The following is a 288358-nucleotide window of genomic DNA, read 5'->3' as shown; positions in this document are numbered from 1 at the left end:
AGCATAACAGACAAAGTATCTATCCTATCTATCTATCTATCTATCTATCTATCTATCTATCTATCTATCTATCTATCTATCTATCTATCTATCTATCTATCTATCTATCTATCTATCTATCTATCTATCTATCTATCTATCTATCTATCTATCTCATATCTATCTATCTCATATCTATCTATCTATCTATCTATCTATCTATCTATCTATCTATCTATCTATCTATCTATCTATCTATCTATCTATCTATCTATCTATCTATCTCATATCTATCTATCTCATATCTATCTATCTCATATCTATCTATCTATCTATCTATCTATCTATCTATCTATCTATCTATCTATCTATCTATCTATCTATCTATCTATCTATCTATCTATCTAATATCTATCTATCTAATATCTATCTATCTAATATCTATCTATCATCTATCTATCTCATATCTATCTATCTATCTCATATCTATCCTATCTATCTATCTATCTATCTATCTATCTATCTATCTATCTATCTATCTATCTATCTATCTATCTATCTATCTATCTATCTATCTATCTATCTCATATCTATCTATCTATCTATCTATCTATCTATCTATCTATCTATCTATCTATCTATCTATCTATCTATCTATCTATCTATCTATCTATCTATCTATCTCATATCTATCTATCTCATATCTATCTATCTATCTATCTATCTATCTATCTATCTATCTATCTATCTATCTATCTATCTATCTATCTATCTATCTATCTATCTATCTATCTATCTATCTATCTCATAGCTACACTGGCGTAGCTATAGGGGTCGCAGCGATCGCAATTGCGACCGGGCCCCGAAGCCAGGGGGGTCCACAGCCCCCCGCACCACATCAATAAAAAGTTACTATAGTAACTCGGGCCGCGGGCCCCTGTTACTATAGTAACAGACTGACCTTACCTTCCTGGTTCCGGATCGCAGCGGAGGTCCTGACGTCACAGCGCTATGCGCCGCGCACAACATTGAGAGGACAGAACTTCCGCCGCGGCTGAAGAGGAAGGTAAGATTAGTTGCCCTGACTGGCGGGGTCCGACTCCCGGGACCCGCCAATCAGCTGTTTTGAAGGGGTCGCAGCACGCGTACGAGAGCTGCTCCCCTTCATTCCGGTCACACTGTGAATCAGTGTCGGCGATTCACAGTGTGAGCGAGTAGTGAAATAAAGGGGAAGCAGCTCTCGTACGAGTGCTGCGGCCCCTTCAAAACAGCTGATTGGCGGGTCCCGGGAGTCGGACCCCGCCAGTCAGGGCAACTAATCTTACCTTCCTCTTCAGCCGCGGCGGAAGTTCTGTCCTTTCAATGTTGTGCGCGGCGCATAGCGCTGTGACGTCAGGACCTCCGCTGCGATCCGGAACCAGGAAGGTCCCGGGAGTCGGACCCAGACACATCAGCTATTGATGGCCTATCCTGAGGATAGGCCATCAATGTTTAGGGACTGCACAACCCCTTTAAGCCTACGATGTAGCAGGCTTAGAGGGCCCATGAGACAGGATCACAGATTGTGTGATGCTGTCTGCTGGGCCCTGTATCTAAGACAATCACATGGTAGGCTTAGATACATGGCCCATGTGTGATCCTGTCTGTGGGACCCTGTATCTAAGCCTACCACACTGTCGGTTTAGATACAGGTTCCCAGCACACAGTAATCTTATACTGTATAAGATTACTGTCTACTGGACCCTGTATCTAAGCCTACGTTGTGGTAGGCTTAGATACAGGGTCCCACAGACAGTATCACACATGGGCCCTGTATCTAAGCCTAACACATGTGTTACTAATAGTTTTTTGTGTGTTTTCTTACAGGTTCGGTCGTTGGACTACGGTGGATTTCAGGACTACTTCGATGACGGCTTTTTATATTATCAATAAAATGGTTAATGAGGGTTGTGTGGGTTTTTTTTTAATTTTAATAAAATATTTTTTCTATGTCTTTCTGTTTTATTTTAAACTATATTACTACTGCCTTAGTAATGGCCGCCGGCTGATTGACAGCATCCATTGCTAAGGCGGGGCATAGTGTTAGCCGGTGCAGAGGCTAACACTAACCCCCTTTATTATCCCGGTACCCACCGCCACCAGGGGTGCTGGGAAGAGCCGGGTACGATCCAGTACTTGACCGCAGGCTGGTAGTATCAGGAGGGGAAAGGCCAAAAACAGTGGCCCTTCCCACCCTGGTAATGCTAGGCTGCTGCTGCTTTATTGTATCTGGCTGGTTATGAAAAATGGGGGGGAACTCACGTCATTTAAAAAAAAAAAAAAAATAAATAATTGGAAAGAACGATGTGGGGTCCCCCCCAATTTTCATAACCAGCCAGATACAACACAGCAGCAGCAGGCAGCATTACAAGGGTGGGAAGGGCCACTGTTTTTGGCCTTCCCCAGCCTAATACTACCAGCCTGCGGCCACCCCGGTGCCTGCCCGTCACTACAGATGGTCGGGTACTGGTTCGTACCCGGCTCTTCCCAGTACTCCTGGTGGCGGTGGGTAACGGGGTAATAATGGGTGTTAGTGTAGCCTCTGCACCGGCTAACATTAAGCCCCGCCTTAGTAATGGAGGTTGTCAATCAGCCGGCGGCCATTACTAAGGCGGTGATAATAAAGTTTAAAAAGATACAAGCACATAGAAAAAATATTTTATTGAAATAAAAAACACAACCCTCATTAACCATTTTATTGAGAATAAAAAACGCCGTCATTGAAGTCCTCGTATCCGAAGTCCAACAACCGAACCTGTAAAAAAACACAAACACACAAAAATAATCCGTAACACATAAAGAAGCAAAATTATTATTCTTACCTATCCTGGGTCCAGCGCTGGAGCCGCAATGTCATGTGTGATACTGTCTGCTGGGCCCTATATCTAATCCTATCATGTGTGATACTGTCTGCTGAGTCCTGTATCTAATCCGATCATGTGTGATACAGTCTGCTGGGCCCTATATCTAATCCAATCATGTGTGATACTGTCTGCTGAGCCACTGTATCTAATCCTATCATGTGTGATACTGTCTGCTGAGCTCTGTATCTAATCCGATCATGTGTGATACTGTCTGCTGAGCTGTGTATCTAATCCTATCATGTGTGATACTGTCTGCTGAGCCACTGTATCTAATCCTATCATGTGTGATACTGTCTGCTGAGCTGTGTATCTAATCCAATCATGTGTGATACTGTCTGCTGAGCCACTGTATCTAATCCTATCATGTGTGATACTGTCTGCTGAGCCACTGTATTTAATCCTATCATGTGTGATACTGTCTGCTGAGCTGTGTATCTAATCCAATCATGTGTGATACTGTCTGCTGAGCTCTGTATCTAATCCTATCATGTTTGATACTGTCTGCTGAGCTGTGTATCTAATCCTATCATGTATGATACTGTCTGCTGAGCTATGTATCTAATTCTCTCATGTGTGATACTGTCTGCTGAGCTGTGTATCTAATCATATCATGTGTGATACTTCCTTCTGAGCCACTGCATCTACTCCTATCATGTGTGATACTGTCTGCTGATCTGTGTATCTAATCCAATCATGTGTGATACTGTCTGCTGAGTCATTGTATCTAATCCTATCATGTGTGATACTGTCTGCTGGGCCCTATCTCTAATCCTATCATGTGTGATACTGTCTGCTGAGTCATTGTATCTAATCCTATCATGTGTGATACTGTCTGCTGAGCCACTGTATCTAATCCTATCCATAGTTTATAGGGTCGTAGTGCTATAGATATGCTGTCTCCTATACACACATTTTTTTGGGCAGACACATATGTATTAGGGCTATTTCCCCTGACATTTTAAGCCCTTAGTGACGCCCCTGGCTGCTAGTGCTGCATTGTTGGTTCACTTAGACCCAGCGATGCAGCTGAAAGCTGCGGACCGTCGGCCATGAGAAGTTTGCGGCGGGGGGGGGGGGCCCAATAAGAACTTTTGCATCGGGGCCCATGAGCCTTTAGCTACGCCCCTGGCTGAGACGCAAAACTCCAAGATAGAGGGGAGTATAGCATCTGAAAGTGGTGTGGTAGATGGTACAGGGTATACCACAACTCACGAGATGAGTTTTACTGAACACTATGAGCCAGTGTCTAAACCAAGGGGTGACACACAAAGCCACTTTATGGATACGGAAAGGTCCCTGAATGTAGAGCACAACACATGTAAATACGGCTGTGATCAGCAAAAGCTAGTAGTGCCTACAAGGGATGAGGATGCCATGCTTGCCAACATAGAAGAGTTGCTGGAGCACCCGTATAATACACCCACGGGTGATTATCAAATGTCTGTTGCTGTAGAGGTGACCCTAAGTGTAATTATGTCTCAATGTAGGAGCTTTGACCCTGGAGGGAGGTTGAAATGTGATCAGTCCTACGGCCTTTATCAAAGGGGGGGATATGTAGCAGTGCAGCTACTGGACAGGGCAGAAACTGTCAGGTTTTTAACCCCTTAAGGACACGGCCAATTTTAGCCTTGAGGACAGAGCAATTTTTTTTAAATTTCCCTCTTTGCATCCCGACGCTCATAACGCTTTTATTTTTTGTACGACGTAGTTGTATGAGACTTTGTTTTTTGCGGGACGAGTTGTACTTTATGTACGTACCATTTTTTGGTACAAATACATTATCGTTTAATTTCTATAAATTTTTAATTAGATTAAAAAGCAGAAAAAAAGCAGTTGTGCAGCAGCTTTAATATTTTTTTTTTACACCATACACCGATCATCATAAATAATGTTATATGTTTGTTGTACAGGTTGTTACGGTCGTGGCGATACCAAATATGTCTATATTATTTCGTGTTTTGGGACTTATATTTTAAAAAGTTGATTTATTATAAAAAATGTGTGTTTCTGTGTATTTTATTTACTTTTTATTTATTTATTTACCATTATTTTTTTTTACATTCATTTAACTTTTTTTTTTAATCCCATAAAGCGATTTATCATTTTGAGTTTTATTTTGTAACTGTAATGTACTGGCATAGATCTATATGCCAGTACATTAGCCTGTTACTGATCGTACACAGGCAGTTGTTAGGGCATACCTCAGTATGCCCTAACAACAGGAAATATGTTCAGACAGCCCTGGGGTCCTTCACTGGACCCTGGGCTGTCTGGCCATACGAGATGTGGGCTTTGATCGCGTTACAGTTATTTTCTGTGACGCGATCAATGTGCAGTCCCCTCTCCTTGAACGCCGCGATCAGCTGTCATCGCGGCGTTCAAAGGGTTAACAGCGGAGAGAAGATGTTTCTCTCCTCTCCGCTGTCAGAGCGGGGCCGTGGCTGTGTATTACAGCCGTTGCCCCGCTCTTGATCGCGCGCACAGACGCGCGCAGGGACGGCTGTCACACAGGACGAGTATGCTCGTCCTAATGCGCCAAGTGCTCGCCGCTCAGGACGAGCATACTCGTCCTGTGTCGGCAACCAGTTAAGCAACCAGGGAGCATGTACAGCAGAGAGGGTTTTCTCTGCTGTTGCTTGGGTGTAAAGCCCGGAATAGGGCCTGGTTTGCTGGAGTGTGAAGGAGAAGGGCGGGCTTCCACTCCATACAGACAGTCCATGTCTTGGGCTGTCTGATGAGCCTAGATAGATATATAATAAAGTTATGGAGCGGATAGTGACATTTATTATTACAAGGTAGCAAATTGTGTTTGATGTTTCCTTACATTTTATAGTGTGAATATGGCTTTTTAATGGATTTCTTTATTATATCAGAACATAAAACAGTTAATTTTGAGAATCAATTAAAAGCAGACAGACAGGTAGAGAAAAAAGCAACCGGAACATATTGTTCATGGAATGGAAGCTCAAGGGAAGAGCTGTAGAAACAGTGCAGCTATTCTTTACATGCTGGGTTATTTATTAGCCTATTAGCCATTTATTATAGACTAAAATACAGTATGTGATATTTGCAGGCTCAACTCCTAGAGTACTGGAGTCTGTGGAACCATTTTAATGGCATATCATTTTTAGAAGTAAATGAGTGTGGTGATTTTGTTTCATAATCACTACAAGCCTTTAAGAAGGGAATTAGAAAGGTGGTCAACATTATTGGTTAATTCAGAATACTATAATAGAAAAAGGTAATTGGAAAGTTTAATCAAATGGAAGATGATCAGATCAGATTAAGTGTGTATCTTGAGCATCGTGACATGTAACCTAAGGCCTACTTCACATTGCGAATTTGCCCGATGTATAGCGTGTCTGTCCAGAAAGCTCTCGATGCACACACTAAACGCGTCCTTAGGGCCCCATTAGTCCGATGGGGACCAAAAGAGTGTCCCTTAGATCAGCTTCCTACCTATTTTTTGAAGGATGGAATAGATTGCGCTATTCCATCCCGGGGTAACCCACAAAAAGCTTTGCAGTGCAGGATATGTTTTTTAAAAACAGGACCCTATAGTTAACAGATGCTGCTGTATGGCACCTGTCACAGGTGTATGTTAACCCCAAGTCACACCACTCAGTAACTATACGTTGTTACGGGAGGTTACTTCCCGCACGAGGCCTTATACTTACTGAGTTGCTCCCGGTGCACCCTGTTGGCGATAGTGTGCACCGGAAACCGGGAGGTCAGCTTTCTCCGACAGCTGACACTCCACTCTTGCTGGCCAACGGTCCTTTGCCACTGATTTAAGCAAATAACCCCTTAAATGCGGCGATCGGTTGTGAAATCGCAGGGTTTACTGATGGTTGGCATGGCAACCGGAGGCCAAACAATGGCCTCCGTCTCTGCCATGGATGGCAGCCTATCAGGACCAGCCTCAGGCTGGTCCAGATAGGCTTCCTGTCAGATTGACAGGAAGTCACTGTGTCGTTCCAGATGCATACTGTCGTTGACAGTGTGCATGGAAAACCGGGAGGTCAGCTGTCCCCGACAGCTGACACTCCACTGTTGCTGATCAGCTGATTTTGGCAATTTACCCTTTAAGTGCGGCAATCGATTGCGATCACCGCATTTTGGGGGTTTGTAGCACATCGGCAGCCCCATGAAATTGTGGGGGTTGCCAATGGTTGTCATTACCAACCGGAGGCCAGACAACGGCCTCCGGGTCTGCCATGTATGGAAGCCTATAGGAACCAACCTCTGGCTGGTCCTCATAGGCTTACTGTCAAAGTGACTGTGACGTCACACTAAAAGTTGGAATACATTCCACTGTTAGGTAGTGTATTGTATTCTAGCAGCGATCAGAGCTGCAGGTAAAAAAAAAGTTTAAAAAACGTAATAAAAATCTTTTATAAAAGTGTAAAAATAAAAGTTATAAGTTCAAAAAACAAACACTGCTTTTTTCCTATAATAAGACTTTTATTAAAGGAATTAAAGGAAAACGTTAAAAAAGTACACATATTTGGTATCACCGCGTTTGTAACGCCCCAAACTGTAAAACTATAATGTTATTTTTCCCGCATTGTGAACACGCAAAAAAAAAAAAGAAAAATTATGCCAGCATCGATATTTTTTGGTCACCACCCCACCCCAGATATAGTATAAAAAGTGATCAAAAAGTCTCATTTACCCCAAAATAGTACTAATAAAAATGAACACCCATCCCGCAAAAAACAAGCCCTTACCCAGCTTTTTTGACTGAAAAATAAAAAAGTTATGGCTCGCAGAATATGGTGAGACAAAAAATTAATTCTTTTATAATTTTTTTATAATGTGATTTTATTGTGCAAACGCTGCAAAACATAAAAAAAACTATATACATATGGTATCGCCGTTATCGTACCGACCCGCAGAAGAAAGTAAAATGTAATTTATTGCGCACGGTGAATGCAGTAATAAATAAAGAATTTGGTCACCTTAGCTCTAAAAAAAATGTAATACAATTGATAAAAAAGTTGTATGTACCATAAAATGGTACCAATAAAAGTTACAGTTCGTCCCGCCAAAAATAAGCCCTCACACCGCTCAATCGACCAAAAAATAAAAATGTTATGGCTCTCAGAATGTGGTTTTACAAAACAATTCGTTTTTGCTTTGTAAAAGTAGTCAAATATAAAAAACCTTTATAAATTTGGTATCCCCATCAAAAACAAATGGAGGAATCACAGGTTTTTCTAATTTCAGTCCGCAAAGAATTTTTTTTTCAGTTTCCCAGTATATTTTATGGTACTCTATATGGTGTCAATAGAAACGATAACTCCTCCAGCAAGAAATAAGCCCTCACACCGCTCTATTGATGGAGAAATAAAAAAGTTATGGCTCTTGGAAGGCGGGGAGTGAGAAACAAAAATTAAAAAGCTGTTAGGGATCTGCCAGGTACTACGTCTAGGTATACTCCTGGGATTAATCAATCCACACCTGAGGCCAGACCTGTTCGACTGACACCCTCTCCCACCAACTCAGGAGTGGGAGAGCCTATCGCGGCCTGGTCAGTCGGAGTTAGCTCCGCCCCCTGTCCTTTATTACCTGCTGTGTTCTCCTCCTCAGTGCTTGTAATTCTTTTGGATTCCTGGCCCCACTGCTGCTTGCTCCAGCCTGCTTCTGCCGTGCTTCTGCCTTGCTGCTGTTCTGCTTAACCTGCTTTGCTTTGCCTCCGGCTTGCTTCCTCCTCCGTGCTCACTTGGGTATACTCCACCTTATCCTGGTCCTGACTACTCATTCACCGCTCCGTTTCCTCGCGGCGTTCCGTGGGCTACTGCCCCTTCCCTTGCGTGTTCCCTGTTTGTTTTCCCGTGCACCTAGACAGCGTAGGGACCGCCGCCCAGTTGTACCCCGTCGCCTAGGGCGGGTCGTTGCAAGTAGGCAGGGACAGGGCGGTGGGTAGATTAGGGCTCACTTTCCCTTCACCTCCTTCCTGCCATTTCATAATTACAAGCCCCCGACCTCAAGTTACCTGACCGGTTCTCAGGGGACCGTAAGACGTTTCTCTCCTTCCGGGAGAGTTGCAGACTGTATTTCAGCCTTAAACCCCACTCCTCAGGTTCCGAGAACCAGCGGGTGGGTATCATCATATCCCGACTCCAGGAAGGGCCCCAAGAGTGGGCCTTCTCCTTGGCTCCTGACGCCCCTGAACTTTCCTCTGTTGATCGCTTTTTCTCTGCCCTCGGACTCATTTACGACGAGACTGACAGGACTGCTTTAGCCGAGAGTCAGCTGGTGACCTTACGTCAGGGTAGGAGACCGGTTGAGGAGTACTGTTCTGATTTTAGAAAGTGGTGCGTAGCTTCTCGGTGGAACGATCCGGCCCTAAGGTGCCAGTTTAGGTTAGGATTATCTGACGCCCTGAAGGATCTGCTGGTTAGCTACCCCTCTTCTGACTCCCTTGACCAGGTTATGGCCCTAGCAGTACGACTTGACCGACGTCTCAGGGAACGTCAGCTTGAACGCTTCAATGTGCCCCCCTCTGATTTTTCTGCGATCCCCCCCGAGGTCCCGTCTCCTCGCCCCTCCACGGAGGACTCGGAGGTACCTATGCAACTCGGGGCCTCCATGTCCCCTCGACAACGTAGGGAGTTTCGCAGAATGAAGGGTCTCTGCTTCTACTGTGGGGACGACAAGCATCTTCTGAACACCTGTCCCAGGCGCAAGAATAAAAAGCCGGAAAACTTCCGCGCCTAAGTGATCATCGGGGAGGTCACTTGGGCGCACAGGTATTTCCCGTTAATGTGAAACGCAATAAAATTTTGCTTCCCTTTCAGGTCTCGTTTGCTGGTCGGTCTGCCACTGGCAGTGCCTTCGTGGATTCTGGCTCATCTGCTAATATCATGTCTGTGGAATTTGCTATGTCTCTAAAAATGCCTTTTATTGATTTACCTTATCCTATCCCTGTAGTAGGTATCGACTCAACTCCCCTTGCTAATGGTTATTTTACTCAGCATACTCCTGTTTTTGAACTCCTGGTTGGTTCCATGCATTTGGAGCAGTGCTCTGTACTGGTGATGCAGGGACTATCGTCTGATCTGGTATTAGGTCTTCCCTGGTTGCAGATGCATAATCCCACGTTTGATTGGAATACTGGGGATCTCACCAAATGGGGTAATGAATGTCTTATGTCATGTCTTTCTGTTAACTCTATTTCTCCCCGGGAGGAGGTAAACACGCTTCCTGAGTTTGTTCAGGACTTCGCCGATGTGTTTTCTAAGGAGGCCTCCGAGGTGTTGCCCCCCCATAGAGATTACGATTGCGCCATCGATTTGGTGCCTGGTGCCAAGCTTCATAAGGGTAGGATATTTAATCTTTCATGTCCTGAACGTGAAGCTATGAGGGTGTATATCCAAGAATGCCTGGCCAAGGGTTTCATTCGCGCCTCGACTTCTCCTGTAGGTGCTGGCTTCTTCTTTGTGGGGAAGAAGGATGGTGGTCTTAGGCCGTGCATTGATTATCGTAACCTGAATAAGGTCACCGTAAGGAACCAGTACCCACTTCCTTTGATTCCGGATCTTTTTAATCAGGTTCAGGGAGCCCAATGGTTTTCTAAGTTCGATCTACGGGGGGCATATAACCTTATCCGCATCAAAGAGGGGGATGAGTGGAAAACTGCGTTCAACACACCCGAGGGTCATTTCGAATATCTGGTCATGCCCTTTGGGTTGTGTAATGCCCCTGCTGTCTTCCAGAATTTTATTAATGAAATCCTGAGAGATTACCTGGGTAATTTTCTTGTTGTGTACCTTGATGACATACTGGTGTTTTCCAAGGACTGGTCCTCCCACGTGGAGCATGTCAGGAAGGTGCTCCAGGTCCTTCGGGAGAATAATCTGTTTGCTAAGACTGAAAAATGTGTCTTTGGGGTACAGGAGATACCATTTTTAGGGCAAATCCTCACTCCTCATGAATTCCGCATGGACCCTGCCAAGGTTCAGGCTGTGGCGGAATGGGTCCAACCTGCCTCCCTTAAGGCGTTACAGTGTTTTTTAGGGTTCGCCAACTATTACAGGAGATTTATTGCCAACTTCTCGGTCGTCGCTAAGCCTCTTACGGACCTTACTCGCAAGGGTGCTGATGTCCTCCATTGGCCCCCCCGAGGCCGTCCAGGCCTTTGAGACCCTCAAGAAGTGCTTTATCTCGGCCCCCGTGCTGATTCAGCCCAACCAAGAGGAGCCATTTATTGTGGAGGTTGACGCATCCGAGGTGGGAGTGGGGGCCGTCTTGTCCCAGGGTACCAGCTCCCTCACCCATCTCCGCCCCTGTGCTTACTTCTCTAGGAAGTTTTCGCCCACGGAGAGTAACTATGATATTGGCAACCGCGAACTTCTAGCCATTAAATGGGCTTTTGAAGAGTGGCGGCACTTCCTGGAGGGCGCCAGACACCAGGTAACGGTCCTTACGGATCACAAGAATCTGGTTTTCCTAGAATCGGCCCGGAGGCTTAATCCTAGACAAGCTCGGTGGGCACTATTATTTACCAGATTTAATTTCTTGGTTACCTATAGGGCTGGGTCCAAGAATATTAAGGCTGATGCCCTGTCACGTAGTTTCATGGCCAATCCTCCTTCCGAGAAAAATCCTACTTGTATTTTACCCCCTGGTATAATCATTTCTGCCACGGATTCTGATTTAGCTTCTGATATCGCGGCTGATCAGGGTGCAGCTCCCGGGAACGTCCCTGGGGACAAACTGTTTGTTCCCCTGCAATACCGGCTAAGGGTACTCAGGGAAAACCATGACTCCGCTCTATCTGGTCATCCTGGCATCTTGGGCACCAAACACCTCATTACCAGAAACTATTGGTGGCCTGGGTTGCCTAAAGACGTTAGGGCTTACGTCGCCGCTTGTGAGGTTTGCGCTAGGTCCAAAACCCCTAGGTCCCGACCTGCGGGGCTACTACGTTCCTTGCCCATTCCCCAGAGACCTTGGACCCATATCTCCATGGATTTTATCACCGATTTGCCTCCATCTCAGGGCAAGTCGGTGGTGTGGGTGGTAGTAGACCGCTTCAGCAAGATGTGCCACTTTGTGCCCCTTAAGAAGCTACCTAACGCCAAGACGTTAGCTTCTTTGTTTGTGAAACACATCCTGCGTCTCCATGAGGCCCCAGTCAATATCGTTTCTGACAGAGGGGTACAATTTGTTTCCTTATTTTGGAGAGCCTTTTGTAAAAAGTTGGAGATTGATCTGTCCTTCTCCTCCGCCTTCCATCCCGAAACTAATGGCCAAACGGAGAGGACTAACCAGTCCCTGGAACAATATTTAAGGTGTTTCATCTCTGACTGTCAATTTGATTGGGTCTCATTCCTTCCCCTTGCTGAATTTTCCCTGAATAACCGGGTCAGTAACTCGTCAGGGGTCTCCCCGTTTTTCTGTAATTTCGGGTTTAACCCAAGGTTCTCCTCCGTTTCCCCTGGTTGTTCCAATAATCCTGAGGTAGAGGATGTTCATCGGGAACTGTGCACTGTCTGGGCCCAGGTTCAGAAGAACCTAGAGGCGTCACAGAGCGCACAAAAGATTCAGGCGGATAGTAGACGTTCTGCTAACCCCCGGTTTGTCGTCGGGGATTTGGTCTGGTTGTCGTCCAGGAACTTGCGCCTTAAGGTCTCGTCCAGGAAGTTTGCTCCCCGATTTATTGGGCCTTATAAGATCATTGAAGTCCTCAACCCTGTATCCTTCCGTCTGGAGCTGCCCCCATCCTTTCGCATACATGACGTCTTCCATGCCTCCCTCCTTAAACGCTGCTCCCCGTCCTGGTCCCCCTCGAGGAAACCTCCTGTTCCCGTTCTCACCCCTGAGGGGGTGGAATTCGGGGTGGCCAAGATTATGGACAGTAGGATGGTCCAGGGCTCCCTCCAGTACCTGGTCCATTGGAGAGGGTACGGGCCGGAGGAGAGGACTTGGGTACCTGCCCGTGATGTTCACGCCGGGGTATTGATCAGGAGGTTCCACCTTCTCTTCCCTACTAAACCGGGTCCTCTTAGTAAGGGTCCGGTGGCCCCTCATAAAAGGGGGAGTACTGTTAGGGATCTGCCAGGTACTACGTCTAGGTATACTCCTGGGATTAATCAATCCACACCTGAGGCCAGACCTGTTCGACTGACACCCTCTCCCACCAACCAGGGTGGCAGGCTCAGGAGTGGGAGAGCCTATCGCGGCCTGGTCAGTCGGAGTTAGCTCCGCCCCCTGTCCTTTATTACCTGCTGTGTTCTCCTCCTCAGTGCTTGTAATTCTTTTGGATTCCTGGCCCCACTGCTGCTTGCTCCAGCCTGCTTCTGCCGTGCTTCTGCCTTGCTGCTGTTCTGCTTAACCTGCTTTGCTTTGCCTCCGGCTTGCTTCCTCCTCCGTGCTCACTTGGGTATACTCCACCTTATCCTGGTCCTGACTACTCATTCACCGCTCCGTTTCCTCGCGGCGTGCCGTGGGCTACTGCCCCTTCCCTTGCGTGTTCCCTGTTTGTTTTCCCGTGCACCTAGACAGCGTAGGGACCGCCGCCCAGTTGTACCCCGTCGCCTAGGGCGGGTCGTTGCAAGTAGGCAGGGACAGGGCGGTGGGTAGATTAGGGCTCACTTTCCCTTCACCTCCTTCCTGCCATTACAAAAGCTAAAAAGGACCAGTCCTGAGAGTGTTAATTCATTTCTAATAAAAAAAACATTTATGACCACATTTGGGGTATTGCCGTGCTCGGGAGAGATTGCTTTACAAATGTGATGGGCGGCTTTTTCTCTTTTATCCCTTGTGAATATTAAAAAAATCAACATTTTCGTGGACAAAAATGTTGATATTAATTTTCACGGCCTAATTCCAGTAAATTCTACAAAAAAACATGTGGAGTCAAAATGATAACTATACCCCTAGAAAAATTCCTTGAGTCGTGTAGTTTACAAAATGTGGTCATTTTTGGGGGGTTTCCACTGTTTTGGTCCCTCCAGGGCGTTGCAAACAGGACATGGCACCGAAATTCCAGAAAAATCTGCACTCCAAAATCCAAAAGGCCGCCTTTCCCTTCTAAAGCACTGCTGTGGATCCAAATGTCCCTTTATGACCACATATGGGGTATTGCCGTAATTTGGAAAAATTGCTTTACAAATGTTGTGGTGTTTTTTCTCCTTTATGCCTTGTAAAAATGAAAAAATTCTATGTTTTAGCAGAAAAAAATTTAGATTTTCATCTTCACAGACTAATTCCACTAAATTCTGCAAAACAACTGTGGGGTCAAAATGCTAACTATACCCCTAGAAAAACTCCTTGAGGGGTGTAGTTTCCAAAATGGGGACACTTATGTGGGTTTCGACTGCTTAGGCACCACAAGACCTCTTCAAACCTGACATACAGCCTAAAATATATTCCTAAAAAAAGGAGGCTCCAAAATACACTAGATGGTCCTTTGCTTCTCTGGCCGGTGCATCAGCCCATTACCACACTAGGGCCACATGTGGGATATTTCTAAAAACTACAAAATCTGGGCAATTAATATTGAGTTGCGTTTCTCAGGTAAAACCTTCTGTGTTACACAAAAAAAGGTGTACAATTGTATTTCGGCAAAAAAAATAATCTAATTTTTAAATTTCACCTCTACTTTGCTAGAATTCCGGTGAAACACCTAAAGGGTTAAAATACTTTCTTAACTCTGAACGGTGCAGTTTTGAAAATTGGGTGATTTATGGGGTCTTTCTATGATATAAGGCCCTCAAAGTCACTTCAAAACTGAACTGGTCTCTGAAAAAATAGCCTTTTGAGATTTTCTTGAAAATGTGAGCAATTGCTGCTAAAGTTCTAAGCCTTGTAACATCCTAGAAAAATAAAAGGATATGAAAAACGATGCAAACATAAAGTAGACATATGGGAAATGTTAACTTGTGACCATTTTGTGTGGTATTACTATGTGTTTTACAAGTAGATACATTTAAATTGATAAAAATGCTAATTTTTGCAAATTTTTTCTAAAATTTGGATTTCTTCACAAATAAATATTGAATTTATAGATCAAGTTTTTTTCAGTAACATAAAAATCTTAGAATCGCTTTGATAGGTAAAAGCATTCCAAATTTATTACCACATAAAGCGACACATGTCAGATTTGAAAAAATGGGACTGGTTCTGAAGGCCAAAATGAGCTTGGTCTTATGTAGAGATAAGCGAACTGGTACAACCGAACCCGGTTTCGGTCCGAACATCAGGAAAAGTTCGGTTCGCAGCGAATCCGAACTTCACCGGCTTCGGCCGAACACGTTTTGACCGAACCCGGTCAAAAATATTATACAAATCGGCAGCCACTTGTCTCTATCAATCACTGATAGAGAAAAGAGGCTGCTGATTAAAAATAAAATAAAAAGAATTTCATACGTACCAGGTCGTTGTCTTGGTGACGAGTCCCTCTTCTTCCTCCAGTCCGACCTTCATTCCTGACGCGGCAGCCTGTGATTGGCTGCAGAGGCTGCTGCAGCCTGTGATTGGCTGCAGAGGCCGCGGCAGCCTGTGATTGGCTGCAGCGGTCACATGGGCTGTAACGTCATCCAGGAATGTCGGGCCGGATGTCGAGAGGGTCGCGTCACTAAGGCAACGGCCGGGAGACCGGACTGGAGGAAGCAGAAAGTTCTCGGTAAGTATGAACGTGTTTTTTTTTTTTACAGGTTACTCTATATTCTGATCGTAATTCACTGTCCAGGGTGCTGAAACAGTTACTGCCGATCAATTAACTCTTTCAGCACCCTGGACAGTGACTATTTACTGATGTCGCCTAGCAACGCTGCCGTAATGACGGGTGCACACATGTAGCCACCCGTCTTTAGGGGGCCTCATGCACACGACCGTAAAAACACCCGTTATTACGGGTCGTAATTACGACCCGAAATAGCGGGCCCATAGACTTCTGTTAGCCACGGGTACCTTCCCGTTTTCTCACGGGAAGGTTCCCGTGCCGTTAAAAAGATAGAACATGTTCTATTTTTTTATTTTACGGGCCGTGCTCCTATACTTTATAATGGGAGCACGGCTCGGAAAAACGACCTGCTGCCCGTGGCCGGCCGTGCCCGGCCGTGCTCATCTCCTGAAATACTCTGTGCTGCCTTAAACTCTGTGGACAGGTCAGGATCCTGTTTCTTTTAAATGCTGCTGGGGAACCCGCTCGATTCACTATATAAGGCTGCGCTACAGTGCTTTGGAATAAGTGACTGGGGCAGAAAAGGATGGAGGCGCAGCCTTATATAGTGGATCGAGCGGGTTCCCCAGCAGCATTTAAAAGAAACAGGATCCTGACCTGTCCAGAGTTTAAGGCAGCACAGAGTATTTCAGGAGATGAGCGTGCGGATCTTGTGCGGGGTGGTGACTTGCCAACCATTTTTTCGTCAAGGCTCACCCTCTCCCTTTTTCAAGAGCCCACCCCCCCCCCCATGGTAAACAATGTCATTCTCCATTCTCCCAAGGGTGATTGATCTGCTCCTTACAAGAATAATAAAAACATTCAACATAGAATTGTTTCAAGGCAACTTCTGACTTAGATTAATATACCATATTTTTCGGACTATAAAATGCAATTTTTAGCAAGAATAAATCTTGCTAAAAAGTCCCTGCGTTTTATAGTCGGCAGTCAGGGGACCCGGCAGTGCCGGGCCCCCTGACTGCTCCTTACTTAAACCCTTCCCGACCCGTGATGTGCCGGCACATCATGGAGCAGGGAGGGGATGATTTATGGAGCGGGCTCATGCGTTGACACACTGCACTAACGGCTAGGAACAGTGATGGCGCTGTTCCTGGCCGTTTAACTAGTTAAATGCCGCGGTCAATAGCGACTACGACATTTATAGTGGTTTTCCCATGAAGGACATTTATGACATATCCACAGGTCCCCTAAGCCCCGTTCTATCTTACCCGGCTCTGCTGTCTTCCGGCCACTTCCTGCTTACATGGTCGAGTTCTTGAAACAGCGTAATTCGCTTAGCTACGCAGTTTCCGTAACTCCCGTAGAACTAATTAGTAGTTAAAAAAAATACTTTTTCCCATTTTTCCCCAAGCACAATGTACAAATAAAAAAAATTGGTATCGCTGCATCCGTAAAAGTCCAAAACTATTACAATATAGCATTATTTGACTCACACAGTGAACGGTGTAAAAAAATAAATAAATTGAAAACCCCAGAATCGTTGTCTTTTGGTCTAAAAAGAATGAAATAAAAAGTGATAAAAAAATCGTATGTACCAAAAAAATGGTGCTAATAAAAACTACAGCTCGTCCCGCAAAAAATAAGCCCTCAAACCGCACAAATGATGGAGAAATATAAGTTATGGCTTTCAGAATGTGGTGAAACTGAAAATATATATTTTTTTAATCAATAGTTTTTTCTTTGTAAAAGAAGTAAAATATGAAAATTTTTCCTATATACTGCTGTCTAAATCCTGGGTGCGTCTTATAGTCGGGTACGTCTTATAGTCCGAAAAATATTACTTTTTACTTATTAATCTCAAGATGGCTCCTTCAGGTCACAAAATCAAAAATGGACGCATACCATACAAGATGGAGTCCATGCAAAACATCATCTTTTAAACATATTCTAAACACTTTCACAGTGTGACATTTAAAAAGCTAAAATTCATTAAATGCGATCTGGCTTCTGGATGTTGCTAATTATTTTGATTTAACTCATTTTTCCAATTATAAAAGCTTCAACTACAAAAATATTGGAATAATAGACACATAATAGGATATGCTAACATCATGTTTATGGCCTTCATTTAACATATACACTAGGAAAAGCTCCTGACGTGTATGTTAAATGGAGGCTATGAGGGATGCCTTATAGTGGCCTACATTACCCACAGGCTATTATGACATCATTTTAACGTATATGTCAACATGACGTATACATTAAACGGATGCCATAATAGCCTATGGCTGACGGATGCCATTGTTAGGCATCCGAAACACCGCCTCCTGGCATCCGGCCCAGGCATCCACCACCCATAGGCTATTACGGTATCCATTTAATGTATACGTCATGAAAAGCTCATGACGTATATGTTAAACGTATGCCTGTGACGGATACAAAACAGTAGTAGCTGTCATCCATAGGCTCCGATGTTTAAAAAAAAAATGTTTACAGCACAGCATACATTTTTTATAGGTTCCTGGTGTATGAATTAAACAAGAAGTCTCACAGGACAAAATGCGTATCAAGGTGGGAGACAACTCTCAACCACCCATATAAATTAGAGATAAGGACTCTAACAATATATAATAAACAGAAGAAAAAAGAGTCCATACATATCAATATATGAAGGAATAAAACATCTTTATTGATTTACAAAAAATACACTAAATGACATAGACAGAGAATCTAAAATAAATCCTTGTGCGAATCACAATTGTAAACATTGATAGCAGTATAAATACACAATACACTAATGGTATGTACAGTTAATGTGGCTCAATGTAACTCCAACAACAGGGTGTATCAATTGCAGAGCGCTCTTCCACACATCCGGGTTACACTCAACCTCCCATACATGGGTAAGTGCATCCATTGGACCTAACCTGGCTTTATGCCATTTGTTTCAAGGCATTAATTACTTAGAGCAGTTACAGGCCTTTTGAGCTAGGCATTCCATCCATTTTTGCCCGACTTACATTTCAATTTACCTTTATGTGATACACCCTGTTGTTGGAGTTACATTGAGCCACATTAACTGTACATACCATTAGTGTATTGTGTATTTATACTGCTATCAATGTTTACAATTGTGATCCGCATAAGGATTTATTTTAGATTCTCTGTCTATGTCATTTAGTGTATTTTTTGTAAATCAATAAAGATGTTTTATTCCTTCATATATTGATATGTATGGACTCTTTTTCTTCTGTTTATTATTTTTCCTGGTGTATGAAATAGCTTCGTCTACTACATTATTACAGTTTTGTTTTTTTTTGCAGTATACTGACATATACAGGCCGGAAGGGAGGCCAAAATGAAAAAAAAACAACATTTGCCTCCGTTGGGCTATATGTTACTCTATGGACATATTTAGCATGTACAGTCTTGGCCAAAAATTTTGAGACTGACACAAATTTTGGTTTTCACAAAGTTTGCTGCTTCAGTTTTTATAGTGGCAATATGCATTAACTCTAGATTGTTATGAAGAGTGATCAAATGAATTGCAATTAATTGCAAGTTCATTCCCTGCCATGAAAGTTAACTTAATCACAAAAACACAATTTCCACTATAATTCAGCCCTGCCACAAAATGAGCTGCTAACATAATTTCATTGATCTTCTTGTTAGCTCAGGAGAAAGGGTTAACGAGGACAAGGCAGCTTATATCACTCTGTCATGCTGATTGAATAATAAGAGCAAACTGGTTGCTTTAAAAGGGGGATGGTGCTTGAAATAATTGTCTTCTTCTGTTAACCATGGTTACCTCCAAGGAAACGTGCAGTCATCATTGCTTTGTATCAAAAGGGCTTTACAGGCAAGGACATTGCTGCTTGTAAGATTTCCCCTATATCAACCATTTATCGGATCATCAAGAACTTCAAAGAGAGAGGTTCAATTGCTGTGCAGAAGGATTCAGTCCCAAGAAAGTCCAGCAAATGCTAGGACCGTCTCTTAAAGAGTATTCAGATACGGGATCGGTTCAAGACCAGTGCAGAGCTTGCTCAGGAATCGCAGCAGGCAGGTGTCGGTGCATTTGAACTCAAAGTGAGGCGAAGGCTTTCGGAGGCTGGCCTGGTGTCAAGAAGGGCAGCAAAGAAGCCACTTCCCTCCAAGAAAAACATCAAGGACAGACTGACATTCTGCATGAAGTACAGGAATTGGTCTGCAGAGGACTGGGGTAAATGTATTTTCTCTGATGAAGCCCCCTTCAGACTGGGATATCTGGAAGAATAATTGTCCAGAGAAGAAAAGGTGAGCGCTACCATGAGTCCTGTGTCATGCCAACAACAAGATTAATGGAGAAAAAAAGGAGGATAAAATTATCCAGCGCTGTCCAAATGTTGTGGAATTGAAGGATGCAATCCAACTCAAGAAGTTTAAATGAGATATATGTTTAATGGATAAGAATGCTACGCGTTACGAGATCGGACCGATCTTTTCATCAGGCAAAGAAACATATATGCTGCAGTCCTTTGAGACCATACAGGCACTTCTGGGTGTTGTGCTCCTAGCACAACACCACAATGTAAGCACAACCGCTGACCCCCGATCCATTGTCACTTTAAACAAGTGATGATGCACAATGTGCGCCGGGTGTTTTTTGTTTTTCTCTCCATGCCAACAACAAAGCATCCTGAGACCATTCTTGTGTGGGGTTGCTTTTCATCCAAGGGAGTGGGCTCACTCGCAATTTTGCCTAAGGACACCTCCATGAATAAAGAATGGTATCTAATCATCCTCTAAGAGCAACTTCCCCCAATGATCCAGGAGCAATTTGGTGATGAACAATGCTTTTTCCAGCATGATGGAGCACCATGTCACAAGGCAAAAGTGATAACTAAGTGGCTCGGTGAACAAATCATTGAGATTTTGGGTTGATGTCCAGGAAGTTCCCCAGATTTCAATCCCATTGAGAACCTGTGGTCAATCCTCAAAAAGCGGATGGACAAACAAAAATACAAAAATTGTGAAAGTCCAAGCACTGATTAGGCGAGAATGGGTTACCATCAGTCAGGGTTTGGCCCAAAAGCTGATATCCAGCATGCCAGGGTGAATTGCAGAAATCTTGAATAAGAAGATTTATTTTTCAATAAAAGTTTAAAAACATATAAAATACTTATAATTGTACTTAGAACCATAATTATACCATAGAAACATCTGACTAAAAGATCTAAAAACACTGAAGCAGCAAACTTTGTGAAAACCCAAATTTGTGTCAGTCTCAAAACTTTTGTCCAGGACTCTACGCTGGGAACTTTCCTGGCACACATGCTTAACACAGAAAAAAGCATACGTAATATGAACAAGGCCTCCATTTTATGATGGTCCTGGTGGCACACTTTACTGTCCTAAACTAATGGTTCCATGGCAAAGCGTGTTTCATAATTGCCACAAGTTAAAAAGGACGATGAAAATAAAATAACATTCAGTGCCGTCGGTTCTATCAGAATTTAAACTACTTGGTTCAATGAAAAATTAATTTATGACAGCTAGAACAACAGTCCTTTGATCCCATTCTTGGCACTTAATTCAAGGCTCATACAATGTCCTGACATTGTGCTGCTTACATAGGGCCTGTTACAAGAAAGAGCTGTGATATACAGTACTTAACAAGATGTGCATCTTTGCAAGCAGAATTTTTTAATTATATTTTATTAGGCTTTTGCGAGTAAAAAAATAGGCAATAAACCTGTCAACACAGATTGACAGCAGTTAAACAGTAATGCCCCTTTTACACTGGCCAATTATCAGGCAAACGAGCGCTAACAGAACGCTTGTTGTCGATAATTGCCCTGTGTAAACAGCGCGGCGATCAGCAGATGAACGAGCAAACGCTCGAACATCAGCTGACCATATAGTTTTAAATGGTCAAAATATTATCATTGTCGGCAGCACATCTTCCTGTATATACATGGAGACGTGCTGCTGACATGATAAAAATTTATGGGGACGAGCGATCGGAGCAAACGAGCGGCGATCAACGAGCTGTCTCGTTGATCAGCGTTCGTTGTACCTACCAAAATGAGTCGGTGTCAAGTACCTTTCTGCTTTCAATATAAATGTTAGGATGGGACAAACAAGTTAGTCAGTATAATGAGTCGCCTAAAGCAAACAGCTACCCAAACATAATGTAGCTAGCCAGACTGGTAAAATCTAGGGTTCCCTGCTAAATATCTGTCCATCAAAAGTGATGAAGTGAAGTATGAATAGTTGTATTAATAGTAAAGGATTGGAGTATGGCAATAGGGAAAATAAGAAAGGCAATAGGTCATTGGTGGTCGACCTTACATGAGGGGGGCATCAAATGCAGCCCTTGACTCCATCAGATTACATTTATCCAAGTCAGGAACAAGGGATAGACGCAGATTTATACAAACATAGGGATCATTTATAAGTACGTCATTTAATCCCTTAACGCATTATCACGTAACTGTACGTGATGAGGGTTAAGGGGAAGTATGGAGCGAGCTCACGGGCTGAGCTCGCTCCATACACAGCGAGTGATGGCTGTGTTACACAGCCGACACCTCACTGCAATGGGCGGAATCAAAGATCACTTTGATTCCGCCGTTTAACACTTTAAATGCCGCGGTCAATCGTGACCGCGGCATTTACAGTGTTAGAATCAGAGGGCGCCCCCTCAATCAAAAAATCGCGCCCCCCCCCCTGCAGCGCAATCGGCCATTAACAGTGGTTCTTATGGCAATCTGAGGGCCTAACAAAGGTCCCCAGGTCTGCCATCTTTGTACTCCTTTGAAGCTCAGAATCACGACTTACTGCAATACATTAGTATTGCAGTATATCATGCAAGCGATCCAACGATCACTGCTTCAAGTCTCCTAGGGGGACTAATAACAAAAGTAAAAAACAGTTTTATAACGGGTTTTTTTATGCTCCAAAATAAATAAAGTATTAAAAGTTCAAAAATAAAACCTTTTCATATTGTTTCCCTAAATCAATGTTAAAAAAAATAAAAGTTAACATAACTGGTATTGCCCTGTCCTTAAAAGTCCAAAGTATCACAACATAGAGTTCTTTAACCCACTCGGCAAATGGCATAAAAAATAATATATATATAAAAAACACACAAATTGCTGGTTTTTGGTCACCTTAGCGCTCCAAATAAACGAAATAAAAAGTGATCAAAAAGTCGCATATACACCAATATGGTATGGGTAAAAACTACAGCTCGCCCCGCAAAATGTAAGCTCTCACATCGTTAAATTGATGGAAACATTATGGCTCTCAGAATATGGCGACACAAGATTTTTTTAATTTAGCAAATAGTTTTATTTTTTTAAAAGTGGTAAAACATGAAATAAAACATATAAATCTGGTATTGCCATAATCGTATCAACCTGTAGAATAATGTGAATATGTCCGTTTTACCGCTGTAAAAACCCCCCAAAAAATTACGTAATTCCTGTTTTTTGCCCATTTCACCCCACAAATAATTTTTTTTCAGCTTCCCAGTTTATTATGCTGTACAACAAATGATGCGATGCAAAACTACAATTTGTCCTGCAAAAAACAAGCCCTCATATGGCTACATAGATGGAAAAATAAAAAAATTATAGCTTTTGGAATGTGGGGAGGAAAAGATAAAAGTGAAAATCCGAAAAATGGCGGGAAGGGTTTAAACATTTTGTAGTATATACTTGCCAAGTATGTTTGTTTTGACAAATAAGTGGTTGAATCCCAGCAGAGGTAAGTAGGAAAAGATCTCGCTTTTGCTGCCAAGGTCCATTCTTGTGTTTTGGAAATGATGCATATATCATAGGGTCCCTCTGTTCTCCATGATTGGGTAGAACACTCCTGTGTCATCCTCATCCTCCTTCTAATTGGAAACCAGTTCAAAAGACTCCCCTATGCAAGAAAACAACTGAGATGATGAACAATGGTATAATACTACTACTCCTTCTCAATGAATTAGAATTTTATGAAAAAGTTTATTTATTTCAGTAATTCAATTCAAAAAGTGAAAGTCATATATTATATACAGGGGCGTAACTAGGAAAGACTGGGCCACATAGCAAACTTTTGACTGGGGCCCCCCCTCCCCTGGGTGTCACACAACCCCCCCCCTTTTGTAGATAGTGCCTTTTTTACAGCCCCCCCTGTAGATAACGCCATACAGTCCCCCCTGTAGATAACGCCATACAGCGCCCCCCCTGTAGATAACGCCATACAGCCCCCCCTGTAGACTGTATGGCGTTATCTACAGGGGGGACTGTATGGCGTTATCTACAGGGGGGACTGTATGGCGTTATCTACAGAGGGGGACTGTATGGCGTTATCTACAGGGGGGACTGTATGGCGTTATCTACAGAGGGGGACTGTGTGGCGTTATCTACAGAGGGGGACTGTGTGGCGTTATCTACAGAGGGGGACTGTGTGGCGTTATCTACAGAGGGGGACTGTGTGGCGTTATCTACAGAGGGGGACTGTGTGGCGTTATCTACAGAGGGGGACTGTGTGGCGTTATCTACAGGGGGGACTGTGTGGCGTTATCTACAGGGGGACTGTATGGCGTTATCTACAGAGGGGGCTGTATGGCGCTAACGCCATACAGCCCCCACTGTAGAGAACGCCATACAGCCCCCCCTGTAGAGAATGCCATACAGTCCCCCTGTAGAGAATGCCATACAGCCCCCCCCCCCCCGTAGGGAACGCCATACAGCCCCCCCTGCAGGGAACGCCATACAGCCCCCCCTGCAGGGAACGCCATAAAGCGCCCCCCCTGCAGGGAACGCCATACAGCGCCACCCCCTGCAGGGAACGCCATACAGCACCCCCCCCGCCCAAAAAAAATGCGACCTATAGTGTGTCCTACAAATAACATGCATCCCCTATCCACAGGATAGGGGATACATGTGTGATTGCTGGCAGCGATAGGGAGAACGGGGGACTGAAAGTCCCTCAAAGTTCTCCATCACTAACCTCTGACTTCCGGCGTCTGTGTCGGCAGCTCAATAAAAATGAAAGGAGCGCTGGTCACGCATGCGCACAAGCACGACCGGTGCTCCATTCATTTCTACGGAGCTGCCGACACAGACCCCGGAAGTCCGAGGTTTGTGATGGAGAACTTCAGGGGACTTTCAGTCCCCCGTTCTCCCTATCGCTGCCAGCGATCACACATGTATCCCCTGTCCTGTGGATAGGGGATACATGTCTTTTGTTTAATGGCAGAGCGGGGAGATACCTCCCTGCTCTGCCGTAGTGTTCAGTGGCGTCCCGCTGTAGCAGCCGTAGCGGCTGCTAGCGGAGCCTCCGGCCATGGTGGGGGCCCGTGCCGGCGGGTGACACGGGCCCCCTCATGCCGCGGGCCCCGTAGCAGTCGCTACGGCTGCTACGGCGGTAGTTACGCCACTGATTATATCGTTTCATTACACACAGTGATCTATGTCCAGCATTTTTTTCTTTTAATGATGATGATTATGGCTAACAGTTAATGAAAATCCAAAATTTAGTGTCTCAGAAAATTAGAATATTATATAAGCCCAATTTCAAAAATGATTTTTAATACCGAAATGTAGGCTTACCGAAAAGTATGCACAGTATATGCCCTCAATACTTGGTCGGGGCTCCTTTTGCATGAATTACTGCATTAATGTGGTGCGGCATGGAGGCGATCAGCCGGTGGCACTGCTGAGGTGTTATGGAAGACCAGATTGCTTTGATAGCGGCCTTCAGCTCGTCTGCATTGTTGGATCTGGGGTCTCTCATCTTCCTCTTGACAATACCCTATAGATTCTCTATTGGGTTTAGGTCAGACGAGTTTGCTGGCCAATCAAGCACAGTGATACTGTGGTGATTAAACCAGGTATTGGTACTTTTGGCAGTGTGGGCAGGTGCCTAGTAGTGCTGTAAAATAAAATCAGCATCTCTATACAGATTGTCAGCAGATGGAAGCATGAAGTGTTCGAAAATTTCCTGGTAGACGGCTGTTCTTACTCTGGGCTTGATATAACACAGTGTACAACACCAGCAGATGACATGGTGTCATGCCCATGGCTGCGGACCGTCAGGCTCACTCACCTCCTGACGCCTGCAGCCATGGAACTGTGAGCACTGGTCCCCATCTCCTCCTCAGGAGATGCCAGCGCTCACTTCCGCTTCTCTTGGCCGGGTCCCGTAGGGCACTCGTGCCTGCTCTTAAAGGGCCAGCGTGCGCACATGAAATTAAGTACAGTATTAGCCCATGAGTCCTGGACTATAAGTGGGGTCCAGCCCCTTCCTGCCTTGCCTGAGCCTTGTTGTCGTTATCCTAGTCTGTCTAAGCAAATGGTCTCCTAAGTGTTTTCCAGTTCCCAGTGTTTCCCGTTCCTGCTACCTGTAACCCGTATCCTGTGCTATCCTGGTCAAGTACCGTTTTGAGCTGAAGTCGTGCTGGGCTGTATACCACGCCTGTCCTGCTACACCATGCCTGGCGCCTGCCTACTGCCTAGTCATAGCCAAGCCTGTCTTGCTACTGTCTGAGATACCACAGGTATACTATACGAACTATAGACTGTGACCTGTGTCCTGTTGGCCAGCTGTCATACCGTCAAGGCGGTACGGTCCAGTGGGTCTACGTACCCAACGTGACACATGGCTCCCCAAACCATCACTGACTGGAAACTTCACACTGGACCGCAAGCAACTTGGATTGAGTGCCTCTCCACTCTTCCTCCAGACTCTGGGACCTTGATTTCCAAATGAAATGCACAATTTACTTTCATCTGAAAACAAGACTTTGGACCACTGAGCAACAGTGTTGGTCCACTTTGTTATATCAAGTCCAGAGTTAACACAGCGGTCTACCAAGAAATTTAAGAGCACTCCATACTTCCCTCCGCTGACAAGCTTTATGGAGATGCTGATTTCATTTTCCAGCAGGACTTGGCACCAGCCCACACTGCCAAAAGTACCAATACCTGGTTTAATAACCACAGTATCACTGTGCTTAATTGGCCAGCAAACTCACCTGACCTAAAACCCCATAGAGAATCTATGGGGTATTGTCAAGAGGAAGTTGAGTCACCAGACCCAACAATGCAGGCGAGCTGAAGGCCGCTATCAAAGCAACCTGGGCTTCCACAACACGTCAGCAGTGCCACAGGCTGATCGCCACCATGCCACGCCGCGTTGATTCAGTAATTCATGCAAAAGGAGCCCCGACCAAGTATTCAGTGCATACACTGTGCATACTTTTCAGGACTTTTGTAGCAACATTTCGGTATTAAAAAGAATTTTTTAAATTGGGCTTATATAATATTCTAATTTTCTGAGAAACTAAATTTGGGGTTTTCATTAACTGTTAGCCATAATCATCAACATTAAAATAATAAAATGCTGGAAATAGATCACTCTGTGTGTAATGAATCTATATAATATATGAGTTTCACTATTTGAACTGAATTACTGAAATAAATTAACTTTTTGATGATATTCTAATTCATTGAGAAGGACTAGTATATACTATATAATATAACATATAATTATATGGCACAATAAATAAAGCAATAAATAGTGCACTCCTATATATATAACCATAGGAAAACTTCACAATATCAATATTCAAGCTGCTAGGCACAATATACCTGTAGATGTAGGCACTAGTAATATTGAGAATATCATTGTATATAAAGGTTATAGAAAATAGCGATGCATCATGCATTATACAATTATCTTTTTTATTATCTTTCTCTAGTAAATTGCTCTCAAGGTATCCACAATTTTCTATGAACTACAAGACAGTTCAGTCACTTTATGGGTAGGGTTATTAAATGAGTCAGAAATATTACAAGCATGCCCGGGACAGTAGAGTGTTGAGAAAATATACCAGAAGGCACCCATGTGCTTATTATCCCTGATAAAGAAGATTATCAACTCTGAAACGCATAGGATTGGTTTAACTAGTCTAGCCTAAAGGCCCTATTAGACGGAGCGATTATTGTACGAATTTTCGTATAATCGTTTGTATGTAAGAGATAATCGCCAAGTGTAATAGCATGCAACAATCGAACGACAAACGATAAATCATTGGGTTTTCGTGGATCGGCCACATCTATCTGGGTGATAGATTTTTGTTCGTTGCCGCCACATCCCATCGTCTAATCAGAAATCTTCCAGTCGTTAACAGTTCAGAGACAAAGTGTGGGCAAACGAGAAACGATTGCTTTAACGTCTGAACATCGAAAATCTTTAGCAATTAACATCTACGTAAGTCATTACACGTCCGCTCGTTCATGAAACAATATCTGCCAATCTAATAGGACCCTTAGGCAAGTCATGAGAGAGCTACCATAGGGCGTAACTTGGGTTCCTCAAGGACTGTTTATTCAGGTTGACGGGTTTATACTGGGTGTTCCAGTTACTACTATCACATTGCAAGATTGGATTCTGAAGTAAAGCGAGATGCAGAGACGGTCTTGCTACCTTTCATATCCTGCAGTGTTTAAATATGTACTTTACAGTTTGCGGCACATCCAATAAGTTGATCGTTGACCCTCATGACTTGGATAAGTAGAGTCGTGTGTTGTAGTCCTTACCTTATCACCATCTCTGAACCCTGCTTAAAAAGAAACAACACATGAAACAGAGGTTGAATTTTAATGGCCACAGCAGCCGTTTATTATTGATTTACAGAAAAGTGAAAAATTCCATAATCAAAAAACATCATATAAAACATAGAATTCCCAAAATGGCATTCTTCAATTTTCCCCAAAAAACTGACCGTATCAGGGTCAATATATAAGACATCTTAATATCGATCAAGAATGAACATAAATAATCAAAATCCACGAACATAAAATAACCAGGGGAAGTCCTTGAAGTTATTGAATTGAAACTAGCCATCTGCCACCACCACTTTTTACCTCCAGCCGTAACCCGGCTCAGAGGCACCGATCACCTTGGCAGATGGCTTTGCCCATAAACCATTTCAAAGGGATAACACCCTAAGAAACCTTCCAAATATTTTGGGGGACGCATACCCCTGATGCGATCCCCCCCACCAGTTTTTACTTGCCAACCTCAATGACTCCCCCCGCCACCACGGAACAGGCCTTGACTATCTCAATCCTGTGAGTTCCTCCACAGAAACACAGCCCCTTTCAATCCCCTCTGCCAGTGCCAAGCTCCACAAGTCCATCCCAACCTCATTCAGATGCACTCCATCGTGTCTCCAAAAACAACCCTCCCCAGACTCCAGGTCCCTATGTCTGACACAAATGAGCAGACCTCAACTGCCGACAGGCATCTTTTAAATACAGCACAAAACTGATATCTAGAGAGAAAAGTACCATCCTCGCGATGAAGCAAAGGGAAGCCAAATAAGCCGACCTCTAAACCAAAATCGCGCATGCAATGAACCGGACACACTGCCAACCCAGGGAGAGCAAACAAAACAATCCACCTACCACGACATAATTGATCCGTTTTTGACCAACGCAACACAAATTCCATCCTATCGTCAAAAAACTCCTTCATAAGGCCCACCGCACGAGATGTGTTCGGTGAAACCAATTCGCCCAATCTAAGAGCACCAAAAAACGCGAACGGAAAAGCCAGAAGAAACAAACAAACTTCAAATGACGAGCAACACACCCCCTGTACAGCAACTCCCAAGGAGCAGAGTAGCCAGAATGAAATGAGCCACCTACGATCAATCGCCGATCTGCTCCTACGCACACCCTTCAAAGCCTGGCACGCTAAGAAAAAATCTTTAGTAATATCCTTTAACCCCCGCAGTTTAAAACCAAGGGCTAAAGCAGACACAAATCAATTCACCTTCGCAATGGTAAAACCCGACTTATAATCGTCCCCGACCGAACCAATATAAAAAGGCTACCAACCTGCCCCAGGTACGACTTGACGTCACCCAACAACCTTACCCAAACCTCCCACTGATGCCAACCAGTAGAATAAGCAACCCACGCTGACCTGGCCAACGACCATTCAATCAATGCTCCCCCTGTATTGAAACCAGCTCCCATAGATGATCCGGGCAAGCCATGCCGATCTGTTCCACTCCAGGCGCCAGCTGATTAAAACAATCCCACTACGAGCCAGGAACGTTTGCAACTGCGGATGAAGACGGCTGGCCTGTGCGCAATGGGCTGACATCAACAAGGGGACCATCGCTGGAAAAAGGGTCGTCAGCCTGCCGCCCGCTAGGATGTAGCCACACCTTGGACGGCATGCCGCGGTTCAAGTGCCCTCTTCCATGTCTAGGGAAATCCGTCTAGTAGCCTGGCCGGGACATCACCAGGTGGGGCTGCCGACATCATATCTCCACGTAAAGTGCCAGAAGGAGGGGGGGTGGCTGGGAAGCCATGTGTGAACCCTCGCTTAGTGGCTGGGGATTCCTGCCAGGCCTAGACAGCTGGTGGGAGGTGTTTCTCCCAGCAGATCGGCCTGCAGCATCCCTGGAGTGGCTCCCCCTGTGGCGCCGAATCCGCGGGACCACATCGGGACTGAGCATTGCCGGCGGGCGAGTACACCCATGCTGATGAGGCGACATGGCAGCAGGAGCGGCCACTCCAGACATAGTGGTTGCCTCCCTGCCATGCAGGACAGGGGGACTGAAAAGTGAGGGGCTGCCCGCCGCCACATCCAAAGTGGCAGGGAGCGGCACAGGAGAGAAAGATGTGCCACACCCGGCATTCGCCAGTGCGGGTTGGGAGAGCCTGGCCCCGGCAGCTGAGGTAGCAGGCAACCCCACGAGCAGTGTTATCTGCTCCTCCAACCAGCCAGGACCCCTGGCAGCAGCAGCAGCAGTACGGAACTGCTGAGCAAGCCAGTCAAACGATGCCATTTTATGCGGGTGAGGGAACAGACATGATTTTCGCTTGTTATCAATCCCGCTGCTTCCCGTGCACTAGAGAAAAACAGCGGGAAGACCTTGCATATGACCCTCCCACTAAGCTCCTCCCATACCATCTCTTCTCTCTCCCTCCCAGTCTCCGACTATTAAACCAAGCGCTGTTTTATTATCCTCCTATATAATCTACACTTGGACTTCGTGGTTTGGCATTGGCCGTTCCGCCTTTAAAAAGCATTATTCTTTAGCATAGCGCTACCCCCAGACGAAGGGAAGCGCATTGAAATTTGCATCGGAGAGGACGCCAATATGTTGCTCTGTTTGTATACTACATTATGAGTTAGTATGGTTATTTGTTTCTAGCTTGTACTATGAGTTACCCACTTGTATTGTATTATTATATATGTTGTGCAAAATACCACTTGCTATTAGCTTTACTATGTATATTTCTGTGTACTTTGCATTTATATATAACAACGATTGGTGATTCACCATATTGATATGGTATATGTTACACCATACCTATGCTTACTATATAGTTTTTTTCAGTGGATATCACTAGGCTGTCCTCTTTTAAGTGTGTCTGTGGACCTTTTTACACGTATGTATGTATGTGTATATATATATATATATATATATATATATATATATATATATTAATATTAGATATTTGTCAATAAAGATTTTTTCATATTTTTGATATTCAAAAAAATTGCAATTTGCATCTTTTCGTCTTCAGTTATATACTTACGGTGAGTGGCTATGTAAGTCCACCGCTGGTGAGCAGCTGGCTTATTTGTGTTGTCTTTTGGGCTAAGTGCTCGTGTCACTGATGGTATTTTTTGATCAACAGTATAAATATATATATATATATATATATATATATATATATATATAAAAGTAGTGCACTGTATATGTATTGAGTATGAGTATATGTATGAGTATTTCCTGTGGAAAATCACTTGTGTAAAATCCTATGTGTAGCTGACCAGTAGTGTGGTAATACAGTAGTATGTTCTATAGTTCTAGTTGTATAGGCTCCGGTTGTCCTAGTTGTCCTAGTTGTCCTACTGGAGTGGAGTCAGTTAATTGTGAGTTCTCAGACAGTCCTGCGCAGGCCAGCTTTCTTCTAGCTACTGCCAAAATTAAAAAAGGAGAAAAAAAAAACACGCTTCCTCCTTTAAGCTAAATGATATTATTGTCACATGCTTTTAAGTGAGCTGAGTCACCCAGCCCTAGGCTTGGTGGACATTGTTTATACTGTATGCATAACTTTAATTTGGTTATTGACTTGTGCTGAATTAGCTGAGTTATTCTTAATTGTGTGTTTATGTAACTTATGATAAAGCACTGCGGCCTGTTTAATCCAAATTCTGCTTACATTTCTTATTTTTTTGTTGTTTTATTATAGTTATAATTGAGCCTATAATCCAACTGTCAGTTCATGTATCTGAGCAAAACCAACCACAATAACAGTGTGAATTCTGCTGGGCACATTCTGGATACAGGTATACTTGCTGAGAACATTGTCTATATATGTTGTTTCTGTGACTACTGTTTTACATAGATGTTTTGCACTTACAGTATGTGTTTCATTGTACACATAGTTTAATATGTCCCGAGAATACAGAATATACAACATGTTTGATATGACTCCATGTAGGATCTCCATCTGAAGATACATCTCTGTCAACATATTGCAACTAACCATGGTACTCCTCTTTATTCCATGTATTGTGTATTATTATTTTGAGCACACTTATATAAATAAACAATAACTAAGTAAATAAATAACATCATATATTCACATTTGTGCTAGATCAGTGTACACTATTTTAAAGGGAACCCGTCAGCAATTTGGAGTCCTCAAAACTGATAACAGTGCTATATACAGAATGGGGATTGAGACGTCCTGGATTGATTGAGATACGCTATATTGAACAGTAAGTTCTGAGTAGACCCTGATGTCATGGTATATATGTATACAATACCTGCTTGAAGGTCTTTAGCCAGACAATGACACAACCCCACTTTTACATATGTTTATATAGATTTAAATCTATGGCTTGATTAGCCTTGTGTCCTGGATGGGGCGGACAGAATCTCTGAGAGGTGGGTATGCAATGCAACAATAGAGTTTCTGATGTTTGTAGGAAATAACATTTTTGGTATAGCTACTCTTGTTGTTTATATAGTGTATCGATAGGATGGTACCCCTAATAATGTGTTGTAAATAAGGTATTAATTGATATGAAAAGAGACACACCAAGAATATAGTAACCTATTACTTAAAAATAAATTTGTATTAATAGTATATATGGGGGGGGGGGGTGCCGTTTACTTTTATGCATGTTTGCACTTTTTCCTGTTAGTAAAGTCTAGGCTATGGTATGGATAATTGGGAATGGACCGAATTATGACCTATATATTACATAGGATCGTGATTGGTTCCCCAAGAATGGGGTAATATGAAATGTGGAATAGATCCCAATAATGAAAGGTTCATTAGGTAAAATAAAATAAATAAAAAAGGACTAAATATTACTAGTTAACCCCTTTAGGATGCAGCCTGTTTTGACCTCTTGGCACAGCCGTTTTTTTTCAAGTTTGACATGTGTCACTTTATGTGGTAATAACTTGGGAATGCTTTTACCTATCCAAGCGATTCTGAGATTGATTTCTCGTGACATATTGTGCTTTATGGTAGTGGAAACATTTGGTTGATAAATTCAATATTTATTAGTGAAAAACAACAACATTTAAAGAAAAATTTCAAAAATGTGCATTTTTCTAAATGGAAATGGATCTGCTTGTAAAACAGATAGTAATACCACACAGAATAGTCACTAGTTAACATTTCCTATATGTCTACTTTATGTTTGCATCGTTTTTTGAACGTCCTTTTATTTTTCTAGGCCGTTACAAGGTTTCGAACATTAGCAGCAATTTCTCACATTTTCAAGAAAATTTCAGAAGACCATTTTTACGGGTACCTCTTTAGTTCTGAAGTGGCTTTGAGTGCCCTATATATTAGTATAATGGTGGTTTCTCTTGGCTCAAATACCCACAAAATCTCTCTCAGACCGGAGCAGGCAAAACTAAATTGGGTATGATCCAACAAATACCCTAAATAACATATATAAAGTACAGTGAAGTTTACCGCTCAGACGGCACTGGTAACAGTCCAATATCATTCAGTATGGGCTCTCTCCCAGAAAAATGCAGTGGACAGTCCGCAATCCAATGAGGGTGTGGATGGTAATTCTTATCCTTGTAGTTCCACCAAGCTCCTTATCGTCTCTCTCCACATTCAAAGAACTCCTGGTAGGAAAAGGATCTTATGTCTCTAATAGATGGAAAAAGGAAGACACATAGTGCAACACCCTCTGAAAAAAGATTGCTCCACGCCAAGTTTAATCCATACTCACAGAAGTAACAAGAAATAAAAGCATCAAGGTAAGTAAAAATCTTTAAAATTTCTAGGCGGCACGCCAAACACTCTCGCCCGACCCTGGGTTTCGCCCTTCCGGCTTCCTCTGGGGCATGTGTGACGTGTCTAATTAACAGGTTTATATAGCCGCATATCATTTAAATTTACATAAATTTACATACATAAAAAATGGTTAAAAAAACATATACACCCACAATGATCTCTGCAATATATAGAGATAATCTGATCTTACCATCATAATCGTATACATATATATACACTTTTATTATTTTTATATAAATGCCTAATCTCTTTAAAAATTTTAAAAAAAATATATATATAATATATTATGCTAAACAAGCCTATTTGCCACCTTTATATTTGGTTAGATTCCACATATCATCCCATATCCATTATATTGATTTTTATTTATATTTTATCAGTTGTTTTATATTTTTTCTGTCTCTAATTTTCCACTTAGTCTGAACTGTGGCCAATCTCTAAAGCTTCCAGAGCTTCAGTGAGCTGCAGCTAATCAGAACAATTGAGTTCTGCTGAGACAAGATCCCTTGGTCAAAATGCTATGTGTGAACAAGTCTCTTACTAATACTATACATAGGGCATTTTTTTGCATAATTGTTTTCATAACATGGAACTACCAATATGGACCAGAATATCTATCAGATGATATCTCACCAATATTAATAAGTACTTGTATAAACAAAAAAACATTTTTATAAAAAACACTTCAATTCGAAGTCTGAATTGAGTCCTAAGGGCTGAAGCGTTTTTAATTGATAGATCCAAAAACTTTCTTGCTTGCTCATTTTTGTAATAAAATCCTCCCCCCTCCAATGATTATCAATTGTCTCAATAGCAAAGAATTTAGTGTCCTTGGGATCTTTATGGTGGAATTTACAATAGTGTGCTGACACACTATGGTCCATCTTGCCTTTTCTGATGTTATTACAGTGTTCTGCTATTCGAGTTTTCAATTTGCGGGCTGTACGTCCTACATATAACTGCCCACAGGGACACTGCAATAAGTATATAACCCCTTTAGTATTACACGTTGTAAAATGTTTGATCTCATATTTTCTTTTATTTTCGGCATCCATAAAAAAGGTAACATTCCCCTTTCTTTTATTATACCCCACTTCTTTACAAGCTTTACACTTGTTACAGGAAAAAAATCCTTTTGTCGCAACAATTGGTTTTGTAGGAGCTTTTATAAAACTATGAGTAATTTTATCCTTTATATTAGGTGCCCTACGATGTACAATACTAGGATTTTTGGGCAACCTAGACCCTATAACAGGATCGTTCCTTACAATATGCCAATTTTTTCTAATAATATTTCGTATCAATGAAGAACTTGTGGAATATGTGGTAATAAACGGAACCCTTAATGTTTTATCATTATCATCAATTCTCTTTGTATGAAAATTATCAATTTTTTTGATGTTATCGCCAGAATGGACTGCGATTTCTCCTCTAACCTCCTTCATTGCTAACGACACCCTCTGTTCCTCATAATTCCTTTCTATCAAACGAGATTTATATATTAGAATTCCACAATATATCAAAGTATGCAAAACAGCATTTAGAAAAGTTCTTAACCCTTTAGGCGTTTCACAGGAATTAAACCAAAGTAGAGGGGAAATTTACAAATTGTATTTTTTTTGCAGAAATTCATTTGTAATACATTTTCTTTCTGTACAGAACAGAAACAGAAGGTTTTACCAATAGAAACACAACTCAATATTTATTGCCCAGATTCTGCAGTTTTTCGAAATATCCCACATGTGGCCCTAGTGTGCTAATGGACTGAAACACAGGCCTCAGAAGCAAAGGACCACCTACAGGATTTTGGGGCCTGCTTTTTTTTAGATTCTATTTTAAGCACCATGTCAGGTTTGAAGAGGTCTTGTGGTGCCAAAACAGTGGAAAACCCCCAAAAGTGACCCCATTTTGGAAACTACACCCCTCAAGGAATTTACCTAGGGGTATAGTTAGCATTTTAACCCCACAGGTATTTTGCTATATTTTTAAAGTTAGTCTGTAAATATGAAAATCTACTTTTTTTCTGAAAAAACATAGAAATTATTTACAAGGAATAAAGAAGAAAATGCACCCCAACATTTGTAAAGCATCTTCTCCGGATTATGTAAATATCCCATATGTGGTAATAAATTGCTGTTTGGACCTACAGCAGGGCTCAGAAAAGAAGGCGCGTCATTTGGATTTTGGAGCACGGATTTTGCTGGATTGGTTTTCAGTGCCATGTTGTGTTTGCAACGCCCTGGAAGGAACCAAAACAGAGGAAACCCCCAAAAAGTCACCCCATTTGGGAAACTACACCCCTCAAGGAATTTGTCTAGAGTTATAGTTAGCATTTTAACCCCACAGGTTTTTTGCAGGAATTAGTGGAAGTAGGCCGTTAGAATGAATATCAACATTTTTGTCCACTAAAATGTTGAATTTTTCATTTTCACAAGGGATAAAGTAGAAAAAGCACTCCAACATTTGTAACGCAATCTCTACCGAGTACGACAATACCCAACATGTGGTCATAAATGTTTTTTTTTATTAGAAATGAATTAACCTTTGCAGGACTGACACTTTTTTGCTTTTCCATTTTAGTTTTTCACTCCCCGCCTTCCAAACGCCATAACGTTTTTATTTTTCCATCAATAGAGTGTTGTGGGGGCTTATTTTTTGCAGGAAGAGTTGTAGTTTCTATTGACACCATTTAAAGAGGTTCTGTCTCCAGATTATAAGTGCCCTTTCTCCTAAATAATCTGATCGGCGCTGTAATGTAGATAACAGCAGTGGTATTTATTTTGAAAAACGTATCATTTTTGAGCAAGTTATGAGCAATTTTAGATTTATGCTAATTAGTTTCTTAATAGACAACTGGGCGTGTTTTTACTTTTTACCAACTGGGCGTTGTACAGAGGAGTGTATGACGCTGACCAATTAGTGACCAATCAGTGTCATACACGTCTCATTGTTCCAGCCCAGCTTCTTTCACTGCACAGCGTGATTGCGCAGTGAAAGATGCTGGGCTGGAACAATGAGAAGTGTATGACACTGATTGGTCACTGATTGGTATCGGGAAACTGAAAATAAAATTCTTTGCGGTGTGAAATTGGAAAAAAAACTGATTCCTGCATTGTTTTTTGGGTTTCGTTTTTACCGCTTTCACCGTGCAGTAAAAAAGACAACTTAACTTTATTCTGCGGGTCAATACGATTACGGTGATACCAAATGTATATAGTTTTTTTTATATTTGACTACTTCTACAAAGAAAAAACTATTTGTTAAAAAAAAATTTTTTTGTATCAACACATTCTGAGAGCCATAACCTTTTTGTTTTTTTCGTCGATTGAGCGGTGTGAGGGCTTATTTTTGGTGGGACGAGCTGTAGTTTTTATTTGTACCATTTTTGGTACATACAACTTTTTGATCACATTTTATTTAGAGCTTTGGTGACCAAAAAACAGTGATTTTGGCGTTTTAAATTCTTTATTTCTTACGGCGTTCATTATGTGCTATGAATGACAGTTTTACTTCTGCAGGTCGGTACGATTACGGCGATACCATAGGTATATAGTGTTTTTTTTTTTTTATGTTTTGCAGCGTTTGCACAATAAAATCACTTTTTTTCTAAAATTTATTTTCTGTGTCACCATATTCTGAGAGCCATAACTTTTTTATTTTTCAGTCAAAAAAGCTGTGTAAGGGCTTGTTTTTTGTGAGACTGGTTGTAGTTTTTATTGGTACTATTTTGGGGTACATGCGACTTTTTGATCACTTTTTATTCTTTATTTTACGAGGGGTGGTGACCAAAAAATAGTGATTCTGGCATTGTTTTTCATTTATTTTTTTTCAGTGTTCACCGTGCAGGAAAAATAACATCATAGTTTTATAGTTTGGGTCGTTACGAACGCGGTGATACCAAATATGTGTACTGCTTTTTAACGTTTTTCCTATAATAAAACACTTAGAGGAAAAAAAACTTTGATTTTCACACTTTTGCAAAACATTTTTTTACCTGCAGCACTGATCGCTGCTAGAATACATTACACTACATAGTAGTGTAATGTATTCCAACTGTCAGTGTGATGTCATAGTCACTCTAACAGTAAGTCTTTGGCAGACCCGGAGGCCGTTGTCTGGCATGCGGATGCCATCACAACCCCCACAGTTGCATGGGGGCTGCCGATATGCTACAAACCCCCTAAATGCAGCAATTGGAATCGATTGCCGCCTTTAAGGGGTTAATTGCCGAAATTAACGGCGATGAGCCGCTGATCGGCAACAATGGAATGTCAGCTGTCGTGGACAGCTGAACTCCCGGATTCCTGATGCACACTGTCACCGACAGTGTGCACCAGGAACGACACAGTGACTTCCTGTCACTCTGACAGGAAACCTATCAGGAGGCTGATCCTGATAGGCTTCCGTACATGGCAGACACAGAGGCCATTGTTTGACCTCTGGTCGCCATGCTAGCCATCGGCAAAGCCCGCGATTTCATTGTGAGGTTTGCCGATGTGCTACAAACCCCTAAAATACGGAGATTGCAATCGATCGCCGCATTTAAGGGGTTACTTGCAAAAATCAGCGGAAATGAGCCGCTGATCGGCAACAGTGGAGTGTCAGTTGTCAGGGACCGCTGGCCTCCCGGTTCCAGGGCACACTGTCGCTGACAGTGTGCACTGGGAACCGCGCAGTAACTGTACGTCTTCGTGCGCTAAGACCTGGCCACCAGGATGTACAGTTGCTTTGTGCTAGCGGTTAAATGCTCTGGGTTAACATAATGTATGCTCCATTCTATTGAAAATATTGGTGGTTTATTGGAGATAAGTTAGGACATAGTGAGGTCTCTGTCCGATATACTATTCTGCGGATGCAGATACAGAATATTGGGGACTTGCCCACACATCAGGGAGCCGTTCTTGGCTCTCTATGGAAACATGAGAAACTTGGTATGCAAAACAGGTTATGCAGGAGCATGCACAATAGGAATCTCAGGACGTTAGACATCAAACAGGCTTAAAATACTTTGTGCAGGTATACTAAGTAACGATTCACACATTTTTAGCTAGTTTGTTTCACTAAGAGTATGTGGGGATGTTTAGAAATACTATTATGTATCTGTTTATTGTATTAAGCACTTTGTTTATATGAAATTATGTACAGGAAATTATGTCACGTATTTTGTACTGTATAAAGTGTGCTCTGAATCTATGTAACCATGCTTGATAAATACCCATTTTTGGGTTGAAACGTTGCAAGCGTTTTTATGCTCTGTTAGGAAGGTCAAAAGTGGCCAAAGCGGTAAGGGGTTAAAGAGAGCTTGATGTTTGTTTTGTCTCTTTTGCAGCACATATAGTATGAGAGAATTTAATTTGATTCTAAGGTGATCTAAATTGTTAGGAAAATGCCTGTTCCCTTAAGATCACCATGACTACTGTTCCAGCTTCTGGGCGGTTCTGTTTTACTTTGAGCCTATCTCTTTTCTCTGTCTTTCTGCCAATTAGGTGTGGGGTTGTATTTATATCTGGCTTCCTCCACTGGTCTTTGCTTGTGATTTTACTAGTCTTCTGGTGTTCTGATCAAGCTCTGACATTCCCTGTACTTCTGACTTCTGGACTTCTTGGAAACTGACCTCAGCTTGTCTCTCGTTAACCCCTCGTTTACCAATTTTGATTATCTGCTCCTGGCTGGTTCTGACCTCTGCTGTACCTTATTTCCACTTGCTCTGTTTTGGACTTTCAGTTTACCCTCTGGCTGTCTGGTTCCTGTTTAGGTTTTTCTGCATTGCACCTCTTATCTTACACTGAACTCTGCTAAGACAACCTGGGTTCTATGCAGCGTAGACCATCCCACCATCACACCATCCTGCCTCTGGCAAAAACCTTAGAGCAGCCTTAGACTCTGTTGATCAGAGTTGTGATGGATTTGAGGCTGCGGTTTTATTTGCACGCTCTTTCCAGCAGCCTTTGGGGAATCGCTCAGCTTGCACTTCCATAACATAAATGATCACCTACTCCAACAAGGAACACGTTCTGTAGTGAGATTTTCAGCAAAATCTATTTGTGACATTCATAGAGACATATCATAAGTTTGGATCGGTGGGGTCTGGCTACTGAGACCCCCACCATCGCTGAGACAAAGGCGCAGAACCCTCATCTGAGATCCCTGTTCGGCACTACCTGTCAGCCTGAAGACAGTTCATATAGAACGTCTACAGTATGTAAGCCATCTTCAGCCGAACAAGGAGCGCGGATCACAGCTAAGGATGCAGGGTGCTCAGCTGAGCAATTCTGCACCTTTGTTTAAGCAAACCCCCACTGATCCAAACTTTTGATATGTCTCTATGACATATCAAAAGTGTGCTCAGAGTGCAGTTACTCTTTATTAAAACCTGCGTATATGAGCCTACAATCTATAAGGAACAGGGAATAGATACTAGAGGTCAAGAAATTGAGTTAGTGGCTTTAGACATGTCAGGTAGAGGCAGCGTTGGAACACTGTTTTTTACCCTGGTGACAAGCTTGTCCGAAGAGCTAGGGTTTCAGCGATCGTTTGGAAGGTTAGAGATGGTAGAATGAAACGAGGGAACAAGTAGGGAGTGCCAAGTAGTCGAATGCTCCCTGGGAAAAGAATATGCAATATAGCTCTCCTCCTGAAGTAAGAAAACAGTGTTTTTTAGGTGGCAACTCAGTAAGTCAGTGTATGACTAATATATCAAATGTGATATGTCTCGTATAATCTGGTCTTGGCAAGTTTGTGGTTGCATTGTAAACTATAAACTATACAAAGACATATGATGTGAAGTAATACTAAGAAAGCATAGTTAAAAACTGGTGCTGGGCTATAATTCTTATTCATAGGAATAAACTGCAAAAAAAAAATTCCTTCTCTACTGTGATAAAAAAATATTATGGTGCAGTGTGGGATTAAAGAAGCATTCCTTAGTCCAAGTAATCTAAAGACATGTAATAAGATGCTAGATAGAACACATTTCTGATGAAAAGCTCTTACTGTTGGGAAAAAGTACAATAGGTCTCAGCTTTCATGTTCTTTTTGTTCCTGCTGGAATATTGCAATTGGATGAAAGCCACAAAATTTTGTAACATTAAAGATTTCCTTGGAAATCCGCTTGATTCAAGAGTCACATTTAATATAATTCCAGTCAGCGGCAGTTAATGAATGAGTCTATTTATCTTCTTTACAAAAAATAAAATAAAAAATGAAGCTGTGGGCTGTTGCCAAGTTTCATGTTGACTTTTAACAGTATTTATTGAACAGAACTGTCATAGCATATGGACCTAAAGCTTTTTATTCTGATAAAAGACCTTGCATTCTATGTATTTGGAAAGATAATGCATATAAGACGCACCTGACCATAAGACGCACCCAGGTTTTAGACAGCAGAAAATAGGAAAAAAATTATTTGTTAAAAAGTAATTTATTCTGTTTCACCACATTCTGAAAGCCATAACTTTTGTATATTTTTTTTCATCGATTGAGCGGTGTGGGGGCTTATTTTTTGTGGGTCAAGCTATAGTTTTATTGCCACCATTTTTTGGTACATACGATTTTTTGGTAACATTTTTTATTTAATGTTTTAAGCGCTAAGGTGACCAAAAAACGATTTTCATGTTTTACATTTTTAAACTTACTGTGCGAGTTAAATAATGGTATATTGTAATAGATCGAACTTTTACAGACACAGCGATACCAAATTATTTAATTTTTTACATTGTGCTTGGGGGAAAAAGGTTTTGGTTTTTTTAACATTTAATATTTTTATACTCTCCTGAAAATGTATCTAATTATTTATTTTTTTTATACATTTTATTAGTTCCCTAGGGGACTTGAACCAGCAGCCACTAGGTTGCATGTGGTGTTACTGAAACAGTGTAACCCGCTGAGCTACGCTGTTTCCCTAACTCCCATAGTAGTGAATGGCAGTTACGGAAGCAGCGTAGCATGTGAGCTACGCTGTTTCCGTAACTACTATTCAATTCTATGGGAGTTAAGGAAACAGTGTAGCTCCGTGAGTTACACTGTTTCAGTAACTCCACATGTAATCAAGTGGCCGGGAGAGCATAGAAAGCTAGAACAGAGTTTAGGGGGCCCCGTTCTAGAGATAGGTGCGGGTCCCAGGGGTGGGACCCACATCTATCTGACATTTATGACATATCCTTTGGACATGTCATAAATGTCCTTCATAGAAAAACCCCCATAAATGCAGCGGTCGCTATTGACCACGGCATTTAACTAGTTAAAGGGTTTTGCCATAAAACACATGTATCCCCTATCCATAGGATAGGGGCTACATGTGGTATCACTAGGGGTCCAATCGCTGGGACCCCAGCGATAAGGAGTACAGGGGACCGAAAGTCACCCAAAGCGCTACATGAGAAGCCTGGACTTCCGGGTTCTGTGTCCGACTTATTTGTTCTGCAGTTCCATAGAGATCAATGGAGAGCCGCTCACGCTTGTGCAGAAGAATCCCATTCATCTCAATGGAGCTGCCGGACACAGAACGCGGAAGTCACAGCTTCTCATGCAGCGCTCTTGATGACTTTCGGTACCCGTTCTCCTTATCGCTGGGGGTCAGACCCCCAGGGATCACACATGTATCCCTATCCACGGATAGGCGATTCATGTGTTTTATGGCACAACACTTTTAAACGGTCAAACAGCGAAATTTGCTGTTCCTGGCCATTAGAGCAGCGTGTCCGCTGTAAAACACAGCTGACACCTGCAGTGTATGGAGCGGGCTCAGAGCGTGAGCCCGCTCCATACATCAACCCCACTCCGGCTCCATGATGTGCCGGCACGTCATTGGTCGGGAAGGGGTTAAGTAATCAGGGTCCCTTGACTGCGGAATATAAGACTTTTTAGCAAGATTTATTCTTGCTAAAAACTGCGTCTTAGGCATCATTTACATGACCGTGATATACGTCCGTGCGACGCACGTGCTTTTCACGCGGGTCGCACGGACCTATACAAGTCTATGGGCCAGTGCAGACAGTCCGTGAGTTTTGCGCAGCGTGAGTCCGCTGCGTAAAACTCACGACATGTTCTATATTTCCCCGTTTTTCGCGCATCACGCACCCATTGAAGTCAATGGGTGCGTGAAAACCACGCAGGTCGCACGGAAGCACTTCCGTGCGAACTGCGTGGTTCGCGCAACAGCTGTCATTCTCTGAATGTAAACAGAAAAGCACCACGTGCTATTCTGTTTACAAACATCCAAACGTGTCAAAATGATGGCGGCTGCGAGAAAATCTCGCAGCCGCGCATCATACACTGATGACACACGCAGCTGTTAAGTGCCTTTTGCGCACGCAAAACGCCGCGTTTTTTGTGTGCGCAAAACGCACACGCTCGTGTAAATCAGGTTTTACAGTCCGAAAAAACGCTAATTATATTTCAATAGAAAGATTTTATGCATTTCATACTTATTGTAAATAATTGTATTTAAACATTCTGTCCCATTTATCTGATTTGTACATCTACTATCATCTACAAGTTTACCTGACAATGTACACCAAATTTAAAAAAACATATATATATATATATATATATATATATATATATATATATGTATGTGTGTGTCCAAAAATAGGCAGCACTTCGAATCAAGTTGAAAAAAGTAGCTTTTAATAGCCCTCGAGCACGAGGGCTATTAAAAGCTACTTTTTTCACCTTGATTTGGAGTACTGCCTATCTTTGGACACATATTGGAGGATTTGGAACCGTAATCGGGTTCCCAGGTTGTGCACCCATCCATATTTTCAGGCTGGTGCTGCTGGACGGTGGACTTTTTTACATATATGTATATGTGTATATACGTAAGGCAGGTAGGAGCAGCACTAGTGCAAAATACCAAATGAATGGTCGGTGCTAAGCTTCAAATAGTAGGAGTGACTTCTCCCCATATGGTAGTTACAAGGTTCGGATAGCACTAGGTAATGGTGTGGGTGCATGGGTAGGGGCCCAACCCGATCCAGTAAAGAAACGAAGTACTATGCACACCAATATGGAATTATTTATCCAAGTAATTAATTAATTTATTTGTAGCCAGTGACAGTGCGTGCAACGTTTCGGTCAAAACATTGACCTTCCTCAGGCACTATAGTCAATGAAGATAACATTAAATTAATCAGAAATACTCTATACATTTTTAATGTGCTAAATGACTATTCTAGCTGCAAACGTCTGGTTTTTAATGCAATATCTACATCGGTGTATAGAGGCCCATTTCCAGCAACCATCACTCCAGTGTTCTAATGGTACATTGTGTTTGCTAACTGTATTAGAAGGCTAATGGATGATTTGAAAACCCTTGTGCAATTATGTTAGCACCGCTGTAAACAGTTTTGCTGTTTAGAGGAGCTATAAAGCTGACCTTCCTTTGAGCTAGTTGAGAATCTGGAGCATTACATTTGTGGGTTCGATTAAACTCTCCAAATGGCTAGAAAAAGAGAGCTTTCATGTGAAACTTGACAGTCTATTCTTGTTCTTAGAAATGAAGGCTATTCCATGCGAGAAATTGCCAAGAAACTGAAGAAATCCTACAACGGTGTGTACTACTCCCTTCAGAGGACAGCACAAACAGGCTCTAACCAGAGTAGAAAGAGAAGTGAGAGGCCCCGCTGCACAACTGAGCAACAAGACACGTACATTAGAGTCTCTAGTTTGAGAAATAGACGCCTCACAGGTCCTCAACTGGCAGCTTCATTAAATAGTACCCGCAAAATGCCAGTGTCAATGTCTACAGTGAAGAGGCGACTCCGGGATGCTGGCCTTCAGGGCAGAGTGGCAAAGAAAAAGCCATATCTGAGACTGGCTAATAAAAGGAAAAGATTAATATGGGCAAAAGCACACAAACATTGGACAGAGGAAGATTGGAAAAAAGTGTTATGGACAGACGAATCGAAGTTTGAGGTGTTTGGATCACACAGAAGAACATTTGTGAGACGCAGAACAACTGAAAAGATGCTGGAAGAGTGCCTGACGCCATCTGTCAAGCATGGTGGAGGTAATGTGATGGTCTGGGGTTGCTTTGGTGCTGGTAAAGTGGGAGATTTGTACAAGGTAAAAGGGATTTTGAATAAGGAAGGCTATCACTCCATTTTGCAACGCCATGCCATACCCTGTGGACAGCGCTTGATTGGAGCCAATTTCATCCTACAACAGGACAATGACCCAAAGCACACCTCCAAATGATGCAAGAACTATTTAGGGAAGAAGCAGGCAGCTGGTATTCTATCTGTAATGGAGTGGCCAGCACAGTCACCAGATCTCAACCCCATAGAGCTGTTGTGGGATCAGCTTGACCGTATGGTACGCAAGAAGTGCCCATCAAGCCAATCCAACTTGTGGGAGGGCCTTCTGGAAGCATGGGGTGAAATTTCTCCAGATTACCTCAGCAAATTAACAGCTAGAATGGCAAAGGTCTGCAATGCTGTAATTGCTGCAAATGGAGCATTCTTTGACGAAAGCAAAGTTTGAAGGAGAAAATTATTATTTCAAATAAAAATCATTATTTCTAACCTTGTCAATGTCTTGACTATATTTTCTAGTCATTTTGCAACTCATTTGATGTCGGACATGCACTCGGACTACAGCTCTGCCTCAGGGCCGTATTTATAGCTTCTGCTGCCCTAGGCACTGCCACCAAATACGCCCCCATGCAGACAATAAATGTTTAGTAATTTATCAATGCAGTCGCACTAACTTTTGTAACTACTTCTAAAAAACCTAATTCGCCACTTTTGCTGAAACAAACAAAATTTTTCTAGAATGTTAAAATGTGTCTGGAAAGGAGAGAATCGCCTTTCTGTTGCATGCAGGTTTGCTAAACATTCTCCTCCACTTTTCATCCTAGGAGAGTGCCAGTGAACAGGGCCAGGTGAACTTGATTTTCAGTAAAGTGGGCTGTATTTCGAATTATTTCCAATAATACTACCAAACAGTGACTAGATAATATCCCCATGCAGTGACTGATTAAAACCACTATTTCATGACCTATAGTACAAATACTACCACTATTCATTAAATGCTTAATACTACCATACAGTGACTACAGAATAATACCACAGTGTTCTAAAAAAATATTACCACCATTCAGTGAGTGATAGCAGCATATCATGAATAAATATTAGTGACTTAATATTGTGATGTAATAAAAAACACTTTATAAAGACAAATACCACCATACGATAACTTAAAATTACCACCATACTGTAAGTAAATAATTTTAATATACTGTGACCATAAAGTGTCTGGATACCAGTTTTGCTCGGCGCAGACCATACAAGTAAACATAGCACTGATCAAATGCAGTCAGAGGCATAATAACAATAGCATTTCGTGACTCGCATCACAGAACCAGCAGAGAATGGTGTGAACCCTCTGTGTTGCCGCAACAGATTTGGCTTGTGGTAATCCAGAGAGCGGAGTCTAAGGGTATGTTCACACGCTTAGCAAAAAACGTCTGAAAATACGGAGCTGTTTTCTTAGCAAAAAACGTCTGAAAATACGGAGCTGTTTTCTTAGCAAAAAACGTCTGAAAATACGGAGCTGTTTTCAAGGGAAAACAGCTCCTGGTTTTCAGACGTTTTTTAAGCCACTCGCGTTTTTTGCTGCGTTTTTTACGGCCGTTTTTGGAGCAGTTTTCTATAGAGTCTATGCAAAAACGGCTGAAGAAGTGACCTGCACTTCTTTTTCCAGCCGTTTTTTTATGCGACTGTTTCTTAAAACGACCCATCGGAAACAAAACACAGTTTTCCCATTGAAATCAATGGGAAGATGTTTGGAGGCGTTCTGCTTCCGATTTTTCGGCTGTTTACAACAACAAGTAAGAGAAACTAATCGCTCAGGACCAGAGTGAGCGGGGAGAGAACCTAAGTAACCTGGGAAAGCTGCATGATAGGAGTTGGAGCAAGGTTTAACTATTGCTTGACTGAAGCAATAGAGTACGGTCACTTGCCCAAGTAATACAAAGAAGCATATCAATTATTAAAGATGCCAGCAGGGTCAGATAGTGTTTTGTTAGTAATACCAGTGGTGTGCAGCAGTTGCCTAGCGACACAGCGTGACTGTTGCAAGAAAGCAAGAAAATTATGCTGGGGCGTGGAAAGAGTAACAGCGCAATCAGCTGTTTGTGACAACTCACACGTGGTGTATTCTCGGATTGTAATCACCCGCTTTCCCTGTCATCTCCATCCGGCCCAGACTGCCATGATGATTTGTACTGTTGAGACATCTTAGGCCTCTCACTTCTGCAGCCTCTATAGCAATATAGATCATTTAACACTGCCATCCTTCTGCTACCACCAATACTGTGCCGGTTGCTATCCTTGGTGCCCCATTACTGTACCTAGAGTGCTTCCCAATACCCCCAAATACTACACTATCAAAATAATAGTGCCTGAGGATGAAACGTTTTAGACCCCATATTTATTTAGACCCCGGACCAGACTCCTAAATTAATTTAGAACCCAGACTAAATAAATTCAAGTCACAGAATACAAATAAAAACTGTCTCCTTATACTCACCACTCCTTAATCCCATGGCATCTTCAGCTCCAGACCCCAGTCAGTTTCAGGATGTTGTGGCGTCTGGAGCAGAAGAGAATTATTGCAGCCATGCTCACTGCTCCCCGGTCTTAATCTTGGTTCAGGGGCCCATCGAGGAATTCACTGGTTTCCTGGTGGGTCACTCCAAGCCTGCACTGCTTAGCACCTTCACCTCCCTCTCTGCAGAGCCGACAGGAAGTCAGACCTGTGGGGAACATGGGAGCAGGGAACCAGGCTACAAAAGATAAAGATTTTAAATAGTGACCATGCCGCCCTCACAGAGTAAAATGCGGTTCCTCCCTTATATACATAGACAGACATAATAGTTGGAAGCCTTTCCCTAGACTCTGTCAGTGCCTTATACTAGAAGTCAGCAGAGTCTAATGTAGGGACATGAATGAAGTTTACCTATGTAGCATTAACTATATGGGTTTGTCAATACTTCTGCAGTAAAGTAAGAAAGAGGTACAGAGACAGAACTAGGGGGTCTGGTGCATTTATGTTATATTTTATTTTATAAATATAAGCAAAACAGAGTCTGTAGCCAATATATTGTCAAAAAGTATCAAAACAGAACTTTATTTAAATATGCAAGATAACAAACATTTAAAAAGATATGTATAACAGGAGAGACTCAGTAGTAAGTGACATAGGAATACATCAGGTAAGTTAAAGTCATAAATAATATACCCTAGTTGTATAGGTTAGCAGTAAGAATATAATTGGTATAAGGTATAGAGAGTAGAACTCAATGCATCTGTTAATGTTTAATAGGGGACATAAATAGTCCATAAAAAGCAGTGTGCTGAAGAGTGAGACTAAACCATACCCTGAAAACCAGGCATGGCCAGGATATTCTTACCCATGAAGTGTCCTAAGCTATGTCCTGATGATTACTGTGTGCGTCCCGACGCGCGTTTCGCGGATGTCCGCTTCCTCAAGGGGTGAGCTTCCTCAAGGGGTTCCTCACTACACCCCTTGAGGAAGCAGACATCCGCGAATCGCGTGTCGGGACGCACACAGTAATCATCAGGACATAGCTTAGGACACTTCATGGGTAAGAATATCCTGGCCATGCCTGGTTTTCAGGGTATGGTTTAGTCCCACTCTTCAGCACACTGCTTTTTATGGACTATTTATGTCCCCTATTAAACATTAACAGATGCATTGAGTTCTACTCTCTATACCTTATACCAGTTATATTCTTACTGCTAACCTATACAACTAGGGTATATTATTTATGACTTTAACTTACCTGATGTATTCCTATGTCACTTACTACTGAGTCTCTCCTGTTATACATATCTTTTTAAATGTTTGTTATCTTGCATATTTAAATAAAGTTCTGTTTTGATACTTTTTGACAATATATTGGCTACAGACTCTGTTTTGCTTATATTTATACATCTATTATAGAGTTGCCTTACCAATACAAATGGGAGGATGTTCCTTGGGACAATACCTAGCCCAATATACTTGTTTGCTTCTGGAGGCTATTAGTTATATATATTTTATTTTACTATACTTTTTACATTGCATTCTGTTCAATATAACAAATGTAGAAAAGAGAAGATATCCAGTGCAAGAATTAGAATATTCAGCTAAAATAATGGTTGTGCAAGGTACTTAAAATCTATGACTTGGAATCCCAAAGTAAGGAAAGTTGTGCTAAATATTTTAATTTTACCTTTAGGTAATTCTATAGATTAATTTTACCATATTGATATAGCAAAAAGAATACTATCGACTTAAAAACAAACACAGCTGCTGTAATCCTTCAACCCTGATTCATGAAGACTATAATAGACATATTAATTAGCCAATGAGTGCACAGTATAATATTGTTATAGTAACATATGAGTAGTCATGTGTTATGTTCCAGGATAGATGAAACACAATTCTAGCGTTTAGACTCCCATCTCTTTATACATAGTCTCTCGTGCATGGTTCTACTTTCTTCTGGTTTTGCACATACTAGGAGTAAAAAAAAAATTTCTATGGACAGATTTTCTAGACTCTGATAAAAGCTCTGATAAAGAAAGCTGCCTAAATGAATCTATTATATGTTAGTGAAATTTTTCCACTGGAGTGCTGCAGTTTCCTTCTCTTTATTTGGATCTGTTATTTCCCCTGGACTGGGACTATCTTCTGCAAGCACCCCCCTGAAGTTGGGATTTCTATGTGGTCCATATGGTCTGGTTGCTAGTTGTGCTGCTGATATTTATTTTCTCAAAGAGTTATTTGACAGATAAATGTAATAGGTTATTAGAGTCTCCAGGAAGGGATGTACAGCTCCCTCAGAGAACAGTGAGTGACAGGGATGATGCATACAGAATAGTGTTGCTATGCTACTTTATCTAGGCCTCCAGTAGTACAATAGAGCTTTCAGTAAATTGTCCACCGTCTAATGATAATGAGGTGGCTCTGCTCATGTGATCCCAACCTAAACAGCAAAGCTGACAAGTGAGTTACAGAAAAAAGGAAATATCAGCCTATTGTGTCTGCTCTAGTGGTCAGTGCATAAACTGTCATATTTCACATAAAGAATAAAAATTAAAACCACCCATATGTTAAATAATAGAGAAATAGCATAATTACTTACCTATCCTCGTTCCCGCGCCGGGTGGAGGATCCTTCGCCTCCTACGGTGTGTGCTATGAGTGACTCGGCGCAGACAGGCGCGATGATGTCGCTACATCCCGCCTGCCTGCGTCGAGCCGCTCAGGGCACAGTGAATGCTGGATCAAGGAGACGTCAGCTCCTTGCTCCAGCATTGAATGGAACCGGGACCATGGTGAGTGACTCGTGACCCCCCGGAGGTCTTCACACGAATCCCCAGGGGGACGCGACCCATAGTGTGTAATGTATTGTGCAGTTTGGAGAGAGGAGGGGGGGGGCTGTCATTTAACGGGCCCCCTCACTCCACCGCAAACAACACAATACATTACAAGGCAACACAATACATTACAATACATTACAGGACAACACAATACAACACAACACAATACATTACAATACACACTCTGCAGCTCACCTGGAGTCCTCCGCACCAGCTCTTCCACTGCACTGGCTGGAAGACGTGTCGTGACAACACGGTCACATGGTACACTAAGTGTACCATGTGACCGTAACCAGGAAGTGCTGGCATCAGGGCACAGAAAATTAATTTAAAAAGCATGCAGTATGGCAACAGGGGCCCGTGGCCCCCCAGGCTTAGGGGCCCGGTCGCAACTGCCACCGCTGCGACCCCTATAGCTACGTCACTGCTGCACATTATCAAGCACTCATACAGGAGGAGAAGGTCGGCCATATCCACTTCTCCTATCTACCCTCTGCGGTGTGTATGCTTTGCGCCAGTGTGTGCTCGGGAAATAATGCTGTGCTGGGTTGATTTCTGACCCTTGTGGCTATGATTGCCGTCCCTAACCTACTATTTCGCCAAGTAACCTTTGGCTTCTTCTGGGGCTCAGTCAGATATCAGCCCAGCACAGCATTATTTCCCACCACATACTGGCAAATTGCGACTTTTAGGCCTTTTGCGTCTTTCTACAACAGAAAACAGTCGTAGAAAGGTTCATAAATTCTCCCCTAAGATTCATTAAAATGCTGAATATATCCTGTTAAATTTTCACTGACAGCTGTTTAATCGTTTTACATATTAAGCTAATTAGAAAGCTTTTACTTACAGCTGCTTTTAGTTCATATGCTGTTGACCTTTAATAGCTCAATTAGAGAAGCAATAATTTTGTGCTCATATATCATCATGAGTCTGACATATATTGATTTGTAGAGTGTATAACCTGGTGTGTATAGATGTGTGACAGAATATGCTTTGCAGATCTGAATCAGTACTTAAACACAACCACAAAATATGAATTTATTTGAATTAAAACCTAGCAGTTTATACAAAATTTTTTTTATAAGCAATAATATATATAATACAGCTTCTTTTACTGCACAATCACACTGTAACAATGGGCTGGAACAATGAGAAGTGTATGACGCTGATTAGTCACTGATTGGTCAGCCTCATACACTTCTTTACAACACCCACTTGGTCAAAAGTAAAAACACGCCCAGTTGGGCATTAAGAAACTAAATCTAAAATTGTTCATACCTTGCTCAAAAATTATTGTTTTTCAAAATAAAAACCACTGCTGTTATCTACATTACAGCGCCAATCAGATTATGTAGGAGATAGGGCACTTATAATCTGGTGATAGAGCCTCTTTAAGCATACGACTCTGATATGGACCATGTTTATGACCTTGAGAATAAAGTCTAAGGCCTTATTCACACGAACGTGTCCGTTTTGCACGCATAAAAAATACAACGTTTTGCTTGCGTTGCAATTCCGTGTGACATCCGTGTACGGTGCGTGTCTGCGTTTTTTTTTTGCGCGTATGTCATCCATATGTCACGCGTTATTTATGTCAGAAAAAAAAACTGAAGGAGCTGTTTTTCTTTTCCACATCATTTCTTTAGCAACTGTTGCGTGAATCACGCACAGCACGCGTATGACGTCCATGCTCTGTCCGTGATTTTCATGCAGCCATTAACTTCAATGGGTGCGTGATGCGCAAAAAACGCACAAGTAAAGGACATGCAGTGAGTTTCACACAGCGGACACACGCTGCGTGAAAAACACTGAATATCTGAATGGCCCCTTTGAATTGCATAGGTCCGTGTGACGTCCGTTGTATTAACGCGCGTAACACGGACGTGAAATACGCTCGTGTGAATAAGGCCTAAGGCTGAATGCACACGATGCGTATTACGATTTCAAGAAATTTCATGTACACACTGTGGTTTTTTGCTGCACATAAATTGATCTGCGGTGTGTATTTTAAAAACTGCAGCATGTCAACTTATCTTACACTTCCGCTTGTGAATTGTATCTAACTAGTACTAAAGAAAAACGCACCAAAATCCGCAGCATGAAAATGCACCTATTTACGCATCAAAATGTTACCCATCATTTTACCTGCAAATTTCCTGCTTTTTCCTGTGGTTTTGATGTGTATTTTCTGCAGCAAATTACGCATAGTGTGCATGTAGCCTAAAGGTCTTTTTATACCTGCAGATTTCTTGCGGTAAACAATAGCTAATCGACGATATTCAACATTGATTTGCGCTCATTTGGCCCCATTTACATGAATGAATCATTGTACTGTATAGAGACGAACAAAATCGTTCTTCCCTATACAGTATGCATTATTATTGGCAGCACAATCGCTGTTTACACAATGATGATTCTTACTACCGCAAAAGAAGATGTGATCAGTAGTTAAATGAGTGTTTGCTCGTTTGGTTGCTTATTGCTGGGCCCTTTTACACGGGCCAATGATTGGGAACGAGCGTTCCATTCCCTAATCATTGGCCCATGTAAAAGGGCATTAATATAGGGGAATCCAAATAAGGGAATCCAGTGCTTTACTTTAACATGCCATAATATGTTCTGTTACAATGGGTTGTCTAATCCAAACAATCCCTTTAACCCCAATCCGCACCAGGACGTAACGGTCCTTCGTCGCGGGAGGTTACTTCCCGCATGAGGACGTACATTTACGGAGTTTTTCCCGATGCACACTGTCGGCGACAGTGTGCACCGGGAACTGGGAGGTCAGCTGTCGCCGACAGCTGACACTCCCCTCTTGCCGGCCAGCGGTCCTTTGCCGCTGATTTCGGCGAATTAACCCCTTCGGTTGCAACCGCCGAATTTTAGGGGTTTCTGGCATATCTGCAGACCCCGGTCCGAAATCCCGGGGTCTGCCGATAGTTAGTATGGCAAACGGAAGCCAAACAATGGCTTCCGGGTCTGCCATGGACGGAAGCCCATCAGGACCAACCTTCAGCTGGTCCTGATAGGCTTCCTGTCAGAGTGACAGGAAGTCACTGTGTCGTTCCCGATGCACACTGTCGGCGACAAGGTGTGCATCGGGAACTTGGAGATCAGCTGTAAACGACAGCTGACACTCCAGTGTTGCCGATCAGCGGCTCATCGCCGCTGATTTTCGGCAATTAACCCGTTACATGTGGGGCTCGATTGCGATCTCCGCATGTAGCGGGTTTGTAGCGCATCAGCAGCCCTCATGCAATCGTGGGGGCTTCTGATGCTTGTGATGGCACCCGGGGGCCAGACAACGGCCCCCGGGTCTGCCATGTATGTCAGCCTATGAGGATCAGCCTCTGCTGATCCTCGTAGACCAACTGTCAGAGTGACTGTGACGTCACACTGACAGTTGGAATACGTTACACTACCTAGGTAGTGTAATGTATTCTAGCAGCGATCAGAGCTGCAGGTAAAAAAAAATAAAGTGTAAAAAGTAAAAGAAAAGTTAATAAACAAAAATATAAAGTGTAAAAAGTAAAAAAAAGTTAATAAAAATGTTTTATAAAAGTGTAAAAATAAAAGGTTTTGTTTTTTTATAATAAGTTATTTATTCTAGGGAAAAAATGAAAACGTAAAAAAAAAGTACACATATTTGGTATCACCGTGTTCGTAACGACCCAAACTATGAAACTATAATGTTCATTTTTCCGCACGGTGAACGCCGCAAACAAAATAAACGGAAAACTGTCAGCATCGCTATTTTTTGGTCACCACCTCTCCCAAGATATAGAATAAAAAGTGATCAAAAAGTCGCATTTACCCCAAAATGGTACCAATAAAAACTACAACCCGTCCCGCAAAAAACAAGACCTCCCACAGCTTTTTTGACTAAAAAATAAAAAAGTTACGGCTCAGAATAGCGTGTCTCAGAAAATAAATTATTTTATAGAATTTTATTGTGCAAACGCTGCAAAACTTAAAAAAAACTATACACATATGGTATCGGCGTAATCGTACCGACTGGCAGAATAAATGAAAACGTAATTTATTGCGCACGGTGAATGCTGTAATAAATAAAGAATTTAAAGTGCCAAAATCGCTGTTTTTTGGTCACCTTAGCTCTAAAAAAGATCCTGATGGGCCAAAATGCTCACTATACCCCTAGAAAAATTCCTTGAGGGGTGTAGATTCCAAAATAGGGTCACTTTTGGGGGGTTTACACTGTTTTGGTCCCTCCGGGGCATTGCAAACCAGACATGGCACTGAAAACCAATCCAGTAAAATCTGCGCTCCAAAATCCAAAAGGCGCTCCTTCCCTCCTGAGCCCTGCTGTGGGTCCAAACATCAGTTTACGACCACATATGGGGTATTGCCGTAATCGGGAGAAATTACTTTACAAATGTTGGGCGGCTTTATTCCTTTATTCCTTGTAAAAATGAAAAAATTCTATGTTTCCACAGAAAAATAGGTGATTTTCATCTTCACAGACTAATTCCACTAAATTCTGCAAAAAAACTGTGGGGGCAAAATGCTAACTATACCCCTAGAAAAATGCCTTGAGGGGTGTAGTTTCCAAAATGGGGTAACTTTTTGGGGGTTTCGACTGTTTAGGTACCACAAGACCTCCTCAAACCTGACATGGTGCCTAAAATATATTCCTAAAAAAAGCAGGCCCCAAAATCCACTAGTTGCTCCTTTGCTTCTGCGGCCTGTGTTGCAGTCCATTAGGACACTAGGGCCACATGTTGGATATTTCTAAAATCTGCAGAATCTGGGCAATAAATATTGAGTTGCGTTTCTCTGGTAAAACCTTCTGTGGTACAGATTTTTTTTTTTTATTACAAATGAATTTCGGCAAAAAAAATGAAATTTGTAAATTTCACCTCTACTTTGCCTTAATTCCTGTGAAACGCCTGAAGGGTTAAAATACTTTCCGAATGTGGTTTTGAATACCTTCAGGGGTGAAGTTTTCAAAATGGGGTGATTTATGGGGACTTTCTAATATATAAGGCCCTCAAAGCCACTTTAGATCTGAACTGGTCCGTGAAAAAATGGCCTATTGAAATTTTATTGAAAATATGAGAAATTGCTGCTAAAGTTCTAAGCCTCGTAACGTCCTAGAAAAATAAAAGTACGTGAAAAAAAAATGATGCAAACATAAAGTAGACATATGGGGGATGTTAACTAGTAACTATTTTGTGTGGTATTACTATCTGTTTTACAAGCAAATACATTTAAATTTAGAAAAATGCTAAGTTTTTCACAAATAAATATTGAATTTATCGACCACATTTTTTCACTAACATAAAATACAATATGTCACGAGAAAACAATCTCAGAATCGCTTGGATAGGTAAAAGCATTCCGGAGTTATTACCACATAAAGTGACACGTCAGATTTGAAAAAATCATCTGTGTCCACAAGGCCAAAACAGGCTGTGTCCTAAAGGGGTTAAATGGGCTCTTCAAGTCTACTTTACTGTATGTTTTAATTAACATCAAGAGCAATGATTTTGTACTGGGGGGTTATGTATATTTTACATACACTGTTACAAGAATATGATTGCTGTTTCCAGTTCCCTAGTGGGACGAAAAAAAATATTTATATCATGTAAAATAAAGTTTTAAAGGCCCCTTTTAATTACTCGGCCAGTTTTGAACTTCAGGACGCAGCCTAATATTTCAAATATGAAGTGCCAAATTTATGCGGTAATAACTTTGCAATGCTTTTTCTTATCCAAATGATTCAGGGTTTGTTTTTTGTGTCACGTTTTTTTATGTTAGTTGTAAATTTTGGTTGTTATGTTTTTTTCTATTTCTAAAAAAAAATCCAAAAATGTAAAGAAAATTTGGAAAAATTAGCATTTTTCTACTTTTGAGATACTCTGCTTCTAAAGTGGATAATGTTACCACACAAATTTTTAAATAAATATGGTTTACCATATTCCATTTGCCTCCCTTCTATTAGGCGAAATTCACACAAATGCTGCGTTTTTTGCGTGTTGCAGTTCTGTGTGTCATAAGTGTTTGCTGTGTGGCTGCATGATTTTCACGCATATGCCATCCTTATGACACGCGGTTTTGATGTTTAGAAAAACAAATGAAGGAAGTGGTTTTATTTTTCCCTTAATTTCTTGATCTACTGTAGCGCGAATCACGCGCGACACAGGGGAGTGCTGCGCGTGCTTTTCACGCACCCATTGACTTCAATGGGTGCGTGATGCGCAAAACACGCTCAAGTATGGGACATGTCGTGAGTTTTACGCAGCGTGAAAATCACGGACTGTCTGAACGGCCCCATTGAGTTACATAGGTCCGTGCGACGCTCGTGATTTTCACGCGCGTATCACGGACGTGAAACACGTTCATGTAAATAAGGCCTCAGGATGTTTTCCTTGCACCACTAGAGATTTGAAGAGGCCTTGAGGTGCCAAAACATTAGAAACACCCAACAAATACCCCATTTTAGACATTACATGCTCAAGGAATTTATTTAAGGGTGTAGTGAGCATTTACATGAATTACATTTTTTCCAATAATATGTCGTTTTAGAAGAAAGAATTCAGGAGATGAAGCATTTGAAAATTAAGCAATATTTCCTAAGCACGAAAATACTCCAAATGTGGTCATAAGCTGCTGTTTGAGCACACGGCAGGGTTAAAAAAAGGAGCGCAATCAGGGCCTGTTCATATCAGCATTGGCTTTCCGTTGAGGGGTTCCGTCTGAGGTTTCCGTCGGGTTAAACCCTCAACGGAAAGCCAAACGGAAACCTTAGCTTCCATTTGCATCACCATTGATATCAATGGTGATGGAAACATTGCTAATGGTTTCCGTTTGTCACCATTCCGTCAGGTTTCTGTTTTTTTTACGTAATCAATAGCGCAGTTTCTGGGAACTTATTTGAATTGGGCTGTAAAAAAGGACAGTTAAATATTTTTCCAATAATCTGTAGTTATAGCTCAAATTTTTCATTTTCACAAGGCATACAGGAGAAAAGGCCCCCTAACAGTTGATAAGCAATTTCTCCCAAGTGTGGCAATATCCCATATGTGGTTTTAAACTGCTGTTTGGGCACACGGCAGGACTCAAAATGGAAGAAGCTCAATTCGATTTTTTGAGTGCAGATTTTACTGGAATGGTTTTCAGACGCCCTAAGGTACAGTGGAAACCCCCGAAAAGTGACCCTATTTTGGAAATTACATCCCTCATGGAATTCTTCTAGAGGTGTAATGAGCATTTTAACTCCACATATGTTTTGTAGAAATTAGTGTGCAATGGATGTTGCAGAGTGAAAATTGCAATTTCTCCACAAATATGCCATTTTATTGTCCAATATGTTGTTCTGAGCTTGTGCCACTGTAAATAGACAGCGCTCTAATTATTATGCTGTGTGTCCCGGTTTTACAAACACCCTACATGTGGCCCCAAGCTTTTGCCTGAACATACGACAGGGCTCAGGAGTGATAGAGTACATGTGCACTTGAGGCCTATTTGGTGATTTACACAGCATTGGTTCACAATTGTTGAGGCTCTGATGTGAAATAATAAAAGAAACCCCCAAGAAGTGTCCCCATTTTAAAAACAACACCCCTCAAGGCATTCATCTATTGATGTAGTGAGAATTTTGACCTCACATGTGTTTTCCAGAAATAAGTGCTGGGGTATAGGGGGCAGGGTTATCTGGGGCCAGGAAGTGTGGCTGTTGATGTCACTAACCAGTTCAAATCATATGCTTTAAGGCGGCCTGAATCCAAAAAGTAAATACAGCATAAAATCAAATCAACTATTATAAAATAAAAAATCCATGCATTATTTATACTTATCTGGATACATTTATATGAGGTGAAAATACTTAGATTATAGTATCATTGACATGATGAGGGACATTGACCCTTCATTGTCTGTGTAGACAGTACATCATGGTATGTGTGCTGTACGGCAGCTACAACGAATTAGAGTGTTAATTATCAGAAAACTGTCAATAGACTAAAACACCCAGAATTCTCCACCTCCAGGAAATGGAGTAAGGCGCTCCCCAGGTATATCTCTTTATATACACTATATGGCCAAATGTATATAACTAATAGTCTCCAGAAGCAAGCAAAGTTACTGGGCTAGGTATTGTTCCAAATAACATCCTCCCATTTATAATGTTAAGGCAACTCTATAATATATATATAGATGCAAGAGAAACAGAGTCTTAAAGCCAATATATATCAAGAGGTATCAAAAGATTCTTTATTAAATATGCATAACAACAAACATTTAAAATTGTATATGACAGGAGAAACTCAATATAAAGTCAACATAGAGATACATCAGGGAAACCAAAGTTATAAATAGTAAACCCTTTTTCCAACATAGGTTACAAGCAAGAGTATCACTGGTTTAAAGTATGGTGGATTAAGCTCAGTACATGTATTAATGCTACTACAGGACACAAATGATCCAGAAAGAAAGCATGATATACTAAAGAGGTAGAAATAGACCATACCCTGAAACTTCAGGAATAGACATGATATTCTTACCCATGGAGTGTCCTTATGTGTTCCCTGATGATCGCTGTGTGCGCCCCGACGCGCGTTTCGCGAATGTCCGCTCCCTTAAGGGGGTGTGGTGTGTATGTCAGTTAGCACCCTATATATACCCCTTCTATAAGTAGCCCAGGTGTGTATTAAATACGGTCTACCCCGTCCAAAGGTATATGGCGCGCATCCGACGGCGCAGCCGGAAGTGTGGCAAGCCCCACTTCCGTCCTCCAGTGCTGCGGCGCACATCCGGACTCTCGACACGTACCAAGAGATCCGGACATGCGCACCGCACTATCGGAGGATCGGGCGCGGCCAGCTCCAGTCCCGGCCGCGTACGTCAGGAGCGCGCACCCCATTGGACAGCACAGACCAGATGTGGACATGTAAATATGTAATGTGGCATCTAAATATATACTTGTGTTACGATTAATTCACTTTAACCAAGTTGATGTCGTTATAGTACTTAATAATGACTCAAATATATGTGTAGACTTAAAAAATTATTTTTATACAAAGACAGTGACAGATCTCGTTGCCCTCATAATACAGTGTTTGGAAAAAAAAAAAGGGGGGGGGGGAGAAAACATTTTGTTAAGATGGCAGTTACGCCAAATAGCCTAATGTATTTATAAGGTACATATTTAATTGTGTATCCTATAGTGCAACTTAATGAAAAAATAGTCTTTTTTAACATATCATATAATATATCATTACGGGTATAACAATACTTCATAAGTATTGGTAATAAAAGCATAAGTGCAGGAGATAAATACGTCTCCGAATTAAACCATACAAGCATAAAAAACATCTTAAAACAGTGCAAATAAATATATATATATATATATATATATATATATATATATATATATATATATATATATATATAAAAGAGACTGTTACTGTAAGGTAGCAGTCATGTACGGTCGTCTGTGAAAACCAGACGACATTAAAGTGCTAATTCAGGCACGTATAGGGACAACATCACAAATAAATTGCATATATAGAGTACCAAATATATAGACTCCACATCAGGGTCCGCAACGTGGAGAGTCATCGGGCTTCAAGAGATTTGTTCTAGGGGTACATAGGCGCTTCACTGAATATCAGCCGATATGTCACATACCTACTAAAAAGATAATGGTTAAAACCTAGACATACAAACAGTCCACAATTTAAAATTAATAAAATTACATTATACTGGTAGTCAGGCGGTTCCAACATCCTCATAAGAAGGGTGCGAAGCTTAGTTTTTTATTCAGTCCGGCCGGTGCCATGGAGCCTAATTGCACAATCCACCTACATTCCTTCTGTGCCAAGACCTTCTTCACATTACCCCCCCTGATGCCACAACGTATACGTTCAATCCCCCGAATTTTGAGGGATCTTGGGTTGCATCCGTGGAACATTTTAAAATGTCTGGGTATGGTTTTAAGTTCTATAGGATCATCAATGGCCCCGGCTCCAATGATATCCCGCACATGCTCTCTAGTGCGTATGCGTAATTCCCTCGATGTCAGGCCTACATAGATCTTTGGGCATCCACATACCGCATAGTACACTACATGTGTAGTACTGCACGATATGTAGTCTTTAATCTCAAAGGACTTGGTGCCATCCACTGATTCAAATTTGTTTGTTCTACAAATGTTAGGGCACGCAACACAGTTGCCACACGGATAGCAGCCTTTTCTTTGCCCCTGAGATCCAAAAATGTTCACCTTTTTAGGGGTATAGTGACTTTTGACCAGGATATCACGGAGATTCCTACTCCGCCTGGCCGTCATTGTTGGTTTGTCACTGAGGCAAAGGGCAAGGCTGGGTTCGGACCTTAAAATTGGCCAATGTCGCCCCAAGATGGTCCTTAGTTCATCCCATCTACTGTTGTAGGTGGAGATGAACCTAACAGCTGTTTTTCCTACTTCAGGGGTTTTGCCACTCAGGAGATTAGCACGAGGGGTCTTTTTTGCTCTCCTGTATCCTGCTTTAATGGACCTTTTGCTATACCCCCTATTTTCGAATCTATGTCTAAGGTCTTCAGATTGTCGTTCGAAAAGGTGGTCAGTGGAGCAGATCCGCCTCATCCTGAGGAATTGACCAACTTGGATGGCTTTAACAGTAGATGGAGTGTGAGAAGAGGATGCATGCAGCAGTGAATTGACGGAAGTCGACTTGCGGTAGACGTCCGTCTGAAGGAAGCCACTTGCATCTGTAAATATCAATAAATCCAAGAACTCAATCCTGGACGTATGAAATAAATATGTCAATTTGACATTCACCTGGTTTGTATTGGGCTGGGTTCACACGACCATGTTACGTCCGTAATGTACGGAATGTATTTCGGCCGGAAGACCCGGACCGAACACAGTGCAGGGAGCCGGGCTCCTAGCATCATAGTGCTAGGAGTCCCTGCCTCTGCGTGGAACTACTGTCCCGTATTGTAATCATGATTGCAGTACGGGACAGCTGTCCTGCAGCAAGGCAGGGACTCCTAGCATCGTACATCACTATGATGCTAGGAGCCCGGCTCCCTGCACTGTGTTCGGTCTGGGTCTTCCGGCCGAAATACGTTCCGTACATTACGGACGTAACATGGTCGTGTGAACCCAGCCTTAAGTTGCTGCATAAAGCTCCTCAACTCACACTCCGAGCCCTACCACACAAACAATATGTCGTCAATGTAGCGGAGCCAGCACTGCACATGGTCAGCGGCGCGAGCACCATCCCCATGAAAAACCTGCCTCTCCCAAAACCCGAGAAACAGGTTCGCATAGGATGGCGCACACGCCGCACCCATGGCAGTGCCTTGGGTCTGCAGATAGAAGGTGTCCTTGAACACAAAGATGTTATGGCTCAAAACAAACTGCAGTAATTCCACGATAAGTTCGCATAATTCGTCATCCCAGTTGCTGGTCCCCAGTAAGAAGCGGACCGCCTCCAGACCATCCCCATGTCTGATACATGTATACAGCTTTCACTATCCGCAGTTACAAGGTACATGTCGGGTTCTATCTGGATCCCGTCAATTCTCCCCTGGACATCCGTTGTGTCCTTTACATGTGATGGCAATTCTGTTACCAACGGCTTTAGATAGTGATCTATAAATTTACATGTGGCTTCACATAGGCCTCCCATACCTGACACAATGGGACGTCCAGGGGGTTCCATCAGGTTTTTATGGATTTTTGGCAGGAAATAGATCGTAGGTATTTTGGGATCTTCTGTCATTAATCCCTCAAAAATCTTCTTAGTGATGATCCCTTTCTCCAAGGCCCTGTTCAGGATCTCCTTCAGTTCCAGGAAGAATTTAGATATAGGGTTAAACGTAAGTTTGGCATAGGTCTGCTTATTCCTTAATTGTCTAAATTCCTCTTTTTCATATTTTTCTGTCGGCCATACCACAATGTTACCCCCCTTGTCAGCGGCTTTGATGACCACATCCTCAAGACATTGTAATTCTCTCAAGGCTTGTCTTTGAGGGGCGGTAAGGTTATCCCTATACCCAAACTTGGGTATTTGTTTAAGGTCATCCACTACCAATCTGGTGAATATTTCCACCTGAGGGCACAACGACAAGGGGGGAAACTTTGTGGATTTAGGTAATGCCGACATAGGAAACTTACTTATTGCAGTGCTCTGTTCCTTTAACAATTCTTCTAAAGCTGATAGGGCCTCCCTTTCCATCTCACTGTCAATTTCGAGGGTGCCACATCCCCTATTATGCAATTTGTGAAGAACAAGTTTTCTAGAAAACAGATGCAAATCCTTTAAAACTGTAAAGAAATCAAAAGGGGCGGTAGGAGAGAACGTCAGACCTTTACTTAAAACCTCACGTTGGGCATCAGAGAGGGAATGTGAAGACAGGTTAATTACCTCTAATTGGTTTCCGGATCTCTTCTCCTGTTGTGGAATCGTAGATTTTTTGCGCTTAGCATTCCTGTCATATTGTCTTCTTGGCATATAGACGCATATAGGCCAAATGTATGTGGAAACCCCTCTTAATTATTGAGTTCAGGTGTGTCAACCATGCAAAAATGCAAACAGGTGCATGAAATCAAGCACACAGACATGCAATCTCCATATATCAACATATATCTCAGTGATTTTAAATGTGGCCCTTCCATACCTTTGCCACAAGCCAGTTTCTGAAATTTCTGATAGGCTTTAGAATGGTCAACTGTAAGTGGTATTATTGTGAATTTGAGCGTCTAGGAGTAATACCAGTTCGGCCACGAAGCGCTAGAAAACACAAACACACAGAGTGAGTCAGCTGAATCCTGAATTGTCTATTCTCTGTTGCATCACTCACTACAGAGTTTCAAGCTGCCTCTGGAAGCAACATCAGCACAAGAACTGTGTGTCCGGAGCTTCATAAAATAGATATCCATAGTTGAGCAGCTGCACACAAGCCTAAGATCACCATGTTTGGCAGATGCCAGGAGAACACTATCTACTGGAACCCATAGTGCCTACTGTAAAATTTGGTGGAGGAGAGATGATGCTCTGGGGCTGGGGCTGCCGCACAGAGTACTAACTTCAACCCCATTGAACACCTTTAGGATGTATTGGAACGTCGACTGCAAGTCAGACCTTCTCGACCAACATCACCACCTGACCTCGCAAATTCTCTTTTGGATGAAAGGGCACACATTTTCACAAACATACTAAAAAACCTTCCGAGAAGAGTGGGGCTTTTGTAGCCGCAAAATGGGGGCCGAACTTCATATTAACACCCTTGGTTTTGGAATAGGATGTCCAACAAGCTCATATAGGAGTGATGGTCATGGGTCTACCTACTTTTAGCTCTATAGTGTGTACAGATATAGATAATGTACAGTATATCATTCATTTTCACAGTTTGTAAAAAAAACATCTGTGTCATGTCCATGGCCGCGGGCCGTCAGGCTCACTCACCTCCTGATGGCCGCAGCCATGGGTCTGTGAGCGCTGGCCCCAGTCTCCTCCTCAGGAGACGCCAGCGTTCACTTTCGCTTAGCTTGGCTGGGTTCCCTTAGGGTGCGCGTGCACGCTCGTGCCCGCTCGTTAAGGGCCAGCGTGCGCACCGGAGTTAATTGTCAAAATTAGCCCATGAGTACCCTGGACTATAAGAAGGGCCCAGCCCCTTCCTCCCATGCCTGAGCATTGTTGTCTTACCCTAAGTTTGTTTAGCAAATGGTCTCCCAGTGTTTTCCAGTTCCCAGTGTTCCCCGTTCCTGTACCTGTATCCTGTGCTACCTGGTCAAGTGCCGTGCTGTAGTCGTGCTGTGCTGTATTCCACGCCTGTCCTGCTACACCACGCCTGACGTCTTCCTGTTGCCTAAGTCCCAGCCGAGCCTGACATTGCTACTGTCCAAGCTGCCACAGGTACACTATACGAACTATAGACTGTGACCTGCGTCCTGTTGGCCAGCTGCCATACCGTCAAGGCGGTACGGCCCAGTAGGTCCACGCACCCAACGTGACAATCTGTAATTCTAGTGAAATTTGGAGAAGGTCTTGAAGCATGTTCTGTATTATATGCATGTATAATTCCTTGTGGACAGTACGATATTTATGTGCTTTATGCCACCTAAATTGCTTTCCGTGTTTGCAACTGTTTACTATAGTTTCAATTCTGGCAGAAAACATATGATATCCATACACCGATTTTATGAATGGCTCTTACAAACAAATACATGAAAAGAAAATGAATTAGCCACATGCATTTTTTAATATAAACTCAAGGTAAAAAGGAATCCATTTTGACATCTACTGAATAATGTATCATTCAGAGGGAAATTCAGTGTCCTTTTCATTACTTGTCAGCGCTGCTTAAGGCATTTCAATGGGCATACTTCCAAGCTTCTATTAAAATAAGTTTTCTCAGTAAGAAAATACATCTGCAGTTCCTTTCAAATCATTTCCGCAGGCAGTATGTTACAAGACAAAAATTTAATTTGCTACAACAAGACACCAGAATAATAAAGTACCTACTTTTCTCAGACATAATACAATTGCTGCTGTCTTCCGACGTACTTGAATTATTTTGGACTGTAATAACCAACAAGTATTTTTGGCTCAGTTGACCAAGAAGAATAAATGGTTCTCGCAAAAGACTAAACCGATTTTTATTCCCATTGAGCAGAGGAAGCTTTAAGATTGGCTTCATTGTTCTTGTCCGTAACTGCTTTGTCTGTTCAGTGAGAATATTTGTGTCCATTCCATCATGCAATTAACCCTTTGAGCCTCAACTTTTTAGGAAAGCATAAGTTAAAGTTTGGCTAAGGACAATTAGGGATTATTAATTAAAATCCAGAGGTAGACTATGGTACAGTGTGTCGAGACTAGAAGGTTACTCCTGTATAGAATAGAAAGCCTCCATTGGCAATGCCGTCAGATTTGATGATAAAAATATTGCAGCATGCAGTGACAGAATGACAGATACCACGACGCAAAACTGACGGATCCCATTATAAGTCAATGTGTTCACTTTATGACGGATCCAGCACTGTGTCATGTCTTCCGTTATGAACAAAAGACATGATCGGAAAAGAGCTTTGGAAAGACAAAGTTGTAGGTAAAAATAACTACAAAAATGTAAACCTTTTAATATTATAATCGCCTGCCTTAGTCATAACCCTATACATACTTGGATTATTATACAATGAGAAGGCACTCCAAAACTGATGTGAGAACACCCACATGGCTGCCTATATGCATGCCTTCTTCCATTTATTTCAGGGGGGCATTGTCCTCAAGAAAATACCTACAAAATGTGGTAAAATGTGTCATTTCTAAATGAAAATATAAGATTTGAATATCACTCCCCATTCTGCAAGACATTTTAAATATATAACTGGAAATACATTTTTGTTCATACATTTTTAAGAACATTAGATCATTTTCTTAAACAATCATTTACTTTCTACCAGCCAATTTGTCTCAAAGAATATGAGATACAACAGGTTAGACATGCAAGTCATAAATCCAAATGCATTTTAAAACTGGCTCTTCATCTTTATTTATTAGTTACATGATTTTTTTACACTGAGTTTCCTTGAGTCCTGAATCTCTGGAGCAGAAAGAGACATCTGGTACATTCACTTTAGAATGCCACGAATAATTACACATGAATGTTAATGCACTCTTAATTATTTTTAGCTATCTTTCTAAGGCCCCGTTCACAACCGCAGCAAAAAATGGCCAAAATTGACTCCCATTGATTCCTCACCAGGTGGAGAGTTTTTTTTCACACGATCAAAAAAAAAACACTCGCAGGAAAAAGAAGTGACATGCCCTATCTTGAGGCTTTTTCCGTCTCAAAAACCACATTGAGGCCCTGTTCACACTGAGTTTTTCTACACGTATTTTGAAGCGGAGACCGCGTAGGAAAACGCGCCAAAAACTTCCGAAAACTACTCCAATTGATTTTAAGAAGCAACATGCCCTATCTTTTCAAAAAAATTGAGAAAGAGGCAGCACTCCAAGGATCGTATCAAAAAAGGATACATTTATTCACCCATCAGTGCAGTAGGATGGAACGATTCAGCTGCTCAATGCAGCCTTTGTCAAGCAATGTAACACAGACGGTTTAGTGTATTTATACAGCCCACAATGGGAGGATTTATCATCAAAATTTACATCTGATACAAGTTAACGCTTATAATTGAACAATAAACTGATCATATATCATCAATAGTGTCAGTGTTAGGGTATGTTCACACGATGAGAGGCATTTACGTGTGAAATGTTAACAGCTGCCTCGTTTCACACGTAAGGCTGGGTTCACACGACCTATTTTCAGACGTATACGAGGCGTTTTTTGCCTCGTTTTACGTCTGAAAATACATCTCAAATACGTTGTCAAACATCTGCCCATTACTTTCTATGGGTATAACGCTGTATTGTTCCCACGACGCGTAATTTTACGCGTCGTACGGCAATTACGACGCGTAAAATTACGCCTCGTAAAAAGAAGTGCAGGACACTTCTTTGGACGTTTTTGGAGCGGTTTTCTCATAGACTCCAATGAAAACAGCTCCAAAAACGGACGTAAAAAACGCTGCGAAAACGCTGCGAAAAATGCAGCGAAAAACGCGAGTTGCTCAAAAAACGTCTGAAAAGCAGGGGCTGTTTTCCCTTGAAAACAGCTCTGTATTTTCAGACGTTTTTGGTCACTACGTGTGCACATACCCTTAATGCTCCTCCTCGCATTTTGCGAGCCATCTGAGACGCTCGTAAATCTTGAGCTGTGCTTCATTGAGTTCAATGAAGAACAGCTCAAATTACGTGGCAAAGAAGTGCCCTGTACTTCTTTGCCGAGGCAGTCAATTTACGCGTCGTCGTTTGACAGCTGTCAAACGACGACGCGTAAATTACAGGTCGTCTGCACAGTACGTCGGCAAACCCATTCAAATGAATGGGCAGATGTTTGCCGACGTATTGTAGCCCTATTTTCAGACGTAAAACGAGGCATAATACGCCTCGTTTACGTCTGAAAATAGGTCGTGTGAACCCAGCCTTATAATATTAGTAAACATACGTATAAGTGGAAATAAAATAGCAAAAAATAACAAACCGTGCAGACCTAGCAATTCTCTAAATCTCAATCAGTATTATGCAACAGCTGTGAACATCAGGTGTTTATGAGTAATTACATTTATACATAATCACTGACACTCACCCAAAGCGAAGAAACATAACGTGCACAGGTATAGTACGTCATACCAGCATAGCGACTCTGGCATCTATGAAAACCGAATGCGCATGCCTAGTACTTGGTCATGCGGTAAGAGAATCACATGATCAGCTGTCAAAACAGCCCAGTACTAGCGTCCATCGAGACAGCTACCAACCCAATGTATAAAAGGCCGCGCATGAGCAGTGCAGGAGATATGTCCAAACACTGGCGGATAGGACACTGTGCCGAATACAAATGGAATGAATGGAGAGAAGTGTATGACGCTGATTGGTCAGTAATTGTTCAGCGTCATACACTCCTCTGTACAACCCCCACTTGGTAAAAAAGTAAAAAATGCCCAGTTGTCTATTAAGAAACTAATTAGCATAAGTCGAAAATAACTTGCTCAAAAATGATCGTTTTTCAAAATAAAAACCACTGTTGTTATCTACATTACAGCGCCGATCAGATTATGTAGGAGACAGGGCACTTATAATCTGGTGACAGAGCATCTTTAACCCTTTCACGACCAATGACCAAAATGAACGTCATGGTCGGCTGCTAGTTCCCGCACCATGACGTTCATTTTCGTCAGTATTTCAAACTGTCACTCTGTGTAAACACAGAGTGACAGGCCCGCGCTGACAGCTGTCCTAGAAAGCTGTCACATCAGTCTCACCGGACAGCGGACATCGCCACTGCTTTCGGCAATTAACCCCTTAAGTGCAGCGCCGGATTGCCGTCGCCGCATTTAAGTGGTTTGAAGCACATCGGCAGCCCCCACGAAGTGATCGTGGGGGCTACCGATGCTTGTCGTGGCAATCGGAGGTCAGACAATTACCTCCGGGTTGCCATGTACGGAAGTCTTGGAGGAACAGCCTCCTCGGCTTCCTGTCAGAGTGACAGTTACGTCACAATGACAGTTAGAGTACACTAAGCTACGTGTGTAGTGTAATGTACTCTAGCAGCGATCAAAGCTGCAAGTCTAAATGTCCCCTAGTGGGACAAGTAAAAAAAAAGTAGAAAGCAGTAATAAAAATGTTTTAAAAAAAGTGTAAAAATAAAAGTTATGTTATATAAAGACAAAATGCTTTTTTTTCCTACAATAAGACTTTTATTATAGAAAAAAAATGAACACGTTCAAAAAGTACACATATTTGGTATCACCACGTTCGTAACGACCCCAAATATAAAACTGTAATATTATTTTTCCTGCACGATGAACACCCCAAAAAAAATCAATAAAAAACTACGACAGAATCACAATTTCTTTGGTCACCACCGCTCCCTAAATAAAGAATAAAAAGTGATCAAAAAGTCGCATGTACCCAAAAATAGTGCAATAAAAACTTCAATCCGTCCCGCAAAAAACAAGCCCTTAGATAGCTTTTTTGACTAAAAAATAAAAAAATTATGGCTCTCAGAATATGGTGACACAGAAAATTATTTTTTTTATAAATATGTGATTTTATTGTGCAAACGCTAAAAAGAAGGACCAAACCTATATACATATGGTATCGCCATAATCGTACCAACCCGCAGAATAAAGTAAAAATGTCATTTATAGCTAAGGTGAGCGCCGCAAATAGAAAACCTAACAATACGGTGTCAGAATTCCTGTTTTTTGGTCAGGATTGCAAACATTTTTTATAAAAAGTGATAAAAAAAAAAACGCATGTACCCCAAAATGGTACCAATGAAAACGACAGATTGTCCCGCAACAAATAAGCCCTCACACGGCTCCGGTGGTGAAAAAATAAAAAAGTTCTGGCTTTCAGAATATGGCGATGCAAAATGTGCAGAGTGTTCCAAAAGCGGATAAGATCGGGCATCACTTATCAGTGCGACACCGGACACAAATCTATGAATTATTTATTTACGCCATTATTATACCCTCTTATTATGCCCTGATGTACTCCGCACAGATTACACATGCCCCCCACATTATAAACTGAAATATCAGTAAAACCCCAAACAAAACTACCACCAAGCAAAATCTGCGCTCCAAAAGCAAAATGGCGCTCCCTCCCTTCTGAGCCCTGCAGCGTGCCCAAGCAGCAGTTTGCGCCCACACATATGGCATCGACATACCCGAGAGAACCCGCTTAACGTTTTATGAGGTATTTGTCTTATGTGGCACAAACTGGGCACAACATATTATGCACTAAAATGGCATATCAGTGGAAAATTGCAATTTTCACTTTGAACCATCCGCTGTGCACTAACCCCTTTGTGTACTATGACTTAATTGCCCGTCATGGTGCGGCGGTTGATGTATGGAGCCGGCTCACATGCTGTGCCCACTCCATACGCTGCGGGTGTCAGCTGTGTATTACAGTTGACACTCGGGACTAACGGACAGGTACAGCGATCGCTCTGTTACAGAAGCCTGTAAGAATAACAATATACTGCAATACATTAGTATTGCAGTGTATTGTACCAGTGATCCAATGATCGCTGGATCAAGTCCCCTAAGGGGATTGATTAATAAAATGTGTAGAAGAATTATAGTTATTAGTAGTGAGAATTTTTTTTTTTTTAAGTTAAAAAAAACAAAACACCTTTTCCCATTTTTCTTCTAAAGTAATGTAAAAAAAATGAACAAAATTGGTATCGCTACGTCCGTAAAAGGCCGAACTATTACAATATACCATTATTTAATTTGCACAGTGAACACCTTAAAAAAAAATAATAATTGAAACCGCAAAAATCACTGTTTTTTTTTTTGTCACCTTCGCTCTAAGAAAAAAATGTACTACAACTTTTTAATCACTTTTTATGTACAATAAAAACTACAGCTCCTCCCGCAAGAAATAAGCCCTCACACCACTCTATTGATGGAAAAATAAAAAAGTTATGGCTCTTGGAATGCGGGGAGTGAAAATCTAAAATAAGAAAGCAAAAAAGGGATCAGTCCTGAAAGGGTTAATTAATTTCTAATGAAAAAACGTATGACCACATGTGGGGTATTTCCGTACTCGGGAGAAATTGCTTTATAAAAAATGGTTGTTTTTTTCCTCCTTTATCCCTTGAGAAAATGCAACATTTTAGTGGAAAAAATTTTGATATTAATTTTCGCGCCCTAATTCTAATAAACTCTGCAAAAGACCCGTGGGGTCTAAATGCTCACTATACCCCTAGAAAAATTCCTTGAAGGTTTTTCCAAAATGGGGTCACTTTTGGTGGGTTTCCACTGTTTTGGTCCCTCCAGTGCATTGCAAATGCGACATGGCACCGAAAACAATTCCAGCAAAATCAGAAATCCAAATGGCGCTCCTTCCCTTCTGAGCTCTGCTGTGGGTCCAAACAGCCGTTTATTACAACATATGGGCTATTGTCGTAATCAGGAGACATTGCTTTACAAATGTTGTGGTGCATTTTCTTCGTTATTCCTTGTAAATATAAAAAATTTCTATGTTGTTTCAGAAAAAAAGTACATTTTAATTTTTGCAGACTAATTCCAATATATTTAGCGAAAAACCTGTGTGGTCAAAATGCTAACTATACCCCTAGATAAATACCTTAAGGGGTCTAGTTTTCGAAATGGGGTCGTTTATGGGGAGTTTCTATCGTTCTGGCAGCTCAAAGCTTCTCCAAATGTACAGTGGGGCCTAAAACATTTTCAAGCAAAATATGAGTCCTGAAAGCCTCCGGGTGCTCCCTTCCTTTGGGGCCCTGCCGTGTGTCCAAACAACACATTAGGGCCACAATGTGGGTATTTTTGAAAACAGGAGAAAGAGGGTGATAGATTTTGAGGTGTGTTTCTTCATTTTCAGGTTCGCTTTACAAAGAAATCGGTCTTCAAACTAATACTTTTATGAAAAAAGTGAAATCTTTTTTTTTTCACCCGTTATGCATTAAATTTAGCAAAAAACTGTGGGGTCAAAATACTTACTATACCCCTAAATAAATACCTTATGGCAGGGGTCTCAAACTCGGCCGGGTAAGTGGACCGCATATAGAAAAAATGGGAAGTTGACGGGCCGCATTACTTTCAAATTTGATACAATACAAAATTATTGTTAATCAATTTGTTATTTGAACTACTATAACACTATATTACTAGAATAATAATACTACATTACTATAATAATAGCGCTAGGTTTAAAATTTGAGATATTTCTCCACGTTTTTATTTCAACAATCCAGCTTTCCAGTTTAAGTGTCGCCATACGCAGTCTGGCGGCTCAGTTAGCACACATGTCAAGATTGGGCAGCCCCTTTTTAGATAGTGCCGCAGTGCCCTCTGTGGATGCTGCCGCAATGCCCTCTGTGGATGCTGTCGCAGTGCCCTCTGTGGATGCTGCCGCAGTGCCCTCTGTGGATGCTGCCGTAGTGCCCTCTGTGGATAATGCAACACACCCCTAGATAAGGCCACAGTGCCCTCTGTAGATAAGGCCACAGTGCCCTCTGTAGATAAGGCCACAGTGCCCTCTGTAGATAAGGCCACTGTGCCCTCTGTAGATAATGCAACACACCCCTAGATAATGCCAGTGTCCTCTTCAGATACTGTCACACACCCACTTGTAGATAACGCCACAGTGCCCTCAGTAGAGGCTGCCACAGTGCCCTCTGTAGAGGCTGCCACAGTGCCCTCTGTAGAGGCTGCCACAGTGCCCTCTGTAGAGGCTGCCAAAGTGCCCTCTGTAGAGGCTGCCCCAGTGCCCTCTGTAGAGGCTGCCCCAGTGATGTCAGGGGCTTGCCCAGAGCTGGAGTCCCAGGCAGAGCGCTAGTAGGCTCTTCCTGGGACTCCAGCTGTGCTCCTGACATCACTGGGACTCCTGCTCTGGGGAAGCCCCTGACATCATTGTCGATGTATGGACAGCGATGTCAGAGGCTTCCCCAGAGTCCCGGAGCAGAGCCGATAATAGCGCTCTGCCCGGGACTCCGCTCTGGGGAAGACCCTGACACACTGTCCATATATGGGCAGATATGTCAGGGAATTCCGCAGCGTCCCGGAGCAGAGCCTGTACTAGCGCTCTGCCCGGGACTCAGGCTCTGGGGAAGCCCCAGACATCGCTGTTCATATGTGGACAGCGATGTCAGGGAATTCCACAGAGTCCCGGAGCAGAGCCGACACCAGCCCTCTGCTCGGGACTCCGGCTCTGGGGAAGCCCCAGACATCGCTGTTCATATGTGGACAGCGATGTCAGGGAATTCCACAGAGTCCAGGAGCAGAGCCGACACCCGCACTCTGCTCCGCTCTGGGCAAGACCCTGACACACTGTCCATATATGGGCAGCGATGTCAGGGAATTCCACAGAGTCCTGGAGCAGAGCCGACACCAGCGTTCTGCTCGGGACTCCGGCTCTGGGGAAGCCCCAGACATCGCTGTTCATATGTGGACAGCGATGCCAGGGAATACCACAGAGTCCAGGAGCAGAGCCGACACCAGCGCTCTGCTCGGGACTCCGGCTCTGGGGAAGCCCCAGACATCGCTGTTCATATGTGGACAGCGATGTAAGGGAATTCCACAGAGTCCAAGAGCAGAGCCGACACCAGCGCTCTGCTCCGCTCTGGGCAAGACCCTGACACACTGTCCATATATGGGCAGCGATGTCAGGGAATTCCACAGAGTCCCAGAGCAGAGCCGACACCAGCGCTCTGCTCGGGACTCCGGCTCTGGGGAAGCCCCAGACATCGCTGTTCATATGTGGACAGCAATGTCAGGGAATTCCAGAGTCTCGGAGCAGAGCCGACACCAGCGCTCTGCTCGGGATTCCGGCTCTGGGGAAGCCCCAGACATCGCTGTTCATATGTGGACAGCGATGTCAGGGAATTCCAGAGTCTCGGAGCAGAGCCGACACCAGCGCTCTGCTCGGGACTCCGGCTCTGGGGAAGCCCCAGACATCGCTGTTCATATGTGGACAGCGATGTCAGGGAATTCCACAGAGTCCCGGAGCAGAGCCGACACCAGCGCTCTGTTCGGGACTCCGGCTCTGGGTAATCCCCAGACATCGCTGTACATATGTGGACAGCGATGTCAGGGAATTCCAGAGTCTCGGAGCAGAGCCGATACTAGTGGCTCTGTGTCCCGCGGGCCGCAGATGACAGCCCCAGGGGCCGCATGCGGCCCGCGGGCCACGTGCTTGAGACCCCTGCCTTATGGGGTCTAGTTTTCTAAATGGGTCATTTATGGGGAGTTTCTATCGTTCTGGCAACTCAAAGCCTCTCCAAATGTACAGTGGGGCCTAAAACATTTTCAAGCAAAATATGAGTCGTGAAAGCCTCCGGGTGCTCCCTTCCTTTTGGGCCCTGCCGTGTATCCAGGCAGCGCATTAAGGCCGCAATGTGGGTATTTTTGAAAACAGAAGAAACAGGGTGATAGATTTTTTTGTGTGTTTCTTCATTCTCATGGTCGCTTTACAAAGAAATCGGTCTTCAAACGGATACTTTTGTGAAAAAAAGTGAAATTATTTTTGTTTTCACCTGCTATGTATTAAATTTAGCAAAAAACTGTGGGGTCAAAATACTTACTATACCCCTAGATAAATACCTTAAGGGGTCTAGTTTTCTAAATGGTGTCATTTGTGGGGGTTTCCATCACTCTGAGACCTATGAGCCTCTGAAAACCTGGCTTGGTGCAGGAAAACAAAATGTACTTCAAAATTTATAAAATTATTATTCAATTTGTAAGTCCTCTAAATTGCTGAAAATTAATTTAATTTTTTCAAAAGTGCTGCCAAAATAGAGTAAAGAGATGGAAATATATATTTAATTAAAAAAATTGTACAGTATGCGTATACATACGTGACATATTGCAGTTAAAAATAGGGAAACATTTTAATTTTTTCAAAATTTCTTCCATTTTTCTATTTTTTTATTAATTTCCGCAAATTGTATCAGTCTACTTTTACCAATAAAATAAAGTCCAACATGTGACGAAAAAACAATGTCAGAATTACTTGGATATTCAAAACTTTCACAGAGTTATTCTCTGATAAAGTCAGACATACCAGATTTGACAAATCTGGCTTGGTGATTAAGGTACAAACAGGCCCGGTCATTAACCCCTTCCCGACATCCGTCATATATATACGGTGCTACCGGGAAGGTGTTCCCGCAAAGCGCAGTACAGTTACGTTGCAGTGATGGTGCGGGCTCAGAAGCAGAGCCGGCACCATCACCGCGGGGTGACAGCTGTATTATACAGCTGGCACACTCCTGTAACTGCCAGGACCGGAGCTATTCTCCGATCCGGCAGATTAACCCCTCAGATGCTGCGCTCAATATTGTGCAGCATCTGATGCAATCGCTGGGTTGCTGTGGCAATCGGACGCCAGAAAATGGCGTCCGAGTCTGCCTTGTACGGGAGCCGATGAGGACCCGCCTGCGGCGCGTCCTCATAGGCTTGCTGTCCGTGATTAACTGACAGCGCTAATACACTGCACTACGTATGTAGTGCAGTGTATTAGAGTAGCGATCGGGGCATCAGGCCCTCATGTCCCCTAGTGGGACAAGTCAAAAAAGTTAAAAAAAGTAAATAAAAATGTGGTAATACAATAAAAACACACACTTTTCAAATAAAAATAAAGCTAAACTGACTTTTTTCCCATAGTAAGTCTTTTATTATGGGAAAAACTGTAAAAATTAAAAAAAAAACTATACATAATTGGTATCGCCGCATCCGTAACGACCCAAACTACAAAACTATTATGTAATTTATCCCGCACGGTGAACCCCATAAAAAAAAAACATGAAAAACAACGCCAGAATCTTTGTTTTTAGGTCACATCTCCTTCCAAAAAATGTTATAAAAAGTGATCAAAAAGTCACATTTACTCCAAAATAGTACTAATAAAAACGGCAATCCATCCCGCAAAAAGTAATCCCTGACACCGCTTTGTGCACGCAAAAATAAAAAAGTTATGGGTCTTACAATATGGCGACACAGAAAACAAATGATTTTATAAAAAAAGTGATTTTATTGTGTCAAAAATGGTACCAATAAAATCTACAGCCCGTCTCGCAAAAAACAAGCCCACACACCGCTCAATCAACTGAAAAATAAAAAAGTTATGGCACTAGTAATGCGGTTATGAAAAAAACATCTCAATGCGCAGGCCGGAAGGGAACATTCCTTCAGTTTCAGGGCCCTAGTATTTAGGAATTAGAAAAGGGAAGGGACAAAGCACATCTGCTGGAAGCGAGGGTGCCCGTATTATACCAGCGCAAAACTTTCCCAGCAATATTTCCCAAACTACGAAGGAGAAAAAGTCCCCAAAAGGTGCAGAGCGTTACAAAAGGGGGATAAGAAAGAAAACCGTTTATCAGTGTGACACCGGCCTGTGCATAACGGATCGCTTCACATCGTAACACACATCGATGGATAATTGTATTATTTACCCCATTATTATACTCTCTTATTATGCCCTGATGTACTCCGCACAGATTACATATACCCCTGATGTACTCCGCACAGATTACATATACCCCTGATATACTCCGCACAGATTACATATGCCACCACATTATAAACTGAAATACCAGCAAAACTCAAACAAAGCTACCAAGCAAAATCCATGCTCAAAATGGCGATCTTTCCCTTCTTAGCCCTACAGTGTGCCCAAACAGCAATTTATGTCCACAAGTAAGGCATTACCATACCCGGGAGAACCCGCTTAACAATTTATGGGGTAAGATTCTCTAGGGGCACAACATATTGTGCGGTGAATGGGCAGATCAGTGGAAAAATTGCAATTTTCACTTTGCACCATCCACAGCGTATTCATTTCTGAAAAACACCTGTGGAGTCTAAATTCTCACTACACCCCTTGGTAAATGCCTTTAGGGGTGTAGTTTCTAAAACGGGCTCACTTTTTTGTTTGGTACATCAGTGGTTTTGCAAATGCAACATGGCGTCCGCAACCCATTCCAGCAAAATCTACGCTCCAAAAGATAAATACCGCTCCTTTTCTTCTGAATGCTCCCATATATGTAAACAGCCTATTATAACCACATATGGGGTGTTACCGTACTCGGGAGAAATTTCTTTACAAATGTTGGGGTGCTTTTTCTTCTCTATTCCTTGTAAAAATGAAAAATGTTGATCTAAAACTACATCTTATTGGAAAAAAAAAATATTTTCATGGCTTAATTATAATTAATTCAGCAAAAAACCTTTGGGATCAAAATTTTCATTATACCCCTAGATGATTCCTCAGGGGGTGCAGTTTCCCAAATGGGGTCACTTTTGCGGTGTTTCCACTGTACTAGTACTACAGGGGCTCAGCAAATGTGACATGGCGCCCAGAAACCATTCCAAAATCCAAATGGTGCTCCTTCCATTCTGAGCCATACCGTGTGTCCAAACAGACGTTTATGACCACATGTGGCATATTGTTTTTCTCTGGAGAAATTGCTTTACAAATGTTGCGGTGCATTTTCGCCTTCAGTCCTTGTGGAAATGAAAAAAAAATACCTAAACCTACATTTTCTTTTTTCATTTTTACGGCCTACTTCCAATAAGTTCTGTAAAACACCTGTTGGGTCAAAATGCTCACTGTACCCCTAGATAATTTCCTCATGGGGTGTAGTTTCCAAAATGGGGTCACTTGTTGGGGGTTTCCACTGTTTTGTCCCCTCAAGGGCTTTTCAAATGCGACATAGCCACCGCAAACCATTCCTGCTAAATTTGAGTTCCAAAAGCCAAATGGCGCTCTTTCCCTTCTCAGCCTCGCCGTTTGTCCAAACAACCGTTTATTACCACATTTCGGGAGAAATTGCTCTACAAATTTTGTGGTGCTTTTTCTACGTTAGTTCTTTTGGAAATGAAAAAAAAATAGCTAAACCTACATTTTATTTGAAAAAATTTAGATTTTCATTTTCATGGCCTAGTTCCAAAAATTTTTGCAAAAAAACTGGCCTGTCAAAATGCTTGCTACACCCCTAAATAAATTCCTCAAGGGGTGTAGTTTCCCAAATGCGGTCAATTTTGGGGGGTTTCCACTGTTTTAGTTCCACAAAACCTCTTCAAAGCTGACATGGTGCCTAAAATATATTCTAATAAAAAGGAGGCACAAAATCCACTACGTGCTCCTTTGCTTCTGAGGCCGGTGCTTCAGTCCAGTAGAACACTAGGGCCACATGTGGGATATTTACTAAAACTGCAGAACCTGGGCAATAAATATTGAGTTGCATTTCTCTGGTAAAACCTTCTGTGGTACAAAAAAAATGGATTCAAAATGAACTTCTGGAAAAAAATAATGAACTTTGCAAATTTCGCCTCTACTTTGCCTTAATTCCTGCGCAATGTTTAAAGGGTTAAGAAACTTTCTAAATGCTGTTTTGAATACTTTGAGGGGTGCAGTTTTTAAAATGGGGTGACTTATTGGGGGTTTCTAATATCTTAGGAACTCAAAGCCACTTCACAACTGAACTGGCCCCTGTAAAAATAGCATTTTGAAATTTTCTTGAAAATGTGAGAAATTGCTGCTAAAGTTCTAAGCCTTGTAACGTCCTAGAAAAATAAAATGATGTTCAAAAAACGATGCTAAACTAAAGTAGACATATGGGGATGTTAGTTAGCAACATTTTTGTGTGGTATAACTGCCTGTCTTACAAGCAGATACATTAAAATTGAGAAAAATGCTAATTTTTGCAATTTTTCGCTACATTTTGGTGTTTTTCACAATTAAATACTGAATGTATCGGGCTAATTTTGCCAGTAACATAAAGTCCAATGTGTCACGAGAAAACAATCTCAGAATCGCTTGGATAAGTAAAAGCATTCCGGAGTTATTACCACATAAAGTGAAACATGTCAGATTTGAAAAATGAGGCTCTGTCAGGAAGGTCAAAAGTGGCCAAAGAGGGAAGGGGTTAAGGGGTTAAGGAGACAATATAGAATAATACCAATGAATAGTAATCGGGAGAATAACTACGTCTTATCCGCCAAGAAATTACATTTTAAGAAAACGCCTCTCCTAAGTGGGGGTATATGGTCACTTGGGTAACGTTTGTGTGTCACTTACAGCACAGCAAGCGTAATCTCGCGAGATCAGGCTGTAAATGACAGCTTACAGCGAGATCACACTTGCTGTGCTGTAAGTCCCACACAAACGTTACCGAAGTATCGGGATTGTGAATAGACATCCCGTCCTGGCTGGAAGGAATGTATATTCACTGTCAAGACACTTCAGTAACGTTAATGTGTGAGTATGTGACAGCACATAGTGAACAACGCAGGATCACCATGTGCTGATTACATGAATGGAGAGAAGTGTATGACGCAGATTGGTCAGCATCATACACTCCTCTGTACAATTCCCACTTGGTCAAAAGTAAAAACACGCCCAGTTGGGCATTAAGAAAGTAATTAGCATAAAGCTAAAATCGCTCATAACTTTAAATAAATCGTTTTTCTAAGTAAAAAACACTGCTGTTACCTACATTACAGCAACGATCTCATTATGTAGGAGACAGGGCACTTATAATGTGGTGACAGAGCCTCTTTAAAGGAAAGGTGTCATGAATTTATTTTTTTTAAATTCATTTATGTGTTTTTATTTAATAAAATATTATATGTACTTTATTTCTTTTTTCACGTGAAATGGTTTTTTTATTAACACTTTTTTCATTTACTTGGGGCTGCCATGTTTTATATCATCTCTGTATGTGTCTCTTAACGACACATAGACAGATGGAATACGGCAGCTACAGGGCATAGGACATAATGAACGTGAGCCGTTCATTACATCATCTGCCTCTGCCGTCTTGCTCTGTACTGCGCATCCACAGTTCAGAGCGACCCAGCATAGAAGCTGGTCTGTAGGGGGAAAGCTGCCACCATTTTGGAGAAGACCGGCCGCACTGCAGGTAAGGTGTGTGCGTGTGGGCGTGGGGTGGTACATGTGTGTCTCTGTCTGTGTGTGGCGCAGTTGCATGTTTGGGGGGGGTTTGTGTCTGTGTGTGGGGGCGGAGAGGCGCTCAACATAGCAGCGGTACTTGCCAAAGCAGGGGTTGTCGCTGCTCGCCGGAACAGCGGTGCTCGCCGCTGCTCGCTGGAGCAGCGGTGCTCACTGCTGTTCCTTCAAAACAGCTGATTGGCGGCTATAACGTTTCAGCAGCACAAGACCGCCGCTGATCCTTCACAGCCGCTTATCATCTGTTTTGAAGGATCAGCGGCGAGCACAGCTGCTCCCTCGAGTGCCCCCCCCCACACACACACAAACCCCCCAAACATGCAGGTAAAGTGTATGCATGCGTGATTTTGTGTGTGGGGGTCTATTTATGGCGCGTTTGCATGTTTGGGGGGGTTAGTGTGCGTGTGGGGGGCGCTCGACGGACCATAGGTGCTCGCCACCGTTCATTCAAAACAGCTGATTGGCGGCTATGAAGGATCATAGCTGCTTAACAGTTGTTTTGAAGGATCAACGGCGAGCAACGCTGATGCGTCGTTCCTTGCTCCTACTGTGAACCGCTGTGTAACTACATGGCAGACCGTCATTGCCATAGCAATCGGCCCCCGCAATCGCGTAGCGGGTTGCCGATGTTGCTATAACAACTTAAATGCGGCGGTCGCTATTGGCTGCCGCAATTAAGGGGTTAATCGGTTGTTTTCCCCTAGTACTAAGCCTGCTAGTAGCAGCCCGTACTGGGAGAAGCCGGGCTGCGGGGAGCGTCTGTGTGCTCTGTTAGGAGCACACGTAGATTAATGGGCTGCAGACACAAGGACCAGCTCTGCAGCCCGTTAATCTACGTGGGGTGGTCGGGAAGGGGTTAAATATTACTAACTATTTTTTTTATTTTGCAGGTTCTGCTCGACCGTTTGGACTACGTCATAGATACGCTGGACTACTACAATGATCTAAGTTTTTTTGATCCCTATTTATGCAATTATTTGGGAGCTTAAGTGACTAAAAATAGCGATTCCAGTATGGCAGTCAACGTACGGGATTAATTGCATTATATGTTTATAGTTCAGGCCGTTACGGACGCGGCCATACCAATTATGCATGGTTTATTTTATTTATTTCATTTTTTTCCTAATAATAAAGGACTTTATAAGGGAAAAAAGGCGATTTTAAAATGTTATTATTTTGACATTTTACTTTTGTACATTTTTCGTAACTTTTTTTTTTTTAGCCCTACTAGGGACTTGAAGATCCGATTGTTGGATCGTTGTTATAATACCCTGCAATACTTATGTATTGCAGGGTATTATACCGGTCAAGGTTCACTGAAGTAACAATTAAGTAAAAAATACCTTTTAATAGTAACTTGTTAAAAACAGGGGTAACACACCACTGTGACATAAGCCCCACCGTGATTATTAAAAAATGTATTAAACAAAAAACACTGAGTCATTATGATGCATATATCTCGGTGTTTGTAACGATATTTTGTCTGGAATCAGCATATATCCAGGGCACACCAGTAGTACAATCCCCAAATAAAGCACAGGTGTCCGAATGAATCGGCTCTCCTAGTACTGGGTGTAACACAATATGACTGTCCCCAATGCAAACATTCCATAAACAATAAACGACCCTACGCGTTTCAGATACTCATCCTCAGGGGTCCGTATCTTGGTAACTCTGGCCTCTACACCAGCGATAGTGATATTCACCAGCAGATATTCTGCTGTGCGTCACGGCAAGATGCACGTATCGATGTCAACGGCATACTTCATTGCAGGCGCTAGGTTACTATAAACGCTAAAACTCCACCCCTCGTATTAGGCGGCAACACATGAACTGACCAATCCCAACACCCACTTGATTCGTGACACCTGCCCATGTGACCCCCCGCCGTCAGCTGACAACCAGGGGTCATCATCGGCCGCATCGACCCGAACGCGCAGGCGCAGTAGAAGCCAAGGACAAGTCGCCCGGACTGCCAAACACGAGGAGGTAAGCGCTACACGATAATGTATTATAAGTATATCTTGCGGGACAGTTAAACACCGCAAGGAGACTACCTCACAGAGCAACTCAAAAGTAATTAAACACATGTGAGGTGGGCAAGAATGCTAAATCCCTCATATCAGGAGGGACTGACAGGCGATCTCCAAATGTATCGATTGACCCATATGGTCATCTCAAAACTTAATATATTGGGCAATATGAACTTCCCACCCTATAGGCAACCCAGTGGAGAAAGGCCACCCATAAGGGAATGGTGAGGTATGTTAAATAAAACATGTATAATTAGTCTGCTCATTTAAACCTGCTGGTTGTATACATTCCAGTCTATGGATCCATTGTGCTTCTTTGCGTAAAATCAGGTTGTCCCAGTCCCCTCCTCTTTTAGGGGGTCTAACAAGTTCAATTGCTTGAAACTTTAAGCATGATGCCTGACCTTGGTGTTTAGCATGCACATGCTTAGATATTGGGGTGTCCCTAACATGGATAATATCTCCAACATGCTCCCTAATACGGCGACGAAATTGTCGTGCTGTTTTACCCACATAATTAAGGGGGCATGGACATGTGATTAGGTAGACCACTCCCGCTGTCTTGCAATTGACATAATCACGAATATTGTATTGTTTCTGTGTAACAACACTAGTGAAGCTATTCCCTTTAAAAATGAATTCACAGGCTTTACAGCTACCACATCTAAAAGTGCCTGGTATTTGTCTATCCAGCCACGTACCCCTAGGTGAAATGGGGTCAAAACAGCTATGCATGACTCTGTCCCTTATGTTTTTCCCTCTCCGATACGTGACAGACGGCCTCTGTGTGATCTGATCTACTAAATCTACATCAGAACTGAGAATACGCCAATACCTGTTCAGTATCTGCATAATATCATTTTGTTTGGAATCATAGGTGCCTATGAGTCTCGTGACCTGTTCTTCTTTCCGTTTTTTAGGGACCAGGAGACATTGCCTATCTGCATCCCTTGCTCCCTCATAGGCCTTCCTAATAACACTCTTGGGGAAGCCTCTATCCTTCAATCTTGTTTTGAGTTCCTGGGCCTGGCACTCAAAATCACCCATAGAGCTACAATTCCTGCGTACTCTCATAAATTGGCCTTTCGGAATGCCACGTTTGAGGGAATACGGATGACAGCTATTCCATTGCAGAAAACTATTAGTTGCTGTTTCTTTCCGATGTACCTTGGTTCGGATTGTGCCTTCTTCTGTTTTTGTGATTTTCAAGTCTAAAAAAGACAATTCTTTCTCACTGATCTCACATGTGAATTTTAGTCCTATATCATTGTTATTGAGGGCTGCTACAAAACTATGGAACTCATCCGCTGTGGAGTTCCAGAGGATCAACACGTCATCAATATATCTAATCCATAATCCAACGGATGAAGTCCATTTGACAAATTTGTCCCCAAAAAAAATATTATACCGGTCAGTTTCACACTGACAGGAAGCATATTAGGTCCTGCCTCTGGGAGAAGCCGGGCTGCGGGGAGCGTCTGTGTGCTCTGTTAGGAGCACACGTAGATTAATGGGCTGCAGGCACAAGGACACGCTCTGCAGCCCGTTAATCTACGTGGGGTGGTCGGGAAGGGGTTAAATATTAGTAACTATTTTTTTATTTTGCAGGTTCTGCTCGACCGTTTGGACTACGTCATAGATACGCTGGACTACTACAATGATCTAAGTTTTGTTGTTTTTTTAAATAGTTAACGAGGGTTGTGCGGGAGAGTTTTTAGTTGAATAAAAAAATATTTTCTTAGGGTGCATTTACACAGTGAGGATTTGCTGAGTTTTTGCCACACAGCCGAAAACCACATAGAAAAAATTGTGGTAAAAATGCATGCGCTATTCGATGTGGTTTTTGGCCGCATGGGAAACACTCGGCAAAACTGCACTGTGTGAATACACCCTTAGACCCTGTTCACACAGAGTTTTTTGCAGGCAGAAAAAAAATGTGCCTCAGAATTCCTTTAGGAATTTTGAAGACGGTTTTAAACTGCCTGCACTTTTTTTATGCTGTTTTCGCGGCAGTTTTTGTCCGAGGCCATTGAAGCTAGTGCAAGAACCATGGGCAAAAACGGCACGAAAAATGCCTCAGAAAAGATTTCAATGGGAGGTCAGAGGTGGAAGCCGCAAGAAAGGAAACGCCGCTTTTTTTTCCCCGTGAGCGGTCAAAAGCTATCCGGGAAAAAAACGCCTCTGCCTCCCATTGAAATCAATGCTGGCAGATTTTGGGGGTTTTATGGCTCTGATTCCGACATAATTTCCGCATCAAAATCAGAGCCAGCAAGCTCTGTGTGAACAGGGAGTTATATCTGTTTTTTTATTACCACCTTAGTAATGGCAGTTGTCACAAAAATTATACCGATACAACTACAGTTTGTTCCACAAAAAACAAGCCCTCACACAGCATTTCTGATAGAAAAAAAAGTTGTGGCTCTTATGTTATGACGACACAAAAACAAAATAATTTTTTTAAAACCGTGATTTTATCGTGCAAACATCATAAAACATAAAAAAACCTATATACATATGGTATTGCTGTAATCTCATCGACCTACAGAATAAATTAAATATGTCATTTATAGCGCATGGTGAACACTGTAAAAAAAATAATAAAAAACAATAGAAGTTTTCACAGCCTAATTACACAAAATTTAGCAAAAAACCTATGGGATCAAAATGCTCACTATACCCCTAGACAAATTCTTTTTAGGGCTGTAGTTTCCCAAATGGGGTCACTTCTGGGGGTTGTCCACTGTTTTGGTCCCTCAGGGGCTTTGCAAATGCCGACATTACACCCGAAAAAAATAGAGCTCCAAAAGCCAAATAGCGCACCTTCGCTTCTGAGCCCTGCTGTGTGTCAAAACAGCCGTTTATTACCACATATGGGGTATTGAGGTAATCAGGAGAAATTGCTTTACAAATCTTGGTGCGCTTTTTCTACTTTATTGCTTGTAAAAATTTATAATTTCTACGTTTTATTGAAAAAAAATTACATTTTCATTTTTACGGACTAATTCCACGAAATTCAGCATAAAAACTGTGGGGTTAAAATGCTAACCATACACCTTGATGAATTCCTTGAGGGGTGTAGTTTACCGAATGGTGTCTTTTTGGGGTTGTTTCCACTGTTTTGGCACTACAAACCTGACATGGTGCCTAAAATATATTCTAATAAAAAGGAGGCCCCAAAATCCACTAGGTGCTCCTTTGCTTCTGAGGCCGGTGCTTCATTCCATTAGCGCAATAGGGCCACATGTGGGATATTTCTAAAAACTGCAGAATCTGGGTAATAAATATTGAGTTGCGTTTCTCTGGTAAAACCTTTTGTGTTACAGAAAAAAAATGGATTCAAAATGGATTTTCCGACAAAAAAAAGAAATTAGTAAATTTCCCCTCTAATTTTCTTTAATTCCTGTGAAACACCTAAAGGGTTAAGAAACTTTCTAAATGCTGTATTGAATACTTTGAGGGTGTAGTTTTTAAAATTGGGTGACTTATGGGGGTTTCTAATATTTAAGGCCCTCAACGCCACTTCAGAACTGAACTGGTACCTATAAAAATCTTCTTGAAAATGTGAGAAATTGCTGCTAAAGTTCTAAGCCTTGTAACGTCCTAGAAAAATAAAATAATGTTCAAAAAACAATGCAAATATAAAGTAGACATATGGAATAAGTGAAATAGTAACTATTTTGTGTGGTATTATTATCTGTTTTACAAGCAGATACATTTAAAATTAGAAAAATCATAATTTTTGCAAATTTTCTTTACATTTTGGTGTTTTTCACAAATAAGCAATGAATTTATTGACCACATTTTTACAATATCATAAAGTACAATATGTCACGAGAAAACAATCTCAGAATCGCTTTGATAGGCAAAAGCATTCCAGAGTTATTACCACATAAATTGACACATGTCAGATTTGAAAAAAATAGGTCTGGTCCTGAAGGCCAAAATGAGCTCGGCCTGAAAGGGTTAATATAAAAAATAAAAATCTTCTCACCTACAGCGACTTCTGTCTTCTCCCTGCACCGCTATAGAAAATAGATGCCAATGAAAAATAATTCCCTTAGGGCATGTTCACAAGACGCTCAAAAAAATAAACGACGTGTAGATGTGTAAAATACAGTAGCATTTCTTTTTAACAAATGTAACAAATCTTTGTAACAAATAAGCTAAACAGCACAATGGCAGATCATCATAGGGTCATCATGTAGTCTTTTCGCATTTTTGCCGCGATTTTGCTGCGAATCGCGGCAAAAACCGCGAGGAAACGGCATTGTATATGTCCTGAAAAAGGAACTTTAGACATAAGGTCACATGACCTCATCTCTGAAGTTCTTACTACTGTTTAGAGACCTGCTGGTCACATGACAGCAGGTCCTTGAGCAGCAGCAAAATTCCACAGAGAAGACTGAGGTGAGCTGCTATGTAAGTATAAGGGGATGGATTTGTTTAAGGGGTCTATATTTAGGGAGACTGTATTTAGGGGGTCTGTATTTAGGGGGACTGTAGTAGGGTCTTTATATAGGAGGCCTGGTTTGGGGACTGTATTTAGGGGGTCTGTATTTAGGAGGTTTGGTGTCTGTATTAGTTTAAGTGGTCTGGGATATGTATTTAGGGGGTCTGAAGTCTGTATCAGTTTAAGGGGTTCAGGGTCTGTATATTTAGGGGTCTGTGTAAGTTTAAGGGGTTTGGGGTCAGTATTTAGGGGTCTGGTGTCTGTATTAGTTTATCGGGTCTGTATTTAGGGGGCCTGTTCTAGGGTCTATTAGTTTAGGGGTCATTATTTAGGGGTCTGTATTACTTTAGGGGTCATTATTTAGGGGTCTGTATTAGATTAGGGGGCCTGGTCTGGGGTCATTATTAGTGTAGGGGGTCAGGTCTGGGTTCTGTATTTAGTGGGTCTGTATTAGTTTGAGGTCTGGGGTCTTTATTTAGGGATCTGTATTAGTTTAGGGGGTCTGGGGTCTGTATTTAGGGAGTCAGGTGTGGGGTCATTATTAGTGTAGGGGGTCAGGTCTGGGGTCTGTATTAAGGGGTCTGGTCTGAGGTCTGTATTTAGGGTGCTTGTTCTGGGGCCTGTATTTGTTTAGGGGGGTCTGGTCTGGGAGCTGCAGTAGTTTATCTCATCAGGAGAAGTCGCCATAATGGTCTGCGTCAGATGGAGAAGAAAAGAAAACGACTCCCATCAGAGAAGACGTCACTTGTGAGTCACTGGATCAATAGGGGATCTGTCCCCTCTCCTGACATGTCTGTTGTATGAAATCCTTGTATTCTACATATCCTTGTGTACCCAGAACTAATAGACAAATGCGTGTTACCATTCCCATTGTCAAGAGGAAGTGTTCCTGAACAGTGTGATACTGTCAGCGATGGTTGGAGACTGTCAGTATGTAGGGATACAACCCTTTGACATGGGGAATCGTAACAACCATTTGTCAATGCTGGCACAAAAAGGTGGTGTTCACTATAGACATGGCAGAGCGGCGGTGGGGAAGGGGGGGCCAAGTTTGTGGAACAGCCCAGGGCCTATGGTCTACTTAATCCGTCACTGAAGCATCATTACAGAATGTCAGGCAGCAGCTACAAAAGAAAATAAGATTTTAGGTCATATTAAAAAAAAAGAGATAAAAACCTGTGACTCAAATGCAATATTACCCCTCTATAAATCCCTTGTAAGGCCACATCTTGAATATGGAATTCAGTTTTGGGCTCTAGATTGTAAAAAGAATATAGGAGAACTGGAGAGGTTTCAAAGGCAGGCGATTATTAAAAGGGATGGGATGTGTCTCTTACCATGAAAAGCTAGAGAAATTGGGCTTGTTCAGCTTGGAAAAAAGACGTCTTAGAGGTGATCTTATTAACATGTATAAATATATGTGTGGTCAATACAAAGAACTAGCACATGATCTGTTCTTTCCAAGGACTTTACAAAGGACCAGGGAACATTCATTGCATGTGGAAGAAAGATGTTTCAGACATCAATATAGGAATAGGTTTGAGTAGTCGAACTATAGAATGCCCTACGCCAAGAGGTAGTAGTGGCAGATATTATGTCGGCATTTAAAAAAGGGCCAGATGCTTATTTAATGACGAATGCCATTGAGGGTTATAATTAATCTAGCAATGAAAAACGAGGAAGGTTGAACTTGACGTAACGGTATCTTTTTTCAAACTATGCAATTATGTAACAAACAATTTTAGACATTGAAATAGTATATGTATATTCTAAACACAGTAGTCAAGTCCAGATCTAGCCTTGGAACTGCGCTATTTCTGAGACATTGTAAATATTTAAAGAAATCTCAATTTTTTTGCCAGGTATGTGAAAGAGAATATTACTAACTTCTTGAATAGTTATTCTATCATCAAACATTTTACAGGAAATTCTATTTCCTATGTGAACATGAATTATGCATGTTGTACCAACTGTACAGTCAGCATTTATAAACATAGTCTTCTGTAGGGATCTCCTGATGTATTATGTGGGCATGCAAATTTAATCAGACGAACTCTAAAAAAGTTGCATATCATAGGAAGATGCAAGCTTGTGGCACATAAAGAAAAGTAACCTTCTATGTTTCATGTATCACTTTTTATATGTACTATATAAATACTATAAATACTATAGTTTATAGACTACTTGATTTGCAGCATTGTTGTTAAAACCACTATAATAAGTACTTCATTTCAAAAATGAAACCGCATGGTAAATTTACAGTTGGCTAATGCTGAAGAGTCAAACAAGCTGGCATTAATGCTACCATTGAGAAGCGAATATGCTGGCACTGAAAATAGCCTGCTGATGCTGAAAAACTGATGTTTTGTGATCCGACCATGTGGTTGAGACCGCAGCGATGATATGCATGCTTTATTACATTAGCATCAACAAGTCAGCACCAATGAATGAGCATGCTTCAAAACTTCAGCCAAATACCTGCTAGAGAGCGAATGGTGCCATAAATAGACCATGAGAAGGACAGGGAAAGGAAATGCAGCTAAGACTACTAGAGCTAGGAAGTAGAACCTCTCATACTGCTCTGACTGCAACTTAAAGAGGCTCTGTCACCAGATTTTGCAACCCCTATCTCCTATTGCAGCAGATCGGCGCTGCAATAGAGATAACAGTAAAGTTTTTTGTTTTTTTTAAAACGAGCATTTTTGGCCAAGTTATGACCATTTTTATATTTATGTAAATGAGGCTTTCTAAAGTACAACTGGGCATGTTTAAAGTTAAAGAGGCTCTGTCACCAGATTTTGCAACCCCTATCTGCTATTGCAGCAGATAGGCGCTGCAATGTAGATTACAGTAACGGTTTTATTTTTAAAAAACGAGCATTTTTGGCCAAGTTATGACCATTTTTGTAGTTATGCAAATGAGGCTTGCAAAAGTCCAAGTGGGTGTGTTTAAAAGTAAAAGTCCAAGTGGGCGTGTATTATGTGCGTACATCGGGGCGTTTTTAATACTTTTACTAGCTGGGCGCTCTGAAGAGAAGTAACATCCTCTTCTCTTCAGAACGCCCAGCTTCTGACAGTGCAGATCTGTGACGTCACTCACAGGTCCTGCATCGTGACGGCCACATCGGCACCAGAGTCTACAGTTGATTCTGCAGCAGCATCAGCGTTTGCAGGTAAGTCGATCTTACCTGCAAACGCTGATGCTGCTGCAGAATCAACTGTAGCCTCTGGTGCCGATGTGGCCGTCACGATGCAGGACCTGTGAGTGACGTCACAGATCTGCACTGTCAGAAGCTGGGCGTTCTGAAGAGAAGAGGATGTTACTTCTCTTCAGAGCACCCAGCTAGTAAAAGTATTAAAAACGCCCCGATGTACGCACATAATACACGCCCACTTGGACTTTTACTTTTAAACACACCCACTTGGACTTTTGCAAGCCTCATTTGCATTACTACAAAAATGGTCATAACTTGGCCAAAAATGCTCGTTTTTTAAAAATAAAAACGTTACTGTAATCTACATTGCAGCGCCTATCTGCTGCAATAGCAGATAGGGGTTGCAAAATCTGGTGACAGAGCCTCTTTAAAGTACAACTGGGCGTGTATTATGTGTGTACATCTGGGCGTTTTTACTTCTTTTACTAGCTGGGCGTTGTGAATAGAAGTATCATCCACTTCTCTTCAGAACGCCCAGCTTCTGGCAGTGCAAAGACACAGCGTGTTCTCGAGAGATCACGCTGTGACGTCACTCACTTCCTGCCCCAGGTCCTGCATCGTGTCGGACGAGCGAGGACACATCGGCACCAGAGGCTACAGTTGATTCTGCAGCAGCATCAGCGTTTGCAGGTAAGTAGCTACATCGACTTACCTGCAAACGCCGATGCTGCTGCAGAATCAAATGTAGCCTCTGGTGCCGATGTGTCCTCGCTCGTCCGACACAATGCAGAACCTGGGGCAGGAAGTGAGTGACGTCACACCGTGATCTCTCGAGAACACGCTGTGTGTCTGCACTGCCAGAAGCTGGGCGTTGTGAAGAGAAGTGGATGCTACTTCTATACACAACGCCCAGCTAGTAAAAGAAGTAAAAACGCCCGATGTAACGAACACAATACACGCCCAGTTGTACTTTTACTTTAAACACGCCCAATTGTACTTTAGAAAGCCTCATTTACATAAATATAAAAATGGTCATAACTTGGCCAAAAATGCTCGTTTTAAAAAACAAACAAAACGTTACTCTTATCTCCATTGCAGCGCCGATCTGCTGCAATAGGAGATAGGGGTTGCAAAATCTGGTGACAGAGCCTCTTTAAAGGGGTTGTCCACTACCGGACAACTGATGACCTAACCACCGGATAGGTCATCAGTATATGATCAGTGGGTGTCTGGCAACCAGACCCCGAATTTCTTATATAGCGCCAACATATTTGACAGTGCTGTACAGAGACTGTCATCATTCACAACAGTCCCTGTTCACAATGGGCCTCACAATTAGACTGGGTTCACACAACTTATTTTCAGACGTAAACGAGGCGTTTTAAGCCTCGATTTACGTCTGAAAATACGGCTCCAATACGTTGGGAAACATCTGCCCATTCATTTCAATGGGTTTCCCGACGTACTGTGCCGACGACCTGTCATTTACGCGTCGCTGTCAAACGACGACACGTAAAAAAGACGGCTCATCAAAAGAAGTGCAGGACACTTCTTGAGACGTAATATGAGCCGTTTTTCATTGATTCCAATGAAGAACAGCTCCAAATTACGGCCGTAATTGACGCCTCGCAAAACGCGAGTACATGCAATTACATCTGAAATTACGGAGCTGTTTTCTCCTGAAAACAGCTCCGTAATTTCAGACGTAAATGCAGTTAGCGTGTGCACATACCCTTACTCTACCTCATATATACATATACTGTACACTAAGGACAATTTCATAAAAACCCAATCAGTATGTTTTTTTTCCTGCTATACCTTTCCCTTGTAACTGTCATTTCTCAGTTACAGAGGCAAATCAACCTGGTTACATTGACAATTGTTACTGTTAGAGCTCATTCATATCACCCCGGAGATTACATTAAAAAAAAACAAAAACAAAAAAAACACTTTAAAGAGGCTCTGTCACCAGATTTTGCAACCCCTATCTGCTATTGCAGCAGATCGGTGCTGCAATGTAGATTACAGTAACGTTTTTATTTAAAAAAAACGAGCATTTTTGGCCAAGTTATGACCATTTTTGTAGTTATGCAAATGAGGCTTGCAAAAGTCCAAGTGGGTGTGTTTAAAAGTAAAAGTCCAAGTGGGTGTGTATTATGTGCGTACATCGGGGCGTGTTTACTACTTTTACTAGCTGGGCGCTCTGATGAGAAGTAACATCCTCTTCTCTTCAGAACGCCCAGCTTGTGACAGTGCAGATCTGTGACGTCACTCACAGGTCCTGCATCGTGACGGCCACATCGGCACCAGAGGCTACAGTTGATTCTGCAGCAGCATCAGCGTTTGCAGGTAAGATCGACTTACCTGCAAACGCTGATGCTGCTGCAGAATCAACTGTAGCCTCTGCTGCCGATGTGGCCGTCACGATGCAGGACCTGTGAGTGACGTCACAGATCTGCACTGCCAGAAGCTGGGCGTTCTGAAGAGAAGAGGATGTTACTTCTCATCAGAGCGCCCAGCTAGTAAAAGTATTAAAAACGCCCCGATGTACGCACATAATACACGCCCACTTGGACTTTTACTTTTAAACACACCCACTTGGACTTTTGCAAGCCTCATTTGCATAATTACAAAAATGGTCATAACTTGGCCAAAAATGCTCGTTTTTTAAAAATAAAAACGTTACTGTAATCTACATTGCAGCACCTATCTGCTGCAATAGCAGATAGGGGTTGCAAAATCTGGTGACAGAGCCTCTTTAAAGCAAAGAACTAACTGATCAATGACTCAAATGTTGCAATTTAAAAGACACATCTTACTGGTAATTCCTCTACATAATCACATTCTAAATCATAGGATTTGGATTAGTGTACAAAAACAAGTGACTCATAATTCTAGACAATGTTAGAAAAAAGAAAGATTGTTCCAGTAGTTTTGATATGTTTATGTAGACGCTTATAATAAATGTCCAAATTTGGAGTCACCTTCAGGAATATAGTATTGATTTGCACAAATTATTATTATCAAATTATTTTCTTTATCTTAAAGGGGTATTCCCATTACAGAAATAAATGGCATATTTACCCCTCTGGGACCTGCACCTATGGGGAGAACAAGGTTCCCTTGACCCCTGTCCCGCTGGACACCACATCCAGGCAGAGAATGTATGGAGAAGAGGCTCTCTCTATTCACCTCTATGGGATTTATGGAAATAGAAAAGAATGCTTGACGAGCCCACTCCATACCCACCTTTCCAGCTATGATGGACATGTACATCAGATTTCGGGAAGGGGTTTAGAGTGGACATTAATTTTAAGGCACAAACGGCAACATCCTTAAAGAGGATCTGTCACTAGTTTAGTAATGCCCAATCTTCTAGCTAATCTAATAGGCTGTCACACTGATAATGATAGTGAAAATTGTGTCCCAAAAAGATTATTATTTTAAAAGTTATGAGCTTTTTTCTAAATATGCAAATGAGGCTATACTTGATAAGTGGGCGTCAACACCAGCGGTTCTCCTGAGGTGGAGCTACCTCACAGCCTCTGACACTGTCCTATCAGTATGAAGCTGCTTCACACGGTGTGAGAGACTGAGGCTGGAGGGAAGGGGGATCACTTCAAATAGCCATATCTCCGGCTGTGGACCTAGAACAGTGGTTCTGGTGACATATGAAAGATGTGATTCTAATCTTTCATATGACACCAGGATCGCAGTTCTAGCTGTGAAACAACTGGAGGTATGACCAGTTTAAGACACAGTCGGGAATGGAAGCTGTATACTATATGATCACAGTGTGTTGCTGGGCTGGGAAGAGGAGAACTGTATGACGCTGATTGGACAGCGTCATGTAGAAAACATTGCACCGTCCAGAGAGAAAAAAAAGAGTAACCTCCCACTTGGCAAGTATAGCCAAATTAGCATATTTAGAAAAATGCTCATAACTTTGCAAATAATAAAAGTTTTTGAAAAAAAATTACACTGTAGTTATCAGCATCATAGTGCCTTTTAGATTAGTTAGGAGATAGGGAATTAGTAAACTAATGACAGATCCTCTTTAACCCCTTCCCGCACCTTGACGTAACTGTACGTCGAGGTGTGCAGTAAGTTCGTGCACCTTGACGTGCAGTTACGTCTGTGCTTTGACAGTTAACCGCCGCGCGGCGCTACACCGCAGTGGCGGTTAACTGTGCAGGGCGTCTGCCCTGCATTCCCCGTTGCCGATCAGCGGCCTATCGCCGCTGATTTCGGCAGTTAACCCCTTAATTGCGGCGTTCGATTTGAACGCCACAATTAAGGTGTTTAGCGCCGATCGGCAGCCCCCCTGTGAAATCACGGGGGCTGGCGATCGTACCCATGGCAACCGGATGCCAGACAATGGCTTCCGGATTGCCATGTACAGAACCCTTTTGAGGACCATCCGGAGGTTGGTCGTCGTAGGCTTCCTGTCAGTGTGACTGTCACGTCACAATGACAGTTGGAATGCATTACACTACGTGTGTAGTGTAATGTATTCCAGCAGCGATCAGAGCTGCAAGTCTAAGTGTCCCCTATTGGGACAAGTAAAAAAAGTAAAAAAAAGAATAAAAATGTTTTAAAAAAAAGTGTAAAAATAAAAGTTATAAGTGACATAAACATGAACTGCTTTTTTTCCTATAATAAGTCTTTTATTATAGGAAAAAAAATGAACACGTAAAAAAAAAGTACACATATTTGGTATCACCGCGTTTGTAACGACCCCAACTATAAAACTATAATATTATTTTTCCCGCACGGTGAACACCGCAAAAAAAATAAATGAAAAACAAAGCGAGAATCACTATTTTTTGGTCACCACCCCTCACAAAATATGCAATAAAAAGTGATCAAAAAGTCGCATGTACGCCAAAATTGTACCGATACAAACAACAACCCGTCCCGCAAAAAACAAGCCCTTACACAGCTTTTTTGACTGAAAAATAAAAAAGTTACGGCTCTCAGAATATGGTGACACAGAAAATAAATTATTTTCTAAATAAGTTATTTTATTGCGCAAACGCTGCAAAACATAAAAAAACCTATATACATATGGTATCGCCGTAATCGTACTGACCAGCAGAATACAATATAACGGTCATTTATAGCCCAGGGTGAACGCTGTAAAAAATAAATAAAAATCATTGTCAGAATTGATGGTTTTTGGTCACCTTGCTTGCCGAAAAATGGAACAAAATCGCATGTACCCCAAAATGGTACCAATGAAAATGACAGATTGTCCCGTAACAAATAAGCCCTCACACAGCTCCGGTGGTGAAAAAATAAAAAAAGTTCCGGCTCCCAGATTATGGCGATGCAAAATGTGCAGAGCGTTCCAAAAGCGGATAAGATCGGGCGCCATTTATAATATAAGTGCAACACTGGCCACATATCTGCGGATTATTATTTATTTACCCCATTATTATACCCTTTTATTATGCCCTGATATACTCTGCCCAGCCTACATTTGCCCCCACATTATAAACTGAAATACCAGCAAAACGCCAGAGCTTCTACCAAGCAAAATCTGCGCTCCAAAAGCCAAATAGCGTCCCTCCCTTCTGAGCGCTACAGTCTGCCCAAACAGCCGTTTATGTCCACCGATATGGCATCGCCATACCCGGGAGAACCCTGTTAATATTTTATTTGTGGCACAAACTGGGCACAACATATAGTGCACTAAAATGGCACATCAGTGGAAAATTTTAATTTTCACTTTCCACCATCGGCTGCGAATTAAACCCTTCGCGCACCATGACTTAATAGCAAGTCGTGGTGTGGGGGGTGATATATGGAGCGTCTCACGCACTGAGCCCGTGCCATACGCTGCGGGTGTCAGCTGTGTATTACAGCTGATACCCGGGACTAACGGACAGAAACAGCGATTGCGCTGTTACAGGAGCCTGTAAAAATCACAATAGTGATCTAACGATTGCTGGTTCAAGTCTCCTATGGGGACTAATAAAATATGTAAAAACAAAAGTAAATAGTTATTATTAGTGGAAAAAATGAAATAAATATTTAAAGTCCAAAAAGAAACCCTTTTCATATTTTTTCTCTAAAGTAATGTAAAAAAATAAAAAAAATACACAAAATTGGTATCGCTGCGTCCGTAAAAGTCCAAGCTATTCCAATATACCATTATTGAACTCGCACGGTGAACGCTGTGAAAAATAAAGAATTTTAAATGGCAAAATCGCAGTTTTTTGGTCACCTTCGCTCTATCAAAAAATGTAATAAAAAGTGCTGAAAAAGTCTTATGTACCAAAAAATGGTACCAATAAAAACTACAGCTCGTACCGCAAAAAATAAGCCCCCACACCACTCTATTGACGGAAAAATAAAGACGTTGTGGCTCTCGGAAAGCGGGGAGGAAAAACGAAAACGAAAAAGCAAAACATGGATCAGTCCGGAAAGGGTTAATTTATTTTCTAATGAAAAAATATTTATGACCACATGTGGGGTATTGCCATACTCGGGAGAAATTGCTTTACAAATGTTGGGGTGCATTTTCTCCTTTATCCTTTGTGAAATTGAAAAAATTCAACATTTTAGTGGAAATAATGTTGATATTAATTTTCACGGCCTAATTCTAATAAATTCTGCAAAAGACGTGTGGGGCCTAAATGCTCACTATACCCCTAGATAGATTCCTTAAGTGGTGTAGTTTACCAAATGGGGTTACTTTTGAGAGGTTTCCATTGTTTTAGTACCTCAGGGGCTTTGCAAATTCGACATGACACCCAAAAACTATTCCAGTTAAATTTGAGCTCCAAAAGCAAAATGGTGCCCCTTCCCTTCTAAGCCCCGGTGTGGGTCCAAACAGCAGTTTATTACCACATGTGGGGTATTTACGTAATCAGGAGAACTTGTTTTACAAATGTTGGGGTGCTTTTTCTCCTTTATTCCTTGTAAAAATTAAAAATTTCTAAGTTCTTACAGAAAAAAAGTTGATTTTTAGCTTTACAGACTAATTCCAATGACTTCAGCAAAACAACTGTGGGGTCAAAATGCTAACTTTACCCCTAGAAAAATTCCTTGAGGGGTGTAGTTTCCAAAATGGGGTCACTATTGGGGGGTTTCCACGGTTTTCATCCCTCCAGTGCATTGCAAACGTGACACGGCACTGAAAACTATTCCAGCAAAATCAAAAATCGAAAATCCAAATGGTGCTCCTTCCCTTCTGAGGCCTGCTGTGGGTCCAAACAGCAGTTTATTACCACATATGGGGTATTGCTATAATCGTAAGAAATTTCTTTACACATGTTGGGGTGTTTTTTCTACTTTATTCCTTGTAAATATTTAAAATTTTTACGTTTTTTCACAAAAAAAGTAGATTTTCATCTTCACATACTAATTCAAATAAATTTAGCAAAAAAACTGTGAGTTCAAAATGCTAACTGAACCCATAGATAAATTCCTTGAGGGGTATAGTTTCCAAAATGGGGTCACTTTTTGGGGGTCTTTACTGTTTTGGTACCACAAGACCTATTCAAACCTGACATGGTACCTAAAATAGATTCTAAAAAAAAGGAGGCCCCAAAATCCACTAGTTGCTCCTTTGCTTCTGAGGCTGGTGCCTCAGTCTATTACCGCACTAGGACCACATGTGGGATATTTCTAAAAACTGCAGAATCTGGGCAATAAATATTGAGTGCGTTTCTCTGGTAAAACCTTCTGTGGTACAGAAAAAATGTATTACAAATGAATTTTCGAAAAAAAAAATGAAATTTGTAAATTTCACCTCTACTTTGCTTTAATTCCTGTGAAACGCCTAAAGGGTTAAAACACTTTCTGAATGCTGTTTTGAATACTTTGAGGGGTGCAGTTTTCAAAATGGGTTGATTTATGGGGACTTTCTATTATATAAGGCCCTCAAAGCCACTTCAGAACTGAACTGGTCCCTGAAAAAATAGGCTTTTGAAATTTTCTTGAAAATATGAGAAATTGCTACTAAAGTTCTAAGCCTTGTAACGTCCTAGAAAAATAAAAGAATGTTCAAAAAACGATGCAAACATAAAGTAGACTTATGGGAAATATAAAATAGTAAGTATTTTGTGTGGTATTACTATCTGTTTTACAAGTAGATGCATTTAAATTTAGAAAAATGCTAATGTTTGCTACTTTTCTCTAAATCTTGGTGTTATTTACAAATAAATATTGAATTTATCGAACAAATTTTTTCCCTAACATGAAGTACAATATGTCACGAGAAAACAATCTCAGAATCACTTGGATAGGCAAAAGCATTCCGGAGTTATTACCACATAAAGTGACACATGTCCGATTTGAAAAATCGGCTTCGTCCTGAAGGCCAAAACAGGCTCAGTCCTGAAGGGGTTAAAGGATCCACAGGATATGCTATAAATGTCTGATAAATGTGGGTCCCAACTTTTAGACCCACGCCTGTCTCCAGAACGGGAGTCCCACGACCCTGTCCTGACTGGTGGGGTAGCAGCTAGCTGCGGTATTCAGGTGGAAAATCAGTGGAGAGGTGGAAGGGGATTACGAAAACTGCCGAGCATCCTAAGGTTTGAACTCAGACAAATTAGTTGTCACTCCACCTTGAACAATATTAAAAAACTTGTCACTGCACAGAAACTGACAAGCTAGCTTGGATTTATATACAAGTGTCATTAAATAGGTATATTCTTGTACAGCATGTAACGTCCGCAGCCTCGACTGCAGACCTCCATGTCCGGGCGCCAGCTCTAGCATCTGCCCGGCTCTGCACTGGTTTCTAGGGTGCACGCACGCTCGTTCCCGGCCTTAAAGGCCCAGCGCACGCACATAAATAGAATTACAAAATCATCCCCAGAACACCCTGGACTATGAAAAGGGCTCTGACCTTTCACTCCTTGTCTGAGCATTGTTGTCTATTCCCATGTTAGTCTTAGCAAATGGTCCTTTAGTCATATACTGTTCCCAGTGTTCCCGTGCCCTGCTACCTGTATGATGTGTGTTTGCTGTGTGTTTGTGTATCGCTGTGTTTGTTCCTGTGCCCTTTCTAGTGTTGGAGTCGTGTTGTGCCATCTGCCATGCCTGCTGTCAAACATCATGTCTGGTGTCATCTGCTACGCCTGGTATCATCCGCCACGTTTGGCATTATCTAGCGTCAAGTTCCATCTGTGCCTTAGCCTCTGCTACTGTCTGGACTACTACAGGTACTCTTGTACTTTGGACTTTGCATAGACTTTGTATACTGTTGTTTTGCCAGCTGCTACTCTGCTACGGTGGTGCGGCCTAGTGGGTCCACATACCCACAGATCGTGACAGTACGCTCAGGCCATGGGCTCCGCTGGTCAACCCAAGACCTTGACGACATCGCAAATCATGCAGGTGGATATGGGAGTCCACCGGTCACGACAGGACCAACTCCTTTCATGTGTCCCTCCTGAAATATGTGGTTCTGAACCGCGACAGTAAAATTCCTAGTCCTGCAATTCCCAGCGGTTTTTCCGATGTATTCGAAGTAAAGGAGATCCTGGACTACAAGTAAGTAGGAGGAAGGACTACCCACGAATCGTGACATAGCATATATGCAATAACCAAACAAATTGCATTTGACCCTTTTTTAACTTGATATCAAACATAAGAGTCTACTAAGTTTTGTATTCTATCATAAGATCTTCCTATAGCGGCCAGTAAACTACTGTTATCAGACATTCATATCAAGTTCCTCACATGCAGTTATTGGGTGACATAATGTATCTGCTTACCATTGTGATAAAACAAATGTAATGACATCATTCACATTCTCAAAAATGGCACAATCACCGGATGTGTAATTGTAGCGCCCATGGCCGAGGGCCGTCGGGTTTACTCACCTCCCGACGCCCGCGGCCATGGATCTGTGAGCGCTGGCCTCCGTCTCCCACCTAGGACATGCCAGCGCTCACTTCCGCTCCGTCCGGCTGGGTCCCGTAGGGTGCGCGCGCACGCTCGCGCCCGGCCTTAAAGGGCCAGCGCGCGCAATTAGGAAATCATCATCATCAACTGCCACGATTTCCTGGTCTATAAGAAGGCCCCTGGCCTTCTAATCCTTGCCTGAGCGTTGTTAGTCTTTCCCAGTCTGTCTCGCAAATGGTCCCTTAGTGTCTCCCGTTCCAGCTGTTACCCGTGCCCTGTTACCGTTCCTGTATTCCGTATTGTTCCTGTGCCTACCCGCGTTCAAGTGTCTTCTGCCACGTCAAGTGCCATCTGCCACGTCAAGTGTCTTCTGCCACGTCAAGTGTCTTCTGCCACGTCAAGTGCCATCTGCCACGTCAAGTGTCTTCTGCCACGTCAAGTGTCATCTGCCACGTCAAGTGCCATCTGCCACGCCAAGTTTCATCTGCCACGTCAAGTGTCTACCGCTCATCGGATACTGCCCGCCACGTCTGGCGCCACTTGCCGCACCTGCCTCCATCCGTGCTGAAGCCACAGCCACCGCCCGGACTATTTCAGGTACCCAAGCATTACTGTCTGCCATTTTACTTTCGCATAGACTGTGACCTGGTCAGCTGCCTCCCCGCTACGGCGGAGCGGCCTAGTGGGTCCACAAACCCAGTGTCCGTGACAGTACGCTCAGGCCATGGAACCCGCTGGCCAGCCCAAGACCCCAGTACAGAAGATTCAGACAGAGATGCATGACCTACGCACACGTCAGGATCAACTCCTTGAGGCGGTGAATTCTATTCTGGTCCGCCTGGATCTACTCGCGCTTCCACCCCCGGTTCTTCCTCCTGAAGCTGTTGCCGTGCCACTGCCTGTTGCTCCCCCTGTTTGTTCCAGATCCTCAGTTCCTCTGCCTCTTCCTCCTCGCTACGACGGTGACCCCAGAGAATGCAGAGGATTTCTCAATCAATGCACGGTGCATTTTAGGCTACGGCCTCATCTCTTCCCATCCGAGGAGGCCAAAGTAGCGTTCATTATCTCCCTCCTCGCTGGCAAGGCCCTCGCATGGGCGAACCCAATCTTGGAGCAACAAGGACCTGTATCCTCAGACCTAGCCTTGTTCCTGCAGTCCTTTCGTGCCGTGTTCGAGGAGCCGGGTCGAACATCCTCTGCCGCAGCCACTCTGCTGACCCTCAAGCAAGAAGGCTCCACAGTAGGGGAGTATGCGATCTCCTTCCGTACCCTAGCAGCTGAGCTGGCATGGAACAATGAGGCACTGGTGGCGACCTTCTGGCAGGGACTGTCCTCTCACATCAAGGACGAACTGGCAGCCCGCGACCTTCCTTCTACCCTGGATGCCCTCATCCTGTTAGCCACCCGGGTTGATATGAGAATCCGGGAGCGCTCTCAAGAGGTTCGTCAGGAGAGCCTGGCCCACAGACCAGCACCCTCTGCCCAGAGACCACTATTGCCCACTCCTAGTGCGCTACCTGAGGAACCCCTGCAGATAGACAGAGTCCGGTTATCTGAACAGGAGAAGCAGCGCAGACGCTCCTCTGGACTTTGTATGTATTGCGGCCTCAAGTGTCATTTTGTGCGCCAATGCCCACAGAAACCGGGAAACTCCGGTACCTAGGGTTGGTCGGAGAGGCAACTCTAGGTGGAACGTCTCCAAACGTTAAAACCTCTTCCAAATTATCGATACCTGTGGCCATCGTCACCGGACAGGCATCACATCCTTCCTCCACCTATCTTGACTCTTGAGCGGCTGCTAATTTTATCCACCAAGATCTAGTGGATCGGTTTCAACTACCCACAGTCCGTCTGGAGAGATCCCTGGCAGTTGCCTCTGTGAATGGTCTACCGTTGCCTGATCCAATCATGCTCATCACTGAGCCGTTGACATTACGGGTCGGAGCTCTTCACTCAGAACAGATCTCCTTCCTGGTACTACCCAAGGCTATCAATCCTATCCTGCTGGGTCTGCCAAGGCTCCGTCTACACGCCCCGACACTCGACTGGAGTTCTGGAGAAGTTCTTCAATGGGGTTCCAGATGCCATAGCCATTGCCTGTCACAAGTCCGTCCTGTTGTGCCCCCTCTGCCTCAGTCACTCTCCGATCTACCTTCTCAGTATGCCAGTTTTGCGGATGTCTTCTGCAAACGAGAGGCTGAGACGTTGCCTCCACATCGGAATTATGACTGTCCCATTGAACTGGTTCCCAATGCTTCTCTTCCCCGTGGACGAGTATATCCTCTCTCCTTGCCAGAGACTTTATCGATGTCAGCCTATATCAAGGAGAACTTGGAGAGGGGTTTTATTCGAAAATCTTCCTCCCCGGCCGGGGCAGGATTCTTCTTCGTTAAAAAGAGAGATGGATCTCTCCGACCCTGCATTGACTACCGTGGTCTCAATCAGATCACGGTCAAGAACAAATACCCGTTGCCACTCATTTCCGAGCTGTTTGATCGCACACGAGGAGCCAAAAAATTTTCCAAGCTAGATCTGCGGGGGGCCTATAATCTAATCCAGATTCGCCGGGGTGACGAATGGAAGACGGCATTTAACACCCGCGATGGGCACTACGAATACCTAGTGATGCCCTTCGGACTGTGTAACACTCCCGCAGTATTTCAGGAATTCGTTAATGACATCTTCCGAGATCTCCTCTATACGTGTGTTGTAGTTTATCTCGATGATATTCTAATTTTCTCCCCAGATCTGATGACCCATCGGAGGCATGTTCGTCAAGTTCTTCTGCGACTAACAGAGAATCGCTTGTATGCCAAGTTAGAGAAATGCACCTTTGAAAAGAGGTCTTTGCCCTTCCTGGGCTATGTCATCTCGGATCAAGGCCTTAAGATGGACCCTGAGAAGTTAAAGTCTGTCCTGGAATGGCCACGTCCTCAAGGCCTAAGGGCCATACAGCGGTTCCTGGGTTTCGCCAATTTCTACCGCCAGTTTATTCCGAACTTCTCTTCTCTGACGGCCCCCATCTCTACCCTTACCAAGAAGGGTGTGAACGCCAAGGTGTGGACTCCAGAGGCAGAGTCCGCATTCATTAGCCTCAAGAAAGCCTTCACTTCAGCTTCGATCCTCCATCACCCTGACGTATCTCAGCAGTTCTCACTGGAAGTGGACGCTTCCTCTGTTGGTGCAGGCGCACTTCTGTTCCAGAGGAGCTCCAATGGAAAGGCAGTAGTATGTGGCTACTACTCAAGACTGTTTTCCTCTGCTGAGCGCAATTATTCCATTGGAGATCGGGAGCTACTGGCTATCAAATTGGCTCTGGAGGAGTGGAGACATCTTCTGGAGGGCGCTGCTCACCCCATCCTGATCGTCACCGACCACAAGAATCTCACTTACCTTCAGTCCGCTCAAAGACTGAATCCTCGTCAAGCCAGGTGGTCACTGTTCTTCACCCGTTTCCAATTTCTACTCCACTATCGTCCTGCTGACAAGAACGTGAGGGCCGATGCCCTGTTCAGATCATTTGAAACGGAAGACATGGTGGAGTCCCTTCAGACGATCATAGACCCATCCTGCGTTGTCACCGCCAATCCTCTGCAGCTTAGAAATATCCCTCAGGGGAGAACTTTTGTTCGGTTGGCAGACAGAAAAAGAATTCTCCGCTGGGGACACAGTTCTAAACTAGCTGGGCACGCCGGTGTTCGTAAAACCCAAGACCTGATTGCTCGTCACTTCTGGTGGCCCACGCTACCTAAGGATGTTCTGGACTTTGTCTCTGCTTGCACGGTGTGTGCCTCTAACAAAGTGACTCACAGCAAGCCTGCCGGCCTGCTTCGACCTCTGCCTGTACCCAGTGCCCCCTGGCAGCACATCGCTATGGATTTCGTCATGGACCTTCCTCTCTCAGCAGGATGCAACACCATCTGGGTGGTGGTGGACCGGTTCTCTAAGATGGCACATTTTATCCCGCTGACCGGCCTAACCTCTGCTCCTCGACTGGCAAGTTTCTTCATTCAGCACATCTTCCGCTTGCATGGCTTGCCTCTTCACATTGTGTCCGATCGGGGGGTTCAGTTTACCTCCAAGTTCTGGAGAGCCCTCTGTAAACTCCTGGATGTGAGTTTGGACTTTTCCGCTGCCTATCACCCCCAGTCCAATGGGCAAGTTGAGAGTATCAACCAGATCATGGAAAATTACCTTCGCCACTTCATCTCTTCACAGCACGATAACTGGGTACAGCTTCTTCCATGGGCCGAGTTTTCATATAATAACCACACGAGTGAGTCCACCACCTCCACTCCGTTTCACATCGTGTACAGTCAACATCCCAGAGTTCCTCTTCCAGTGTCGACTTCATCTCAGGTACCCGCTGCTGACTCTGCATATGGGGACTTCCTGCAAATCTGGCAACAGACCCGGTCCTCTATTTTGCTGGCGGTAGATCGCATGAAGCGTAAGGCAGATACCAAGAGAAGAGAGCCGCCTCAGTATCTTCCTGGGACTAAAGTCTGGCTGTCCTCTCGGAACATTCGCTTGAGGGTGCCTTCATACAAGTTTGCTCCAAGGTTCCTTTGTCCTTTCGAGATCCTGCAACAAATTAACCGTTTCCTATAAGCTGCGGCTGCCTCCTACCCTCAGAATCCCTAACTCCTTCCATGTGTCCCTCCTGAAACCAGTGGTCCTGAACCGCTACAGCAAGACCTCTAGTTCCACAGTTGCTCCCAGCGGCCCTTCTGATGTATTCGAAGTAAAGGAGATCCTGGACGGCTAGAGGGTAGGAGGAAGGACTTTCTATTTGGTGGACTGGAGAGGGTTTGGTCCTGAGGAGAGGTCCTGGGAGCCAGAAGAGAACCTCAGCGCCCCTACTCTTATTAAAAAGTTCCTCTCTCACTCTGGCCCCAAGAAGAGGGGGCGTAAGAGGGGGGATACTGTAGCGCCCATGGCCGCGGGCCGTCGGGTTTACTCACCTCCCGACGCCCGCGGCCATGGATCTGTGAGCGCTGGCCTCCGTCTCCCACCTAGGAGATGCCAGTGCTCACTTCCGCTCCGTCCGGCTGGGTCCCGTAGGAAATCATCATCATCAACTGCCACGATTTCCTGGTCTATAAGAAGGCCCCTGGCCTTCTAATCCTTGCCTGAGCGCTCTTAGTCTTTCCCAGTCTGTCTCGCAAATGGTCCCTTAGTGTCTCCCGTTCCAGCTGTTACCCGTGCCCTGTTACCGTTCCTGTATTCCGTATTGTTCCTGTGCCTACCCGCGTTCAAGTGCCATCTGCCACGTCAAGTGTCTTCTGCCACGTCAAGTGTCTTCTGCCACGTCAAGTGCCATGTGCCACGTCAAGTGCCATCTGCCACGTCAAGTGTCTTCTGCCACGTCAAGTGCCATCTGACACATCAAGTGCCATCTGCCACGTCAAGTGTCTACCGCTCATCGGATACTGCCCGCCACGTCTGGCGCCACTTGCCGCACCTGCCTCCATCCGTGCTGAAGCCACAGCCACCGCCCGGACTATTTCAGGTACCCAAGCATTACTGTCTGCCATTTTACTTTCGCATAGACTGTGACCTGGTCAGCTGCCTCCCCGCTACGGCGGAGCGGCCTAGTGGGTCCACAAACCCAGTGTCCGTGACAGTAATTATTATAGCATGATGTATAATGGAAACCTATCACTATCAGAATATAAAATATCTTGATTTTACATTCAGTAGCATTTCGATATTGGTTCCCTACAAGGCAGGTAAATTTCATCTAATATAAAAACCAGTCATTTGACATGGAAAACATGCAAAAAGAGGTCAAGGAGAGTTTGCCATTGCTCATAAAATGTAAAACCCTTTGTACTGAAAAATTCGTTTTTTTTCCATTGCTGCTCCATTATGAAGAGTTTGGATACATGCCCAGTCTCTCCTACTGTGAAAGGAGCTCTATTTGAATGTCTTTTCTAGTTGTTATTATTAAAGTAAACTTTAAGGGCAATTGCACACAACAGTGGTGATTCTGTGGTTTGCAAAACCATGTACCCATTTTCTGTATTTGCAGTCCATTTGTCCGCAAAAACCTTCCGTAGTGCATCTGTATGTCATCAGTATTCATGGATCTGCTAAAAAAAAGGAAGGCTGGTATTTGTCACGATCTAGAGGTGTGTGGACCCACTAGGCCGCAACACCATACCGAAGAGGCAGCTGGTTAAAGAGGCTCTGTCACCAGATTTTGCAACCCCTATCTGCTATTGCAGCAGATCGGCGCTGCAATGTAGATTACAGTAACGTTTTTATTTTTAAAAAACGAGGCTACAGTTGATTCTGCAGCAGCATCAGCGTTTGCAGGTAAGTAGCTACATCGACTTACCTGCAAACGCCGATGCTGCTGCAGAATCATCTGTAGCCTCTGGTGCCGATGTGTCCTCGCTCGTCTGACACGATTCAGGACCTGGGGAAGTGACGTCACAGCGTGATCTGCCAGATGCTGGGCGTTCTGAAGAGAAGTGGATGATACTTCTCGTCAGAACGCCTAGCTAGTAAAAGAAGTAAAAACGCCCCGATGTACGCACATAATACACGCCCAGTTGTACTTTTACTTTTCATCACGCCCAGTTGTACTTTTGCAAGCCTCATTTGCATAAATACAAAAATGGTCATAACTTGGCCAAAAATGCTCGTTTTTTTTAAAATAAAAACGTTACTGTAATCTACATTGCAGCGCCTATCTGCTGCAATAGCAGGGGTTGCAAAATCTGGTGACAGAGCCTCTTTAAGTCATGGTCTATGCAAAGTCTCTACAAGAATTTTGTAGCACAAGGGTACCTGAGATAGTCCAGTCGGTCACAGAAGCTCTGGTTATGGGGCTGGATGTGGCAGGCTGCACCTGACGTGGCAGATGATACCAGATGACACCAGACGTGGTGTATAACAGCAGGCGCGGCAGGTTGCGCCAGACGTGGCGGATGATACCAGATGACACCAGACGAGGTGTATAACAGCAGGTGGCAAAACACGACTCCAACACTAGACAGGCTCAGGAACAAAACAAAGCATGGGATACAGGATACAGGTAGCAGCGCGCTGGAACATTGGGAGCAGGATAACATTTGCAATACGAACATGGGAAAACTACAACAACGCTCAGGTGAGGAGTAGAAGGGTTTTTATAGTCCAGGATGATCAGGGATAGATTAGGGAATTTTTAACAGGTGTGCACGCTGGCGCTTCAATGTCGGGACCGAGCGTGTGCGCACCCTAACACTGAGAGCAGGGCCGGATGGCCACGAGTGCCGGCATCTTCTAGGAGGGAGATGCTGGCAGGATACCAGCGGTCATTGGTCGTGGCCGTCACAAGGTAAAAAACTGAGGCGGTCCGCGACCATGGCCGTGACAGTTTTGATGTCACCAGTTTGTCCCAACTCCCTGAGTTGGCCACATAATCACTCAGGACCCAGAAATTTCCTGACGTCGTTTGGCAACGTATACGCAATTGCGGCCTAGACACGGACGTCTACCCATATGCTGTCTGCAATTTTCATGGTCCCATAGACTTCTATGGTCGAATTTGTGCTGCAAATACTGTCAATAAAATGACAAGTCCTGAGATTTTGCGGTCCCACTTCGCGGCCACCACTCGGATCCATGAACATTACGGTTTTGTGCATGGGGCCATAGAAATTGATAGGTCCGTGTGCTATCAGAAAAATTGCGGATAACGCACGGACAAAAACACGGTCGTGTGCATTAGGCCTAAGGGACTTGTTTTCAGGTGACATTTCAAGCAAGACTTCTTTACAGGTATTAATCTTACCATACCAGGGAATATTTGTAACAGTAAGTATTCCTTTAACTAAACAGCATTACCTATCATTAAAATTTTTAATAACAAGTTAAATAGAGAATGATTCTTTGGGCATTGTGAAAATATTTATCTGGAGGATTATAATAATAGTAACATAATTTAAACCTATTATAATGTTCCAGGAGAAGCAGTCAATTGGAAATGAATAACTTCTTGATGATCAGGCTGGATGAGAACTTGAAGCTATTTGATTATAAACAATACACTTTACTTTTCACTGGTAAATAATGCCATTTGCAATTGAAAATATATGCGGCATTGGTTAAGGAAACCTCCGTAAATGAGACAATCACCACTGAACTTTGATGGTAGTGGTATACCAAATGCTTGCACTTCAGGTTGTAGTGTGAGGCAGAGAAGTGGTCAGGAAACAGACGAAGTTCGGTACACGGATAAGCGGCCACAGGTTGTAGCGTGAGGCAAAAATGTGCTGAGGAAACGGTCCAGGTTCGATATACAAATGAGCAGCAACAGGTTGTAGAGGATGCAAGGAACTAGACTACAGGCAGGTAGTCTAGCATGGAAGAAATGCGAGGGCCAGCCTTATATAGGAAGCCCAAAGGATAAAACTAATCAAGGCATGAAATCTCAAGAGGCAAGAATCAACAGAACCTAGACAACAGATTTAGTAGTGGAGAGGTCCAAAAGCACCAGTAGCTCAATGAGAAGAGCTGCTGCCTGGTATACAGGACCTTTCTGAATGCTAGGAGCAGTAAGGGCTCTGGGGTAGGATGACACCAATTTACTGTATTAATAGAAGGTGATAAAGGAGAATGTGTGTTAGGCTAGCCTTACACATTAGATGGTTATCAGACAAGCGCTATTTCGGCCATTAGGCCTAACCCATCAACATACATGTTTGGTTCGGTAAGACTAAGTAAAACAAACCGCTGCCTAGAAGCTTATGGGAGTGGCTTATCTTGCACTGAATAAGCGTATTGAAATCCAGGATGCCCTTAGGCCCCATGAACACGACCATAGATTTAGTCCGTAATTACAGACCCATTCATTTCTATGGTCGACGGACACCTTCCCGTATATTTACGGGAAGGGGTCCGTGCCGTAGAAACCTTCAGTAAAAAATAGGACATGTCCTATTTTTTTTATTTTATGGACTGTGCTTTCATACTTTAAAATGGGAGCGCTGTCCGCAAATGCGGATGACTGTCCGCCGCCGGCCGTGCCCCTAATCACGGACCGTGATTATCGGCACGATCATGTGCATGGGGCCTTGCACAAATTAGATTGTCAATAGATCCTGCTGAAATTGTTTGAATCCACTCAAATAAATCTAATCTGTATGGGAAGCTCCGGAATACAGGTTAGCTATAAAATGTATTGAAATTAACAGTGAGTCCATGGACAACTTGCATGGTTTTCCTCCAGTCCTAACTCTACTTATTTTTCTATAATCTAGTAGAAGCAAAATACATTGAAACATACAGCTGAGTATTTTCTGCTGACGTCCATCTCCCCACCTGTCAATGACAGTGACATTGAATAAACATGTATACATGTAGCAGTAACACAATAGATGTGGTCACCAGCAGTTACCTTGTGTAGCACAGAGGATTGCTCCTGATGCATATACATAATGCAGAAGGGTGATGCTTGGACATTGCAGAAGCTGAGAAGATAGGAAGTGAGCTCGTTCCCTATGAAAATTGGCCTTACCTATGTGTGTGCAAGAGTCAGGGCCGACATCAGGGCAGTAGAGGTGGTACTCCCGTCAGGGGCCCGGGCTAAACAGGGGCCCGCCGGGACCGCTGGAAGCGGCAGGCCGCATAGCCAGGGGTGCCTGTGGTTCCCCACCTTTTAAAAGTTACTATAGTAACTGGGGCCTATGTAATAAACTACATGGGCCCCTGTTACTATAGTAACAGTATACTTACCTTCCACGTTCCCAGTGCAGCGAAAGTCCCGATGTCTTTGACTTCATGACGCTGTGCGCCGTGCACGTCGCGACTCTTGATGGCGTCAGGACCTCTACTGCGCCTGGAGCCAACGAAGAGGAGTGTAAGTATAACGTTACTGTCTACTGGGGCCCCGTATCTAAGCCTACCATATGGTAGGCTTAGATACAGGGCTCCGCAGACAGTAATCTTATACTGTATAAGATTACTGTCTGCTGGGGCCCTGTACCTAAGCCTACCACATGGTAGACTTCGATACATGGCACATGTGTGATCCGGGTCTGATGGGTCCTGTATCTAAGCCTACCACATGTGTTACTATTGTTTTTTTTTTGTATTTGTGCTTTTTTTTTTTACAAGTTCGGTTGTTGGATTACTTTGGATTCATGGACTACTTCGATGACGGCTTCTTTTGTTTCAATGAAATGGTTAACGAGAATTGTGTGGGTTTATTAAAAATGGGGGGGGCTCACATCAATTAAAAATAAATAAATAATAATAATTGGAAAAAAACTATATGTGGTTTCCCCCCCCATTTTTCATAACCAGCCAGATACAACATAGCAACAGCAGGCTAGCATTACTAGGATGGGAAGGGCCAATGGTCTCTGGCCTTTCCCAGTCTAATAGTACCAGCCTGCGGCCGCCCCAGTGCCTAGCCATCACTACAGATGGTCGGTTACTGGATCACACCCGGCTCTTCCCAGTACCACTGGTGGCAGAGGGTTCCGGGGTAATAATGGGGGTTAGTGCTAGCCTTTTCACCAGTTAACATTAAGCATCACCTTAGTGATGAACGCTGTCAATCAACCAGCGGCCATTACTAAGGCGGTAGTAATAAGAGATATAGAAAAAAATATTTCATTTAAAAACCCCACACAACTCTCGTTAATCATTTTATTGAAAATAAAAAAAGCTGACATCGACGTAGTCCTCGAATAGTAGGCCAAGTAGTCCTCGAATAGTAGGCCAAGTAGTCCAAATAAAATTAGTAACACATAAAAAAGCAAAACAATTATTATACTTACCTTTCATGGGTCCAGCGCTGGAGCTGCAATGTCAGCGAGCTGGGCCCTATATCTAAGCCTATCAGATGTGATAAAAGTCTGCTGAGCCACTGTACTGAATCCTATCCATAGCTGTAGGGTCTTAGTGTTATGTATTTATGCTGTCTCCCCTGATGTTTTAAGACATTATCGACGCCCCTGGCTGCTAGTGCTGCATTGTTGAGTCACTTAGGAGACCCAGCGATGCAGCTAAAAGCTGTGGGCTGTCGGCCATAAGAAGAAGTTGGGGGGCCCAAGAAGAACTTTTGTACCAGGGCCCATGAGCTATTAGCTACGCCACTGACCCAGGCTTCAGTCGCTGCCTCCATCTCCATTGTAATCTAGCGATGTAATGTGATGCCAACCTTGCGTCACTACATAATACAAGTTTATTAAAAAGCGAGTTGGGAGTCTTCAGGGCCCGCCACACTTTTAAAATATGTTTGCTGTGTGCTACGCTTGCATGGAAAAAGAGAAAGGGGAGAAAATACATTCTGCTCTCAATAGCAAGATATTGTGGACTGGTCGAGTTGTAAGTGATAACCAGCACTAATATATGTATGTATGTACTGTATGTATTTATGTATGCATGTATATATGTACAGCATGTGTGTACACTGTGTATATATATATGTCACGATCTGTAGCGGGATAGCAGCTGGCCAAACAGGGTACAAAGTCAATGTCTATAGTTCGGATAAAGGCAGTGGCGGATTAAGTAGACGATGGGCCCTGGGCTGTTACCCAAACTTGGGCCCCACTTGCGCACCGCGGCCCTGCCGCGCCGCAAATATTTTTAACACTGCCTTTTTGGGCAAGCATTAACAAATGGGTGTTATGATTCCCCTTGTCACAAGGCTGTGTCCCTACAACTGACAGTATCACACTGTGCAGGGACACATCCTCCTGACAAGGGGAATTGTCTATCAGTCCTGGACTGCAGAAAGACTTTTTGTGAAATACAAGGATTTCCTATAATAAACAGGGAGAAGAGAGGTGACAGATTCTCTATAAATCTAGTGACTCACATGTGACGACGTCTCAGATTCTAGTAGTTTTTTTCCTCTTTTCTTCTCCATCCGGTCCAGAGCTCATGACGACTTCTCCCGGCCATGACTGATTTCTGCACAATTTGCCACTCAGATGTCTGCGGCTCCTCACTTCTCCAACATTTCCACACCTATAAATGAAAATAAAGTTATCATGGTGCCACATACTGTACCCCTAAATATAATAGCACCAAACACTGCACGCCTGAATATAATACCACACACTGTAAAACACCACATACACACAGCCCCCTGTACATAGTGCCACACACAGCCCCCTGTACATAGTGCCACACACAGCCTCTGTAGATATTACACACCCCCTATAGATAGCGACACACACAGCCCCCTGTACATAGTGCCACACACAGTCCCCTGTAAATAGTGCCACACACAGCCCCCTGTACATATTACACTATCCCCCATAGATAGCGCCACACACAGCCCCCGGTACATAGTGCCACACACAGCCCCCTGTACATAGTGCCACACACAGCACCCTGTACATAGTGCCACACACAGCCCCCTGTAGATATTACACCCCCCCATAGATAGCGCCACACACAGTCCCCTGTACATAGTCACACACACACAGCCCTTGTAGATATTACACACCCCCATAGATAGTGCCACACATAGCCCCCTGTACATAGTGACACACACAGCCCCTGTGGATATTACACCCCCCCCCATAGATAGCACCACACACAGCCCCCTGTAGATATCACACATCCCCCCCCCCCGTAGAGAGCGTTACACACAGCCCCCTATAGATATGTCAGGGTTATACTTCCTTCTCCCTGTTATTCCATACTGAATAGCCACCTCTGTAAATTGGAACTGAGGGCATGCATGGAAGACATGTACCAGACAGACAGGTTGGTAGAGATCCCCCCTCAGTCAAGTAGGAAGTGAACTGAACTTTTTTATTGAACAAAGAAAGAATCACATGTTCCCTCCCAAGAGATGTAGGACGTGCTTAAGCCCCATTGGCTCCTCAGCTGTAAGTTCTTCTGTACACTCCTCTTGCATTCCAGGGGCGGTGTCTCCATAGGCGTGCCCCTGATACATGGTCCATTTTGTCACATTCCAGTTCTTTGTGTAATATACTGATATATACATACATATACAGTGAAGGAAATAAGTATTTGATCCCTTGCTGATTTTGTAAGTTTGCCCACTGTCAAAGACATGAACAGTCTAGAATTTTTAGGCTAGGTTAATTTTACCAGTGAGAGATAGATTATCTAAAAAAAAAACAATAAATCACATAGTCAAAATTATATCTATTTATTTGCATTGTGCACAGAGAAATAAGTATTTGATCCCCTACCAACCATTAAGAGTTCAGCCTCAACCAGACCAGTTACACGCTCCAAATCAACTTGGTGCCTGCATTAAAGACAGCTGTCTTAAATGGTCACCTGTATAAAAGACTCCTGTCCACAGACTCAATTAATCAGTCTGACTCTAACCTCTACAACATGGGCAAGACCAAAGAGCTTTCTAAGGATGTCAGGGACAAGATCATAGACCTGCACAAGGCTGGAATGGGCTACAAAACCATAAGTAAGACGCTGGGTGAGAAGGAGACAACTGTTGGTGCAATAGTAAGAAAATGGAAGACATACAAAATGACTGTCAATCGACATCGATCTGGGGCTCCATGCAAAATCTCACCTCGTGGGGTATCCTTGATCCTGAGGAAGGTGAGAGCTCAGCCGAAAACTGCACGGGGGGAACTTGTTGATGATCTCAAGGCAGCTGGGACCACAGTCACCAAGAAAACCATTGGTAACACATTACGCCGTAATGGATTAAAATCCTGCAGTGCCCGCAAGGTCCCCCTGCTCAAGAAGGCACATGTACAGGCCCATCTGAAGTTTGCAAATGCACATCTGGATGATTCTGAGAGTGATTGGGAGAAGGTGCTGTGGTCAGATGAGACTAAAATTGAGCTCTTTGGCATTAACTCAACTCGCCGTGTTTGGAGGAAGAGAAATGCTGCCTATGACCCAAAGAACACTGTCCCCACTGTCAAGCATGGAGGTGGAAACATTATGTTTTGGGGGTGTTTCTCTGCTAAGGGCACAGGACTACTTCACCGCATCAATGGGAGAATGGATGGAACCATGTACCGTCAAATCCTGAGTGACAACCTCCTTCCCTCCACTAGGACATTAAAAATGGCTCGTGGCTGGGTCTTCTAGCACGACAATGACCCAAAGCATACAGCCAAGGCAACAAAGGAGTGGCTCAAAAAGAAGGACATTAAGGTCATGGAGTGGCCTAGCCAGTCTCCAGACCTTAATCCCGTCGAAAACTTATGGAGGGAGCTGAAGATCCGAGTTGCCAAGCGACAGCCTCGAAATCTTAATGATTTATAGATGATCTTCAAAGAGGAGTGGGCCAAAATTCCATCTAACATGTGTGCAAACCACATCATCAACTACAAAAAACGTCTGACTGCTGTGCTTGCCAACAAGGGTTTTGCCACCAAGTATGAAGTCTTGTTTGCCAAAGGGATCAAATACTTATTTCTCTGTGCACAATGCAAATAAATATATATAATTTTGACTGTGATTTTCTGTTTTTTTTTAAATATAATCTATCTCTCACTGGTAAAATTAACCTAGCCTAAAAATTCTAGACAGTTCATGTCTTTGACAGTGGGCAAATTTACAAAATCAGCAAGGGATCAAATACTTATTTCCTTCACTGTATATGTAAGGATAATATTTTTGCAAACAATATACATGGTAATGATCCCTGACAGATACATATTAATATCCCCCCAAACTGAAATCTTTAGCAAAGTTTCCATCACCATTGAGATCAATGGTGATGCAAACAGAAGCTAAGGTTTCCATTTGCCTTTCCGTTGAGGGGTTAACCAGATGGAACCCCTCAACGGAAGGGCAGCGGTGATGTGAACAGGGCCCTAGATACAGGGCTCATGTGCATGTGTGATACGGTATGTTGGACCCTGTATCTAAGCCTACATTAGACTTAGATACAGGGTGCAGCAGACAGTATTCCTATGCAGTATAAGCTGGTGCCCTGTATCTAAGCCTAACACACGGTAGGCTTTAAAGGCTGTCCAGTCCCTAAACATTGATGGCCTATCTTCAGTATAGGCCATCAATAGCTGATGGGTTGAGGTCAGACACCCGGGACCCCCGCCAATCAGCTGTTTTGAAGGGGTTGCAGCCGCTTCCCTTTCATTTCCCTCACTTGCTCACACTGTGAATCGCTGACACGACCGTGTCGGCGATTCAGTGTGAGAAAGTGACCGGAATGAAGGGGAAGCAGCACTCGTACGAGCGGCTGCAACCCCTTCAAAACAGCTGATTGGCGGGGGTCCCGGGTGTCTGACCCCAACCCATCAGCAAGACACCAACATTAAACTTACCTCATCTTCGGCCGCAGGTCCTCACTTCATGAAGTGTTGGGATGCTGTGCGCAGCACATAGCATCGTGGCGTCATGCGCTGCGCACAACGCTGTGACGTCAGGACCTCCGATGCGCTCCAGGAAGAGGAGGGGTAAGTACTGTCAGTTACTATAGTAACAGGGGCCCGTGTAGTTTATAACATAGGCCCCAGTTACTATAGTAACTTTTCATTGATTGTGAATGTGGCTGCCGCTAGCACCGGGGCCCCTTCCGGTGCAAGTGACGCCACATCGGGCATGAGGGGGGCTGTGCGTTCATGTGTGGTTCGGCCGGCCATGGGCCCCCCGGGAGCCTTGGGCCCCGGGCGGACGCCCGAACCTCACTAATGATAATCCGCCACTCGATAAATGTACCTGTGGCAATTCAGACAGTAGCGATGGTTTAGGTTTGGATGGAACTCAGGCAGTAGGCAGACAACAGGTGCGGTGAAACACAGCGGGTGTAGTAGGCAACACAACATGACTCCGACTCTGTACAGCACAGGAACACGGTAGCATGGGATTCAGGATACAGGTAGCAGGAACGGGAAAACTGGGATCTGGAAAACACTCAAGGGAGCATTGCAAAGACTAACACGGGTAGGTACAGACAACGCTCAGGCAATGAAGGAAGGGGCAGGGGCCTTCTTATAGTCCAGGGTGATCTGGGAAAACACTAACCCCCATTATTACCCCGGTACCCACCGCCACCAGGGGTGCCAGGAAAAGCCAGGTACGATCCAGTACCTGACAATCTGTAGTGATGGTCGGGCACTGGGGTGACCGCAGGCTGGTATTATTAGTTGGAAAAGGCGAAAAACAGTGGCCCTTCCCACCCTGGCAATGTTAGCCTGCTGCTGCTGTGTTGTATTTGGCTGGCTATGAAAAATGGGGGGGACCCCACGTAATTTTTTTTTATAAATAATTGGACAGCACGATGTGGGGTTCCCCCATTTTTATAACCAGCCAGATACAACATAGCAGCAGCAGCCTAGCATTACCAGGGTGGGAAGGGTCACAGTTTTTGGCCTTTCCCAGCCTAATAATACCAGACTGCGGCCTGCACTTCGATAATGTTTCTGTGGTAGTTACAGCAGAGCAAGCATAATCTCGTTGTAACCTGTCATTTACAGCGTAATCTCGTGGGATTAAGTTTGCTCTGCCCTAAATACCAAAGAAATATTAACGAAGTGCAGAGATTGTGAATAGACATCCCGTGGAATGTCTATTCACTGTCTAAACACTTCAGTATCGTTAATGTGTTCGTATAAAACAGCACATACTGATCTAAAAGGATCCCTATGCGCTGACTAAATGAATGGAGAGAAGTGTATGACGCTGATTGGTCAGCATCATACACTCCTCTGTACAACGCCCACTTGGTCAATAGTAAAACACGCCCAGTTCTCCATTGAGAAACTCATTAGCATAAAGCTAAAATCGCTAATAACGTGGTGAAAATAGATCGTTTTTCTAAATAAAAAGCACTACTGTCATCTACATTATAGCGCCCATCTCCTTATGTAGGAGATAGGACACTTATAATGTGGTGACAGAGCCTCTTTAAATGACATGTATTGTCCGTTCAATTTATTGGATAAGAATAGGTTTAATAATTTACAAAATCCTGCAGATGGCGCTGTGCTGACTAGTTCCGTAAATGAAGTCAAGTATTAGAATTCAAATATAAATAACATTTCCAGTTTTAGGTTATGAGATTATGCTGACATAATTATGTATTTTAATTGATGCTTAATGACAGATATATAGTGGGGTATGCTACACTATTAACCTCTGGTAAAACGCCAGTGGCTCATTCATTTCAGCATTTTTCCTTATGGAGTACAGACAGTTTATCAGATGCACTTTTGTGCATCCATTCCAACCTTTAATGCCCAAAAAAAATATAATTTGGTATTTTAATAATAGTGTGAACAGATACTTTGACTTCATATGCTGCTATGTTCATACACCCTTAATACCCACATTCTTGTAACATGCTATTTCTTGTCTGTCTGATGATGTGACCGGATTGTACACCTAATATAGTTTATTCTTGTTAGACCTTGACCACAACTTAGTTTCTTACCATGCTTTTTCCTGTCTTCTGATGTTGTACTCCATAACCTGTGGCTTCCAGCCATCACCTTAAAGCGGATCTGTCATCATAATATGTTGCCCTGTTTTTAGTATAGTGATATAGTTAGACATACACTGTATGGCCAAAATTGGCCAAAATATCCCATCCCAAAAGCATGGGCATTAATATAGAGTTGAACCCCCTCTTGCGGCTATAACAGCCTGCACTCTTCAAGGGAGGCTTTCCACAAGATTTTGTGTCTGTGGGAATTTGTGCCCTTTCAGTCAAAAGATAATTTTTGAGGTCAGGCACACGAAGAACTGGTGTTCCAATTCATTCCAAATGTCCTCAGTGAGGTTGAAGTCAGGGCTCTGTGCAGGTGAAGTTTCCCCACACCGAACTCATGAAACCATGCCTTTATGAAACTCACTTTGTGCCCTAAGGCACAGTCATGCTGGAACAGTAAAGAGATCTCCACAAACTGTTGCCACAAATTTGGAAGTATACACTTGTATAAAATGTCTTTGTATGCTGTAGAAATAACATGACCCTTAACTGTAAACAAGGGGCTTAGTCCAAACCCTGAAAAACAGACCTAGCTCTAGTGGCAGATTACCATAGTGGCTTTTGGTGCTGCTGCCAGGGGCTCAAGGCTCCTGGGGGCCCATGGCGACCCAAAGTTTAAAAGCCTATTGCAGTGACCATATGTTTAAAAGGTTTGTTACTGTTGAAAGGCCTGCATACATAAGGTCTCATGACCATGTGTGCAGGTCCCGAAACAAGAGAGGAGAGCAGCAAGACTCCATAGAAAAGAGTGTAAGCTGCTATGCAAGTATATAGGGTCGGTCTGGGGTCTGTATTTAGGGTTTCTGCTCTGGGGTCTGAATTCATTTAGGGGGTCTAAGATCTGTATTTAGGTGTCTGGCCTGAGGTCTGTATGAGTTTTGGGGTTCAGGTCTAGGGTCTGTTTTAATTTTGGGGGTCAGGTCTGTGTATTTTTTTGTTTTGGGGTCTGTATTAGTTTAGGGGGTCAGGTCTGGGGATCTGTATTTAGTGGTGGGGTCCGAGGTCTGTATTTAGGGGGTCTGTATTTATTTAGGGTAATTGTTCTGGTGTCTCTATTTGTTTAGGGGGGTCTGGTCTGGTGACTATAATAGTTTATAAGACCTGGGGTCTGTAGATATTCTAGAGTCTGGTCTGGTGTCTGAATTTATTGGTCTGAGTTAATGTATTGGCCTGAGGTCTGAATTTGCTTAGGGGTCTGGTCTGCAGTCTGGAATAATTAAGGGATCTGCTCTGTGGTCTGGAATAACTTAGGGATCTGTAATGAGGTATGGAACAATTTAGGGGGTTTGATATCTGATTAGTTCTGTTACTGTAGAAACTGGAAATGGCTGCAGAAGCAAGTGGTAAAGATATCTTGGCAGGAAACTCTGCAGTCATCAGGAGAAGTCACCATAACGGTCTGTGTCAGATGGAGAAGAAAAGAAAAGACATCACCTGTGAGTCACTGGATTTATAGAGGAGATGTCAGCTCTCCTGACATGTCTGTTCTATGAAATTCTTGTATTGCACAAAAAGTCTTTGTGTAACCCAGAACTCAGTGTCAAACTGGAGGACCTTGTGCCCACCAGAGGAAATAATTCTTGGGGCTTACGCTTCGTCTATTAAGAAATAATGCGACCATTCTTAATTGTGTAGTAAAACAAGGATGAATATTAGCAACATACAGTGACACAGGCGCTCGGCAGACCATATAAGTTATTACAGTACCGTGAAATTCAGTGACTCACAGATGATGTCTTCTCAGATTGGAGTCATTCACTTTCTCTTTTCTTCTTAATCCGGCCCAGAACACCATGACGACTTCTTTCAGCCACGACTTGCCTCTGCAGAATTTGCAACACAAACATTTTTTCCAGCACCCTTCTCACCTATTCCCCAACCTCTACATAAACTCACCATTTACAGTGCCCCAGATGCCCGCTTTTGGTGCCCCACACTGTAATAGTATCCCCTTTTTGTGCTCCACACAGTAATACTGCCCCATGCACACTAAAAATGCCCCCTTTAGGCCCAACACAGTAATAGTGCCCTCCCTACACAGGAATGCCTCCCTTGACGTTAGGTCCCCTTTGTGCCCTCCTCTAGTAGTTAGTTCCTCCTTTGTGTCCCTATAAAGTACTTACGTCCCCTTTGTGTCCCCATATAGTAGTTAGGTCCCCTTTGGACTCCAATATAATAGTTAGGACCCTTTTGTGTCCCCAAGTTAGTTAAGTCCCCATTGGTGCCACTATAAAGTAGTTAGGTACCCTTTTGGCTTCCCATATGGTAGTCAGGCCCACCTTGCGCCCTTATATAGTACTTAGGCCCTTTTTGTGCCCTATATAATAGTTAGGTCCCCCTTTGTGCTCATATATAGTAGTTAGGCCCCCTTTGTACCCCTATATATTAGTTAGGCTCGTTCTGTGCCCATATATCGTTTTTAGGCCCCCTCGTGCCACTATATAGTAGTTAGGCCCCCCTTGTGCCCCTATATATAGTTAGGTCCCCTTTGTACCCCTATAGTAGCTAGGTTCCCTTTGTGCTCCCATATAGTAGTTAGGTCCCCATAAAGTAGTCAGGTCCCCATTGGTGCCCCTATATAGTAGTTAGGTAACCCATTTGCCTCCCATACAGTAGTTATGGCCACCTTGTCCCTCTTTATAGTAGTAAGGCCCCCTTTGTGTCCTCCATATGGTAGTTAGGGTCCCCATTTGTGCCAATGAAAAAAAAAAGACCAAACTTACCTTACTCGCTTCCACAATGAGCGGATGGGTCTTCTTCATGCTTCGTGGCTCGGGGCAGTGATGTCATCACGTCACCTGTGTCGGGATGCTGACGTATTCCCGACCTCTATTAGGCCCCAAACAGCCTACTCTAAAAAGCCAGTGGCTTACAAGAGTAAGCGGTGGGGCAGGGAGCCAATGACTCTATGCTACGCAGCTGGAGAATTGCAGCTCAGTGACTGGGCCCAACGGAGAATCTTCTGGTCCTCCAGTGGGCCAGTCCAATGCTGCTAGAACTAATAGACAGATGTGTGTTACCATTCCCCTTATCAGGAGGATGTTTCCCTACACAGTGTGATATTGTCAGCGATGGTTGGAGATTGTCAGTATGTAGGAAAATAGCCCTCTGACAAGGAGAATCGTAACACCCATTTGTCAATGCTTGCATATAAAGGTGGTGTTGACTATAGGCACGGCATGGCAAGGCGGCGGTGAAGAAGGATGGTCCAAGTTATGGGGAACAGCCCAGGGCCTGTGGACTACTTAATCTGCCACTGCCAGTAGGGTTGTCACGTTACCAAAACGATAACAATAATAATTAAAAAAAGTTCTTACATTTTCTGATGTGAGGCACGTGGGGTGATGAATTTTGAACCTCCATGTGCCTCACATTAATAATAATTAACCCCATCATGTTTCTCACAGTCATAATGGGCAACATTGGATTAATCTGTGAGGTTCATGATGGGGTTAATTACTAATAATGAGAGGCACATGGATGTACTAAATTCATAACACCTTGGGCCCCACATTAATAAGTGAAAGAAAGCGTTTTTTATTTTTTTACAGTGTACACATCATAAATTACGCTATAAATTTGTTGTGCAGGTTATTACGGTCGAGACGATACCGAATGTGTATATTTTATGTATTGAGACTTTTATTTTAATGTTTATTGTAAAAAATGTGTGTGTTTTTTTAATTTAACATGACTTATTTTTTTACTTTTTTATTTTTAGCTTTAATATACTGGCATCTACATGCCAGTACATTAGCTGGTGTACTGATAGTACACAGGCAGTTGTCAGGACATACCAAATTATGCCCTAACAACAGGAAATTTGGTAAGATAGCCCTGGGTTCCTTCAATGGACCCTGGGCTGCCTGCCCATATATATGGTAGGTCCCTCGATCACGTCACAGGGATTCCCTGTGACGTGATCCAAGGGGCATCCCCCTTCTCATTTTCCCCTTCAATGCTGCAGTAAGCTTTGATCGCAGCATTAAAGGTAATAGAGGTGAAAATAAGAGGTTTCTCTGATCTCCGCCGTTAGAGCTTGTGTAATACAGCCATTGCCCCGTTCCTGACAAGTACTTGAGAACGGTCAGCATGATGTGATGTGGCTGACGCTGCACTAATGGGCGGCGGTCCTGCCGGCACTGAAGACAGAACATGGGTGTGTTTTGCAGTGCTCCCCCCATGTTGTCTGTCTTCAGTACCGCCGCTCATTAGTGCAGCGCTGGCCTAATCACATCATGCTGTCAGGAGTGGGGCAATGGCTGTATTACTCAGCCGCAGCCCCGTTCTGACTACATTTATCATTCATGTATTACAATACTAAGCTGTGCAGCCGCACAGCTTAGTATCTAAATGCATGAATTAACAGTATTGAACCATTTGAGGGTGCACAGCATCGAAATAGTATCAATATTTCTATACATCGTGCAACCCTACTGCCCAGACTATTATCTCTCCTTTACCAAATTTTACAGGAAGCACTATTCATTCTGGTAGCATTCTCCTGGCATCCACAAACTCAGATTTTTCCATCGGACTGCCAGAGGAATTATCACTCTAGAGCAGGGGTCTCAAGCACGCGGGCCGCATGTGGCCCCTGGGGCTGTCATCTGCGGCCCGCGGGACACAGAGCCGCTAGTATCGGCTCTGCTCCGAGACTCTGGAATTCCCTGACATCGCTGTCCACATATGAACAGCGATGTCTGGGGCTTCCCCAGAGCCGGAGTCCCGAGCAGAGCGCTGGTGTCGGCTCTGCTCCGGGACTCTGTGGAATTCCCTGACATCGCTGTCCACATATGAACAGCGATGTCTGGGGCTTCCCCAGAGCCGGAGTCCTGGGCTGAGCGCTAGTACAGGCTCTGCTCCGGGACTCTGTGGAATTCCCTGACATCGCTGCCCATATATGGACAGTGTGTCAGGGTCTTGCCCAGAGCAGAGCGCTGGTGTCGGCTCTGCTCCTGGACTCTGTGGAATTCCCTGACATCGCTATCCACATATGAACAGCGATGTCTGGGGCTTCCCCAGAGCCGGAGTCCCGAGCAGAGTGCTGGTGTCGGCTCTGCTCCGGGACTCTGTGGAATTCCCTGACATCACTGCCCATATATGGACAGTGTGTCAGGGTCTTGCCCAGAGCGGAGCAGAGCGCTGGTGTCGGCTCTGCTCCGGGACTCTGTGGATTTCCCTGACATCGCTGTCCACATATGAACAGCGATGTCTGGGGCTTCCCCAGAGCCGGAGTCCCGAGCAGAGCGCTGGTGTCGGCTCTGCTCCGGGACTCTGTGGAATTCCCTGACATCGCTGCCCATATATGGACAGTGTGTCAGGGTCTTGCCCAGAGCGGAGCAAAGCGCTGGTGTTGGCTCTGCTCCGGGACTCTGTGGAATTCCCTGACATCGCTGTCCACATATGAACAGCGATGTCTGGGGCTTCCCCAGAGCCGGAGTCCCGGGCAGAGCGCTAGTACAGGCTCTGCTCCGGGACGCTGCGGAATTCCCTGACATATCTGCCCATATATGGACAGTGTGTCAGGGTCTTCCCCAGAGCGGAGTCCCGGGCAGAGCGCTATTATCGGCTCTGCTCCGGGACTCTGGGGAAGCTTCTGACATCGCTGTCCATACATCGACAATGATATCAGGGGCTTCCCCAGAGCAGGAGTCCCAGTGATGTCAGGAGCACAGCTGGAGTCCCAGGAAGAGCCTACTAGCGCTCTGCCTGGGACTCCAGCTCTGGGCAAGCCCCTGACATCACTGGGGCAGCCTCTACAGAGGGCACTGGGGCAGCCTCTACAGAGGGCACTGGGGCAGCCTCTACAGAGGACACTTTGGCAGCCTCTACAGAGGGCACTGTGGCAGCCTCTACAGAGGGCACTGTGGCAGCCTTTACAGAGGGCACTGTGGCAGCCTCTACAGAGGGCACTGTGGCGTTATCTACAAGTGGGTGTGTGACAGTATCTGAAGAGGACTATTATCTAGGGGTGTGTTGCATTATCTACAGAGGGCACTGTGGCCTTATCTACAGAGGGCACTGTGGCCTTATCTACAGAGGGCACTGTGGCCTTATCTACAGAGGGCACTGTGGCCTTATCTACAGAGGGCACTGTGGCCTTATCTAAAGAGGGCACTGTGGCCTTATCTACAGAGGGCACTGTGGCCTTATCTAGGGGTGTGTTGCATTATCCACAGAGGGCACTGCGGCAGCATCCACAGAGGGCACTGCGGCAGCATCCATAGAGGGTACTGCGGCACTATCTAAAAAGGGGCTGCCCAATCTTGACATGTGTGCTAACTGAGCCGCCGGACTGCATTTGGCGACACTTAAACTGGAAAGCTGGATTGTTGAAATAAGCACGTTGAGAAATATCTCAAATTTTAAACCTAGCGCTATTATTATAGTAATGTAGTATTATTATTCTAGTAATATAGTGTTATAGTAGTTCAAATAACTAATTGATTAACAATAATTTTGGATTGTATCAAATTTGAAAGTAATGCGGCCCGTCAACTTCTCATTTTTTCTATATGCGGCCCACTTACCCGGCCGAGTTTGAGACCCCTGCTCTAGAGGAATGCATTTCCACTGCTCCAGAGTCCAGTGGCAGAGTACTTTACACCACTCCAGCCAATTCCTGGCATTGTGCATGGTGATCATTGCCTTGTGTGCAGCTGCCTGACCATGGAATCTCAGTTCATTAACCTCCCGACACACAGTTCTTGCACTGATGTCACTTCCAGAGGCGGATTGGAACTCTGGGGTACATTTATTTTTCAAGATGCGCCAGAATTATGGCTCATAATGAGCCTGAGTTCTGGTGTACATGCTGTGCGCCACACTTATTAAAGGTTTTGAACACTTATTTAGAAACTCTTGGCAAGGAGGTGTAGTTTACCGGAAAGGGATGTGGTCTAGCAGAAAGGGGTGTGGCTTAAAATGTGACACTGTGTGAAAACTGGTGTAAACTAAGCCAACTAATAGGTGGTATAAGAAAGAGAAAAGTGTCTAGCATGTCTAGCAAGATGCGCCAAATTTAGCATGCAGCATGCACCCCTTTGATGAATTTGGCATATTTTCTTACTGCCTTGTCTAAGTTTACACTGTCTAAAACTTAAACAGTATTGGTGAATCTGCCCATTTGTAGTGGATGATGCAACAGAGAATAGGACATTTTTATGCACCACGTGCTTCAGCACCCGGTGGCCCCTCTATGAGTTTTTGTGGTTTAGCGCTTCATGTCCGAGCTGTTGCTATTCCTAGAAGCTTCCACTTCATAATAATAGCACTTAGGCTGAATTCACACGAGCGTGTGCCTTTTGCGCACGCAAAAAACGCAGCGTTTTGCCTGCGCAAAAGGCACTTGACAGCTCCGTGTGGCAGCATCATATTATGCGCGGCTGCGTGGTTTTCGCGCAGCCGCCATCATTATGACACTCCATTTGGATGTTTGTAAACAGAAAAGCACGTGGTGCTTTTCTGTTTTCATTCATCCTTTTGACTGCAGTTGCGCGAATCACGCTTGTCCCACGGAAGTGCTTCCGTGTGACATGCGTGGTTTTCACGCACCCATTGACTTCAATGGGTGCGTGATGCGTGAAAAACACAGAAAGAACAGACATGTCGTGACTTTTTCGCCGTGGACTCACGCTGTGTAAAAATCACACACATGTCTGCACGGCCCCATAGACTAATATAGGTTCGTGCGACGCGCGTGACAATCACGCGCGTTGCACGGATGTATATTCCGTTCGTCTGAATAAGCCCTCACAGTTAGGCCTCATTTACACGAGGGTGTTATACATCCGTGCAACGCGCGTGATTTTAACGCGTGTCGTACGGACCTACTGTATATTAGTCTATGGGGCAGTGCAGACTATCAGTGATTTTTGCGCAGCGTGAGTCCGCTGCGTAAAACTCCCGACAGGTCCTATATTTCGCCGTTTTTTGCGCAGCATGCACCCATTGAAGTCAATGGGTGCGTGAAAATCACGCATGCCATACGGAAGCACTTCCGTGGGACAAGCGTGATTCGCGCAACAGCTGTCAAACTGTGAATGTAAACAGAAAAGCACCACGTGCTTTTCTGTTTACAAACATCCAAATGGAGTGTCATAATGATGGCGGCTGCGCGAAAATCACTGATGGTGATTTATATACTGGAAAGAAACATTGGTGGAGATTTAGTAATGCTGTTACAATAGCGTGTGCCAGTTTCATCATCAGGCTACACGCCCTGTTGATGTATCTGGAATAGGCTTAAAACCATGGCAGTTTGGACCTCATGTTGTAGAACATTGTCTAAGTAGGAATATCTTCATAAATGAGACGCGCTTGGTGTGACGGAAGTCAACTGTAAGGCCCCATGCACACGACCGTAAAAAACGGCCCCATTCACTTTAATTGAACGCGGACACCTTTCCGTAGTGCTACGGAAGGGTGTCCGTGGCGTGGAAATGTTCCGAAAATTATGGAACATGTCCGTTCATTTGCATTATGCGGGCCGTGCTCCCATACTTTGTATGGGAGCACGGCCCGAAAATGCGGCTGTCAGTCGTGATTGCGGGCACGGTCGTGTGCATGGGGCCTTAGGCTACATTCACACGAGCGTGGGGAAACTCGGATGTGAAAAACGTGACATTTTTCACGTCCGAGGTGCCCCAGTGTGAGTCCCATTTTCACGGATCCCCATAGACTTGAACCTATGGAGGGATTCGTCAACACAGAACAAAATAGGACAGGTCTCAATTTTTAACGGACCCTTCACACAGTCTGTTGAAACAACGGCCATGTGAACGGCCCCATTGAAAAACATGCGTCCGAGTGACGGCCGTTATTTCAACGGCCGTCACACAGACGTATTCAACACTCGTGTGAATCAGTCCTAACTGTGCCTTTTTTCAATGTATTCATTGCTCTTTTATTTGAGGTCTGGTTAAAATGTTAAAGTTGTTGTCCGTTTTAAACAATCTCTACTTATAAGGGTCCCTTGACAATAAGCTGATCACCAAGTGTCCCCCTGCTAGGACGCCCAGTGACGAGCTGTAATCTGTGGGGCAATAAGTGTTTCATTTCCCTGCAGCGCCACCACAGGGGAAATAAAGCATTACACAGTACCTGTTCAAATCAATGGGCTTTCTGATGCATGACAGGACTTTACAACTTGTCTCCACTCTGGCAAAGAGATGAGGGTTCTATACAAAGGATTCCCTACTATTAAAGGGGTATTCTAGGATTTTATGGCACATCCATAGGATATGCCATAATTGTCTGATAAATGTGGGTACCACTTCTGGGACCTCTATCTATCTCTCTCCGGAACTGGTAAGTGAATGGGAGTTACGAAAACAGCCAAACACTTGTGCTCAGCTATTTCTGTAACTCCCATTTACTTCTCCAGATAAGCTAGGAATAGCGCTTTAACTCAGAATTCTTTAATAGGGTATATGAAAATGGGCCTTATAAACTGGACAACCCTTTTAACAACCTGAAACAAGATTCTTATGTGACATCCCTACGTGATATGTTTAAAAATGAGGTGTGGGCTGGATTTTCCCTGAAATAAAGCAATTTAGTACATAGTTTTCTGTCAAATATTGGAATCATAAAAAGTAAGGATTTCTGTTTTTCATGCATCATACTCAGGGCCGGCCTTAGGGGTGTGTGACCTGTGCCTTTACACAGGGCGCATCACTCCAGGAGGTGGAAGGGGCCGCTGCACTGGCTCCCTTCTCCTGCTTGTTTCAGAAGCGCCTGGGCCCGGCGACTCAGCAGTCGCCTTTCCACCCGGGCGCTTCTTCACTCAGTGACATCGCTACCGTTTTACCAGCCATAGCAGCTACTAGCAGCGACATCTGGCATGAGAGTCGCCCGCAACAGCAGTAGCGACGGCACTATAGCAGAGCAGGGAGGTATCTCCCTGCTCTTAAATCTACTAGCACCACTGTAGCTCCCTGAAGGAGCAAAATCTCTGCGTGGCCGGGTATTCCACTCCTGGAGCACTCCGCTTGATTTCTCTGTCCATATATGGACAGTGACATCAGGGGAAACTCCTGAAGTGGAATCGCCATACACAGCATTGCTGACGCTGTGACCGGGGATTCCACACCAGGAAAAGCCAATGACGCCACTGTCCATAAATGGACACAGACGACAGGAGCATCTCCTGGAGTGGAATCCCTGGTCACAGCGTCGGCAATGCAGGGGGAAGGGGTTAAGTACTCAGCGATCTTATCGCTGGGTGTCAGTGGGATGAGAGGGGGCTCCCTCCCTCTCTCCAAAACCACTCAGATGCGGCGCACGCTATTTAGCGCCGCATTTGAGGGGTTAAATGGGTGAGATCGATACTAATATCGATCTCAAACGTTCGAGTAGGGATGTCCCCAGCCCTAAGCTACCTCTGGCAGCTGAGAGAAGGGCGATTTAACGGTTCCCTGCTCTGTTTATTTGTCCTGATGCAGCGCCGTGAAACAGCTAATGCATCAGAATAAAGCCCACTAATGACCGCCGTGAAAAGGCTAATCGGCGGTCATTAAGGGGTTAATCAGGGGTCAATACTCCCTACCCGTTCAGATGCTAGATGTCATCCGTATTTGAGTTGCTGTAAGGGGACCGAGGAACCTCTCTAAATGTGGAAATACCTTCCTCTCTGTATTTCCACATTGAGCGAGGTTCCCCGGTCCCCTTACATCAACTCAAATACGGATGACATCATGATCATTTTACTGTGAGTGGGGGGCTGGTGGTCATTTTACTGTGAGTGGGGGGCTGATGGTCATTTTACTGTGAGTGGGGGGCTGATGGTCTTCAAGTGGTTTCCACCTCTGACCTCCAATTGAAATTAATAGGAGGCAGAAAATACCTGCGGCGCCCGTTTGGTGCTTTCTTGCCTGCGTCTTTTGCATTAGCTTCAACGGCTTAAGAAAAACACAAAAAAAAGGTCAAACAACGCTGTCAATACAAAATTGAAGGAAGGAATTCTGGGGCAGATTTTTTATGCCTTACAAAAAACGCTGTGTGAACAAACCCTAAGAGTGTAGTGCTTGTTTTTAGCCATTTTCTGTCTTTGGGTATGTGCACACACACTAATTACGTCCGTAATTGACGGACGTATTTCGGCCGCAAGTCCCGGACCGAACACAGTGCAGGGAGCCGGGCTCCTAGCATCATACTTATGTACGATGCTAGGAGTCCCTGCTTCTCCGTGGAACTACTGTCCCGTATTGAAAACACGATTACAGTACGGGACAGTTGTCCTGCAGAGAGGCAGGGACTCCTAGCATCGTACATAACTATGATGCTAGGAGCCCGGCTCCCTGCACTGTGTTCGGTCCGGGACTTGCGGCCGAAATACGTCCGTCAATTACGGACGTAATTAATGTGTGTGCACATACCCTTTCTCTAAACAATTTTTGGTAGGGTGCCCTGAGGAAATGTTATTTTTCCAGTGGTGCCTCGAGTCCGAAAAGGTTGGGAAACTTGTACTAAGCTACAGGATCACGCCGTGGGAACGGGGCCTAGGTGAGTACAATTTTTGTTCTTGTTTGGGTGCACTGTCTATAAAGGGGAAGGTGGGGGGGGGGCTTTATGACACAATCTACAAGGAGGAGGAGGGGGATTATGGCACTGTCAGGGAGGCTGTATGACAAAATCTACAGGGGGCACTATACTGTGTGGGGGCCACTAAGCGGACATTATACTGTGTAGGGGTACTACAGGGGGCATAATACTGTGGGCACAATTAGAGGACAAAATACTGTGTCCTTGAAGGGATTGTAACATATTATATTATTAAATATTATTATACTGTATGGGGGCACTAAAGGGGCATTATAATTTTTTTATGGGCCATTTTTTTTTAATGATGGGGGGTGGGGTGCCAAAAGATAATTTTGCACGGGGCGCCATCTATCCTAAGGCCGGCCCTGATCATACTCAACTGATGTACAAAATGTCAAAAAATACACCCGATGCTGACAGATTGGTCAAAAGTAGCAAGTAGGCCTTAATTTGAATCATACAGAATTGAATGGGATCCCTCTTTAAAGAGGCTCTGTCACCAGATTTTGCAACCCCTATCTGCTATTGCAGCAGATAGGCGCTGCAATGTAGATTACAGTAACGTTTTTATTTTTAAAAAACGAGCATTTTTGGCCAAGTTATGACCATTTTCGTATTTATGCAAATGAGGCTTGCAAAAGTACAACTGGGCGTGTTGAAAAGTAAAAGTACAACTGGGCGTGTATTATGTGCGTACATCGGGGCGTGTTTACTACTTTTACTAGCTGGGCGTTGTGTATAGAAGTGTCATCCACTTCTCTTCACAACGCCCAGCTTCTGGCAGTGCAGCACTGTGACGTCACTCACAGGTCCTGCATCGTGTCGGCACCAGAGGCTACAGATGATTCTGCAGCAGCATCGGCGTTTGCAGGTAAGTCGATGTAGCTACTTACCTGCAAATGCTGATGCTGCTGCAGAATCAAGTGTAGCCTCTGGTGCCGACACGATGCAGGACCTGTGAGTGACGTCACAGTGCTGCACTGCCAGAAGCTGGGCGTTGTGAAGAGAAGTGGATGATACTTCTATACACAACGCCCAGCTAGTAAAAGTAGTAAACACGCCCCGATGTACGCACATAATACACGCCCAGTTGTACTTTTACTTTTCAACACGCCCAGTTGTACTTTTGCAAGCCTCATTTGCATAAATACGAAAATGGTCATAACTTGGCCAAAAATGCTCGTTTTTTAAAAATAAAAACGTTACTGTAATCTACATTGCAGCGCCGATCTGCTGCAATAGCAGATAGGGGCTGCAAAATCTGGTGACAGAGCCTCTTTAATGTTATGCTTTTTGAACTAAAAGTACTAGTCACAAAAATGAAAGCAAAATGCTAATGAGAACCCAGCCTTATATATTTTTGGTACCAGCACAGTCTTTTTTGTTTTGGGGCACGTCCACACAGAGTGCAATTGCTGCATTTTTCAACAAATCTCATCCACACGCAGAGTAAATATTGACCTGTGGTGTGTAGGCAAAATATGCACCATTTTCTGCTGTTAAAAAACGCAGGAAATGGTGCATTTTTGCCGCAGCGGAAAGTTTGCTACTTTCAACGGAATTGCTGCAGGAATTCCGTTATGTGTGGACAAGCCCTTACAGTTCTTTTTGTACCCATTTAATATTTTAGTAACTCTAGCATAGAGACTTTGTAAAGCTCTGCATACTTTTAACTTTTTGGTTTTCATATGCAAAATGCAAATGAATGAAATGACTATTTTATCAAGGAAAACATCTCAGATTGCCTCTTATCATTCTGCACTTAAAGAGGCTCTGTCACCAGATTTTGCAACCCCTATCTGCTATTGCAGCAGATCGGCGCTGCAATGTAGATTACAGTAACGTTTTTATTTTTAAAAAACGAGCATTTTTGGCCAAGTTATGACCATTTTTGTAATTATGCAAATGAGGCTTGCAAAAGTCCAAGTGGGTGTGTTTAAAAGTACAAGTCCAAGTGGGTGTGTATTATGTGCGTACATCTGGGCGTTTTTAATACTTTTACTAGCTGGGCGCTCTGATGAGAAGTATCATCCACTTCTCTTCAGAACGCCCAGCTTCTGGCAGTGCAGATCTGTGACGTCACTCACAGGTCCTGCATCGTGACGGCCACATCGGCAGCAGAGGCTACAGTTGATTCTGCAGCAGCATCAGCGTTTGCAGGTAAGATCGACTTGTACTTTTAAACACACCCACTTGGACTTTTGCAAGCCTCATTTGCATAACTACAAAAATGGTCATAACTTGGCCAAAAATGCTCGTTTTTTTTAAATAAAAACGTTACTGTAATCTACATTGCAGCGCCTATCTGCTGCAATAGCAGATAGGGGTTGCAAAATCTGGTGACAAAGCCTCTTTAAGATGACCTGACATAACAGTAGTCTCTTCCCTTTATTTTACATTATTTACCTTTTGATAACAGAAAACCTGATAATATGGGAATGCAAACACTTGATATTCTGGGACAATATCAATGTTGTTGGACTCCTCCAAAACCTTTTGCATTTCTTAAAGGGTTATTCCTATCTCAGACATTTATGGCATTTCCACAGGATATGCCATAAATGTCTGATAGACACGGGACCCAGTTCTGGGACCCGCACCTATATCGAGAATGGGAGTCATCCCCATTGTTGATATAGGTGTAGGTCCAAAAGATGGGACCAGCATCTATCAGACATTTATGGCATATCCTGTGGAAATGCCATAAATGTCTGAGATGGTAGTAACCCAGTCATTAAACTATTAATATCTCAAACTATACTGGTCATACATATACTGACTCTCAGCCTAGGTTTATGACCACTTTCATAGATAAACTGACTTTGTTGCCATTTGTAAACAACCACAGTGCAGTTTTATCTTCTCAGAACAGGTTAAGAAATGAAAGCTGAGCTCCTTTTAGTTGCTACGGGTAAAGACAACTTTTCGGTTATCATTGATAAATGAGGCCTAATGGGTAAAAACACGTAATATCAGAGTGGAACACAATATTATTCCTCAACATGCAGGTACTGAAGCAAGCTAAGTTGTGTCTGCCGTAGATTGCTGTACATTTTCTGTATGGAAATGTGTTGGAAAATTTTGGGAAATCACACAGGGCAACCTAAAATTTTCTTGAAAAATATTCACATTTTGTATAAAAACAGTGTCTTTATAAATATGGTGCTCACCCACTCCCTTTAATGCAATTACACAATAAAATTCATTGCAACACTGTATAGATGCAACATTGTATCATTCCATTGGAAAAAAAAGTGCAACAAATTCACAAACCAATTGTGAACGATAGGACATAATGGATAGACTTCAATTCTTGCACTGCCCACTAAAATCCACATAGCGTCAATGGTATTTTTCAAAATTCCATTTGCCTGAATTTAATATATTATCACACCGAAAGTATGTGACATTCTGTAATTGCATGTCACTGAGTGCCAATGACCACTTGCTGGTGCGTAGAGGAAATTTGTTACTTAGGTGAAGCACGTTAAAAACACAGCATTCCCAGTCCATTTTGGTTTCGCCTCAGTTTTGTCTTAGGGTATGTTCACACGAGGGCGTCCGTTACGGCTGAAATTACGGGGATGTTTCAGCCTGAAAACATCCCCGTAATTTCAGCCGTACCGGCATGTGCAGGCGCTTGAACGCCGCGTCAATTACGGCCGTAATTGGCGCTGCTTTTCATTGGAGTGAATGAATAACGGCTCCAATTATGGCCAAAGAAGTGACAGGTCACTTCTTTGACGCGGGCGTCTATTTACGCGCCGTCATTTGACAGCGGCGCATAAATATACGCCTCGTGTGAACAGACAAACGTCTGCCCATTGCTTTCAATGGGCAGATGTTTGTCAGCGCTATTGAGGCGCTATTTTCGGGCGTAATTCGGGGCAAAAACGCCCGATTTACGTCCGTAAATAGGCCGTGTGAACATACCCTTACTCTCTTCAATGGGAAACCACATGATAAAACATGTTTGTTGATTTCCTTTGAAGCACTTGAGGAAAAATTTAAAATAAATTACAATTGCTAACAGCGGCAAAATGCATGGCAGGGGTGCTAAAGGGCTTATAGAGGTAACAGACATGCTGTTCGGCATAGTCTTCAGCCGCATAGCTTCTGCATCTGAGCTGCCTGGCATCAGCTATGAGATATCGTGCCCTTACTCACCTTTCAAATCCCCCACCAATGGTTCCTTGGTCCGCCATGTTCTTACATTGCTGCAGCGATTAAGTATTATCCCAATAAGCGACTGCAGTAGCCAATCACTGACCGCAGCTTTGATGTCAGTGTGGTTGACATGTCACCGCTGCGGATAGTGGTTGGTTGATGCGGTCACATATTTAGAGGACACGTCACTGCTGCAGTGATGTCTAGTGCTAATACACACGACCATTGTTTTCTTCAGTGCACTATCCTTTTTTTTTTGCAATTATCACACTGAACCATTCATTTCTATGGGGCCATGCACATGCGAATCCATGTGTCCATTCCGCCAGCTGGTAGAACATGTCCTATTCTTGTCCGTATTTGCGGTCTATTCTAGTGTACGGGTCCGCAAAAAAACAGACAGCACATAGAAGCCAATAGGATCCGTGTTTTGTAGTTCGCAAAATGGAAACGGTCATGTGAATGATGCCTACCAAAGGGTGAGTTCAGACATACGTTACTTGTGGATTTTGTTGAGGATTTGCAGCGGATTTCACCCTATGATTGCATTAGAGCAAATGATCACGATGCGTATTACGTGCAGATTTGTTGCGCAGATTTTTCTGTGGCAAACCTGCAGCGTAATACAGTACTAACAAAGTGAATGAGATTTCAAGTATTCTCATCTACACGTTGCAGAATTTTTCATCATGTAAATTGACCTGCGGCGCTTCCTCTGCTGTAACTAGCACAGAAACAGTAACGAAGTGCAGGGATTGTGAATAGACATCCCGTGGAATGTCTATTCACTGTGTAAACACTTCAGTATTGTTAATGTGTTAGTATAAGGCCTTATTTACACGAACGTGATATACGTCCGTGAGACTCGCGTGCTTTTCACGCGGGTCGCACGGACCTATACAAGTCTATGGGGGCATGCAGACAGTCCGTGAGTTTTGCTCAGCGTGAGTGCGCTGAAAAAAACTCACGACATGTTCTAAAAATCTGCGTTTTTCGCGCATCACGCACCCATTGAAGTCAATGGGTGCGTGAAATCCACGAAGGTCGCACGGAAGCACTTCCGTGCGAACTGCGTGATTCGCGCAAGAGCTGTCAAACTGAATGTAAACAGAAAAGCACCACGTGCTTTTCTGTTTACAAACATCCGAACGGAGTGTCTTAGAGATGACTGAACCGAACTTCACCGGGTTCGGCCGAACTCGTTTTGACCGAACCCGGCAGGAGACAGTCACTGTCCAGGGTGCTGAAAGAGTTAAACTGTTTCAGCACCCTAGACAGTGACTTAAGATCCCAATATACGTGAACGTGTAAAAAAAAAAAAAAGTTCTGACTTACCGATAACTCCCGGCTTCTTCCTCCAGTCTGACCTCCCGGGATGACAATTCAGTCCAAGTGACAGCTGCAGCCAATCACAAGCCAAGCACAGGCTGCAGCGGTCACATGGACTGCCGCGTCATCCAGGGAGGTGGGGCCAGATGTCAAGAGAGGCGCGTCACCAAGGACGCGTCACGAACCTCTTTTTTTTTAAACAGGTTACTCGATATGGTGATCGGAATTCACTGTCGAGGGTGCTGAAAGAGTTACTGCCAATCAGTTAACTCTTTCAGCACCCTGGACAGTGACTGACGTCGACTAGCCTCATCTCTATGATGGCGGCTGCGCGAAAATCACGCAGCCGCGCATCATACACCGATGACACACGGAGCTGTCAAGTGCCTTTTGCGCACGCAAAACGCTGCGTTTTTTTGCCTGCGCAAAACGCACACGCTCGTGTAAATGAGGCCTAAGACAGCACATATGGATCTAGCAGGATCCCTATGCGCTGTGTAAATGAATGGAGAGGAGTGCATGACGCTGATTGGTCAGCATCATACACTCCCCTGTACAACGCCCACTTGGTCTAAAGTAAAAGCACGCCCACTTGGGCATTAAGCAACTCATTAGCTTAAATTTAAAATCGCTAATAAAGTGGTGAAAATAGATCGTTTTTTTAAATAAAAAGCACTACTGTCACCTACATTATAGCGCCAATCTCCTTATGTAGGAGATAGGGCACTTATAATGTGGTGACAGAGCCTCTTTAAAATCAGCATGTCAATTTATCATGCGTTTCCTTCTGCAAATTGTATCTGACAAGTTTATAAAAAAAATCAACAAAATCCGCACCTTAAAACCGCACCTATTTCCACATCAAAATGTAAAAGACGCACCTAAAAACGCATCAAAAATTGCGCTATTGGATGCTAATTTTACCTGCAGAATTACTTGCAGTTACCTGCAGTTTTGATGCAGATTTTCTGCACCAAATTACGCAACGTGTGCATGTAGCCTTAAGGCTGGGTTCCCACATAGCGTAAACACCGCAGAATTTCCGCAACAGAGTTCTGTGCGGAAACGTCGCAGCATTAGCAGTAGTAGGAAGGTGAATTCGATTTAAAAAATCTCATGCTTTCTGTTGCGGGTTTTCCCCATTGAATTCAATGCGGAAGTAAAACCTCCAACAAATAGCAGATGTTGCGACTTTTGCGGCGTAAAAGTTGTGATTCCGCTGCAAAAATCGCAACTCAGAAGAAAAACAAATCTCATACTTACCCAGATCTCTATGCTCCTGCGACCAGCCCGGCCTCCTGGGATAACGTTTCAGCCCATGTGACTTCTGCAGCGGTTACGTGGGATGAAATGTTACTCCAGGAGGCCGGGCTGCAAGAAGTCAGAAGGACGCTTCGCATTGGCTACGTCTAAACATGACGTTTTTTTACCTGCTATTTTCCGCATCGGGGATTTGAGCTGGAAAACCACAGAACAATTTAGTGCGTTTTTTCGCCAGGAATGATCTGCGGCGTCCAGGGCGGATACGCTGTATGCTTTTACGAATCCTCCGTTTGTGAACATAGCCATAGCACGAAGTCCGCACTGAAAGTCAGCTAGAAATCGGTGTAAAGTCAGCCAAATATCAGGGCAGGGAACCATTGGCACACGAGGGAGGATTGGAAATGGTTATTTTAAGGCATATACGGACTATTTAAAAATATGTCTATAAAAAAATATATATATTTTTTTTTTTTTCAAAACACATTTAAAAAAAGGAAAGTGTGTACCACTGTCATAGTGAGATACTAACACTGTATACTCAGCGTTTTCCTCAATTTGCAGTGTTTGACCACCTGTAACCACCATTCCTCCGGTCCTCACCACAACTGGAGGAGTGAAGGAAAGTGGAGGCTGCACTCGGGACGGAACTGTGGGAGTGGAGCTGGCGGGAGGTGAGGACGGGACGCGGGTCCATCCTCCTCTCAGGTCGCCTGCTATTGTTTACACGGAGCTCTACGCTCTTCCTTGAGAGCAGGAGACGGACGGTTCCCTCAGACATGGGGGGTCAAAGAGTCCTCCAAGCAACGGGGAACATGAGTGAGCTGATAAAAGCGACCCCTCAGGGCTGTGATAACGGGGCGCTCATGGATCGCTTCGGGGTCTTCATCCAAGGAGTGCTGGCTGTAGTGGCGTTCAGCACTCTCATGTGTAAGTATTCCTCTACGTGAGTGGTCAATATACTCGTGTGTGGTCAATATAGGGGATTTCCGTAAATGCTGCTGCTCATGTACCTCTCTCTGTGTCTCCAAACTGCTGCCGCTTCTGTACCTCTCCCTTTGTCCCTAAACTGCTGCTACTCCTGTACCTCTCTCTGTGTCCCCAAACTGCTGCCGCTTCTGTACCTCTTCATGTGTCTCTAAACTGGTGCTGCTTCTGTACCTCTCCCTGTGCCCCTAAACTGCTGCTGCTGCTGCTCATGTACCTCTCCCTGTGTCCCTAAACTGCTCACTGCTTCTGTACCTCTCCTTGTGTCCCCAAACTGCTCCTGTACCTCTCCCTGTGTCCCCAAACTTCTGCTGCTGCTGCTCCTGTACCTCTCCCTGTGTCCCCAAACTTCTGATGCTCCTGTACCTCTCCCTGTGTCCCCAAACTGCTGCCTGCTACTGTACCTCTCCCTGTGTCCCCAAACTGCTTCCGCTTCTGTACCTCTCCCTGTGTCCTCAAACTTCTGATGCTCCTGTACCTCTCCCTGTGTCCCCAAACTGCTGCCTGCTACTGTACCTCTCCCTGTGTCCCCAAACTTCTGATGCTCCTGTACCTTTCCCTGTGTCCCCAAACTTCTGCTGCTTCGATACCTCTCCCTGTGTCCCTAAACTACTCGCTCCTTCTGTACCTCTCCCTGTGTCCCCAAACTGCTGCCGCTTCTGTACCTCTCCCTGTGCCCCTAAACTGCTGCTGCTGCTCATGTACCTCTCCCTGTGTCCCTAAACTGCTGCTGTTTCTGCACCTCTGCCTGTGTCCCTAAACTGCTCCCTGCTTCTGTACCTCTCCTTGTGTCCCCAAACTGCTGCTGCTTCGATACCTCTCCCTGTGTTCCTAAACTGCTCGCTCCTTCTGTTCCTCTCCCTGTGTCCCCAAACTGCTGCAGCTCATGTACCTCTCCCTGTGTCCCTAAACTGCTGCTGTTTCTGTACATCTTCCTGTGTCCCCAAACTGCTGCTGCTTCTGTACCTCTTCCTGTGTCCCTAAACCGCTCCCTGCTTCTGTACCTCTCCTTGTGTCCCCAAACAGCTGCCTGCTCCTATACCTCTCCCTGTGTCCCCAAATTGCTGCTGCTGCTGCTCCTGTACCTCTCCGTGTCCCCAAACTGCTGCTGCTTCGGTACCTCTCCCTGTGTCCCTAAACTGCTGGCTGCTTCTGTACCTTTCCCAGTGTCCCTAAACTGCTGCTTCTGTACCTCTTCCTGTGTCCCCAAACTGCTGATTCTCCTGTATTTCTCCCTGTGTCCTTAAACTGCTGCTGCTTCTGTACCTCTCCCTGTGTCCCCAAACTGCTGCTGCTCCTGTACCTCTCCCTGTGTCCCCAAACTGCTGCCTGCTACTGTACCTCTCCCTGTGTCCCCAAACTTCTGCTGCTTCGATACCTCTCCCTGTGAAATGTGTTAATGCCATTACTTTTTGGCATTTACCATCTTACATATTTATGGCATTTCTGCAGGACGTCCTGTATATGCGTCGTGATAGGTATTCAATGGAGAGCTGAAGCAAGCTGGCGTCTCCACTATAGTCTATAGGGACAGCAGTCGCACAGTCATGTGATCGTCACTTATCACACAGTTATGGTATATTCTGTTGCTATGCCATAAATGTTTAAAGGAACAGTGTCATCACAAATAAATTTTTTATATGTTAAAGATGTTAGTGCTTTAATAAAAACGTTTATATTCATTTGTGTGTTTGTGTTTTACTGTTTCTTATTTTTACACTTTTTCTTCACTATGGGGGCTGCCATTTTTTGTTCCATTTCTGTGTGTGTCGATTAACGGCACACACAGACATGGAATATGGCAGCCACAGTCCCATAGGGACTGTGAACGGCTCCCGTCCCATTGACTGCCGTGTACGGCGTCTGTGTGGGAACTGCGCATGTGCCGCTCCCACACAGTCCTATTCGAAATTGGCGCCGTCCGGCGCCATTTTCCTGTGGACCGGAAGTCGCGGCCGGACAGTAATATTACTACTTCCGGTCGCGGCTTCCGGACTTGTGCACATGGAACAGCGGCAGCAAACGGAGCGGACGGGCCGGAGGGAGCCGCGGCGGCAGGAGCAGGTAAGAGATTTCAATGTATGTTAGTGTTTGTGTGTGTTTACTACTGTATGTAAACCTACTACACTGTGGGTTACCTCAAAAAATGGCGACACACAGTGTAGGAGGTTAAACCTTTCAAACCCCTCGTTTATCCCGGCGCTAGCCAGGATAAAGGAGGGGGGGATGCTGAGAGCTCACTAGAGCGAGGGCTTTTAACCCAATGTTGCAATGCTGCAATTTTGGGAACTAGCTCCATCTAGTGACCAAAAATGGGTAGTATTATAAATTAGAAAAAATTTATAATATTTCCTGACTCGCGAAAAAAATAAAAAAAATTTGAACAATGTTTAATCACCCACACACTAAATGTTTAATTTTTAAAAAAAAAACATGTTTTTCTGGCAACACATTCCCTTTAAGATGAGAGTACCCCTTTAATGCATCCTATATCACTATTTTTAATTGTCCCCCAATATTATATCTCATGAACGCCATATTTATAAAGCCGTCCATCAGGTTTTCCCAAAACACAGAATATTCTTTGCTTGCATAAAACTCCACAGCTTACAGAAGAAGGAAGCGAATATAATTTTTAAGAGTTTTTATGCATTGATAGGCCTCATGCACAAGGCCGCGGAGCCTGTACTGCAGTACACTGAGGCCGTACGGGTCCTTAGTATGGAGCCGTACAACCTATGTTCAGGCTCCGTCAGGCACTGTATGTATGGAGATTTTCTCTTCTAGAAGCAATGTTTCTAGGCGGAGAATATAAGTGGAAATCAATGGAACATACCACTATTTTTTCGTACATAATCCAACAAAAAAAAAAAAGTAAGCCTCTATGTGAAGTTGGAGGCACACGGGCGTACAGTAGGGAGCTTATACACCTCTATGGCAAACCTATTATGTCTTTACAAACCAAAGGCGTAACTATGTGCATGAGCCCTGTACAGTGGCACATGGTTCTGTGAGGTACTGTATTTTTCCACAGTAATATGGTATTTGATGGAACATGGGCTCCATAATCTGCTGTACGGTGCTTCGTGCAAATGTGTGGAGATTTTCTCCACTAGAAGTAAAGCTTGCCAATGAAGCCTGACATTGTTTTTTCTTACAGAATCGGGAATAAATAAACCTAATATGGAGGCAAAGTTGGGCCCCATAGAGGTCTGTGGGTGCCCTATTATAGCTCTGTACATTTTGGAAGTGCACTCCCACGGGCTGTTTTTCTATGAGGCATCCAAATGTGGACATATTCTAGAACCATTTCTGCAATAAAAAAAAGAGATAAAGAATTGTAAATATGTGCTGTTAGTGCTGCAGTTCTGTACTCCCCCCACAGATGTCCAAGCTAAATTATATGTGAATTTAGCCTTAGGGTATGTGCACACGTAAACTGCATTTACGTCTGAAATTACGGAGCTGTTTTCAGGAGAAAACAGCTCCGTAATTTCAGACGTAATTGCTCGTACTCGCAGTTTGCGAGGCGTCATTCACGGCCGTAATTTAGAGCTGTTCTTCATTTAATTCAATGAAAAACGTCTCCAATTACATCCAAAGAAGTGTCCTGCACTTCTTTGACGAGGCAGTTATTTTACGCCGTATTTTCAGGCGTAAATCGAGGCATAATACGCCTCGTTTACGCCTGAAAATAGGTTGTGTGAACCCAGCCTTAGAAGCGCACACAATATAATTAGAGCCTGAAACTTGCAGCCAGCGGCTGCCGCACTAGGCCCTCAGGTCAAGTGACCCCTGTTATGGATATAGGTGCGGGTCCCAAAGCTGAGACCCTCATCTATCAGATATTTATGGCACATCCTGGGGATATTATATAAATGTCTAAGATGGGAATACCCCTTTAACCCTTTCACGACCAATGACGAAAATGAACGTCATGGTCGGCTGCTAGTTCCAGCCCCAGGACATTCATTTTCGTCAGTATTTAAAACTGTCACTCTGTGTAAACACAGAGTGACAGGCGCGCGCTGACAGCTGTCCTAGACAGCTGACATATCAGTCTCGCCGGACAGCGGACCATCGCCGCTGCTTTCGCCAATTAACCCCTTAAGTGCGGCGACGGATTGCCGTCGCCGCATTTAAGTGGTTTGAAGCACATCGGCAGCCCCCACGAAGTGATCGTGGGGGCTACCGATGCTTGTCGTGGCAATCGGAGGTCAGATAATGACCTCCGGGTTGCCATGTACAGAAGCCTCGGAGGAGCAGCCTCCGGCCGGTCCTCCTCGGCTTCCTGTCAGGGTGACAGTTACGTCACAATGACAGTTAGAGTATATTACACTACGTGTGTAGTGTAATGTACTCTAGCAGCGATCAAAGCTGCAAGTCTAAATGTCCCCTAGTGGGACAAGTAAAAAAAGTAAAAAATGTTTTAAAAAAAGTGTAAAAATAAAAGTTATAAGTGATATAAACACAAAATGCTTTTTTTTCCTATAATAAGACTTTTATTATAGAAAAAAAATGAACACGTTAAAAAAGTACACATATTTTGTATCACCGCGTTTGTAACGACCCCAAATATAAAACTGTAATGTTATTTTTCCCGCAGAATAAAGTAAAAATGTCATTTATAGCATACGGTAAGCGCCGCAAAAAGAAAACCGAAAAAACGGTGTCAGAATTCCTGTTTTTTGCTCAGGATTGCAAAAAAATTGAATAAAAAAAGATCAAAAAAAATTGCATGTACCCCAAAATGGTACCAATGAAAACTACAGATTGTCCCGCAACAAATAAGCCCTCACACCGCTCTGGTGGAGAAAAAATAAAAAAGTTCTGGCTTTCAGAATATGGCGATGCAAAATGTGCAGTGTCCAAAATCGGTTAAGATCGGGCGCCATTTATCAGTGCGACATCGGGCACATATCTATGAAATATTATTTATTTACCCCATTATTATACCCTCTTATTACGCCCTGATGTACCCCGCACAGATTACATATTCCCCCACATTATAAACTGAAATACCAGCAAAACCCCAAACAAAACTACTGCCAAGCAAAATCTGCGCTCCAAAAGCAAAATGGCGTTCCCTCCCTTCTGAGCCCTGCAGCGTGCCCAAGCAGCAGTTTTCACCCACATATATGGCATCGCCATACCCGTCAGAACCCGCTGAACGTTTTATGAGGTATTTGTCTTCTGTGGCACAAACTGGGCACAACATATTATGCACTAAAATGGCGTATCAGTGGAAAATTGCAATTTTCACTTTGAACCATCCGCTGCGCATTAACCCCTTTGCCCACTATGACTTAATTGCCCGTCATGGTGCGGCGGTTGATGTATGGAGCCGGCTCACGTGCTGAGCCCGCTCCATAAGCTGCGGGTGTCAGCTGTGTATTACAGCAGGCCCCCTCGGTACTAACGGACAGGAACAGCGATCGCTCTGTTACAGAAGCCTGTAAGAATAACAATATACTGCAATACATTAGTATTGCAGTGTATTGTACCAGTGATCCAATGATCGCTGGCTCAAGTCCCCTAAGGGGATTGATTAATAAAATGTGTAGAAGAATTATAGTTATTAGTAGTGAGAATTTTTTTTTTTAAAGTTAAAAAAAAACACCTTTTCGCATTTTCTTCTAAAATAATGTAAAAAAATGAACAAAATTGGTATCGCTACGTCCATAAAAGTCCAACTATTACAATATACCATTATTTAATTTGCACAGTGAACACCTTAAAAAAAAGTAATAATTGAAACTGCCAAAATCGCTGTTTTTTTTTTTGTCACCTTCGCTCTAAAAAAAAATGTAATACAACTTTTGAATCACTTTTTATGTACCAAAAAATGGTACCAATAAAAACTGCAGCTCCTCCCGCAAGAAATAAGCCCTCACACCACTCTATTGATGGAAAAATAAAAAAGTTATGGCTCTTGGAAAGCGGGGAGTGAAAATGTAAAATATGAAAGCAAAAAAATGGATCAGTCCTGAAAGGGTTAATTCATTTCTAATGAAAAAACGTATGACCACATGTGGGGTATTTCCGTACTCGGGAGAAATTGCTTTATAAAAAATGGTTGTTTTTTTCCTCCTTTATCCCTTGTGAAAATGAGAAAATTCAACATTTTTGTGGAAAAAATGTTGATATTAATTTTCGCGCCCTAATTCTAATAAACTCTGCAAAAGACCCGTGGGGTGTAAATGCTCACTATACCCCTAGAAAAATTCCTTGAAGGTTTTTCCAAAATGGGGTCACTTTTGGTGGGTTTCCACTGTTTTGGTCCCTCCAGTGCATTGCAAATGCGACATGGCACCAAAAACCATTCCAGCAAAATCATAAATCCAAATGGTTCTCCTTCCCTTCTGAGCCCTGCTGTGGGTCCAAACAGCAGTTTATTACCACATATGGGGTATTGTCGTAATCGGGAGACATTGCTTTACAAATGTTGGGGTGCATTTTCTTCGTTATTCCTTGTAAATAATAAAAATTTCTATGTTGTTTCAGAAAAAAAGTAAATTTTAATTTTTACAGGCTAATTCCAATATATTTAGCGAAAAACCTGTGTGGTCAAAATGCTAACTATACCCCTAGATAAATACCTTAAGGGGTCTAGTTTTCGAAATGGGGTCGTTTATGGGGAGTTTCTATCGTTCTGGCAGCTCAAAGCCTCTCCAAATGTACAGTGGGGCCTAAAACATTTTCAAGCAAAATATGAGTCCTGAAAGCCTCCGGGTGCTCCCTTCCTTTTGGGTCCTGCCGTGTGTCCAGGCAGTGCATTAGGGCCACAATGTGGGTATTTTTGAAAACAGGAGAAACAGGGTGATAGATTTTGTGGTGTGTTTCTTCATTCTCATGTTCGCTTTACAAAGAAATCGGTCTTCAAACTGATACTTTTATGAAAAAAGTGAAATATTATTTTTTTTTTCACCTGTTATGCATTAAATTTAGCAAAAAACTGTGGGGTCAAAATACTTACTATACCCCTAAATAAATACCTTATGGGGTCTAGTTTTCTAAATGGGGTCGTTTATGGGGAGTTTCTATCGTTCTGGCAGCTCAAAGCCTCTCCAAATGTACAGTGGGGCCTAAAACATTTTCAAGCAAAATATTAGTCCTGAAAGCCTCCGGGTGCTCCCTTCCTTTTGGGTCCTGCTGTGTGTCCAAACAATGCATTAGGGCCACAATGGGGGTATTTTTGAAAACAGGAGAAACAGGGTGATAGACTTTGTGGTGTGTTTCTTCATTCTCATGGTCGCTTTACAAAGAAATTGGTCTTCAAACTGATACTTTTATGAAAAAAAGTGAAATTTTTTTTTTCACCTGCTATGTATTAAATTTAGCAAAAAACTGTGGGGTCAAAATACTTACTATACCCCTAGGTAAATAAGGGGTCTAGTTTTCTAAATGGGGTCATTTGTGGGGGTTTCCATCACTCTGACACCTATGAGCCTCTGAAAACCTGGGTTGGTGCAGGAAAACAAAATGTACTTCAAAATTTATAAAATTATTATTCAATTTGTAAGTCCTCTAAATTGCTGAAAATTTAGTTTATTTTTTCAAAAGTGCTGCCAAAATAGAGTAAAGAGATAGAAATATATATTTAATTTAAAAAATTGTACAGTATGTGTGTACATATGTGACATATTGAAGTTAAAAATAGGGAAAAATTGTAATTTTTACAAAATTTCTTCCATTTTTCTATTTTTTTATTAATTTCCGCAAATTGTATCAGTCTACTTTTACCACTAAAATAAAGTACAACATGTGACGAAAAAACAATGTCAGAATTACTTGGATATTCAAAACTTTTACAGAGTTATTCTCTGATAAAGTCAGACATACCAGATTTGACAAATCTGGCTGGGTCATTAAGGGGTTAAGAGAGTTCTACTGCGTTGTTGTTATTATCATTTGCAACTGAGAATGACTTTTGGGAAGTTCCTGTTGACTTGGAGCTCTGTCAACTAAGTTTCCAAATGTGTCATGGGATCATGTACTACGGTATTAGCATGTAACTAGGTCATTGGTAAATCAGGCCTGTACCATACAAATACAGAACTCAAACACTTTGGCTGCAATCGCACATGCAGTTTTTGTTGCAGTTTTTCAGCCTTACACATTGGAGGCATATTAGTCTTTCCTTTATACTTTTTCCTTTTTTATGGATCCATTCCTGTGTTTGGCCAAAAAAAACTGCATCAAAAACTGTTAGGCTGGGTTCACACGACCTATTTTCAGACGTATATGAGGCGTTTTTTGCCTCGTTTTACGTCTGAAAATACGTCTCAAATACATTGTCAAACATCTGCCCATTACTTTCTATGGGTATAACGCTGTATTGTTCCCACGACGCGTAATTTTACTCGTCGTACGACAATTACGACGCGTAAAATTACGCCTCGTAAAAAGAAGTGCAGGACACTTATTTGGACGTTTTTGGAGCTCTTTTCTCATAGACTCCAATGAAAACAGCTCAAAAAACGGACGTAAAAAACGCCGCGAAAAATGCAGCGAAAAACGCGAGTTGCTCAAAAAACGTCTGAAAAGCAGGGGCTGTTTTCCCTTGAAAACAGCTCTGAATTTTCAGACGTTTTTGGTCACTACGTGTGCACATACCCTTAGGCTGGATTCACACGACCTATTTTCAGGCGTAATGGAGGCCTCGAAATACGTCTGAAAACAAGCCTCGAATACGTCGGCAAACATCTGCCCATTCATTTCAATGGGTTTGCCGACGTACTGTGCCGACGACCTGTAATTTTACGCGTCGCTGTCAAAAGACGGCGCGGAAAATAACAGCCTCGTCAAAGAAGTGCAGGACACTTCTTGGGACGTAATTGGAGCCGTTTTTCATTGAATTCAATGAAGAACAGCTCTAAATTACGGCCGTGAATGACGCCTCGCAAACTGCGAGTACATGCAATTACGTCTGAAATGCAGGAGCTGTTTTCTCCTGAAAACAGCTCCGTAATTTCAGCCGTAATTGACGTTATCGTGTGCACATACCCTTACAAGGCTGGAATTACACATGCAGTCTGTGTTTATATGCACACTGGTTTCAGCCACAGAACATCAGTCTAGGCATGTAGATACAAAAAAAAAAATTTCCATTTAATAAATCTTGGAAAATATATCTGATGAGCATTTTTACCAGCGCAATTCTAGATCTGTACAGTTCACAGGATTGTACAAATTGTTCTGATTGTAGCAAACTATTGCTGCATCTAATTGGAAATATGTCCAGACTGTTTTCTAGTTTTATATAAATAAATGTTTCATTGTATGATAAAAAGTCATGCAACTTTGTAATATAATACGTGTATCAAATCCACAGCATTTGCAGGATCTCTGCTATTAGTGAATGGGAACACCCTTGCTAAAATCCAGAGGCTGAAAACCTACTCAGGCCTAAGGGTGCATCCATGGCCGGCCTTAAAGGGAATGTTTTGCCAGCAAAACATGTATTTTTTTTTTTAGTTAAACATTTAGTGTGTAGGTGATTAAACATTGTTCAGGAAATATTATAAATTAGATTCTAATTTATAATATTTCCCAGCGCTGGTCACTAGATGGAGCTATTCCCAAAATTGCAGAATTGCATGTGGTAAAGCAACCACATTGCTTTTTGCTGCAAAATTGGGATAAAATCACTCGCTCTAGTGAGCTCTGAGAATCCCCCCCTCCTTTATCCTGGCTAGTGCCGGGAGAAACGAGGGTATTGAACTGTCTAACCTCCTACACTGTGTGTCGCCATTTTTTGAGCTAACACACAGTGTAGTAGGTTTACATACAGTAGTAAACACACACAAACACGAACATACATAGAAATCTCTTACCTGCTCCTGCCGCCGCGGCTCCCTCCGCCCCGTCCGCTCCGTCTGCTGCCGCTGCTTCATGTGCACAAGTCCGGAAGCCGCGACCGGAAGTAGTAATCTTACTGTCCGGGCGTGACTTCCGGTCCACAAGAAAATGGCGCCGGACGGCGCGCATTTCAAATTGGACTGTGTGGGAGCGGCGCATGCGCCGTTCCCACACATATGGCGTACACAGAAGTGGATGGGACGGGGCCCGTTCGCAGTCCCTATGGGACTGTGGCTGCCGTATTCCATGTCTGTATGTGTCGTTAATCGGCACATACAGAAATGGAAAAAAAAATGGCAGCCCCCATAGGGGAAGAAAAAGTGTAAAAATAAGAAACAGTAAAACACAAACACACAAATGAAAATAAACGTTTTTATTAAAGCACTAACATCTTTAACATATAAAAAAATTATTTGTGATGACACTGTTCCTTTAAAAGCATGTGACAATAATATCATTTAGTTTAAAGGAGGAAGCGTGTTTTTTTTTTTCTCCTTTTTTAATTTTGGCAGTAGCTAGAAGAAAGCTGGCCTGCGCAGGACTGTCTGAGAACTCACAATTAACTGACTCCACTCCAGTAGGACAACCGGAGCCTATACAACTAGAACTATAGAACATACTACTGTATTACCACATTACTGGTCAGCTACACAGAGGATTTTACACAAGTGATTTTCCACAGGAAATACTCATACATATACTCATACTCAATACATATACAGTGCACTACTTTTATATATATATATATATATATATATATATATATATATATATATATATATATATATATTTATACTGTTGATCAAAAAATACCATCAGTGACACGAGCACTTAGCCCAAAAGACAACACAAATAAGCCAGCTGCTCACCAGCGGTGGACTTACATAGCCACTCACCGTAAGTATATAACTGAAGACGAAAAGATGCAAATTGCAATTTTTTTGAATATCAAAAATATGAAAAAATCTTTATTGACAAATATCTAATATTAATATATATATATATATATATATATATATATATATATATATATATATATAAAAGTGTAAAAATAGAAAAAAGTAACACACAAACACACAAATAAATAAAAACGTTTTTAATAAAACACTAACATAAAACTCACATGAAAAAAAATAATTTTGGTGACACTGTTCCTTTAACTATGTTTGACCAGTGCGGTCGCACAGGGCGCCAGCCGCCACACGGCAAGAGGGGCGCCAGCAGGTGTGTGTATCCCCGCGCCGTTGCAACTACCAGCGGGGATACAGACACTAACTGCAGTCGCACCCGGGCGCTTCTTCACTTAGTGACTACCGCTGCAGCAGCCATAGCGGCTGCTAGCGGTGACACCTGGCATGAGGGCGGTGGCGCCGCTAGCAGCTGCTGTGGCTACTATAGCGGTAGCGACGGCACTATAGCAGAGCAGGGACATATCTCCCTGCTCTGCTGTCTACTAGCGCCACTGTAGCTCCCTTCAGCTACAGCGGCGCTAGTAGACAGCAGAGCAGGGAGACACCTCCCTTGCTCTGCTATAGTGCCCCCTGTAGATATCAACCCCCCCCCCCTTCCAGGATAGCGCCACCGTAGCTCCCTGAAGGAGCGGAATCCCCGTGTGGACGGGGATTCCGGTCCTGGAGCGCTGCTTGATGCCTCTGTCCATATATGGACAGTGACATCAGGGAAAACTCCTGAAGCGGAATCCCCGGTCACAGCGTTGCAGACGCTATGATCGGGGATTCCACAACAGGAGAAGCCAATGACGTCATGGACACAGACGTCAGGAGCTTCTCCTGGAGTGGAATCGACGGTCATAGCGTCTGCAACGCTGTGACCGGGGATTCCGCTTCAGGAGTTTTCCCTGATGTCACTGTCCATATACGCACAGAGGCATCAAGCAGCGCTCCAGGACCGGAATCCCCGGTCACACGGGGATTCCGCTCCTTCAGGGAGCTACGGTGGGGCTATCTATACTGGAAGGGGGGGTTGCTATCTACAGGGGGGGGGGCACTATTGCAGAGCAGGGAGGTATCTCCCTGCTCTGCTGTCTACTAGCGCCACAGTAGCTCCCTGAAGGAGCGGAATCCCCGTGTGGCCGGGGATTCCGCTCCTGTAGCGCTGCTTGATGTTTCTGTCCATATATGGACAGTGACATCAGGGGAAACTCCTGAAGCAGAATCCCCGGTCACAGCATTGCAGACTCTATGATCGGGGATTCCACTCCAGGAGAAGCCAATGACGTCATGGACAGACGACAGGAGCTTCTCCTGGAGTGGAATCGACGGTCATAGCGTCTGCAACGCTGTGGACGGGGATTCCGCCTCAGGAGTTTTCCCTGATGTCACTGTCCATATATGTCCATATATGGACAGAGGCATCAAGCAGCGCTAGAGGACCGGAATCCCCGGCCACACGGGGATTCCGCTCCTTCAGGGAGCTACAGTGGCGTTATCTTTACTGGAAGGGGGGGGGGGGGGTTGCTATCTACAGGGGGCTGTGGGCTTTGTGGCACTACCTACAAAGGACAACTGTGCAGGAGCACACAAAATACCCAGCTTTCCCGGGTATAAAAAAAAAGTGTGGAAATAAACTTAGATATAACTTTTATTTAATCTAGCTAAAAGGATTAATCCTTTACTCAGACTAAATAAAAGTTATAACTTAGTTTATTTCCACACATTTATTTGATAGCTGGGAAAGCTGGGTATTTTGTGTGCTCCTGCACAGTTGTCCTTTTTTGAATATCTATTGCCTGCCAGCTATCAGGGTCATTTCGTAGTCCTTGCACTACCTACAAGGGGGCTGTGGGCAGTGTGGCACTACCTACCAGGGGGCTGTGGGCTGTGTGGCTCTACCAACCAGGGGGCTGTGTGGCACTACCAACCAGGGGGCTGTGTGGCACTACCAATCAGGGGGCTTTGGGGCACTACCAACCAGGGGGCTGTGGGGCACTACCAACCAGGGGGCTGTAAGGCACTACCAACCAGTGGGCTGTGGGGCACCACCAAACAGGGGGCTGTGGGGCACTACCAACCAGGGGGCTGTGGGGCACTACCAACCAGGGGGCTGTGTGGCACTCCCTACCAGTGGGCTGTGGGCTGTGTGGCACTCCCTACCAGGGGTCTTTGCGGCACTCCCTACCAGGGGCTTTGCGGCACTTCCTACCAGGGGGCTGTGTGGCACTCCCTACAGGGGGCTGTGTTGCGCTCCCTACAGGGGGCTGTGTGGCGCTATCTACAAGGGGGCTGTGTGGCGCTATCTACAAGGGGGCTGTGTGGCGCTATCTACAAGGGGCTATGCGGCGCTACCCACAAGGGGGCTGTCTGGCGCTACCCACAAGGGGGCTGTCTGGTGCTACCCACAAGGGGGCTGTGTGGTGCTACCTACAAGGGACTGTGTGGTGCTACCCACAAGGGGGCTGTGTGGCGCTACCCACAAGGGGCTGTGTGACAGTTGTCCTTTTTTTAATCCTTTTTTTCACTCCCTACCAGGGGCTGTGGGCTGTGTGACACTTCCTACCAGGGGTCTTTGCGACACTTCATATTAGGGGCACTCCCTACAGGGGGCTGTGCGGCACTCCCTACAGGGGGCTGTGCGGCACTCCCTACAGGGGGCTGTGCGGCACTCCCTACAGGGGGCTGTGCGGCACTCCCTACAGGGGGCTGTGTGGCGCCTTCTACAAGGGGGCTGTGTGGCGCTATCTACAAGGGGGCTGTGTGGCGCCTTCTACAAGGGGGCTGTGTGGCGCCTTCTACAAGGGGGCTGTGAGGCGCCATCTACAAGGGGGCTGTGTGGCGCTACCCACAAGGGGGCTGTCTGGCGCTAACCACAAGGGGGCTGTCTGGCGCTACCCACAAGGGGGCTGTGTGGTGCTACCTACAAGGGGCTATGTAGCGCTACCCACAAGGGGGCTGTGCGGTGCTACCCACAAGGGGGCTGTGTCCATATATGTCCATATATGGACAGAGGCATCAAGCAGCGCTAGAGGACCGGAATCCCCGGCCACACGGGGATTCCGCTCCTTCAGGGAGCTACAGTGGCGTTATCTTTACTGGAAGGGGGGGGGGTTGCTATCTACAGGGGGCTGTGGGCTTTGTGGCACTACCTACAAAGGACAACTGTGCAGGAGCACACAAAATACCCAGCTTTCCCGGGTATAAAAAAAAAGTGTGGAAATAAACTTAGATATAACTTTTATTTAATCTAGCTAAAAGGATTAATCCTTTACTCAGACTAAATAAAAGTTATAACTTAGTTTATTTCCACACATTTATTTGATAGCTGGGAAAGCTGGGTATTTTGTGTGCTCCTGCACAGTTGTCCTTTTTTGAATATCTATTGCCTGCCAGCTATCAGGGTCATTTCGTAGTCCTTGCACTACCTACAAGGGGGCTGTGGGCAGTGTGGCACTACCTACCAGGGGGCTGTGGGCTGTGTGGCTCTACCAACCAGGGGGCTGTGTGGCACTACCAACCAGGGGGCTGTGTGGCACTACCAATCAGGGGGCTTTGGGGCACTACCAACCAGGGGGCTGTGGGGCACTACCAACCAGTGGGCTGTAAGGCACTACCAACCAGTGGGCTGTGGGGCACCACCAAACAGGGGGCTGTGGGGCACTACCAACCAGGGGGCTGTGTGGCACTCCCTACCAGTGGGCTGTGGGCTGTGTGGCACTCCCTACCAGGGGTCTTTGCGGCACTCCCTACCAGGGGCTTTGCGGCACTTCCTACCAGGGGGCTGTGTGGCACTCCCTACAGGGGGCTGTGTTGCGCTCCCTACAGGGGGCTGTGTGGCGCTATCTACAAGGGGGCTGTGTGGCGCTATCTACAAGGGGGCTGTGTGGCGCTATCTACAAGGGGCTATGCGGCGCTACCCACAAGGGGGCTGTCTGGCGCTACCCACAAGGGGGCTGTCTGGTGCTACCCACAAGGGGGCTGTGTGGTGCTACCTACAAGGGACTGTGTGGTGCTACCCACAAGGGGGCTGTGTGGCGCTACCCACAAGGGGCTGTGTGACAGTTGTCCTTTTTTTAATCCTTTTTTTCACTCCCTACCAGGGGGCTGTGGGCTGTGTGACACTTCCTACCAGGGGTCTTTGCGACACTTCATATTAGGGGCACTCCCTACAGGGGGCTGTGCGGCACTCCCTACAGGGAGCTGTGCGGCACTCCCTACAGGGGGCTGTGCGGCACTCCCTACAGGGGGCTGTGCGGCACTCCCTACAGGGGGCTGTGTGGCGCCTTCTACAAGGGGGCTGTGTGGCGCTATCTACAAGGGGGCTGTGTGGCGCCTTCTACAAGGGGGCTGTGTGGCGCCTTCTACAAGGGGGCTGTGAGGCGCCATCTACAAGGGGGCTGTGTGGCGCTACCCACAAGGGGGCTGTCTGGCGCTAACCACAAGGGGGCTGTCTGGCGCTACCCACAAGGGGGCTGTGTGGTGCTACCTACAAGGGGCTATGTAGCGCTACCCACAAGGGGGCTGTGCGGTGCTACCCACAAGGGGCTGTGTGGCGCTACCTACAAGGGGACTGTCTGGCGCTACCCACAAGGGGGCTGTCTGGCGCTACCCACAAGGGGGCTGTGCGGTGCTACCCACAAGGGGCTGTGCGGCGCTACCCACAAGGGGGCTGTCTGGCGCTACCCACAAGGGGGCTGTGCGGTGCTACCCACAAGGGGCTGTGTGGCGCTACCTACAAGGGGGCTGTCTGGCGCTACCCACAAGGGGGCTGTGCGGTGCTACCCACAAGGGGCTGTGTGGCGCTACCTACAAGGGGCTGTGTGGCGCTACCTACAAGGGGCTGTGTGGCGCTACCTACAGGGGGAATCTGTGAGTGGGGGTCTGATGGTCATTTTACTGAGTGGTGGGCTGATGGTCTTCAAGTGGTTTCCACCTCTGACCTCCAATTGAAATTAATAGGAGGCAGAAGATACCTGCGGCGCTCGTTTGGAGCTTTTTTTTCCTGCGTCTTTTGCATTCGCTTCAACAGCTTAAGAAAAAACACAAAAAAAAGGTCACACAACGCTGTCAGTTGCTGAAGGAATTTTGAGGCAGATTTTTTTTGCCTTACAAAAAACGTGTGTGAACATGCCCTACGAGTGGAGTGCTTGTTCTTAGCCGTTTTCTGTCTTTCTCAAAACAATTTTTGGTAGGGGGGCCCTGAGGAAATTTTGTTCTTCCAGTGCTGCCTCGAGTCCGAAAAGGTTGGTAAACTCTGTACTAGGGTCCCGTCATGGAGCAGCTCAGTTCGTCATGGGAACGGGGCCCAGGTGAGTACAATTTTTGTTTTTGTTGGGGGCACTGTCTACAAGGGGGAGGTGCGGGGACTGTATGGCACGATCTACAAGGGGGAGGTGGGGGGGCTGTATGGCACGATCTACAAAAAGGAGGTGGGGGATTATGGCACTGTCTACAGGGGGGCATTATACTGTGTGGGGGCCACTAAGCGGACATTATACTGTGTAGGGGTACTACAGGGGGCATAATACTGTGGGCACAATTAGAGGACAAAATACTGTGTCCTTGAAGGGGTTGTAATATATTATAGTATTAAATATTATTATTATACTGTATGGGGGCACTAAAGGGGCATGATAATTTTTTTATGGGGCATTTTTTTTTAATGGTGGGGTGGGGCGCCGGAAGTTCATTTCGCACAGGGCGCCATCTATCCTAGGGCCGGCCCTGGGTGCATCCACATGTAGCAGATTAGTTGCGGAGTTGCGGTTTAAAGAGGCTCTGTCACCACATTATAAGTGCCTTATCTCCTACATAAGGAGATGGGCGCTATAATGTAGGTGACAGCAGTGCTTTTTATTTAAAAAAAGCGATCTATTTTCACCACTTTATTAGCAATTTTGGATTTATGCTAATGAGTTGCTTAATGCCCAAGTGGGCGTGCTTTTACTTTAGACCAAGTGGGCGTTGTACAGGGGAGTGTATGACGCTGACCAATCAGCGTCATGCACTCCTCTCCATTCATTTACTCAGCACATAGGGATCCTTTTAGATCACTATGTGCTGTCTTATACTAACACATTAACAATACTGAAGTGTTTAGACAGTGAATAGACATTCCACGGGATGTCTATTCACAGTCCCTGCACTTCGTTAATGTGTCTATTGTAGTTACAGCAGAGGAAGCGTATTCCCGCAAGATTACGCTGTAGATGACAGGTTACAACGAGATCACGCTTCCTCTGCTGTAACTACCACTGAAACAGTAACGAAGTGCAGAGATTGTGAATAGACATCCCGTGGAATGTCTATTCACTGTCTAAACACTTCAGTATTGTTAATGTGTTGGTATAAGACAGCACATAAGGATTTAGCAGGATCCCTATGCGCTGACTAAATGAATGGAGAGGAGTGCATGACACTGATTGGTCAGCGTCATACACTCCCCTGTACAACGCACACTTGTGCTAAAGTAAAAACACTCCCACTTAGGCATTAAGCAACTCATTAGCATAAATCTAAAATCGCTAATAAAGTGGTGAAAACATAGTTTTTTTAAAAATAAAAATAATTACTTCACCTACATTATAGCGCCGATCTCCTTATGTAGGGGATAGGGCACTTATAATGTGGTGACAGAGCCTCTTTAAATTCCGTATTGCACAAACTTACCATACAATACAAGTGGATGGGGTAGTGGAAAAAATTTGCGCTAAAAGCAGTTCATTCTTGAGCGGAGAAACATACCTGCAGATTTTGCCCTCTTCAATGCATAGGCTGAAACCTGCAGCAAATCCACTGCTAAGGCCTCAAGCACACGACCGTAAAAACTCCCGTTATTACGGGTCGTAATTACGACCCGTAATAACGGGCTCATAGACTTCTATTGGCCACGGGTACCTTCCCGTTTTCTTACGGGAAGGTGCCCGTGCCGTTGAAAAAGATAGAACATGTCCTATTTCAGGCCGTAATAACGGCACGGGCAGCCCATAGAAGTCTATGGAGCTCCCGTAATGACGGGAGGCTACATGTGTGCACCCGTCATTACGGCAGCGTTGCTAGGCGACGTCAGTAAATAGTCACTGTCCAGGGTGTTGAAAGAGTTAACTGATCGGCAGTAACTCTTTCAGCACCCTGGACAGTGAATTCTGATCAGAATATAGAGCAACCTGTAAAAAAAAAAAAGACGTTCATACTTACCGAGAACTTCCTGCTTCTTCCTCCAGTCCGGTCTCCTGGCCGTTGCCTTGGTGACGCGTCCCTCTCTTGACATCCAGCCCGACATACCTGGATGACGTTTCAGCCCATGTGACCGCTGCAGCCAATCACAGGCCAATCACATGCTGCAGCGGTCACATGGACTGCCGCGTCACCCAGGGATGTCGGGCTGGATGTCAAGAGGGACGCGTCACCAAGACAACGGCCGGGTAAGTATGAATTTCTTTTACTTTTACCTCGGAAAGGGCTGCCCCTTCTCTCTATCCTGCACTGATTGAGAGAAGGGGCTGCCGATTAGTGTAGTGCAATTTTGCATCGAAAATGTGCCCATAAATACAGGTGGAATACTGGTGACACCGGAACCGTATTTACGGGCACGGGTCCGTAAATACTGGTGCAAAACGGGTCAAATACGTGTGACACCGGACCCGTATTTACGCCAGTATTTACGGGAGGGAAAAAATACGTTCGTGTGCATGAGGCCTAAGTCCGCAACAAAATCTGCATGTAACATGTGGATTTTGCTGCAAACTGTCTGCCACGTCTGGACGCACTCAAATACTTTTCAGGTGAGAGTTTATTACCTGTTTCTTATATAGCACCAACATATTCCGCAGAGCTGTACAAGGATTGTCATCACTCACATCATTTACTGCATGCACATTATTGATCCGTGTATGTGTATAGATCCATAATACAGCATCATTAGAATATGTTGGCCCATTCTGTACCTCTGTGTGCCTCACACAGAGGCACACAGAGTTTTTTTTTTGTCACGGATTCATATGGAATCTGAGAAAAAAAAATCATGGCATGTTTCATTGCATGCCATATTACGTATGTAATACCTATGTAATATGGCATGCAATGAAACATGCCATGATTTTTTTGCAGATTGTCACAACAGTTTCGCACAGCAAAACGTGATATATATATATATATATATATATATATATATATTGTGAGGGTTTAGCATCAGGAGAGGTTGGTACAGCGGTTTCTTTGTAGCCAGAGACAGGGACACCGTGCATTAAAAGTCATAACAGGGCTTTACTCACATAGAATACAGGCTACTCCAGCCTTAGTAGTCTCCGGTCTGAGTCAGGGGTGAGACTCACACACACTGTGTCTGCACCTTTTTATACACAGGCTACAGGTGCAGCTAATTGAGCAGCAGCCTTGTCCTACAAACAGAGATGGACTAGGGATTGGGGAACCCGCCCTGCTCTTCTCCTATCCAACTCCAGGCCCTTTTTCCGGCTTTTCCTTAAGCCGAGATTGGAAAGCTAGAGCTTTCTATTGCAAGAACTACTCATTCCCTGGAGCCTAGGATACATATGACAGGATTCTAGGGGAAATGTACCTTCCCTCAATTACTTTACCTGTCACTGTCTCACAATATATATACATATGCAGTTTTGTTGCATTTTACCACAATTGTTGCAGCATTTTTAAATAAAAACACTTTTTGTGGTGCCTTTTGCTGGACCATTACCACTGTGTGTGAATATGTGAATATAACCTAACTAGATACAATTATATTGATATCTGTGAGAGAAATATTAGGACTCTGGGAGTTTTGAACCTTTGAATTTAAATGAATTTTCCCATTCACTGACAGCATTCTTGCAAATGGTGGGGAATACAAAGTATATTAGACTGTTACATAATTTTTCATTATCCAGTGATTAAGATTTATTTACATAAAACTAGAATACCCCTTTATTATGAAGACATCTGTCTGGAAACCTATCTAAATGTGAACCCTGCGGTAAAGTTGAAAAAATATAACGTGGGGTATATATATGTGTGTGTGTATGTGTGTGTGTATGTATATATATATATATATATATATAATGTCTCAGATTGCCATTTTCATGTTACCATTGTAGTGATAAGGGTGATTTATAGGGCGTTTACGCACATTCCAGTTTTGTCACGATTTGAGAAGCAAAACTGGCATGTGATTCTTAAGTAGGTCAGATATTTTGGGGCAGATTTATGAATATATTTAAACCAGTTTTCTGGTATAATTATATTAAAAAATATAGCATTCTGGGTGAGCACCATAAAGTTGGCAGGGCCTCAGAGTTACATGGAGCACTACTCATTTATCAAGGATCTCCATTACTTTTCTACTTAAAGAAGTGTCTGAAAATAAAGCCGATGGATGTGCTCCTTGTTGATGAAATTGTCACACTCTGCACTTGGCGAGAGGCCTGCGCATTAGTCGTTTGGGGCGCCAGTATTAATAGATGTCTCTCATTCTCTGGCAGGTGAGACAGATTAGTTGACTACACACCATTTTAGATGATAATGGTTTGATTAGTGGACACAACCTTTATATGTAAACCCCACTTTAAGGGTATGTTCACACGGCCTATTTACGGACGTAATTCGGGCGTTTTTGCCCCGAATTACGTCTGAAAATAGCGCCTCAATAGCGCTGACAAACATCTGCCCATTGAAAGCAATGGGCAGACGTTTGTCTGTTCACACGAGGCGTATATTTACGCGCCGCTGTCAAATGACGGCGCGTAAATAGACGCCCGCGTAGAAGAAGTGACCTGTCACTTCTTTGGCCGTAATTGGAGCCGCTATTCATTGACTCCAATGAATAGCAGCGCTAATTACGGCCGTAATTGACGCGGCGTTCAAGCGCCTGCACATGCCGGTACGGCTGAAATTACGGGGATGTTTTCAGGCTGAAACATCCCCGTAATTTCAGCCGTTACGGACCCCCGCCGTGTGAACATACCCTTATATAAAAACCCAGGAGTGTTATGATTGTGTGGGGAAGCAGTAGGAACACCTAAAATTCACCCTTGCTACAAATTTTATTGAAGGGCACTTCACATTCTTTTCCCATATTGCAGCTGCTCAAAACATAGAACTATAGTGTGTATTCAGAGCCATCTCCAATAGTACCCGCCTGGAATCTACGTTCAGCGGCGGCTGCACCTGTCGGAATGGGGGGTTGCTATGAATGTAGGTGCGGGTCTTAGAGCTGGGACCTGCATCTATCAGACATTTATGCCATATCCTGTGGATATGCCACAAATGTCCAAGATGGATATACTCCATTAAAGGGAATGTGTCATCAGAAAATGACCTATTGATCAAATCTAGTTTTTATGTTAAACATATTTATTAAGAAATGTTGGTGATATTTTGTTTAATTTTTTATGTTATTATCCATGTTAAAAAATAATCCTAAAGTCTTGCAGTTTTAAAGAGGCTCTGTCACCACATTATAAGTGCCCTATCGCCTACATAATGTGATTGGCGCTCTAATGTAGGTTACAGCAGTGTTTTGTATTTAGAAAAACGATAATTTTTGACTGAGTTATGACCTATTTTAGCTTTATGCTAATGAGTTTCTTAATACCCAACTGGGCGTGTTTTACTTTTTGACCAAGTGGGCGTTGTGGAGAGAAGTGTATGACGCTGACCAATCAGTGACCAATCATCATACACTTCTCCCCATTCATTTATACAGCACATAGTGTTCTTACTAGATCACTATGTGCAGCCACATGTAGGAGATAGGACACTTATAATGTGGTGACAGAGCCCCTTTAACCCTGGTCACTGAGCATCACAATAGACTGACAATTCCTGTTCTGTAGAGATCACGTCTCATAAATTATCTCATTATCATCACTGCAGGCAGGATTACATTGAAAGGTAACACACACACACACACACACACACACACACACACACACACACACACATATATATGTTAACTGTTTGCGTGATTGGCACCTCACAGCACAAAATCTTCAAGCCCAGCTCAATGCAGCAAGAAATAAACAAGTTTCCATTTAACCCCTTCCTGCACCTTGCCGTTAATGCACGTCAAGGTGTGCAGTAACTTTGCGCACCTTGACGTGCAGTTACGTCCGTGCTTTGACAGTTAACCGCCGTGCGGCGCTACACCGCAGCGGCGGTTAACTGTGCAGGGAGTCTGCCCTGCATTCCCTGTTGTCGATCAGCGGCCCATCGCTGCTGATTTCGGCAGTTAACCCCTTAAATGCGGTTTTCGATTGAAATCTCCGCATTTAAGGTGTTCAGCGCAGATCGGCAGCCCTCACGTGAAATCACGGGGGCTGGCGGTGGTACCCATGGCAACCAGATGCCAGACAATGGCTTCCGGGCTGCCATGTACGGAATCCTATGAAGACCAGCCAGAGGCTGGTCCTCATAGGCTTCCTGTCAGAGTTACTGTCACGTCACAATGACAGTTAGAACACATTACACTGCTGCCAACGTCACTGTCCATGTATGGTCAGTGACTTCAGGGGTTTCCCGTCACTGGCGTCCACCCCCAACGAAAACTGTCGTGACAAGTCAGGATGGTGGAGGGTTGAGACTGACGTGAAGGCACTCTAAGGGCATGACCACACGTGGCGGATTTCCTCCGCAACTGTCCGCATCAATGCCGCACAGAATCTGCGTTGCAGATTCTGCTGCGGATCTGCACAAAATGTGCAGTAAATTGATGTGGACTAGCTGCTGCGGACTGCGGTAAAAGTACTTCCCTTCTCCCTATCAGTGCAGGATAGAGAGAAGGGACAGCACTTTCCCTTGTGAAAGTCAAAGAAATTCATACTTACCGCCCGTTGTCTTGGTGACACGTCCCTCCTTCGTCATCCAGCCCGATCTCCCTGGATGACGCGGCAGTCCATGTGACCGCTGCAGCCTGTTATTAGCCTGTGATTGGCTGCAGCCGTCACTTAGACTGAAACGTCATCCTGGGAGGCCGGACTGGAGACAGAAGCAGGGAGTTCTCGGTAAGTATGAACTTCTATTTTTTTACAGGTTGCTGTATATTGGGATCGGTAGTCACTGTCCCGGGTGCAGAAACAGTTACTGCCGATCGCTTAACTCTTTCAGCACCCTGGACAGTGACTATTTACTGACGTCTCCTAGCAACGCTCCCGTCATTACGGGAGCCCCATTGACTTCCTCAGTCTGGCTGTAGACCTAGAAATACATAGGTCCAGCCAGAATGAAGAAATGTCAAGTTAAAAAAGCAAGACGGATCCGCAGCACACATGACATGTGCATGACAGCTGCGGACTTCATTGCGGAAATTAGAATCTCCATTGAAGTCAATGGAGAAATTCCGCCATGAGTCCGCCACTGCTCCGCAACAGACAGAGCATGCTGCGGACACCAAATTCCGTTCCGCAGCCTATGCTCCGCAGCGGAATTTTACGCCTCGTCTAAACGAACACTGCTAAATTAAAGTGTAAGTCAATGGACAAACGGCTCCGCTGCGGATTAACGCTGCGGAGTGTCCGCAGCGGAATTTAAGTGAAATTCCGCCACGTGTGAACCCAGCCTTAAGGCTATTGAATGCAGATTCTGCCTCTGGAGTCCACACCTTGGCGTTCATACCTTTTTTGGTGACGGTAGAGATGGGGGCCGTCAATTAAGAGAAGTTTGGGATAAACTGCCGGTAGAAGTTGGCGTATCCCAAAAAACGCTGTATGGACCTCAGGCCTTGAGGACGTGGCCATTCCAGGATGAACTTTACTTTCTCAGGATCCATCTTGAGGCCTTAGTCCGAGATGATGTAGCCCAAGAAGGGTAGAGAATTCTTCTAAAAAATGTGCTTCTCCAGCTTGGCATACAGACGATTCTCCATTAATCACAGCAGAACTTGACGGACATGCCTCCGATGAGACGTCGGATCTGGAGAGAAAATCAAAATATTGAGATAGACCACAACACAGACATAGAGGAGATCTCGGAAGATATCATTAACAAATTCTCGGAAGTCCGCGGGAGCGTTACACAGACCGAAGGGCATTAACAGGTATTCATAGTGCCCGTCTCGAGTGTTGAATGCCGTCTTCCAGTCGTCAGCCTGGCGGATCCGCATCAAATTGTAAGCTCCACGCAAGTCTAGTTTAGAAAAAATCTTGGCTCCTCGTATGCGGTCAAATCGTTGGGAAATTAGTGGCAACGGTCATTTGTTCTTGACCGTGATTTGATTGAGACCACAGTAATCAATGCAAGGTCGAAGAGATCTGTCTTTTTTCTTGACAAAGAAGAACCCAGCCCCGGCCGGGAAGGAGGATTTTTGTATGAAACCCCTCTCCATATTCTCCTTGATATATCCCGACATGGACAGAGTCTCTGGCAGGGAGAGATGGTATACCTGTCCACAGGGAGGGGATGCATTTGGAACCAGTTCAATGGGACAGTCATAAGCCCGGTGTGGGGGAAGCGTCTCAGCCGCCTCCTTGCTGAAGACATCCGCAAACTGAGAGAAATGAGGAGGTAATTCTGCCAATGACTGAGGCAGAGGAGGCTGGACAGGATGGATCTGTATCAGACAGCGTTATAGACATTTGAAGCCCCATTGGAGAACCTCTCCGGAACGCCAGTCCAGGACTGGGGCATGTAACCGGAGCCAAGGCAGGCACAGTAGAACAGGATTGACGGCTTTAGGCAAAACAAGAAACAAAATCAGTTTAGTATGGAGGGCTTCAACTTGGAGCTTCATCGGCTTAGTTTCAGATACGATCGGGTCGGGCAGAGGCAGTCCATTCACCGAGGCAACAGCCAAAGATGTCTCCAGAGGGACTGGAGATGATCCACTAGGTCTTTTTGGATGAAGTTTGCCGCGGACCCGGAGTCCAGATAGGAGACTCGGTGCTTCTTTTCGCCAGACACTATGGTCACGGGGATGGACAGTTTAGAAGATCATTTTTTATTCAGCGCCGTTCTGCTTAGGGTTGTCTCTCCAACCAATCCTAGGCATTGGAGTTTTTTGGCTTCTGGGGGCACAAACGCACCACATGGCCTCCCAAGGCCGCAATACAGACAAAGTCCCGAGGTGCGTCTGCGTTGTTTCTCCTGGGCTAACAATTCAAGCCGGTCCTGCTGCATAGGCTTTTCTGGTGAAACAACTGGTGAGGGCAACAGAGATGGCTGGAAGTAGGAGCCAGCCTGGGGAATCTTCTCTCCCGACGAACTTCTTGGGATCGCTCCCGGATCCTCATGTCAATCCGGGTAGCAAGAAGAATGAGGTCATCCAGGGTAGGTGTCAGATCACGGGCAGCAAGCTCGTCTTTAATCTCGGAAGATAGTCCCTGCCAGAATGTAGCTACCAAGGCCTCGTTGTTCCAGGACAGCTCTGCCGCCAGGGTGCGCAACTGAATGTCGTACTCGCCCACGGAGATGTCTACCTGGTGAAGGGTCCGCAGAGATGCAGCTGCTGATGAGACTTGTACAGGTTCCTCAAATACCGTGTGAAAAGTCTGTAGGAAACACTGGAAGTCACGGGTCTCTGGTCCCTGACGTTGCCAGAGAGGATTCGCCCATGCTAGGGCCTTGCCAGTAAGGAGAGAGATGATGAAAGCGATCCTTGCGCCATCGGAAGGGAATGCTGTGGCATGTAGAATGAAATGGATCTTGCACTCGTTCAGAAATCCCCGGCAGGTACTCGCGTCTCCATCATAGCGACGAGGTAGTGGCAGCAAGAATCGGGAGTCGGTACCGCTACTGACAGGAGGTGTAGCAGGAGGAACAGCCGGGGCAACAGGAACAGGTGCTGTGATGACAGCATCTTGCGCAGCCAGTTGATGTGCAGTGGCGTTCACCACCAAGAGGAGTTAGTCCTGTCGTGACCGAACGACTCGCAGGTCTGCCTGCATGGCTTGTGACGTTGCCATGGCCTTGGGTTGACCAGCGGGGTCCATGGCCTGAACGTACTGTCACGATCCGTGGGTATGTGGACCCACTAGGTTGCACCGCTGTAGCGGAGTAGCAGCTGGCCAAACAGTCCTAGTATAAGAGTACCTTTGATAGTCCAGACAAAAGCAGAGGCTAGGCACAGATAAACTTGCAGGCAGATGACGCGAGACGTGGTGTATAACAGTAGGCGTGACAGGTGCCACAACATGACTAAGGCACAGGAACAAATATAGCATGGGATATAGGTAGCAGGGCACGGGAACAGGATAACACTAAGGGACCATTCTGGGAGATGCCGCCCAGCACTCGCTCGTCCATGGCCGTGGCCGTCGAGAGGTAAGTTAGAACGACAGTCCGCAGTTGTGAACGTTACAGCTGTTAAGAGGAGTTCAAGAGAGATGGCTGCCCACATAATCATGTACAGATAATATAATTAAAAATTAAAAGGAAAAAAAAGAATATAGTTTGCTATCTGGTTTTAATTTAGTAAAAAAAATAAAGGCGATATTGTTAAGGGGACCCGTAAAGGTAGTAACTGTCACAGGGCATACAGAGGATGGTGTGGAGCCACTCTGTTGCCAACGGATTTGGCGTGGGGCTAAACTGAGGAACGGAGTCTAATGGATAGCTAGGAGGAGGAAACGTGGAGTGATTTCAACCTTCGTATGGAAATGTGCACTTGGCTGCTATAATCCCCAGGTCACTACTCCTAGAATAGTCTCCGTTGTCAATGGCAGACGTGGACAGGTGAGGTGCAATAACAGCAGCCAAGATGCAGGGTCTGGAATTAGAGTAGATGAGGGCAGTCAGCAGACGATCGTCACGGTAAACAGGCAAATGGTCAGGGCAGGTGGCATGTGAGGTCAAATTTAGGCAGGGTCGGTAACAGATAATCCAAATACAAGTTTCAGGAGAGCACACTAGCAAGCTAGAGTATGGAACCTAATTGCTCAGGCAAAGAGCAATGGAGGAGGGTTCATTACGTTTCTGGGAATGCTGAGTGAACTTAAAGAGACTATGTCACCACATTATAAGTGCCCTATCCCCTACATAAGGAGATCGGCGCTGTAATGTAGGTAACAGCAGTGCTTTTCATGTTAAAAAAAACTATCTATTTTCACCACTTTATTAGCGATTTTAGCTTTATGCTAATGAGTTTCTCAATGGACAACTGGACGTGTTTTACTATATGACCAAGTGGGCGTTGTACAGAGGAGTGTATGACGCTGACAATCAGCGTCATACACTTCTCTCCATTCATTTAGTCAGCGCATAGGGATCCTTTTAGATCAGTATGTGCTGTCTTATACGAACACATTAACGATACTGAATTGTTTAGACCGTGAATAGACATTCCACGGGATGTCTATTCACAATCCCTGCACTTCGTTAACGTTTCTGTGGCAGTTACAGCAGAGCAAGCATAATCTCGCGAGATTACGCTGTAGAAGACAGGTTACAACGAGATTACGCTTCCTCTGCTGTAACTACAATAGACACATTAACGAAGTGCAGGGATTGTGAATAGACATCCCGTGGAATGTCTATTCACTGTCTATACACTTCAGTATCGCTAATGTGTAAGTATAAGACAGCACATACTGATCTAAAAGGATCCCTATGTGCTGAGGAAATGAATGGAGAGAAGTGTATGACCCTGATCAGCGTCATACACTCCTCTGTACAACGCCCACTTGGTCAATAGTAAAACACGCCCAGTTGTCCATTGAGAAACTCATTAGCATAAAGCTAAAATCGCTAATAAAGTGGTGAAAATAGATTGTTTTTTTAAAATAAAAAGCACTGCTGTCACCTACATTATAGCGCCCATCTCCTTATGTAGGAGATAGGGCACTTATAATGTGGTGACAGAGCCTCTTTAAAGAGGCTCCGTCACAAGATTATTAGTGCCCTATCTGCTACATAATCTGATCGGCGCTGTAATGTAGATAACAGTAGTTTTTTATTTTGAAAAACGATCATTTTTGAGCAAGTTATAAACAATTTTAGATTTATGCTAATTACTTTCTTAATAGACAACTAGACGTGTTTTTGGGACAATGGGACAATGAGAAGTGTATGACGCTGATTGGTCACTGATTGGGCAGCGTCATACACTCCTCTGTACAACACCCAGTTGGTAAAAAGTAAAAACGCGCCCAGTTGTCTATTAAGAAACAAATTAGCATAAATCTAAAATTGTGCATAACTTGCTAAAAAATGATAGTTTTTCAAAATAAAAACCACTGTTGTAATCTACATTTCAGCGCCGATCAGATTATGTAGGAGATATGGCACTAATAATCTGGTGACAGAGCCTCTTTATGTACGCTGGCCCTTTAAGGAAGGGACCGTGAGCGTGCCCTAGTGGCCAGCAGAGGAACAGCAGGAGAAGAAGACTGCAGGCAGCATGGACAGGTGCGGCATCTGCCAGGAACCAGAAGATGCCGGGGAGCGATGAGTATATGGCGGTGGGAGAGGGAGACATAGGCCAAGGACGCAGCAATTACAGATACATTTCTTTTAAATACTTTCCCCATAGCAACTGTTGTCCACATAGGGATGTAGCCATGTGGCAATGTTGCTATATTCACCATACCTGTGCTCGATGCATTATTGGAAGACCACATAGTTACATTTGATGCAGGCAGCAGTGGCATATATGTATGTATATATATATATATATATATATATATATATATATATATATATATATATATAAAATGTCCACCGCCCAGTAGCACCAGCTGTAACAGATGGGTGCAAGCAATATTTTCGTTGCAACGTTGCACGAGGGCTAATAAAAAGACCCATTTTTCACTTTTGAATTGGGACTGCTGACTACTTTTGAAAAAAAAAAAAAAAAAAAAAAAAATATATATATATATATATATATATATATATATATAAAACAAAGTAGAAGCAGCACCGTTTTCTTTAGCCAGCAACAAATTCAAAAGACAAGACAGCACTCCAAATTCAGTGATAGATAGGATCACTTGTATCACCCCTTGCGACGTTTCAACCCTACTCAATGGGGTCTTTCTCAAGCAATGATTGCTTGAGAAAGACCCCATTGAGTAGGGTTGAAACGTCGCAAGGGGTGATACAAGTGATCCTATCTATCACTGAATTTGGAGTGCTGTCTTGTCTTTTGGATTTGTTGCTCTATATATATATATATATATATATATATATATATATATATATATATATATATATATATATATATTTGTGAATGTTATTCAATGCTGATTTAGGCTTCATTCTGTCTGGCTGTGTTATATCAAGTCCAGTGTTAATGTAGCCGTCTACCAGGAAATTTTCGAGCACTTTATGCTTCTCTCTGCTGACAAGCTTTATGGAGATGTTGATTTAGTTTTCCAGCAGGACTTGGAACCTGTCTACACTGCCAAAAGTACCAATATCTGGTTTAATAACCACAGTATCACTGTGCTTGATCGGCCAGCTAATCCCCATAGAGAATCTATGGGGTATTGTCAAGAGGAAGATGAGTCACCAAACCCAACAATGCAGACGAGCTGAAGGCCCCTATAAAAGCAACCTGGGCTTCCATAACACCTCAGCAGTGCCACAGGCTGATCGCCTTCATGCCACGCCACATTGATGCAGTAATTTATGCGGGGCCCCGACCAAGTATTGAGTGCATATACTGTGCATACTTCTCAGTAGGCCAACATTTCGGTATTAGAAATCATTTTTGGGCTTATATAATATTCTAGTTTTCTGAGACACTAAACTTTGGGTTTGCATTAATCGTTAGCCATAATCATCAACATTAAATGAAAAAAAATGCTGGAAATAGATCATTCTGTGTGTAATGAATCTATAAAATATGAGTTTCACTTTTTGAATTGAATTACTGAAATAAATTAACTTTTTGATATTCTAATTCATTGAGACGGACTAGTGTGTGTATGTGTGTGTGTGTGTGTGTGTGTGTATATATATATATATGAGTTATTTTAAATGTTTTTTGTTTTGCCCCCATTAGGGGGCTTGAACCTGTAATCATTAGTTTGCTTATTCATTAGACTGCAATATCACTAAGGCAGGTCTCAATAGCAATCTTCCTATAGCAGGGCTGGGAGCGTTCACAAGGCTCCCAACTTCTAGAGGAGTACACCGGCTGCCGCGATCTCGCCGCGTGGGAGCCAGTCACCGGCCCCAAAGCGAAAGGGGCAGTAAAAACCCCTCAGATGCCAGTGGTCACATCTGACACTGGCATCTAAGGGGTTAAATACTTGCGATCAGAAATTTTTCTAATCTAAGGCATTGCCGCTGGGTCCTTTCTATGTAGCACATGCAGAGACCCGGCGGCTATGTCACCCGCTCTGTTTCTGAGCGGGCCCCATCTTTAAATACACTTTCCCGACGTAAATAGGCATATTAGCGACGGGAAAGGGTTAAGTAGACCATAGGCTCTGGGCAGTTACCCAAACTTGGGCCCCCCTTTCCCACGGCCGCTCTGCTGTGCCTATAGTTAACACCACCTTTCTGTACGAGCATTGACAAATGGGTGTTACGATTCCCTACATACTGACAGTCTCCAACCATCACTGACCGTATGACAGTGTGTATGGACACATCCTCTTGACAATTAGAATGGTAACACGCAGTCTATTAGTCCTGGACTGCACAAAGACTTTATGTGGAATACAAGAATTTCCTATAACAGACATGTCAGGAGAGGTGATAGCTCCTCTATAAATCCAGTGACTCACAAGTGATGTCTACTCTGATGGGAGTCGGTTTCTTTTATTTTCTTCTCTATCTGACACAGAACGCTATGGTGACTTCTACTCAAGACTGCAGAGTTTCCTAATGAGAAATCTTTGCCCATCGTTTCTGCAGCCATTTCCAGGATCTAGTCCACGGACCAGTTTTTTATACTGATGACCTATCCACAGGATGGTTTATCATATGATCAGATCCCGCACTGATCAGCTGTTGTGCTGCCTCCGGGCACCGGATGTTGTGTAGTGTTCAGTGCCCGTAATGCTTGTTAAAGATGTTTTAATATCTTTAGAAAATGTGAACCTAAAATTGCTCAACATGATGGGCAGTTGTAACTCTAAAACAGCCTACAGAGGGGGATGAGTATTCTATTCTAATACTTCTGGTATATGACATAATGACCTTGTATTCTGCTGATTCAAAGTTTGACATGTCAAAACCTAATGACATTTGCATTCCATTTGGCTAAATATATATATATACTAAGATAAGCTTGAAATTCTGTATTTTACCATATGTGGTATGTATATGTGTAAGTATGAGGGTAACCTCTACACTCATTTAATTAAAAATAAAGATGCATCTGCCCCCCATGGCAGAGACTGTTTTTCAACACCGACGCTGCGTGTCATGGTCTCTCGCCTGCCAGCCTCCCTCAAATCCACCAGTGAGAGAGCATTAATTAATTTGAAACTCATAGACAAATGCAGATAATCTCCGATGTTAAGGGACAAACTAAATTCTGCAGCGACATTTCCTGGGGGCTCGTCCGGGATCCCATCACAGATCCAAGGGGACAATCGAAGGTGGATGACGGCTATGAAACAACAGGGAACTGCACACAATACCGGTTGTAATTCTTACTGTGCACTTCCCTCTTGTTTTAGCTGCCATCCAGGTATTGTCTCTTTTGACTAATGGGAACCTTTAACACCATTTGTCTGAATTGTTGTATGTGTTATAGGAATAGGTGTGTGAGTAGAAACTAATCTGTGAATGTATCTGTGAGAGGCTTAGACAAGGGAGCATTTGTTTTCTGATACCAAGACATACAGAAAGTACCGAGATAACACTAAACGGCCTGTCCGAAGTGTTCCCTCCGGCCCCTGAGTTTAGTCTCTATTAGGGTCAGATTGCAAATTGATCTTTGCAGAAGTGGCGGATACCCATCACCACCCAAGTGATCGTTAGGACATTCACGCATCCAGACTGTGACCCATAGGAGGCGCAACTGGCCGGAAGTAAGTGTATGTATGTGGGCTAATCCTCGGACGCCCAATCTGAATGAGTTGCTGATTATTAGTAATATCTCTGTAACTAGAAAAGTTTATAGAATAACCAAGGGCCCCTAAAACAGTTAGACAGTCATGAATCATACCCATGCCTTTAATCCACCAGTGAGAGAGCATTAATTTATTTGAAACTCCTAAACAAATGTAGATAATGCCCGATGTTAAGGGAGAAATTAAGTTCTGCAGCGACATGCTGGAAGCAGATGGCTCCATATTCTGCATATAGGCCGTGCTGCAGAACTTCAACTCTGCTTCTATTCGCTTGAATAGGAGCAGAGCGGATAGGTCATCAGTATGAAAAAACGATCCGTGCCCGCACAACCCCTTTTACTCAGACTAATCAATTCGGTCCCCAGACCAGATCCTAGAATATATACAGACCCTAGACCGTCTAAACTATTGCAGTCCCCAGACCCCCCTAAACAAATAGACCCCAGAACAAGCACCCTAAATAAATACAGATGCTTGACAAGACAACCTAAATACAGACCTCGGACTAGACCCCTAAATACAGACCCCAGACCTGACCCCCTAAACTAATAATGACCCGAGACCTGACTCCCTAAACTAATACGGACTCCAGACCCCCTAAACTAATACAGACCCCCTAAATATAGACCCCTAAACTAATACATACCCAGATCCCCTAAATACATCTTGTGTCTGGGTATTTAAGGACATTGCAAATCTGCATATTTTGTTTGTGTCCTAAGTGTGAAACTATTACAGTATGAAACATGATTTAAAGATCAAACACGCATGCTTGTTACATCTGTGTCATTTTGTTACACATGACATCTGAACTTCAACTAGAAACCAGGAAGCAGTTGGCCACAAAGAGATATTCACTGGTGTTTTTCATCTTAAGCAACATCAATCTTTGTCTTCTATACCTGCGAGTATTTGAGTCTGAATGTAGAAATAGATGGAAAAAATGTGGTCAGGGACATATCAAATATTTATTGGGTCCCATGGCAAAATTTGTTATGGGTTCCCTTTTGTGGTTGTTTAACACACATATGTAAACTCATTAGGTAAATGCATATACTTATGCATGTATGTAATGAATATGTGTATGCTTGGTTTTATGTAGCGGGTGTTAATGAATGTAATATGTACATGTTAGCCCTCTTTCACATGGCCGACATCTGGTCAGTATTTTGCATCCATATTTGGAAGCCAAGACCAGGAGTGGAACATAAACATAGAAAAGTATAATGGAAAAATTAGTACTCTTAGGGTATGTTCACACGGCGGGGGTCCGTAACGGCTGAAATTACGGGGATGTTTCAGCCTGAAAACATCCCCGTAATTTCAGCCGTAACGGCATGTGCAGGCGCTTGAACGCCGCGTCAATTACGGCCGTAATTAGCGCTGCTATTCATTGGAGTCAATGAATAGCGGCTCCAATTACGGCCAAAGAAGTGACAGGTCACTTCTTCTACGCGGGCGTCTATTTACGCGCCGTCATTTGACAGCGGCGCGTAAATATACGCCTCGTGTGAACAGACAAACGTCTGCCCATTGCTTTCAATGGGCAGATGTTTGTCAGCGCTATTGAGGCGCTATTTTCGGGCGTAATTCGGGGCAAAAACGCCCGATTTACGTCCGTAAATAGGCCGTGTGAACATACCCTTACGTATTTTGGACCACTCCTGGTTTTTTCTTACAATTACTGATACAAATTACTGACTAAAATACTGCCATGTGAAAGAGACCTTAGGCTCTATTCACATGACCGCGTCCGGGGGTCGGCCGATAAAAATGTCCGTTTTAGATTGTGACCCGTTTTGCATCCGTTTTTCACTGTCCATTTTAAAAATGGATGAATTTCATTTGTCAATTTTTTGTGGTTCCAACCCACTAAAAACACCCACAAGAAGGTCACATATGATCTCCCAGTCACCATTTTCTCTTGCTTTCAGGGTATAGAGAGCATTGTCGTATCCCTCAGCTTCTTTGCACTGGTTTATGGCTCTCTCTCTTTTTTTTTCTTTGCACTGGTTTATGGCTCTCTCTCTTTTTTTTTTTTTTAACTTGCTACCATGTCCTCAGAACCATTGAACCATGTACTGCAGCTTTTGCTGACTTCTCGGCATTCGGGACAGCAATCGCAGATGTTGATGCCCTCTGAAAATAGTGCCACAGTGCCCCTGTAGGTCGTGCCACACAGCCCCCTTGTAGGCCGGGGATTCCGATCGAGGAGGAGCCCCTGACGTCACTGTCCATATATGGGTAGTGACACCAGGGGTGCCTCCAGGAGTGGAATCCTCGGCCAGAGCGCCGGCAACGCTCTGGCCAGAGATTCCGCTACAGGAGGAGCCCCTGACGTCACTGTCCATATATGGATAGTGATGCCAGGTGCTCCTCCAGGAGTGGAATCCCCGGCCAGAGCGTCGCCAATGTTCTGGCCGGGGATTCTGCTCCTTGACAGGGGCTCCCTCTAAGAGTACGTATGTATATAGCTCCACAAAGTCCCTTTACCAACCCCTACAATTCTTTGCTACTGGCAAAAAACCTGCTCCTCCTAGTAGCCCAGTTTGGGATGAATAGTTGTCAATGTAGCCATGAATCCCTGTCATATGAATAGGGCCTTAGTGTTCTGTGCGTGCATAAGCGTATAGGTGATGCTTGCATGTCGTGATATATCAGTATTTGGTGTTTGAATGATGGTATTACTTGTGTTGAGGTATTTAGGATCATTAGTTGGGTGTCATTTATGTACATTATACACTTTTTTAAGTGTACCATAAAGCAGCATTTTTTAGCTGTACAGTCTGGTGACAATGTATGGCCACACTGTTTAGGTGTAGTATAGGATTGCAGCATTGTTTTGGCGTGCAGTATTGTGTAAGTGTAGTACGTTATTGCTTTGATATTTTCATGAGGGTGCTTATTGTATCTAGAAAGAGGGTAAATGTGTATTTTGTGTGCTATCAAATCCGTGGCCATGACCCAACCCCCTCTTGACATACACACTCCCCTTTCTATGTACTTATGCCTGCTTTCTACTGATGTCTGTGTTGGGGTTTTTTGTGTTATTTTTCTATATAAATACTTGCAAGTCCCTTTGCATATAGCAAATAACAACTTCTGCATATTTACAATACATAACGAAACTCATCCTAACCAGACTTCTGAACCAAACTTTTCCAGTTTGCTAGTAAACAATTTTGACAGATTTTGACCTTCCTGACAGAGCCTTATTTTTCAAATCTGACATGTTTCACTTTATGTGGTAATAACTTCGGAACGCTTTTACCTATCCAAGCGATTCTAAGATTGTTTTCTCGTTACACATTGGACTTTATGTTACTGGCAAAATTTGCTCGATACATTCCGTATTTAATTGTGAAAAATACCAACATTTTGCAAAGAAATTGCAAAAAGTAGCATTTTTCGAAATTGCATTTGTCTAAATTTAGATGTATCTGCTTGTAAGACATGCAGTTATACCACACAAAATTGTTGCTAATTAACCCCTTCCCGACATTTGCCGTACATGTACGTCATGGAAAGCATTGACTTCCCGCAAAATGCCGTACATGTACGTCAAATGTTTGGCACCGGCTCAGAAGCTGAGTCGGTGCCATCATCGTCGGATCTCAGCTGTATCTTACAGCTGACATCCGACTGTAACGGCGGGGACCGAAATTAGCTTCGATCCCCGCCATTAACCCCTTAAGTGCAGCGCTCAAACGTGATCGCTGCACTTAAGGTGTTTGCAGCTCATCGGAGCCCCAGCAATGAAATTGCCGGGGTTCCGGTGGCTGCAATGGCAACCGGAGGCCTAATACTGGCCTCCCGGTCTGCCTAGCACCGAAGCCGGTCAAGATCCGCCCGGCGGCGGAGCCTGATCGGCTTCCGTAGCTGCCGGCAAGATGGTGCCGGGTCAGGAGCTGATCCGGCGTCATCAGCGGTGGAAGTCAGCTGTACTGTACAGCTGACATCCACCTGTAACGGCAGGAACCGGAGCTAGCTCCGATCCCTGCCATTAACCCCTTCGATGCAGCAATCGAAAGCGATTGCTGCATCGTAGCGGTTACTAGCAGATCGCCAGCCCCGACAGGCAATCGGGACTGGCGACTGCTGTTATGGCAACAAGAGACACAATGGTCTCCTACTCTGCCATTACGGAAGCCGATTTAGGCCCCGCCGGGAGGCGAAGCCTAATCGGCTTGCTGTCAGTGAATGACTGACAGATCTAATACATTGCACTACATAGGTAGTGCAATGTATTAGAAAAAAAAAAATCTGACCATTGGACCTTCAAGTCCCCTAGTGGGACTTGAAGAAAAGTGTAAAAAAAGTATAAAAAAGTGTAAAAAAAAGTGCAAAAAATAAAAGTTTGAAAACAATAAAAGTTTCAAGTAATCAAATAAAACACAATCCCCCTTTTACTCTTATCAAGTCCTTTATTATTGAAAAATAATAATAAACCATATGTATTTGGTATCGCCACGACCGTAACGACCTGAGGTATCAAAATATTGTATTATTTATTGCACGCGGTGAACAGCGTAAAAAAAAACGTAAAAAACGTTACCAGAGTTTCTGTTTTTTAGTCACTTTGCCCTACAAATATTAGAATAAAAAGTGATCAAAAAGTCGCACGTATCCAAAAATGGTACCTATAAAAACTATAGCTCGTCCCGCAAAAAACAAGCCCTCATACACCTCCGTCGACAAAAAAATTAAAACGTTATGGTTCTCTCAACTTGGCGACAGAAAAAAAATACATTCTTTTTACAAAAGTAATTTTATTGTGAAAAAAGTTGTAAAACCTAAAAAAGTGCTATAAATTAGGTATCGCCGGAATCGTACTGACCCGCAGAATAACGTGAACATGTAATTTATAACGCATGGTGAACGCTGTATAAAAAAAACTAAAAAAGCTGTGCCAGAATTGCGTTTTTTTGTTTACCTGGCATCCCAAAAAATAGGATAAAAGGTGATCAAAAAGTCGCATGTACCCCAAAATGGTACCAATAACAACTACAGCTCGTCCCGCAACAAACCAGCCCTCATACCGCTACGTCTATGAAAAATAAAATGAGTTATGGCTCCAATAAGTCAGGAAATAAAAAAATATGCAGTTGTGCCCGAGGGGAACATTTCTTCAGTTTGAAGAGGCGATTTATCAAGGACCTAAAATTAGGGAACCAGGAAAGGGAGGGCCCAAACATATACGCTGGAAGCGACGGTGCCCGTATTATACCAGGACAACACTTTCCCAGCAAAATTCCCCAAACTACAAAAGGTGCGGCGTGTGGACCAAAACGGGGATAAGAAATGACACCATTTATCAGTGCGACACCGGCCTGTGCAGAAAGGATTGCTTCACAGCGTAACACACATCTATGGATTTATTTATTTTTTTCATACCACCTGACTATAACCCTTATATACTCCGCCCCGCTTACATGTACCCCCACATTATAAAACACCAGCAATACTCAAACAAATATAGTACCAAGCAAAATCCGCTCTCCAAAAGCCAAATGGTGCTCCCTCGGCTCTGAACCCTACAGCGTGCCCAAACAGCAGTTTCCTTCAACATATATGGCATCGTCATACCCGGGAGAACCCTTTTAACAATTTTTGGGGTGTGTGTCTCCAGTGTCATAAGCTTGGCATGACATATTTGCCACTGAATGGCATATCTAGGGAAAAATATAAATTTTTAATTTGCACCATCCGCAGTGCATTCATTTATGGAAAAGACCTGTGGGGTGAAAATGCTCACTACACCTCTTAATAAATGCCTTGAGGGGTGCAGTTTCCATAATGGGGTCACTTCTCAGGGGTTTATTTTTATTATTTCACATCTGAGCCTCTGCAGTTGTGAACCAACACTTTGTAAATCGCCAAATTAGGCCTCCACTCCGCATGGTACTCTTCACTCCTGAGCCCTGTCATATGTCCAGGCAAAAGATTAGGGCCACATGTAGGGTGTTTCTAAAACCGGGAAACACCGCATAATAATTAGAGGGCTGTCTTGTTATGGTGGCACAAGCCGGGCACCACATATTGGCATATCTATGGAAGAAAATCCCATTTTCACTCTGCAACATCGAGTGAACACTAATTTCTACAAAACACCTGCAGGGTTAAAATGCTTACTACACCCCTTGGTAAATGCATTGAGGGGTGTCGTTTCCAAAATGGGGTCACTTCTGGGGTGTTTCCACTGTTTTGGGCCCACAGGCGCCCAGAAACCAATCCAGCAACATCTGCACTCCAAATGGCGGTCCTTTCCTTCTGAGCCCTGCCGTTTGCTCAAACAACAGTTTATGACCACATATGGGGTATTGCCGTACTCGGGAGAAATTGCTTTACAAATTTTGGGTTCTTTTTTTCCTTTATTTGTTGAGAAAATGAAAAAAAGCTACGTCTTATTGAAGAAAAAGGACTGTTTTTATTTTCACTGTCTAATTCTAATAAATTCTCTGAAATATCTGTGGGGTCAAAATGCTTACTACACCCCTAGATGAATTCCTCAAGAGGTGTAGTTTCCTAAATGGAGTCCCTTTTTGGGCGTTTTCATTGTTTTGTCCCCTCAGGGGCTTTGCAAATGTGACATGGCCGCCGCAAACCATTCCTGCTCAATGTGATCTCCAAAAGCCAAATAGCGCTCTTTCCCTTCTAAGCCCTGCCGTGTGTCCAAACAGCCGTTTATTACCACATGTGGGGTATTGTTTTACTCGGGAGAAATTGCTTTACAAATTTTGTGGTGCTTTTTCTCCTTCAGTCCTTCTGGAAATGAGAAAAAATTAGCTAAACCTAGACTTTTTTTGAAAAAATGTAGATTATTATTTTCAGGGCCTAGTTCCAATAATTTCTGCAAAAAAACTGTTGGGTCAAATCGCTCACTATACCCCTAGATAATTTCCTCAATGGGTGTAGTCTCCAAAATGGGGTCACTTGTGGGGGGTTTCCACTGTTTTGTCCCCTCAGGGGCTTCGTAAATGTGACCTGGCCTTCGCAAACCATTCCTGCTAAATGTGGACTCCAAAAGCCAAATGGCGCTCTTTCCCTTCTAAGCCCTGCCGTGTGTCCAAACAGCCGTTTATTACCACATGTGGGGTATTGTTTTACTCGGGAGAAATTGCTTTACAAATTTTACGGTGCTTTTTCTCCTTCAGTCCTTGTGGAAATGAGAATAAATTAGCTAAACCTACATTTTCTTTGAAAAAATTTAGATTATCATTTTCACAGCCTACTTCCAATAATTTATGCAAAAAACCTGTTGGGTCAAAACGCTCACTATACCCCTAGATAATTTCCTCAATGGGTGTAGTTTCCGAAATGGGGTCACTTGTGGGGGGTTTCCACTGTTTTGTCCCCTCAGGGGCTTTGTAAATGTGACATAGCCTCTCAAACCATTCCTGCTAAATTTGAGCTCTAAAAGCCAAACGGCGCTCTTTCCCTTCTAAGCCCTGCCGTGTGTCCAAACAGCCGTTTATTACCACATGTGGGGTAGTGTTTTACTCGGGAGAAATTGCTTTACAAATTTTGCGGTGCTTTTTCTCCTTTAGTCCTTGTGGAAATGAGAAAAAAAATCGCTAAACCTACATTTTCTTTGAAGAAATGTTGATTTTAATTTTCACTGCCTACTTCCAATAATTTCTGTAAAAAACCTGTGCGGTCAAAATGCTCACTGTACCCCTAGATAATTTCCTTGAGGTGTCTAGTTTCCCAGATGGGGTCACTTTTGGGGGATTTTCACTGTTTTGGCACCGCAAGAGCCCTTCAAACCTGACATGGTGCCTAAAATATATTCTAACAAGGCCCCAAAATCCTCTAGGTGCTCCTTTGCTTCTGAGGTCGGTGCTTCAGTCCAGTAGCACGCTACGGCCACATGTAGGATATTTCCTAAAACTGCAGAAACTGGGCAACAAATATTGAGTTGCATTTCTCTGGTAAAACCTTCTGTGTTATAAAAAAAATTGTATTAAAAATTTATTTCTGCAAAAAAATATGAAATTTGTAAATTTCACCTCTACTTTGCTTTAATTCCTGTGAAATGTGTAAAGGGTTAAGACATTTTCTAAATGCTGTTTTGAATACTTTGAGGGGTGAAGTTTTTAAAATGGGGTGACTTTTTGGGGGTTTCTAATATATAAGGCCCTCAAAACCACTTCACAACTGAACTGGCCCCTGTAAAAATAGCCTTTTTAAATTTTCTTGAAAATATGAGAAATCGCTGCTAAAGTTCTAAGCCTTGTAACGTCATAGAAAAATAAAAGGATGTTCAAAAAACGATGCCAATCTAAAGTAGACATATGGGGGATGTTATTTAGCACCAATTTTGTGTGGTATAACGGCCTGTCTTACAAGCAGATACATTTAAATTGAGAAAAATGCTAATTTTTGCAATTTTTCACTATATTTTGGTGTTTTTCACAATTAAATACTGAATGTATCGACCAAATTTTACCAATATCTTAAAGTCCAATGTGTCACGAGAAAACAATCTCAGAATCGCCCGGATAGGTGAAAGCATTCCAGAGTTATTACCACATAAAGTGAAACATGTCAGATTTGAAAAATGAGGCTCTGTCAGGAAGGTCAAAAGTGGCTAAAGAGGGAAGGGGTTAACATCCCCCATATGTCTACTTTAGATCGGCATCATTTTTTGAACATCCTTTTATTTTTCTACAATAGAACAAACAGAAAAAAGGACGGAGCGCAAACATACCAGCCACAATAATATTATACTTTTTTATAAAGTAGAATGTTGTCCCAACTAAGTTACCACCAACAAATAATCCAAAGCAGACAGAAATAAACGTATTTTCCAGCTCTGCAATCCTGCCGGAGTCCTGCGTTATCAGGTTGTAACCGGCTCTCCTCACACATGTGAATACGATTACCTTTGCATGCTAATTTGACTGCATTGCATTGAACTTCAAAACAGCCGCACTCCAAAAATGTTTTCTATATTTTTGCATTTTATTTTTCTAGGACGTTACAGGGCTTAGAACTTTAGCAGCAATTTCTCAAATTTTCAAGAAAATTTTCAAAAGGCTAGTTTTACCGGGGCCAGTTAAAATGTGCCCTATATCTTACATAATGTGATTGGCACTGTAATGTAGATCACAGCAGTGGTTTTTATTTTGAAAAACGATCAATTTTGACAGAGTTATGACCTATTTTAGATTTATGCTAATGACTTTAATAGACAACTGGGTAGGGATGCACGGTGCATCGAAACTTCGATACTGTTTCGATACCGTGCATCCCTAAACGGTTCGATACCGCTATTTCCTGTATTTCGATACTGAGCTGCGCAGCCGCACAGCTCAGTATAGTCATACATGAATGTATGGGAGCACGGCTGCGGCTGTGTAATTCAGCCACAGCCCCGCTCCTGAGTCATGATAAGTGTGCGGGGTCAGAATGATGCGATGCGGCCGGCGCTGCACTAATGAGCGGGCGCTCTACAAAACACCGCCATGTTCTGTCTCCAGTGCCTGAACTGCCGCTCATTAGTGCAGCGCCGGCCGCATCTCCTCATGCTGACCGCGCACGCACTTCCTGTCAGGAGCGGGGCAATGGTTGTATTACACAGCAGCAGCCCCGCTCTATAACGGCGGAGATCAGTGAAACCTCTCATCTCCGCCGTTATTCCCCTGAATGCTGCGATCACAGCTGACTGCAGCATTCAGGAGAAAATGAGAAGGGGGATGCCCCTGGATCGCGTCACAGGGAATTCCTGTGACGCGATCGAGGGCCATACAGCCCAGGGTCTATTGACGGACCCCAGGGCTGTCTTACCATATCTCTTGTTGTTAGGGTATACTGAGGTATGTCCTAACAACTGCCTGTGTGCTATCTGTCCACAGTCTAATGTACTGGCACATATCTGATATATGTCAGTACATTAAAGTTTAAAAATAAAGTAAAAACAAAGTATTGTTAAATAAAAAAAAAAAATACACATTCACCTTTTTTACAATAAACATTAAAATAAGTCCCAATATATAAAATATTCACACGTTCAGTAATGGCGCGCACAACAATTTTTTTGCATCATTTATGATGTGTACGCTGTAAAAAATTAAATAAACACTGCTTTCATTCAGTTATTAATGTGAGGCGCTAGGTGCGATGAATTTAACCTCCATGTTCCTCACATTAATAGTAATTAACCCCATCATGTACATCGCACATTAACCCATTATGACTGAGAAACATGATGGGATTAATTACTATTAATGTGAGGCGCATTCAAAATTCATCACACGTCGTGCCTCACATCAGAAAACGGAAGAATTTTTTTTTTTATTACTGTTGGCAAAGTATCGAAATTGGTATCGAAATCGCAATACTAAACGAAGTATCGGTATCGAAATCCAAATTCTGGTATCGTGACATCCCTACAACTGGGCGTGTTTTTACTTTTTCACCAAGTGGGCATTGTAAAGAGAAATGTATGATGCTGACCAATCAGCAGCATACACTTCTCTCCATTCATGTACTCAGACATCGTGATCTGTCACTTACTCAAACATAGTGACATGTCAGAAGTTTGGATTGGTGGGGGTCTGTGCACTGAGACCCCCACCAATTTCTAGAACAAAGCAGCTTCGTGTCTGTTCGGCTTTTTCCGGAAATAAATGTATCGGTGTACGGACTCAATAGAAAGTCTATGAGCCCGTACTCCGATACATTGGCTTTCCGGAAAAAGCCAAACAGACACGAAGCGGCTGAGCACTCACACGAGCGCTTCAGCTGCGTCGTTCTAGCGATTGGCGGGGGTCTCAGTGCTCGGACCCCCACCAATCCAAACTTCTGACATGTCACTATGACATGTCAGAAGTTTGTCGAACGTTTAGCTACACTTTAAAGCAAAGTAGAGGTGAAATTGACAAATTTAATTATTTTTTTTTGCAGAAATAAATTTTTCATCCATTTTTTTGTAACACAGAAAATTTTACCAGAGAAACGCAACTCAATATTTATTGCCCAGGTTCTGCAGTTTTAGGAAATATCTCACATATGGCCCCAGTGTGCTTATGGACTGAAGCACAAGCCTCGGAAGCAAAGGAGTACCCAGTGGATTTTGGGGCTGCTTTTTATTAGAATATATTTTAGGCATCATGTCAGGTTTGAAAGGCTCTTGTGGTGCCAAAACAGTGGAAATACCCCAAAAGTGACCCCATTTGGGAAACTACATCCTTCAAAGAAATTATCTAGGGGTATAGTGAGCATTTTGACCCCACATGTTATTTCTAACTTTTTCTCATTTCCACAAGGTCTAAAGGAAAAAAAGCACTGCAACATTTGTAAAGCAATTTCTCCTGAGTAAAACTATACCCCAGATGTGGTCATAAATGGCTGTTTGAACACACGGCAGGGCTTAGAATGGAAAGAGTGCCACTTGACTCTTGGAGCTCAAATTTAGGCAGGAATGGTTTGCGGAGGCCATGTTGCATTTGCAAAGCCCCTGAGGGGACTAAACAGTAGAAACCCCACAAGTGACCCCATTTTGGAAACCTCACCCATTGTGTAAATTATCTAGGGGTATAGTGAGCATTTTGACCCCACAGGTGTTTTATACATTTTATTAGAATTGGACAGTGAAAATAAAAACAATAATTTTTCTTCAATAAGATGTAGCTTTAGCTCAAAATTTTTCATTTTCTCAACAAATAAAGGAAAAAAGAACCACAACATTTGTAAGGCAACTTCTCTGGAGTACGGAAATACCCCATATGTGGTCATAAACTGCTGTTTGGGCACACGGCAAGGATCAGAAGAGAAGGAGCGGCATTTGGCTTTTGGAGCACAGATTTTCTGGATTGGTTCCTTGAAACCATGTCGCATTTGCAAAGACCCTAAGGTACCAGTACAGTGGAAACTACCCAAAAGGGACTACACCCCATGAAGAATTCATCTAGGGGTGTAGTGAGCATTTTGACTGCCACATGTGTTTCATACATTTTATTAGAATTGGGCAGTGAAAATAAAAAAAATCCTTTTTCTTTAATAAGACGTAGCTTTAGCTCAAAATTCTTAATTTGCTCAACAAATAAAGGAAAAACAGAACGCAAAATCTGTAAAGCAATTTCTCTCGAGTACGGAAATACCCCACTTGTGGTCATAAACTGCTGTTTGGGCACACAGTAGGGCTGAGAAGGGAAGAAGCGCCATTTGGCTTTTGGGGTGCAGATTTTGCTGGATTGGTTTCTGGTTGCTATGGCACATTTGCAAAGCCCCTGTGGGACCAAAACAGTGGAAACCCCGCAGAAGTGACCCCATTTTGTAAACTGCACCCCTCAAGGTATTGACCTAGGCATGTAGGGAGCATGTTAACCCCACAGGTGTTTTGCAGAAATTAGTGTGCACTCGATGTTGCAGAGTGAAAATGGGATTTTTTCCATAGCGGAGCCCAGCTTGTGCAAGTATAACAAGACAGCTCTCTAATTATTATGCTGTGTTTCCCAGTTTTAGAATCACCCTACATGTGGCCCTAATCTTTTGCCTGGAAATTCGACCAGGCTCAGGAGTGAAAGAGCACCATGCGAAGTTGAGGCCTAATATGGCGATTTACAAAGTATTGGTTCACAATTGTGGAGGCTCTGATGTGCAATAGTAAAAGAAACTCCTGAGAAGTGACCCCATTTTGGAAACTGCACCCCTCAAGCCATTTATTAAGCTGTGTAGTGAGTATTTTTACACAACAGGTCTTTTCCATAAATGATTGCGCTGCGGATGGTGCAAAGTAAAAATTTTCAATTTTTCCCTAGATATGCCATTTCAGTGGCAAATATGTAATGCTCGGCTTGTGCCACTGGAGACACACACCCCAAAAATTGTTAAAAGGGTTCTTGGCGATGCCATATATGTGGAAGTAAACAGCTGTTTTGGCACGCTGTAGGGTTCAGAAGGGAGGGAGTGCCATTTGGCCTCTAGAGCGTGGATTTTGCTTGGTAGTTTTGTTTGGAGTTTTAAAAACTGTTCCCCTCAGGCCTGCACAACTGCATATTTTTTATTTCCTGACTTATTGGAGCCTTAACTCATTTTATTTTTTCATAAACGTAGTGGCATGAGGGCTGTTTTTTTGCGGGACGAGCAGTAGTTATTATTGGTACCATTTTGGGTTACATGTGACTTTTTGATCACTTTTTATCCTATTTTTTGGGAGGCAAGGTGACCAAAAAACAGCAATTCTGGCATAGTTTTTTTTATACAGCGTTCACCATGCGTTATAAATAACATGTTAACTTCATTCTGTGGTCCAGTATGATTCCAGCAATACCTAATTTATAGCACTTTTTTATGTTTTCCAACTTTTTGCATAATAAAATTACTTTTGTAAAAAGAATGTATTTTTTTCTGTCACCATGTTGTGAGAACCATAACTTTTAATTTTTGTTGGTCGATGGAGCTGTATGAGGGCTTGTTTTTTGCCAGACGAGCTATAGTTTTTATAGGTACCATTTTTAGATACGTGCGACTTTTTGATTTGATCACTTTTTATTTTATATTTTGTAGGGCAAAGTGACCAAAAAACAGAAATTCTGGCATTGTTTTTTAGGTTTTTCTTTCACGCCGTTCACCGCATGGAATAAAGAACAATATTTTTATAGTTCAGGCCATTTCGGACACGCCAATACCAAATATGTATGGTTTATTAAATTTTTTCAATAATAAAGGATTTGATAAGGTAAAAAGGGCGATTGTGTTTTATTTTATTACTTGAAACTTTTATTATATTTTTTGCAACTTTTTTTTCACTTTTCTTTAGTACCACTAGGGGACTTTTTCTAATGCATTGCACTACCTATGTAGTGCAATGTATTATATCTGTAAGTCATTCACTGACAGCAGGCCGATTAGCCGTTCCCTGCATCTAAGGGGTTAATGGCAGGAATCAGAGCTAGCTCCGGTTCCTGCCGTTACAGGTGGATGTCAGCTGTAACATCCACAGCTCCTGAGCCAGCGCCACCTTGCCGGCTGCTACGGAAACATTTTAGGCCCCGCCTCCAGGCAGTGCCTTAAAGGCTTTCGTACTAGGCATACCGGGAGGCTAGTATTTGGCCTCTTGTTTCCTTTGCAGTTACCGGCATCCCGGCAATTTTATTGCTGGGATGCCGATAAGCTGCAAACCCCTTAAAAGCAGCGATCGCGTTTGACCGCTGCATTTAAGGGGTTAATGGGGATCGTAGCAAACTTCAGTCCACGCCATTACCCCAGGGCGTCAGCTGTACAGCTGACACCCGGGGATGGTGGCACGACTCAGCTTCTGAGCCATTGTACACCATTTGTCGTAAGGATATGGCAAAATGCGGGAAGCACTAGCTTTCCATGACATATCCATACGACAAATGTCGGGAAGGGGTTAAGTGTATGGAATGGACTGTATTGGCAAAACAAATAGTGTCACTCCAGGGAGCTAGATTTTTAGGAGAAAAGCTTGTTGCTATGGCCTAATTTACAAAGTAGTCTGTGTTTTGGATCAATTTTTTGTAAGTCAAAACCATCAGTGCCATAACTAAAAATTCTAGTCATAGTCCAGCAGGTGCATCACAACCTATCAGTCATATAGGCTTAGAACCTGAGCTTGAGAGCAGTGGCGTTGCTATAGGGGTCGCAGCGGACAAGGGGGCCCGTGACTCCCCGCACCTTATCTATTAAAAGTTACTATAGTAACTGGAGCCTATGTAATAAACTACAAGGGCCCCTATTACTATAGTAACAGTATACTTACCCTCCTCTTTCCCCAGTGCAGTGGAGCTCCTGACATCTGACGCTGGATTGCGTCAGGACCTCCGCTGCGCTTGGAGCTAAAGAGGTGGGTAAGTATAACATTACTGTCTGCTGGGGCCCTGTATCTAAGCCTACTATGTGGTAGGCTTAGATACATGGTCCAACAGACAGTATCGCACATGAGCCCTGTATCTTAGCCTAACATGATTACAGGGAAAGGTGAGCTTTATCCATCTATTCATTTTTTGTATTGTGTGGTAATATTTTGTTGTTGTGGTGCTGTATCTGTAGGGGGTCGTGGTCTAGAGCCGAGGTGGCTTAGACCGGCAGCATGGGTGCTGTTGGTCCCCTGGGTTACTCCCTCTGCAGGTGCTGTGTTGCAGCAGCATTAGTTGCCATGGGATACTACAATTGGTAGAGTAGGGACTCACTTGAAAGAGGTAGCCGTGAAGTGGCAAGTGGGCTTATACAGTTTGATCAAAATGTTTACAAAGAACCTCATGTTCGTACATTTTATTTTGCTGTGTCGCAATTGATCAAGCATAGCAAGTGGATGTGCTGTCCAGGTTTTCTTTTCTCCCTTGTGGCCATGTATCTAAGCCTACCATGTGGTAGGCTTAGATACAGAGCCCATCAGACAGGATCACACATGGGCCCTGTATCTAAGCCTACCGTGTTGTAGGCTTAGACACGGCCCGTTAGACATGATCACACACGGTGTGATCCGGTCTGCTGGGCCCGGTATCTAAGCCTACTTATGGCACTGATCTGTGCATCATTAACAAATATATTGCCACTGACACCTTTTATAAACTGCATACGCTAAATCAGTAGTGGATTCAGAGTATCCATTAGACTTTTTTTCTGTTTTTAGGGTCCACAACTGGTTTGGGCTTTAAAAAACAGATGCAGAAAGCTGACCAAATTTGCAATGTGTGCACGAGCCCAAATTCATAGAATCCACTAGTATGTGGAATTTTCAGGGCAGTTCCAATTAAATTAAAATGTAAAAAGAGATTTAAAATACTCTTGCCTCCTACATTGTAGAACATTCGATTCGATTTTCTAAATGATAGAATTACAGAACAGATCTGGCTCTACCACTAGGTGTCTCTGTTGCTCTGATATAGTTTATATGTAAAAATGCAGTTAGGTATTGATTTTCAGGAGCTTTTTATGTGCCAGTCGATACAAACTCTGGATTAACCCTTTTGTAATTCAATGGGGCTAATCCGTGGCTTTTTCCTGTTCACTTGCATTCAATGCCGAATGTTAGTGGATTTGTGTGTTCTTTTTGACTACTAGGCTTTGCACTTATTGGGGGGGGGGGGGGAATATATAAAAAGGTTTACAGTTTTCTGGCGTAAAAAAGTTTCAGAGCTTGGCGCATGCCAAAGTTGTGCTAAAATTTGTGACTTTATACTTTTCTCGCCACTTTCCAAAGTGGCAAGAAAACATGGGTTTACCGAATGGAGTGACTCCTCCACGGCACAACAAAGTTTTTCAAATTTACCCTGCCCCCTCCATTCTGAGCACCCTCCCCTTCCCCATCGGACACATAAAAAAAAGTTAATATATATATATATATATGTGTGTGTGTGTGTGTGTGTGTGTGTGCACCATTCCGCTTTTCTTCTTCCCACCGGGTCCCCTCCAGCTCCCTCTTCATGTCATGGCTCATTCAAGGTACTGACGCTGGGCAGCACCAGTTCCTATGAGACACAGTACTCAACGTCATCAGTGCTTAGTCACATACAGCACTGATGATGTTGAGTGCTACTGATGCTGAATGAGCCACAGAATGAAGAGGGAGAAGAGGTGAGGTGAGTATGTATTTTTTGTTATAGGGGAGTTGATGGACGGAGCGCAATCATTAGGCCACAATTGTGGCACACGGCCAGCTGAAAGATGGACACATTTTTAAGAGGCGTTTGCCTCTTAATACATGTGTCGCATCTTACCCCAGCGAATTGGTTATTCAAAGCCTGTAAAGGCAAAACGTATTTAAAATTTAGAAAAATTAACATTCTTCTAAATTTTAGTTTCTTAGCTTGTAAAACAGCTCATACCACACAAAATAGTTAAAGGGAATGTGTTGTTAGCAAAAAATGTTGTTTTTTTTTTAGTTAAACAATTAGTGTGTAGGTGATTAAACATTGTTTATTTTTTTCACGAGTCAGGAAATATTATAAATTGGATTCAATTGGATTCTAATTTATAATATTTCCCATTGCTGGTCACTAGATGGAGCAATTCCCAAAATTGCAGCATTGCATGTGGTAAAGCAACCACATTGCTTTATGCTGCAAAATTGGGAAAAAATCCCTCGCTCTAGTGAGCTCTCAGAATCCCCCCCTCCTTTATCCTGGCTAGTGCCGGGAGAAACGAGGGGATTGAACGGTCTAACCTCCTACACTGTGTGTCGCCATTTTTTGAGCTAACACACAGTGTAGTAGGTTAACATACACTAGTAAACACACAGTAAAACACGAACATACATAGAAATCACTTACCTGCTCCAGTCGCCGCCGCTCCCTCCGGACCGTCCGCTCCGTCTGCTGCCGCTGCTCCATGTGCACAAGTCCGGAAGCCGCGACCGGAAGTAGTAATCTTACTGTCCGGCCGCGACTTCCGGTCAACAGAAAAATGGCGCCGGACGGCGCGCATTTCAAATTGGACTGTGTGGGAGCGGCGCATGCGCCGTTCCCACACAGACGGCGTACACCATAGTGGATGGAAAGGGCCCCGTTCGCAGTCCCTTTAGGACTGGAGCTGCCGTATTCCATGTCTGTATGTGTCGTTAATCGACACATACAGAAATGGAAAAAAAAAATGGCAGCCCCCATAGGGAAGAAAAAGTGTAAAAATAAAAAAAAGTAACACACAAATAAATACAAAAGTTTTTAATAAAACACTAACATCAAACTGATATAAAAAACATTTTGTTGGTGACACTGTTCCTTTAATAATTAACATGCCTACTATTTGATGGCATCATTTTTTTACAGTCCTTTTAATTTTTTTAGGACTTTAGATGGCATATAAGTTTAGCTGCATATTTTTACATTTTCAAGACTATTTACAAAACAGAATTTTTCAAGGACCAATTACATTCTGAAGTGGCTTTGAGGCCAATATATTAGAAACCTCCTTTAAGGCCGGGTTCCCACAAGTCGGATACGCTGCGTAAAAACTGTGCAGCGTATCCGACCTTGAACCCGCAGCAATTCTGTCCGTAAAACCGCACCACATTTTAGAACGGAAAAAAGCACTTATACTTACCCCCTCCGTCGTCTTTGCGCAGAGTCCGGCCTCCAACGATGACGTTGCAGGCCATGTGACGCTGCAGCCTGTGATTGGCTGCAGTGGTCATGTGGGATGAAATGACATCCCAGGAGGCCGGACTGCAGGAAGGAGTGCGATCTGGGTAAGTATTATTATTTTTTTCCGAAGTTGCGGTTTTTGCAGCGTAATTGCTGCGATTTTTCCGCAGAAGTCGCAACACTTGACTTTCTGTTGCGGGTTTTGCATCCCCATTGAATTCATTTTATTATTTTATTAGAATTGGGTCGTGGAAATAAAAAATTAATAATATATAGTTTTAGCTCAAAATGTTTCATATCACTAGTAATATAGGAGAAAAGGCACCCCACAATTTGATACACAATTTCTCTTGAGTACCACATTACCCCATATGTGACTAGTATAGTGGAGTATATCAGGGGTTTGACTCCTTCCATTTTGTATTCTATTAATATGCACGTAGCAGAAACTACAAACTGCTTAAAGGGAATGTGTCGCTAGAAATTTTAATTTTTTTAGTTAAACAATTGTTATTTAAGTGCTTACACATTGTTTTAATTTTTTTATTTTTTTCACAAGTCAGGAAATATTATAAATTAGATTCTAATTTATAACATTTCCATGTGCTGGTCACTAGAGGGAGCAGTTCCCAAAATTGCAGCATGGTCAATGTGGTAAAGCAACCTCATTGCTTTATGCTGCAAATTTGGGGTAGACACACTCGCTCTGGTGTCCTCACACAATCCCCCCTCCCTTATTCTGGCTAGTGCCAGGAGAAGGAGGGGGTTGAATCTTCAAACCTCCTACACTGTGTGCCGCTATTTTTTGAGCGAATGCACAGTGTAGGAGGATTAGATACAGTGCTAAGCAGACAGTATAACACGAACATACACGAACATAATACACACATCACATACACAAACATAACTTACCTGCTCCTGCCGTCGCTGCCGCCTCCGCTCCTATGCCTTGCGCCTTCGTTTCCTTGAACATATGGCCGGAAGCTGCGACCGGAAGTCGTCATCTTACTGTCCGGCCGCGGCTTCCGGATTTTGCTCTTCTAACGAGCTTCGTTTTGGTCTGTGTGGGAGCGGCGCATGCGCCGTTCTCACACAGACGGCGTACGCTGCAGTGAATGGAACGGCTCCCATTCGCATTCTCTATGGGGCTGTATGTGCCGCATTCCATCTCTGTATGTGTCGTTAATCAACACATACAGAGATGAAAAAAAAATGTCAGCCCCCGTAGAGAAGTAAAAATAAGAAAAAAGTAAAAAGTAGAAAACACGAACACAAATAAAATATTTTTATCATACTAAAAGCAATATGATTAAAAAATAATAATTCATGACACTTTCCCTTTAAGGCAAACACAAGATAACCTTTAGCTTGTGTTATCAGCCACCCGTATTGCTTTGAAGAGATATATTATTTTGTTACCTCCTCTTTTGTTAAAATCAGAAGGCAGGATGTGGGTTTTACACAGGAGTTTTTCCTAGCAGCAGGAGAAGGAGTAGATGTTTAGATACGTGACATATAATATTATTGGCTGTATTTAAGTTCAATTGCACCCATACGGTAATCCAAAGGAGTCCTGCCACCCTGTTGCGTGAGGCCATTCTTGACTTGTCCTTGCTGTTTTGCTCCAATGGTTCCTCAGGATTTAAGTTAGGCTAAGTTCACACTACCGTTGTCTCCAGCACTTTTGCTTCCGTGAAAAAAAACCAGAAACCTAGCGAACGGAGGCAAACGGAATCCAACTGAAACAGAAGAATTACCATTGAAATCTATGGTAATTCAAACGGAAGCAATGTTTTCCATTTGTATTTCCGGCCATCTCTTTTTCTGGTTGAACAGACGTAAACGGGAGACAACTGTAGTGTGAACTTAGCCTTAAGTATTTTTGTCCGTAATATAATCATATCAGCGTTGGTTTCCGTTCATGGGTTCTGTTGGAGCTTTCCGTCGGAGGAACCCATGAACGGAATAGCAAACGGAAAACATAGCTTCCGTTTGCATTACCATTGATTTCAATGGTAGTGTATTTTTTTTTTCCTAAAATGGTATGTTGATTTTAGATCCCAATTACATACAATGAACTCCATTGCTGTCAATGCTACCCAGTGTACATCCATATATGCTATTAAACAGCCGTTTGAGGGACCATACTGCTGTGCGAATGTGAGAATTTCCCATTTGGCAGCCCAGATTGTGGATCTAAGTGAGCAACTTTCAACACTGCAAGCAATTGACAACATGGAGAGGAGTTTGCTCTTCACTGAGCAAGCACTCACTTGGGCAGACACAGGGGAGGATGGTAGCACGGATGATCAGGCTGTTGAGGCAGCTAGCTGGGTAACACTTAGAAGGCAGGGTAGAGGGAAGGCTAGTCCTGATCTGGAACACCCCAATAAGTTTTCCAATTTGGCGAATGAGGGGGGCATCAGTTTAGGGGCAGCACTGCTGCAGATAGACACCTCCTCTAGCAACAAGGGGAATGTCTGCACCAGTAAGGAGGGGAATATGAGCATAGGAAAGGCTAAACAGGTCCTGGTAGTGGGAGACTCTATTATTAGGGGAACAGATAGGACAATCTGTCACAAGGACCTGGGAATACCAAACAGTTTGCTGTCTTCCAGGTGCTCGGGTTTCAGGATATCGCGGATCGGGTTGACAGATTATTTGGAGGGCCTGGTATAGACGCAGCGGTCATGCTGCACATTGGAACAAAAGAGGTATGTGGAAGGTCGTAAAACATTATTTCAGGGACTTGGGTAAAAAGCTCAGGGCAAGGACCTTTTAACCCTTTCCCGCCCCAGCCATTTTTCGGATTTTCACTTTACTTTATGCCTTCCCAAAAGCTATAACTATATTATTTTTTTCCATCAATATTACCATATGAGGGCTTGTTTTTTGCGGGATGAGTTGAAGATTTTCACAACACCATTTATTGTGCCATATAATGTAGTGGGATACTGGAAAGAAAATATTTGTGGGGTGGAATAGGAAAAAATCAGTGTTTCCTCAATATTTTGGGGATTTTGTTTTTACGGCATTCACCATGCAGTAAAAACGGCATGTTAATTGTATTCTTTGGGTCAATATAATTACGGCGATACCAAATTGATATTGTTATTTTATGTCTTACTGTTTTTTTACAAGGAAAAAACTGGAGTTCTGTCGCCATATTCTGAGAGACATAACTTTTTTATTTTTCCGTCGATTGAGCGGTATGAAGGATATTTTTTGCGGGGCAAGCTGTAGTTTCTGTTAGTACCATTTTGGGGTACATGAGGCTTTTTGATCACTTTATTCCATATTTTGTGGGAGATGCGTACTAAATAATTATATATTGTAATAGATCAGAATTTTATGGATGCGTTGATACCAGTTATGTTAATTATTTTATTTTACATTCTGCTTGGGGGAAACTAGGAAAAGGTGTTTTTTTTTAACTTTGAATTTTATATATATATATATATATATATATATATATATATATATATATATATACTACCGTTCAAAAGTAATAATTGACAAGGTTAGAAATAATGATTTTTATTTGAAATAATAATTTTCTCCTTCAAACTTTGCTTTCGTCAAAGAATGCTCTATTTGCAGCAATTACAGCATTGCAGACCTTTGTCATTCTAGCTGTTAATTTGCTGAGGTAATCGGGAGAAATTTCACCCCATGCTTCCAGAAGCCCCTTCCACAAGTTGGATTGGCTTGATGGGCACTTCTTGCGCACCATACGGTCAAGCTGCTCCAACAACAGCTCTATGGGGTTGAGATCTGGTGACTGCGCTGGCCACTCCATTACAGATAGAATACCAGCTGCCTGCTTCTTCCCTAAATAGTTCTTGCATAATTTGGAGGTGTGCTTTGGGCCATTGTCCTGTTGTAGGATGAAATTGGCTCCAATCAAGCTCTGTCCACAGGGTATGGCATGGCGTTGCAAAATGGAGTGATAGCCTTCCTTATTCAAAATCCCTTGTACCTTGTACAAACCTCCCACTTTACCACCAAAGCAACCCCAGACCATCACATTACCTCCACCATGCTTGACAGATGACGTCAGGCACTCTTCCAGCATCTTTTCAGTTGTTCTGCGTCTCACAAATGTTCTTCTGTGTGATCCAAACACCTCAAACTTCGATTCGTCTGTCCATAACACTTTTTTCCAATCTTCCTCTGTCCAATGTCTGTGTGCTTTTGCCCATATTAATCTTTTCCTTTTATTAGCCAGTCTCAGATATGGCTTTTTCTTTGCCACTCTGCCCTGAAGGCCAGCATCCCGGAGTCGCCTCTTCACTGTAGACGTTGACACTGGCGTTTTGCGGGTACTATTTAATGAAGCTGTCAGTTGAGGACCTGTGAGGCGTCTATTTCTCAAACTAGAGACTCTAATGCAGTTGTCTTGTTGCTCAGTTGTGCAGCGGGGCCTCCCACTTCCCTTTCTACTCTGGTTAGAGCCTGTTTGTGCTGTCCTCTTGTCACGAAGCGGGTTAGTGGACCCACATGGCCGTACCGCCGTAGCGGGGAGGCAGCTGGCCAAACAACAGGACACCCCAGAAATACAATGTCCCGCACAAGGGTACCTGGATAGTCCAGACGTTGGCCGCAGCTCTGGCACAGATGGAGATGGGTGCAGCAGATAGCGCCAAACGTGGCGAATTCCTCCGGACATGGCAGATGACACAGAACGTGGCGGATTCCTCCGTACGTGGCAGATGACACAGGACGTGGCAGATGACACAGGACGTGCCAGATGCCTCCGGACGTGGCAGATGACACAGGATGTGGCGGATGCCTCCGGACGTGGCAGATGACACAGGACGTGGCACGACTTGATACTAAGGCACAGCACGGGAAACAGGAACGGGGAACAAGGCACGGGTCACAACTGGAACGGGAAACACTAAGGGACCATTTGCAAGACAGACTGGGAAAACTAACAACGCTCAGGCAAGGATTAGAAGGCCAGGGGCCTTCTTATAGACCAGGAAATCGTGGCAGTTGATGATGATTATGACTTCCTCCTTCCTGCGCGCGCACCCTACGGGACACAGCCGAACGGAGCGGAAGTGAGCACTGGCGTCTCCTAAGAAGGAGATGGGGACCAGCGCTCTTGGATCCATGGCTGCGGGCGTCGGAAGGTGAGTAAACCCGACAGCCCGCGGCCATGGATGCTACACCTCTGAAGGGAGTAAAACACACCGTTGTAGGAAATCTTCAGTTTCTTGGCAATTTCTCGCATGGAATAGCTTTCATTTCTAAGAATAAGAATAGAGTGTCGAGTTTCACATGAAAGCTCTCTTTTTCTAGCCATTTTGAGAGTTTAATCGAACCCACAAATGTAATGCTCCAGATTCTCAACTAGCTCAAAGGAAGGTCAGTTTTATAGCTGCTCTAAACAGCAAAACTGTTTACAGCGGTGCTAACATAATTGCACAAGGGTTTTCAAGTGTTTTCTAATCATCCATTAGCCTTCTAACACAGTTAGCAAACACAATGTACCATTAGAACACTGGAATGATGGTTGCTGGATGTGGGCCTTTATACACCTATGTAGATATTGCATTAAAAACCAGACGTTTGCAGCTAGAATAGTCATTTAGCACATTAACAATGTATAGAGTGTATTTCTGATTAATTTAATGTTATCTTCATTGAAAAAAACTGTGCTTTTCTTTCAAAAATAAGGAAATTTCTAAGTGACCCTAAACTTTTGAACGTTAGTGTATGTATATATATATATATCTATATCTATATATATATATATATATATATACAGTGAAGGAAATAAGTATTTGATCCCTTGCTGATTTTGTAAGTTTGCCCACTGTCAAAGACATGAACAGTCTAGAATTTTTAGGCTAGATTAATTTTACCAGTGAGAGATAGATTCTAGAAAAAAAACAACTGAAAATCACATAGTCAAAATTATATATATATATTTGCATTGTGCACAGAGAAATAAGTATTTGATCCCTTACCAACGATTAAGAGTTCAGCCTCCTCTAGACCAGTTACACGCTCCAAATCAACTTGGTGCCTGCATTAAAGACAGCTGTCTTAAATGGTCACCTGTATAAAAGACTCCTGTCCACAGACTCAATGAATCAGTCTGACTCTAACCTCTACAACATGGGCAAGATCAAAGAGCTTTCTAAGGATGTCAGGGACAAGATCATAGACCTGCACAAGGCTGGAATGGGCTAAAAAACCATAAGTAAGACGCTGGGTGAGACGGAGACATCTGTCTGTGCAATAGTAAGAAAATGGAAGACATACAAAATTACTCTCAATCGACATCGATGTGGGGCTCCATGCAAAATCTCACCTCGTGGGGTATCCTTGATACTGAGGAAGGTGAGAGCTCAGCCGAAAACTACACGGGGGGAACTTGTTAATGATCTCAAGGCAGCTGGGACCACAGTCACCAAGAAAACCATTGGTAACACATTACGCCGTAATGGATTAAAATCCTGCAGTGCCCGCAAGGTCCCCCTGCTCAAGAAGGCACATGTACAGGCCCGTCTGAAGTTTGCAAATGAACATCTGTATGATTCTGAGAGTGATTGGGAGAAGGTGCTGTGGTCAGATGAGACTAAAATTGAGCTCTTTGGCATTAACTCAACTCGCCGTGTTTGGAGGAAGAGAAATTCTGCCTATGACCCAAAGAACACCATCCCCACTGTCAAGCATGGAGGTGGAAACATTATGTTTTGGGGTGTTTCTCTGCTAAGGGCACAGGACTACTTCACCGCATCAATGGGAGAATGGATGGAGCCATGCACCGTCAAATCCTGAGTGACAACCTCCTTCCCTCCACCAGGACATTAAAAATGGCTCGTGGCTGGGTCTTCCAGCACGACAATGACCCGAAACATACAGCCAAGGCAACAAAGGAGTGGCTCAAAAAGAAGCACATTAAGGTCATGGAGTGGCCTAGTCAGTCTCCAGACCTTAATCCCATCGAAAACTTATGGAGGGAGCTAAAGATCCGAGTTGCCAAGCGACAGCCTCGAAATCTTAATGATTTACAGATGATCTGCAAAGAGGAGTGGGTCAAAATTCCATCTAACATGTGTGCAAACCTCATCATCAACTTCCACAAACGTCTGACTGCTGTGCTTGCCAACAAGGGTTTTGCCACTAAGTATTAAGTATTGTTTGCCAAAGTGATCAAATACTTATTTCTCTGTGCAAAATGCAAATAAATATATATAATTTTGACAATGTGATTTTCTGGCTTTTTTTTTCTATAATCTATCTCTCCCTGGTAAAATGAACCTAGCCTAAAAATTCTAGACTGTTCATGTCTTTGACAGTGGGCAAACTTACAAAATCAGCAAGGGATCAAATACTTATTTCCTTCACTGTATATATATATATATATATATATATATATATATATATATGTATATATATATATATGTATATGTATGTATGTATTTAACTTCTTTTACTTGTCCTGCTAGGGGACTTGAACCAGCGATCGCTGGATTGTGTGCATGATATGCTGCAATACTAATGTATTGCAGTATATTGTGATACTGACACTTTCCTATGAAGCCTTGCCTTAGGCAGGGCTTCATAGGAGTACAAAGATGGCAACCAACGGCACCCGGCGATCGCGATGTGGGGGAGCCGTGGCAACGTCACAGCCCTGTTTCTAGCCATTTAAATTACGCGATTGCTACTGGCCGTGGCATTTAACAGGTTAAACGAGTGGGATCACTCGTTCTATGAAGTGGCCCAGCCCAAGAGCCCGCTCCATACTCCTCGATGTATGGGAAGGGGTTAAATGTAGTATTTCAGAAATACTACGTGTACCACGTGCCACACCAGAGAGACAGCATGAGATTAGAGAGGTGAACAAGTTGCTAAAGAATTGGTGTAGGAAGGGTTTGGGTTCTTAGAGAACTTTGACGACTGCTGGCTACAGACTCTACAGTAGGGATGGGCTGCACCTAAATGGGGAGGGTGCAGTAGTGTTGGGGGATCGCTAGTTCAAGTCCCCTAGGGGGACTAATAAAATGTGTATACAAAAAGTTTAATGAAGTTTTTATTGAAAAAGAATATCATAAAAGTTTAGAAAAATATATTTTCCCATTTTTTCCTCTAAAGCAATGTAAAAAATAAACAAAATTTGTATCGCTACGTCCGTAAAAGTCTGAACTATTAAAGTATAACATTATTTAATTTTCAAGTTGTATGTATCAAAAGATAGTACCAATAAAAACTACAGCTCCTCCCACAAATAAATAAGTCCTAATGTCACTCAATCAACGAAAAAATTAAAAAGTTATGGCTCTCAGAAAGTGGTGAAACAAAACAATTTTTTTTAACAAATAGTTTTTTCTTTGTAAAAGTAGTAGAATATGAAAAAGCCTATATAAATTTGGTATGAACATAATCGTATTGCGCCGCAAAATAAAGTTGTCATTTTTAATGCGCGGTGAAAGACGTAAAAACTAAACCCAAAAAAACAATGGAGGAATCACAGTTTTTTCCAATTTTAGCCCACACAGAATTATTTTTACATTTCCCAGTACATTATCTCCTACTTTAAATGGTGCCAATATAAAGTACAACTCCTCCCACAAAAAATGAGCCCTCACACCACTCTATTGACAGAAAAATGTAAAAAGTTATGGCTCTTGGAAAGCGGGGAGTGTAAACCAATATGAAAAAGCAAAAAAAAAGGGTTAAGGGCATAAACTGGGACAATGTCCTCAAAACAAAAAATACGCAAACTAAATGGGACATTTTTACAAGCCTCTTAAATAGTTTCTGTGAAAAATATCTACCTTATGGGAATAAAACAAGTTAGACACAGGATGAAACCAATGTGGTTAAATAAAAAAGTAAGGGGGTCAATAAATGATATAAAGAATTTGTTCAAACTACTAAAGCAGGATGGTAGGGACATGGCATTAAATAATTATATAGAACAAAAATTAAGGTGTGTAAAGACAAATAAAGGCAGCAAAGATTGATACAAAGAGACTTGTTGCCAAAGAAAGTAGAAATTAGAAATACATAAATAATAAGAAATTAAAAACTGAAAGTGTTGGCCCTCTCAAAAAATAATCTCGGTATAATGGAGGAGGATGAGGAAAAGTCCAATCTATTAAACGCCTTTTTCTCTACTGTATTTACACAGGAAAATCCAATGTCTTACGAAGGCATAAAGTAAATTCTCCATTAAATGTCACCTGCTTAAAGGAGTTATCCGGGGACCGCAAAAATAAATAAAAAACCCCACAAATATGTATAAACACATCTGTACACTACTACAAATGCTCTACCTGTACAAAATCAAACTTCTGCGATGCGATACCACTTCTGATGTAGCCGCTCTCAGGCAGCGGCAAGCAGTTTCAACTTCGCTCTGAAACTACAGTTCCTTCATGCCCTTCTTTTCCTTATAGGCCTGTATCCCCGCCCCGCTCACTGATACATTGCGCATGCGCCGGGAAATGCCAGCCAGGGATGGGGCTGAGGAAAAAGGGGGCTGGCTTACTGCCTCGGCGCCATCACAGTGCCAGCCCCCTAGCAGTCACATACATCAAAGCAGAAAGAACTACAGGACTTCCAGACACGTGACTGCGTTCCCAAACGGGACATCGGCACAACATTAGAACTAAATGTATATTAGTAAGTGTCCTTATTTTATACGTTTATAGCACTGAAATACAATTTTCTGGGGCTGGATAACCCCTTTAACCCAGCAAGAAGTGCAGCGCCACCTTAAAATAGACAATTCACTTGGTCCGCATGGTATACACCCCTGTATTCTGCAGGAATTAAGTACCGTGATAGACAGACCTTTATTTCTTATATTTAAGGATCCTATTATGGCAGGGTCTGTTCCATAGGACTGGCGCATAGCAAATGTGGGGGTGAAAAAGTGAGCCTGGAAACTATAGACCTGTAAGTTTAACCTCCATTCTGGGTAAAATATTTGAGGGTTTTCTAAGAGATTCTATTCTCAAGTATCTCAATGAAAATAAACAGTTAACACAGCATGCGAATGGGTTTATGAGGGATCGGTCCTGTCATACTAATCTGATCCGCATCTATGAGGAGGTAAGTTCTAGACTGGACCTGGGTAAGGTGTGGATGTGGTGTATCTAGACTTTTCAAAGGTGTTTGATACTGTGCCATATAAAAAGTTGGTATATAGAATCAAAATGATGGGACTGTAAGGAAAATATGTGTAATTGGGTTAACAACTGGCTCAGTAATAGAAAAAAGAGGGTGGTTGTTAATGGTACATCCTCAGAGTGGGTTACAGTTACCAGTGGGGTTCCACAGGGGTCAGTATTGGGCCCTCTTTTTAATATGTTTATTAATGACCTTGTAAGGGGTTTTCAGAATATAATTTCAATATTTGCAGATGATACTAAGCTCTGTAAAGTAACCAACACAGAGGAGGATAACATACCACTACAGAGGGATTTGGGGAAGCTGGAGGTTTGGACACAAAAATAGCAAATTAAGTTTAATGTCGATAAATGCAAGGTTATGCACTTTGGCCGAATAAACAAATTTTACAATTAGGTATAAAACTGGGTAAAACTGCTACTGAAAAAGATTTGGGGATATTGGTGGACAGTACATTTTCCTTTGGCAAACCATTGCCAGGCAACTGCTGGCAAGGCAAATAAAATCATGGGTTACAACTGAGGCATGATGCTCATAATGGAAACTTCGTTTTGCCTCTCTACAAATCACTAGTCAGACCACACATGGAATATTGTGTACAATTTTGGGCACCTGTGTGTAAGCAACACAAGGCTGAACTAGAACGAATGCAAAGAAGGGCGACCAAGGTAATTAAGGGCATGGATGGATTGCAGTACCATGAAAGATTATCAAACTTGGTGCTATTCAGTTTAGAAAAAATACATCTATGGGGCGATCTAATTACAATGTACAAATATATAATTGGACAGTACAGAGATCTTTATAATTATCTTTTTACACCTTGCCCTGTAACAAGGACAAGGGGGGCATCCTCTACATCTAGAGGAAAAAAGGTTTCAACATCATCACAGACTGGGATTCTTTACTGTGAGAGCAGTGAGACTATGGAACTCTCTGCCACAGGATGTTGTGATGGTTGAGTCTTTGAACAAATTCAAGAAGAGTTTTGATGCCTTTCGTGAAAAATATAATATTACACGTTAGGGATTTATTCTAATTGCCATATTTGGAGTCAGGGAGGAATTTTTCCCCTAATGAGGCAATTGACATCAACCACATGGGGGTTTTGCCTTCCTCTGGAGTAACACGGTAGGATTATAGGTTAGACTTAATGAACCTGTGGGGGGCACTGGGAACTGTGTGGGGAGGCACTGGGAACATTATACTGTGTGAAGAGGCTCCATGGGCACATTATAATGTGTGGGGGCACTATGGGGGCATGATACTGTTTTGGGGCAGTATGGAGGCATGATACTGAATGGGGCATCATACTGGATGGGGACACTATGGGGGCATCATACTGGATGGGGGCACTATGGGGGTATAAGACTTGGTGGGGGAACTATGTGGGTATTATACTGTATAGGGAGGCACTATGGATACATTATACTGTGTGTGCGCGCTACGGGGGCATTCTACTGTGTATGGGGCCACTATGGAGGCATTATACTATGTAGGTAGGCACTAGGGGCATTATACTGTGGAGAGGCACTATGGGGGCCTAATACTGTGTGGGAGGGCACTATAGAGGCCATTGTATTGTGGGTATGCACTGGGGGCAGTACACTGTGTTGGGAGGCACTATGGAGGCATAATATGTGTGAGGGCTACTAGGGGGCATGATAATGTGGACAGGCACTATGGTAGTATTATACTGTATGGGCTAACGTGAACGTGTATGAGCGTGGTTAGAGGTGGGGTTTAATGTCAAATTTGCGGCCACAAGTTCTCACTCTATGCAATACTTGTAAGTTGGGAGGTATGATAATAATGTGGTGAATAAATAATAAAAGTAATTTAGATGTTTGATATTCTTTGAAGCAATCCTTTATGCACAGGACAGTGTTGCACTGTTATGTGGTGCCCATTCTTAACCCCTTTTCGGAACACACTCTGCATCTTTTTTGGGACCTTTGCTTCTCTGCACTTTGGGGAACTTCGCTGGAAAAGTTTTGCTCTGGTACAATACTGGTACCCTCACTTCCAGCAGATGTACTTGGGCCCTCCCCTTCCTGGTTCCCAAATATTAGGGCCTTGATATCCACTTCTTGAAACTGAAGGAATGTTCCCCTCTGGCCTGTACATCAGGATATCTTTTCATCCCCGACTTACTACAGCCATAACTTATTTTTCTCATCAACATTTCCGTCTGAGGGTTTGATTTCTGCAGGACTCAGGTGTAGTTTTTATTGGTACTATTTAGGAGTACATGCAACGTTTATGATCACTGTTTATTCCATTTTTTGGGAAGCAAAGTGACTAAAAAATAGTTGGCATTGTTTTTTCTGTTTTATTTTTTTACAGCATTCATCATGTGGTATATTATTACTTTATTTGGCGAGTCAGTACGATTACGGTGAAAACAAATTTATATAAAAAGTTTTACTAATTTTTCACAAAAAATAAAATACATAATAAAATTTTAAAAAAAACACGTGTTTTTTTGTGACGCCATATTCTAAGAACTGTAACTTTTTTTTAAATGTTTCCGTCGACAAAGCTGCGTGAGGTACTATTTTGAGGTATATGTACCCTTTTATGATCCCATTTTGTTTTTTTGTATTCCATTATTTTGGGAGGCAAGGTGACCAAAAAAACAGCAAATCTGTTAAAATTTTTTACAGTGTTCACTGTGCCGGAGAAATAATGTGATATTTTTTGTTTTCGTTTGGTCATTACGGACGCGGCGATACCAATCATGTATAGTTAATAGGCTTCTGCAGATGGAAAACCTCAAGGCCATTGTTAGGCCTCAGTTTTTATAGCAAGCAACGACACCCTGCGATCTATCCACTTAGATGCTGCAGTCGCTTTTGAATGAGGCATCTAAGTGGTTAAACAACAGAGGGCCATTTCAGCAGGGTGTCAGCTGTAGTATTGCGCTGTAATGTGGTGTTGTAGACTGTTACGACATCACCCTGCTCTACATGTACGGTGGTTTGCGGGAATGCCTTCCCAACAGCGCCGTATATATATATATACAGAATATGGCCGTATAGGGGTTAAATGGTCAGCGAAGGTATGTCAATTTTGTTTACATTCAGTTTGCTTTAACTCCTTAACGCCGAAGGACGGATATATCCGTCCTCAGCAGCTGCTAGTTCGCGCGGGAGGACGGATATATCCGTCCTGTGATGGCGCGGGTACTGTCACTGTACCCACGCGATCAGCAGCAGGAGCACGGCTGTTATACTCAGCCTGGCTCCTGCTGCAACTGCCGGAATCGAAGCGCGCTTCGATTCTGGCAGTTTAAGCCATTAAATGCCGCTGTCAATAGTGACAGCGGCGTCTAATGTGTTTGACAGAGGGAGGGAGCTCCCTCTGTCACCCGATCGGCGCCCCCGCAAACAAATCGCGGGTCGCCGTCGGGTTTCCATGACAGCCGGGGGTCTAACAAAGACCCCCAGGTCTGCCTTCAGCATCTGCCTGTTAGGCGATGCCGGAGGCATGACCTAACAGGTTGCCTGTCAGTTTTACACTGACAGGCAATAATTCTTTGGTATACTAAGTATACCAAAGCATTATATATGCGATCGGCACATCGCATAGTGAAGTCCCCTGATGGGACTTTAAAAAAAAAAATGTCAATCAGTTAAATAAAGTTTGTAGAAAAAAATAATAATAATTACAGCCAAAATCAAATAAAACTACTTTTTTTGCCCAAAAAGTGGTTTTATTCAGTAAAAGTGTCAAAACAAATCACACATACACATATATGGTATCCCCGCGATCGTAACAACTTGACCAATAAAATTAACACATTAATTAAACCGCCGGATGAACGGCGTCCAAAAAAAACGCAAAAAACAACGGCAAAATTCTCTCTTTTCTCCCATTCCCCCCATAAAAAATAAAATAAAAGTTAATCTATAAGTCCTATGTACTCCAAAATAGTACTAATGAAAACTACACATTGTCCCGCAAAAATCAAGCCCACATACGGCCACATCGACGGAAAAATAAAAAAATGACAGCTCTTGGAACGCGGCGATGCAAAAACAAGTAATTTTTTTCTAAGAGGGTTTTTATTGTGCAAACGTAGGAAAAACATATAAAACCTATACATATTTGGTATCCCCATAATAGTGCCGACCCATAGAATAAAGTTAACATGTTATTTCCGCTGCATAGTACACGGCGTAAATTTATAACGTGAAAATTAATGCTGGAATAGCTGCTTATTTTCAATTCTCTCCTAAAATAAAGTTAATAAAAGTTAATCAATATATTGTAAGCATCTAAAAATGGTACAATTACAAAATACAACTCGTCCCGCAAAAAACAAGCCCTTATACGGCTATGTCGACGGAATAAAAAAAAAGTTACGACTCTTGGAATGCAACCGTGAAAAAACAAAAAATAATCCTTGGTCATTAACGTGCAAAATGGCCCGGTCATTAAGGGGTTAAAGAGGCTCTGTCACCAGATTTTGCAACCCCTATCTGCTATTGCAGCAGATAGGCGCTGCAATGTAGATTACAGTAACGTTTTTATTTTTAAAAAACGAGCATTTTTGGCCAAGTTATGACCATTTTTGTAGTTATGCAAATGAGGCTTGCAAAAGTCCAAGTGGGTGTGTTTAAAAGTAAAAGTCCAAGTGGGCGTGTATTAGGTGCGTACATCGGGGCGTTTTTAATACTTTTACTAGCTGGGCGCTCTGATGAGAAGTATCATCCACTTCTCTTCAGAACGCCCAGCTTCTGGCAGTGCAGACACAGCGTGTTCTCGAGAGATCACGCTGTGACGTCATTCACAGGTCCTGCATCGTGTCAGACGAGCGAGGACACATCGGCACCAGAGGATACAGATGATTCTGCAGCAGCATCAGCGTTTGCAGGTAAGTCGATGTAGCTACTTACCTGCTAACGCCGATGCTGCTGCAGAATCAACTGAAGCCTCTGGTGCCGATGTGGCCGACACGATGCAGGACCTGTGAGTGACGTCACAGATCTGCACTGCCAGAAGCTGGGTGTTCTGAAGAGAAGTGGATGATACTTCTCATCAGAGCGCCCAGCTAGTAAAAGTATTAAAAACGCCCCGATGTACGCACCTAATACACGCCCACTTGGACTTTTACTTTTAAACACACCCACTTGGACTTTTGCAAGCCTCATTTGCATAACTACAAAAATGGTCATAACTTGGCCAAAAATGCTCGTTTTTTAAAAATAAAAACGTTACTGTAATCTACATTGCAGCGCCGATCTGCTGCAATAGCAGATAGGGGTTGCAAAATCTGGTGACAGAGCCTCTTTAAACTAGAAGTCCAAGGTTTTATCTAGAAATGACTAGATGCTCAGCAATGTGCATGACCCTTGCCCATAGTTTAGTAGATGTCAGACTATTGTACTGTATGTTTGTCTGTACTGGCCACTTTAAAGGTTATGTTTCATGTATTATTATAACTTATTTCTTACCAGTTGCTTATATAGCCCCAACATATTCCCTATAAAGCTTGACGGCACTCACATGTATGTATGTATGTATGTATGTATGTATGTATGTATGTATGTATGTATGTATGTATGTTTCTAGAAAATAAATAATGTTTATTATATCATTTAAATCTTATATTATTTCATTTTTTTTTTAAATGGCTCCATGAAGCCAACCATATTGCAGGCATACACTTGCTTCCTGCATTGCCTGTATAGACAGTGCAGACATTTGTGCATGTTTGCAATTGAGAGTTAATGGACAGAAAGTGTCACTAGCAAGTGATGGAAATGGCCCCCTCCCTCAGAAACCAGGGAGTTGCAGGGAAGATGCATATAGAGCATTGTCTGTGTATAGTATCAAGGGGATTTTTACACAGGACGATTATCGACGATGAGCAGATAAACGAGCAAACGCTCGATCATCTGCTGGTTCTATCGTTTTAAAAAAGTGAAATATTGTTGTCGGCAGCAAATGTCCCTGTGTAAAAAGGCAGATGCGCTGCCGACATGATAATGTATGGGGACCATCGATCGGAGTAACGACCGCTCGTCCCTATCCATAGCGCCATGTGACAGTAGCAAACGAGCGACGATCAACGATGTCTCATTGATCGGCGCTCTCTGCACTGGCCGTTTATCGGCCGGTGTAAAAGGGCCTTAACTATCCTGCCTTATCTAGGCCTCCAGCCATACAACAGAGCTGTCATTTGTTGTATTTTCTTATACTGAGCACTTTTCTAATCTACTTTTATTAAAAATGTTGCTTTGTTTCAGCGCTGGAGCTTCTTTGTATACTCTGACCCCTCATATAACCATAATACTGATAATAATCTAAGTTGACAGGGTTAGCTGAGGTGTCAGAGGCCAACAGGAACCGCTATCAGCGAAGCCGTCAGTCCAGATCACTGATGGGTTTGGCTGACTATGTTGTCCTGCATGTACAGTGGATGCATAGAAGCTGTAGCACTGAATGGAAACAACATTGTTAATATATGTATATTAGAAACGTGCTTAGTATCATCAAATACATACATTACATTAAAAAAATTGCATCAAAGTTTTGAATAGCCTTTAAATACCCCGCCCCCCCTCTATTGAGAATGAGATAACTCTGCTGACTGTGTCTAAGTCTGGAAAATGACCTACAGAAAAGAGGGAATGTCAGCCTTAGGGTCAGTTCACACGTATGCGTAACTTATTTAATTGTGGAAAATCCGCAGCGTAAATGCTGAGCAGAAAAAAAACACTCAGAAATTGATCTGCGGTGCGTTTTTTTTAATCCACAGCATGTCAATTGTATTTGTGTAAACGCTGCTTATTTGTTGCGGATTTCCCTATTGAATTCAATGGGGAGGTAAAACCTGCAACAAATAGCAGTTGTTGCTTTTTTTTGTGGCAGAAAATCAGCGATTGCGCCGCAAAAAAATGAAAAAAAAAAAATCTTATACTTACCCAGAATTCCGTGTTTCTTCATCCAGGCCGGCCTCCTGGATGACTTTTCATCCCATGTGACCGACATGGGATGAATTACCATCGCAGGAGGACGGGCTGCAGGATGGCGGAGGGATGCTTTGCCATGGCTACGTATGTAAGAATCTTTTTTTTAGGTGAAGTTTTCCGCAGCGGACATTCCGGCCGAAATTCTCGGTGCTTTTATGCACCGTATACGCTCTGTAGGAACATACCCTTATTGAGTGTGCACCAATAACCAGTGTGAAAACTGGAATTTTTGAGGAATATGTTCTTATATGGATACTCACATAAAAATATAAAAAATGTTTTAAACCTGGATCCACCAGTTATGAACATGTGATCGATAACAGGTTGGTTCTGCGTATCAGATACACGCAGGACCTGCTGTCACCAAAGCCATCAGTCCCGCTGACCTGATGAATTTGGGTTTTAGAAGCTGTATCTCAAAAAGCATTACCAAATAAAAAGTTGCATTAAACACCATAATAGATTGTTTGATTGTTGAAAGGTTTTCAAAGCGTTTAAATAAGGGTATGTTCACACGGCGGGGGTCCGTAACGGCTGAAATTACGGGGATGTTTCAGCCTGAAAACATCCCCGTAATTTCAGCCGTATCGGCATGTGCAGGCGCTTGAACGCCGCGTCAATTACGGCCGTAATTAGCGCTGCTATTCATTGGAGTCAATGAATAGCGGCTCCAATTACGGCCAAAGAAGTGACAGGTCACTTCTTTGACGCGGGCGTCTATTTACGCGCCGTCATTTGACAGCGGCGCGTAAATATACGCCTCGTGTGAACAGACAAACGTCTGCCCATTGCTTTCAATGGGCAGATGTTTGTCAGCGCTATTGAGGCGCTATTTTCAGACGTAATTCGGGGCAGAAACGCCCGAATTACGTCCGTAAATAGGCCGTGTGAACATACCCTAACCTGTCTTTTTCAGATTCATTGGTTGTAATTGGTACATTGTGGTGCTGTTATACATAGTGCCATTGCCGTGATAGTTCTGTGTGGCAAATAACATACCTGTAATTGATATTTCATTGCCATGGAAATCCACCTTACGTACTTTTGCAAATATTCTCAATTTTTTAATTTTGTGTGCATGGAGATTGCTCCCAATAGAAAGCAATGTTCATACAAGCATAATAGGTCCCTGTGATGCTGTTAGTTGGTCCCAGATTTGCATCCCTAAACTGGCCTAAGGGTTTTCTAATGCACAATGAATATAACATTTTGAGCATATAAAATGGTGGCAAATTGACTGAACGCCATGTTCACTTGTGGCGAATTTGTTGGGTTACTTTGCTTATTAGCCTATTGATGACTGGGACAGATGTGTGAAGGTATTGTGTGCAGCCCTGCAGGATGTAGTTGCACTAAACAAATAACAGGTAATTGTCACAGTGCGGGGTGTGGACCCACTGGGCCTTACCGCGTAGCAGGATGGCAGCTGGCCAAACAGGTATAGTACAGAGTCTATGGTCCAGAAAGGTTACCTGAGGCAATGTAGATCGTAGCAAGGCAGGCTCGGCTAGGACCAGGCGGCAGGTAGAAGTCAGGCGTGGCACAGCACGACAACAGCTCAACACGGCAGGATAGTACTGGATAGCATGGGATACAGGACACAGTTACGGGGAACACTGGGAAGCTGGAAGACACTTAGGAGACCATGTTCAAGACAGACTTTGGGAAACAACAACGCTCAGGCGAGGATCAGAAGGACGGTGGCCTTCTTATACTCCAAGAAATCATGTGAGTTGATGATGATGATTTTCATGTGCGCGCTGGCCCTTTAAGAGCGGGCAAGAGCGCGTGCGTGCGCACCCTCTGGGAGACCGTTTCGATACACGGAAGTGAGTGTCGGCGCCTCACAGGGGTATGACGCAGCACAGCAGCAGGATGTCCATGGCCGCGGTCGTCGAGGGGTAAGTTAGAACGACGGACCGCGTCCATAGACGTTACAGTAATATATAAATACTAGCTTTTATACCTGCCGTTGCTCGGGAGGTTGACTTACGGTATAGATAGAGTAAAAGCTCACTATTTAACCCCTTCGCGCTCAGGTCAGTACTATTACGTCGTGCTGAGCGCATCGTTCGCGCTCAGCTCAGTAATAGTACTGACCTGAGTTAACACGGCGCCATCTTTCCCCGGCGCGTGTTTGGGGCTGTGATACCTGCTGTTTCCAACAGCAGGCTATCACAGCTTAGTGTGCAGGGACCGATCGCGGTGGTCCCCGCCGATTAACCCCTTAGAAGCCGCGTTCAATAGCGATCGCGGCTTCTTAGGTGTTAAGCTGCCATCGCCGGCCTGCTACACGATAGCGGGCCGCGATGGCTACTATGGCAACAAGAGTACTAACAATGGACTCTGGCTACGCCATCGACGGAAGCCTAGTGGGTCCTGACAAAGTCGGGACCCACTATGCTTGCTGTCAGCGAACAGCTGACAGCTCTAATACACTGCACTACGTATGTAGTGCAGTGTATTAGAATAGCGATCAGAGCCTCCTGCCCTCATGTCCCCTAGTGGGACAAAGTAAAAAAAAGTGTAAAAATGTAAAAAAAAGAAAATAAAAGTTTTAAAAGTGCTAAAAGTAAAAATCCAACTTTTTCCCTCATCAGTCCTTTATTATTAATAAAAACATATAAATAAACAAATAAACTATACATAATTGATATTGCCGCATCTGTAACGTCCTGAACTACAAAACGATGTCGTTATTTATCCCGCGCGGTGAACGGCGTAAAAGAAAATAATAATAAACCGTACCACAATCACAATTGTTTGGTCACTTCATCTCCCAAAAAATGGAATAAAAAGAGATCAAAAAGTCGCATGTACCGAAAAATGGTACTGATTGAAACTACAGTTCGTTACGCTAAAAATAAGTCCTCACACGGCTTTCCCGATGGAAAAAAAAACCAGTTATGGCTCTTAGAATAAGGCAACACAAAAAATAAATTATATTTTACAAAATGTATTTTATTGTGCAAACGCCATAAGACATAAAATAAAATTATAAACATCTGGTATCGCCGTAATCGTATCGCCCCGCAGAATAAAGTGAATGTGTCAATTATAGTGCACGGTGAACGCTGTAAAAAAATAGAATAAAAAACAATAGTAAAATTCCTGTTTTTTAGTCACCACACCTCTTAAAAATAGAATAAAAACTGATCAAAAAGTCACATGCATCCCAAGAAAACTACAATGTATTCCTCAAAGGGTCTAGTTTCCAAAAAGGGGTCACTTTTGGGGGGTTTCCACTGTTTTAGCACCACAAGACCTCTTCAAACCGGACATGGTGCCTAATAAATTAAATTAATTAAATGTCACCTCTACTTTGCTCTAAATTCCTGTGAAACACCTAAAGGGTTAATAAACTTTCTAAATGCTGTTGTGAATACTTTGAGGGGGTCTAGTTTCTAAAATGGGGTGTTTGATAAGGGTGTCTAATATATAGGCCCCTCAAAGCAACTTCAGAACTGAGCTGGAAACTAAAAAATAAATAAAAATGAGGCAATACTTCGCTTCTTACATTATACTCATAATGAGCTGTGCCCACCCCGAGATGACCCCAGTTTTGACCGTTTGTATAAACGGAGACCCCAATTAGACCGTTTCAGTGCCCGGTTTTCCCAAGCATTCACCCCCGAGAAGTGTATTTCTATTGATGAGTCCTTGGTACATTTTAAAGGGAGGGTTCAATTCCGTGAGTACCTGCCGGGTAAGAGGGCAAGGTATGGCGTGAAGATGTATAAGCTGTGCGAGAGTGCATCAGGGTATACCTACAAATTTAGGATATATGAAGGGAAGGACAGCAGTATTCAGCCTCCAGAATGCCCCCCTTTACTGGGAGTTAATACAAAAATTGTGTGGGATTTGGTGCACCCACTGCTGGACCAGGGTCACCACCTCTACCTGGATAATTTTTATACCAGCGTCCCACTCTTCAACTGCCTCGCTTCCAGAAGTACTGCGGCATGCGGCACTGCTAGAAGAAATCTGAGAGGCCTCCCTAAGACTCTGCTTGCGCAAACAAGAAGCGGTGAGAGCAGGGCACATTCTAGCAGCAACATATTGTGTGTCAAGTACAAGGACAAGAGAGATGTCCTTGTATTGACAACAATACATGGCCACACCAGTACCCATGTACCTGTACGAGGTACCAGTACAGAGACCCCCAAACCAGACTGCATCCTGGACTACAATAAGTACATGGGAGGGGTGGACTTGTCAGATCAAGTCCTGAAGCCCTACAGTACTTCTGGAAGCAAGGCCACACGCATCGTACCAGGGCAACACTTTTTAGGAGAAGTTCCCCATACTGGCAAGAAGGGAAAAAGTCAAAAGAGGTGCAAAGTCTGCTATAAGAGGGGGATAAGGAAGGACACAATATATCAATGTGATGCGTGTCCCGAAAAACCAGAGCTCTGTATGAAAGAGTGTTTTAAAATGTATCATCCATCCCTTTTATTTTTAATTTACCCCAGTTTTACTCGCCCTGATGCACTTCGCACAGCTTACCCCTCCTCATCTTTCCCCTCTGAGCCCTGCTGCGTGCCCAGGCAGCTGATAACAGCCACATGTAGGGTATGGCCGTACCCGGGAGAACCCACATTACAGTTTATGTGGTGTATGTCTCCGATGGCGCATGCTGGGCACAATATATCGGACACTGAATTGGCATATATGTATAGAAAATTGCAAATTTCACTCTGCACCAACTGCTGCACATTATCTTTTACACAATACCTGTGGGGTCAAAATGCTCACTACACCTCTAGATGAATGCCTTAAGGGGTGTAGATTTTAAAACAGGGTCACTTCTCAGGGTTTTCAACTGTACCGGTACCTCATGGGCTTCTGCGTACAAGACTTAGCACCAGAAAAGCTCCAGTAGGCCAAATGGTGGTCCTTTCCTTCTGAGCCCTGCCGTGTGCCCAGGCAGCTAATAACAGCCCCATGTAGGGTATTGCCGTACCTGGGAGAACCCACATTACAGTTTATGGGGTGTATGTCTCCGGTGGCACATGCTGGGCACAATATACCGGACACTGACATGGCATATATATAGAAAATTGCAAATCTCACTCTGCACCATCTGTTGCGCATTATCTTTTACACAATACCTGTGGGGTCAAAATGCTCACTACACCTCTAGATGAATTCCTTAAGGGGTGTCGTTTTTAAAACGGGGTCACTTCTCGGGGGTTTCAACTGTACTGATACCTCAGGGGCTTCTGCACACATGACTTAGCACCAAAAAATTCCCAGTAGGTCATATGGTGGTCCTTTCCTTCTGAGCCCTCCCATGGGCCCAAACGGCAGTTTATCACCACAAATAGGGCACTCAGGACAAATTGGGCAACAAAATGGGGTATTTTATTCCTTGTGAAAATAAGACATTTTGAGCCAAAACGACCTCTTATTGGAAAAAATTACATTTTTTTTAATTCACAGCCCAATTCAAATAAATTCTGTGAAAAAACTGTGGGGTCTAAATGGTCACAACACCCATAAATGAATTCCTTGAGGGGTGTAGTTTCCAAAATGGGGTGACTTCTGGTGGGTTTCCATTGCTTTGATACCTCTGGGGCTCTGCAAATGCAACATGGCACACGAAAACCTATCCAGCAAAATCTGGGCTCCAAAGAACACATAGTGCTCCTTTCCTTCTGAGGCCTCCCATGGGCCCAAACGGCAGTTTATCACCACAAATGGGGTATTGCCGCACTCAGGGCAAATTGGGAAACAAAATGGGGTATTTTATTCCTTGTGAAAATAAGAAATTTTGAGCCAAAACTACCTGTTATTGGAAAAAATTAAATTTTTTTTTTTAATTCACAGCCCAATTCAAATAAGTTCTGTGAAAAAACTGTGGGGTCTAAGTGGTCACAACACCCATAAATAAATTCCTTGAGGGGTTTTGTTTCCAAAATGGGGTCACTTTTGGTGGGTTTCCATTGCTTTGATACCTCTGAGGCTCTGCAAATGCGACATGGCACCCGAAAACCAATCCAGCAAAATCTGGACTCCTAAGAACACATAGCGTTCCTTTCCTTCTGAGTCCTCCCATGGGCCCAAACTGCAGTTTATCACCACAAATGGAGTATTGCCGCACTCAGGACAAATTGGGCAACAAAATGGGCCATTTTGTTCCCTGTGAAAATAAGAAATTCTGGTCAAAAATGACATCTTATTGGAAAAATTGTCATTCTTCTAATTTCACAGCCCAATTCAAATACGCGCTGTGAAAAAACTACGGGGTAAAAATGGTAACAATAACCATAAATGAATTCCTTGAGGGGTGCAGTTTCCAAAATGGGGTCAGTTTTGGGGGATTGCTACTGTTTTGGCACCTCAACACCTCTCCAAACCTAGCATGCTGCTTAAAATATATGCTAATAAAAAAGCACCAAAATACACTAGGTGCTTCTTTGCTTCTAGGGCTTGTGTTTTAGTCCATAAGCGCACTAGAGCCACATGTGGGACATATCTAAAAACTGCAGAATCTGGACAATACATATTTAGTAGTGTTTCTCTGGTAAAACCTTCTTTGTTACAGAAAAAAAGTAGAATAAAATTGAAATTTAGCAAGAAAAATGAAATTTGCAAATTTCACCTCCACTTTGCTTTAATTCCTGTGAAATGCCTGAAGGGTTAAAAAACTTTCCAAATGCTATTTTGAATACTTTGAGGGGTCTAGTTTTTAAAATGGGGTGTTTTATGGGGGTTTCTAATACATAGGCCCCTCAAAGCCCCTTCAGAACTGAACAGGTACCTTAAAAAAAGGCTTTTGAAATTTTCTTAAAAATATGAGAAATTGCAGTTTATGTTCTAAGCCTTGTAACGTCCAGAAAAATAAAATAATGCTCAAAAAACTATGCCGATCTAAAGTAGACTTATGGAAAATGTGAACTAGTAACTATTTTGGCTGGTATAACCATCTGTTTTACAAGCAGATGCATTTAAATTCGGAAAAATGCTATTTTTTAAATTTTTCTCTACATTTTGCAATTTTTCACAATTAAACACTGAATATATCGACCAAATTTTACCACTAACATAAAGCCCAATGTCTCACGAGAAAACAATCTCAGAATCGCTTGGATAGGTTTAAGCATTCCGACGTTATTACCACATAAAGTGAAATATGTCAGATTTAAAAAATGGGCTCTGAGCCTTAAGGCCCAAACTAGGCTGCGTCCTTAAGGGGTTAAATACCCAATTATGTGTTGTAAGGCCCCATGGAAATGACCGTAGAATTCGTCTGTAATTACGGACCCATTCACTTCTATTGCCCATGGTCACCTTCCTTGTATATTTACAAGAAGGTGTCCGTGCCGTAGAAAGGCTCTGCAAAAGATAGGACATGTCCTGTTTTTGGATTTTACTTTATATGGGAGCACGACCCGCATAATAATTAGAGAGTATTAAAAGTGAACTTACCTGCTTCTTCCTCCAGCCCGGGATGACGTTTCATCCCATGTGACCGCTGCAGCGGTCACATGGACTGCCGCGTCATCCAGGGAGGTCGGACTAGATGTCAAGAGGGACGCGTTACCAAGACAACGGTACGTATGAACTTCTTTTACTTTCAATCGCTGCGGAAACTCTGCACGAAAGGGCTGCCCCTTCTGTCTTTCCAGCACTGATAGAGAGAAGGGGCTGCCGATTAGTGCAGAGAAAAAGGGTCCATAAGTACAGGTGGAATACTGGTGACACCGGACCCAATGTTCACATGATCCAAAAAAAATTTATTCTCTTTAGGAAATAAAAGTCCTAAGCCAGTGCTCCTAGACTAAACTATGAAGTGGTGGATGAGGGGCGGGGACTTCTGATCCATGCCCATTTGGCATAATTTTTCCTCGCTCCTCATCTTTACCATTAGTCCCTCCATTGCTCATTGCTTCGCCATGCATTTTAGTCCCTCAATTATACGAGACAGGACAACTGTCCTGCCTCTGTGTAAACCTGCTGTGGCCAACATCGCAGTGCTGCTGTGTTAGGCAATTCAGCGAGGAATGATGTACGTTGCAGCAAATTATGGGCTGCCACGTCATCAATAGGGGCGGAGCCTGTCAGTGCAATCCGTTACCTGGGGAACGCGTGTCCAATCAAAAATAGCTATTCCCTGATTTTAAACCAATGAAAAATCGGCCTTCAAACAAACTTTCGAAAATATATATAAGATCATAAAATGGCATTGTAGTTCATCCATAAATAACTTGTTACCTTCTGTATTATGGAAGCTGTAATTGTAGAAATCTCACTATACCACACTCGTAATATCAACGGGCAAAGATGAACTTAAAGGGTTATTCCCATCTTTATAAATCGATTTATTTAGCTGAAGCTTGTAAAGATATGTATTTTTTTAAAATTAGCTTTATATTTCAAAAGTATTTACTTTTCCCGTTATTTCATGTTAAACTTTTTTTCATTGCTTCAATGTTTATTGCTCGTTTCCTAGGGATCCGGCCACCACTGCTTTCCTCTAGCCGTTGCCGCGCTTGCGCAAACACATCCTCTCCGTCCTTGGGAGAGGATGTGAGTATTATCGTGAACGCTCATATCAGCGCATGCGCATTAGATGCCAGCCCGGCCATCTCTCGTGTGGATGCACCAGTGGTCGGCTCCAGTTACTGCATAGTAGACGCGAGTAGGGGCGGGTGTTTGCCGCGATGGGGGGGTGGTGGTTGTGGTGGTGCTGTGAGGGGGGTAACATGGGTTTGCAATGTGTGGGGACAGGGGGTCGCAAAGAGTGGGGGCGTTGTTGCAGCGAAGGGGGAGCTGATTAAGCAGGGGGGGGGGGTGGTGTCGCGACTAGAGTTAAAGGTGGGGAGGAAAGTGTTGCCGCGAGGGGGGATGCAGATTATCGCAAGGGGGAGTGATTTTCTGTGAGGGGAGGGAGTGTGTTACCGAGCAAGGTGGCTGGGGTTTGCAGTGAGGAGCGGCGTGGGTGAATTGAAATTCAAGGTGTTACTATAAAACTATCTAGTGAATGGTGGGGGGGTGTTTAGTCTGAACCATGCTTACCATGCATGCTTCTCCCGATGCTGCTAGAACTAGATTATCTAGCAATGTCGGAAACTCGCACAGTGCAGAGCAGCTTGATTGACATCGAGCCGCTTACGCCCCCTTTTATAAACGATAACCAGCACTAGCTGAGTCATCAAGTTGGAAAAAAAGGTAGTTAGGGAAAGAATAAAAAAAAAAAATTATCAATAGATTTAGAATTTCATTTCAGATTAGGATGCATTAGAAAGAAAAAAATATGACTCAATTTGGGAATAACACTTTAATGCAGCACATACAGTGTATTTCATTTTAGGGTTGGAATAAATGTCTTTCCTTTTCAACATGTTCATAGTCTACATGTTAGAAAATCTCTGCGTGCAATAATGAGCTATTCAGACTCAGATTTTCATAGATCATGTAATCGAGATGTAGTATTGGAGCTAAGTATTGCTAGTCTTGGTAACACCTTTTTGGAGGCTGGACTGACACCACAAAATTCACTATTATACATTTATGTGTCTGGGTTAGACTGATTTAAAAAAATATGTGAATGAAAAAGGAATAGATTTTACTGCATCTTTAAATAGTTAAAGTTTAAAAATGTTATGTTAAAAATAAAAAAGTTTTCACATACAAGGTTAAATATTTAGTGTGTCTGAGGTTATGTATACATTGACATGGAAAACATACATTACTCAATTCTAAAGGTCAAATTGAAGTCATGGAGTCCAATTTCACTAAGATTTCAGAAAATTACATAAATAAATAGATCACAATTACAAAAATGTCAAGGTAGCCAGTTAGCCTAACATCATTTGCCGACTTTGAGTTCCATAGAGGATAACATGTATACACGTTCATTAGTCAGTATATTAGATCTACTATTTGAGATGTAAAGTAGTGAATAGGAGGATTAGATCATGTTTGATGCAGGAGATAAACTGGTAGAGTGTACACCAAAACTCACCATAGACAATGTTTGGACAAAAGATATTTCGGTGGACCATTAACAACACATTTGCCACCATTCATTTATGTGACTGACTTGCGTCTGCGTAGTTTCTATCTGACACCTCTAGAGCGGTTAGGGTCAGTGGATGGGGACGAGCGATCGGAGAAACGACCGCTCGTCCCCATCCATAGCTCCGTTTGATCGGACATTTTACAACTCAACTTAGCTAATGAATAAATTTGACGGACATCATGTTATTTGGTGCATTTTGCTTTGTGAAGCTTCCCACGTGTTTATAAATGGGAGTGTGTACTTTGCTTCCTAGCCTCGTCTGTAGTAGTACAGAGTACCGGTTAGTTAAACATTACCAGATTTGAATTGCTGAGTAAGCACATCTTCCTGCAGTTTTCCTTAGGTTTTACTGTCAGTATTTAACAGAAGAAGGCTTTGTTCACTTATCTGTCAGGGCTCCATTCTGACGTTCCATTGGAGCTTTCCGACAGAAAGGAACCCTGACTGAAACAAACGGAAACCATAGGTTTCTGTTTCCATCACCATTGATTTCAATGGTGACTGATAGGGTGCCAATGGTTTCCGTTTGTCTCAGTTGTGAAAGGGTTCCATCGTTTTGACGGAATCAATACCGTAGTCGAAAAGCTGTAAAACGCTGCTTAGACAGCATGGACAGGGACTTCAAGGGCTCCCTCTAGGAGCGGAATCCCCGGCCAGAGCGGTCTGACCTGGAATCCCGCTCCAAAAAGGAGCTTAGGTGGCGTAATCCACAAGGGGGTGGTGCTAGCTACAGGAGTGACGCTATATGCAGGGGGTGGTACTATCTACAGGGGGTGGAGCTCTCTACGGGGGGTTGGAGAGACGTCGGGGGCTCCCTCTAGGAGCGTAATCCCCGGCCAGAGTGCTCTGGCTGGGGATTCCGCTCCTAGAGGGAGCTTAGGTGCTGCTATCTACTGGGGCATTTGCACTATCTACAGGGGAGATGTTTGTGGCGCTATCTATGGGGAAAGTATTCCGGGTCTCTCAAAGCCCCGGCAGACATGAGTGCAGTACTGCTACAATGGAGCAGCGCTGCACTCATTAAACCCCGTTCCTGGCTGCCAGTGTTCATATACATGACAAATGCACAGGGCATCGGCAGTTGGAACGTATATAGCCATATGGCTGTCATGAAGGGGTAAGATTTATATTCTTTAGTTACTGCCAAAACCCTCTGCCAGTAGCTTTCCCACATGGGAACAAAAGATAATGCATGTCTTTCCCCAAACATTTACCTTCGGGTGGCTCCCATACACATTAGATCGTTGGCCAAAATTAGTGGGTTCGGCTCTAATGTGTATGGGCAACTTTATGAGAGTAGACAGATGAGTAGATGTGGTTCAGAAGCATAAGGGTACGGCCACACGGAGCTGCCCTGACACGGTCGCACCGCGGCCAAAACCTGCGGCTGTCAAATACCTCGTTAAGGGGTATTCCGGTTACATGCGCATGCGCACTGCCGCTCCATTCATTCTCAATGGGAGCGCCGGAGATAGCCAAGTGCAATGTTCGGTTTTTTCCAGCACTGCCATAGAGAATGAATTATCCTAATTGCCCCTATTTACACCATGTATGATATGTATATATTTCACCTACATGCATATTGTATTGGCTATGTATATGTTTTTTTTTATAGATAAATATGTGCACTTTATGATCAAATTTTGAAATATGTTGGGAAGTATATGTTTATATGTATTTAATGTAAACTGTACATTTGATAGTTTTATTGCTAACTAATGTATGCTCCTCTTATTTATACTTGGCACTATGTTCAGTTTGTGATACCTTGAGAAAGGTTCCTGTTGAACTGAAACGTCGCTGTCTTGAGGTGAATAAATCCACCCTGTTTTCATCTATCTTGAAGTCCTGGTGACGTTACTGCGTTCTAAACTTTTCCCATGTTTCCCCAAAAGTAATGTAAAAAGCAGAAATATAATTGGTATTGCCTCATTCATAAAATTCTGAACTATTACAACATAATTTTGTTTAACACGCACAGTGAACGCCAGAATTGCAGTTTTTTGGTTACCTTATGGCAATCTGTACTATACATATTACTGTGATATGAAAATTTATTTTCTAAAACTGTAAATTTGTTTTTCAGTGAAACGTTGGAAGGAACCTAAAGAAGAAAGACGTCCATGGAGAATATGGTTAGTAGCTACTTATATGCTTATGATTGTGATGTTTTTTTTATAGAACATTCTTTTAAAGAGGCTCTGTCACCAGATTATAAGTGCTCTATCTCTTACATAATCTGATCGGCGCTGGAATGTAGATAACAGCAGTGGTATTTTATTTTGATAAACAATCATTTTTGAGCAAGTTATGAGCAATTTTAGATTTATACTAATTCGTTTCTTAAAGGGAATGTGTTACCAGAAAAACATGTTTTTGTTTTTTTAATTAAACATTTAGTGTGTGGGTGATTAAACATTGTTCAAATTTTTTTTATTTTTTTTCACGAGTCAGGAAATATTATAAATTAATTCTAATTTATAGTATTACCCATTTCTGGTCACTAGATGGAGCTATTCCCAAAATTGCAGCATTGCAAAATTGGGTAAAAAGCCCTCGCTCTAGTGAGCTCTCAGCATCCCCCCCTCCTTTATCCTGGCTAGTGCCGGGATAAACGAGGGGTTTGAACGGTGTAACCTCCTACACTGTGTGTCGCCATTTTTTGAGCTAACACACAGTGTAGTAGGTTTACATACAGTAGTAAACACACACAAACACGAACATACATTGAAATCTCTTACCTGCTCCTGCCGCCGCGGCTCCCTCCGGCCCGTCCGCTCCGTCTGCTGCCGCTGGTCCAAGTGCACAAGTCCGGAAGCCGCGACCGGAAGTAGTAATATCACTGTCCGGCCGCGACTTCCGGTCCACAGGAAAATGGCGCCGGACGGCGCCAATTTCAAATTGGACTGTGTGGGAGCGACGCATGCGCAGTTCCCACACAGACGCCGTACACACAAGTGAATGGGACGGGAGCCGTTCGCAGTCCCTATGGGACTGTGGCTGCCGTATTCCATGTCTGTATGTGTCGTTAATCGACACATACAGAAATGGAACAAAAAATGGCATCCCCCATAGAGAAGAAAAAGTGTAAAAATAAGAAAAAGTAAAACACAAACACACAAATAAATATAAACGTTTTTAATAAAGCACTAACATCTTTAACATATAAAAAAATAATTTGTGATGACACTGTTCCTTTAATGACCAACTGGGCGTGTTTTTACTTTTTACAAACTGGGCGTTGTGAAGAGCAGTGTATGACACTGACCAATCAGCAACCAATCAGTGACCAATCAGCATCATACACTTCTCATTGTTCCAGTCCATTGTTACAGTGTAATTGTGCAGTGATTGTAGCTGGGCTGGAACAATGAGAAGGGCATGACGCTGATTGGTCACTGATTGGTCAGCGTCATAGACTTCTCTGGACAACGCCCAGTTGGTAAAAAGTAAAAACAAGCCCAGTTGGTCATTAAGAAACTAATTAGCATAAATCTAAAATTGCTCATAACTTGCTGAAAAATTATCGTTTTTCAAAATAAAAACCACTGTTATTATCTACATTACAGCGCCGATCAGATTATGTAGGAGATAGGGCATTTATAATCTGGTGACAGAGCCTTTTTAAGCTGCCCATACACAAGGCTATTCTGTCTGGGAGCCCAGAGATAGGAATTTTCAAGTGTGAAGATGTTCAATTATCTAGAATAAAATTCTGGCAGAAGTATTACACCAAACATGACCTGGTTTTTCTTTGCAACATCAGGGTTTGACTTCTTTCCCATTAATTAAATAATGCAAATTACTCTTATCATAATTAGGAAACATAGACAAAAACATACAGGGCAAAATGCTGAAAATGATGCCCTTTGAAAATTGGTTTGCATGGACCCCTGGCAGATGAATAGTTCAATAAGGGGTTATAGTGTAGGTGTTGTGGGTTAGTTGAAGCTGCCCCGGTGTAAAGTTGTGTATTGTGAGTTCTGTGCAGATTGCTGTTCATTATGCATTGATGTTTTAAAATCTTCAGGTTTTATGACACATCTAAACAAGCCATTGGTGCTCTCTTCATTCATTTCACAAATGTCTTTCTCTCGGAACTGACTGAAGAGGATCCTTGTTCTTTGTGAGTATTACATATTTGATAATATTGTAAGAATGGAAAATTAAATGTCAATAATATCCTTTTTCTTGCTATAGAAATGACATTGCGTTGATGTTTATCAGATATATATACACAACATGCTGTAGGCTAGATGACGTTCAGTCCTGCTGATTAGAGTAGACTTGCAGACAGGTGAGGGTATTTGTTTTGGTCTATGCAGTCCATCACTCTATTATGCTGATATTCTATTGTAGACATTATATGTAAAGTAGCTGTCAGACAGATCACTGATTGTCTGACTGTACTTTTGTTTAATGGTATAAAACCCTTTACACAGAACAATATTTCAAACCACAGACGAACGATCAGTCGTTTAGAAATTAGTGGCCGAGGATCTGATGACCATTTTCTTCAGAACAATCCACGCTGCTGATTGGGAGGCAACTCGCGAGCATCATTGTTATTTAGTGGCAATAATTATTATAGCGGCATTATTAGTTAAGATGAACGATAAACAAACAAAAGTTCTCCATACACACTGTCCAATTATCATTACGATTGCTTGGAAATTAGATAATAGTAACAATAATTGGCCGGCATAAACATGTCCTTACAAACTATTACAACCATGCACAGAGGCCTAAGGAGAACATGCTGCTGCTATAGAGGGCAAAGACCCGCTAGTGACCTAATAAGCGAAGTCTCGGCTGGCTCAAGTCTCTTATTTTGCATGCCCGGTGTTTGTGCTCACTGTCTGGGTGGCTGCTCTCTACTGGCAAACAACGGGGAGTTATTAAGCCCTTAACGACCGGTGTATAGTGTTTCTGCTTCGGCCGTTCAAGGTAGCTCTTATTAAGTGCTGCCTTTTCACGTCGCCACTTCAGAAGAAGTTTTCCCACATCTTGTGGGGTGCTTCTGAAGCCCAGGCTATTGTTAGCAGCCTCGGGCTTCAGGTCTTCGATCGGAGACCACTAGCAGATCATGTTTAACCCCTCAGATGGTTTTAGAGGGGGGGCTCCCACTTTCACCCCACCGGCACTCCGCGATGCAATCGAGGGGTGCCGATGGTTTCTATGGCAGCCTGGGGGCCTAATAAAGGCCCCTAGGCCTGCCTTTAGTAACTGCCTGTTAGGCCATGCCAGAGACATGGCCTAACAGATGCCTGTCAGTTTTACACTTACAGGCATAATACACTGCAATGCATAAGTTTTGGAGTGTATTATAAAGTCCGTTAGTGAGACTAAAAAAAAGTTTAACAAAGTTTGTAATAAATAAAAGTCCCAAGTATAAAAAAAAATGAAAAACTCACCTTTTCACCTTACAAAATATTTTATTATGAAAAAAAGTAAAAGTTGCACATGCTTGGTATCGCAGCGTCGGTAACGACCCAAACTATAAAACGAGTGCATTATTTAACCCAGACGGTGAACGCCGTAAAAAATAAGATAAAAAACATTGCCAGAATTGCTGTTGTCTGTTTATCCTGCCTTCAAAAAAAATTGATAAATAATGCTCCAAAAATTGCATGTACTCAAAAATTGTACGAATAAAAACTACAAGTCGTCCTGCAAAAAAGCCCTCATGCAGCTGTCAGCAGGAAAATAAGATTTCTTGCTTTTAACCCCTTAATGACCAGCCTATTTTAAACCTTAATGACCAAGTCTTTTTTTACATTTTTCCATCGTCACATTCCAAAAGCTATAACCTTTTTATTTTTGCGTCGACATAGCTGTATAAGGTCTTGTTTTTTGCAGGACAAGTTGTATTTTTTAATAGCACCATTTTGAGGTACATATTACTTATTGATTAACTTTTATAAACTTTTTTTTGGGGGGAATAGAAAAAAACCTGAAATTTTGCCACCATTTTCGCGTCTTAAATCTACGCCGTTTACCGTGTAATATAAATAATACAATTACTTTATTCAGCGGGCTGTTACGATTGCAACGATACCAAATTTGTATAGTTTTTGTATGTTTTACTACTTTTACACAGTAAAAACGCTTTTTTTTTTCAAAATTATTTGTTTTTGTGTCTCCATATTTGAAGAGCCATAACTTTTTTATTGTTCCGCCGATGCAGTTGTATGAGGGCTTTTTTTTTGCGGGAAGACTTGTAGTTTTTATTGGTACTATTTTGGAGTAGATGCGACTTTTTGATCACTTTTTATCACATTTTTTTTAAGTCAGGATTCACAGAAAACAGCAATTTTTCCATAGTTTTTTATTAAATTTTTTACGGCATTCACCGTGGGGGTTACATAATGTAATAGATTTATAGGGGACTTTAATATGCGATTCTCCGATCGCTATTATAATACACTGCAATACTTTTGTATTGCAGTGTATTACTGCTTGTCCGTTTAAAACGGACGGGCATCTGCTAGATCATGCCTCCGGCATGATCTAGCAGGCATTCGCTCCAGGCAGACCTGGGGGCCTTTATTAGGCCCCCGGCTGCCATTGGAGACAAAGACACTCGGCGATTGTATTGCCGGGTGTCGGTGGGAGAGATAGAGAGCTCCCTCCCTCTCTACAAAACCACTCAGATGCTGTGCACGCTATTGTGCACCGCATCTGAGGGGTTAAACGGGTGAGATCGATACTTATATCGATCTCACACGGCCTCTGGCAGCTGAGAGCAGGTAGATTTGACGGCTCCCTGCTCTGTTTACTTTATCCTGATGTAGTGCCGTAAAAAGGCATATGCATCAGAATAAAGCCCGTTAGTGACTGACGTGAAAAGGCGTATTGGCGGTCACTAACGGGTTTAAAATATGCCGACACAAAAACAAATATAGAAAAAAAGTGTTTTTACTGTGTAAAAGTAGTAAAACATAAAAAACTAGATAAATTTGGTATGCCCCAACCATAGCGACCCACTGAATAAAGTTATTATGTTATTTATAACACACTGTAAATGGCGAGAATTTATGACACAAAAAAGAGAGTAATTTAAGGTTTTTTCCTATTACACCACCAAAAAAGTTAAACAAATGTAATAAATTATAAGTACTCCAAAATAGTTGTAACGTCCGTGGTCGCTGACCACAAACTCCTTCCATCCAGTCGACGCCCTTCTCTCAAGAGATGTCTGCACATACGGCCGTCCTGCTCCACAGTGACCACCCGATTGCGCTCACGAGCTCAGTCCAGACTTAAGAAGCCAGAGCGCACGCATGTTGGTAATTTAGCTAATTGCTCCAGAGCACCCTGGGCTATAAGAAGGTCCCAGCCCCATCCTCCCACGCCTGAGCTTTGTTGTTATTCCAAGTTTGTCTTGCAAATGGTCCCCTAGTGTTTCCTGCTCCCAGTGTTTCCTGTAACCTGTATCCTGATCTAGTGTCGTGCTTAGCTGTAGCCATCCTGTTCTGTATACCACGCTTGTCCTGCTTCTCCACACCTGATGTCTACCTGCTGCCTAGTTCCTGCCAAGCCTGCCTTGCTACAGTCCGAGCTGCCACAGGTACCCTATATAAACTATAGACTCTGACCTGCGCCCTGTTGGCAAGCTGCCGTACCGCCCCTACGTGACAATGGTGCTATTTAAAAATACATGTTCTACAAAAAACAATACCCAGATATTAATTGGTGTCATGGTTCGACTACAACTGCCAAGGAGAGACATTTCCTCAACCTGTTGCAGGAAAAGTTTATGGGCCAGTTTGTGGAAGACCCGACTAGAGGTGAAGCTCTGTTGAATCTGGTCATTTTTAATAATGCAGAGCTTGTTGGGGATGTCAATGTTTGTGAAAACCTTGGTAAAAGTGATCACAATATAGTTAGATTTTACCTATACTGTAAAAAACAAACACAGGCTGGGAGGGCAAAAACACTTAATTTTAAGAAGGCCAATTTCCCCAGGATGAGGGCTGAAATTCAGGACATAGACTGGGAATAACAAATGTAAAATAATGGTACAAATGATAAATGGGAGATCTTAAGGGCTACTTTGTATAATTATAGTGCAAAATGTATTCCTACAGGTAACAAGTATAAACGACTAAAATTAAACCCCACATGGCTTACACCTTCTATAAAAAGGGCAATATATGACAAAAAAGGGCATTTGATAAATATAAATCTGAGGGTACAGTTGTAGCCTTTGCAAATTACAAAGAGTTTAAGAAATTCTGCAAAAAAGTAATAAAATGAAAGGCAGGTGGCCAAGGATGGCAAAACAAATCCCCAAAAAATTCTTCAAATATGTAAATGCAAATAAGCCAAGGTCTGAACATGTAGGACCCCTAAATAGTGGTAATGGGGAGTTGGTCACAGGGGATCAAGAGAAGGCAGAGTTACTAAATGGGTTATTTTGCTCTGCATATACAACAGAAGAAAGTGCAGCTGATGTAGCCGGTGCCAGTGCTGTTAATACATTGATTAATGTAGTCAATTGTCTGAATGTAGATATGATCCAAGCTAAGTTAAATAAAATAAATGTGCACAAGGCTGCGGGACCAGATGGGTTACATCCTAGAGTTCTTAAAGAACTTAGTCCAGTTATGTCTGTCCCCTTTTTCATAATATTCAGAGATTATCTAGTTACTGTTATAGCGCCACGGGACTGGCGTGAGGTGAATGTGGTGCTTATTTTCAAAAAGGGCTCTAGGTCTTCCCCGGGTAATTATAGGCCAGTAAGCTTAACATCCATCTTGGGAAAAATATTTGAGGGGCAATGGAGAGACTGGAGTATGTGACAAAAAATTGTATTATAAGTGACAGCCAGCACGGTTTTACAAAGGACAGAAGTTTATCAAACTAACCTGATCTGTTTTTATGATGAGGTGAGCAGAAGCCTAGCTGTGGATATAGTGTTTTTGGACTTTGCAAAGGCATTTGACACTATCCCTCATAGACGCCTAATGGGTAAATAAAGGACTATAGGTTTAGAAAATATAGTTTGTAATGGAATTGAGAATTGGCTCAAGGACCGTATCCAGAGAGTTGTGGTTGAATGTGACAATGGAAAAAAATAAATAATTGCTTGGTCATTAAGGTTTAAAATCCCTTCAGTATTAAGGGGTTAAATATATAATTTATGTAGAAAGCAGGGTGATAATGTAGCAGCGAATGTTTGGAGATCATAAACTGCGCACAAAGGATTACTATATTCTGCATCCATTGGAGTGACTTAAAGGGGTTGTCTGCTTTAAAATATATATATATATATATATATATATATATATATATATATATATATATATATATATATATATATATATATATATGTGTATATATATATATATATAGAAAAAATATGGAAAAAATCCTCCAGCTCACCTTGTCACAAGAAGGGTATGAAAGTCAGCGCACGGATCCTCGTGTCGGCACACGCAAGAGATACAGCAGAAAAAGGGGAGTTGGAACCAGCGCTGAGAGTGCAAATTCTGTTAAAACGGGAATCTTCTTCCAAGTTTTAATATGACTTGATTAAAATCAAAGCAAAGGGCTACGAACAAAGCCATGACTAAGGACCCAGCGAGGGTCTGAAACGCGTAGGCTACCGCCTATCTCCTCTTTTCTCTCTGTACCTTGGACTATACCTGCCCGTCACTAACATTTGTTCGTAGCCCTTTGCTTTGATTTTAATCAAGACATATTAAAACTTGGAAGAAGATTCCCGTTTTAACAGAATTTGCACTCTCAGCGCTGGTTCCAACTCCCCTTTTTCTGCTGTATATATATATATATATATATATGTATGTATATATGTGTGTATATATGTGTGTGTATATATATATATATATATATATATGTGTATATATATGTATATATGTGTGTGCGTATATATATATATATATATATATATATATATATATATATATATGTGTATATATGTAAAGGATCTGCCAGGCACAGCTTCGGGGTTAACTCCCATAATTAATCAGTCAGCACCTGAATCTACATCCCTGAGACTGACTCCAGCTTCCACCACTCAGGCTGGCAGGCTTAGGAGTGGGAGAGCCTATCGCAACCTGGCCAGACTCAGCTAGCTCCCGCCTTCGGTCTATTTAAGCCTGCCCTTCCTGTCCCTCGGTGCTTGTGATTCTTTTTGTGTGGTTTCCTGGCCCAGCTACAGCTCCTTCTATTTTGATCCTGCTCCATACAGACCCTGGCTTACTGACTACTCTTCTGCTCTTCGTTTGGTACCTCGCACACTCCTGGCTTGACTCGGCTCGTTCACCACTCTGGTTGCTCACGGTGTTGCCGTGGGCAACTGCCCCTTTCCCTTGTTTGTATTCCCTTGTATGTTTGTCGTGTTTGTCGTGCACTTACTGAGCGCAGGGACCGCCGCCCAGTTGTACCCCGTCGCCTAGGGCGGGTCGTTGCAAGTAGGCAGGGACAGAGTGGCGGGTAGACTAGGGCTCACTTGGCCGTTTCCCTACCCCCCGTCATTACAATATATATGTATATATATATATGTGTGTGTATGTATATATATATATATATATATATATATATATATATGTATATAGACTTTCATGTACTTTATTAGGGAATTTTGGGTTGATGGAGGGGATACTCTGTTTACGATCGCTATCTCTTAGACAGAATGGAAGTCCTGCATTACACAGACAGCCAATTGATTAGAATGGGCACAATGTAATGTTTAATTTCCCCTGTGGAGGCACTGCAGGGAAATTGAACGCTTACTGTCAGATTTCCCTTAGATTACAGCTATTCACTGGGGGAGGGGGCAGCAGGAAGACCCTTTGTGATCAGCTTATTGTTAAGGGAATCTTCTAAGGGTGCTATTACATGGTTGAAAATCGGACCAATCGACCGACCAACTATCTAATTTGTATGGGCATATCCCAACTCTGACCATATCTACTCATTTGACTACTTTCAGATAAAGTTGCCCATACACATTAGACAAACTAGGCCGAACTCGCCGATTTCGTACAATGTGTGTGGGGGTGAACCAATTACAGATGTCGGGGACGAACCAACGGCAGATGTCGGGGAAAAGCAGGTTCGGGCATGTTGGATTTCAACATGTCCAACCCTTTATTCCCGCAGGAAATAAGTTGCTGGCAGAGGTGTCCCGATAATAAGGAAAACAGAGTAGTACATTTTACCAGACAATTATCTCACTTTTATCGCTTCTCCCACCCTAACCCTGAAACAAATTGTACCAAAGGTGTCTGGCAGCTGCATCCAAAGACTTCCCCATATGGAATAACAGACCCATTTAGTTGAGCTAAAGTGCATGTTAACCACATATCTGTGTGTATGGCTGAATTTACCTATATTTATAACACTCAGCATCTCCATTGATGGGCTGTGCATTGATGCCAAGTTTGCATACAAAATTTCTGTCTCTGTAGCAATAGGGACACAAGATTATGGTAAGAATCAAAAGGAAAATGTAATGGCATAAATATGCACAATATTTTTATGTTTGACAAGTATCTTCCAGTAATCTTATCACCTTTATGCAGGTATCTGATGAATTTTTTGCTGGACGCCACTCTTGGAATGTTAGTTATTTGGCTCAGTGTGAAAGTTGTATCAATAATCGTAGAATGGAGACACTATACATTACTTGTATTTGGTGAATATGGTAAGGAGAGAATAACAAATAATTTATTTTTTTTGACCGTCCTTTTGTAAACCTACAGTATATTATGTTTTTCTTTACTTATTTGGCCTAATTCACATCTGCGATGGAGGGTCCGTTAGGGGCCTCCATTGCAGATTCCACCGAAAATACTGGAAACAGTGCAGTATGCTGTGCTATTGTTTCCGGTTAAACCATGGACACCCCGATGGAAAGACGACGGAACCCATTAAAATTAATCTGTTCTGTCGGCAATTAGTGGTGTCCGTGATACAACCGGCACTTCCAGTTATTCTCTTGTTGTGCTCCTCTGACAGAGCAGAACAACGGATTAAAAACGCAGCTGTAAACATAGCCTTAGTTTGATGTCCTTCATTCCTCTATGTTTCTTATACATTTAATTCTTTATGAAGCAACATGTTTTGTAAGGCAACACAACGCATGGTATTAAAACCACAACAATGCATACAGTTTCATTAAATACCATTTAAAGTTTATAGATATAATATTTATAAATTATAATGCAATGGGAGATCGATTTCACTTCCTAGAATACATATAACCATAGCAAGCTGTGACTGGAGTGTGGACGATCATGTGAGCTCTCTCATCCCCTCCTTCCTCGTCGAAGCCTGAAGTGTGTGGCAGGAGCACGTTGAGGCTGAGCGGGACTCAGTGAGTGCCGGCGGACGTCCGGAGAACTGGGGAGTGCGGATGCTTCTGATGGTCGGCTCTCTGGAGTGCCGCGGGCTTCATTAAGTTGTTAGTCTGGTCTTCGCTGGTACGCTCGGTGCGTGGTAGCTGGTTCCACTTTGTGATGTCGGGTGGGGCTGGTCTGGGAGTCTGATGATTATGCTGGAAGTGAAAGCAAAGTAAAGATACCATTGCTTTCTACCTGTTTGTGGAGTTCCTTCATCATTGAACACCTCTGATGTTCTTCCACTGCTGCCGAGTTCCTCCACTGCCGCCGAGTTCCTCCACTGCCGCCGAGCTCCTCCACTGCCGCCGAGTTCCTCCACTGCCGCCGAGCTCCTCCACTGCCGCCGAGCTCCTCCACTGCCGCCGATCTCCTCCACTGCCGCCGAGCTCCTCCACTGCCGCCGTGCTCCTCCACTGCCGCCGTGCTCCTCCACTGCCGCCGAGCTCCTCCACTGCCGCCGAGCTCCTCCACTGCCGCCGTGCTCCTCCACTGCCGCCGTGCTCCTCCACTGCCGCCGTGCTCCTCCACTGCCGCCGAGCTCCTCCACTGCCGCCGAGCTCTTCCACTGCCGCCGAGCTCCTCCACTGCCGCCGATCTCGTCCACTGCCGCCGATCTCCTCCACTGCCGCCGTGCTCCTCCACTGCCGCCGTGCTCCTCCACTGCCGCCGAGCTCCTCCACTGCTGCCGAGCTCCTGCATTGTTGCTTTGCCTCTCCATTTCTGCTGAGCTCCTCCATAACTCTTGAATTATTGACCAGGCTAGATTAATGCCCTGAATATGCCGGCTAAAAGACAGCCCGAAAAGGGCAATTCTCAATGCAGATCTGGGAATTGTCTACCAGAATTCCAGAAAGTAAGAAATTCCCAAAATATGGATACATTTCTTAGTTCCCCTTTGTCAACTGGCACAAGAACATATGAAACCCAGTCTGCTTTAACATCTAACCAAGTAGATAGGGGTACTACATCTGTAACCCCTTAGGAGGAGAAGCAGACTCGCCTACTAACGCGGATATCTCAGATACTAATTTAGGGACTCAAATTGAACCCCAAGGGTTGGATTACCCCCTGCTACTACAGGAGATATTAAGTACAGTTAAAAGAATGGACTGTAAAGTCACGGACTTGCATGTGTAGATGCGTGGGATAAAACTTGATATATCATCAATAAAGTTTGATATGTCTGTAATTTGTAATAGAATAGATGAGGCTGGGGGCAGAATCTCACTCTTGGAGGGCTCCCTTACCGTACTATCGACGGATGTTACGGAACTTAAACAAGAAGCTAAACTCCAACCAAATAAGATCACTGATATGGAGGATAGAGCCAAGAGATACAATCTCAAATTTGCAGGATTCCCCGAAGGAGTAAAAAGCAATGATTGTGAAAACTTTATGCATAAATGGATTCTGGAACAGATAGGACGAGAATCCCTTTCCATCCCTGGTCAAACCTAGATCAGTGGGAGCTTTTTCTAGGCCTATTCTGCTAAAATTATTATGCTACCTGGATAGGGATGCGATAATCCAAAGGGCACATATCAGTGTAATTCTTGCAAAACATGCCAGTATATTAACCCAAGCAAAACCTTTTACCAGTGCTTCAACTGGTAAAGAATATTCCAACTGGGAATTCATCAATTGCAAAACTACGGTTGTGGTATATTAAGTAACATGTCCATGTCCCCTGAACTATGTAGGTAAGACCATTCGTCAACTAAGACGACGCATCTTAGGTCATGTGGGTAATATTCTGAGAGAAGTAGACCGTCCTTTGTCCAGGCACGTCTGGCAGCATCATGGTGGAGTCCCTGGATGCCTTAAATTCCAAGGTATTGAAAGTATTCACCCATCTCCTCTGGGTGGGGACCTTGATAATTGGCTCCTACGAAAAGAGGCACAATGGACATTCTGACTCAACGGCGTTAAACCATGCGGTCTTAATTATTCAATTTCTTATACACCCTTCATAGAGTAGGAAGGTTACCCTTCTACTCGGTTTTAGTGTGTTAGATCATTATCTAGTGTATCTACAGGAAGTCTTTTCCGATTTTCAGCCTATTGTGGGTGTTTTTTGCTCTGTAAACACAAGATAAATATAAATGAACTAAGACCCAATATTATTCTCTGTAAGGTTCATTACTATAATGACTAACTGTGGGTAGTTACATATTTGATAATCTCTCTCATCAACTCAGATTATGTCTCTAATTATGAAAGTAACTAAAACAGTAATAAATATCAGCTTCTTGTGATTTGTACTGTCAGCAGACAGTGTAATACCGTCTAACATATTTGTTACAATATTAAGCCATTGGTATCTACTAGGATCGTTGTCTCTAACCCAGCAGCATCATGCTACCTTGACAACTGACACCCCCACCTCCGTACTCATGACGTAATATACACACCTACCACTCTCCTGTCCAATCAAAATACGGGATGATGTGATGTTGTGGAAGGTACGATGGGTGGAACCAAGTCTCTTTATAGTTGGCGTTCTCGTCGCCGCAAACTGTTATCTATCTGAATCTGAGTGCACAGGTCCACCTTTAGGACTAATGCTCAGTTTTAACTGCTCACTTGTCAATTTATCGCAACAGCAGTTTTGACTGCTGTGGTTCTACCATTTTATTTGCTATTATATTGCAACAGCAATTTTTTTGCTATAATTCTACCTTCGCACTTGCTACAGTATTGTAACAGCAGTTTTTTACTGATACAATCTTAACACTGTATAACACTCCTGATGATCCCTCGCTCGTATAGCGAATGGTAGAAACACGTAGAGTTCACTTTACAATTGAGGCAAATAGCACCACAGTATGTACAATGAAGTAAATGAGTGAAAGTGTCAGCTTGGGTAATAAATGAACAGAAAAGCAAAAAGCACGGCGCCACATAGTGCAGGTCAATGAGGTTTAAATAGAATATTGATCGTGGTCTGTTATGCTCACCAAGGTAGTGCTTGGACAAGGCAATGAAAAAGTCCACAGATGCTGCTGCCAGGATCCAAACCGGTAAACCAGGTGGTCACCGCTTGTTAGAACGTAAAAAGGCAGTAGGAAAAGGGAGGATCCTGTGAGGCGCTGCTGCGTGGCTGTTGAAGGAATTCAGCGATGGTAGACAAAATTATATAAATGAATATATGTTTATTAAAAAACAGTGATGGCTACGCGTTTCAACGCTGTACCAGCGTCTTCCTCAGGCCGTTAAAATTACATACAAAAGGAGTTGCTTATATATCAACGGAGATTTGAGCACACAGGAAGGAAAAAAGGGTCAAAAGGGGAAAGGTCAAAGAGTGACTGTGACGTCATAAGTAACATCTATATCGGAAATTTTTTTAAAAACAAATTGATACCTACACAAAATTGAAAAGGAGGAAAAATCATCCGTATTACCTTTTCAAATTAGCACACATGCAATTATAATCTAAAGAGTCCGTCAAACGGCGTTTGAAAGAGTCAGCAAGGGAAGTCAATGGAACTCACATTTTTTTTTTTTGTATAAACTCTTTTTATTTATTGAAGCAGTTACATAGAAATACATTAGTCAGTTACAACGACCATAACAGGCAGCATTTATGCCTGGCACATCAATATGTTATGCTTGAGAACAATATCTTCTCTTCATGACATCTAAAATTTTTATGCCATAGAAATACGATGTATAATGTATATAATCAGTATATCTTGTAAGCTCAACTGCGAAATGACAGACAACCAGACACACAAATAAACAAGTAAACATAAACATAAACATATCACCGTGACCGTGACTCATGTAATGTCCTTCCCGTACTGTAAGTACTATCAAGTACTAAACACTCTGTACTATCCCTCTTGATCAAAATTTTTTCTGAACTCCCTTTTCTATCAACGAATCCCACTCATGTCTTTCTTATCCTTGAATACCTGAAGCCTTGTCCCTATTCGCTAGCCAAGGCTGCCAGATTTTGAGAAATGACTTCCTGTTTTTATTTTCCCACCCTGCAAGTTCCTCCAGCCGACATATTTGGTGTATTTTGTTCACTAGTTGGTCCAATGATGGAGGTATTGAGCTCCTCCACAAGGTAGGGATCAATATTTTAGCCGCTGAGATTATGTATGTGGGAAGATTTTTGGAGGATGGGGAGAACTCTTTTGTGGGTAACCACAGTAAAATCAATTATTTTGTGAGTGACACTGGATTTGAACAAATTCTTGCAATCAGGTTTTCTACTTCTTTCCAGAAGGGTTGGATCTCCCTGCATGACCACCATATGTGGGAAATGCTACCCACTTCCCTCTCACACCTCCAGCATTGATCTGAAGTAGATGCCCGAATCTTGCACAAGTAATCCGGCGTTCTGTACCATCGCGTTAGTAGCTTGTAAGAATTTTCTTGCATTCTGACACATCTAGAAAAACCATGTGAATGGCGCAAAATGTAAGATCTATCCTCTGCAGTAAACAAACAACCCAGTTCCCTTTCCCATGCTGGTATAAAACCTGGCGTATCTTTGCTCATATTTGTTATCAACTGTTTGTATATCTTAGAGAGACACTTTTTAAGGGTCGTATCCCATAAAGTGTAGTTTTCTAACCATGTGGGATCAGATTTGCTTGCAGCTACGGAAGTGAGAAACCTCTTACATGTGTGTGTGAAGTCTATCACTTGTAAGCTTGAAGGGCTATGAATTTTCAGTTCCTCATGTAAGGTATGAAGTGTAGGCGGGCCCATTGAGTCAAAAACTCTTTCTATCTTTAAGGACCTCAAATGAGACCAAGAATCAGGAACCCTAGAGCAAGTGGGATTCACCAAACATAGAAATACAGAGAGTGGTGTTAACATTGAGAACTTCTTGTCACATAGATGTAGTGCCGAAGAAGTGTGGCACACCTTAAGCATCCCCCATGTCATATCACTCACTACCGATGCTCTGGCAGGAAGCGTATTTCCGACCCAAAAAGCAGAAGTCTGATTGTTTATCAATAACTCCTTCTCTATAGCTACATGTGGCAATCCCTCTTCAGCCTTTGCCAGTTGTGTCCATCTCCCCAATTGTATTGCATTGTAATACGAAGTTAGGTCTGGCAATGCCAATCCTCCTTCATTTTTTTTCCTTATCAATTACTGATATGCGATTCTAGGCCTTTTATTATTCCACATAAATTCCGTGAATAAGCGTCTAAATTTTAGGAAATAATACTTCGGAATGTCAATTGGCAAAGTCTGAAACAGGTATAAAACTTGTGGTAAAATGAATGTAGTAAGGAGATTTTTGCGTCCTATCCACGACATATATGGGATGCGTATTTTGTTCAAGTAATTTTTAATTTTGTAGTACAATGGGTCGTAATTCCTGGCAAAAAGCAAGTTTGGGCTAGCCGTGATTTTAAGTCCTAAATATTGCAGTTCGGATTTTTGCCATTTAAAAGGTGAACATGAGCTAATTGTCAATAAAATATTGTTAGGTAAGGTTATATTTAATGCTTCTGACTTCTCATAATTGATCTTGAAATTTGAAATCCAACCGAATTCTTCAAAAATTTGTATGAGATTTGGGAGGGCCACTACCGGGTTTGTTATGAGGACCAATAAATCATCCGCATATGCAGCTGTTTTGTGCTCGAATTGTCCTACTTTCAGGCCTTTGATAGAGGGAGTTTGTCTAATTTTAAGTAAGAGTGTTTCCATTATCAAAACGAATAACGTGGGGGACAGAGGGCAGCCTTGCCTTGTTCCATTTCGAATAGGGAAAGGATCTGAAAAGGTGCCGTTCACCTGTATTCTCGCTGTAGGATTTTGATATAAGGAGAAAATCATGTCTATAAGTGTTTGGGGGAAGCCAAATTTAGTAAGAGCAGCTTTCAGGAATACCCAATCAATGCGATCGAAGGCCTTCTCCGCGTCTGTCCCTAATAAGATCAAAGGAATTTTGTGTTGTCTAGCGTGATATATAGCATGAACCGTTCTTATGGTATTAAATTTCCCTTCCCTCCCTGGAACAAATCCCACCTGTTCCGCTCCAACCAATTTAGAAAGGTAACCATTAATGCGTGTTGACAAAATTTTTGCCCACCATTTCAAGTCCGAATTTAATAGGGAAATAGGCCTGTAACTGCTGCACCTTTCCAGATCCTTCCCCTCTTTTGGTAGAATGGTAATGTTGGCCTCTAAAGCTTGTTTAGGGAAGGTAGCTCCATTCAGCAGGGCGTTACATAGTGACAAAAAGTACGGCATTAGGGTGTTTTTAAATTTTTTATAATAAATTATGGGCAGACCATCCGGCCCAGGGCTTTTCCCATTTGGTATGGACATCAGAATCTTTTCAATTTCCGACATAGTGAATGGAACCACCAACGAGGCTCTTTCTTCCTCTGACAAGGAGGGCGCTTCAATAGATGTTAAGAATTTTTGTATGGCGACCGCCTGTGGGGTCCTACTGGCCTGTATAGGATCTTTTTTAATATTATACAATTCCAGATAATAATTCCTAAATTCCCTGGCAATTAGATCTGTTGTGGTGAGTTTATGCCCTACCTTGTTTTTAATGGATGAAATGAACGTTTTCCCTCTTTGTTTTTTAATGAGGTTTGACATTATTTTGTTCCCTTTGTCCCCGTGTGCATCGGTTTTATACTTTAATAGTTGAAGGGTTTTCGCCGATTTTACATTAAGGATATTCTTTAATTCCTGCCTAAGGTGTCGTAATTCAGCTTGTGCTGACTCCAACTGTGCACATTTATGTATATTTTCCAGTGAGGAGATTTTACCCAACACCTGGTTAATAGTTTTCATCCGTTCCTTCTTAATTCTAGACCCCAAGGCAATGAGTTCCCCTCTTATAACAGCTTTATGTGTCTCCCATAGTATAGGCTGAGAGATAAGAGGATCATCATTAACCACAAAAAATTCCTTCAACCGTAGTTCTAAGGCGTCAAAATCTTTTGCATTTTCTAGTAAAGTGTCATTTAGCCTCCAGTTCCACCCTCTCATAGGGAGGTCTGTCAACTTAATTTTGATAAAGATCGGTGCATGGTCCGAAATGGTAATGTTACCGATTCCGGAAGATGTGATCACAGGCAAAAAACTTTCTGAAATTAGCAAATGGTCTAAGCGCTGATATGACTTATGTGGGGCTGAATAAAAGGAATAATCCCGGTCGGACGGATGGTGTACTCTCCACACATCGATCAATTTTAACCTGGTTAACAGCATTTTTAATCTTCTGCGGGTCTTATGGGTAATATGTGATACTTTGGATGTGGAATCCAAGTTCGGATCTAATACCATGTTAAAATCTCCTCCTACTATAACCATTCCTTCAAAGAAGGGCTGAAGAGAATGCAATACCTTCGTCAACCACTGCGCCTGTCTCACATTTGGTCCATAAAGATTAACTAATGTAATTTTCGTGTTCAAAATAGTTCCTTTGAGAAATATATAACGACCACTAGGATCACTTTGTCTGGCTTCATGAACAAAGGGTATTGTGTCTCGTATCGCTATTGAAACCCCTCTCGAGGCACTATTATAAGAACAATGATACCACTTGTCATAAGGCTTAGTAGGAAGTGAGGGGAGCTTATTTGATTTAAAGTGTGTTTCTTGTAAGAAGATGAGATCAGCACTTTCTCTTCTCAACATGTTGAAAATCTGACTTCGTTTCTGTGGGATGTTCATGCCTTTAACATTAAATGATAAACTTTTAAACGAAGCCATAATTAAGTAATACAGTGAGACAAACGCAGTGATGTCTAGGCACGGTCACGGTGTAAACATAAAAACTTAAACTATATACATATATTCCTGTGGAACTATCCACCCCGCAGCGAAGAGATCCCAGAGGAAGGGCAGAAAAAATTCCCGCACATCCTCTAGTATCCACAATTGCCATCAGTATCTCCGTCCCGGAGTGAGCACCTAGATAAGGGTGGGGGTGAGGGGGAGGAGGGGGAGACTGGAACGCCAGAAAACAAGGTTTCACCTCCAGAAACTTTAATATCCACTTTAAGCTCATCGACAATACTAAAGTAAGAATGGGCTGTCCTCTACGTCCAATTCACTATATTAGTGTAAACCAGCATATCTATGTTGCATCTCATTTTATCACAGTATTATCACTCCTAACAGCTCAACAATGTTCAACACTGTCTAATCGTGAGCAAATATACTGTAGCAATGTCTAATACCACTGTATCCACCCCTATACAGCCGATAATAGTACACATATTATATGAGGATATTTGAAATAGACCATTTACTTATGAAATACAAGGTACAAAGGGATCTGCTGCCTTGAACAAAAGCATTCCAGTAAACACTCACGCATTCCCTAGGATTCACCACTTATGTAGTGATTGAAAATATTTTCATCGTCCATGATGAGCATTTCAATCAGCCAAAGCTGGTGTTGTGTGTTTCCTATATCGCGGAGACTTCATCCTGGACGCCACCTGCCATCCTGTTGGCGACGGTAAGTATGGAAGTTCTGGTATATCCGATGTTGCTTGCACAGGCAGCCATGATGGGATGTCAAGCGGTGAAATGCCCAACTTTTCCCAGAGTTTAGGGAGGTCATCTGGGGAACGAATGATGCATTGTCGCCCTTCTATCATGGTTGCTAGACCGAACGGGAATAACCACCGCAACGGCAATTTCTTGACACGAAGCATGTCTGTCACTGGTTTTAAGACCCTCCTTTTAGCCAAGGTACTGGGTGCTATATCTTGAAAAAAGAGTACTTGTGTCCCTTCATACAGATACTCCTGTCGTTCCCTTGCCGCTTTCAGCAGGCTTGATGTGTCTAGGAAACTCAGCAGGCCACAAATCACATCCCTCGGCGGTTCGTTCGGTGCAGGCTTTGGTCTCAGCGCTCTGTGTACCCTCTCCACCACCATCTTGTCGGCCCTCTCTTGAGCCACGAGGTCAGCAAAGATCTGTGCGATTACTTGGGGCAATGTGTCTCCTGTTACTGCTTCAGGGAGGCCCCGCACTCTTATATTCCGGCGGCGGCTTCGATTTTCCTGGTCCTCAATCATCAAATGAGCGTTATTTATGTGAGTCTGATGTGAGACAAGCATGTTAGAAACGACAGCACTGTGGCTCAGAATAGAGGTTTGCGTTTCTTCTAGGGATTCCACCCTTTGCCCAATCTGTTTAATATCCCCTTTTATATCCGCCAGCTCATTACAGGGGTGATTGCTTGTGTCAGTACCTTTTTAAAGTAGGAGCGTGATAGCGTGTCTCTGTCCCTCACCGGTTCTGAACAGGCTGCAGAGCTATCTCCCTCTGAGTCATCATCTCCAGCCTCGTCTGCATGCTGTGCCGGCGCCATTTTTTCCCGGGCCGCAGGAGAGGAAAGTTTTTTCTTCAGGTATTTGTCCATTTCAGACCGACTTTTTCCCTGTTTTGCAGGACCGGGTGAGTCTCTGCTCTTGTCCCTTGATGTTCTCACCATTTTGGTTGGTTATATCGTCTATAAAGCTGTGGTTTCTGAAGGTGAAGTGAGGAGCTCAAGAATTAAGCTGCCATCACGATGCGTCGTAACTCCGCCCCCCTGGAACTCACATTTTAATCTATATGAGTATGTATATATATTAGTTAAAAACAGAAATTGTGAAATGAAATCTAAAGCATATTTAGATCGATAAGTATGTAATATAAGCATATAATGGATGTTAAAAAAAAGTAAAGCATAATAACGCTAATTTGCCGAATTATTGATGGAGTACCCATGAGTGTCTTTGTCCCTGGTGTTAATATAACATATTGAGTAAATAAAAAGATTTACTATTACTAAAAAAAGGGCGGATAAAAATTGCTGTAAATGTTTAAAACATACAAATGGATGTTAAGGGTAAGAAGCGCGATGTCACTAATAAGCGTTTCTATGGTCAAGACAGCCACAGTAGCCCATTGTATGGGTGCCTGTTACTTATTGGAAGGAAAGGACTATTATTAGGTATGTGATAGAAACATATAAGTGAGTGTTTTAGGAAGAGAAAGCATAATGTCCCCAATTACTGAATTATTGGGGCAATGCGGAGGAGCGTCTATGTCATTAGTATCAATAGAACATATTGAGTAAATAGAAAAGTTTTCATTATTAAAGAAGGGTAAAATTCCTGTGAGTAATGGTAGTATACAAACGGATGTTCAGTACGAAAGGCATAGTATCACTAGTTGCTAGGTAGTTGGAATGACGCTGATAAGCGTCTCTGTAGTCTAGGCAACTAGCAGCAGCCTATGGTGTAGAGTGACTGTTACCCATTAGGGGGGGGGGGACTCTTGTTAGGTATATAAAGTTAGCATATTAAAAGATGTTTAAAAAGGTGTTTAAAAAGGAGAGGCGTGATACCGTTAATTGCTGAATTATAAAGGCAAAGAAAAGGGGGGGATAATGGTCATAACTTGGCCAAAAATGCTCGTTTTTTAAAAATAAAAACGTTACTGTAATCTACATTGCAGCGCCTATCTGCTGCAATAGCAGATAGGGGTTGCAAAATCTGGTGACAGAGCCTCTTTAACTTAGAAAGGGAGTACGGCAGGGTTGTCCCCTGTCTCACCTCTTATTTACCCTAGTAATTGAGGTCTTTGCAATGAAGATCAGAACTTCTAAGAATATAGTGGGTTTTCAATTGGGGAATAAGGGTGATAAAATCTCGTGATATGCAGACGATGTACTTCTGTTTATAGCGGATTTAACCTTGGTCGATTATGTAATTTGTTTATATCAGAATTTGGTAATCTGGCTAACCTTCAAATCAACTGTCAAAAATTGAGTTTGTTACATATCTCGGCCGAGATAAACCCATGTCAGGTCAACTCCTTCAATTCTGTGGAGGTATTTGAATATTTAGGTGTAAACATTTCTAGGGATCCTGCAGATTACATTACACTGAATATAATTACCCTGTTTGCATATTTGAGAGGGAAAGTTAAAGGTTGGAATAAGTTACCCTTGACTAGAGCTGCAAAAATAGCATTAATAAAAATTATTTTTGTCATGGAGCAGGTTAGTGGACCCACTAGGCCGTACCGCCGCAGCGGGGAGGCAGCTGGCCAAACTACAGGACAGCCCAGAAATACAATGTCCCGCACGAGGGTACCTGAATAGTCCAGATGGTGGCCGTAGCTCTGGCACAGATGAGATGGGTGCAGCAGATTGCGCCAAACGTGGCGGATGACACAGGAGCCGCAAGTTGCGCCAGACGTGGCAGACTCCTCCGGGCGTTGCGGATTTCACCGGGCGTGGCGGATTCCTCCGGACGAGGCAGATGACACAGGACGTGGCAGATGACACAGGACGTGGCGGATTCCTCCGGACGTGGCAGATGACACAGGACGTGGCACGACTCAATACTAAGGCACAGCACGGGAAACAGGAACAGGTAACAAGGCACGGGTAACAATTGGAACGTGAAACACTAAGGCCCCATGCACACGACCGTGCCCGCAATCACGGCCCGCGATTGCGGGCACGGCCAGCCGCTGACTGACAGCCGCATTTTCGGGCCGTGCTCCCATACAAAGTATTCCATAATTCCCGGAACATTTCCACGGCACTGATACCCTTCCGTAGTGCTACGGAAAGGTGTCAGTGTTCATTGAAAGTGAATGGCTCCGTTTTTGCTGTCGTGTGCATGGGGCCTAAGAGACCATTTGCAAGACAGACTGGGAAAACTAACAGCGCTCAGGCAATGATTAGAAGGCCAGGGGCCTTCTTATAGACCAGGAAATCGTGGCAGTTGATGATGATGATGATTTCCTATTTGCGTGCGCTGGCTCTTTAAGGCCGGGCGCGCGCATGCGCGCGCACCCTACGGGACACAGCCGAGCGGAGCGGAAGTGAGCGCTGGCGTCTCCTAGGAGGGAGACGGGGACCAGCGCTCACGGATCCATGGCTGCGGGCGTCGGGAGGTGAGTGAACCCGACGGCCCGCGGCCATGGACGCTACAGTATCCCCCCTCTTACGCCCCCTCTTCTTGGGGCCAGAGCGAGAGAGGAATTTTTTAATAAGAGCAGGAGCGCTGAGGTTCTCTTCTGGCTCCCAGGACCTCTCCTCAGGACCAAAGCCTCTCCAGTCCACCAAATAGAAAGTCCTTCCTCCTACCCTTTTGCAGTCCAGGATCTCTTTTACCTCGAATACATCAGAAGGACCGCTGGGGGCAACTGTGGAACTAGAAGTCTTGCTGTAGCGGTTCAGGACCACTGGTTTCAGGAGGGACACATGGAAGGAGTTAGGGATTCTGAGGATAGGAAGCAGCCGCAGCTTATAGGAGACAGGGTTGATCTGTTGCAGGATCTCGAAAGGACCAAGGAACCTGGGAGCAAACTTGTATGAAGGCACCCTCAAGCGAATGTTCCGAGAGGACAGCGAAACTTTAGTCCCTAGAAGATACTGAGATTTGCAGGATTTCCTAGTATCCGCCTTTCGCTTCATGCGTTCTACCGCCAGCAAAATAGAGGACCGGGTCTGTTGCCAGATTTGCAGGAAGTCCCCATATGCAGAGTCAGCAGCAGGTACCTGAGATGAAGTCGACACAGGAAGAGGGACTCTGGGATGTTGACTGTACACGATGTGCACTCACTTGTGTGGTTGTTGTATGAAAAATCGGCCCATGGAAGAAGCTGTACCCAGTTATCGTGCTGTGAAGAGATGAAGTGGTGGAGATAATTCTCCATGATCTGGTTGATCCTTTCAACTTGCCCATTGGACGGGGGGTGATAGACTGAGGAAAAGTCCAAACTCACATCCAGGAATTTACAGAGGGCTCTCCAGAACTTTGACGTAAACTGAACACCCCGATCTGACACGATGTGAAGAGGCAGGCCATGCAAGCGAAAGATGTGTAGAATGAAGAGACTTGCCAGACGAGGAGCAGAAGGTAGGCCGGTCAGTGGGATAAAATGTGCCATCTTAGAGAACCGGTCCACCACCACCCAGATGGTGTTGCATCCTGCTGAGGGAGGAAGGTCTGTGACGAAGTCCATTGTGATGTGCTGCCAGGGGGCACTGGGTACAGGCAGAGGTTGAAGCAGGCCGGCAGGCTTGGAGTGAGTCACTTTGTTAGAGGCACACACCGTGCAAGCAGAGACAAAGTCCAGAACATCTTTAGGTAGCGTGGGCCACCAGAAGTGACGAGCAATCAGGTCTCGGGTTTTACGGACACCAGCGTGCCCAGCCAGTTTAGAACTGTGTCCCCAGTGGAGAATTCTTCTCCTGTCTGCCAACCGAACAAACGTCCTCCCAGGAGAGATGTCTCTAATCTTCAGAGGATAAGCGGTGACAACGCAGGACGGGTCTATGATAGTCTGAAGGGACTCCACCGTGTCTTCCGTCTCAAACGATCTGGACAGGGCATCGGCCCTCACATTCTTGTCCGCGGGACGGTAGTGGAGCAGAAATTGGAAACAGGTGAAAAACAGCGACCACCTCGCTTGACGGGGATTCAGTCGTTGTGCAGACTGAAGGTAGGTGAGGTTCTTGTGGTCGGTGAAGATCAGGATGGGGTGAGCAGCGCCCTCTAGAAGATGTCTCCACTCCTCCAGGGCCAATTTGATGGCCAGTAGCTCCCGATCTCTAATGGAGCAATTGCGCTCAGCAGAAGAAAACAGTCTTGAGTAGTAGCCACATACCACTGCCTTTCCTTTGGAGCTCCTCTGGAACAGAAGTGCACCTGCACCAACAGAGGAAGCATCCACTTCCAGAGAGAACTGCTGAGATACGTCAGGATGATGGAGGATCGAGGCTGAAGTGAAGGCTCTCTTGAGGCTAATAAATGCGGACTCTGCCTCTGGAGTCCACACTTTGGCGTTCACACCCTTCTTGGTGAGGGACGAGATGGGGGCCGTCAGAGAAGAGAAGTTAGGAATAAACTGCCGGTAGAAATTGGCGAATCCCAGGAACCGCTGTATGGCCCTTAAGCCTTGAGGACGTGGCCACTCCAGGACTGCTTTCACTTTCTCAGGATCCATCTTGAGGCCTTGATCCGAGATGATGTAGCCCAGGAAGGGCAGAGAACTCTTCTCAAAGACGCACTTCTCCAGCTTGGCGTATAAATGATTCTCCCTTAATCGTAGTAGAACCTGACGGACATGCCTGGGGAGAAAATCAAAATATCATCGAGATAAACAACAACACAGACATAGAGTAGATCTCGGAAGATATCGTTAACGAACTCCTGAAACACTGCGGGAGCGTTACACAGTCCGAAGGGCATCACCAGGTATTTGTAGTGCCTGTCCCGGGTGTTAAAAGCTGTATTCCATTCATCACCCCGGCGAATCCGGACTAGATTATAAGCCCCCCGCAAGTCTAGCTTAGAAAAAAAATTGGCTCCTCGTATGCGATCAAACAGCTCAGAAATGAGTGGCAACGGGTATTTGTTCTTGACACTGATCAGGTTGAGACCCCTGTAGTCAATGCAGGGACGAAGGGATCCGTCCTTCTTTTTAACGAAGAAGAATCCAGCCCCGGCCGGGGGGGAAGACTTTCGTATGAAACCCCTCTCCAGATTCTCCTTGATATCGGCCGACATGGATATAGACTCTGGCAAGGAGAGAGGATATACCCGTCCACGGGGGAGAGAGGCATTAGGAACCAGTTCAATGGGGCAGTCATAAGTCCGATGTGGAGGCAGCGTCTCAGCCTCCCTTTTGCAGAAAACATTTGCATACTGAGCAAATTGGGAAAGCAGTCCCGCCAACGACTGAGGCAGAGAAGGCTTGACAGGATGGATCTGCAACAGACAACGACCATGGCACTTGGAGCCCCATTGGAGAACCTCTCCAGATTTCCAGTCCAGGACTGGGGCATGTAGTCGAAGCCAAGGCAGGCCCAGCAGAACAGGGTTGATGGCCTTGGGCAAAACAAGGAAAGAAATAAATTCGAAATGCAGGACTCCAACCTGGAGCTTCAACGGCTTGGTCTTAGAAATGATGGGATCAGGCAGAGGCAGTCCATTAACTGAGGCAACAGCCAAAGATGTCTCCAGGGGAACTGTGGGCAGCTGAAGATGATCCACAAGCTCTTTCTGGATGAAATTTGCAGCAGAGCCAGAGTCAAGATAGGTAGAGACTTGATGCGTCCTGTTGCCGGATACTAGGGTCACAGGAATAGTCAATTTGGAACCGAATGCTCTGTTAGGTTCCGTTCCACCTAGGGTTGTCTCTCCAACCAATCCTAGGCAAGGGGGTCTCTCTGGCTTCTGGGGACACAGACGCACAATATGGCCTCCACGGCCGCAATACAGTCAAAGTCCAGAAGTGCGTCTGCGTTGACTCTCCTGGGTAGACAACTTGACATAATTCCTCTGCATCTAATCCTCTGGTGGAATGACTGAGGGGGATTGCGGGACAGCAGAATCCAGCCTGGGAAGTTCTCTCTCCCGGAGAACCTCTTGGGAACATTCCCGGATCCTCATGTCAACTCGGGAGGCGAGTAAGATAAGATCGTCCAGGGTAGATGGCAGATCGCGAGCAGCCAGCTCGTCCTTGATCCCTGAAGACAGTCCCTGCCAGAATGTAGCCACCGAAGCCTCGCTGTTCCAGGACAATTCAGCAGCCAGGATACGGAACTGGATGGCATACTCGCCCACGTTCACCGACAGGAGGAGTTGGTCTTGTCGTGACTGGAGATCCTCCATCTCGGCCAGCATGGCTTGTGTCGTCAAAGTCTCAGGTTGACCAGCGGGGTACATTGCCTGAGCGTACTGTCACAGAGCGGGTTAGTGGACCCACTAGGCCGTACCGCCGCAGCGGGGAGGCAGCTGGCCATACTACAGGACACCCCAGAAATACAATGTCCCACACAAGGGTACCTGAATAGTCCAGATGGTGGCCGTAGCTCTGGCACAGATGAGATGGGTGCAGCAGATGGCGCCAAGCCGTAGCGGATGACACAGGAGCCGCGAGTTACGCAATACGTGGCGGACTCCTCCAGGCGTGGCAGAAGACACAGGACGTGGCGTATTCATCCGGACGTGGCATATGACAGGACGTGGCGGATTCCTCCGGACGTGGCAGATGACACAGGACGTGGCAGATTCCTCCGGACGTGGCAGATGACACAGGACGTGGCGGATTCCTCCGGACGTGGCAGATGACACAGGACGTGGCACGACTCGATACTAAGGCACAGCACGGGAAACAGGAACAGGTAACAAGGCACGGGTAACAATTGGAACGGGAAACACTAAGGGACCATTTGCAAGACAGACTGGGAAAACGAACAACGCCCAGCCAAGGATTAGAAGGCCAGGGGCCTTCTTATAGACCAGGAAATCGTGGCAGTTGATGATGATGACGATTTCCTATTTGCGCGCGCTGGCCCTTTAAGGCCGGGCGCGAGCGTGCGCGCGCACCCTACGGGACACAGCCAAACAGAGCGGAAGTGAGCGCTGGCGTCTCCTAGTAGGGAGACGGGGACCAGCGCTCACGGATCCATGGCTGCGGGCGTCGGGTGGCGAGTGAACCCGACAGCCCGCGGCCATGGACGCTACAATTTTCTTACCTAAAATATTACATTTCTTCTCCAATTATCCAATTTGGTTGCTGTAATTTTTTTTTTTTAAACTCTTGAAGTCATTTCTAATGATTTAATTTGGAACTGGGAAAAAAAATCACATTAAATACTCTGGCCTTACCTACCCTGTAAATAAAGGGGGCTTTGCTCTTCCTGACTGGAGGAAGTACTTCTTGGCTTCTCAGTTCCAACAATTTCGGGACTGGGAGTACCTTGGTGCTAATAGATTTCTGTTGGAAACATTAGGGGATAAATGGTCTAATGTATTTGCCATTTTAGAAGCTGGGGTTTTCAAATCTCTTGATTTGGGACTGGGGCCTATCTATGAAAACCATCAGCGGGTCTGGGATGCTGTTAAGCTCATTGAAAAGATAAATACCTTTACTGAAGTTACCACTTTATGAGATAACAGGAATATTGGTGAGTTTGACAGCCTCCCAGACTCTCTGTTTTGGAAAAAGTACCACATTACAAGGCCTGTTTAGATATTTTAAAATAAAACACGCCTTTATGGCTATTGAATAAATCAAGGTTTGTTCTTACACCTTTTTGTTTCTTTAGTGTGTTTAAAAAACAAGACTGGACTTTTGCCCTCAGTATATAAAAAATTCCTTCTAGTAGATGAAGGAAATAATATTAAAAAAATCACATGAAAAATGGGATAATGATCTTGGGATTCGGATTGACTGGAAGTCAGTTTCTAAACATATTGGGGAAATTTCACTAAACCACGATCACCGATTTATTTATTTTATGATTAATCATAGACTTTATTATACACCTAAGCTTTTAAAGGTGATGGGGTTACGGAATAACAATAACTGCCAGAAATGGGGAATACACCTTGTTGTGGCAAATTACATAGTTATTGGAGTGAAGTGGCAGTATCTATTTCCAAACTGATACAGAAAGAGGTCCCATTGGAGCAGAAGTCATTTATTTTTGGCATTTCTGATCTCCTGAAAGATTGTGGTTGTAGTAAATTAATTATAAAGTTTTTGTTTCTGGCAAGGTTGGTTATCATTTATAAATGGATCTCAAAAGATTTCCCACGGGAAGTAGAATGGTACTTTAAGGTGAATAGAGTTATGCTCTTGGAAAGACATATTATCTGACATGAAATAAGGAGGAAGGGGAAAACTTTTTCTATAAGTTATGGGACAGATGAATAGCGGAATTATCTCCCAAACAGAAAAAGACCCTAGGGCTGGATGAATGGCTGGTTACATAAATTGTGTGAGTAGCTCATCAAGTAAGGTGTTTTTCTTTTTTTCTTTTTTCTCTCTTCACTCTCTCTCTCCCCGCCTCTCACGGGATAGTTTCTAGGATTTTATTCTGGTCATTGTTGTTTATTTATTAAAGTCTCTCTAATTGTGTCTATTATTCCTAAAGGGGGCCTATGGACTGCAGAATGGCATGACTCGGGAGGCTCTTTACTAACGATTATTAAATAATCTTTCTGTCGTATTAAGTAATTGGCCTGTTTAATGTTGTCATTGGTGTGATCTCGGAATATTGACTTCACATGACGGTCTGCCCCATGAACGGGTTATTCTGAGTTGTTTCACTGGGTTCTCAGGGATTGAATGTCAATTAATCCCTATGGGGATAATGTTTGTTCTACATAACACTTTGTTGGAATATAATGTTAATTTTGATACTACTTTTTTTTTCTGTTATGTAGTATAAAGTACTTGGGTATAATTCAACAATAATAAAAAATATATTGGGAAAAGAAAAACATAGCAAGCTCTGTGCAAACATAGTGCAGGTAGGAAGCATTGGTAGATTTCAAGATACAAGATAAGGCAAACAATGTATTTATAATTAGTCACGTTTATGTATCTTCTGCATATAAACTGTAAAATGGTGTCCAAATGTGAAAATATACTTTTTACATTTGAAACATTCGAGTTATTAGTACTATTAGTATTAGTAATACTTCTGTGTCAAAAAGTATTGTAGGTATGATACCTTTATTGATGTTTGCAAGCTTTCAGAAAACAAAGGCTCCTTCTTCAAGCAAATTTACAAACGAATGACTAGAAAATAGAAAAGTATAGTACCGTATATGTCGGCGTATAAGACGACTGGGCGTATAAGACGACCCCCAACTTTTACCCTTAAAATATAGAATTTAAGATATACTCGCCATTTCGTGCAGGAGCGCTTCACTATGGACATCGGCGGCAGGACCCAGGACTCTCTGTCTCTTTGAACTCGCGCATGCGCAGATAGGCTGCTTCATCGCGCGAGATCTGAGAGGCAGGGAATGAGAGGAAAGGGAGATCTACGGAGGCTTACAGGATCTTACAGAGATGTTCCCTGGCGGCTAATACCGGCTTCCCTCAGATCCGTGGCGGATTCCGTGCATCCCGGGAGCCTGTGTACCGGACTGCAGGCTCACAAGGTAACACACAACCTGTGTACAAGACAATATCCGGCATATAAGACGACCCCACACTTTTGACATTTTTTTAAGTGTGTAAAAAGTCGTCTTGTACGCCGATTTATACTGTAGGTATGATAACTTTATTGGCTAACCAGAAAAATTATATATGCAAGTTTTCAGAGCACAGAGGCTCCTTCAGGCAATTTTACAAGTGAATGACTTAGAAAAGAGCACAACATTTAAGATGTTACACATCTCCCCCATCGGACTGACTCCAGGTGCCTTAACTCCTAAGTCATCACCCCTCTAACCTCAGTTTTATTGCCCCGGCTCATCTTAATGATGTATCACCTCATGTACTAATTGTCTTTGTGTAACATCTTAAATGTTGTGCTCTTTTCTAAGTCATTCACTTGTAAAATTGCCTGAAGGAGCCTCTGTGCTCTGAAAACTTGCATATATAATTTTTTTGGTTAGCCAATAAAGTTATCATACCTACTATACTTTTCTATTTTTACACAGAAGTATTTAACATTGCGTTATTGTTTATGGCTAACACGGTACTACATTATTTGTTACCGTACTTAGTATATTTATTAAAACTTAAAAAACAATTATATTACATATTGCCTAACTATTAAATAAAAGTCAGTTTGGTGGGGCCCAAATTGCCTGGGAACCCTATTCATCAAATGAATAGACACTTGGCCATGTGCTTGTCTGTATTAATACCTCGCAAGAGCGGAGAGCAACTGCTTAAGCAGATTTCCCCGCTGAATATGCTGCCCTATTAAACTACATACATTACGAACTCTGTAAATGTTGAGCCGTTTTGGTAATAGGAATGATAAAGACATACACAGCAGCTTGTCAGTCACTGTGTTAGGGAGGGGGACGCCGCCCTGGGGAGGGGGACGCCACCCTTATGAATACTGTGAACTCATAACTATTTGTCCACTGTATTCTTTCATCACTCCTATTACCAAAATGGCACAAAAAATATTACCCTGGTTTAAGCCAAACAGTCTCCTGATGCCTATCAGGTAAAAGAAGGATTGGCATTTTGTATTGCCTTTCTTCCCCAGGAGATAGTGTAAGGATAGATATATTACAAGCGTGTTTATTTTTACATTTGCTGACACTATACCCTATGTTAATCATAGATGTAGCTTCACTCTAAAAGATTTATTTTTGCAAATTTAGTCTTAATACAAAATGTATGCAGGTCCTCCATGTTGAATATACCTGAAATTACAGCTAATACTGTTGCGGCCCTGATTTTGGTCTCCAGATAAAGGGTTATTTGCAGAATTGTATGCAATACCTCTAAGAAAATGCAAGAAACATTGTAGAAAAAAATTGTACAAAAAATTTACTAACGTCATGCATAATCTTCAAATGTTCACTTCTTTTCCAGACTTTGTGACATTATCATGTGCTTTATGCTATTTAGTTGCTTTCTCATTTTCTACACAAGAGGTCACTGTTATCTCGATATTATACAACCTGGTCTGTCAAACTCATTGAAATAGAACATCCTTGCTTTCACAAATATAAATGGAGGAGGGTTTATAGAAAGATGGAGGCATATTATTCCTATATAAGCAAAGAGAACCAAATCTCTCCATAATCCATGATTGTAGTCTTGAAAAAACAGAGGTGGGGAAGGAAAAAAACGGGGGGATGGGAGAGAGGAGGGGGGCGAAAATAGGTGCTGCTCTAAGGTAATATTGTATAACCAGTTTGTATGAATTGATTCACAAGACAGCAACTCATCGGCATATGTGAGTCTAGCTGGTGAAATTGTTCACTTACCCTATGGAGTTGTGCAAAGTTCATCCGCACAACTCAATTTTTAAACTTCGTAGCATACAGTATGCTGGCCCTTGGAGTTAGCACCGGCGACAGGTAGGTACCTAATCCTCCGGTGAAAAAGTAATATCCAATAGATTATGCAGAAAAAATTAACTCCTTCTCGAGTGAATTTTCCGTTTGGGTAAAATTTAGAATTTATTCCATATATATGATGAAACGATAAAAAAAAAGTAAAACGGTACTGGTGTGCTACGCGTTTCAACCCAGAACTTGAGAAACCTGATGAAGGCCCAGGTTCTGGGTCAAAACGCGTAGCACACCAGTACTGTTTTACTGCTTTATTTGTTTTTATCGTTTCATCATATATATGGAATAAACTTATTTATAGAATCATTACTTACCTAACGGAAGGGGAACCACGAAATATACCACGCACATACAGGAGCGCCTCGAGAAGGAGTGAATTTTTTCTGCATAATCCATTGGACATATTCCATGATTCTAAGCTAACTTCACTTTTGGATAAAATTTTCACAGATTAAATATACATAAATTTTTTTGTAACTTTGTAATAACTAAAATCGGTGCACCCCAAACCAGTAGCCAAAGTGAAAGTTAGATATAATTCTAAAGGACATAAGACAAAAACAGTCAATGTATGATAATAATATATATTCACATATATGGTACAATAAGTAGCAATTTTATAAGTACATGTCTTTTGACATCACGTCCTAGCCATTCTTCCTGTAGCTAGTGAGTGGGGCAGTTGGGAACCTGCCTTTAACTATCACTAAAATTACGACACTTTTGAAACGCAAGGGTTTGTGTGGAATAGAGATGCCGCTTAGTTTTTATTTGCTACCATTTGGCAACTTTTTAGAAAGACACATTTTATAAATTCTAGCCAAGTAGGGAGCCACACCCACAGGGTGAAATGGCACAAAATTCTGGCAGAAATTATTAATAAATAAGTCACACAGGAGTGTTTTAGATTAGAATGCACTGCAAAAAAAGGAGCAAATATGTTTTGTGACCAATAGTGTCACATAGTATCCAGGTAAATAGCTTTATAGTGTCTGTGCCAAAATCCCTGGTGATCTAGGGTAATTAACTGGTTATTGATAACATCCCAGTGTCTATGGCAGAGAAAGGGTTAATGTCTTCATCTTTCGTGGCAATTAGGGTATTAATGTATCTCTTGTGGTCTAAATCAGAAGAGGGGCATTTCCATCATAAAAAGTTGTGTTATATTATCAGGATATGGCATAAATGCTTGATACTGTAGAAGCAGGTCCCACCTTTAGGACCCTCACTTATCAGGAGAACTGGGGTGCTTTGACCCTTGTTCTTGATTCTGGATGGCCGCTGTTAATCAATGTAGAGGGATAGCTCATTGAGTCTGACTAAAATCAGGCTTTCCCAGAGCAGGGAAGTGGCCCTAGGATAAACCAGTCCAAATGTCCTCCCAAGTGATGAGTACAGAACATACATGATTGATAATAAGTGAATATTTATTAATGCAACGAGTTAAAAAATAAATGGGAAAAAATCAATAGTTAAAATGTATGGGGTATAGACTAGCTCCTGGCTTGGCAGTATCCTACAATGTCCCCTCTATCTTTGTCTTTTGAATTCTGTAATTACTTTGCCTCATATGTATCGATTTTGAGATCATGGTATTGTCATTCATGTCTAAGGGCCTGTTCACATCAGCGTTGGTTTCCATTGAAGGATTCCGTCGGAGGAACCCCTCAACGGAAAGGCAAATGGAAACAATAGCTTCTGTTTGAGTCACCATTGATCTCATTGGTGACAGATACTTGCTAATAGTTTCCGTTTGTCACCGTTGTGTAAGGTTTCCGTTTTTTTGACCTAGGGGTTTTGTAGGTAAATAGCAATTTTCCCTTCAAATCCGCGTGCCATACGACGTACTATTAGGCTGGATTCACACGAGTATGTTCGGTCCGTAAAGTGCGGAACCTATTTTGGCCGCATTTCCTGGACCGAACACACTGCCAGGAGCCGGGCTCCTAGCATCATAGTTATGTACAACGCTAGGAGTCCCTGCCTCGCTGCGGGACAACTGTCCCGTACTGTAATCATGTTTTCAGTAACGGACAGTAGTTCGACGGAGAGGCAGGGACTCCTAGCATCGTACATAACTATCATGCCAGGAGCCCGGCTCCCGGCAGTGTGTTCAGTCCGGGAAATGCGGCCGGAATACATTCCGTACTTTACGGACCGAACATGTTCGTGTGAATCCAGCCTTACTGCATTGTCGCCAAGGGGAAGTATGGATCGCGCTCAAGGACTGAGCGCGCTCCATACTCGGAGGGTGACGGCCGTTTTAGACAGCCAACACCTCACTCCAGCGGGCAGAATAAAAGTTCACTTTGATTTCGTCCGTTTAACACTTTAAATGCTGCAGTCAATCGTGACCGCGTTATTTAAATTGTTAGAATCAGGGGGGCACCCCCTCAAACACGCCATCGCGCCCCCGCCCCCGGCCGTTTACTATGGTTGTTATGGCAGGTCTGCCATCTTTGTACTTATTTGAAGCGCTGCCTCTGGCAGGGCTTCAAAGGAGACTGTCCGTATCACGATATACTGCAATACATTAGTATTGAAGTATGTCATGCAAGCGATCTAGCAATCGCTGGTTCAAGTCTCCTAGGGGGACTAATAAAAAAAGTAAAACAGTTAAATAAAGGTTTTTTTAAAAATATATATATATTAAAAGTTCAAAAAACCTCCCTTTTCCCATTTTTATCCTAAAGCAATGTTAAAAAAAAATTAAAAGTTAACATAACTGGTATCGCCGCGTCCATAAAAGTCCTACCTATCACAATATAGTGTTGTTTAACCCACTAGGTGATCTCCGTTAAAAATAAAAAATTATAAAACACTGCTGTTTTTTGGTCACCTTAGCGCTAAAGAAAATGAAATAAAAAGTGATCAAAAAGTCTCTTATACCCCAAAATGGTATCGGTGAAAACTACGGCACTCCTCGCAAAAAGTAAGCCTTCACATCGCTAAATTGACGGAAAAATAAAAAAGTTATGTCTCTCAGCTCAGAACATGGCGACACAAAACATATATTTTTTTAAGCACCGTTTTTTTTTTTTTTAAAGTGGTAAAACATTAAACAAAACATATAAATTTGGTATCGCCGTAATCGTACTAACCTGTAGAATAAGGTGCACATGTAGTTTTTACCACCTGATGGACGCCGCAAAAACAAAACCCCCAAAAAAATTGCGTAATCGCCATGACCAACTACAACTTGTACTGCAATAAACAAGCCCTCATATGGCTATGTCGACAAAAAAACAAAGACGTTATGGCTTTTGGAAGGCAGGGAGGAAAAAATAAAAAAACTGAAATTGGCCGTGTGTCTCCAACGGGTTAACAATGAATTTAAAACAGTGCCGATTTATAGCAAAACAGTTTGTCGATGCAGCATTGGGGCCACACCTTGGCCGCGCTTTGTGAATCCAACCTTGATATTTTAGAAATTGGTAAAGATTTGTACCTTATGTTACAGTTAAAGGGGCAAAAATAATATTTGTTTATTGGAATTTATGACATGTTATAGCCGGTTTCACAATGTGCTGAGGAGTGTAGAATCCCAGTGAATTCTAAAAAAAAGTGCAGCAACTCTGACCTAGTCTTTGTAATAAAACTCTCTGATGCTGAAGCTCATAATCATGTAATCCAACAACTTCAATTATCAACATGTGTTAATGACGTCATACATGTACATTCAACCTTGTGTCCTTTGGGAAATCTAGCATTTATAATTTCTTCCATAGTTTTTTGGTATCAATGTAAATGACAGATTTTAGAGCATATGCCTTCTGGTAAGAGAGGATCTCCACAAGGCAGATATATATATATATATATATATATATATATATATATATACACACACACTAGCAGAGTCTACATGTTGTTTGTGTATGTGGTTAAAAACTTTGTTTCCTACTGATGAAGCCATGCGGTTTGCTGCAGCCGTCTTTCGACCAAGTGCAGATTAAGCCTCTGGTATACAATAATAAGAAAATAGGCAGCACTCCAAAGATAAGTGAAAAAAAGTTTGGATTCAATTAGCACATGGGCTGATAGAGTCCAAACTTTTTTTCACTTCTCTTTGGAGTGCTTCCTACTTTCTTATTAATAAATATATATTACACATAAATGGTTTTAATTTATTTTTCACTTAATTTATTAGTACATGTGAATACATGGAAATTTGTCACTTGGAAAAAGCAACATCTTCCTCAAGCAGCCTGCAGTTCCACCTTACGAAAGACAGGGAGAGAGGGTGGTGTATCAGTCTTTCTGTCGTCACTTCTGATTGGTCAGAGAACACAGAGCACAGTTCTAGAGAGAAAATAAATATTTATGAAAATTGAGGGGGGGGGGAATTGTGCAGTTTTAACATTCCCATTTTTTTTAAAAGAGTTCTACTATTGGGTCTCTATCAGATGTAATCTGCAGGGAAACATAACAGAAAGTGTGCAATTCCCCTGCAGCGCCACCTGTCTCTGGGCAGCCATATTGGATACATACATTTCCTACCTGTATTATTTGTATAGTCCATACAATGTGTGCTTTACGGCACCTGCAATCAATGGGAGTCAATTATCAGAAAAGTGTCCATAGACTAATAGTCACCAGAAAGCGATAGAGTATGATCCCCTTCCCCAGTTACCAAGAACAGGCAAGGGTCTGCTGTTTCTGCGGCTCAGGGTCTAAAAAGCCAAATTAAATTGTGGGGCGGATATTTTTTATTATTGTTACTGTATATTATATTTTCAGCAGCAGACCAGATCCCATGTATTATTTTTAGTATTTGTTTCTAATGTCTTTTATTTATCATGGTCGTTATGTACAGTACTACTTTCTGTTATTAATCCCAAAAATCCCCCAACGTTTAGTCAGTTGTATGTGATACCAAAAAGGTTTCCAGGCTAATGTGCTGTAAATAAATCGCTGTACTGTCCTGGGCTTTTATCAGATAAATGGACATTCAGTGTATTAGAGCAGATGTGCGGACAAAGCCAAATTCTCTCCAGAGGGAGGATGTGTGGGATGTTGTTGGAACTGTTGTCATGGAAGTGCATGATATTTCCATAACAAATTTTTCCCACGTTTGAACATAGCCAAGTTACTTTTTCCTGCTTCAAAATATGACTACATGAAGAAAACGTACAGAACTGAAATGTAAGAATAAATGACTCAAACGCAGGTTTGTCTCTGGTGACAAATCTATATGTATGTGTACAGAGGACCTAATGTCAGGTCTTGAGAAAGTTGGGCAGATATGTAACCATGAGTGGACCTTGTCAAAGCAAGTAAAAGAAGTTTTTAACAGCACACGATACAAGAAGAGTACACACAGGAATTAAAATTATTATGGGATCTACACTGCAGCTGAAATGTGTCTACATCGTACAGATATATGCTTCAGTATCTTATCTTCCATATGGTTCATTATAAGAGTTGTTCTAGCCATCCATGACAAGTCATGATGTGAGAAAATATAGCCTAGTTCAGTCGCTTTAAATGTTGCATAATTACAATAAGAAAAAAAAAATTCTTTTAACACTTTCAGGACCAGACTAATTTTCATTTTTATGATTTTGTTTTTTCCTCCCCGCCTTCCAAGAGTCATAAGTTTTTTATTTCTTCTATCACACAGCCATATGAGGGCTTAATTTATACGCGACAAATTGTATTTTCTAATTGTACTATTTAATATTATATGTGGTGTACTGAAAAGCTGGCAAAAAAAATCAGAATGGGGCGGAATTTGAAAAAAAACAGCAGTTCCGCCATTTTCTTATGGGTTTCGTTTTTACAGTGTTCACTATACAGTGTTACCAGTGGCGTAACTACCGCTATAGCAGCCGTAGCGGCTGCTACGGGGCCCGCGGCATGAGGGGTCCTGTGTCGCCCGCCGGCACGGGCCTCCACCATGGCTGGAGGCTCAGCTAGCAGCCGCTATGGCTGCTACAGCTCGACGCCACTGAACACGACTACGGCAGAGCAGGGAGGTATCTTAACAAAAGACATGTATCCCCTATCCACAGGACAGGGGATACATGTGTGATCGCTGGCAGCGATAAGGAGAACGGGGGACTGAAAGTCCCCTGATGTTCTCCATCACAAACCTCGGACTTCCGGGGTCTGTGTCGGCAGCTCCGTAGAAATGAATGGAGCGCCGGTCGCGCTTGTGCGCATGCGTGACCAGCGCTCCTTTCATTTTTATTGAGCTGCGCAGACGCCGGAAGTCAGAGGTTAGTCATGGAGAACTTCGGGGGACTTTCGGTCCCCCGTTCTCCCTATCGCTGGCAGCGATCACACATGTATCCCCTATCCTGTGGATAGGGGATACATGTCTTTTGTAGGACACACTGTAGGTCAGATTTTTTTGGGGGGTTGGGGACGCTGTATGGCGTTCCCTACAGGGGGGGGCTGTATAGCGTTCCCTACAGGGGGCTGTATGGCGTTCCCTACAGGGGGGCTGTATAGCGTTCCCTACAGGGGGGGCTGTATGTCGTTCCCTACAGGGGGGCTGTATAGCGTTCCCTACAGGGGGGCTGTATGGCGTTGCCTACACGGGGGGGCTGTATAGCATTCCCTACAGGGGGGGCTGTGTAGCGTTCCCTACAGGGGGGGGCTGTATGGCGTTCCCTACAGGGGGGCTGTATGGCATTCCCTACGGGGGGCTGTAAGGCGTTCCCTTCAGGGGGGGCTGTATGGCGTTCACTACAGGGGGGGCTGTATGGCGTTCCCTACAGGGGGGGCTGTATGCCATTCCCTACGGGGGGCTGTAAGGCGTTCCCTTCAGGGGGGGCTGTATGGCTTTCCATACAGGGGGAGCTGTATGGCGTTCCCTACAGGGGGGGCTGTATGGCGTTCCCTACAGACCCCCCCTGTAGGGAACGCCATACAGACCCCTGTAGATAACGCCATACAGACCCCCTGTAGATAACGCCATACAGCCCCCTCTGTAGAGAACGCCATACAGACCCCCTGTAGATAACGCCATACAGTCCCCCCTGTAGATAACGCCATACAGTCCCCCCTGTAGATAACGCCATACAGCCCCCTTTGTAGATATCTACAAAGGGGGCTGTATGGCGTTATCTACAGGGGGGACTGTATGGCGCCATCTACAGGGGGGGCTGTATGGCGTTATCAACAGGTGGGCTGTATGGCGTTATCTACAGGTGGACTGTATGGCGCTATCTACAGGGGGGCTATATGGCGTTATCTACAGGGGGGCTGTAAAAAGGGCACTATCTACAAGGGGGGGGGTTGTGTGACACCCAGGGGAGGGGGTGCCGCAGTCAAAAGTTTGCTACGGGGCCCAGTCTTTCCTAGTTACGCCCCTTAGTGTTACCTTTATTCTGCCGGTCAGCACGATCACAGTGATACCAAATTTATGTTTTAGTACCATTAAAAAAATGTGAACGTTTGAAAGAAACATTTTTTTTTTGCATTGCCATATTGTGACCCCAGTAACTTTTTTATATTTCTGTGTATAGAGTTGTGTAAGGCATCTTTTTAGTACAGGGAAATATGTAGTTTTTATTAATATCATTTTGGGGAATGTCTGGCAGTTTGATCACTTTTTATTCCATTTTTTGGGGGGGTTGAAGGGGAAAAAAAACATCGGTAAGGCCATTTTTACCTTTTTTCCCGCTACGGCATTCACCATATTGGATAAATATTTTTATAATTCGGGCATTTTCAGACGCAGAAATACCTAATGTGTTTGTTTATTTTTGTTTATTTATTTTTATATGTAAACTAAGAAAAGGGGGTGATTTTCAATTTTTATCGAAAAAAATTATTTTAGTCCCCCTAGGGGGCTTGAACCTGTGATCAGTAGATCGCTTATGCCATAGACGGCAATATCACAATATTGTAGTCTATGGCAAAATCAGTGCATTGCTATTGGGACCTGCCACAGGCAGGTCTCAATACCAATCTTCTTCTAGCAGGGCTCGGAGTGTTCACAAGGCTCCCAGCTGGTTTAGGAGCACACCGGCTCCCGCTCCGGACGTGAAAGGGGCAGTATAAACCCCTCAGATGCCGGTGGTCCCATCTGACACCGGCATCTGAGGGGTTAAATGCTTGCGATCAGATGTTTCTGATCGCAAGCATTGCCACTGCGTCCCTGCTGTGTAACACAGCAGACACCCGGCGGGTATGGCGCCCGCTCTGCTTCTGAGTGGGCACCATATTTAAAAATCCTTTCCCAATGTAAATCCCTGGTGGAGCGACGGCAGAGGGTAATACTTTATTTAATTTGCGAGTATAACGTTTCAGGTTTTTAAAATAAATGTTTGCCATAAAATGTATGCAAATTAACTCTCCTGGGAAGAAAACTCTCAGTGACTACCTAGTAAGTCCAGGTCCGACCCTAGACAGACAGTTTTCATCATTCTGGCGGAGAGCTATTTTGCTACTTTTTTCCCAGGGAGCATTGCTCTCCCTACCTGCTGGATCTACCCAGAGGGAACCGGTACCTTCCAAGTGCCATAAAATGTAAAAATAACCAACTTTTCAATATACTTATCATCGTGAGTATTCCCCTGTACTGCTGTCACAGATCTTTGGGTCCCCTTCTAGTTCTCCATTTATACTGAAGAGCGATAACTATGTCCATACTGAAAACGCATCACACTGAACACCACAGAAACAATGATGTTTTTGTGAATTTCATGTAATACATGCGAACCAGCCTGTTCTTGTATAGTGTCTTGGGCAGACTGTGACATAGGAGGAGACACTTTACAAAACCATATACAAGTTTTTTGAAGCTTGTAACAAGCCTTGTATACATCTAGCTGTTTTTTATTTTACTCAATGATTGATAACCTTCGCGTGTACATGCTGTTGAATTGGTTATGGATCGCTGTTGAGAGGAAGCTGACATTATATTATAACTGCTTTAATGGCTTTGAATATTCTAGTAAGTTATGTTAAATATATCGGACATTAGAAGATTCTTTGGGAATTATATGTGGATGTTGCTTTTGTGCTGTTCAAACATTGTTTATTGGTAAAGTACCAAACTTTCCATGCACTAAAGTTACACCATATTCTCATACTGTTAGGATGGTTGACAATTCATGAGGGGACATAATAATGTAGCAGCTTAAAAGGCTAAGAGCCAGCACAAGTGTTTATTTTTCTACTATGTCCTTCTAGTTAGCTATTGTTTCAGATGAATTTTCCATTTTTCTACCTTTGTTAAACAAATAATATTTTATACAGTTTCTCTGCTTAATAATGCAGGATATCTGTTTATAGGAAGCTCAACATGTGATCGCTCTAATTTAGAAAACAAGGGCAGCTAATCAAAGAAGTTTACTAGCCATGATTATTAAAATAATTATTGTTATTATTATTAATTTTAAAGAGGCATTAATTCCATGGCACTGTACATATAAAAAGGGTTAAGTACATGACATGAGACAAAAAAAAACAAGTACACTAAATTTAAGCCTAATGAATGTCAGACTGGTACAAAAGGAAAGAGGACCCTGTCCATGTGTTCTTAAAGCGTCTCTGTCACCAGATTATAAGTGGCCTATATTGTCCATAATGTGATCGACGCTATAATGTAGATTACAGCAGTGTTTTTTTATTTAGAAAAACTATCATTTTTGACGGAGTTATGAGCAATTTTAGCTTTATGCTAATGAGTTTCTTAATGGACAACTGGGAGTGTTTTACTTTTTGGCCAAGTGGGCGTTGTACATAGGAGTATATGACGCTGACCAATCAGTGACCAATCAGCGTCATACACTTCTCTCCGTTCATTTACACAGCACATAGCGATATAGCTATATCGCCATGTGCAACCACATACACACACATTAACGTTACTGCAGTGTCCTGACAATGAATATACATTACCTCCAGCCAGGACGTGATGTCTATTCAGAATTCTGACACTTCTCTAACGCAATCCCGACACTACAGCACAGCAAGCGTAATCTCGCAAGATTACGCTGTAAACTGTCATTTAAAACGAGATTACGCTTGCTGTTCTGTAGTGTCATAAAAGTGAAATTATATGGCTTTCAGCTCTGTAGTCTCATAGATATAATATAGCTTGTAGTACGTTGCTTACAGATATGGATGTTCAGTGGGTAGCGCCGTTGCTTTACAGAGCTGGCATCCTGGGTTTGAAGCCTACCAAGGTAAACATCTGCATTGAGTGTGTATGTCGTGTGTGTGTGTGTCCCCCCCTCCCCCATGTTTATGTGGATTTCCTCTGGGCAATTTGTTTTCCTCCGAAAACATACTGAAGCTTTTATACAAGACAACATTATATTATTTTAACCCCTTGCTGCTGCAGCCGTTTTTTGGGTTTTTATTTTAATATTTTCATCCCCACCTTCCAAAAGCCATAACTTTTTTATTTTACCGTCGACTGTATTAGGGCTTTATTTTTTTGCAGTACGAGTTGTAGTTTTAAATGGTATCCTTTAATATACCATATAATGTTTTTGGAAATTGAAAACAAATTCTTTGTGTGTGAAATTTGGGAAAAACTGACTCCTCCTTTATTTTGCGGGTCAATATAACTGCTGCAATAAGAAATTGATATGGTTTTTTATGATGCACTACTTTTACAAAGAAAAAAACTATTTGTTAAAAAAAAATGTGTCCTTTGTCACCAAATTCTGAGAGCCATAACTTTTTTTATTAGGGCTCGTTTTTTGTGGGGCGAGTTGTAGTTTTTGATGGTGTCATTTTTGGGTACATACAACTTTTTTATCACCTTTTATTTGGGAGATAAGGTGACCAAAAAGTAGCAATTCCTGGTCGTTATAGTGAAGTGTCAGCTGTATGTTACAGCCAACACTCATTGAGTGTGGAGCAGGCTCAGCCCTGAAATCTCATTAGGTGGGATAAGGATCTGAAAAATGTAGAAGCAGTCTCAAGACCTGATATTATCTGTAACTTGCTTTGACCCAGATTAGTGGACCTTTGTCTAGCTTATTTATCTAGGCTAGGCATGATAAAATACTATTTTACTGTAGTGTATTTAAAGAGGCTCTGTCACCAGATTTTCAAACCCCTATCTCCTATTGCATGCTGTGTGTCTGTGCACTGCCAGAAGCTGGGTGGTAACGAGGAGAAGTGGATGATGCTGATTCGTCAGCATCATACACTTCTATTCACAACGGCCAGCTAGTAAAACAAGTAAAAACGCCCAGATGTTACACACACAATACACGCCCACTTGGACTTTAACTTTAAACACGCCCAGTTGTACTTAAGAAAGGCTCATTTGCATAAATATAAAAATGGTCATAACTTGGCCAAAAATGCTCGTTTTTGAAAAAAAAAACACGTTACTGTTATCTACATTACAGCGCCGATCTGCTGCAATAGGAGATAGGGGTTTGAAAATCTGGTGACAGAGCCTCTTTAAAGAAGCGCTCCCAAGCAAATTCTTATTCTTTTGCTAATTAGTAAGGGGCATCTTGTACACATATACGTGATGTCTTTCTCAAAATACTGCATATATGTATACAAGATGTCCATAACTAATGGGCATAGAAATAATCATTTCCATGGGAGTGCTTCTTTTAAAGCTGCCCATAGACTCGACATCTGTTGTTCCTCCTGTGGTACCTCTTATCTCCCAGGGAGAAAAGGATTAGATAGCTTAAAAATTCATCCTATCATCAGGCAACCATCAAACAGGCCCCTTACTCGAATATTGCTACTTTGAATGTCTATGGTTCCTATGCTGCTGAGTATGATCAGTGCAGATTCTCCACGTTTTATTTTAAATCTACAATGTATGGTAATTGTGTGTGGTCTTATTGCACTGATCCAGCTTTATTTAATTTTGTAGGGGACCCTCCACAGGCAGCTGCATGGCTAGGTCAATGTGGGCTTTATCTCTTAATAATGATTGTTGAAAAGACCATAATAAGCCTAGTTCTGCTCATCCCAGGATGGACAAAGGTATGATACATATATTATACATATGTGTAAGGGCAGAGTTCACGTGTGTGTGTGTGTGTGTGTGTGTGTGTGTGTGTGTGTGTGTGTGTGTGTGTATATACATATATATGTATAGTGTGTGTGTATGTGTATATATATATATATATATAAAAATATTTCAGATGGGCACATGCTCTTAGTAGAAGTCAGTGTTTATTCATTCTGCACATTAATAAGTGAAAAGTATGCCATGCTGGTCTTCATCATGGCGATATGTAAGCTGTTACCCTAACACATCACCAATAATCGTTTACTTTAATAGTGGGGCTACTGACTTCATTTCTACTATGACATAAAATGTATATACAGCAAGACAATTCTAGATCACCACTATTTCAAACTGGTAAATATTTTTTATCCTTGGACACTTTTTCAAAGGAAGCACTGCTCACTCCTGTTTATATTGCATAGTAATGGACTGTACTGTCTCTAGTGAATTCCATTAACTATCTGTAGCTTTATATAAAAACGGCTCTTGAAACGCACATAAAAATGTATATGAAGTATGTGATTCATCCACAGTAAAAGAAATCGTCTTTATTAATTTATCCAATATAGCACAATTTAAAATTATTGCCTTAGGCCTCAGGCACACGACCGTAATTTTAAATCGCAATTATGGATCCGTAAATGCGGATCAAAATATGGATCCATTCATTTCTATGTCCCACGGACACCTTCCCGTATATTTATGGGAAGGTGTCCGAGCCGAAGAAATGACCTGCAAAAAAGTAGGACATGTCCTATTCTTTGATTTAGCAGACCGTGCTCCTATACTTTATAATGGGAGCACGGCCCGCAGATGTCCGTGCCCGTAATCAAGGATCGTGCACACAGCTACAGCCTTGTGCAAGGGGGCCTTACACATCATAGCTTAAATTTTTACTGGAGCCATGACAGATCCCATTGATATTTTTTACTGATCAGAATATTGCATCAGGCTAAGATGCTTGGCATGTAAAAATGTAAGAACTTTTTTCATATAGTTTTTGTAATTTATATAGGTGATTATAAAATTAAAGATCAGCAGTCAAATTATTACATTACATTTATATTGTGATAGGATTGGCCGTGAATATCTGATCGTAGGAGGTCCAACTTCTGGGACCCTCACGACCAGCTTTAGTGTTACCCAAGCACCATACGTTTGGTTGTGGCTGTGCCTAATTTTGCAGCTTAGTCCAATTCGAAAGAGCAGCAGTACCAGATAGAGCCAGAAACAAATTTGCTGCATTGTGCATGGATTAATATTGAAGGAGACGTGGCAGTCGCTGGAGTGGTGCAGCCACTTTATTTATTTTATTGTCAGGGGTGCCGAGCGCCCACCAGTCGAATATTAATTACCTATCCTCAATATTACAGTGTTGGAAAACCCTTTTTAATAATTTTACAATGCATTAACTTGGCCAAGATTGTCTTTAAATAAGGTTTGGATACAAATAAAATCACAGGATCCATTATCATACCAGGTTTTTGTTAATAGCTTGTATGACGTGGGTTCATGTACCATTTATATGAAGTGTTCATAATAAACAAAATCCAGGTGACGTTTTTCCTCTATAAACAGAAAATAAAGAATAGTGTGTGTTTTTACATGTAGGCCACTTGGGCCCATTCAAAACAGAATATATAACAGATGTCTCTGTTCTGTGTATGTGACCTTGGTTGTCTGTCGTTATTCTCCCGCTCTCCATTCTACTGTGTAATATGTTATTGTATCTTTGCTTTAACGTTGCAATAACTATGTGTGAACTCTGGCTGGGAAACGTCTAAAGTGACAGCTCTGTTTGTACAATGTATATCCTCTTGCTTTGTATTTTTCTCTGTGCAGCTTCAGGAAATTCTACTGAACTACATTCCAGATCCCAAGTTGGAGCTCGTCCTGGTTATGCTGGTGGTGCCTTTTATAGTCAATGTGAGTACAGCTCTAGTGATGCCAACCTAATATCCTCCTTTAGCGTATTGTATCTCAGCGGGTTTTTTTTGTCATGGGAAAGTGGATTTACAATAACTAACATCCCCGAGGTTTTCACCATGTAAAACACTTTACTTACACTTTTATATTAGGAACATGACATTTAAATGGTATCCACCATAATCTTAGTTAAAATGTTTTATAACATGATAAGTTTGTTTTTAATTTATTATCTTTAAAATATCTTCATTATAATTTATGAAAGGAATTAATTTTATTCTGACTGATCATTTTTTGTCAATCAGGAAATTCTTTCCCATAGCTTGCACAAAGAATAGGATTCGATCACTACCTTGGCACTAAATATACAGCTCAAGCAAAGAGTTGTAATACACTTGTTTTAGTAATGCCCTATCTCCTAGCTAATCTAATAGGTGCTGCCACACTAATAATGCTAGTGAAAATTGTGTCCCAAAACGTTTATTATTTTAAAAGTTATGAGCATTTTCTAAATATGTAAATGAGCCTTTATTAGACAAGTGGGAGGTAACCGCTGCGATTCCCCTGAGGTGGAGCTTCCTCCCAGCCTCTGACACTATCCAATCAGCATGAAGCTGCTTCACACAGTGTGAGAGACTGAGGCTGGAGGGAAGGAGGATCACTTCAAACAGCCATATCTCGGGCTGCGGACCACCTAGAACAGCGGTTCTGGTGGCAGAAAGAGATTCTAATCTTTCATATGACACCAGGATCGCAGTTCTAGCTGTGAAACAACCGGAGATATCACCAGTTGAATACACAGTCAGGAATGGAAGCTATATACTATATGATCACACTGTGTTGCTGGGCAGGGAAGAGGGAGAGGCTGTAAGCTGATTGGACAGCGTCATACAGAAAACATTATACCGCCCAGAGTGAAAAAAAAGTCACCTCCTATTTGGCTATTAGAGCTACATTAGCATATTTGGAAAAATGCTCATAACTTTACAAATAATAAACGTTTTATAAAACAAATTACACTGTAGTTATCAGCAGCAAAGCGCCTATTATATTATTTAGGAGATAGGGAATTAATAAACTGGTGACAGAGCCTCTTTAGACGGGTTTTCTTGTTTTCAAGATGTCTGTTTGCTGTCAGTGGCTGAAAACATTTTTATTTAGATGCAGAGACTGGAAAACCTCTAAAGATCTAATACTTCTCACAGCTGAGCAATTGTCAATACAATTGTATGTAGCCTAGGCAATCCTCTGTGAGCTAAACACAGTAGCAGCAGCTGCATAAATGAATACTTCAGTCCTGATAATTTGCTACAATTTATCAGTGTAGGTTATGTGTCAGTCTGGAATCCATGCTGTTTAGCTGGCAGAGGATTGTCTAGACTAGTTACTATTGTATCACAGTAGCATAACATAGGCTGAAAAAAAAAAATCTTTCTGTAGTGTTGATTTGGATGAATGCCAAATGAACACTATGAGGTAGAAAATCTATTAGCGCCTAATATAATAGAATAACATATAGTAGATGATAGAATATTACTTATTCCCATTATTCCAGTCCTTAACTTTGACGGCTTCTTTTTTGAGGATATCTGAATACTGAGCATGATTTATGAGAAATGTAAAATGGGCACACATATAAGTCCTAAATCTTCTTATAAAGAGGATATGTTAGTATTTTTTACCTTTCAAAATGATGCCTTCTCCGTAATATAGGTGTTTAACATTAATTTGTTTCCTTTCTTTCCAGGCTATAATGTTTTGGTTGGTGGACACCTTAATCATGAGAAAATATAAAAGGTTAAAAGTGGATAATGGTCTTAAAAATAGTGAGGCTGCAGATGATTCACCTTCGCTGGTCAATGATGAAACACAGGTAAGATCCAGCATGGTATAGAGACTCTCCTATCACAGGTCATCGTTAAATGAATTCATAAAATGTATACCTCAAAGATGAATCATATGAAAAGCATTAGTGTTTTGTTATGAATGATAACCAAAAGTTTCCATCAGTATTGGCAGATATCAGTGTATGTTCTACACCTCAGACTATTGGCAAGCTAGTTTAGAAAGAGAACCTTCCTCTTTCCTTTATTGTTCAGGAGGTATAAATAGAAGAAAAAGGAAAAACACAACTCCATCCATAGGGTTAGTCCAACAAATAGACAAGAAAGAAGTAGAAGATGTCCACATACCATCCAAGTAATCTTTGGTCAAACCTCAACAGCGATGTTTCCACTGAAGCCTTTCTCAAGCCGCTTAATGGTTATGGGACAATGGAATGAACGATGCTAGTTCTATAAACTTAAAGCCCTTCTACACGGGGCAATAATAGCCGTTCGTTCGTTCGTTCGTTCGTTCGTTCGTTCGGGATCATTGCCCAGTGTAAACATGCTAGCTAATCGAAAGCCAAACTAGAAAAAGCACATTTGTCATTAATCGCATCTTTTCTGCAGGCACACAAATTATTGGCTGTTGGCAGTACATCCCCTCATGTAAAAAGATGATGTCGATTTTCTGTATCAATGATCTGCGCTTGTGATGAGCAATTTATCTGCCTGTGTAGAAGAACCTTAACATACCAACATTGAAATGTATCTCTTGTCAACCTGTGCTACATGTACCCCTGTGAGTACATGTCCTGTCTATATGGGGTACTAGTACTGGCTAATGCACAGTGTTTGTTCATAGCCATGTGGGTACTTTTTAATGTCATTTGAGTAGGGAATACTTGGCTTAGTTATGCTGAAAAACACTACTTTAAACTATAGGATATGACATAAATGTCTGATGCCTCTGGGACCTCATACCTATCCACTGTTCCGCAAGGGCAAGTTGGCAACATCCAGAAGGAGACTAAATGGAGAGGTGACTCTGCAGGTTCTTATGTTCCATATTTTGCTAGTACAATTTTTTGGGTTAAATATATATACACAGCAAAACCTCTTCAAAAGACCTACTCTTTGGGAAGACCATCCCCTTATGCAGACCAGATTTCTTGTAACAGATTTTCAGTTCCACTATAAATTATGCATACTGGCCATCTTTTTTGAGAAACCACCTTCTAGAAGACCACTTTTCAATGCAATTTTGAGTGGTCGTCACAAAGAGGTTTCACTGTATACATTAGCTATACATTTACTCCCTGCCCACTTATGCAGCGTTATCAGCAAAATGTGCCATTTTCTGTTATTTGTGAGTTAGGAGACAGTTAGAAGGAGCAGTTCAAGGCTGTGAACAGGTGTTGGTGTACAATACAGCTAAGAAATAATGAGTCACTGATATCCATGTCCTGTCCTACTACCACTTCCTATCCATTTTCCTGGAAAGTTTAGCTAATTGCACAATAATAAGACGCCGTTGTGACGGGAGAAGAACTCACAGTATGTCGTGATTCTGTATATATAGAGTGTGAAAATGCTGTTTAACATAAATGATTCTGAGATAAAACTACAGTAAAGTAAACAATATTGTAAGTACTAGATGGTTTAAAACACACAAGTCCATATCTTCATGCTGTGTTGATTTAAAGGTAGGCCAGAACAAACCCCTGTGATGTAGCTGCCAAATGCGTCCTTATGTAAAGGAAACATATATTAATTTCTTGCTCTAGAAAAGGCAAACCGAAAACGTCCCTGGTTCCATTAGCCATATAAATTTGATCTAATACAGATAACTAGTACACTGCTTTTTAATAAAATCATCCACAAGCCCCATTGGAACTATTATACCATAACCATTTCTAGTGTTTCGGATTTCCAATCTTTTCCAAATTGTAGAGAAACATCTCTTTCTATGCTGAGGGCAATCTTTCATTTGTTAAGACTGGAGGATGCCCCTCACTATGTTCCCATGTCCTTATACAGATCTTTCTTGTGAACTCTAGGTTGTTTCTACACTCGTCAGTTTGGGATTGATATTTTCATATTTAGAGATATTAAGGAATCGTGGGTACTGCACCCTTATTTATCTTCACTTATTGGCAAGAATGTATATATTTCCTTAGACAAATAAATATTTTTGTTTTGCGAACTTGAGGATGACAAGTGCTTTGACATTATTTGGCCAAAATTTAAAGGAGTTTTCCCAACTCTTATCTAAAGTAAGCTGCACAGGTGATCAGCTGATCACGACAGGTCCAGCTACCTAAGCTATGGCGAGCCGTACATGTTCTATCCACATGGGGAAACGTGTAATACATGACTTCAACAAGTCTGCCAGACCTGGAACCATTCTTTGCAGCAGTCTGGCTAAAAAAGGTGGCTCCCAAGTGAGGGGACTCTCTTCTATGGCAAATATCAATATGCCCTAATGGGGCATATAGACAGGAATGGTCCAGTTGGGACAACTTCTTTGAGGAAATCCATTTTTTTTCTGCCAAGTATTGCTAGTTTAACTAGGTTAGGCAACTTGGGTTTACTTTAAGCCTTGACTTTAAAGCTTAAAATCTAAATGTGTCTATAAGTAACCAAGTTATGAAGCTAAACACCATGCCTTGTGCCTGCAAAGTATATTATCGTGTATAAGCATCTAATGTATGTTAAAGATAGACGACGCTAAAACTCTAAGAACATTAATAAAGTATAGAAATGTCACAAATGTATCAGTAATGTTTATGTTGAGCTGGCAATATATTTTTTGTGTGTTTCTTTCACATATCTTGAAAACTGTGCAAATTCATTTAACTTTAATTCTATAAAAAGTAGCGCAGAACTTCCATATTACATTACTGCAATTGGTGACCTTTTGTACAGTCTTTAGTAGCACTTGAGAACTCCTGTTATGCTGAAATGATTCTAGCAATTTAATATTTTTTTTAATAAATAAATGACTTTTTATCTACAAGTAAAAGTGACATTTTCTAAATCTTTTGATCAGCTTCCCTGAACACAGAGAGAATTATTCTGCACACTGTATCTTCTGAGTGTATCCCATTGGCTTTCTCAACTTCCGTTACTGACCTTTATTCTCAAATTCTCCTTATTTCCTTATCCACACAACAATGGTTCTCCTCAGATCAGTGTTTGCCTTCAGTTCCCATGGTAATGCACTTCCAGATTGCTATCTCACTGCATACTAGTTCAAGTGTCTTTGTCACGCTCCTTCATTTTCTCCTTTACTTAATCATGATCTCATCTTGTTATACATACTACACCATTATCTGCTGCTCTTGTGATCATAATGCTGGTTAATACTTTTGTCAATTTACAATTTAGTCATTAAATATAACCATGTTGTGCACTATAGTGATGCATACATTCCGGGGCGTAGCTAAATGCTCATGGGCCCTGATGCAAAAGTTCTTATTGCCGCCCCCCCCGCCCGCAAACTTCTCATGGCCGACGGTCCGCAGCTTTCAGGTGCATGGCTGGGTCTCCTAAGTGACCCAACAATGCAGCACTAGCAGCCAGGGAGCGTCACTAAGGACTTAAAATAGCCCCAATACATATGTGTCCCCCCCCAAAAAAAAATGTGTGTGTGTTTGTATAGGAGACAGCATATCTATAGCACTACGACCCTATAAACTATGGATAGGATTAGATACATTGGCTCAGCAGACAGTATCACACATGATAGGAGTAGATACAGTGGCCCAGCAGACAGTATCACACATTATAGGATTAGATACAATGGTTTTTATATGTGTTGGTATTTCTTTAAACTTTTATTACCGCCTTAGTAATAGCCGCTGGCTGATTGACAACCTCCATTACTAAGGCAGGGCTTAATGTTAGCCGGTGCAGAGGCCAACACTAACCCCCATTATTACCTCGGTACCCACCGCCACCAGGGGTACCGGGAACAGCCGAGTACGAACCAGTACCCGACCATCTGTAGTGACGGTAGGCACTGGGGCGGCCGCAGGCTGGTATCATAAGGCTGGGGAAGGCCAAAAACATCAGCCCTCCCCACCAGGGTAATGCTAGGCTGCTGCTGCCATGTTGTATCTGGCTGGTTATGAAAATTGGGGACCCCACATCGTTCTTTCCAATAATTTTTTATTTTATTTTTTTTAAATGACGGGTCCCCCCCATTTTTCATAGCCAGCCAGATACAATAAAGCAGCAGCAGGCAGCATTACCAGGATGGGAGGGGCCGCTGTTTCTGGCCTTTCCCAGCCTGATCATACCAGCCTGCGGCCGCCCCAGTGCCCGACCATCACTACAGATGGTCAAGTACTGGATCACACCGGGCTCTTCCCGGCACCCCTGGTGGCGGTGGGTACCGGGCTAATAAAGGGGGTTAGTGTTCGCCTCTGCATCGGCTAACACTAAGCCCCGCCTTAGCAATGGACACTGTCAATCAGCCGCCGGCCATTACTACGGCGGTAGTAATATAGTTTAAAAAAAAAACACAAAGAAAAAATATTTTATTGAAATGAAAAAAAACACACAATACTCATTAACCATTTTATTGATAATAAAAAAAGCCGTCATCTAAGTAGTCCTGGAATCCGACGTAGTACAATGACCGAACCTGTAAGAAAACACACAAAAAACTATTAGTAACTCGTGTTCGGCTTAGATACAGGGCCCATGTGTGATACTGTCTGTGGGACCCTGTATCTATACAGTATAAGATTACTGTGTGCTGGGGCCCTGTATCTAAACCTACCGTGTGGTAGGCTTATATACAGGGCCCATCAGACAGGATCACACATGGGCCATGTATCTAAGCCTACCATTCCCTAAACATTGATGGCCTATCCTCAGGATAGGCCATCAATAGCTGATGTGTCGGGGTCCAACTCCCAGGACCCGCCAATCAACTGTTTTGAAGGGGCCACAGCGCTCGTACGACTGCTGCTTCCCCTTCATTTCCCTCACTTGCTCACACTGTGAATCACTGACACGGATTCACAGTGTGAGCAAGTGACCGGAATAAAGGGGAAGCAGCTCTCATACGAGTGCTGAAGACCCTTCAAAACAGCTGATTGGCCGGCTCCCGGGAGTCGGACCCCGCCAATCAGCTTCAGCAGACAGGGATATTAATCTTACCCTCCTCTTCAGCCGCGGCGGAAGTTCTGTCCTGACTCTATCCAGGATCACGATGTTGTGCGCGGCGCATAGCGTTGTGACGTCAGGACCTCGGCTGCGCTCCGAAACCAGGAAGGTAAGTACTGTCAGTTACTATAGTAACAGGGGCCCGCGGCCCGAGTTACTATAGTAACTTTTTATTGATGTGGTGCAGGGGGCCGCCGGCCCCCCTGGCTTCGGGGCCCGGTTGCAATTGCGGCCGCTGTAACCCCTATAGTTACGCCACTGCATACATTCATGCAATGTTGCATGTATTTACAGCGGCTATTATACATAGAGATTTTACATATTCATAGAACTATACAGTTCATGGATTACTTATCCAGAAGCTTTGGTCGCTACCAACTGCTCTTCTGGAGACATTTCTTAGAAAGGCAGGCTACGAATGTCTTTTCACTGTTCTAAAAACATGTTTATGTAACATGTTTATTGTCGCTTACCTAGGCAAAGACCTAGCTTCTTCCCTGGTGGTCTGATTTAGCTGGGTAGCCTTAAAAGAATGTCAGCTCAGCATGACATTTATGTGTGGATGGATAGAAGGAGCACATCTCGGACATAGGGGTCATTTTGTCCACTGCAAAATGGGTTCTGCTGACCTTGAGGGTTCCGGTGGTGGGGTCTCTGGGGTTCCCTTGACTGGTTCTTATTATGACAGACACAGAAGATGCAGATTAGTAATATTCATATATTCATTACAGATCACTCTTCTTGATGATACCTCAACCTATCGCAATGCTTAGGGTTATCAAAAGGAGTTCCCTACAGTAAAAATATGAATATTAAAGGGTTTGTAGAGCACCTCTCTCTTTTGCCCGAATTGACATCTATTAATAGGAGGCATGCACAATACCTCCAGGGCATTGGACTAGTGCTTCCGCAATTGTCCAGTGTGCAGCAGCACCTTCCCACGCCTGATGTTGGATTGGGTGGAAGAGAGATGCCTTTTAATGATCTGCATTCTCAGAAAAAGGAGGCATTGCTTTTAAGTTATTTATATAATTTTTCCTCCTTTTTTTCCCTGCAGGAAAACGATGGTAAACAATAGCAAGTATAATTTAGTGTAGTTGAACAGATGATACATATTTCTCAACCATTGTACACCAACTTGGGTTATATTGTGCACAATGCATTGGAATTGCGGCAGTATACTAGTGTTAGTGAATGTACCCAACTCTCCCTGCTTATTCTTATTGTTTACGTCCTCCATTACATGATGATGTTCATCCATGCTGACATCACGTCACCTGGCAAAAGGCTAGCGTTCCTCAATTCTGGTGGCCTGAAGAGATTTGGAAATCACTGGCATAAACTAAAGACCTTGAGTAAAGGTCTTCTGGAAGAATCATCATTTAGCAAATGTATAATAATTTGTTGTGGCCATCAATACTGGTCATCAAAAAGCCAAGTACTGCTGAGATGAATCAATAACGTGATGCTATTTGTACACATTAGGCTTCGTTCTAATCTGCGTCAGGGCTCCGTTCAGGCATTCCGTCTGAGCTTTCCGTCAGAACGGAACCCTGACTGACACAAACGGAAACCATAGGTTTCTGTTTGCATCACCATTGATTTCAATAGTGACGGATCCGGTGCAAATGGTTTCCGTTTGTCTCCGTTGTGCAAGGGTTCCATTGTTATGACAGAAGCAGTAGCGTAGTCTACTACGCTATTCATTCAGTCAAAACGACGGAACCCTTGCACAACAGAAACAAACGGAAACCATTTGCATTGGATCCATCACCATTGAAATCAATGGTAAAACAAATGGAAACCTTATGGTTTCCGTTTGTTTCACTCAGCGTTCTGTTCATGGGTTCCCCTGACAGATAGCTCAGACGGAACGCCTGAACGGAGCCCTGACGCAGATGTGAACGAAGCCTAATAGAATTATTAGATGAGAAGTACAACTTATTATTATTATTATAGATATAGAGCTTGTGCACCCTGTAGTTTAAGATGAGAAATCAGAAGAATAAAAGCCTGACCCAGGTTCCCAATTTTGGGGCCTGTTATTATGAAACTGCATTGCCACCTTGTATTATTTTTTTTAATATAGTCCAGTTTTAACCCCTTTTTTGGTATAAACATCTGACTCCGGTTCATAGTGTAATGCATTTACTAATAACCTCTATAATTATTTGCTTATAAACTTATGATATTTCTGTTTTTGTTTGTTCCAGGTTCTGCTTGGACCATCACCTGTTCGTACATATTGTTAACTTGTCTGTTATCTGTCCAATTCTCTACGGAACACTTCACATTTTATTTGCTGCCTGTGATCATCACTTCTGGGATCAGTTCCTCAAAGCGTCCACCAATAATACTGACATTACTAGGATAATCCCACAATCATTTTTAGAACATGCAGTAAAAAAAAAAAAACATCCAAAGCAGTGGCATTCAACATATGATAATAATGTACAGAGACTGTTAGCTCTACGTTTAACTGTATATTATGCAATATTCATTTTAATTTGTTATTTGTTTTGTTACTTTTTCAGTGGACCAATGAGAATTCTGTTATGCAGGCTGTTTAGAAAAAATTACTTTCTAACAAAGTGTTACGGGCACAATAAATAAAATAAACAAAAAAATCCCAATGGACATACCCATTGGGGGAGATTTATCAAGATAGGTGCAAAGGAAAAGTGGAGTTGTTGCCTATAGAAACCAATTTGATTACACCATTTATTTCTTAAAGACACTATGAAAAGTGGAAGCAGCAACCAGATTGGTGACCAAGAGCAATTGGTGGCCATATTCCTTTGCACTTTCCTTTAGTTCTAACTTCTAACAAACCTCTTTTATCTACTGTTAATTTTATTTTGGAATTTAAGGCTCTGTTCACACTGGTGTCATAGATCTATTCCATCTGGTTTCCATTAACCCCAGCCTAGACCATTTTTCTACCTGGTAAAAATAAAACCGAAATCTGTGTTTTGTGCCAAACCTGAAATAAACACATTTTTCAGTTTTTTTATTTGTATCTATGAAAAAAATCTATGAAATAATAATGATGATGAAATAACCAAAATGTAACTATGATTGCCTTTGTTCTGGTATTTTCTGTCTTCTATACAAATTTTCTCTACATTTCAGTTGGAGGATGAGAAGACATAAGCCTTAATACAAAATAATTTTTTAACCAATGTCTCCAAACTGAACCACTACTTAAAGAGGCTCTGTCACCAGATTCTGAAATCCCTATCTCCTATTGCATGTGATCGGCGCTGCAATGTAGATAACAGTAACGTTTTTTTGGTTTTTTTAAAACAATCATTTTTGGCTAAGTTATGAGCAATTTTAGATTTATGCAAATTAGCCTTTTTGGGCTTGTTTCTCTTATTTCCAACTGGGCGTGTATTGTGTTTTTAGCAACTGGGCGTGTTTACTTCTCTCACTGCACAATCACACTGTGTTGTGGATCATGCTGGGCTGGAACGATGAGAAGTGTAGGACACTGATTGGTCACTTATTGGTCAGCCTCATACACTTCTCTGTACAACGCCCAGTTGGTAAAAAGTAAAAACACGCCCAGTTGTCCATTGAGAAACTCATTAGCATAAATCTAAACTAGCTCATAACTTGCTCAAAAATGATCGTTTTTCAAAATAAAAACCACTGCTGTTATCTACATTACAGTGCCAATCAGATTATGTAGGAGATAGGGCACTTATAATCTTGTGACAGCTCTTTAAGAACTTGAGGCAGTAGCCTGACCTTGCTTTATACAAAGTATTTCAGGTTTTCCCGGTCTCCATAGACGCAGAAAGACTACAATTTGAAAGATTCTTAACCCTGCACACATTTGGGCAGATTTCCTAATGCTGTCTAAGATTTAGACAGTGTAAACTTAAACCGGACAGTCACAAGAGACGTCAAATTTATCACAATGGCACACGCTGTATGATAAATTTGGCGCATCTTGCTAGACACTATTTCTTATTCCTCCTCTTGCTTGGCTTAGTTTACACCAGTCATTTCTACCCAAATTTTGGTGCACTTTACTGAATTGATCCCACTTCCTTTGTAGACCCTTAAAATGTGTCTACTGAGGCACAAACATCTGTTCTTTTTGGTGCATTTGTGTGATAAATAAGCCTTTAATGAAATGTGAAATTTTTCTCCAAAATGCACAAAATGATGCACATTTTACATGTTTTAGACACAGCCACAGAGGTAAATCTGCCCCATTGAGTCATACCAGAGAGCATCTCTCTACTCGGCTGCCGCGGCTGCCTTCCAGTTCCTAGCCTTTGGTCCCCTCCTTCCTATGGACACCAGCGTGCTCTGTGTCCTGTCCTCTCTCCTGCTCTGTCCTCCCGTAGGGTCCGCGCCCACGCTCCTGCTGTGTCTTAAAGGGCCAGAAACATTAAAAATGTCCCTACACTATCCCTGCAAATCCTGGGCTGTATAGTTAAACCTGCCCACTGTCCCAATGCCCGAGCAAAGTTGGACAAACCTTGTGTTATCCTGCAAAGGTTCCGTATCCTGTGTCTGTTCTCTGTCGGTATCCTGTGTCTGTTAACTGTTGGTATCCTGCAGCCTGCTTCCAGTAATCAGGCACCAGCATGCTTCCTCTAATCTGCCACCACTGTGCCTCGAGTAATCCGACACTAGCCTGTATCCTGCTACCACCAAGGTACCATCTGCCTGTGCCTGCCTAGCACCTGTCTGGCCAGCAGCTACTCCGCCGGGACTACCTCAAGAGGTAGCGACCTTGCAGTCTCCCCACAGTGAAGACAAGATCCCTGTTTAGGGGTTAAAGGGTGAAGACTAGGGAGGCTGCTTAGACAACATCCTAAGAGGTGGCCCTATGCCAATCTGGCGAAGTAGCCCAGTGGGTCCACAAACCTGCTGGTCGTTACACATACAGTGTGCCCCTCAATGCATTTTCCCATCATGTCAATTCAGACATTTGTGTGTGTTGTTTTTTTGGGTGTGTGTTTTTTTTCTCTATACCTTAAGAGGTGCAATGCATTTGAGGGGACACAGCCTCTGTCCAGAATAACCCTTTAGGTAAATTTTTTTTATATATGAACTCAATGCATTGGCTCTTATCAAGCTTTTATAAATTATATTCTTTGACATTATTTACTGACTAGCATAAATAATCACTTTCTTGTACTTTTTAATAAAAATACATTAAAAAAAAAAGAAAATCCCAACACTGTGGAGGGAATTTACTAACGTCTTTACACCACTTTTGTGCTGAGAGACAGAAATTATGGCACACTTCATATTTGCGCTATAATTTGCATCTTTTTGGCATTTTACACTTTCAAAAGTGTTGCGAAAAGTGGTTGGGGTTTAGCGAGAGGGGCATGGCCTTCCATGGATCGACAGATTTACTATCATTTACGCTCATAACAGGCGTAGATTTGATTTTATGGCATACAGAAGGCACATATGTACCAAATTTATTAAGAGACGTGCGCTTCTTACAAAATTTGGAGCATTTTATTCCAGCAGAGTTTAGTCTAAGACGGTCATCCCCTTGTGGATAAAACTCGTTGTGGGAACCGGGTTAGGTGAGTTCTTTTCATTCTTTTTTTATTTTCATTGGCGCAAAGACAAACTATTTAAATGTGTTTTCCAGCCAGTAAAAATTGATGGCTGATCAATAGCTGATGGGTCGCAGTCCGACTCCCAGGACCCCCCACCGATCAGCTGTTTTGAAGGGGGTGCTTTCCCTACACACATGTAGCGGAGATTCACAGGTATTGCAGCCTTTTCTCCCATTTACTGCAATGGGAGAAGGCTGCAATACCTGTGAATCGCTGCTGCATGTGTGTCGATGATTCACAGTGAGCAAGTAGAAATGAAGAGGAAGCAGCACTCATATGAGCGCTGCACCACCCTCAAAACAGCTGATCGGTGGAGGTCCCGGGAGTCAGACCCTGACCCAGCAGCTATTAACGGCTAATCCTAAAAAAAATCACCTATCCCTGTTCCCACAACAAGCCGCAGGGTCCACTTCCTGCTGTCTGTGCCTCCGGTGTTGTCTAGTAGGCCACAGGTAATAAACAGCAGTTTTGTCCACAAGAGGACAACCATTGCATCGATGCCTGGGCCCATCAGAGGATCCACTGGTGGTACAGTCCGACCCTAGATAGAATACAGCAGCAGTCAAACTTTAAACAAAACAGCACATGTGAACATACACTAATAGTACCATTTGTAGATAAAAATATTGGGTGTGCTTTCTCTACCCATGTTAGGCTTTGGTTGGACAAGGGCATATAAGTTAGCAATGCTATAACTGCTCAGCTACAACTCATAGGCGCACATAAATAGTTAACTTCTTTACTCAAAAACATTCAGGATCTGCCCTCTTGTTTGCTGGCCTGCTGAAGAATTTAATAAAAGGAAAAAGAGGTAAAGACAGATTGGATCATTCTCCTTGGTTCAATGAACGAGAGGCACTTGGCGCAAACAATGCATTATTTCTTACTTCAGTTTATTATCTGGGCAAAAGCATGCTGCAGGTCTTCTTCAAAAGCTTTTTTATAAATATATAATGTCTTACACTAATAAAATGATGGATTGCAGTTTGCCCAAAATGACGGGTTACAGATGTAGATTAGCTTAAATAGACCATACCTATGGTTTTGCTTCCAGTTACAGCCCTCTATAAAATGCATCTACTGACAAGAATGCCATGTTATGGAATATATGGAAACCATTGATTTCTCATATTGCATCTTAAATAACCACGTAATAAGCAGGGAAGACATTGAGGGTTCTCAAACATTTGCTCATCCAAAAAAATGTTTTTTCTTGCTGTAGATCAATTTCCAGCCTTTTGATTACATGTAACTACAGGAGCATTTGATTACCCTCTGATAATCTGCTGGCAGCCTGACAAGCAGCTACTTGTGGGTGATTTCATGTAGTACACTGTTTACTCTGTAACCGGTACTTCAAAACAATAAAGAACTTGATGGAAGCCAAATGGTATAACAAATGACCGTCAATTTACCTTTAATGTGTACCTTGTGGTGGCGTCATGCATCAAGTATGTGTGTAGAGGAACAGGGGAACACTGCACTAGAAAGGGAGCACCATGTTCGCATATAGCTACAAACCATTTATGCATCCTAGAAAAACAATTATAACAGTAGGTATCCTTAACCCCTTGTTGGGATATGTGCGAATTGGGATTTGCAGTTGGCATTGAGAATGTCGATTCCATTAAAGTTTAAAGATCAAACTTGGCTTTTATTGCAGTTCAACAAGAAACAAATGCTTATCCAGCATACAAGACTTGCAGTATATGAATAAATCAAATACCCTGTCTGCCTGGGCGCTAACTAAACAGCAGGTTTCCTCACCTATTGTCACGATGCAGGGTGTGGACCCACTAGGCCGTACCGCGTAGCGGGATGGCAGCTGGCCAAATTGGTAAGTATACAGTTCAATTAGTTCAGCGAGGGTACCTGAGGCAATCGTATGCAGTAGCGAGGCAGGCACGTCCAGGACCAGGCGGCGGGAAGCCGTCAGTTGAGGCGTAGCAGATCAGCGTAGGCTGTAGCACAGCACGGCAAATAGCACAGCAATAGCACTAGGTAGCACGGAAACGGGATACAGGAGCAAGGTACACTGGGAAGCTGGAAGACACTGGGAGACCATAAGCACGACAAACAATGGGTAACGAACAATGCTCAGGCAAAGAGCAAGGGGGCCGAGCCCTTTTTATAGCCCAGGGCATCCTGGGCCAGATTGCAGAGTTACTGCAAAAATGCGCGCACTGGCCCTTTAAGGCCGTGCACGCGCGGGCAGGCGCGCCCGTCGGAGACACTCAGAATCCGGAAGTGAGTGCCGGCGCCTGACAGAGGGATGACGCTGCAATGAGGTAAGCTGTCCATGGCCACGGTCGTCGAGGTTAACGACCGAACGACGGACCGTGGCCATAGACGTTACAGTATCCCCCCTCTTACGCCCCCTCTTCTTGGGACCAGAGCGGGAGAGAAACTTCTTCACGAGGACAGGAGCATCGATGTTCTCTGGCTCCCAAGACCTCTCTTCTGGACCGAACCCCCTCCAGTCCACTAAATAAAATATCCTTCCTCCCACCTTGGTAGCCAGAATCTCCTTTACTTCGAAAGTCCCCGATGAGCCGCCAGGGGCCACTGTGGAGCTAGGAGTCCTGGAGTAGAGGTTCAGGACCACGGGTTTCAGCAGGGAATCGTGAAAGGAGTTAGGAATCCTGAGGGTAGGTGGGAGCCACAGCTTGTAGGATACCGGGTTGATCTGTAGCAGGATTGCGAAGAGACCAAGGAGCAAATTTGCACGACGGCACCGTCAGCCGGATATTCCTAGAAGACAGCCAGACTTTAGTCCCTGAAAGGAACTGCAGAGGCACCCGTCTTCTTGTATCTGCCTTTCTCTTCATGCGGTCCACAGTCAACAGGATAGAAGATCGGGTCTGTTGCCATATCTATAGAAAGTCCCTGAAGGTAGAATCGGCTGCAGGCACCTGGGACATTGTAGAAACAGGAAGAGGTATACGAGGATGTTGGCCATAGACGATGAAGAACCGACTCGAGGTGGTTGACTCACTGGTGTTGTTGTTATAGGAGAACTCTGCCCACGGGAGCAACTGCACCCAATCATCATGGCGCCTGGAAACAAAGTGACATAGATAGCTCTCCATAATCTGGTTAACTCTCTCGACTTGCCCATTGGACTGGGGATGATAGGCCGAAGAGAAGTCCAATTTTACACTGAGGAGGCCGCAGAGTTCTCTCCAAAACTTCGAGGTGAACTGGACACCTCGGCCCGAGACAATATGCAGCGGCAAGCCTTGCAGATGGAAGATGTGCTGTATGAAGAGGTCAGCCAATCGCGTAGCAGACGGCAGAGTGGTCAATGGAATGAAGTGAGCCATTTTGGAAAATCGATCCACCACCACCCAGATCACACTGCAACTCGCAGAAGAAGGAAGATCCGTGACAAAGTCCATAGCGACATGTTGCTACGGGGCAACGGGCACAGGCACCTGTTGGAGCAGGCCAGCAGGTCTGGAGTAAGCAACTTTATTTGCTGCACATACTGTGCAAGAGGAGACAAAATCCATAACATCTTTGGGTAGCGTGGGCCACCAGAACTGACGATTAGATCTTGGGTCTTACGAGCACCCGCGTGACCTGCCAGCTTAGAACTGTGACCCCAGCGAAGAATTCTTCCTCGGTCAGCCAGACGTACAAAAGTCCTACCCGGAGGAATGTCTCTAACTTGCAGGGGATTCACAGAGAAGATGCAGGATGGGTCAATAATATTCTGTGGAGATTCCATGGCGTCTTCGGTTTCAAAAGATCTAGACAAGGCATCACATTCTCACATTCTTGTCGGCGGGTCGGTAGTGGAGTTCGAACCGGAACAGAGGATTCAACTGCTGGGCCGTCTGTAGGTAGGTCAAATTCTTGTGATACGTGAAGATCAGGATAGGATGAACCGCGCCTTCCAGTAGATGTCTCCACTCCTGCAGAGCCAGCTTGATGGCCAGTAACTCCGGGTCCCCAATCGAGTAGTTGCGCTCTGCGGAAGAAAACAGCTTGGAATAGTAGCCACATACCACAGCCTTGCCTTTCGATCATTTCTGGAACAACAGTGTACCAGCACCCACCGAGGAAGCGTCCACCTCTACGCGAAAACTGTAAGGATACATCCGGATGGTGCAGAATGGAGGCAGACGTAAAGGCTTTCTTTAAGGATTCAAATGCGGCTTCAGCCTCCGGAGTCCACATCTTGGCATTCATACCTTTCTTAGTGAGGGTGGAGATAGAAGCAGTCAGAGATGAGAAATTGGGGATGAAGAGTCGGTAGAAGTTGGCGAATCCTAGGAAGCGTTGTATGGCCCTTTAGCCTTGGGGGCGTGGCCACTCCAGGACAGCCTTTACCTTCTGGGGGTCCATCTTGAGGCCCTGATCTGAAATAATATAGCCCAGGAAGGATAGAGACTTCTTCTCAAAAACACACTTCTCCAACTTGGCGTAAAGGCGATTCTCTTTAAGACGGAGCAACACCTGGCGGACATGACTTTGATGAGTTACTGGATCTGGGGCAAAAATCAAAATGTCATCGAGATACACCACAACACAAACATAAAGGAGGTCACGAAAAATGTAATTGACAAATTCTTGAAATACTGCAGGGGCGTTACACAGGCCAAAGGGCATAATTAAGTATTCGTAGTGCCCATCGCGAGTATTAGGGTATGTGCACACACACTAATTACGTCCGTAATTGACGGACGTATTTCGGCCGCAAGTACCGGACCGAACACAGTGCAGGGAGCCGGGCTCCTAGCATCATACTTATGTACGATGCTAGGAGTCCCTGCCTCGCTGCAGGACAACTGTCCCGTACTGTAATCATGTTTTCAGTACGGGACAGTTGTCCTGCAGCGAGGCAGGGACTCCTAGCATCGTACATAAGTATGATGCTAGGAGCCCGGCTCCCTGCACTGTGTTCGGTCCGGGACTTGCGGCCGAAATACGTCCGTCAATTACGGACGTAATTAGTGTGTGTGCACATACCCTTAAAGGCAGTCTTCCATTCGTCACCTCGACGAATCTAAATCAGATTATAGGCCCCCCGCAGGTCCAGTTTAGAATTTTTTTTCGCCCCCAGTATGCGATCAAACAGTTCAGAAATCAAAGGCAGAGGGTACCTGTTCTTCACCGTGATCTGGTTTAGGCCTCGGTAGTCAATGAAGGGTCGTAACGATCCATATTTCTTTTTAACAAAGAAGAACCCCGCTCCGGCCGGGGATGAGGATTTACGAATGAAACCCCTCTCCAGATTCTCCTTAATGTAGGCCGACATGGACTGGGTCTCTGGCAGGGAGAGAGGGTACACTCTACCACGAGGAGGAGACAATTTCGGAACCAGGTTGATCGGGCAGTCATATGCCCGGTGTGGCGGCAAGGTCTCGGCCTCCTTTTTATTGAAGACATCGCCGAACATGGAGAAACAGGGAGGCAAACCTGTCAAAGGCTGAAGAGGAGCAGGCTGTGGCGACTGGATATGACCCAGACAGCGGTCAAGACACTTTGGGCCCCACTGGAGAACCTCTCCAGAGTTCCAATCCAGGACGGGGGCGTGCAAACGAAGCCAAGGCAAACCCAGCAGCACGGGGTTGACAGCCTTGGACAGGACGAACAGGAGCTGAGTTCAGCATGAAGGGCTCCCACTTGGAGTCTCAAAGGCTTGGTTACGGACACAACTGGGTCCGGCAACGGCAGTCCATCCACCAAGGCAACGATCATCGGCCTTTCAAGCGGGATAGTATGCAACTGTAGGAGATCCACAATATCCTGGCAGACGAAGTTGGCTGCAGAGCCGGAGTCCAGATATGCGGAGATCTGATGGGGCCCCTTGCCAGCAATGATGGTTACAGGAATGAATAGTTTGGAAGAGAGTTCTTGATTCAATGTGTTGACGCCCAGGGTTGTCTCTCCAACCAAACCTAGGCGCTGGGGTTTTTTGGCTTGTGAGGGCACAGACTCACGACATGGCCAGCGGGGCCGCAATATAAGCAAAGTCCAGAGGTGCGCCTGCGCTGTTTCCCCTGGACCGATAATTTTAGTCGGTCTACTTGCATCGGGACCTCGGGCAAAGCAATAGAATCAGGCAAGAGGGGTTGCTGAAAGTTGGGCGCCAGTCTAGGGCGCCGACGCTCCTGATGAACCTCGTGAGATCTTTCCCTCAGCCTTATGTCTACCCGAGTGGCAAGCAGAATCAAGTCGTCCAAGGCAGAAGGCAGGTCTCGAGCAGCCAGTTCATCCTTGATCTCGGATGACAGGCCATGCCAATAGGATGCCACGAAGGCCTCATTGTTCCAGGATAGCTCTCCTGCCAGAGTCCGGAACTGGATAGTATACTCGCCCACGGAGGTGTCCTCTTGGCGAAGGTTAAAGATGGCAGTGGCTGCCGATGAGACTCGCCCAGGCTCCTCAAAAACGGTTTGGAATATTCGCACGAACTCCTGGAAGTCTCGGGTCTCGGATCCCTGACGTTCCCAGATAGGATTAGCCCATTCAAGGGCTTTGCCAGTCAGGAGGGAGATGAATGCGACCTTGACTCCATCTGACGGAAATGCTCGAGAGTGCAGGGTAAAATGAATGTGGCATTGGTTCAGAAACCCCCGACAAGCACTGGCGTCTCCATCGAACCGAGAGGGCAATGGCAGCGAGAACCGAGGATCCGTACAAGAACTGCCAGGAGGAGTAACAAGAGGGTCGGCTTGAAGAACTTGCATAGAAGCAGGAAGAGAAGCAACCAGCGTCCCTAGCTGCTGCGCCATAGAGTCCACTGCCATGAGGAGCTGATCCTGCCTAGCTCGGAGATCCAGCAGATCCGCCTGCATGGCTTGGGAGGGTGCCAAGCCCTTGAATTGACCAGCGGGGTCCATGGCCTGAGCGTACTGTCACGATGCGGGGTGTGGACCCACTAGGCCGTACCGCATAGCGGGATTGCAGCTGGCCAAACAGGTAAGTATACAGTTCAATTAGTTCAGCGAGGGTACCTGAGGTAATCGTATGCAGTAGCGAGGCAGGCACGTTCAGGACCAGGTGGCGGGAAGTCGTCAGGTGAGGCGTAGTAGATCAGCGTAGGCCGTAGCACAGCACGGCAAATAGCACAGCACGGCAATAGCACTAGGTAGCACGGAAACAGGTTACGGAATACAGGAGCAAGGTACACTGGGAAGCTGGAAGACACTGGGAGACCATAAGTACGACAAACAATGGGTAGCGAACAACGCTCAGGCAAAGAGCAAGGGGGCAGAGCCCTTTTTATAGCCCAGGGCATCCTGGGCCAGATTGCGCAAAATACGCGCACTGGCCCTTTTAAGGCCGTGCACGCGCAGGCAGGCACGCCCGCCGGAGACACTCAGAATCCGGAAGTGAGTGCCGGCGCCTGACAGGGGGACAGGGGGACGACGCTGCAATGAGGTAAGTTGTCCATGGCCACGGCCGTCGAGGTTAACGACCGAACGACAGACCGTGGCCATAGACGTTACACCTATAATAAACCAGCAGTATAGTGTTCCTTGGATCAGGCTTTCCACACTATCCTTGTGTTGATTTCCAGGCTCTGACACTGGACTACATTCACTGCAACCCTAAATAGCTTTGGGCTAGGGGAACCCCGTACTGGAGCCAATCCAACCTGACATTCCATAGAAATCCTAACCTTAAAAACATACTTGTCAGAGGACCTGTAACCAGGCTTTTTTTTTTTTGTAAACCATTTACATACCCTTATTCCCCCCAAGGCTCCTTATTCTTCCCGCTCTTTTTTTTTTAATTGTCCCCTCCGTTGTCCCACTAAGGCCGGCGCTGCATTTTGGCGCCCAATATGTTAACCACTAGCATGGGTACACGAATAAGGGTATGTAAATGTTTTACAAAAGAAAACTGATGACAGTTCCTTTTTAACAAAGCCTCTGCAAACAAAGTTTTTGCTGAGAAATCTAACTTTCCTGGATTTCTCATCTCATCTATCTTAGCCAGCCAGGTGACAAATATACCACCTCCAGTACTTTCTCAAGTTTCCCAATTTTGGCCTTCAAAATCACATACATTTTTGTTTTAACATACGCTAAATGGACAAAAGTATTGGGACACCCGCACACAGTGGCGGATTAAGAAGACCATGGGCCCTGGGCTGTTACCCAAACTTGGGCCCCTCTTCTCCACTGCCACCCTGCCGCACTGTAACTGTTGCTAACACTTCCTTTTTACACAAGCATTAACAAATAGGTGTTACGATTCCCCTTTCACAGGGCTGTGTCCAGTGCCGCACCTGCCATGAGGCGAGGTGAGCCGACAGCCTCAGGTGGCACACCTACCCGAAAACGGGGGGCGGCATTTTCAGCCAGGGACAGACTGGACCGGGGGAGGGCCATGCAGACACACATAGCAGACGTGCCGCATGATGGGCACGTCTGTAACACTCCTCCTCCTCTCTGACGCTGTACGCAGCACATGCCGCCAGAGAGGGGCAAGTCTGCAGGAGGAGCGGTCGAGTGACGAGACGCACGAGGTACATTCCTGCCTTGCTGGGACCGGGACCCGTGAGTATACTGCAAGGGGGGGTCTGGGCATTTTACCGACAGCAAAGGGCTCTATGGGGCTGGAATAATCCACCCCATAGAGCCCTCACATCACTATAATGGAAGGATTAGGGGGGATCTGATCTGAGCGTCTGACTTACTGCAGAGGGCTCTATAGGGGGGATTCTGCCCCCCCTTTAGAGCAGTCAGTCAGATGCTCAGACCCCCCTAACCTTGCAGCATAGTAACTAGTCAGGGCTCTATGGGGGGGATAATTCCCTCCTATAGAGCTCTCTGCTGTCAGTAAACGCCCAGACCCCCCCCCCCCTGCAGTATACTCCCGACTCCCAGCGTTGGCCGACCCCTTTTAAATTAGATGGGGCAGGAAGCTGAGCGCAGTATAAGGGCCCGTTCACATCAGCGTTGGCTTTCCGTTCCGGGGTTCCGTCGGAGGTGACCCCGCAACGGAAAGTCAAACTGAAACCACAGCTCCCATTTCCTTCACCATTAGTGCAGTCAACCGCGCTATTGATTCAGTCAAAAAAACTGAAACAAGCCGGAATTGTGACGAACGGAAACCATTAGCAATGTTTCCGTCACCATTGATATCAATGGTGACTGAAACGGAAGCTGTGGTTTGTTTGACTTTCCGTTGCGGGGTTCGCCCGACGGAAACCTCGGAATGGAATGATGTGAACAGGCCCTAATCCTTCCCCATAAACCTGCCCCCGCTAATTCAAATATATATATATATATACACCGCGTTCCAAATTATTATGCAAATGTTATTTTTCGCTGATTTTCCTAAATAGTCGATGCAAATGACAGTCAGTATAATCTTCAAGCCATCAACCGTTGGAGTATAATTCAAATTTTATTGAACAAATCTCCTAATGATAACAGATTTTTTTTAGAAGTAAAAAACTCAAAATGCACTGTTTCAAATTATTATGCACAACAGAGATCAAAACATTTTAAAGGTTGTAAAGAGAACTAAAATGGTAATTTGTTGAATTTGCAGCATCAGGAGGCCATATTTACAGAAATCAAAAGCTCTTTCAATCAAAAAAAACTTAACAGGCCAAGTTACATGTTAACATAGGACCCCTTCTTTGATATCACCTTCACAATTCTTGCATCCATTGAATTTGTGAGTATTTGGACAGTTTTTGCTTGAATATCTTTGCAGGATGTCAGAATAGCCTCCCAGAGCTTCTGTTTTGATGTGAACTGCCTCCCACTCTCATAGATATTTTGCTTGAGGATGCTCCAAAGGTTCTCAATAGGGTTGAGGTCAGGGAAACATGGGGGCCACACCATGAGTTTCTCTCCTTTTATGCCCATAGCAGCCAATGACACAGAGGTATTCTTTGCCGCATGAGATGGTGCATTGTCATGCATGAAGATAATTTTGCTACGGAAGGCACGGTTCTTCTTTTTGTACCACGGAAGAAAGTGGTCAGTCATAAATGCTACGTACTTTGCAGAGGTCATTTTCACACCGTCGGGGATCTTAAAGGGGCCTACCAGCTCTCTCCCCATGATTCTAGCCCAAAACATGACTCCGCCACCTCCTTGCTGACGTCGCAGCCTTGTTGGGACATGGTGGCCATTCACTAACCATCCACTACTCCATCCATCTGGACCATCCAGGGTTGCACGGCACTCATCAGTAAACAACACGGTTTGAAAATGAGTCTTCATGTATTTCTGAGCCCACTGCAACCGTTTCTGCTTGTGAGCATTGTTTAGGGGTGGCCGAATAATAGCTTTATGCACACTTGCAAACCTCTGGAGGATCCTACACCTTGAGGTTCGCGGGACTCCAGAGGCACCAGCGGCTTCAAATACCTGTTTGCTGCTTTGCAATGGCATTTTAGCAGCTGCTCTCCTAATCCTATTAATTTGTCTGGCAGAAACCTTCCTCATTATGCCTTTATCTGAACGAACCCGCCTGTGCTCTGAATCAGCCACAAATCTTTTCACAGTACAATGATCACTCTTAAGTTTTCTTGAAATATCCAATGTTTTCATACCTTGTCCAAGGTATTGCACTACTTCACGCTTTTCGGCAGCAGAGAGATCCTTTTTCTTTCCCATATTGCTTGAAACCTGTGGCCTGCTTAATAATGTCGAACGTCCTTCTTAAGTAGTTTTCCTTTGATTGGGCACACTTGGCAAACTAATTATCACAGGTGTCTGAGATTGATTACAATGATCCAAAGAGCCCTAAGACACAATACCATGCATGAGTTTAATTGAAAAACTAATAATTAAATGTTTATGACACTTAAATCCAATGTGCATAATAATTTGGAACACGGTGTATATATATGTATAAATAATGTATATATTCTGAATCCAGTATCCATCAGGTCAGCGGGACTGACTAATTCAGTGTCAGCGGGTCCTGCAGGATCGAGCTGTTACTGATCACATCTAAGTTCATAACTTAGATGTGATCGATAATAGGCGACCTAATGAATTCAGGTCTCAGCGCTATATACAGCTGCTCTGTATACAGGATACAAAGCAGCTGTATCTCAAAAAGTAACAATAATTTTCAATAAAAAGTAATTAAAACTTGCACCAATCGCATTGATAGATATCTTTATACACTACCGTTCAAAAGTTTGGGGACACCCAGACAATTTTGTGTTTTCCATGAAAACTCACACTTATATTTATCAAATGAGTTGCAAAAGGACTAGAAAATATAGTCAAGACATTGACAAGGTTAGAAGTAATGATTTTTATTTCAAATAATAATTTTCTCCTTCAAACTTTGCTTTCGTCAAAGAATGCTCCATTTGCAGCAATTACAGCATTGCAGACCTTTGGCATTCTAGCTGTTAATTTGCTGAGGTAATCGGGAGAAATTTTCACCCCAGGCTTCCAGAATCCCCTCCCACAAGTTGGATTGGATTGGCTTGATGGGCACTTCTTGCGTACCATACGGTCAAGCTGCTCCCACAACAGCTCTATGGGGTTGAGATCTGGTGACTGCGCTGGCCACTCCATTACAGATAGAATACCAGCTGCCTGCTTCTTCCCTAAATAGTTCTTGCATAATTTGGAGGTATGCTTTAAGTCATTGTCCTGTTGTAGGATGAAATTGGCTCCAATCAAACGCTGTCCACAGGGTGTGGCATGGCGTTGCAAAATGGAGTCATAGCCTTCCTTATTCAAAATCCCTTTTACCTTGTACAAATCTCCCACTTTACCAGCACCAAAGCAACCCCAGACCATCACATTACCTCCACCATGCTTGACAGATGGCGTCAGGCACTCTTCCAGCATCTTTTCAGTTGTTCTGCGTCTCACAAATGTTCTTCTGTGTGATCCAAACACCTCAAACTTCGATTCGTCTGTCCATAACACTTTTTTCCAATCTTCCTCTGTCAAATGTCTGTGTGCTTTTGCCCATATTAATCTTTTCCTTTTTTTTAGCCAGTCTCAGATATGGCTTTTTCTTTGCCACTCTGCCCTGAAGGCCAGCATCCCGGAGTCGCCTCTTCACTGTAGACGTTGACACTGGCGTTTTGCGGGTACTATTTAATGAAGCTGCCAGTTGAGGACCTGTGAGGCATCTATTTCTCAAACTAGAGACTCTAATGTACTTGTCTTGTTGCTCAGTTGTGCAGCGGGGCCTCCCACTTCTCTTTATACTCTGGTTAGAGCCTGTTTGTGCTGTCCTCTGAAGGGAGTAGTGCACACCGTTGTAGGAAATCTTCAGTTTCTTGGCAATTTCTCGCATGGAATAGCCTTCATTTCTAAGAACAAGAATAGACTGTCGAGTTTCACATGAAAGCTCTCTTTTTCTAGCCATTTTGAGAGTTTAATCGAACCCACAAATGTAATGCTCCAGATTCTCAACTAGCTCAAAGGAAGGTCAGTTTTATAGCTCCTCTAAACAACAAAACTGTTTACAGCGGTGCTAACATAATTGCACAAGGGTTTTCAAGTGTTTTCTAATCATCCATTAGCCTTCTAACACAGTTAGCAAACACAAGGTACCATTAGAACACTGGAGTGATGGTTGCTGGAAATTGGCCTCTATAAACCTATGTAGATACTGCATTAAAAACCAGACGTTTGCAGCTAGAATAGTCATTTAGCACATTAACAATGTATAGAGTGTATTTCTGATTAATTTAATGTTAGCTTCATTGAAAAAAATAAGGAAATTTCTAAGTTACCCTAAACTTTTGAACGGTAGTGTATATATGTATATATATATATATATATATATATATATATATATATATATATATATATATATATATACATATATATATACATGTATATGTATATATATATATATATATATATATATATACATACAATTCTGGACTGCTAAACCACTATTTGGACAAAAGTATTAGGCCACACCTCTTAATCATTAAATTCTGGGGTTTCATTCGCTGTGACATCGCTGTGACACTGTCCAATCTGCTACGGACAATGTCAACAGCAAGAGCTGGAGAGAGGAGAGCATGTGCGCGTGCACACACTTTCACGACGTGGGGTGTGGACCCACTGGGCCGTACCGCGTAGCGGGGTAGCAGCTGGCCAACAAGGTACAAAACACTGTCTATAGTTCGGAATGTGTACCTGAGGCAATGTAGACAGTGGCGGAAGCAGGACTTGACTTTCACAGCAGGTGGCACTGTGGATGCAGCGGAAGACACGACTTGACTTTCACAGCAGGTAGCACCGCGGATACAGCGGAAGGCACGACTTGACTTTCACAGCAGGTGGCACCGCGGATGCAGCGGAAGGCACTACTTGACTTTCACAGCAGGTGGCACCTCAGTATGCCCTAACAACAGGAAATATGTTCAGACAGCCCTGGGGTCCTTCAATGGACCCTGGGCTGTCTGGACATATGAGTTGTGGGCTTTGATCGCGTCACAGTTATTTTCTGTGACGCGATCAATGTACAGTCCCCCATCATTGAACGCCGCTATCAGCTTTCATCGCGGCGTTCAAAGGATTAACGGCGGAGAGAAGATGTTTCTCTCCTCTCCGCTGTCAGAGCGGGGCCGTGGCTGTGTATTACAGCCGTTGCTCCACAGACGGCTGTCACACAGGACGAATATGCTCGTCCTAATGCGCGAAGTGCTCGCCGCTCAGGACGAGCATACTCGTCCTGTGTCGGCAACCTGTTAAATATCAGGCGCCAAATATTACAGCACCGATATCTAAATAACGAAGGAGGCTAGAAAAAAAATGTAAAGTGCCCCAGAGTTTGTGCATCCCTCCCCATTATATGCTGCACTCAGCTACACATGTATGGGAGGTAAAAGCTTCTCTTTAAAAGAAAGGTGTTATTTATTTATTTTTATTTGATATTTTTATTTTATGGGCCTAATTTTTCTAAGTATTTTAATATGTTCCCGAAGGTAACTATTTATTCATTTGTTTGTACTTTTGTGGGGGCAGCCATCTTTATTTTTATTTTTCATACTGCTAATTTTTGTTTTGCAGGTTCCGTTGGACCATTTGAACTACGTCGTAGATTCGTTGGACTACTTCGCTGATTTAAGCTTTTTTTTAAAATAAAATGGTTAAAGGGGATTGTGTGGAAGAGTTGTGATTTCAATAAAATACATTTCTTTATGTCTCTGTTTTTTAATACTTCATTACCGCCTTAGTAATGGCTGCTGTCTGATTGAGAGCGTCCATTACTAAGAAGGCGCTTAGTGTTCGCCAGTAATAAGGCTATCACTAACCCCTATTATTACCCCGGTACCCACCGCCACCAGGAGTACTGAGAAGAGTGGAGTACAATCCAGCACACGACCATCTGAAGTGAAGGGTACTGGGGTGGCCGCAGGCTGGTACTATCAGGCTAGGAAGGGAAAAAAAACATGGCCCTTCCCACCCTGGTGATGCTAGGTTGCTGCTGCTTTATTGTATCTGGCTGGTTATGAAAAATGGAGGGGATCGCATGTAATTTTTTTTCAATTTATTTTTAAAAAATTACGTGGGGTTCCCCCTATTTTTCATAACTAGCCAGATACAATAAAGCAGCTGCAGCCTAGCATCACCAGGGTGGGAAGGGCCAAGTTTTTTGGCTGTTACCCCGTAGATAACGCCATATAGCCCCCCCCCCCAAAAAAAAACGGCCTATAGTTTGTCCTACAAAAGAGATGTATCCCCTATCCACAGGATAGGGTATACATGTGTGATCGCTGGCAGCGATAAGGAGAACGGGGGACAGAAAGTACCCCCAAGTTCTCCATGACAAACCTAGGACTTCCGGAGTCTGCGCAGTTCAATAAAAATGAAAGGTGCACTGGTCACGCATACGCACAAGCACGACCAGTGCACAATTCATTTCTATGGAGCTGCAGACAGATCCCGGAAGTCCGAGGTCTGTCATGGAGAACTTCGGGGGACTTTCGGTCCTTATCGCTGGGCGTCCCAGCGATCACACATGCATGTCTTTTGTAGGAACAACCCCTTCAGTGGCGTCGCGCTGTAGCAGCCATAGCGGCTGTTAGCGGAGCCTCCGGCCATGGGGTGGCCGTGCCGGCAGGTGGCACGGGCCCCCTCATGCTGCGGGCCCCGTAGCAGCCGCTACGGCTGCTATAGTGGTAGTTATGCCACTGCACACATACACACACATGTACACATCACAGATCACACATGAATATACACATTATACACATATAAAGTACACATTGTAAACACACATGCACTTAACTTTTATGTAGGATATTTGTGAAGGGCGTTCAGCATGTTGATGCGGTGGGAGCCTTCACTCAGCGTTGCTCCTGCTCACAGCCCAACACAGAGCCTGCCGACAGTCTCCCCTCCCCCACGTCCCAACTGGTAGCAGCAGGAGGAGAGGTGTGTAGAGCAGGGAAGGGGGGCTGGAGGGGGAGCTTCTAAAAGCAGAACAGGGAGTTTTAAGATTGCAGCACAGACCACAGCTGCTAATAGCTGGGAGTAGGACAGAAGCTCACCTCGCCTCATGACAGGTGCTTGCGACACCACCGGGCATGAGGGGGTCCGTGCGGTTCCTTGGGCCCCGAGCGGCCGCCCGAACCGCCCTAATGATGATCCGCCACTGCCTGCACATTACACCTACAGGACCTTTTATGACATCTAATTCTAAATCCATAGGCATTCTTATGGTGTTTGTGTCCCCTTTTGCAGTTAAACCAGATTCCTCCCTTTTGGGAAGGCTTCTACAAGATTTTGGAGTATGTTTGTGGGAATTTTTTCAGATTCATCCAGAACAGCATTTGTGAGGTCAGACACTGATGTTGGACGAGGGGGCCTGGCTCACAATTTCTGTTCTAGTTCATCCAAAAGGTGTTAGTTGAGGTCAGAACTCTCCTAACCATGCCTTTTATGGCTCTGCTTTGCGCACTGGGGCATGGTCATGTTGGAACAGAAAAGGGCATTCCCCAAACTGTTCCCACAAAGTTGGAAGCATACAAGTGTCCAAAATGTCTTTGTGTTCTGAAGCATTACGTTTTCCCTTCACTGGAACTAATGAGGTCTAGGCAAATCGCTGAAAAACAACCCCATTGCATTATCCCTACTCCACCAAGCATTACAGTTGTCACAATGCAGCTATACAGTTGACTTTCTCCTGCCAATCGCCAAACCCAGACTCGTCCATCAGACTGCCAGATAGAGAAAGGTGATTTGTCATTCCACAGAACATGTTTCCACTGCT

At 43.3% G+C, this 288358-nt stretch overlaps 1 protein-coding gene across 1 annotated transcript; it reads left to right on the top strand.

Moving 5' to 3' along the window:
- The first annotated feature begins 135170 nt into the window (after positions 1 to 135170).
- Positions 135171 to 269825, top strand: LOC142747975 (store-operated calcium entry regulator STIMATE-like). Its single transcript, XM_075855086.1, has 8 exons — positions 135171 to 135451; positions 214593 to 214641; positions 216537 to 216632; positions 224059 to 224180; positions 257500 to 257612; positions 259483 to 259566; positions 261314 to 261439; positions 268781 to 269825. Exons 1-8 carry the CDS (start codon positions 135301 to 135303, stop codon positions 268817 to 268819), a joined length of 780 nt encoding a protein of 259 aa, XP_075711201.1. The 5' UTR covers positions 135171 to 135300; the 3' UTR covers positions 268820 to 269825.
- Positions 269826 to 288358: the final 18533 nt, after the last annotated feature.

Source organism: Rhinoderma darwinii, chromosome 3, assembly GCF_050947455.1.
Source record: "Rhinoderma darwinii isolate aRhiDar2 chromosome 3, aRhiDar2.hap1, whole genome shotgun sequence".
NCBI classification, from domain to species: Eukaryota; Metazoa; Chordata; class Amphibia; order Anura; family Rhinodermatidae; genus Rhinoderma; species Rhinoderma darwinii.
The sequence above is the reverse complement of the archived record's forward strand: the minus strand, read 5'-3'. Positions and strand labels throughout refer to the sequence as shown.

What these genes read in the sequence shown, in the direction of transcription:
- LOC142747975 (XM_075855086.1), top strand. Translation starts at nt 135,301, where the DNA reads ATGGGGGGTCAAAGAGTCCTCCAAGCAACGGGGAACATGAGTGAGCTG. An exon ending in GGCGTTCAGCACTCTCATGT is followed by an intron (nt 135,452 to 214,592) that starts GTAAGTATTCCT and finishes TTTGTTTTTCAG; the next exon opens with TGAAACGTTGGAAGGAACCT. An exon ending in TGGTGCCTTTTATAGTCAAT is followed by an intron (nt 259,567 to 261,313) that starts GTGAGTACAGCT and finishes CTTTCTTTCCAG; the next exon opens with GCTATAATGTTTTGGTTGGT.